Raw genomic sequence first — 288,358 nt, 5'->3', positions numbered from 1 at the left:
AATCAGCCCAACAGACTGGCCTGACCTTCGCTGGGCCATGATGGGGAGGTTTGGAGATCTGTAATGTACCTTGGGACTCTGGTCTTCCATGAGTCTAGTGCTGGGCTTTGCATCCCCTCCCACAACCCTAAGAGCTTTTGGAGACGGAGTTTTGCTCTTGTTGCCCAGGCTAGAGTACAATGGCGTGATTTTGGCTCACCACAACTTCCACCTCCCGGATTCAAGCGATTCTCCTGCCTCAGCCTCCCAAGTAGCTGGGATTATAGGCATGCGCCACCACACCCGGCTAATTTTGTATTTTTAGTAGAGACCAGGTTTCTCCATGTTGGTCAGGCTGGTCTCGAACTCCCAACCATCTGCCTCGGCCTCCTAAAGTGCTAGGATTACAGGTGTGAGCCAACATACCCGGCCTTTGGGATTTATTTTCAAAGCTACTGTTAGTGTTCATTTTAGGAAACTAAGGGGAAAAGAAACAAACTCTGGGCTCCTGTGATGGAGGCACTGCAGTAAAAGGGCACATACAGACCTCCCGACCACCCTAAGATGTAGGCGCTGTTAAAACCCAATTTAGAATAGGAAATTGATTTTTTTTTTTCCTGAGGCGAAATCTTGCTCTGTTGCCCGGGCTGCAGTACAGTGGCTCCATTTCAGCTCACTGCAACCTTCGTCTCCTGGGTTCAAGCAATTCTCTCTGCCTCAGTCTCCTGAGTAGCTGGGATTACAGGCACCTGCCATCATGCCGGGCTAATTTTTTTTGCATTTTAGTAGAAGCAGAGTTTCACCACGTTAGCCAGGCTGGCCTCAAACTCCTGACCTCAAACTCCTGACCTCAAGTGATCTACCCACCTTGACCTCCCAAAGTTCTGGGGTTATAGGTGTGAGCCAACGTGCCCAGCCGAAAAGAAGAAATTAAGATGCAGAGAGGTGAAGGTGTGTCACTGGTAGGATTGCCCAGCTGGTGAGTGGTGGAATCTCAGTTGAAGTGCACATCTGACCACAATGCCTCTGTTTCTAGCCACAGAACAGACCCAGGGCCTGGCCTCTCGAAATCAGGACCTCTGAGAGGAAGAAGAGCCTGCCCACCCTTGTCTGCTTTCATTTTACCACAAAGTTAACCAAGACCCAGAGAGGGCAAGTGGCTTGCATGGTTACACAGCAAGCTATGTGATGGAGACCACACACCCTATTCAACTGCCATACTCTCCCATCTCCTAGTCTTAGACAATTGTCATTAAAGACTTTGTATACTTTTAACTGTGAAGAGAGCCCTCCTCCCCTTACTACTAGACATAAGTAATGCAGAGAAAGGTCCCAAGAAGGTGAAGAGGAGGAGAACTTGGTAGGGAGTGATGGGGAGAGGGGGCGAGGCACTTCCTTGGTTTCTGAAAAGGAGAAATGACAGTGCTTTTTATTCTTGCCTTCTTAATGAGAAAGCTTTCATAACAAACTGGTGGCTTCTCAGTGTGTTTGCAGCTGCTCCAGATTATGTGGAGATTGTCTGCCCTGCACACAGTGACGTCAAAGTGATAATGTCTGCACAACAAACCCACTGAGTCTGCCAGGCAGGGTGGTTCTACATCACTGGGGTGCACAGGGACCAGCCTAGCAGAGGCATGGTTAGGACAGGCCCTGCCACATGTACCTTCTTTCCTCTGTTCTCTCTCATGCATTTCCTGCAAGCCAGGCAAGGGCTCGGGTGGGATACTGTATTAGTCCATTCTCACGCTGCTAATAAAGACATACCTGAGACTGGGTAATTTATAAACGAAAGAAATTTAATGGACTCACAGTTCCACATGGCTGGGGAGGCCTCACAATCATGGCAGAAGGCAAAGGAGAAGCAAAGACACAACTTACATGGCGGCAGGCAAGAGCGTACGCAGGGGAACTCCCTTTTATAGAACCACCAGATCTCGTGAGACTTATTCACTACCACGAGAACAGTATGGGGGAAACCACTTCCATGATTCAATTACCTCCACCTGTCCCCACTCTTGACACGTAAAGATGATTACAATTCAAGGTGAGATTTGGGTGGGATCACAGCCAAACCATATCAGATACTGAGGTGACAGGGCAGGGCCTGCTCTTTTGGAGCTCACTCTCTGCTCCTCTGCACATGCTGGCCCAGGAGCAGGTTAAAAATGCAGATCCTGCTTTAGGAGGTCTGAGGTGGGGTTGAGACTGTGGTCTCCAGACACACCTTGAAGAGCAAGGTTTTAGTGGCTGTGAATTAAAGATCTTCTGGGTGCTAAATATGGGGCACTTAAAAAAATTTAGCTTCCTTATGACTGGGTGTGGTGGCTCACACCTGAAATCCTAGCACTTTGGGAGGTTGAGGTGGGAGGATTTTTGAGGCCATGAGTTCAAGATCAGCCTGGGCAATATAGTAAGACTGCACCTTGAAATGGAGTCTAGCACTGTCACCGAGCTGGAGTGCAGTGGCCTGGTCTCAGCTCACTGTAACCTCTGCCTTCAAGGTTCAAGCGATTTCTCCTGCCTCAGCCTCCTGAGTAGCTGGGATTACAGGTGCCCACCACCATGCCCGGCTAATTTTTTTGTATTTTTAGTAGAGACAGGGTTTTCCTATGTTGTCCAGGCTGGTCTCGAACTCCTGACCTTGTGATTCGCCTGTCTCAGCCTCCCAAAGTGCTGGGATTATAGGCATGAGCCACCGCGCCGGCCATATATATTAGTTCTTAAATTCCCTTCATATAACCATCTCGTACATTTTCCCTATTTTCCTCCCTTTTAGTCATGTCCTGGAGTTAGAAACTTGCCCTGGAGTGTTTCAACACGGAAATTTCCATTGCTTACATTTCCCTTCTAGAAGGTTGACTCTGATCACGGTGTGAAGAGTTGGTGCAGGGGTCAAGATTGGAGGTGGGAAGGCCTGTGGGGGGGCTTTGAAGCTGTCCAGGGCAGACATAGTAGTGGCTTGGCCTACGACAGTGAGCAGAAGGGACAGAAAGGGAGGGATGCACAAGTTATTTAGGTGTGGTAATGGTGGGGCCGGGTGTAGGACGAGGAGGATCCCGGGGGTGGAAGTGAATGCCATAGTTAGGCATGTGGAACTGGGAGGAGGGGGGCAGGAGTAGGGAGGGGAATGCGGCCCTCACAGGAGCACAGGACATGGCTGCCCCTGGGATCAGGCTTGGCGGATGGCCAGACGGCCCGTGCTCAGCACAGAGCCTGGCACAGTGGCTGCGGAATGAGTGAAAGCTGAAGTTCTGGATCCTGAAAGAGGAAGGGAGAAGGAAGGGCGTGGCAGGAACCACCAGGTAGGCAGCTTGACCACTTCGTGCCTGAGAGTGCCTGGCAGTGGCAGGTGCCTCGGCCCTGGGGCCATGAACGATCGTTTGTGGGCCCTCTGAACTGCAGTTGGGCGACTGAGAACAGTCTGGCAAGCTGAGCGCCTGGCCCTGAGGACGCAGCGTGTGTTTTTCCCTGCAGCTCAGGGGGCCTGGGAAGCACAATATCCTCCATTGCTGAAGCTCCTCAATTAGACATGTGATGGCGGAGCTCACCACTAGGAGGCGCTCATAGGCTTTTTGTATTTTTTCCCGTCCTTCGGTGACAAAGTGGGGATTCTTCATGTGTTGCTGAACAAACAGAACCCTGACTTAGTCTTCACAAGTTACGAAACTGACTTCACAAGTTACGAAACAGAGCCAAGGGCTCTGCTGTTTTCAATTCTACCATGTTGCAACTATCCCTTCCACAGCCTGGGAAACAGGGTAGGATTCCAAGACCAAATAAAGGCCGTCTTTCAACAACCCAGTCCTCATGGCAACAGCCAGCCGCCCAATAGTGCCCGACTCTGACCAGCGGTGAGACTTCGGGCAAGTCATTTTGTAACCGTCTAATGGATTCACCTTGCCCACTGCATAGACAGAGCCGATTTATTAAAACAGGGGAATTGCAGTGGAGAAAGAGTAATTGCAGAGCCGGATGTGCGGGAGACCGGAGTTTTATTACTACTCAAATCAGTCTCCCTGAGCATTCCGGCATCAGAATTTTTAAAGATAATTTGGCAGGTAGGGGCTTCGGAAGTGGGGAGTGCTGGTTGGTGAGATTGGAGATGGAATCGTAGGGGATCGAAGTGAGTTTTTCTTGCTGTTTTCTCTTCCTGGGTGAGATGGCAGAACTGGTTGAGCCAGATTACCAGTCTGGGTGGTGTCAGCTGATCCATCAAGTGCAGGGTCTGCAAAATATTTCAAGCACTAATGTTAGCTTTTACAATAGTGATGTTATCCCCAGGAGCAATTTGGGGAGGTTCAGACTGTTGGAGTCAGAGGCTGCATGACTCCCTAACCGGTAACTTCTAATCCTTTATTTATTTATTTATTTATTTTGAAACAGAGTCTCACTCTGTCGCCCAGGCTGGAGTGCAGTGGCGCTATCTTGGCTCACTTCAGGCTCTGCCTCCCGGGTTCACGCCATTCTCCTGCCTCAGCCTCCCGAGTAGCTGGGACTACAGGTGCCCGCCACCACGCCTGGCTAATTTTGTTTGTATTTTTAGTAGAGACGAAGTTTCATCATGTTAGCCAGGATGGTCTCAATCTTCTGACCTTGTGATGCGCCCGCCTCGGCCTCCCAAAGTGCTGGGATTACAGGCATGAGCCACTGCTCCTGGCCCGGTAATTTCTAATCTTATAGCTAATTTGTTAGTCCTGCACAGGCAGACTGGTCCTCAGGTGAGAAGGAGGTCTTTTCTGGAAAGGGCTACTATCGATTTTGTGTCAGAGGCAAACCATGGGCTGAATTCCTTCCCAAAGTTAGTTCGGCCTACGCCCAGGAATGAACAAGGACAGCTTAAAGGTTAGAAGCAAGATGGAGTCGGTTAGGTCAGATTTCTTTCACTGTCGTAATTTCCTCAGTCATAATTTTGCAAAAGTGGTTTCAATTTAACCTCTCAGAACCTCAGTTTTCTTCAAGTGGGAAATGGGGATAATAATCATTCCTCCCTTGTCCTGAGTTAAGCTACATGTGAGAAAAAAAATCATAGAGTTCGTGGGGTAAGTAAGAGCAAACAGAAGCAGTACTGTCAGAAGCGTTTGAACCAGAGCAACTCCATCTTGAATAGGAGCTGGGTAAAATTAGGCTGAAACCTATTGGGCTGCATTCCCAGATGGTTAGGCATTCTAAGTCACAGGGTGAGATAAGAGGTCAGCACAAGATACAGGTCATAAAGACCTTGCAACAACAGGTTGCAGTAAAGAAGCTGGCCAAACCCACCAAAATCAATATGGCCACGAGAGTGACCTCTGGTCGGCCTCACTGCTACACTCCCACCAGCACCATGACAGTTTACAAATGCAATGGTAACGTCAGGAAGTTACCCTATATGGTCTAAAAAGGGAAGGCATGAATAATCCACCCTTTGTTTAGTATATCATCAAGAAATAACTATAAAAATGGGTAACCAGCAGCCCTTGAGGGACTGCTCTGTCAGTGGAGTAGCCATTCTTTATTCCTTTGCTTTCTTAATAAATTTGCTTTCACTTTACTCTATGGACTCGTCCCAAATTTGTTCTTGCACAAGATCCAAGAACCCTTTCTTGGGGCCTGGATTGGGACCCCTTTCCTGCAACATCTTTCTGGAGACCACAAAAGGACAATACTGAGGAAACCCCTGAGCCAAAGGCTAACTTTGGATAAGTGGTGGGGTCCAGGAACACTACTGTATTTTATTAATAAAATGTTTTTATCAGAGCCTCCAGAACCCAGCCCTGCGCTGCCACCTTGGTTGGATTCCTCCAGCCACATTTACAGAGCTCACACTCCCCACCTGTCCCCATGCACACTGCAGGGAAGGGAGAGATAAAGGTGATGCTGTGGCTGTCTCAGGTGCCTGCAGCCTGTAGGAGTCTCCCTTGACAATGGGTCCTCCCTGGGCATAGGATTGTGAGTGATGTCCCTTAGGTCTCACAGTCAATGCATGGGCAGTCTAGGATCACATCCTGAGTGTCCTGACTTCAGCTCTCCAAGACAGAACAGGACTCCTGATACCTGGCCAGGATCTGTTAACACCTCGGCATTAGGTTGGCTGGTCCTGGTAAATGGAGGCCCCAGTTTGAACTCCAACATGGGAATTTACAAGAAAGCAGAGTCCAAGTGCTTCCAAATGTCACAGTTTCCTGCAGGTCTAGGCCTTTGCAAAACCATATTAGGAGTCACTGTTCACTTGATGACTCAGGGCCTCCTGGATGGGAACTACGTGATGTTCTTCTCCTTGAATAAAGTTCCCTGGAAGGGTTTGCCTCTGTGCACAAGGTTTAGTCTGGTTTTTCTTCTTAGGAGAGAGACACCAAGTGAGCCTGGCTTTTCCTCGATTTCTGCTCAGCCAGAGAATGGCTGGAAGTCAGGTTTGGCTGTGGTGGTTCTCAGATGCCTGGTATCGGCAGCTCTCTCTGTCTTTTTCCAACAGGATCTCCCCACTGGGAAGTATAGTATTGTGGCCATGAGCACGTGCTCTGAAGCCACACTGGGTTCAATTCCCAGTTCTACTTCTTAAAGCTATGTCAACTTGGTTGAGTGACTTAACTTTACTGTGCCTCAGTTTTCCCATCTGTAAAATGGGTTGCTCTGAGAATTAAATGAGTTTATTTTGTAAAGTGGTTAGAGCAGTGCCCATTACATAATAACTGGTATGTAGGTGTAGCCTGTCCTGTGTCTCTTCCAGTTGTCTTACTTTGCCCTCTTGGTAGAGATGCAATAGACAGTGAGGGACACAAACATTAATAAGGGAGAATGATATCTGGGGCACTTTACATATGTAATTCATGAAGCTCTTAATATTCATACAAGGTAGGTACGCTCACCCCCATTTGGCTGATGAGGATACAGAGTCTCATTGTGGGGAAGTAATTCATGCAAGGTCATCTCTGTTGTGGAGAAGCTTCTAAGACCCCAGCACCCTTGATGGGCATTCTCTTCTGACCTCTTCGTCTGCTGGCCCAAGTCTGCTAGGCCCTCGGCTGTCTCTCAGTTCACTCCTCACTCTAATCTGTCTGGTCTTGGAGTCAGGACAGTCACCAGGAGTATTAGAGTAAATACACTGCCTGCTCTAACAAATAAACTCCACTCTCAACGCTTACCACACTGGAGATTTCTCACGCACATCACAGTTTAATGAAAATCAGGTATGGTGGGTGGGGAGAATCCTGTTCCACACAGTCACTCAAGGACCCAGGATCTTTCCGTCTAGTGGCCTTGCCACCTTTGCCACCTTCCAAGGGCTCAGAGTGCTCCCTGCCCCGCCCCTGGTCCTCTGCATTTGGCCAGCCAACAAAGGAAGAAGGAGAGCATGGAGGCTTGGAGAGTGGCCTATGGGGAGAGAGACTGTCTGCTTCATCTGAATCTCACCCTTGCCCAGGAGCCATGAAATGCATGCTTGCTGAACTGAGGGGCTCATCATGGGGAAACTTGAAGGATACCTAAGTCTGCCTGGGAAAGGTGGGTAAGTGTTCACCAAAATGGGGACATCTGAGTCAGGTCTTGAAGAGTGAATAAGAGTTCTCTGGATAAGGAGGAGGGAAAGGCATTCTGGGCAGGAGGAATGATGTGCGCAAAGACACATCAGGAAAGTTCCTGGCTGGCACAGACAGGACAGGTAAGGAAACAACATGCAGAGTCATGGAGTGTGAGGTGGGGGCTGTGGGGAGGAGGCTGGAGAGACAAGCAGAGCTGGAATTTGGAGGTTTCTGTTCCTCCTTGCTTTCTATCCTTCAAGTCCCAGCCCCAGGTTTCTTCCCCAGGACTCTAAGATGTGGGGATCTCTCCCTTCTGTCCTCAGAAGCACTGATGTTCAGAGCATTTTAACCTGGAATGATCCAATCTGACCCTCACAGCAGCCCAGTGAGGTGGAAAGGACGTAGGTAATTATAGTCCCCATTACTTTTATTGTCTGATTGTTTATTAGGGGTTTATTTCAAAAAGTTGACTTTTGTTTATTGAAGTTGTATATGGTAAACTTGCTAACTTCATCTATAGATGCTTTTGGATTTGCTATGTAGACAATCATATGCAAATAATCACAGTCCTATTTCTTCCTGTTTTTATTTCTTTTCCTTACCTTATTGCACTGGTGAGCATCTCCAATAAAATGTAATACAATCAATGCCAGTAGACAGCCTTGTCTCTTTCCTGATCTCAGTGGGAAAACTTTCAGTATTTCACTATTAATTAAAATATTTGCTTACAGACATTTAAAATGTTTGCTTAAAAGTAGGTACCTTTTATCAGATTAAATGTTTCCTCTTATTCTAGACTGCTAATTCTTTAAAAATCATAAATCAGTGTTGAATGTTATCAAATGCTTTTCCTCCATCTGGTAAGATAATCTTATAGATTTTTCTACTTTTTCTGTTAATGAGCTAATCATCAGTGCTTTCATCAGTGGTTCTCAACTGATGTTAATTTTTCTCTCTAGGGGACATTTGGCAATTTCTGGAGACATTCTTTATTAACTCAGTTGGGTGTGTGTGTGTGTGTGTGTGTGTGTGTGTGTGTGTGTGTGTTATTGGTATTTAGTGCATAGAAGCCAGGGGTGTTGTTAAACATTCTATAATGCACAGAAACTGCCCTCCACAGCAAAGAATGATCCAATAGTGAGGCAGGAAAATAGGTCTGGAGCCAGGGAACATAAGGCTGATTCACACTTCAGCTATGGCAGGAAATATCCTCTCCATAGGATATTTAGGGTGTATGCCAAGTGTATGCCATAGGGTGTATGCCAAGTAAATAACTTTGTAACTTTACCTCCTCCTCTTCATTTACATAGGGCATAAACCAACTAACCAATGAGATCCTCTCGAGGGTATTTAAACTGCCAAAAATTCTGTAATGGGCCCCTGAGCCCCTATGCTCAGGCCCACTGCCACACTGTGGAGTAAACTTACATTTTCAGTAAATTTCTTCATTCTTTCCTTGCTTTGTTTGTGTGTTTTGTTCAATTCTTTGTTTAAGATGTCAAGAACCTGGACACCCTCCACTGGTAACATATTTTAGCGAGCCAGCCCGGAGAACTTCCAGGAGAAGTTAGGTCCAAAGTTTGGGATTTATTTTTTTTCTTTCCCCTTTCCTTTCTGCTCCATACAGGGGAATCCGTCTCTGTCTCTCTCTTTTCCTTTCCAATTCAAGACCCTTGGCGGGCAATGCCTAAACACAGAAGCAACTGCAGGTTTCTGGCCATGGTTGGTGAAACTAAGGGGTTCCCATGTGGAGGTGCCTAACTGCCACTGACCGGTTCACTTAAGGGACCAGGGGTTTTTTTTTTTTCTTCCCCCTTTCTTTCTTTTTCAGTCTTTCAGCCACTGTTTCCTAGTAGCTCCTTGGAAATGGAGGGCAATTGACTGGCGTCACTCCCTGGTATTGCCTGAAAGCCAAGGAGTGAGTGGGAGTAACTGCCCTAACTGGAAGGGGAAAAGACTCTTTTTTAAAAAATCTTTTCTGTGTGTAGTCCCTGGTCCCTACATGTGACCCAGCTCAGAGCAAACTCGCATGTTTCAGGTGACTTAAACCATTCTTTTATGCTAAATTCTTTCCTTCCCCTATTCAACTGGCTAAAGCAGAAGAAACCTACCCAGCCTCCAGTTCCTATCATTAAAGTTCATGGGATAGGAAGCATGGGAAAGCATGGTCTTAACAAATTATAAGGATGCTAAAAGTCGGGGATTACACCCAGGTACCGAGGGAAAGCTCATAGTAGGCTCTGGAGGGAAAGCATGCAAAGTGGCACTGGTGCCTACCTAAGGTCAGAGACTTCTAATACTCTAAGATTGGACCCCACAGGGGGACAGACACTCCAGGGGATCCTAGAGACCTCAACCTCCCTGAAGGGGATGCTCTCAGCAGAGGTTCTGAGGTCTAGTAATAAGCCCTTCTTATAATTTTCTCTCACAGTTGCAATGCTGTTTAGCTCCAACATTGTTTGGAATCTGGAGTTTACCATTGAATGGGAACGTGGAATGGCATTGCATGTATCCAGGCTTTTGTGCTGCTGTTCTAAGCAGGGAACCTGGTTAATGTGTGACACTCTCCTTTGGTGCTGTTTGGAGCCCCAGTGCTCTTTGGAGTCTGGGGAAATTTGGCCTTTAAATATCAAATTGCCATGGAGACTGCCTTACCTGAAATTTTAGTTCACAGCCTTCATTGGATTAGCTATTGGTGCAAACAAAGTAAAACTGACAAGCTTGTGTTACTGTCTCATGGCTAAGGTTCCAAGCTATTGGATCTTTGTTTGTGTGTGTATATACATGTCTTTGTATTGCTGTGAGAAATGGGAAAGTTCTTCTTCAAAGATTATAAAAAGTCACAATTTCTTACTATAAGATTGTTATCCTCTATTAGTGTGTGTGTGTGTGTGTGTGTATATGTGCATGTGTATGTATATATGTGTGTGTGTGTATATATATATATACCAAATCAGCTGTCCTAGCTTGCTCCAGCATGCCTGGACAGAACTAGTCAAGCCCCAGCCCATAGTGCATACCACTCCTTGTTTGGAGATGCTTCCTTAACTATCCCTGGACAACTTTCTTTTCTTTCTTTGTTCTGTTCCCCTTACCTAATAAGAAAGCTTTAAGCTAACAGCCAATCGGGTAAATTGTAAAATGTGAGGTCCTATTCCAGCCCATGGAAACTGGACACAGTAGTAGGGTAAACACATCAGGTTATAAATAACTCTGTCTCCTTTATTAGGTGTACTCTTGTGGCTGGACAGCTATTGAGTAGCACCCTTTCTGCAGAAAGTAAAGCTCGCCTTGCTGAGAGATAATTTGTTCCTGCATTAATTCTTTTTTTTTTTTTTTTTTTTTTTGTGACACTGAAAACTTAATTCCCAAAAATTTGGCACCCAATGTGGGGCTTGAACCCACGACCCTGAGATTAAGAGTCTCATGCTCTACTGACTGAGCTAACTGGGCTTTTACACCACCAAAAACTTCATTCCCAACATTGCTATCTCATGGCTAAGATTCCAAGCTATTGGATCTTCATTTGTGTGTGTGTATACATGTCTTTTGTATTGCTATCTCATGGCTAAGGTTCCAAGCTATTGGATCTTTGTTTTTGTGTGTATGCATGTCTATATGTGCTTGTTTGTATGTACACTTATTGTTCTATGTTGTGTCTACCAAATTGGCTTATAAGTAAAAGAGTGCTTATAAATTAAGTAAATAAGGCTAAGCAATTTTCAAGTTCACATGACTTAAGTATAACTTTACTAAACAAGCTAGCTTAAAAATTATTGAACTAAAAGTAAAAATGCCTTCAGAACTGTCAGCATACATTTTGTCTGAATTTTATGTTTGTCTTTGCTAGATATTTTGAGATGTCAGTGTTTGGCATGGAAGGTTGTAAAACTATAAACCCAGCCAAAACAAAATATCTTGGTTTGTGTGCTTTCTTTTGACAAACATGAGTAATTTATAAAAGGAAAATATCTTGGGCCCCCCCAAAATTACTAGGCTGAAGGGAAGATTTAGGGTGGGAGCTGCTTGAACCTGCCTCCCATTCTATTCAAAGTCTCACTAAGATAAATGCATATCTAATTTCCTCCTTTGGAAAGGCTAATCAGAAAAGAATGCAACCCTTCACCTCACACCTACCTGTGACCTGGAAGCCCCAAGCCCCCTCCCCGCTTTGAGTTGTCCTGCCTTTCCAGACAAAACCGATGTTCATTTTACATATGTTAATTAATGTCTCATGCCTCCCTTGTTAAAAGTGGAAGAATTGAGTACTGAATGGGATAAACGTTTTAGGTAAACTTTTTGTGTAAATTAAAATCTTAGTTATTTTTCACGCTCATTTAATATCTGGGTCATTTCCAATTATGAAAGGGTTGTGATATGGGGAAATACGTTTCTAAAATTGTGGAATTATTCTTATCTATAAATGCCCATATCTGATAGTTCAGGATTTCTTGCTTTTTAGGGTTCCACTAAAATTTTAGCATAAGAATTCTAGTTAACACGTAATTCTGTATACAAAATGTGCCCAAAGGGTTATGTTATCAGTGAGAAAAAGAATAATTTTGTCTAATTCAGAAGTTATCCAAAAGCTAGTTCAAATTACAGATTTGAAAAGTTCATTTATGAAACAATGTAGTAAGGAACCATTAAGTATGGGAGAAAAATGTGGAAAAAGTTTAGATAATAAAATATTCTTGGCCGGGTGCGGTGGCTCAAGCCTGTAATCCCAGCACTTTGGGAGGCCGAGACGGGCGGATCACGAGGTCAGGAGATCGAGACCATCCTGGCTGACATGGTGAAACCCCGTCTCTACTAAAAAAATACAAAAAACTAGCCGGGCGAGGTGGCAGGCGCCTGTAGTCCCAGCTACTCGGGAGGCTGAGGCAGGAGAATGGCGTGAACCCGGGAGGCGGAGCTTGCAGTGAGCTGAGATCCGGCCACTGCACTCCAGCCCGGGCGACAGAGCGAGACTCCGTCTCAAAAATAAATAAATAAATAAATAAAAATAAAATATTCTTTAAAACTTGATAAAGAATTGGAGACATTTGGCTAATTGACATTTTTGTAGTTAAAGCTCTCCGTCTTGCTTAAAATAAAATAACAAGTATTGTAGAAAATGCATCAGCGGTTCAGCAATTCTTTTTTGTTTTTTAATATAGTTAAGCATGAAGCCAGATTTAGTGTGGAGCCAAGTTCACATACATGTTTGCATTGCTTCACGCTATGTTTATTGTTTTGTGTAGATAGTGCTGGAGTACTTATTGATCACGTGCCTAAAGTGAATTTCTTAATTGCACAGGATGTATGATGTGGGTTTTTTTTCTTTCTTTTTTTTTTTTTGGTGGGGGGGCTCTGGGTAACACTGTAGCTTCCAGAGTAAATTAAATAGAAAAGATTTAGGGTTGTTTTCCTGTTTATTAATTTTTGCCTCTAGTTTTCATTTGTTTGCTGTTTATTCTCCTCTGGATTTTGCTTATGTATGCATATATATAAAACCATGATGTTTTTTAGCCTGGTGTGATGGGTCATGCCTGTAATCCCAGCACTTTGGGAGGCTGAGGTGGATGGATCATGAGGTCAGGAGTTCAAGACCAGCCTGGCCAAGATGATGAAACCCTGTCTCTACTAAAAATACAAAAATTAGCTGGGCATGGTGGCAGGAGCCTGTAATCCCAGCTACTTGGGAAGCTGAGGCAGAGAATTGCTTGAAGCCAGGAGGCAGAGGTTGCAGTGAGCCGAGATCGTGCCACTGCACTCCAGCCAGTGTGACAGAGCAAGATTCCATCTCAAACAAACAAACAAACAAACAAACAAAACAAAACACCATGATGTTTTTTAGTTTCTAGTGGAGGGCTCTTATTTGGTTCTGTGAATAATTATTTTTGTTTCCTATGCATTTCTAGCAAGTCATTCTTTGTTCCATCTATCTGAAATTCCTAAGCTACCTTTGTCAGGTCCACAGGAATTAATGGAGCACACTAGCCTTTTAACCTTAAACTAACTTTTTGGATTTTAGGGTTCTTGATACTTTAAGTGTGTTGAGTATACTCTTGTAAATAGAATTTAAGACATATTTCTCTCTCTTTGCCTACTTTTTCCAAAATTTATAAATTATTTGTGAATATTCTTAATTCATAGCAATGTGTTTGTTTGCATCCAGTCAAGCAGGGTCTCCAGGGCCACTCAAGGAGAGAGAGCCCAGAAACCTGGCATGCCAGCAAAAGGGTAAGAATTTCTTACCAGTCAGTCTCTGATCTCTTTCTCTTTGTGCAAACTGATTAAATGAAAGGTACAAGTCACTGTTTATTTCCTCTGTAAGGTTTTTAATTAATTGGTTTAATAATAATAAGAGCTTAAATCAAATATTTTGTCAGAAAAGTAAAAAGTGCAATGCCTTTTATTTAATTCATGTGATGAGTAATTTTTGGGAAATAAAGATGTTTTTAATGATTATTAGTAGAATACAAATGTCTTCAAAATGTAAATATGTGGTCCAAATTATGTTCAAATATTAGGTTTGCTAAATGCTTTAAGGTCACCGAGCTGCTTCTTTGGCTTTTGAAAACTGTTTAACTCACCTGCTTTACAACTAGGTAAGGCCTGGGGACATGTGGAGTTGGCCACACCCCTAGCTATGCTGGAAATAATCAGACCTTATTAGCACCTAGTACATAATTAACATAACTTATCAGGTTTTACATTAAAATTAAAATTGCTGAGAGTCACCATTATAACATGCAATTACGACTACTAGAAACAGTTTTACGTGCAAGGTGTGTAAAGACAGTAAAATGTGTGGGTTTTTTTTGTCAGAGGTTATAAAAGGATTTTGCTTGTTTAAAATTTCTGAGTCATCATTTTGGCAAAATAAATAATTTAGTTTCAAATTTGTCTTTCTAATGCCTGACTTTTTAGATGGATCAGAGGGCCCCTGAAAACATCTAGAAAGGAGGTAAACAGGATTATTTAACATGTCTAGGTACATGGGATTGCGAGAATGATGTCCGATCTTCTTTAGGTTATATTTTTGTAAATAATACTAATATATGTTCCAAAATTGTATGGTATTTCTAAAATTCTAATTTCTAAGTATATTCTACCAATCAATTACAATTATGGTTATTATGTTAAGTTATTGTAAACCACAGCAATAACCAAATTTCCTTCTATAAAGCTGCTAACCCAAGTAGAAAAAAAGTTCATTAAATACCAAGAAAATAGTTTGTCAGATTTTCATGTTAACCCAGCTGATACTGAAATTGTTTAAATATACAATTTGAATAAACTTCACGGTCTAAGTCGAATTACCTATGATAACCATCAGTTATCAGTGCTATGATTTAGAAAAACAACTGGTATTCAAGAGGATATGAGTCTAATGTTAATTAAGCATGGCCTTCTGGAGAACCAGGATGACCACCTCGTCCTCCCTGAGTCCTTAAAGATTTTATTATTAAAAGTCTTGCACATTCCATGACTCATCACAGAAAAGATAAAATAATCCAAATTAAATACATTAGTGTGGGAACTTACAAATTACAAAAATAGTTTGTAACCAATGTTTAGTCCCATATTCCTGGGAAAACAGTTAAAGCATTGGGTACATTTGGTCACCTGGGGGGCCATTTAAACATTTTATAAAGGAATTTTATTCAATTGTTATTTTCAATGCATGTTTTCTGGTTGTATAAAAGCTTTCCCATACAAGAGGGCTGATGTTATAACAGCAGATCATTATGCTACAGTGTGTTTTGACTAGGTAAAGAAAGTTTTTTATGGTTTGAATCTTTTGGGAAGATCGGAGAAAGAACTGTCCTTGCCATCCACACTACAACAAAATTTCGGGACCTTGAACTCTGGGTTCATAATCTCACAACTGAGAAGGGTCTCTCCATATTCTTGGAACTGTACACCCATTGGAACCCTTGAGGTTTCTACCCAGAGGAGGATGGCATCGTTGATGTAAATAGCTTTTCCCAAGTTCACAGATTAAGACTTCTACTATTGTGAAACTCTCATCTATGAGTATGTCCCTTGCTTATGCCTCTCTGAACAATAGAAGTGGAAAAGAGGTCTGTTATGTGCCCTTATGGGGTGTACTTTTATTTGTGAAGGAGTTTGCAGCCAGGTTTATACATGAATAACCTTATACTTTGATAGATAAAAGATGAAGGCCCAAGGTAGGTAAGAAACGTTAATGGTACATATGTTGCCTCATAATCAGTCAGAAACAAAACACTGGTTCATTCCTCTTAACCCACATAATGGGTTAAAAAGAATATTGCCAGGAGGCCTTCACTCTTCTAGAAGGGCATCATTTGTTAGGTCCTTTTTCCATGGTATAATGTAAAAGAAGCAATGATTAGAAATGTATCCCTCATGATAGGCTCTATAACAAACTCTACTGTAAAGGACACAAATTAAATTACCTTGTGAAAGTTACGATAGAATTAGCTGAACAGAGAAGTATCTGTGCAGCTGCTGGCACTCATGGCCTATGGAGAAAACATCTGGTATTATAGAAATTCAGTTGTAGTGGATTAACAATGAAACTGCTTCTTTAAGTCATCCTTTGATCTATTTGGTTTTAGGAGGTTTGGTTTATGGGGACCTTGGGTAAGAAGCATACTCTGAATTCTTGGTATTATCCTCCCAATAGTAAAAATAATAGTCTCCCTGGTGTGTTGTATTCTCTCAAAGACTTTAAAAGCTTGCATGCAGCCATCTCTAGAATGTGGTATGGTCTCTCTTCAACTGGAATGACAAAAGATGAAAGAAGTGTACAATCATGAATACACCATAATCCATGAATGACGAGCTGAGACCAGAAACCCAAAATGATGGTAACTGAGAGTGGTGCTAAGGCCCTAAGTTTTGGTCACACTCTCACCTAAGTGAGAACCTGACCAAAAAGGGGGAATTTTTTAAACAAAATTCTGGGAGGCTATTATTTTGGACTAAGCTCCTGCACTAAGCCCCAACAGACCAAACCAAACAAAAATGGAGTTGCTTGTGCTAAGTCTTTAAGGAAACACAGATTCTAGAACAGACCAGGTTTTGTTTTTTCTCCTGCAAATCTCTGTAACAAACATTCCTGGCAACATAGGTATCCACCCCCTGAAGTTCCCATTAAATCTTTTAGCCAAATTCATTTCTTCTCTCCTAGGGACCACCAAGCTTTAGATGATCATGCAACGAAGGTTCCAGCCAGTTCCAGGTGAAGACACCACCCTTGACCATCAAGAAGCTACCCCGCCTCCACTAGACAGAGCAGGGAGAGAGTTCCGTCATCCTTAACAGGTAGGGACTATGCCGCAAGCCAGCATGAAGCAGTCACAGAGAAAAGACGATTGGTCCCTCTGCCTCCCATGAAGATTTATGGGGATCACATCTCTTCAAGAGGAAATGAGGCAGGAAAATAGGGTCTGGAGGCAGGGAATATAAGGCAGATTCACGCGTCAGCTATAACAGGAAATATCCTCTCCATAGGGTAGATGCGGAGTAAATGACTATGTAACTTTACTTCACCCTCTTCATTTATATAGGGCGTACACCAACTAACCAATGGAATCCTCTAGAGGGTATTTAAACTCCCAAAAATTCTGTAACAGGGCCCCGCTCCCACACTGTGGAGTGTACTGTCATTTTCAATAAAATTTCTTCATTCTTTCTTCACTTTGTTTATGTGTTTTGTCCAATTCTTTGTTCAAGACGCCAAGAACCTGGACAACCTCCACTGGTAAAAATAGTGCTGAGGCTGACAAACCCTGATTTCTGTTGCTTATTTATTTATTTATTTATTTATTTGAGACAGGGTCTCACTCTGTTGCCCAGGCTGGAGTGTAGTGGCATAATCATGGCTCACTGCAGCCTCAGTCTCCTGGGCTCAGGTGATGCTCTCACTTCAGCCTCCCAAGTAGCTGGGACAACAGACACATGCCACCACATCCAGCTGATTTTTGTCTCTTTTGTAGAAACTGGATCTCTCCATGTTGCCCAGGCTGGTCTCGAACTCCTGGCTCAAGCAATTCACCTGCCTTGGCCTCCCAAAGTACTGAAATTATAGGCATGAGCCACCACACCCACCCCATGTTGCTTGATCAAGCTTGTACTTTGGAAATAAAACCAACTTGGTTGTAATGTAATATTCTTTTTATGTATATATTACTATATCTAATTTTCTTTTTATGTTGTTTTGAGACGAAGTCTTGCTCTTGTCACCCAGGCTGAAGTGCAATGGCGTACTATATCTACTTTTCTAATATTTTGTTTAGGATTTGTATCTATATTCATGAAAGAAATGGTCTTATAATTTTCCTCTCATCTAATGTCCTTGTCAGGTTTTGGTATTAAGGTTGATTTGGCCCCATAAAATGAATTAGAAAGTGTTCCTTCTTTTTCAATTCTCTGAAAGTGTTTGTGTAAGATAGACGTGTTCTCTGACTTCCTTTGTGATCAGACCTGCCTCTGCTCACCTCTTCAACCCCATAAGCCATTGATGGGCTTTGTCTGAGCCTGAGACATTTACTGAACCCAGTTATAGCACTAAGCAAAATTACTATTTCTTAAAGGTCAGAACTCACCTGAGCCTACTGGACCCCTGCAAGACTGGGGACAGGTAGAAAGTCTCGCTTTGCCCTCAAGCCTAAGTTTTATGATCTACCTCAGACTTTTATCATTTTGGTAGTTATTAGGCACTGACTCAAATGCTAATAAAGTAGGCTACTAATTCCCATTCAGCCATTGTTCCTGGCCTATAGCTGCCTTGGGCAAGAACCCTATGATAAGAAGAGGACAGGATCAAGACACTCTTGGGAGCCCTGCCATAACACTCTCATAGCAGCTCTGAAATCTTACCTTTTACGGCTGTTATCTACTGTGTCTTCTATTGCTAACTACACCTTTAACTCCTTTGCAGGAGTGGAAAACCTATTCCACACCTTGACTGTCAAGACAGCTGGGTGGGTACAGGAGGGGAGAACATAGGTTTTTGCACTGGACAGACCTGGTTTAAATTTTAGTTTTGCCACTATTTGTAGGGTTACCTGAAACAAGATATTTAGCTTTTCTAGTGGAGCCTTTGTTTACTCATCTGTGAAGTGGAACTAATAATGTCCACTTCAGTGGTGTGTTTAAGAAAAAAGGGATTTGGCCAGACGCGGTGGCTCATGCCTGTAATCCCAGCACTTTGGGAGGCCACCTGAGGTCAGGAGTTCGAGACAAACCTGGTCAACATGGTGAAACCCTATCTCTACTAAAATTACTAAAATTACAAGAATTAGTTGGGCGTGGTGGTGGGTGGCTTGTAATGCCAACTACTCGGGAGGCTGAGGCAGGAGAATCGCTTGAACCTGGGAGGTGGAGGTTGCAGTGAGTCGAGATCCTGCCACTGTACTCCAGCCTGGGCAACAAGTGAAACTCGGTCTCAAAAAAAAAAAAGAAAAAAGGGATTCATTAAGGGGTTTAGACGATGCACACCCTCGGAGGGCCGAAGACACAGACACTAGCTGAGCCTCTAGAAACAGCTCTCAATACCAGCACAGAGGTGGCACACCCAGGGAGCTGCTGCTTCTATCCTAATCAGGAAGACTGCCCTTGACAGCAAGGAAGCAGTGCTGGACCCTCGCCCACAAAATGTCCTCATCCTGCCGGTTTCTTCACTAGACTCAAAATCCTGTTCATATGCAACTGATTGGAGAGACCAAAATTGCGTTTGTGACGCTAGCTGCAAGCAAGTCTGGAAAACGCGGTTTTTCACTTTCCAGCCTTTGCATGCTGGGAAGGGGTTGAAACGGGATGAGCAAACCTCTTCACTGTACTCACTACAGTTGGCTATCCTATTTTCATACTTGTTTTCCTTCCGTGGCGGTTTTGGGCATCTGCGTTCCCGGCCCAGCTAATGAATCATTATTCTTAGTCAGGTATAACAACCCTCTTCCTTTTGCAGCTAGGGGTAGTCACGTCACTCAGTTCTGACCAATGAGAATAAGGGGAAGTCTGCTGGGGGGCCGTGGGTGGAGGCTTCTGGGAAGGCTTTTGCTTTTCAATAAAACGGACAGCTGTAGATTGATGCCAGCTCTTCCCCTTTCGTTCTGCCTCGAATGTCTGGAGCTGTAGCAGCCATCATGTCAGCGTGAGGATGAAAGGCCAAAGAAAAGGCTGGCAGGAACAGAAGTATGGAAGATCATAAGCTCTTGTTAGCAACGTTGAGCTGCTGAGCTAACTGGAATAAATGCCTCCCTCTAGAGTTCTTGAGAAAAATACATTCATATTGATTTAAACAACTGCTAGTTGAGTTATCTGTTATTATAGCTGAAAGTATTCCTGACTGATAGATTCTTCTTCCTCATAGCGAGGATGTGACTGGACTGCTGAAGAAGTGGTCAATCTACAAGATTAGATAATAGACTTTTTTAAGTCTTCTATATCCCCTCTTGAAGCTTAAATTTCCATAAGAATAAACAACGCTGCCTTTCTCTGGGGAAGAGGGGAACTTTCTAGGAATTTAAGAAGAGGGGCTGGTGGTGTGAGCAGGAGATACCTGTGACCCTCCATCTTCAGAGCCCAATCAGGGGGTCAGTGGAGAATGGGGGATCTCTGAGAGCACGGCTGAGAATTAGAGGAAATGTTCGAACAGTCAGCGGCATGGTGACCAGCCCTGCGGTCACGATGGCCACGCCTGACCAGAGAGGAGGTGCTGCTGGGCAAGTGGATGAGAGACAGAAAAAGTAGAGAGCAGAGTTTGTCCCTGGGACCAGGAGAACAGTGTTGGGGAGATGACACCCAAATGAGGCGACTCAGGGAGAAATGAGTTTTCCAAGTGCTGGCCTCAAGCACTGCTGTGCTCGGTGCCCACCTTCTGGTCTGCAAAGTGTGGGAGGCAGAGGATTGAGGCTGGCTGTAAGAACCAGGGATCAAGTGGACAATGTGTAATTTAAAAATGTTTACCCTCTCTGCTTGCTGTGAGCTTCCACCCATTGCTCGTTGATCCACACAGCCAGTGAGCGCTGGGTTCCCACTCTGCCTGAGGCGCCGCACCAGGTACTGGTGCCGGTGCAGGGAGAACATTCCCGTCTCTGAGGAACCCAGGCTAGTCATGGAGAAACAGGAAGGTAAACTGACACTTTTGGGGAGAGCTCAAAAAAGAGGTGCTCATCTGATTTGGGAACGCCTCCTCAGGAAAGGGATGGCTTGGCAGCAATGGGAAGGAAGAGCGGGCAAGGGATATGGCAGTGGAGGGAAGACCTTTTGTACAGGCTCAGGGGCAAGAGAACCTTAGGTTCCCACTTGATCACAGCTGGAACGCGGAGTTTGGGGAAGGGATTGAGAATCTGGAAAGGCACTGCAGCCTGGTTAAGTGGGAAAGAGTCAGGCTGTGGAATCAGACCTCTGACTCATCTCCGTGGCCTTGGGCATGTCACTTAACCCCTCGGAGTCTGTTTCCTCTTCTGTGATACAGGCACAATGGTTCTTTCCTCTTGGAAAATGTTTAATTGGGGTAACAAATAACCAGGAATTGTTAATTAGGAAAATGATTATAAAATAACCATCATATTTTCTGGCACATGATAGGCATTCAAGAACAACAGAATCAATTCCAAAGAGGCATCTTCCCCCTAAATTTGAATATCTCTGATACTGAGGTTCATTGTTAAGGCCTAATTGGCAGCATCCTTTCTTTCTTGGTGGCACATGAACTAATGGTGTAATGCAATTGATGCCATCTTACTTTCAATGAAATATGGTAGTTCTTTGGAGTATCTACAATAAAGATCAGAAAACTTTTCTGTAAAAGTTCAGATGGTAAATATTTTAGGCTTTGTGGGCCTTATGGTCTCTATTGTAACGACTCAAATTTGCTCTTGTAGTGCTAAGGAAGCCATAGACAATATGGAAATCTTAAACGAGTGTGGCTGTGTTCAGTAAAGCTATTTTTGGACACTGGCTTTTGAATTTCACATAATTTTTATATGTCATAAGATATTATTCTTTTGATTGTTTTTGTCGATGATTCAAAAATACAAAAACTATTCTTAGTTCACCAGCTATACAAAAACAGCCTGAATTTGGCCCACTTTGCCGGATCATAATAATATATACTGGGAGATGGCCAAGAATTGCTTTTCATCAATGTGTGTGCTTTATGCTTCTATGACTACCTGGACAGTTTCCAGAACACTTTCAAACCTTACTAGGAATGATTTGTAATGGGGTTTGTGGGTATGGGAGGCAATTTGAATCTAGAAACTCAGCTGGAATCAGGGACATTTCCTGGAGGAGCTGATTCATGAACAGAGTTTTGCAGGATGAATTCAATGTGTGTGGTGCAGTGGAGAAACACAAGCAAAAATGTGGAGCAGCCCTTTCCACATGTGGAGTCAGGCATGGCTAGAGAATAGGTGCTCAGGACAAGGGACCAATGCAGAGTGATGGGCGCAGAGCATGCTGGGCCTTGGAAGCCAGGCAAAGACGTTGATTCCAAAGCAGGAGCTCTTCATTTGAGGACCGTAGATTGGGCTTTAGACAGTCCAAACGTCTCCTGTAATTTATGCAAAATCTTGTGGAATGCTTATTTTCTAGGAATAAAGTCTATGCTTTTTATCAAATTCTCAAAGGGGCAATGTAATCCCCACTAAGAAAATAAGATGACAGCACTAAAACGAATGAGGAGTCCTTTGTGGTAGACTTCATCAGTCTGGATGACTACCTGCCTTGGTCAGTTTCCCGCATCTCTAGGAAGGCCCTGATATGCAGGGATGGGCCCCCATTGTCATTTCTTTGCTACATGACCCCGCTGCCTGGTCACAGTTTATTGGTCCCGGGGTGGGCACTTCATTCAAGTGATTGTCCCCAGAAGTTTTAAAACCTAGAATGAAAGGTGGTAGCTGGTATTGGAAGTGACAGTATGAACTAGGAGAGAATTGGTATGAATTAGGAAAGAGTGAAACCAATATACTAGGAAAAGTAAAAACACAAAACTTCAGGTGAGAATTCTGGTGGTATTGAGTCAATGTAACCTGGCTTTCATCCCTGCCCTTTTCATGGTGAACTGAGGTAGTCCTATGTCCTAATATTAAATCAGTTCTTGCCTAACTTGAATCAGATTTGTTTTCTGGCAAATTAAAGAATCCTAAGCAAAGGAGGCGGCACGATCAGGGTAGCTGCCATGAGGGGAATTAACTGGAGTGAGGAGGCCAGGGACCGGAGGGAAGTTATTGCAGTGGTGTTGCGGGGAGATGAGGGACCTGGAACAGAGATGGCTGTCTTGGTATGGAGAGCCAATGAATGGATAGAAAACATATTTCCAGAGCAAAATCAGCAGACATGGTTATTGATTAGATATGGAGCCTGAAAGAGGGGAAGGAGCAAGAATGAGTGCTGAAACCGCAGGAGGGTGATCAGGTTACACCATATGATGCTGGAAATCCAGGATAATGGGTTTGAAGTTTAGGAGGAGGCTCTGGGCTGGATATGAAAATTTATCAGCTGAGAAGTAGTAACTGAAGTCACAGCAGTGAGTGAGGTTGTCTAGGGCAATGTAGCAAGGGCCATTGTATGTTCTGCCCAACCCAGCACTCAGTGGACACCCGGTCACCAAAGGAGGGGGTCACAGAACTCTACCCAGAGCCCTGTGAGGGCTGGGGGGCAGGCTGTATGGCTTTATATTTATTTTGGTGGTTGAGGGAGCAGTGACCTCATTTGCAGGCATTGGAGAAGAGGAAGCCAGGATTCACTTGGCTACGTATTCCTTCTTTATACCTTTTCCTTTTTTCCTTTTTTTCTTTTATTTTTTTGTTGAGACAGAATTTCACTCTTTGCCTAGGCTGGAGTGAAGTGGTGTGATCTCGGCTCACTGCAACCTCTGCCCCTCCGCCGTTTCAAGCAATTCTCTTGCCTCACCCTCCTGAGTAGCTGGGATTATAGGTGCCCGCCACCACGCCCGGCTAATTTTTTACTTCTAGTAGAGACGGGGTTTCGTTATGTTGCTCAGGCTGGTCTTGAACTCCTGACCTCAAGTGATCCACCCACCTTGGCCTCCCAAAGTGCTGGGATTACAGGCATGAGCCACCACACCCAACTGGTATACCTTTTCTTTTTTAAGGGCGAAGTAGCATGTGACTAAGGAGGTGTTAATGATCTGTGCTTGGTAGGAAGAGAAAGGGGACTGGTGGGGGACATGGGATTAGTAAGGGGAGAAAAAGAGAGCCAAAGGAGAGATTGGGGGTAACAGAAAATCCCCATCTAGACCAGTGGGGATAGGGTCGGGGAGAAGCAGAGCCCAATGTGTGCAGGGCCATGCTGTGAGGCGGAAAGAACGGGGACACAGTGTATAACAGATCTTGTTTCCACTCTGGTTAATTCAGCCCTCTGAATCTCAGTTTCCCCATCTGTGAAGCAGGAATAACAGCAGTTGTGGGGATTACAAATAACCAGTCAAATTCAGGTACTCCTTGATATTTGAACTCTCTTTGTCTGAATACTCATGATGATGACTTGCAAAGTTATTACCTGTAATTCACTGCCCTGATTGAACACCTGCCTGACTGGTCGACTTGTGTGCCAGTGAGAACACGTATGTTGTGACTGAGCTATGGCGAGCGTTATGTAGTGTGCACCGCAGTCTGGTCTCAGCTCTTTCTCCCTTTATTGCATTGTCCAAATGTGTTGGGCATCATTTGCTGGCATCTTCCTCACATTATAAGTGAAAATATCTTCTAGGAAAATGTAAAACCAGGGAAGAAAGTGAGTGAGCTTAGGCGGCCTAGAAACACTCTTCATTAACAGAAAATGCAGAAGTGATGAAGAGTACTGAGGGCAGGGGCATGTGCACAGAATGAGGCTGGTTATGCATGTGCCCATCACCCATGCCTGCATCAGGCAGGCAAGCTATAATGACAAGAGAGTGTGCTCTTAACACAAGCAGATTAGTCGTATGCAAAAAATGCAATGACCAGAGCGTGGTCCCAAAGGAAGCAAAGGAAAAGCAAACAGATGTGCACTTGGATTTCTTTTAACCCAATGATTCATCTATGGCTTCAGATAATTAGTCAGAGTCATTTGCTTCCCGAATCTTAAATGTCAAAAAGAAAGGGTATCCCCAGTTCCTGGGATGTGGACACAGACCAACCTCAGGCATATCACCTACCACTTACAGCCACCATCTCCTCCTCTTGCACCTGTACCTCACTGAGGAAACTATTCTATTGATTAGTGTGATTTTCAAATTGGCTTATTTATGTATTTTGTTATGCTAAGTGGCACTTGTAGTCAGCACATGTTTAATATACCATTTCAGTGTAATTTACATTATAGTACATGTTCATCGAAAGAAAATGTAACATGCATCTACTACTGTACAGTATCATTATGTATCAATAACACCAAATGAGGTCAATACTTTGTATTATATAGAGATTATAAGGCTTCATGTTATGTAGAAATCCTTAGTAGTTTGTTAAATAGATGTTTACGGATGTTTTACTGCTATTTGGACAAATTGGCTGGGCTTTTTAGATGGGCTGTGAATACAATATTAATTTTTCTATTTAAAATAATGGAATATAAGCTCCTGCAGGCCAAGTTTTCTCCAGCTGCCTGGAAGCCACAGTGGTTAAGGGACCTCCAAATGTTCCAAAGAACAATCTGGAAGCTTCTACAGTGATTGAGAGGAGATAAACACATCCTGGAACTGTTAGTTAAATGACCTAAGGAACCTAGTGCCAGAGTCCCAAAATGTCAGAGGCAGGGGTAGGGGGACCTTGGAGAGCAGGCAGGCCAACCCTCCCCATCTGACAGAAGGGAAAACTGTGGCCCACCTGGGAAGGGACTGTCCCAGGGCTGCATGATGAACTGGTCATTAGGTGAAGCCGGATTTCCTGCCCCCAATGCCAGTGCCTTTCCACTCATCTGGTCCATTTCAATTACTGATGGGGAGACTGAGGCCACAGAGAGCAATGACTTACTTGGCCAGGGTCACTCTGCAGGCTAATGGCAGAGTCAGGAGTAAATCGGCATTCAGGCTTGTCACCATACTCAGACACCATCAAGCCCAACCTGTCACTCAGCTGTTGAGAAGCCAGGCCCAGAAAGGGGAGCAAGAGATTGCATTTCTACCAGGGTCTCGTTTTGCTCCTCCTGGTGTTCTGGGTTGGGTGGGTGGAGGGACAGATAGAGGTGCCATTCTCTGAGCCTGGAGAAGGCTGAGAGAGAAAGGGTGATTTGGTCTGAATGGGCTGAGTAGGAGGTTCTTGAGGGACATCAGCTCTTGGGTGAATGGGGCTGTGTGGGGAGGGGGATTGGTGCATGGGGCAGGGGTTGAGGCAGGAAACAGGGTTCTTCAGAAATCCTGGGGTAGCAGGCAGGTGATTCCAGAAGAGCCTCCAGATGCTAACTCAATAAAGTCCAGGATTTCTATTCAGTTTGAACGGAAGCTTGTGGATTAGTGAGTTCAATTCAAAATAAGAGGACAGAGGAGAGGCGGAAAGAGAGCTAAGCCCCAGCATAGAGTCTCAGAACTTGAAAGGACACCCAACTTTTTACAGATAGGGAAACTGAGTCTGGGAGGGTGCAAGGACTTGGCCAAAGCCACAAGTCACAGTCAGGACCAGAACCAGCCCCTCCTGTCCAACTGTCTTCCCACCCATCCAATTTCGGCACAATGAGATTTTGCAACATTGACAGCTGTGCTTGCTGGTTTTTTTAGAATCTCTATCAACAGAGGGAGCGGCTGGCTCTTTCCCAGAATCTGAGCCCTTTCATGGGTCTGCCTGAATCCCTGAGGTCACTCTTGGAGTCCAGGCTGTCACCAGTCCTCCCCATCCACAGACCCTCCCGGCTCTTAACTCTTCGTCTTGGTTCCCAGACAAGATTTCCTCCTCCCACTGGCGTGCAGTTTCCCCAAGCTCCAGGGCTGCCCTCCCAGAACAGCAGCCCCAGAATAGCCCTGGCTGATACACTTGGGCAAAAAATGTATTCCAAAGAAGCCGAAGCCTTGAGGTTTCTAATCCATTTCTTACCCACAGACTGTCGTTTCCTTTTTTAGAGCATGAACTCAGAGGACGCAGCTACTTCTTTCCATGAATAGGCTGTCTCCCAGGCACAGAATTCCAGGAACCAGCAGGGCCTTTCAAGGTTGGCTTCAAGGGAAGAGCGTGTCCCTTGCAGGGTGGCTGAGCCAGCTCCAAGAGCCTGAAAAATCATCTTGGCACCAAGTCTGATGCAACTCTGGACCCAACAGGAATCTTGGAGGATTTCCCACAACTTTAGTCACTCACCTTCATATCATCCACACTGACTCAGCCTCTCTTTCATTGAACAAGTATTTATTGAGCACTTACTATGTGTCAAACCTCTTCTAGCCAATATAACTTTTTGGATACAGCAGATTAAACAAAGGTCGCTGCAATCACTAAATGAATATTTTAAGAGGTGGGTTGTAAAAGAGACTTCTGTACTATTTTATGTGTACATAGAATCAAGAGGGTATAGAACTTTGGTGTTGGATGGACCTGAGTTTAAGCACACTCTGTTCTGTGATCTTGGGTAGTTATCTGAATTTCTCTGAGCCTCAGTTTCCTCAATCCTTGGGTGGAAGTAAAAATTCCTACCTTATCCAGAATCAGTTAAATATAGAGTTAGCTATAAGACCCAGAAAGTTCATGCCTAAGTTACATACCCGAGGAAAATAAAAACGTATTTTCTATCTTCCACCCAAAAACTTGTACCTGAGTGTTCACAGCTGCAGTATTCATAATAGCCAAAAAGTAGAAACAACTAGAATGTCTGGCAACCAAACAATAAGTAAACAAAATGTTTTATATCACACAATGGAATATTACTCAGCAATAAAAAGGAATGAAGAACTGATACATGCTAAAACAGGGATGAACCTTGAAAACATTATGCTACATGAACAAAGCCAGACTACATACTGTATGTTTCCATTTATGTGAAATGTTTAGAATAGGCAAATTCATAGGACTGAAAGTAGATGAGTGGTTGCCTTGGGCTGGGGGAAATGAGGAATTAGGGTGTGATAGTTAAGGGGTGTGAGATTTCTTTTCAGGGTGATGGAAATGTTCTAAAATTGACTATGATGGATGCACAACTCTGTGAATTTACTGAAAGCCACTGAATTGTACACTTTAAGTGAGTGAGTTTTACAGTATACAAATTATATATCTTGAAGTTGTAAAAAGAAAAAAATCTTACCATGTAGGGCTCTTTGAGGATTAAATGAGCTAAGAATACAATGCATTCAGCCTAGTGTCTGGCACTTGGCACATATTCAATAGATGCTTTTTTCCTTTTTTTTTTTTGGAGACAGAGTTTTGCTCTTGTTGCCCAGGCTGGAGTGCAATGGCGCGATCTCGGCTCGCCACAACCTCCGCCTCCCGAGTTCAAGCAATTCTCCTGCCTCAGCTTCCTGAGTAGCTGGGATTACAGACATGCGCCACCATACTCTGCTAATTTTGTATTTTTAGTAGAGACAGGGTTTCTCCATGTTGGTCAGGCTGGTCTCTAACTCCCAACCTCAGGTGATCCGCCTGCCTCAGCTTCCCAAAGTGCTGGGATTATAGGCATGAGCCACTGCACCCGGCCCAATAGATGCTTTTATTCTGCTAATAATCCTTCACAGTCTGGCTTATACAAAAGGTTAAAATTATGTCCACTGCCAACATAAGGATGATAGAAACTTTGGTAATCAATGTTGTGCCTTGAGCAGATGTTCTTTCCTAACTCCCAGTCCCTGCCCTTTCTCTGCCTGTTGACATCCTACGTATATCACAACCCAGCTCAGATGTCATCTCTTTGAAGTCTCCTTGTTGGTCCAACTAAAAACTCTGGGGCATTTTTAGTGACCCCCAAAAGGGGCATTCGGAGATAAGCTCTTGTCACCATCTGGGTTGCTTTCAAATTCTTTGTCAACACACCATCTGTCCATGTGTCCTGCTTTCTCCATCCAGCGCCGTGGTACCTAGCACAGCAAGTGTGATCCTCTAATGAGTGTTCACAACATACATGTTCTGTCTTCCTTGCCACAGCACCTGCAGAAGGCAGAATTCTGAGATGGCTCTCATAGCCTTTGCCCTCTGATGTTAATGTTTTGATTATGTGACATGGCAAGAGGAATTCCGTAGATGAAATTAAGGTTACTAATCAGCAGACCTTAGGGTAGGAGATGGGTGGGTCTAATCTAATCGTGGGAGCCCTTTAAAAGCAGAGCGTTTTCTTTGGCTAGTGGTAGAAAAGGCAGTCAGACAGGTTCAAGGCATGAGGCAGACTTGGCTTGAGGGAGGTTTTCCCTTGCTGGGTTGGAGGGGGCCAGGGGGCAGCTACTAGGAGCAGAGATTGGCCCCCTGGCTGACAGCTGGAAAGAAAATGAGGACCTCAGTCCTATGACAAGAACCTGGATTCTGCCAACAACCTGGATTACCTTGGAAGCAGATTTTCCCCCTAAGCCTCCAGACAAGAGGCCAGCCCAGCCAACACTTTGCCTTTGACTTTGACAAACCCTACGCAGAGAACCCAGTTGACTCCAGCTGGACTTCTAACCTCCAGAAATATGAGATAATAAATAGATGTTATTTTAAACTGCTAAGTTTATAATAATTTGTTGTGTAGCAATGGAAAACTAATGAGGCACCCATCTCTGGAGAGAAGTTTTACCCCTATTTTGTAAGCGATGAGGCCCAGGGAGGTGTGGCTGTTTGGCCAAGATTGCATAGCACAAGAGTGACAGGCTGAGCTACAGCCTGGGGCACGGGCCAGCAAACTGTTTTGTAAAGGTTTAGATAGCAAATATTCAGGCTTTGGGGGCTATACAGTTTCTGTCAACACTATTTCATTCTAACATTGTAGCACAAAAGCAATATGTAAAGAATGAGCACGACTGTGTTCCAATAAAACTTTTTAAATGCTACATTTTGAATTTCATAAAATTCTGCATATAATGAAATATTCTGATTTATTTATTTATTTATTTATTTTTGAGACAGAGTATCGCTCTGTTGCCCAGGCTGGAGGGCAGTGGCGTGACCTTGGCCACTGCAACCTCAACCTCCCGGGTTCAAGTGATTCTTCTGCCTCAGCCCCCGAGTAGCTGGGATTGCAGGTGCCTGCCACCACACTCGGCTAATTTTTGTATTTTTAGTAGAGACGGGGTTTCACCATATTGACCAGGATGGTCACGAACTCCTGACCTTAAGTGATCCATCCTCCTCGGCTTCCCAGAGTGCTGGGATCACAGTCGTGAGCCATCATGCCCAGCCATGAAATACTCTATTTTCTTCAACCATTAAAAAGATGTGAAAACCATCATTCTTAGTTGGCAGGCCGTATAAAAATGGGCAGTGAGCCAGGTCTGGTCTATGCGCCACAGTTTGCCAGCACTTCCCAGGTGCCTGACTCCTAGCCCAGGGCATCAGTAATTATCAATAGGGCTAAGGGGTGGTACAAAGGGCGCTGGACAGCAAGGCTCTGTGTCTAGGTCCCTGTTGTACTTCAGATTTGCTACGTGACTTCAGGCAACTCACTTGCCTTTTCTGGGCCTATAAATCAAAGCAGGGTAACAGCATTCAAATCTTTTCTCTATGCACCTCCCTACCCCCAGGGATTTTTCCAAAGCAAAGCTAATACAGAACTCTAGCTTCAAAAGCTGACCTAAAGGGCACCTGCTCTGACTGGCCGGGAATGTGGCTGGGGTCCCTGTCCACTCCCTCTCATTCCACTCACTCCCAGGAGCCCCAGAGTCTCTGTAGAACACAGTCTGCAAACCTTTGAACAAGCCAGTCTCTAAAACCTAACTAAGGCAGTCTAAACCAGGGATTCTCAACCCCGGTGCTTGACATCTCGGACTGGAAAATTCTTTGTTGTGGGTGCTGTCCTGTCCTGTGCATTGTAGGTTGCTACTAGATGCTTTTTGAGACAGGGTCTTTGTCACCCAGGCTGAAGTGCAGTGGCATGATCTCAGCTCACTGCAACCTCTGCCACCTGGGTTCAAGGAATTCTCCGGCCCCAGCCTCCCAGAATGCTGGGACTACAGGCCTGAGCCACTGTGCCTGACCTGATTTCTTTTAACTTAACTGATATTTTCTAATTTTTCTGCAATGTCCAGCAATTTCTTTTCACTGAAAAAAAGAAAAAAAAGAAGAAGAAGAAGGCAGGTATGCAGTTTTTTGTCAGTGTGCTCAGGGCTAGGATGGATGGACCTGTAAAGCCCTTTGGAAGCCTGGAAGAGAGACCAGATTATACTACTATGGGACACTGAGAAGTCACCTACAAAAGGTGACCTGTAACCTGAGTTTTAAGGGAAGTGCAGGAGCTCACCAGGTGAGGAAAGGACCTTTGTGACCAAGGTGTGGCATTGTCTCTGGGACACAGTGAACAGTGAGTTCAGGCATGACATGGTAGGGAGCACAGGAAGTGAAGCTGGGAGGTGGCCAGAGACTTGGTTACAAGACTGTGGATGCTTGGAGCTGGGGTCATTATTCTAAGGGCAATGGGGGAGCCATTGAAAGGTTTGGCAGGTGAGGGACTGATGGGGATACTGGTTTGGAAGCTCAAGCTGGTGTCTCATGAAGGGCAGTCAGCTTGGGGGCAGAGAGGCCAGTGAGAGGTGGGAGCAGCAACACAGGCTGTAACAAAGGGGACAATGTGGCAAAAATTGGAGAAGTGCATACAGGTCTGGGAGATTCAGACTGACATGGATTTCAGTACCTTCTCTCCCCAATCCCCAATTATTAGTTGTGAGCCCTGGGCAATGCACTTCTCTCTGACCCTCCATGACTTAGCTGAGGTGACAACGAAATGGGAAGAGTATGTGGCTGGTGACATGTAATAAGTGGGTACAAATGTTAGCTCTCTGAGGCCAGGGAAATTCTGAGCATGCTTGTTTAGAGAGGGTCACCGCCATGCCTGGGCAGCATCGCAGATCTGACGCTGAGACCAGTTTCTGAAAGGTGGGAAAGAAGACAGGGCCAGAAAACCTGGGGCAGATTCCTGGATTTCAATCAGTACCCAGGCCCGGCCCCTTCTGGTCCCAGCTGTACTGCATCTGGCTGAGTCCTGAGCCAAGTGACACCTGGTCCCTGCACTGGGGAGGTCCTCATAAACTAGGGGAGACTCACAAATAGAGCCATTGTGTCATGTGAGGACATACCCAGGCCAGCTCCTTAGGCTAAGGCCTTACTAAACCCCAATAGCTACTCTAGGAAGGAGGTGCCATTGCCTCTATTTTACAGATAAAGATGTGGCCAGTCTTCTAGTCTGAAAGTGACTAAGGCAGGAAGGAACCGTGACTTGTCCAGTTCCAGGGACTGAGCTTCCAGCCTGGCCCAGGGATTCAGGTTGAAGCAGGGCCCGAGAGGTGTGCTAGCAACATCAGCTTGTCCAGGCCTGGACCCCAACATCACCAACCTGTGACTCACTTCTGGGACTACACAGGCAGGGCTGGGAGGGTCCATTTTGACCAGTGAGGGGCCCTCAACACACACAGATGCCTGCCCTGTGGAAATGAGTGGAGCCAAAAGCTCTGTGGCCTCTAGCTTCCAATTCATATCTGCCCCGAGCCCACAAGGGTATGAAGAGGGCTGCCAGTGGCCTTTGGTCCCACCTACAGACTGAGCAGAGCAAAGTCAAAGGAAGTCTGCCTGGTCCTTGTCTCAGCTCTGTAGCCTTGCACACACAGGCCTGTGCCCTCTCTGAGCTTTAGTTTCCTGGTGGAATATTTCTTCAGAGAAAGTGCCCTGGGCCCTGCCGCTGACCGGCTCTGTGACTTGGAGCCAGTGACTTCCTCTCTCTGGGCTTCAGATCCCTGCTGGCCAGGCTGCTCCACCTTCTACGCTTGGGCTGGGAAGAGAGTTAGTCACCCCCAGCTCACTGGGGAATCTAGGCCATGCCAATGGCAAAGTGGCCCCAGTCCCCTGGCTTGCTGGAGTAGCAAGAAAGGGCAAGAACCAAACCCAGACCCCAGCTGGGCCTGGAACTGGCTTCCCTTTGCCCACATGAACTTGTCAGGATCTCACCAGCCTGTGACATCATCTACATGCTGCTCCTTCTGCCAGGATGCTGTTGTCCACTCCTACTCTCTGAAAACACCTCAGATGTCCTCTCGTGGAAGGATTTTTACACACACACACACACAGAGGCACGTGCACACGCACACACACATAACCCTTCCTCCAGGTTCCCAAATCACCTGTCCACAGAAACGGCCTTCAGTAGCCACTTAACCTGCATGCTTAAGGCATTCAATCCTCACAGAACTGTGAGTTAGGGATTATCAGCTCTCCTTGATGGAGGAAGGTTCAGAGAAGTTAGGTCACACATCTTCAGTCCCTCTCCGGGACCTCCACTGGTTGGGGCAGTGATGCCGGTAGTGGGGAGCACTTAAATGCTGGTCATTATGGCTGAGAACGCCATCCTTGCCAGGACCTGGGGTCCTGGAGGGCCAGGAGGGCTTGCTCTCTGACTGCTGAGAAAAAGCAGCTTCTGTCAACACAGTCCGCAGTAAACACCTCGGCAAGTGACTTTCCCCTCTCTGAGCCTCAGTTTCTCTTTCTATAAAATGGGGGTGAACAGGACTGGGCTCGGGACTCCTAAGCCCTGTGCGGCTGAGCGCTAATGGTTCGGAGTTTGTCTCTATTCCCAAGCCCGCCCTGAAGCGCTCGCGGTGGGGGGATGGCCCCCAGGACCCAGGGCTCGGATCCGCGCCAAGGCGTTCCGGTCAGCAGCAGCCCCGCCGCTCCCCGGGCCCCGCCGCACTGGCAAACCCCAGTCCCCGCCAGCCCAATCGTGCTGGCGCTTTAAGGACGGGCGGGGCCGGCTGGGCGACAGCGCTGGACACCTGGTGCTGCCCGGAGCCCGGGCCACCCGGAGTCTCGGCGAGGACGCGGAGGAGAGGTGGGGCTGGCGCGGTTACCACTGGAGAGGAAGGCGAGGCCCGGGTCCCGCGCGCCCCTGGGCGCCCCACGGCAGCCTCAGAGCCCCGCGGGGAGCGCGCAGCCCTCGGGGCGGGCGCCGGGGGTGAGGCCTGGCTCGGTCCCTGCGCACCGGGTGCGGGCGGCCCAGAGGGCGCGGCTGGTGAGCCCCGGGCGGGCCCGGGATCCAGGCCTCGGTTTTGCGGGCTGGGGAGCAGGGCTCGGGGGCAGTGGCCAGGCCCCACCTTGCCCCCGCCCCTAACACCCGCGCCTCCTGCAGACCCGAGGGTCGCCGCCGGCGGGGTCGCTCAGCCCTGGCGTCCTCCACCACCACACCTTCACCCGCGCCCGGCTCCCCGCGCGCCTGGACAGCGCCTGCTGCCCGCCTCCCAATGGCCCTGCCCCAGGTGGGTGGAAACGGCCTTCTCCCTCCTTTGCAGGCACTCAGCCCCTTCTATCGTCGACCTTGCCCCGACCCCTTCCCCTAACCTCGGTCACGGTGGCTTGGTGGGCAGAGTGTGGACACCCGGGGCTCTGCCTGGGTTTTATCTTGCTGGGTGGCTTGAGGCCATGGCACTCAGGACCTTAATTGGGGATGGTTTGGGAAACTCTTGTTCGGACAATTTGGTCTTTACACAAAGCGGCCTCTAAAGTGCCTTTGTTGGAGCCAGGTGCAGTGGCTCACGCCTGTAATCCCAGCACTTTGGGAGGCTGAGGCGGGCTGATCACTTGAGGTCAGGAGTTCAAGACCAGCCTGGGCAATATGGTGAAACCCTGTCTCTACTAAAAATACAAAAATTAGCCGGGCATGGTGGCACCTGTAATCCTAGCTGCTTGGGAAGCTGAGGCAGGAGAATCACTTGAACTCAGGAGGCAGAGGGTGCAGTGAGCTGAGATTGCAGGATTGCACTCTAGCCTGGGCGACAGAGCAAGACAGAGTCTCAAAAAAAAAAAAAAATGAAAAAGAAAAAGAAAAAAAAAGTGCCCTTATTGGTATGGAGTAGGACATGGAGAATGGCATGGCGTTCTGTCCTGGGTTTGTGCGGGAGCGGGCACAGGAGGGAGGCTCTGTCCTCCGGACTCTCCTGACAGGAGCAGGGCCTTTCTACTAGACTTTTAGTGAGGATGCTGCCCCCATGCCAGGGGGCAGATAATAGAGTCAGACTGGCCCTGCCACCAGTGAACAGATAGGGCAAGATGAAGGGCAGGGACAGGTACTAAGTACGGCTGTAGAAATAAAAATAATCATAATAAGAATAAATTTATTTTAATATATCCTCATTCTCAGAAGCAATATGGTGTTATTGTGCCCATTTACAGGCGAGGGCACTAAGGCGTGGAGAAGCTGGATCCTGCCAGTGTCAGAGCAGGGTGCATCCTCAGTCCAGCCTTGTGTCCCCATGCCTCACTTATAGCCTGCTGTCTTGCCATCTCATTTTCATTACCTGCTTTCCCCTTGCAGGCAGGGATTTGAACTCAGAGATGCTGGGCGGTCACAGAGCTAACAGGGAATGACCACTGTAGTCAGAGGGAGTGGTCAGTGGAGCCATTTGATCACGGGAATGCTGTCTGGCTAGAGGGAGGTGGGGGCAGCTGCAGTAGACAGCCTTCTGGGAAGGGGTGCAATGATGGCCCTGGATGGGAGCAGAGGGCGCTCCAGGTGGAGGGAGCACAGGTCTAGTAGAGGGTCCAGATGAAAGGAGTTTGGGTGAGAACACCCTGCTGATAGTGACATCCCTGACCTATAATAATAAGGAAAACAACCACTGCGCAACGGAACAGGCTGCCCTTCATCCGGTGGACATTGACCTTCTCAACCCCCCACTCCCCCAGGATGACAGGTTAGCATGTGCCCTGCCTGCTGTAGTGGATCCACATGGAAGGAGCAAGACCCACACAGAAAATGACCCTGACCCCATGTGAGAACATGCAAAGGGCAGTTGCAGGGGTTAGTCTGAGGCCTGGGAGGAGTTAAGCTGGGAAGGAGGGGCATGCATTCTAAAGAGTGAGAGCTGCCTGTGCCAAAGACAAGTACATCTATTCGCAGCATGGTCCCAACTTTCTATACTAAAAGATACTGATAGACCTAGCTGTACACACACACAGGGATTTGACTCAGACTAGACTTGGGTCCAAATCCAGCAGTAACCCTAGTGGACAAATTGTCACCCTATTGTGGTCACCAATTGTGGAGAAATTGTCACCCTAGTGGCCACAGTGTCTTTAGGACACAGTGCTGTTGTGGGGATAAAGTGAAGGGATACCTGTAAAGCGCTTCACATGGTGCCCAGCCCAGTAAATGCCCAGCCTGATAAATGCACAGCATACATCTGCTGCTGCCATCATCCTGTATGCAGGACAAAGGGGCAATGAACAGAAACAGCCACCTGGCGATTGTGCTCATCTCTGAGAGGCAAGATTAGTGGTGATTTGTATTTTGCTTTTTTTTTTTTTTTTTTTTGAGGAGTCTCACTCTGTCACCCAGGCTGGAGTGTAGTGCAGTGGTGCGATCTCAGCTCACTGCAACCTCCACATCCCGGGTTCAAGTGATTCTCAAGCTACTCCCGAGTTGCTGGGACTACAGGTGCCCACCACCACGGCCGGCTAATTTTTGTATTTCTAATAGAGACGGGGTTTCACCATGTTGCCCAGGCTGGTCTTAAACTCCTGACCTCAGGTGATCCACCCACCTCGGCCTCCCAAAGTGCTGGGATTACAGGTGTGAGCCACTATGCCCAGCCTGTATTATTTTTAATTTTTATTATCTTTTGTGGTTTTCTCCTTTTTCCACAATGAGCAGCGACTATTGTTTGATAGAAAATAAAAAGTAGTGTAGGTTGCCCCATGCGGGCATGCCTAGGTGTGCGCTCCTCCAGTGCTGAGAACCATGCTGTACCTGGCTTTGGACAAGGTCCTTCACCTTTTTGGGCTCACTCTCCTCATTTGTAAAATGGGACTTTTCCTCTGGCCTGCCCCTGTAGGGAGGCAGGTGCAATGCTAGGTATAAAGGGCTGTTGAGTACCATAACATACATGCAGGGGTTACTGTTCTTGATTTGCTTGTGTGTTTTGGTTTTTGAATTTTTTCCCCACAAACAGGTTTCTTCTCTTGACAGCTTCTCCTAGCTCTTTGACTTTGGGGATGGGGGACCGGGGATAGTCCTTACATGAAAAGGCCTTGAGCTAGAGACAGGAGGCATTTGCGCCCTGGACAGATTCACAGGAAGAGAACTGCAGGTCATTTATCAATGGAATTTCTCTATTTGCATCCAGAGATCTAGGGGTGCAGAAAGATTGAGGTCCACTCCCAGAGCCCCCCTTTTACATGGGTACATTCTGTCACACACACACACACACACACACACACACACGTGTGTGTTTTTAAACACATTTGGTAACATTCCCTTTTGAAATGTAAAGTTTCACCTGCTACATCTTGAACATTTTCCATGCCCTTTAGCTCCCATGGGATCATGGCTTTAAGCGGCCACACAGCAGTATGTCATTTGGATATATTGTCGTTGGCTGGGCAAGCCCCGCTTGGAAGGGATTTGTGATCACTGAAGCCTCCCTTTAAGGTCTGTGGCCCCCGCTCCCTGCTTCACTGGCTCAGCCTCTGGAAGAGGAGACAGTGCTTCTGCAAATCCTCCTAGCGGCCTCCTAGAGAGCCTGCCTTTTATCCGATGAGGAAGCAGGCCCGGGGCAGGTGAGGGGCTTACCCCGTGATACAGCTGTAGAGGGGGGACCAAAGCCGGGACTGTCCTTCATGTCCCTGTGCTGTGGCAGCTGGAATCCTGCACTGCCTCCTCTCTCCTAGCTCTTCACAACTGAGGGTGGATTTTCACCCAACCAGCATGTATTTATCCAGCAACACTTTCTCTCAGTTCAGAGGATCTATTGAGCAGTTATTATGTGCTAGGCACTGAGGGGATATAGTGGTAAACAAGGCCCATGTGGACCCTGCCCTCAGGCAGTCACAGAGCGCGGAGTGGGACAAGTGAAGCAGAAGTTAAGCACAGGTTTTTGCTGTGGCAAAGGTGGCCCAGGGCACTCAGGAGTTTAAAGTTAAAGTGTCTGCAGAGAAGGCTTCCCTGGTGAGGCTGAGCTGAGCCTTGAGGGGAGCTAAGGGGAAGTTACAGGCACAGGGACTGGAAGGTACAATGGGCAGCCTAGAAATTGGCTTTGGGGACAACTCAGACCTAGGTTTCAGCCTCCTACGTCTATGTGATCCAGGGCCAGGACCCTTCCAAGTTTTTCCCCCTTGTGCATTCTTTTATTTAATTGAGACAATGCTGTATGCATAATTTAGTATACTAAGTTGAGAAAAGCAAGATGTGATAAATGTTTCCTCCTCTTGTTAAACCTTTGTGCTGAGCTTGATTTTTTTTTAAAAAAATGGGCTAATATTAATTATTCATTCTAGAGATTATGCCATAGTTTACTCACCATTTCTTTATCATTGAACATTTTAGCACTTTCCAAATTATGGCCATTATTAATAAGGCCACAGTGAACATATGTGTGTATGTGTCTATGTGTGTGTGTGTGTGTGTGTGTGTGTGACAGTCTCACTCTTTTGCCCAGGCTAGAGTGCAGTGGTGTGATCTTGGCTCACTACAACCTCTGCCTCCCAGGTTCAAGTGATTCTTCTGCCTCAGCCTCCCGAGGAGCTGGGATTACAGGCATGTGCCACCATGCTCGGATAATTTTTGTATTTTTAGTAGTGATGGGGTTTCACCACGTTGGCTGGACTGGTCTCAAACTCCTGACCTCAGGTGAGCCGCCCACCTTGACCTCCCAAAGTGCTGGGATTACAGGCGTGAGTCACCACACCCAGCCCAGAGAACATCTTTTTCCACAAAGTTTTGCTCTATGTTGTGAATTTCGGCCTCAGACTCTTCAGTACACTCTTTCACACTTGTTCTGGGTCTCAGTATCTTCCTCTGTTCAATAACAGTGTCCATCTCACAAGATTGTGACCAGGTGAAGTCAGGCAGTGCATAACCAGCAAGCCCCAATCCTGGCAGGCCTGGAGGTTCCCACACGCCTTCACTTTCCTCTTTCCCAGCTTCCTGTGTGGTAGTCAGGGTGGGGAGTCTTCGACCCACCAGGCAGATGGGGCCCCTGAGGCCTGGAGGGAGGCCCTGAGTGAAAGCGGTCACACTTACTGAGCTTCTGTGATGTCCCAGGCATGGTGCTGATATATGTTTACCTCTGACCTTCAAAATAGCCCAGCAAAGTCAGGGACATCATCTCCACTTCACAGATGAGGAAACTGAGGCCCAGAGGAGTTAAGTGACTTCTCCAAGGTTGTACAGTGACCTCAGGCAGCTGAGGATTAACACCTGGCCTCCAGCACCTTTCATATGGCCCATTTCCTCTTCTCCCTCCTTCTCTGTGTCCAGATGTGTGACGGGAGCCACACGGCCTCCACCCTCCGCTATTGCATGACGGTCAGCGGCACAGTGGTTCTGGTAGCTGGGACGCTCTGCTTTGCTTGGTGGAGCGAAGGGGATGCAAGTACCCAGCCTGGCCAGCTGGCCCCACCCACGGAGCATCCGGTGCCCGAGGGCCCCAGCGCCCTGCTCAAGTCCGTCAGCTTCGTCTGCTGCGGCGCAGGTGGCCTGCTGCTGCTCATTGGCCTGCTGTGGTCCTTCAAGGCCAGCACCCGGGGGCCACCCCGATGGGACCTCTATCACCTCTCCAGAGACCTGTACTACCTCACTGTGGAGTCCTCAGAGAAGGAGAGCTGCAGGTCAGCAGGGCAGGGTGGGGCAGCGGGTGGGGATCACAGGTAGGGGCCCAGTCACACCAGCCCACCAACCAGCATTTGTAATTCCAGCAAATTCTCATGGGGTTCCTCCTTTGGACCAGGCTTTGCCCTGTGCCCTGGGTACATGGAAGCTGATCAGTACAACCCTGAAGGAGTTTAAAGCCCCATGACAGAGGCTGATGATGACAAACCGGAGTAGGTAGTGCTGTGTGAGAGAGGCATGTCTTCTAAAGACATGGAGAAACCCAGGAAGGCTTCCTGGAGGAGGTGGCAGCTGAGCTCAGCTTGCTATGGGACAGAATAGCAGAGGGTTAAAAGCCTAGACACAAGAGTCAGACCCACTGGACCCTGTTCTGGTTCTATCACAAACTAGCAGTGGGTCTTTGAGTAGATCATGCAATCCCCCTAAACTTTTTAATTTCGTCATTTGAAATAAAAAGGACTAATAGCAACAGCAATAATAGCAAACCCCTCTACAGTACCAGCCATGTGCCAGGCACTGTTCAAAGTGCTATCCCATACTCCCTCAGCTGATCCTTACAGCAGTCCTCTGAAGTAGCTACTGTTATGAATTCCATTTGTAGAGGAGGAAATGGAGGCATGGAGACACTAAGTAACTCAGTCAAGGACATCAGCTAGTGTGTGTCAGAACCAGGACTTGAACCCAGGCAGTCTGGCCTCAGAGTCTATGCTCAACGCCCACTCCCTACTTCCGGTGACACTTGGGAAAATTAAATGAGATATGTATGTTGAGCTTTAGCCCAGGGCCTGGAACACAGCAGGTGCACAGCAAATGTCAACTTTTCCTCTAGTGGACATGGTGGAAAAGAGGCATTTTAGGCAGGTAGAAGAACATGCACAAAGGTATGGGGATGGGGACAAAGTGTTGCATGAAGACAGCGTCTCTCAACCTTCTGTTTTCATTATCGGTCTCCCCACCCTGCCTTGTGCCATCCTTCTTAGACTTTCTTTTTTTTTTTCAAATCCTCCTCCAAGAAATTGTAATACCCCAGATACATTGTGTATTTGTTTATGTTCTATATGTGTATCTGTGCTTTATACATAAAAAGAGTGTTACTCTCCCCAAAAACCAGTGTTTGTCCTGTTGAGAATGCATGCATTATGCATGCCCTTTTATATACTTATTTATTCAACAAAGTACAGAGTGTGCCTATGTGCCAGGGGCCTGTGTACATCACCTCCTGTCCTTCTTTCTATTGCCTCCAAGGTAAGAATGACTGTTGTGTCTGCAGAAAAGGAAGGGGAGGCATAGCTAGAAAGTGGCAGGAGCCTGCTGGCTGCACGGCTGGCATTCTTCCCCCCACATCAGTCCTAAGCCCTGGATCCCTGTGTGAGAGGGGCTAAGCCAGACTGCTGTGAGCTGGCCTGGGACCTGCAACCTGAATGCTCTTCCTCCCTGTGTTAAGAGGGAAAGTGTTGTCCGAGTCAAAGAATGTAGGAGCATTCCTGCTACCAGCCTGTGCCTTCTTAACGCTAGAGATGATGCAGTACAGTCGGCCCTTTCTGTCTATGGGTTCTGCGTCCATGATTCAACCAACCATGGATCCAAAATACTTGAAAAAAAGAATTGTGTCTGTGCTGAACATGTACAGACTTTGATTTCTTCTCATCATTCCCTAAACAGTACAGCATAATAACTATTTACATAGCATTTCCATAGTGTTAGATATTGCAGGGCCTTGGGGACTCTCCAGCCAAACCTTTCACTTCTCAGATGAGAGGCCTGAGTCTCAGAAAGACCAAGTGACCTACCTGGTCATACAGTGAGTTAGTGGTCAGTTGGAACCAGGCCAGGCCCCAGATGCTCTGGACCAGAGCCTGCTCCTCCCACCCAGCCGGATGTGAGTGCAGGGGCTGGGTGTTGCCTGTACACACAGCCATGTTGATGCAACAGGGTCTAGGCACAGCTGCGCCTGGCAGGTGGGGCCCCTTGGCCCTCACTCCCAGTGGGCCAGGGAGGAAGCCCACCCAGGAGGCCACAGGGTGATCCTAGCCCATCGAGCTCCAAGACCCAAGTCGTAGACTCAGAAACTGGGTGGCGGGGGGTCGAGGAGGCTGCTTTTGCTGGCGGTGCTCTTTCCTGTCCCGAGGCTGACCCAGCCCAGCCCTGCTGCCTGCAGAGCCCAGCACCTGGCCCCCATGGGTGGCTACTCTGCTATTCTTGCTCCCAGGCACCTCGGTCTCTGGTGGTGCCCGCTGTGGGTAACTCCAGGTCAGAAACAAAACCTTCCTGGGCTGATGGCTTGGGCAGGTCCCTTCCCCTCTTGGCCTCGGTTTCCCTGTATATTCATCTACTTATTCTTTCATGCATGTACCTAATATTGATTGAGCACACGGAGGTACGCTGGGTCCTATTCAGAGAACTGAAGTGCCACAGCGGGCAAAACAGACAAAGCCCCTGCCCTCAGGAAGCTCATATCTTCAGTGTAAGTCCCCTTAGTGAGGTGACTGGATGTGGGGCCTCCAGTAGTCCCTGCTCTTTCTTTTAGAAGCTGTGTGTCCTTGAGGATGTTACTTAGACTCTCTGAGCTGTGTCTGACACCTCATCTCTCAGCTGCGGTGACACACCTTTTCCCTATCATCGCTGTCAGGCTCAGATGAGATGAGAGTTAGGGAAGCGTACATGCTGTAGCTGGCACACACACCTGCTTTCTCTGCTATTCCTGTTTTAGTTTACAATGCACCCTCATGCCCACTAGATTTGAGCCTCAACTGCTTATGAGGTAAGTGTAAGGATTGGGTCCATTTGACAGCTGAGAAAACTAAGGTGAGGAGAGATGAGGTAGCTTGGGGGAAAGGTGTGATGGGTGGACTTAGCTTGAGCATTGCTGTCAGACGAAGCTGGGACTTTGCCACTTAGCCAATACATGGCCTTTACTCATCCATAAAATGGGTGTGGGCCTCTACCCCCGAGGGTGGTTGAGAATATGAAAGGAGATTAGAGAACTTAAGTGTTGGGCAAATTGTGTGTCATCCTTTGCCCCACTCCTCCTGGGTTTGCCTGACTCAGCTGAAGGGCAGTGGAGCTTGTGCCAGGCCCAGGTCTTCTGCCCCAACCAGGCTGCAAAGATTAGGGTGAGCCCTGGCCTCCATGGCACTTCCTGTGCAGGGAGACCACTGTGGCAGGACTGCCCCACACAGCTGAGAGGCGCCACATCCAGAGGCACCATGAATGGGGCCCGCTCCCAGAGGGGTGTGATGCGGCTGCCCTGCTCACTGAGTTCCTGGCATCCTCGACTGTGACCTTGGCGACTTGGAGCTAGGCGGGCCCAGCTGGCCACTAAGGTGGCAAAAGGTGGTGTGAGGGCCGCTTCACATCTGCCCTCTAAGTAAACTTCCTGCTGTGGGCAGAGCTCACTGGCACCTGTGCCCTGCCCTGCCAGCTGTCACCTGCTGGGATGGCCCCAGGCCTACCCAAAGCCTGTCTCACGTGTCCAGGCTTCTAAGCGGGGCCGGGGCATGGCTGGGAGGTGAGCAGGCAGGAGATGGGCCTCTGGAAGCTAATTACTCTCACTTTTCTGTGTGTTGTGAAATGTTTGTTTTTCATTTTTTTCTTCCCCTGAATCTGAAAGGGGAATTATTATCCTCATTTTACAGATGAGGAGAAAGAGGTTCAGAGAAGGTGTGAATGTGGTCCAGGTCACACAGCAATAGAACCCAACTTGCCTGCTGCCAGGGGCAATATTATGTATCCCGCCCTCATCTGCAAGGATGCTGGGAGCTTAGAGGAGGGTGAGGACAGGCACCGTCTCAGCTTCCTGGGCTGTCTTCCAGAGAAGGAAGCGAGGTCTGTGAGAATCTGTGGAAGCACTGGACATGGAGTTCTATGTTTGGGACTCCTGGCCGGTGTCCCAGGGATTTCTGGCTGGTGCCCTGCCCTGTACTGACATACAGGCTGGGGTTCAAATCCAGGGTCCCTTCAATCTGCTCCATCACCCTGGTCTGTGATTGGGAGCAGTGAGCCTCCCAGCAGGCTGCTGTGGGGCTGCAGTGGGCCCAGAAGACACATTGCCAGAGAAAGTCCAGATCTCCAGTGGGTGTTGGGCGTTCACCTGAGGGGCAGCAGCAGCTTCCCAGCATGGGCCCCTCCATCAGCCCCTGGAGCTGAGTCCCATCTACTGCCTCTTCTGTTCCCCCCGCTGGCCTCTTGCCATTGGCCCTTCCTCAGTCTAGACAGTAGGACCATAGGTGTGGAATAAACTGCTTCCCAGCAGCTCCAAACCGAGGAGCCTGGCAAGTGACTCAGCCTCTCTGTCTTGTGGAGCCTGCCATCTAGAGGCCTGTGATAAGCTTTGCTCCCCGACCCATTCCCCACAGGAGCCCCTTGAGATTCTGTTCATAACCCCACTTACATCCCAGGCACTGAGTGCCGCCCTGCGTGAGCACATTTAACCTGCACTCTGTCCTGTGAGGCAGGTGCCACTATTGTTCCCCATTTTACAGGTGAGGAAACCAGGCCCCATGAATGGAATTAGAGACCCATGATCTCCCAGCAGGAATGTGTCCAAGCAGGGAGGTGAACCACCAGTGCCCAGACTCATAACCACCCTCAGTGTAGGAAGGGACCTTCAGGATCACCCCCAAAGCAGGAGCAGCCCACACCTAGGATCAGTGACATTCCCACCCCACTCCCCACTGTGTGTCCCAGGTGGGAAAGGGGCATTGGATCCCCAGAGATGACCCGCCAGGGCTCTGAGGGGGCCGACAGCTGGTCTCGTTCCTATCAGCCTCAGGCTGCCGGGGGCGTGGGTGATCTGTCTCGGGGTCTGGCCTGCAGAACCTGGTCAGTGGAGCCGCAGAGAACCTGGTCTCTGCCTCAAGTCCCTGTGGGGTGGTTTAGTTGGCCAGGGGTGGGGACAAGAAAAGAGTCACAGGACAGTAAAGCTGTCCAGAGATAGAGGTGGTTGATCTGGTAATTTGTAAGCTCTCCATCACTGGAGGTATGCACGTAAAGATAATCACTTGGCAGACATCATATCAAAATCTAAAGCATCCAGATGGGCAGAGGAGTTGAGGTCTCCCATTCTGTCCTGAGCATCCCAGTTCTGATCTGGTAAAGGATATTTCAATAGGTGGGATCCTTTCTCTCTACGGACCACCATCACTCAATCTTTCAACAAACACCCCTAAGCACCTACCCTCAGCCCCTGAACTCTCAGTCACTGCCCTAGGGCAGGACTTTTCCTGCAGAGAGGACTTAGGAGGCACCAGGAGGTGCTGGGGGCACACACAGGGAACTAACTCTATGGAGCAGGGAGGGGGTGGCGGGAAGGCTGAGGGCCGAAGGGGCTGGCTCATGCCAAGTTTCAACTGTGTATATGGGGCTTTGGGGAGCCGCAAAGGCTTGGAGCAGGGTGTGAAGACTTCTCTGCCCCCAGCCTTTCTCACTGTCTCCCTGGCAGGCAGCAGGGTCTGTCCCAGCCCCTGTTAACAGCCTCTCTTCTGTTCCCGCAGGACCCCCAAAGTGGTTGACATCCCCACTTATGAGGAAGCCGTGAGCTTCCCAGTGGCCGAGGGGCCCCCAACACCACCTGCATACCCTATGGAGGAAGCCCTGGAGCCAAGTGCACCAAAGGATGCCCTGCTCAGCACCCAGCCCCCCTGGCCTCCACCCAGCTACGAGAGCATCAGCCTTGCTCTTGATGCCGTTTCTGCAGAGACGACACTGAGCACCACGTGCTCCTGCTCAGGCCTGGTTCAGACTGCACGGGGAGGAAGCTAAAGGCTCCTAGCGGGCCCTGAATCCAGAGACAAAAATGCTGTATCTTTTCCAGAGTCTCATGCAGTGCCTGGGCCACAGTAGGCACTCAACAGATGTTCATTGTCGAAGGCTGTTCTATTTATCTATTGCTGTATAGCAAACCACCCCAAATTTAGTGGCTTAAAATAAATCCCATTTTATTATATCTCACGACTCTATGAGTTGCCTAGGCCCAGCTGGGGGTGTTCTGCCCTCTGTGGTATGGGTGAGGGCTGTCATCGGGGGCCCAGCTGGCCAGAACATCCTGGGTGGCACTCCTATGGCCAGTGGTGAGTGCTGGCTGTCAGCTGGGAGATTGTGTGCAGGTGAGAAAACTGGGGCCCAGGGGCACACATCACATTTATAACAAGAAGAACATGGCCTCTGAATTCAGACCACCTATGTATAGGTTCCACAGGTACCTTTTTTTTTCAGACAGGGTCTCACTGTGTCACCCAGGCTGGAGTGCAGTGGCTCAATCATGACTCGCTGCAGCCTCTTTCTCCCAGGCTCAAGCGATCCTCCCACCTCAGTCTCCCAAGTAGCAGAAACCATAAGCATGCCCGACTAATTTTTAAAAATTTGTTGTAGAGAGGTAGCTTGCTCTGTTGCCCAGGTTGGTCTCGAACTCCCAGCCTCCTAAAGTGTTAGGATTACAGACGTGAACCACTGTGCGCAGTCTGCCATGTACCATCTTAGTGACTTGGATGGGTGACTTTTCCTCTCTCCACCTCAGCCTCCTCATCTGTAAAATGGGAATTAAGGATTCCCTCAAAGAGCCGATTTGTGAGGATTCAGTGAGATGATAGCAACTGACACGTGAGTTCACACTGATGCCGCCGTCAATGGCTCAGTGCTGAGGCACCAGATAATAAAGGCAGATGTCTTAGCCCTGAGCCAGGTGCCTAGTATGTGTACAGTAATTGTCAGTTGTATTAGTAGAGGTAGCCCTCCTCCACCAGGGGAAAATTCGGCCTCTGCTCCCATACCTCCTGTGACGGGAAGCTCACTACTTTTGCTCACTTTGCAGATGTGGCAGAAACATCTACTTTTGACCAGCCCCATTCTGCATCCCTACGTCTCTAACCCATCCCACTTCCATGAAAAGAGGTGAAGTAACCTTCCCAGGGTCACACTGCCAGCAGGGGTCCAAAGGCCTGCGGCTTAGTCAGCTGAAGAAGGGTGGCATCCCCAGAGCCTACTGTGTACTGGGCCTGGTCCTCTGCCATCGTGTCATCTTCAGATGCCCTGCGACAGGTGGTGGTGTCAGCATTTGACAGGTGAGGAGCTAGCTTTGGAGAGGTAAAAATCCCAGACGATAAAGTCACAGCCGGTGTGGGGTCCTCCCACCTAGGCTGCATCATTGTCACAGTAGCCACCATCTGGTCTTGGTCTCTCTGCTTCTCCCTGAGGCCCTTGCAGTCTCTTCTCAGCCCAGCAGGCAGAGTGATCTGTTCAGACCCAGGTCAGATCATGACCCACCCCGCCCCGCCGCACCCCACCCTTCCCTCCCCCGCCCCGCCCCTGTGGCTCCCAGCTCACCTTGAGTAATGAAAGCCCAGGCCAGGCACCATGGCTCACGCCTGCAATCCTAGCAGTTTGGGAGGCTGAGGCGGGTGGATCATGAGGTCAGGAGTTCAAGACCAGCCTGGCCAAGATGGTGAAACCCCATCTCTACTAAGAATACAAAAGTTAGCCGGTGGCGGGTGCCTGTAATCCTAGCTCCTCAGGAGGCTGAGGCAGAGAATTGCTTGAACCCAGGAGGTGGAGGTTGCAGTGAGCCAAGATCGCACCACTGCACTCCAGCCTAGGCGACAGAGCGAGACTCCTTCTCGGGAAAAAAAAAAAAAAAAAAAAAAAAAGGCCCAGACACTGGTCTGGGGAGAGGGGGGCTCTGAGGCCTGATCTGAGCCTGTCCTCTCTCCTGACCCTCTCATCTCCTGACACTCCCTCTCCCTGCTCTCTGCTCCAGCCAGTCTCACTGAGGCCCTTGCACTGACTGTTCCCTCTCTCCTGAAGCGCTTCCTGGGGCCTGGCTCTTCAGCAACCTGGGGATCTCTTCTGACCTGCTCCCTCCCCCATCACCAAACTCTGGATGCCTCCTGTGCCTCCCTCCCTTCCTCTCCTTTACAGTCACTGCTTCACCCTCCCTTCTTGGTATTAACACAGGACAGTCTAGGAACCTGGAGGTGTAGGTGTGAAGTGACCTTGGGCGGGTTAGCTGAGTTAATGAGTTGCCAGTGTGACCAGGAGGCACCATGTTACTGGGCAGGCACTGAAGGGGCAAGGGCGGGGAGGGCTGGAAGCACAGGGAGACCTTTTCTGCCTTTCTGTCCTATCCACTCATCTGTGTCGCAACTGGAAGCCCGCAGGAGGGGCCATGACTTGCTCAAGGTCACCAGCATCATGGAGGAGGCTGAGTCAGGGGTGCAGAGGGAGACAGACTCCTGACCAGGCCATGTTACTGTCCTCTTCCAAGCCAAAGTGGCCTCGCTGTGAATGGGGGCTCCCCATTTCGTGCCCATCGGCAGGGTGCCTGACCACGGAGCCACGTGAGGGCCAGCTCTGCCACTCTGCAGCCCCCGGGGGCACCAGTTTGCTTGCTGATTTCTTTCCTCCTGGGCCCAACCGTCCAGTTTCTTCACCTCCTATTCAGACCTCATCTTGTGCTGGCCACCAGAGTCTCAGATGACGGATCCTCAGAGCTCAGACCTCTCCCGTGCTTTCCTTGGGCCTCTCCCGGGCTTCTGTTACCTGCTGGGTGGGCTTGGTGACCCCTGCCCCTGGAGCTCTCCCCTTAAATCAGCCCATCCCAGTCAGAAATCCCTATGCTACCCCATCAGTGGCTCATCGCTGCTCACTGGGATCTTTCTCTAACTGAAACATTAAAATCTGGTTCTCGTCTTTCCCCTGCATAACCTCTGTGAAAAATGTCAGACACCTTAGCCCCAGCAGGTTTCCTGCCTGCATTTCCTCTCCGGCCTCTCTCTCCCACGGACACAGATTCCATCCCTCTATTCACATGAGCATCCAGAACCTACCCTGTCCTAGCCCCTGGGGATAGAGCAGTGCTCAAAACAAAGTCCCCACTCTGTGGGTGCTTGAGTTCTAGCTGGGGGAGACAGACAGACAAGAGACAAGATAAATCACACATATAGTATGATGGGTGGCTGTGAGCACGATGGAGAAACATTGGGAAAGGAATACAGGGAACCCCTGGGGAGGCGATTCTGCAGTTTTATAGCAGAATCAGGGAAGACCTTACTGTGAAGGCAACATTTGGGCAAAGGCCTGAAGGAGGTAAGGGAGGGAGCCATGCAGCTACAGGAAGGATAGCACTCCAGGCAGAAAGAACAGCAGGTGCGGAGGTCCTGGGGTGCATGCGTGTTCCGGGAACAGCATGGGGCCAGGGTGGTGGAGTGGGTGAGTGAGAGGGGGCGTGGTGGGAGGCAAGCTCAGAGGATTGATATGCAGGCAGCGTGGGCCAATTATCCAGAGCCTTTGGGTCATCTTAAAGCATTTGGTTTTTACTCTGATGAGATGGGAAGCCATTACAGGGCTCCGTGCAGAAGAGGTACATGTTCTGACCCAGTATTGGGGTTGCAAAGAGACTTCAGAGGTCAAGGATGGAAGTAGAGACCAGTTAGGGAGAGAAAGAGATGATGGAGGCTCAGACCCGATGACAAGCAGTCGTGAGGGGTGAGAAGTGATTGGATTTTTACATGTTGGAGGTAGAGCCCATAGGATGTGGGTGTGAGGGAGGAGGTGAGGTCGGTGGCATGGATCACTAACTGGAAAGATGGGGTTGTGGGAGGGGCAGATCTGGGGAGGAAGACACAATGCAGGCAGCCTGTGCACAGCACTTAGAGCTTTCTCGCCAGCCATGTGTTGGTGGGTACGTGCCTCAGTGCCTTTGCACATGCTGGCCTCTGTGCCTGGAAGGCTTCTCCTGCCCCATCAGAACTCCATCTGCCTTCTCAAGGGTCCCTTCTGTGAATCTGTCCCTTCACCCCTCATTCCCATCTGTTCCTCTTTCTGCTTTGTGCACATTCGGGACCTCGCACGCATCGCAGAGCCATTACCATATTGTGCCCCAGAAGTTAGGATTGAACGCCATCCATCCCTTAAGCCCTGTGTTTGCGAGTTCCTAACCCTTCAGTGTCCCCCCACACAGTGGGGACTCAACCAGAGACTGCCTGGGGACCTGGGTGGACTCCTGGCTCTACTGTCTGTTCCCAGGTTCTGCCACGTTGGGTTGCTCGCCTTGCCTGCATGGGCCTCGGTGTCTATCTCTGTCAAATGGGCGTGCTCTTTCCTTCCCTGCCTCGGAGGTCTCCCTTGAGAGCCTGCTCGCAAGGAGGATCCCGAAAGCAGGGGTTAGCGCGCCCTCTGCTGGACAACGAAAGACTCCGCCCGCTCTGCTCCCCTGTCCACCAAGTGGCCCGGGGGAGGTGAAATAAGGCGGGGCGCGGAGCCGGGGGAGGCACTGCAGGAGAGGAGGGGGAGCTGCTGCACCCGAACAGTTCCAGCGCACCCTACACACATGTCCTTACTTAATCCCTAGCCTGACTCTGTGGAAGGGCTTAGGTGAGACCCATTTTCCTGAGTGCCTACTTGCTTCCTACTTGATACTGAATTTCTTACTCGTTGTTATCGTTTTATTTTGTTTTCTGTTTTGTTTTGTTTTAAGAGGAGAAGCGACTCAGAGAGAAAAGGGGCAAAGAAGGCTGGGCAGTGTAGAGGAAAGAAAAGGCGCGAGAGGAGGAGAGTACCCGGGTGACCGCGAGGCCTCTGAAGAATGGCTGAAGACCAGATCCATCTACATGGGGCTGGGAGGGGAGGTCCCGTCACCGCCCAGCCGCCGACTCAGCTGAGGGAGACCTTAGCCAGCCCCTGCCACTCCGCGGGCTCGGTTTCCTCGCCTGTGAAACGGGGGCGAATGACTCCAATCCCCGCCGCGACTGCTCATCACCAGGTCCGAGCCCAGCCGCCGCCCCGGGGGGAAGGGTCTTGCCCAGCGCCGGGCGGCGCAGGAGGCCCTGCAGGACCGCGGCTGCGGAGACCGTTCCCGCCGCGCGCCTGGGCTCCAGGGCCAGGCGGGCCGAGGTCCCTCTGGGCCTCCGTCTCCTTTCCAGAGAGGGACACCGGCTAGGTGACACGGGACTCGCCGAGGGACTCGCCGTTTCCCTTCTCTGAGCCTGTAGTAGATGATGATAATAATGTTTCCCTGGAGGATCCTGCTTTGTTAATAGTCACAGATTACAAAGCACTTGCCTTTTCCCAGCCCCCTTATGTCCCTTCCCTGTACAAAACCTGGGAGGTGGCCTAATACCTACCCCCGATCTGCAGTTAACGAAACTCAAGCCCGGAGCAGAGTCACCTGCCTGAGCTCACCCTGAGAACCAGACCTGGACATGACCTGATAACTCAGCCCTTTCCTGCCCCTCAGCCATCGCTCAGCCAGGGCCCCCGAGCTCCCTCCAGGACCTCCTCTGCCAACTGTCAAGTGCACCTGGACTCTGAGGGCTGGCGATGGTGGGTGTGGGGAAGGAGAAACCCCTGTTGGAAAAAGGCACTGTGGGAAGGACGACCAGTTAGAGGGGCAGCTGTGAGCACAGGTGTGGGGTTAGGGAACAAGGGCAGCCCTGCTGCTGGGAGGGGACAAGGTGATGACCGCCAACAGGAAATCCCCAAGCCCAGCAAGTCAGGAAGCCCAGCCAAAGCCTTTTATGCTGCATCGGCGATTTAACCCCATGTAAACGCCAAGTGAACGTTCTCTTGAAAAGACCAGTGGTCCTCATTTTCCTGTAATCCTGTAAAGGAATCTGATTTCTTCCATCAGCCTGTCCCCAGGACTAAAATGCCTCATTAGTGTTATTCTTAGGAAGGCGTCTTCCTAGATCAGGCTGCAAGGAAATGGAGGAAGTGGCTATCCGTCACTCACACCCTGGAGGGGCACTAATTCCCAGAGCCTTAGGGGTGGGTGGGGAGCAGCTCATTGAAAGCAGAGCTGGGTGGTGCACAGCGTGTGAAAGTGAAGGGGATGGAGGAACCCAAGGAGGCCAGGCCTAGAGACAGCACCAATCCTGGGCGGTACCATTAGTATTCCCATTTTACAGAGGAGGAAACTGAGGTAGAGGCAGGTAACCTGATCATGACCACGCTGCCCCACAGCAGAGGAGGCAGAATCCAAACCCAGGCAGCCTGCCTTGCCACCAGAGCCGCACTCTTCACCCTCAAGCTGCAATTGAGCCGTATCACGCTGTGGCTAGGCCCACGGCCTCTGGGTTCACATCCCATCAGCTCTGCCATCTCTAGCTGTGTGACCTTGGGCAAGTTACTTCTCTGTGTCCCAGGGTCCTCTGTAAAGTGGGGATAGTAGTAGCTGCCTCATGGGGTTCCCTTCAATGAGTTAATAGCTGTAACATGTTTAGAATGGTGCCATGCACAGAGTCACCAGCCAGTAACCCTGGATAGGCACATGTCCTTGAAGAGTGTAGAATTCTTCAGGATTCTGAAATGCCAGCCTGTGGAATCCGGGAATCCTCCAACAGCATTCTAACGGCTCTCGGCTGCAGAACTGCACCCTGTTTCCCAGAGCTGGAAGGTATGAGGCTGCCTGTCCACCCAGCTCAGCCCCACAGTAGGCAAATGAGGTGATGTCAAAGCCTTGGCTGGGGCCCAGCCCCCATAACCTCCCAGTCTCCCTCCCCTGCGTGCTCCCTCACTCAGATTCACACACACACTCCAGGCAGCCGGGCCCAGAGGGAAGCTGAGAGGGCGAGGAGGAAAGGTGGCTGGGTTGGTATGTGGGTCTGTTGAAGCGAGCCGCCTCCAGCCCTGTTGAACTGGAGGGCCCAGGGACTGGAGCTGGATTGAAAGGGATCCTGCTCTCCCTTGAAGCCTCGAGTTGCAGCGGTTGCAGTGTCTTCTCTCCCTGTGTGAGCCTGTCTGGGTGTTTCGGCTGAACTACAGCCGCCTCCTCCTGCAGGGGTGTGCAGGCCAGGGCCTGGCCAGGCAGCATGGCTGATGAGAAGACCTTCCGGATCGGCTTCATTGTGCTGGGGCTTTTCCTGCTGGCCCTCGGTACATTCCTCATGAGCCATGATCGGCCCCAAGTCTACGGCACCTTTTATGCCATGGGCAGCATCATGGTGATTGGGGGCATCATCTGGAGCATGTGCCAGTGCTACCCCAAGGTAGGTGGTAGTGGGGCTGGGTGGGGCCAGGTCAGCTGGGGCCAGGAGGGCTGAACACTGGGCCTCTATGCCATGCCTCACCCCCTAACCTGTAGTTGTCTTTTCATTCTTCTCGTTTTGACTCGTTCTTCTCTCTGCTCTCCTGAGCATCCATCCCAACCATCCATCCAGCCATCCATCCATCCATCCATCCAGCCATCCATCCATCCATCCATCCATCCATCCATCCATCCATCCAGCCATCCATCCATCCATCCATCCATCCATCCAGCCATCCATCCATCCATCCAGCCAGCCAGCCATCCATCCATCCATCCATCCATCCATCCATCCATCCATCCAGCCATCCATCCATCTATCCAGCCAGCCAGCCATCCATCCATCCATCCATCCATCCATCCATCCATCCATCCATCCCTCCCTCCCTTAGCCTAAGGGTTGGTCAGAATGCCCCTGGATTTGGAGCCCTGAACCAGAAGCTATGGTGTAGACACAGTAAACACAACACACCGTTCATGTGCTTGAAACAAAAGCTAATGAGTGCTGACCCCCTGCCAGGCACTCCTGCATTCAGGGTGCAGTTCAGCCCTCATCCTAAGCCTTTTGGTGCCTTCTGTAGTTCCACCTTCTGAGCCCTTCTGAGGTCCAAGAGAGGCTGCACAGCTAACGAGCAAGGTTTGGAGCTCAGATGCGTGTGACTTACACGTCACTCTTCACCTTGGGTCTTCTACCTCTGGGTCCCAGAGCGGCTGAGAGCTCCAGGGCAGGTCAGGTCTAACCTTGGTGGCATGCACTGGGCAGTATCCTTTAGAGTCTTCATGCATTCCCAGCCTTATGTGTAATTTAGTGCTGGGAAGAGCACTCGTTTGGGAGTCCTGGGTTCTAGTTCAAGTCCCGTTCCAAACTCTCTATGACCTTTGTCTTTCTGAGCTTCATTTTTTTCATCTGAAATTGGGACCCCCGCCCCTATTTTGCACAGAGCTTCACAGGGTCATTATAAAGATCAGAGAAGAGGTGAGATATAGGAATATTTTGTAAACTGTAAGGTGTTATATATAGATGAAGGGCTACCACTGTGACCGATATTGATCCGCCCAACAGCTCTGTGGAATGGAAATGCCAGGAGTTGTGAGTCTTCAATGCCTAGACAGGTTGAGTGACGTATAAGGTCACATAGCTGGTCAGGTATAGACCCAGGGAGATAAGGTGGGAAATAGGGACTCTAACTTGGGCTCTAACAGCCTGGGAGACTTTGCTCAGGCACCTTTCCTCTCTGCACCTCAGTTTCCTCATTTGTATACTGTGTGAGTTAGGAGAAGGAGGTCGGGAAGGAGGTATACCTGGGGGCCCTGCTGTACCTAGTATTTAGGGCTCCAGGTCCAGGCAGCCCTCAGCAACCCCCACACCTCCTCTCCTCCCACCTGAGTGGCTGTGCTCAGGGTTTCAGGGAAGGAGAGGGATGGCTCCCCCGGGACCTGGGCAGCCTCTCCCCAGCCCTGCCCCCTCCACGGGCCAGCCCTGGGCTGTCGTTCTGTTCAGTGCTGGAGCGGTCTGGGCTGGTTTGTAGTCATTTAGCAGGCAGTTTACAGTCAACTTGCCTCTGTCTGTGCAATTCCCTGAGCAGAGGTCACTGGGAGAAGTCCTTGGGGCCAAAGCCACCCATGTCACCACTGCCATCATAATCCTCCCAGTGAGGACGCTGGACCCTGGGGGACAGCAGAGGAAAGGCAGGGGTGTGGAGGGAGCATCCTTCCTTTCCCCCCCTCTTAAACAGAGCTGGCTCTGGGGCGGTGGGCAGGCTGATGGGAGTGACAGTAGAGGGGAGAGGAGGGGAGGAGGGAATATTGCTGGGTATTAATGAGTAACTGTTGATAGATTCATGGGTTCACGTGCTGTGGAGGCAGCGTGGTGGGCTGGAAATGGCACATGTTGTGGTGACCTCCAGGCCCAGATTCAAATCCCTGCTCCTTCATGTCCCACTTCTGTGACCTTGGCAGAAGGAGTCCCTCCCCACCAGCTCTGAGCCTTGTACGGCCAATTGGGAGAACACAGTGGGATCCTGTGTGTGTGTGTGTGTGTGTGTGTGTGTGTGTGTTGGGGGAGACCTGGCATCACGCCTGACATGGAACATATGTAAAGGCATTGTTCTCAGGATTGAGGATTGGTATTTGTTGCACTGGGCAGGCCTCTGCAGGAGTGCAGGTGTGTGTGAGTGTGTGTTTCAGAGATGCAGGCTGGTAGAGCCAGCACAAATTGACTCCAATAAGGCAAGAGAGGAAAGCACCTTATAAACCAGGGAGATACTCTAGAGGCAAAGCTCCCTGGATCCCGCGTGGTCTCATTGGTGCCTGGGTCAGCACTGCCTGCAGTGCTCCTGCCTGTCCTCCCCTCAGCCTCCTCCTACTGCTCTCTGTGCCAGACCCATGGAAAGTTTGGATAGATGGGGAGCTATAAGTACAAGGGAATAGAATTAGCTAAATAGGATACAGGGGTGAGGGGTAGTCAATACCAACATGCATTAAGCTGTCCATGTCTATTAGGGGCTAGAGGTCTCGTGGGAGAGACTATTTGCTGCCTGAAGAGGAGGAAATAGGCTTCACAGAGAAGGTGAGCTGGGCTTTGTAGATGCAATAAGAGTTCACCAGGCAGAGAAGATGGGGAAAGACATTCCAGGCAGAAGAGCAGCATGATCAAAGCCATATGGTGAAAGAATAAGGCAAGTGGGCCATTGTAGCTATGAGAGGCAGAGGGGAGGAAGGAAAAGGTGGGGAGGGAGTGGGGCTCAGCTCTTCAGGGCCTGGGATGCCATGGCAAGGAATTTGGAGCTTGTCCTTTATGGGACGTGACCAGCTTTGCAGTTTGAGAAAGACATCCAGAAGAAGGAAGGCCCGGGGGCAGCCACACCAGTGGGGAGGCTTCTTCTCTGGTCTTGGTGAGAGTTGACAGTCATCTGGAATAATGGAGAATTTAAACCCAAAGCTGTAGGAACTAAGGTGACATTTACAGTTCACTACACTTAGGATACCCGCTGTGGCTAGGCGTAGCACCAGCACTTCCACCCAGGTTATCTTATTGAATTTCTAAAGTAGACCTGGTCAGATTTGGTGGTCAGCTGGGCCTCAGGCATGAGAGAGGAGAGGGGATCAGGGCAAATCAGGGCAGTTGGAGGTGCTGAACCCATTAGTGAAGATGCAGGGGGAGAGCTGTGAGCAGGGAAAGGAGTGGCAGAGAGAGTAGGGCCTCTGCCCACGCATCTGCCCTTCCTCACTCCTGCCTGCTGTGCTGTAGCCCAGGACCAGGGTCCTGACTGGTAGCCTCCCTTCCTCCTGAGATTGCTCAGTTTTCTGTCTAAACACAAATCTGACAGTGTACTCTCCTGCTGAGAGTCCTTCAGGACTCCCCATTGCTCCTGGAGAAAGGCTAAGCTTCTTAGTTTGGTGTTCTGATGGTCTCCATGGTCTGATATCCCCTCCCCAGCTTCAACTCTGCCTGTCTCTCCTCGTTAAAAAACTTGTATTTTAAGATGCTCCATCCTCTCCTTCTCTAAGTTTTTCCTAGGGGTGGTGATGATGATATGATGGTGATAATGAGAGTGTGGTGGGGATGGTGAGGGTGAGAATGGTGATGGTGATAATGATGATGATGATGTTAGTGATGGTGCTGGTAAGAATGATTATGGTAAAGATGGTGATTATGAGATGGTGATGGTGAGAATGGTGACGATGATGATGATGATAATGATAATGATGGTGAGGATGGTGATGGTGAAAATGTTGATGCTGAGAATGGTAATGGTGATAGTGGTGATGATGACAGTGATGATGATGGTGAGCATGGTGATGGTGAGAATGGTACTGGTGATAGTGGTGATGATGACAATGACAGTGATGATGGTGGTGAGGATGGTGATGGTGAGAATGGTGATGATGATGATAATGATGATGATGGTGATTATGAGATGGTGATGGTGAGGATGGTGATGATGATGATGATGATGGTGAGGATGGTGATGGTGAGAATGGTAATGGTGATAATGAACATGATGACAATGACAGTGATGATGATGGTGAGGATGGTGATGGTGAGGATGGTGATGATGATGATAATGATGATGATGGTGATTATGAGATGGTGATGGTGAGGATGGTGATGATAATGATGATGATGGTGATTAGGAGATGGTGATGGTGAGGATGGCGATGGTGAGAATGGTAATGATGATGATGATAGTGATGATGACGGTGAGAATGGTGATGATGATAGTGATGATGGCGGTGAGAACGGTGATGGTGATAGTGAAGATGACAGTGAGAATGGTGATGGTGATAAAAGTGATGATGATGATAATAGTGATAATGCTGGTGAGGGTTGTGAAGATGGTGATGATGAGAATGGTGATAGAATGGTGATGGTAATGACAATGTTGATGGTAATGAAGATGTCAATGATGGTGACGTGATGATGATGATGGTAATGGTCATGATGGTGATAGTGATGATGGTAGTGGTGATGATGGTGATGGTGATGATGATCATTTTAGTGGCGTTAATGGGTATGGTGATGATTGATGGTAATGAGGATGAGGATAATGATGATGATGGTGGTGGTGATGATGGTGCTGACTGGGCCATGAGGTAACGAGGCAGAGGAAGAGGCAGCTTCTAGGAAGTACAGTACCAGCTGGGAAGTACAAGGCATCCTTAATGGGGGTGGAAGATGCCCAGGCCCCTGCCTTATTTCTTTTCTTTTTTTTAAGAGACGGGAGCTCAGTCTGTCACCTAGGCTGGAGTGCAGAGGCACAATCATAGCTCACTGCAGCCTCGAACTCCTGGGATCAACCAATCCTCCTGCCTCAGTCTCCCAAGTAGCTGGGATGATGGGCGCACACCACCACACCTGGCTAAGTTTGTTATTTAATTTATTTTTTTGGAGACAGGGTCTTGCTTCATTGCCCAGGCTCCCAAGTAGCTGGGATGACGGGCGCACACCACCACACCTGGCTAAGTTTGTTATTTAATTTATTTTTTTGGAGACAGGGTCTTGCTTCATTGCCCAGGCTCTCTGTTTTATTTCTAGACATCTAGAGGAAGCTCACTCCTCATAGGAGTACAAAGGCTCCCTCCATCCGTCATTCCCTTCTCCCCATCAGAATGGAGCTTTCCTAGTGCAGACAAGTGTCTTCTACTCACTTCGATGTATGGGAAGGGGAATAGGGAAGTGCTATTTATGAATCTGGTATAATACAGTGGGGTCTCAACAAATATTTGTTGGAAAAATTTTCAACTGAGGAGAGCAAGACTCAGAGAAATCAGACAACTGAATCATCAATAGCATCAAGTTATGATTTACTGTGTAGTTACTATGTGCTGGCGACCATGCTGAGGGATTCCCTACGTATGATCTCATGAAATTTTCACAGCAACCTCAGGAGGTCGGCATAACTAGCCCCATTTTAAAAACTCCTGGTAAAATACGTGTAACATAAAACTTAGTGTCTTAAACATGTTTAAGTGTACAGTACAGCTAAGTACATTCACATTGTCGTCCAACCAATTTCCAGAATGCTTTTCATCTTGTAAAGCTAAAACTCTATACCCATTAAATAACAATTCCCCATTACCCCACTCTCTAGCTCCTGGCAACCATCATTCTTCTTTCTGGCTCTATGGATTTGACTATTCCAGGTGTCTCAAAAAAGTAGAATCATACAGTATTTGTCTTTCTGCTCAGCATAATGTCCTCGAGGTTCAGTGATGTTGTAACATGTGTCAGAAGTTCCATCCTTAAGGCTGAATAGTATTTCATTGTATGGATTGACTATATTTTGTTTATCCATTCATTCATCAGTGGATGCGTAGGTTGCATCTACCTCTTGGCTCTTGTGAATAGTGCTGCTCTGAACATGGCTGTGCAAGTATCTCTTCGAGGGTAGCCCCGTTATACAGAGGAGCACAGAGAGACTGGGAAGAGAGATGACCTGCCTAGGGCCCCCAGTGAGGACCTGGCAAAGGAGGGATCCTCAACCCCCCTCCCAGAGCCCACAGGCACAGCTCCTCTCCCTCACCCACTGCCTCCTTCATGATCTGCCTCCCACTGAACCACGCAGTGCCAACCTAGGGCTGGACTTGCAGAGACCTCTTGATTCCTGAAAGTTCAGGGACAGGGGCTGGCAGGCATAAGTTCTCTGTCACCCACTGCAGCCCATGTGGCAAAAAACACATGACAATGACTTGCTTTCCACTCATTCACCACATATGGATGAAGCACCTACTGTGTGCCAGGCGTGTGCTGGGCGCTGGACAAAGACCCCTGGGAAATGACAAGATGTGAGCTCCTCAATGACAGGGTTCTCTTTCACTCCCTGCCGCTCCTAGTGCCTGTGACAGTGCCTGCACACAGCAGGTACTCAATAAATGTTTGTTGAATGAATGAAGAACCAGGGAGGGAGGAGGAGCACACAGGTCCATCCTCCCACTGGTGTTGTGCCCCAAGTAGGCCCCTCTCCTGTCAAGCAGGGAGGCCTCCGTGTTGCAGCCCATCTCCCAGAGTGCATGGAGAGGTTTGCCGATTCCCTGAGGGGACAGACAGTAGCCTCCCACCCTGGTCAACTGCACAGAGGCTGTCTCTCCTTTGCTTGCAGATCACCTTCGTCCCTGCTGACTCTGACTTCCAAGGCATCCTCTCCCCAAAGGCCATGGGCCTGCTGGAGAACGGGCTTGCTGCTGAGATGGAGAGGTAGGTGCCAGGCCCTCTGGGGAGGGGAGCAGTCAGCCCCATAGGCCAGTCTCCCCTGACTGAGGAGAGTGCGAGAGACGGCAGGAAGGCCGTGTGCCCTCTCACTTACGGAGAATGTATTATTAGAAATTATGGACTGTTTTCAACTCTCACTTCTGTGAGTCACGCATTATTTTTCCCATTGTACAGATGAGGAAACTGAGGCCCAGGGACAAGACGGAGCGTTATGGTGAATACAAGATCTCCATGAAGCAAATCATATAGTGAAATAAATGTACTGTGAGAAACGGTGAAATAGAGTCACAGGAGTAACTGCTTCTACTAGTGACAAACAAGAGGCATGGTGATGGCCAAGGCGCAGCCTCAGGGCTCTGCTGCCTACTCGCTGCTTGACTTCTGGCAAGCTACTGACCTCTCTTTGCCTCATCTGTAAAATGGGGATACTAATAGTACCTATCTCCTAGGGCTTTCGGGAGGGTTAAGTGAGATAATATATGTAGAGTGCTAAGAACAGAACCTGACACACAGTAGGTCTTCTATGAGTATGAGTGTTTGTCATCATTAGTGCCTTGTGTGTGCCAGAAACTGAGTTAGGCACTGTGCACCCATCATCTCTGTCAGTCCTCATAGAAACCCTGTGAGGTGGGAGTGTTAGGCCCTTTATACAGATGGGAAGATTGAGGCTCAGAGAAGTGTAGTCACAAGCCCCAAACCTCATGGGGAGTTAGTGATGGAAGCGGGGACTGCTCGTAACAGTGATGGAAGTGGGGCCTGCACTCAGCAGTGGTGGAAGTGGGGCCTGATTTCAGGCCTGATCTGGCCACAAACTGCTTCCCTCCCTGAAGGTTTTGAGCCCTGGCTCCCAAGGCATAGCCAAGAACGCTCCAGCCCTGGAGAGGCAGTGGGACCAGCAGCCCCCTGGGCTGTGGCTCTGTGCTCAGGAGGCCGGGCTTCAAGCCTAGGGTCTGTTGGCTGGGTCAGGGATGATCTTTGCTTTGCTTGGGGAAGGGGTTGATAATGGCATTTTCTGCCCCCGGCACACAAGGTGAATAATGGTCTCAATGGGAATGAAGAGGATAGACCCCGTGGGTATGGAGGCCAGTCCGAGCTCCGTCGCAGGGCCGGTTACTTGGGGTGGGCTCCTGTGGTACGATGGGGCTCCGGCCACCCTGAGTTCTGAGCTATTCCCAGTCACTTCCCGGCTGTGTGACCCTAGGCAAGGGGCCTAGTCTCTGAACCTTACTTTCCAGAGGGACTGTAGCACAGTCATAGAGAACATGATGTCTGGAGCTCCAGTGCCATCACCTAGGGTCCGTGTCGCCTGGGTTCAATTAGAGACTCTGTGCCTTGGTTTCCTCATAGTATCTCTTGTAATTATGGTAAGGGTTAGATGAGCCAACTAACAGAGCCTGGCGGGAAAGAGCGCCGCATTGCTGTGGACTGCCATTGCTGGGTGTGTCCTCGTCTGTAAACCGGGAATGAGAATTTCTGCCTGAAGGCATTGTTTAGAATACTGTTTAGAATCCTGGGTTGATAAGCATTCAGCCTTTACCCACCATCTGGGACCTAGCAAACTCAGTGTTAACTGGTCTTCGTTTTGCAATTGCATCCTGTGGTTAACTTTGGAGGCATCAGGTGAAAAGAACACTGGATAGAGAGTCAGACTTGGGGTCAGGCCAGAGCTTTGTCACTTAATTTACTCACCTGGCTGGGTCTCAGCCTCCTCATCGGTGAAACGGGCGCAGTAACATCCCCCAGAGGCTTCTTGTGAGATGAAGGAAGACCACATACCCAAAGCAAATGGGGCCCGGGAGAACACCGACGTTTGCTGAGTGACTCTTTGCCGCCTGTCTGTTCTCTCTCCCACTCCAGCCCCAGTCCCCAGCCGCCCTATGTAAGGCTGTGGGAGGAAGCCGCCTATGACCAGAGCCTGCCTGACTTCAACCACATCCAGATGAAAGTCATGAGCTACAGTGAGGACCCCCGCCCCTTGCTGGCCCCTGACACGGGGCAGCTGAAGCTGGGAACCAGTGATGGAGGAGAAGGTGGCCTTGGCGACGTTCAGGCCTGGGTGGAGGCCGCCGTGGTCATCCCCAGGGGCTCAGACGAGAGTGAAGGGGAAAGACAGCTAACTCAGAACTGGCCTGGGTGAGTGCTCAGAGGGCAGGAGCGGGGCTTCTGCCCAGTTCAAGGGTTAAAAAGGAGAGGAGTGGGGGACCACCGAGGGGTGGGTGGGGACACTGGGAGGAAGGAGAGGGCAGTGGAGGGTGTGGGACACCCTGAGATGTGAGGTGTGGCAGACAAATGAGTATGGGCTTGGGAGTCAGGCCTTGGTTCAAATCCCAGCTCCTGTGCTGTGTAGCTGTGGTAGGTTCCTTACTTTCCCTAGCCTCAGTTTCCCCACACAGGAATGATCATTCCTACTACCCAGGCATGTTGAGGGTTGGGACAGTGCATTTAAGTGCCTGGCATCCAGTAGGCCCTTGCTGTCTCTGAATGCTTGTCTCTGTTTGCTTGTCATGAGTAGCAGGGGGCCAGGAGTCAGAGGACCCGAGTTCACATTTGGGTCTGCCGCTGAACTGCTCTGTTACCTTGGGCAAGGCACTGCCCACTCCACTCCCATCCCTGTCTGTTTGTGAACTGAGCTCCTTGTTCATCCGTGTATTTATTCATTCCATCCACATTACTGAGCACCAACTTCACTGGAATCTACCCCTGAGGAGCTCTGAGTCCAATGGGGGAGGCAAAGACACAGGGGGACACCCCAGTGTAACTGGGTCTGTGACAACAGAGGAGAGCCCTGAATAATTGGAGAAGTAGATGAGTGACCTGGTTCAGCCAATAACATAATAGCCCTATTTCTTGAGCACTTTCTATGTGCCAGGCACCATGCAAAGTGCCCTGCACATATTATCTGCTGTAAACCTGAGAAAGAACTACAGGAGTGAATTCTGTTATTGGGAGGAAACTGAGGCCCGGGAAGGTGGATTAACCTACCCTAGCTTTTGTAGCTAGTGGCTGGAATGTGGACCCAGGCATTTTGACTCAGAGATACCCTTGCCCTTGTGGTCTTTGCCCCTGCAGCCCTCCGGCCTGTCGCCAGGGCCCTGCCCCCTTGGCTTCCTTCCAAGATGACCTGGACATGGGATCCAGTGAAGGCAGCAGCCCCAACGCATCTCAACATGATGGGGAGGAAGCTTGTTCCCCACGACAGGAACCTCGGGGCTGCAGGTGCCTGCTGGACCACTTCCAAGACTTTGCCCTGATCGATGCCCCAACATTGGAGGATGAGCCCCAAGAGGGGCAGCAGTGGGAAACAGCCCTGCCCAACAACTGGCAGCAGTACCCAAGGACAAAGGTGGAGGAGAAGGAGGCTTCAGACACAGGTGGGGAGGAACCTGAGAAGAAAGAGGAAGACCTGTACTATGGGCTGCCAGACGGCCCTGGGGACCCCCTCCCGGACAAGGAACTGGGTTTTGAGCCTGACACCCAGGGCTGAAGTGGTTGTGCTCCGTAGCTTCTAGTCTAGAACTGCTGCTAACCCCTGTGTAACATCACAGGGCCTCAGTTTCCCTATCTGCAAAATGGGATGATATGGAGGTTCAATGAGATGGTGGCATTTTGAGAATGGTAAAGAAATGCACAGGGAGGGGATGGTGACTATCAATGGACTGTCGTTTTTCCAATAGTTAGTTGTCTTCGGCCAACCTTTGAAGGCAAAATATGATTTGTTGAGGTTTGCAGCAGCTGAAGCCCTCAAAAACATTTTCCACCTCCCCCCAAAGCTGACCTCTGACAGGGTCCTTCCTTGGTGCTCCCCCTGGGCCCCTGATCCTTTGTGAAGGCCTCTCAGGGTTCCCATTCCTATTGTGTCTTATAGTCCACCTGGTCAATGGCGTGATCTGTCTTTACGCAGAGGGAGCCTTGTCTCCTCCTGGGTCACATTCCTCCTGCAGCTCCTACTGCTCCTTTGCCAGGACCCAAAACCTTCCACGACTGACCCCTGCCGACCTCATTCTCTCTGCTCCTCCGATTCCAAGCCTGGCCCCCTGCCCATCTTGAGGCTCACACTCTTGCCTAAGCTGTTCTCCACCAGGAAGCCCTTGGCTCCCTTTTCAGCTTAGCAAATTCATGCTCATCCTTCAAACCCCTGCACAGATGACCCCCTTGGAAAGGTTTTCCTGATGTCACTGCCTCCTGGAACCAGGCGGACTTGCTTCTCTGCACTGCCTTTGGGACCTGTACATTTATCAATGTGACATGGCTGCCTGCCTCCCATTCAAGGGCAGCATCTTGACTTTACTCACCTTGGGATCTCCTGTGCCCAGATGGGCCTTTGGCCTGGCCCAGAATCAGTGGTCATTGAGGGTGTACAGAACTCACCAGGACCCAGGAACCTGTTGCAGATAAAAATCACTCTCCCCCACGTTCCCAACTTTTAGACTCACAGCCCTCTGACTCTCTGGCATTCAAACTTTTAGAGAGCCTGTATGAATTAACAAAGCAGGCAAAAAAAACCCCAGAGGAACAGCACCCCCACCCCTGCCTGTGGAATACATTTGCTTTGACTTGGAATTGTAGGTGAAATTCAGCTTCCTGGCCCACTTCAGTTTGAAATAGTTGGCTGGCCAGGTGCAGTGGCTCATGCCTGTAATCTGAGCACTTTGGGAGGCTGAGGTGAATGGATCACTTAAGGCCAGGAGTTGGAGACCAGCCTGGGCAACATAGGGAAACCCTGTCTCTACTGAAAATACAAAAATTAGCTGGGCGTGGTGGTGTGTGCCTGTAGTCTCAGCTACTTGGGAGGCTGAGCTGGAGGATTGCTTAAGCACAGGAGATGGAGGTTGTAGTGAGCCAAGATCTCACGACTGCACTCCCGAGTGACAGTGAGACCCTGCCTCAAAACAGAACAACTGGAATCGAATGGCATTTAGTGAGCATCTACTGTATGCCAAATATTGAGCTGTGATCTCTAGGGGTAAAGAGACATGAACTACTGACACTGTCCTTGCCTTCAGAGGGCTCACAATCTAGTGAGCTTGATTTCTCTGTGAGAGACAGAGCACAGAGCAGAAGCTGAGGTGGGAACAGAGAAGTAAAAAATGGACACAGCAGAGGCATCAGAGTGACAGGCTCCCAGCTGTTTGGGGCGGTTGAGCATGGCGGTAAATAGCTCAGGCTGTCTCTGCAGCCCCTGAAGACACCACTGTACCCTATTCAACCATCTCAGGGTGATGCTATGGTTACGCTGATCTCTGCAAAGCCCGCCTGTGCCCCAGCCTAGGATCCTGGCAGTTGCACAGAAAATGGCAGTAACACTACCTCAAACCAGGACCACGCCCTCAGAACCTGCACCCTGGGCCACCTGGGAGTCGGAGACCTTCACTTGGGCTCTGCCTCTGGGTTGAGGCTGGGGGTCCCGGCCTAGGGAAGGAGATACCCCTGTGTGCTGGGTCACAAGGTCACGGCCCTGGGAACACACTCTCTTTTCTTTCTGGGCCATTTCTGCCTCTGCAGTGAAGGATGCCACAGGGCACACCCTCTCTGCTGGCATGACACGGCACAGGACTTCCTGCTCACAGCTGAGTCTTCGGATGAGGTGAGGGGTAGCACGCTCCTGTGCTCTGTTGCCTCAGGCAGGGCAGCCTACAACCCACAGCAGAAAGAGCGCCAGCACCAAGGGCTAAAATAAAACCACTTTCAACATTTAAAGGGGTCATCTTCATTCACCTGCAAATTCTTTTCTTTAAAACCACCCATTCCCTCAGGGCAGGATACATGAGGCCTCACGCCTGGCGGGCACCACAGGCCCTCTTCGGGAAGTAATCCCTCACTGCCGTGGCATGACCGTGGGGAGTTATGTGTGGGGCTGAATCTCAGGGGTGATCCCCACACCCCTGAACCACAACCGCAGGGGCTTTAGACTTAAACAAGAGCCTCTGGTTGCTGGGCCTGCCAGCAGGGGGATGCTAACCCTGTCCTAGAGTTAGCATCAGAAGGGGGCTTGGGGTAGTGGAGTGAGATGGTGAGACTCAGACTTGGTCTCCCTGGCTCTTGCTGCATGATGGGGAGACCACACATCTGATCTGCCTGGGAAGGTCCTGGTTGACACCGACTGCCTCTGCTCAGTTATGAGGAGGCCCCCTTTCACTTTCAAAGATATCTCGTTTGGATGATACAATGTGTTACCTTACCTAGTCTGTGACCTTTGACAAGTCTGGTTGCCTCTGTAGCCCTCAGCTTTCTCACGTGCAAATGACAGACGAAGTGCACATATCTTGGGATCTTGGAAGTGATGCGGGTATTTGATGGGACCTATCTTGTCAGTGCACTGCAGCCAGAGACCGCCTGGAGCACACCTGTGGTTAACAAGAAACAAGGGTTTCTCCTTGCGGGAAGAGGGAATGAACACCACGGCGAGCCAGGGGGAGTCTCTGAAAGAGGCATTAAAAAGGACTTGTTCCTGGATTTGGGCCAGTGCTCGGTGGCTTGGCGGGGGTTTAAGGATCGGGCCTTTGCTCTGGACAGGCTGCTGTCAGGAGGCAGGGCTCTTTCTACGATGGGGCATCGTCTTCAACCTTCCCCAGGATAAAATAAAATCATAAAACACTGTGCTTCACGCCCCTGGCCTTGCCAACTTGCAATCCCCTTTAAGGGCACCAGAGCCTCTGGGGGACCCCATCTCCACCAGGAGAGGAGCAAGGTGCTGGTGAAGGTCCTGGAGAGAAGGATGGGGGAGGCTCTGAAAGGACCAGGAGGGGCCCTTGGGAGTGGCAAAGCCTGGGATTCTAGCGTTCAGCCCCAGACTCCGGGTACGTGTGCCAGGGTGAAAATTCCTGCTCTTGGTCACTCTCCTATCAGGTCAGAGGGACTCTGGGAATTTCCACTGTCTGGGGAGGGAAAGGCCCTGGAGGGATGGCCCCTGCCCTTAAATGGAAAGGGTGGGCAAGGGAAGGCAGGGGCCTGGGGACAGGGAATCTGGGCTCTGCCGACTGCTCGCCATGACCTTGGGCACATCACAGTCCACCCTGGGCTCCTCTATTCTCTGTAAGATTGGGTGGGGATGGGCAAGGCCCCACTTCTGCTTCCAGTCCCTGTGTGCCAGGCACCATGCAAGGCCCTGCGGCACCTATTACCCTATATGGTCCGTGAAACAGCCCTGGGGGACCGATCTGTCAACCCCACATTGTAAATGTTTGTTCTAAATCCCAGACTCTAGAGTCAGAAAGACCTGGTTTTGCCTTCAACCTCAGCCAGTTCCTTGCTGTGTGGCCTTGGACAAGTCACAGCCCATCTCTGAGCCTCAATGTCCACATTTATGCAGTGGGGAGGATAATACCTCCCTCTTGGGCTTTTGTGGAGAAGAACTGGGTGTAATGAGGATAATGCCTCAGGCACATTGTAGGTGCTTAGACAGTGGTGGTCTTCTTCCCTTTCTGGGTCTCTTCTCTCATCTACGCAGCAAGGAGCCACTGTCCTGCCTATAAATAAAACAATAGGTGGGTGCGTTCACCAGGAGGAAGATGCACGTAAAAGCTTCTTGCAAGGGGTAAAGAAAGTCTGTGTGCCCAGTGCTGAGAGGCAGGTGAGCCGACAGCAAGTGCAGGGACTAAGGCGTATAAAATGCCTCCTGCGGGGCAGGAGGGGAGCAGCATGCTGAGTGAGGGGACAGCACCCCGGAAGCTTGGAGGAGGAGCAGGATTTCTTGTGCTGTCAGGCAGGTGCCAAACAGGGTTCCAGACATCTGCTGAGTGTCAGGTGCTTCCCATAAATCATTTCGTTGATTTTAATCTTTCCATCTGCCCTAAGAGATGGGCATTACCGGGGGGAAACTGGGATTCAACATAGGTCCTCTGAGCTGTGTTCTTTCCACGATGCCACCTGGTCCCCATGTCATAAGGCTGCACCTGCTGTGCTGTGCACACTGACTTCATTCCATCCTGGCAGCTTGCAAGGTTGGTGTATTGTCCCCATTTTATTTTTTTTTATTTATTTATTTTAAGACAGAGTTTCGCTCTTGTTGCCCAGGCTAGAGTGCAGTGGTGCGATCTCAGCCCGCTGCAACCTTCGCCCCCCGGGCTCAAGCGATTCTCCTGCCTCAGTCTCCCAAGTAGCTGGGATTACAAGCGCCCGCTACCATACCCAGGTAATTTTGTATTTTTAGTAGAGATGAGGTTTCACCACATTGGCCAGGCTGGTCTCGTACTCCTGACCTTAGATGATCCACCCGCCTCGGCCTCCCAAAGTGCTGGGATTATAGGCGTGAGCCACTGCGCCCAGCTGTCCCCATTTTATAGGTGAGGAACTGAGGCTCAGAGAAGCTGAATAATTTGCCCATCCTTGCAGAGAAGAGCTAAATGGAGGAGAGGAGGTAGAGCTGCAGGGCCTTCTATTCCTGCTAGGAATCATCCAGTAGCCCCAGGCCATTGGGACAGGAGACCCTAGTGGGACAGGAGAAAAATCAATATCAATAAGTCAGGCAGCAAGGTTCCACTGAACATCTCCCTGTGCCTTTCTCTGTGCTAGTGAGGAGGGAGACACACCCCTCCACGTCTTCCATGACTCCCTATTGCCCACAAAATAAAAGTCAGATTCCTCAGGCTGGCATTTGAGGCCCTTCATGATCTGGCTCCAACTGCCCCATCCAGCTGAATCATCTGCCAGGTGCTCCCGTGCACCAGCCCCGGCATCCTCACCTTTCCAGCCACCCTGCCGTGGCTCATGCTGTTCCCTCTACCCAGGTGCCCTTCTCTGTCATCCTTCAAATGCTACCTGTTTCCTGGAGCCTGAATGAGCCCTGCTCTCCCTTCCCAGGGTGGAATCCATCTCCACTGCACCCTCTCCTCCGAATCCCTCCCAAACTGTGTGCCCGCTCTGTCCCCAGCACTTCTGAATGACTAGCCGTGTAAATGCCAGTCTCTCCACCAGGACTGGGAGGTCATTCAAGGACAGGGGCCTCTTCCCACTCATGTTTCTATCCCCAGGACTTAGCAAAAGCAAGGAACAGTAGTGCTGGTGGAACAGAATTGAACTGAACCGGTGCCCAATCTGAAGGCTCATGGCCCAGGGGCATGGACTACTAGCCCAGGGCTGAGGAGCACTGGCTTTGGAGTAGACAGTGCTGAGTTTGAGACTAGGCTTCCCTACTGGCCAACTCTGTGACTTTGGCCAGGAGACTTAGCCTCTCTGGCCCTCAATTTCCTAATTAATAAATTGAGGTTAGTGATATCGACCCAATAGGCATGTTGTGAAGATTGGATGAGATCATGCATTTTGAGTATAGCATGGGCCTGGCACCTGGTGAGCCCCCAGTAGAGTCAGTTCTCATTGTTAGTGTTGCCTGCAGAGGTGATGTTACAATGGTTAGACACCAGGTTCCCATGTGCACCTGGGTTGTCCAAGCCTACAAGCACTGTGTCATCCAAGCACATGTATAATTCGAGTTTTGTATCATCAGTGCTTCCAAGTGCATATCAATGGTCCCGGCTGGGCTGGTGGCATCAGACTCTCCTGGGAAACTTTAAAAATCTAGTGTCCTAGAACCATCCTCAGAAAAGTCAGGGATGGTCTGGATTTTGCATAAGCAAGCCCGGTGAGTCTTAAGTGCAGAAGGGCTTAGTTGTTTGTTTTTCCTGAATGAGTTATCAAGCACTGGATAGCTGGCAGGCAACCCAGAGGAGGGGGGAGTTGCAAGCCAGGATTTAAAACAGTGGAATGAAGGGGTGAGGGTATCTCAGGCAGAGGGCATGGCATAGGCAAAGCCCTGGAGGAGGAAAGGAGGAAGAAGGAGACTGTCCTGGCTGGAGTGGTGGAGGACAGGGTCAGAGAGGGAGGCCGCAGCTTGGCCACGGGGCTTCTTGAATTCCTGCCACGGAGCTCAGATTTGTTCTGATAGGCAAGGGGGATTCATTGATGGTTCTTGAGCAGAGGAGTGACATGAAAGAAATGTTCAGGTCATATACTGGCTAACAGATAGAAAAGGGAATGGGGGCACATATTGGTGGCAAGAAGGCTGGGTTGTGCCCCGCGGCAGGGATTTCGTTCTCAACCTGCCCCGTGAAAGGTTTTTTCCACTCATGTCACTGGGTGGATGCCAGGTCAGGACTGAAGCTTGCAGAGCCGGTGTCCTGGATTCCTCGTTGCTGACCACAAACCCAGCAGAGCAGGGCAGGGAACCCTGTGGCAGAGGCTGTTGCTTCCCGCCAAGACACCAGAGTCCTGGCCAAGGCAGTGCTCAGTTCACAGATGACCCAGGACAAGGGCAAATGAGGGCCTCAGTGACTCAGGAAGTTCCCAGGTCAGAAAATGGGCCCCACTGGTGATTCTGCAGATAGTCTCTGCACATCCTGGAGAAGAGCAGACATGGTGTGGTGGGTAGGTGGGCGAGACCAGGCTTTGGGGGTCTGATCAGCAAGCCTGGGGGTAAGGAGGGCTAGATTGTATCTAGTCATATGTTCATTCATTTGCTCATTTATTCATTTATTCTAATTACAAACACTATGCACCTGTTTAGTGCCACCCTCTGTGCTAGGTACTGGGGGCAGAGACGCACGTCTGACCCATGCGTGTCTTGTGGGAACCTCTACTCCCCCGGCTAACTGCAGAGTGAACAGTGACAGGTCAGTGCTGAGCAGAGGGAAGCACGGCAGGGATCTGACCCCACCTGGGGAGTCAGCAGGAGCTTCTCAGAGAGGAACTCCCACCAAGCTGTGTCCTTTAGGATTCGCTAGGGAAGAACAGGGAGAGAGAACAGCTTGGATGAAGGCTCCAGCCCCGATTCACCCCACCACGTTCCAGGATTGACCTGGGGTAGATGTGAACTGAGCTTAGAATAGGAGAGGAGGGTGGCTGGAGAGGATGTGGGTGAATGAGTGGCTGGGGACTGGACCAGGGCGGGCTATGGATGTTGCCCTGGAGCACATGGGAGGCCCCAGTGATGGACAAGGACATGGCTAGAGTTTCCATGGAAGGAGGGCTTTGCAGTGCTCAGAGCTGCCCAAAGAACGGGTAGGAACATGTCTGAAAGAGGTTACAGTTCCTAATGGAAAGAGAGAGAGAGAGAGAACTAGAAATCAGAAAGGAAAAGAAAGGGAATTCATCCACCAGAAAGATCTGTGATCTCACAAAAGAAACAAATGAAAACATGGTTAACCTCAGGGGAATGCAAATTAAAACAAGCAGCTATGTTTCACCCATAACACTGGCATCACTTTGTAAAGATGATATAATAAAGATAATAATAGGCGGAGCTGGCAGAATGTGGAGGAACAGAGTTCTCTCTGACGCTGCTGGTGTGAATGAGAGTGGTGGCAGCTTTTCTGAGAGAGCCGCATGGCAGAGTGTGAGTGCCTTCACAGGGGGCTGCCCCTGGATTCAGAATTCCACATGTAGGAATTGCTCATTTATTCTAGTTGTTGTTGTTGTTGTTTTGAGACAAGGTCTTGCCGTGTTGCTTAAGCTGGTCTCAAACTATTGGATCAAGTGATCCTCTGACCTCAGCCTCCTGAGTAGCTGGGATTACAGGCACACGCCACAGTGCCTGGCTTTATCCTGAGAATTTACCCTAAGGAAAAAATCAGACAACTGTGCTAGACTATACTAATAGAAGGCTGTTTATCATAGCGTTGATCATGGTAGATGAAATGTGGAAAGAATCTCAATGTTCAGCAATAGGAGATTGGTTAAGTCATCATGCCACAGCTATGCAAGGGACAGATACATGGCCATTCAAAATGGTGACCCTCCTGATTGAATCAAGTCCCCTGTCACCACTCTCACAGAACCACAGATCTCTCTCCTTTGTGGCATTTATTACCATCATAATTTTACATTTCTTTGTGAATTTCTTTGATGAATTTCTATCTCCTTCATTGGACGCTAAGCTCTGTGAAGGCAGGGACTCTGTTACGTTCATTATTGTGCCCTCAGTGCTTAGTTAAGTTCCTGGAACACAGTATCCTCTCAATAAATTGTTGTTAAATGAGTGACTGAGTATATATTTTTTGATGTGGACAAATTTTGTAATGTATGATTAAGAGAAAGAGGCAGATTATAAAGCAGCATGCATGCTGTAGCCGACATGGTTAATTCCCTCCTTCCTTGATTTTGTTCGCGAGTGAGGACCACATCCCCACTTTTCAATGATTATGATTGGTCCAAAGCCAATCATGACAATCCTTTTCTCTGCTGCTGGAAGTGGTCCTGAGATCGAGTTCTGGCCAGTGAGACCTAAAGAGAAATCTGGTAGGGGGTCACTTTCTGAAGTTTTTGCTTTTATAATAAAAATGCAGAAGTGACTGTCTTTGCTGGCATTGAAAACAGATGTAGTGGCTGGAGCTGCAGCAGCTGTCTTTCAATCATGAGGAAAATTCCAAGAGACTCACAGAGACGCTGGACCTAATATTGTTGAACCAGTGAACCACGGCCAGCCACCATAGGCACTCTAGCTAGGAAGAAAATGAGTCTCTGATTGTTAAATAATTATACTTGCAGATTAATGCCCTCCCAATAGATACAGAGTATGATCCCATATATGTATGTATATCTGTATAAATAAATATGAATAGAAAAAAAATTAAAGTGATTATATCTAGGTGGTAGGATTCTCATTGATATTTTTTATTTTATGAAGTTTTTCCATTCAGCATGTAAATAATAACCAGAAAAAGAACTTTTCACATTCAGAAAATAAGCAATCATGCTAACTCTAATTTTTTTTTTTTTTTTTTTTTTTTTGAGACGAGAGTCTCGCTCTGTTGCTCAGGCTGGAGTGCAGTGGGGCAATCTCAGCTCACTGCAACCTCCATCTCCTGGGTTTAAGTGATTCTTCTGCCTCAGCCTCCTGAGTAGCTGGGATTGCAGGCGTCCACCACCACACCCGGCTAATTTTTTGTGTGTCTTTTTAGTAGAGACGGGGTTTCACCACATTGGCCAGTCTGCTCTCGAACTCCTGGCCTCAGGTGATCTGCCTACCTTGGCCTCCCAAAGTGCTGGGATTATAGGCATGAGTCACCATGACTGGCCTAATTCTACTCTAAAAAATAAACAAAATGTTAAGCCCCCACTTATCATATCCACGAGATAAGTGAATTTGAAGGAAGCTAGATGACCACCTGTGGCCATCCTGGAGCACGGATTCAAGCACCAGTGGGAGGCTAGACTTGACCTACAGAGATTCCCCTCCAAAGCAGGTGTGACTCCAGCCTTCTGAGGGAGGCAGGCAGGCATCAGAGCCCCAGGGAAATGGATGGAAACCTGAGGCTCTGTAAGGAGAGGTTATGTCCCTCAGTTCCCACAAGGACAAATCTGTCCTCACCTGGGATTAGGCCCCCAGGCCTCCGCTGGCCAGCCTGCCAGGTGGATTCTCAACAGCACCAGGGCTATGGCAAGGAGGAAAGGGAAGCTGGTCCTACAGCCTCGGGAAGCCAGGGCAGCTGTGGGATCTGCAGGTGGTGCTGATGTCCCGTGGCACCTGTACTGGCTATAAATACATATTTTCAGAAAGCTGAGTGTGACCATCTCTTCCCACAACAAACCCAGGTCATCTGCATGAAAATGACCTTGAGGAAAATTGGAGGAGAGGAAAAAAAAGTGTCAGCAGAGAAAGAAAGGGAAAATACACCAGGGAAACTGTTTTGTTTTGCGAGAGTCTTGCTCTGTCACCCAGACTGCAACGCAGTGGCGCGATCTTAGTTCACCGCAATCTCTACCTTCTGGGTTCAAGAGATTCTTCTGCCCCAGACTCCCAAGTAGCTGGGACTATGGGTGCACGCCACCATACCCGGCTAGTTTTTTTGGTATTTTTAGTAGAGATGGGTTTCACCATGTTGGCCAGGTTGGTCTACCTGCCTTGGCATCCCAAAGTGCTGAGGTTACAGGCGTGAGCCACTGCACCTGGCCAGGAAAGGCTATTTTTTTTTTTAATGATAAAAGGTTAATCCATCAGGAAGATATAACAATTATAAACACATATGCATCTTATAACAGAGATCTAAAACACAGGAAGCAAAAATCCTGTCTGATTTTTAGCTTTCTCTCTCTGTCTCTCTCTCTCTCTCTCTATCTCTCTCTCTCTCTCTCCCCATCAGGAAGTGTAACCTCTTTCAGACATGTTCCTGCCCATTCTTTGGGCAGCTTTGAGCATTGCCTTCTGCATCCTGAAGTTCAATTCATCTGCCCAAGCCTGGGGTTTCTCATCTCAATAACAGGGTGCCAGTCAATGCCTCCCTACCTCTTCGCGGAGAGCAACTTCACTCTTCCCTGCTTGCAGTGGTGGATCTAGACCCTGGCCCTGATTTCCTATGGGGCTTTTCCCAGCCTCAGTTTTCCACCCCCAGCATGGGCTGGAAGTCCTGCCTGCCTCCCTCACAGGAATGATTCCAGGCCTGGGGACCTCGTGGGGACCTCAGTGGTCGTTGCTGTGCTGGGTTTTGGAGCTCTGACCGGCCTCCCTGGGTCAGATGGCTGACTTCTCTGCACCATTAACACACTGACCAGGAGGTGATGGAAATATTTTGGCCTGGAGGTGAGGGCTAGGGGCCCCTGAAGCAGCTGAAGGCACATTCCTCCCGGTCCCCACCTCCACTTGCCCTGGGGCCTGGGCTGCTGGGGATTCTTTCCTTTCACCCTGACCTCAGAGCACTGATGCAAATTGGGTGCATGCCCTTGGGGTCCTTTAGATCCAAATGGCCAGTCTGGGTGACACAGTTGGGTGTTTGTGTGGAGGAGTGGGGCTGCCATCTGACCACTCAGATCCCGTCCTTCCTCCTCCCCCACGCTTGCCTCCTGTCATGATTTTCTAAAGCAGTTTCGCATATGCCATCTGGTTTGACTTCACGTCTCCTCAGTGAGGGTAGAGTGATCGCCACCGTTCTGCTGATGAGTGAACTGAGGCTGGGAAAGGGGCCAGTTGTTGCCTAGGGTCACACCATGAATTTGTAGCAGAGCTGGGATTAGAACTCATGTTCTGGATCCCCGCCTGGGTCGTGTCCCATCTGCTGCCAAGGCCTGGAGAATTCTGCCTCCACAAGCCCCCCCACTTTCTTCCCTCCCCACCATAGCCACTGTCACCACCCTCCAGCCTGTGCTCACCATCACACGGCCCCTCACTGGGTACTAGCTCCAAGCTGGACCCCACCACACCCACCAGAGGGATTCTCCTAAGTGGTAATTGGGCTCTAAAACCACTCTCTCCAGACCAATGCAAATTGGACTAAAGGGAGTCCCAGCTGTAGGAGCTCCTGGTCCAGTGGAAGATGTGGTCACGTAGAGGACTCCCTTGGCAAAGAGGAGAGAGGGAACATAGGGCAGAAAGTTCAGGGAGTGCTGCCTGGAGGAGGAGACCCTTGGGGTGGGTGTCATGGGAATGATCAGACAAAGAATGCTGGGAAGGGCATTCCAGGAGGAGGGAATAGCATGAGCCATGGCTGTAGAGTGGAGCTGGGCGGTCTGGACCACTTGAGGCAGTGCTACATTTTCAGGGAGTAAATCTGTGGTTCCCACACTTAGGGCTGCCTCACTATCTCCTGAGGAGTTTATGAAATGCAGATTCCTGGGCCCAGTTCCTGGAGATTCTGGGCCGGTCAGAGGAATCTGCAACTTTCAAAGCGAGAGGGTAGTAGGAGTTGTCGCAGCCTCATTCCACCATTCGGATACAGGTGGTCCCCGGCCCATGTTTGGAGAAACACTAGCAGGACTGAGGTGGCTTTGGACAGAGCACTGTGGAGGGGTCTAGGGTGGAGGCAGAGGTGGAGTGCGCTGCAGGAAGAGCTGCAGGAGCTGGACGTTCTTGGACAAGCCTATTGAAAAGTTTGGCTTGCCCATTCCCTGTCCCTACTGACACATTTTATCCTTCTCTTTTCATCGTTCTCTAGCGCTCTTATCACCAACCCATAGGCTGAACATTAATTTATTACCTATTTCACTCAACTATGAGGGCTGCATGAGGAAAGGGATTTTGTCTGTATTTTTCACTGCTGTACCCCAATGTCAGTAACATGGAAGGTGATCAAGGGAGCTTTTGTTCTGTTTGCATTTTTTTTTTTTTTTTTGAGACGGAGTCTCGTTCTTGTTGCCCAGGCTGGAGTGCAATGGCATGATCTCAGCTCACCACAACCTCCGCCTCCTGGGTTCAAGTGATTCTCCTGCCTCAGCCTCCTGAGTAGCTGGGATTACAGGCATGCGCCACCATGCCCGGCTAATTTTGTATTTTTAGTAGAGATGGGGTTTCTCCATGTTGGTCAGGCTGGTCTCGGACTCCCGACCTCAGGTGATCCACCTGCCTCAGCCTCCCAAAGTGCTGGGATTATAGGTGTGAGCCACTGCGCCTGGCCTGCATTTTGTTTTTTGAGGGTGGAAGAGATTTGAGTGTGCTCAGAGGCTGGCAGGGAAAGGAGTGAGTAAGCTTTGGTGTGTACAAAAGAGAGACGGAGAGAACCAGGCAGACGTGTCTGAGAACAGCAACATCTCTCCCCTTTAAGCCGGCAGGGAGTGGGGAGGTACGGGGTGGAGAGGGGCTGCCTGTGGTAGGTGCCAGGAAGACCCCAGTGGCTTCCTTTTCTCCATGAAGTGGCAGACAAGGGGCTTCCTGGGAAGAGAGTGGGGGAGAGGAGAGGGTGGAGGCTGGTGATTTGCATTGGGCCCAGAGCCATTCTTGAGCAGGTGGAGAGGAAAGCATTTTTGAGGCCGGAGTGCTGGTCATGACCATCTTTTGTTCAGAATATCCTAGGGTCAGGAGGGGGCCATGCCTTGGCCTCGAGAGGCGTTAAAAACCAGCCTCCCATCCCAGTGTCCCCAGCTGGGCCATGCACTGCTTCCTGCCACCATTATAACCGGACCACAGATCCTGAGCCTGCTCAGAGGATTTCCCGCAGCACCTAGCCTGTCCTTTCTGTGAGACTTGGCTCCTCTCGCCTCCTGTCATAGACGCCTGTGGTCTCGTCTGCCTCCCTGTGGACTCTGAGGGTGAGGCGGGGTCTGATTCAGCTCAGGGGTGAAAGCAGGTGCCAGCAGCTGATGGGCTGAGCTGGGCCTGGGCGGTGGGCAGGCCATGGGCTCCGATGACAGGTACCTGGCGCCCTCTGCTGGTCTAGCTGGGCACGGCAGCTGCTCCAGAGCGGCCGGAAGCTTCCAGGGAGAGAGGCCTGGTTCTCTGGGCCTGTTCCTCCCTCCCTCTTCCTTCCTTCCCCCTTCCTGGAACTTCACTGCGTCCTCCAAATCCTGCTCCAGCACCAGCAACCCCCTGCTTTTCAACAGCCTCTGGCAGCGTTTCCGTCCTTTTCTGGCCCTGACTGGAAGGTCCCTGTCCCCCAAGGACACTGCTGCCGTCCCTGCGGTCCGTTCCCCTGGCCTGAGGAGGGGTAGGGTCTACTTGCTCTCAATGCCCTGCTCTCTGGATCATTGTCCTTCTCTCCTCCATAAACACAGTTATGTGCCACACAGCAATGTTTCGGGCAGCGACAGACCAAATACATGACACTGGTCCCGTAAGATTACAACGGAGCTGAGAAACTCCTGTCACCTCGCCTAGGGACGTCACAGCCATTGTAACGTCGTAGCACAGTGACTTAAAAAAATAAATTTAGTGTAGTCTAAATGTACAGTTTTTATCAAGTTTATAGTTAGGTACAGTAATGTCCCCGGCCTTCACATTCACTCCCCACTCACTCACTGACACCCAGAGCCTCTTCCAGTCCTGCAAGCTCCGTTTATGGTAAGTGCCCTACACAGATGTGCTATTTTTTCTTTTATATTTTATTTTTACTATAGTATTTTCACTATACTATTTCTATGTTTAGATTTGTTTAAATGCACAAATATTTACTATTGTGTTACAGTTGGCTGCAGCATTCAGCACTGTGCTGTACAAGTTTGTAGCCTAGGAACAATAGGCTGTCTATCCCATATAGCCCAGGTGTGTAGTGGGCTACCCCATCTAGGTCTAACTACATGGTGTTCACACCATGACAAAATTGCCAAGGACATACGGATGCATGACTGTATTGAAGTTCCTGTCATCAGATTACACCGGAAGACTTAGCTCCAGCTCATGACCCCTTTCTCCTGCTGGGGGATTTCAGCGTGCTTCTAGAGAGTTGGTCTCATGCTCTGGCCTCTCGGTCCTTCCACCTCCAGAGACCTTGCCTGCCCCTTTTTCAGTCTCCCATTCCCACCTGCATACTCTCGCCCTTGTCAGTATGGTGATAAGCTCCTCCAGAATCTCCATTCCAAACACCCCGTTTCTGACCACCATTTTCCTTTTCTCCCAACTCCAACATTTTCATTCACGCCAGCCTTTCGCCTCTGCCTCTCACTCACCTCCTTGCACATCTCCCCTCCTTCCAGCCCAGACTTCATGGCCCAGCGTGCCATCCACCCTCCCCACACCCTCGTACTAGTTATTGTACTCACAGAGGAGAAACTCCAAAAACCCCACTCTGCTTAAACTCAGCCACCCCCCACCCCCTGCTCCTGCACCCAGGCGGCTGAGCACAACCAGAGAGAAACACAATTGCTTTCTGGTCTCACTCACCAACCACTTGGCTCCAGTGGGCCCTGGAAGTGGTCCTAAAAACCCACTCCATTTCCAAGTCCATCACTCCGCCTGACTTACTTATTTTATTTTTAATCTCAGTAAAAGTATATATAATAGTAACATGTTGCAGGCAATATTCTAAGCAAGTTATTATCAACTCTTTTTTAAACAACACTGTGAGGTACATTCTGTAACTATTGCCATTTCACAGACGAAGAGATAGACACGCAGGAAGAGACTGCGTGACTTGTCCTGGAGCCCAGGCCCGTGGCCACATGCAGTGCTGTCCTGCCCCCAGACAAAGACAGCAACATGCCTGCTCCTTTCTCCTTAAACCCCAAATCCTTCTCCCCCAGCCTTCCTTATAGCTGCTGCTTGCTTCCCATTCCAGCATGAAAATAGACTCAAGAAAGAGAGAACCTCCACCGGCTCCCACCTCCACATCTCCCTACCTGCCTGCCTGTGCCTCCTTCTCCACCTCCCCTGTGATTATGGCTGCACCCCTGTCTAGAGGATGGAGGCTTCCACCTGTGCACTAGGATCTATCCCTTCTCACCTCCTAAAAGATGCTCCCTACTCTCCAACATTGCCAGCTTGTCCCTCTCAACTGTATCACTTCCATCAGCTTTAGACCATCATCCATCTTCCTGCTTCCCCAAGGATATAGGGAAATCCTTGAAAGCGATGTCTGTGGTGGCTGTCTTTGGCTCCTCTTCCTGCATTGTCTCTACACAGGCCTTCCTGGTGATCTCCACATGGCTAAATCTGAGCACTGGACCCCAGTAGCTGACTGATCTTCCTTTCTCACCTTGCTTGCCTCGTGGGCCGCATTTGACCCAGTTGGTTGCTTCCTCCTCCTGGACATGTTCCCTCGTGATCTCTGTGAGTCCCCTGTCATTGAATAACATTGATATGTTGACAACTGCCAGCCTAGCGTCTCCCCTGAGTTCCATGTGACACCTTGGCCATCTGGTGAATGGCTCAAACCCATGTACCGAGACGTCGTCAGTTCCCTACTAAGCGACTCCTCCCTGGGGTCCCCTGCTGCTCCTTAAGTGACAAGGCCAAAACACTGTCACATCCCACATCTCACTTGTGGGCAAATCCAAATACACTCACACTCCCACTGCTCCCTCTGGTCCAAGCCATTGCCAGTGTGGCTCACAGTCTCCCGCCTGCTCTCTCTGCTTTTACCCTGGCCCCCTAACATCTCTTTTCCAAATAGCAGTCACAGTAATCCTCAAAAATGATAAATCAGATCATGTTCCTCTGATATGGTTCGGCTGTGGACCCATTCAAATCTCAGCTTGAATTGTATTTCCCAGAATTCCCATGTGTTGTGGGAGGAACCCAGGGGGAGGTAATTGAATCATGGGGGATTGTCTTTTCTATGCTATTCTCATGGTAGTGAATAAATCTCAGGAGATCTGATGGGTTTATCAGGGGTTTCCACTTTTGCTTAATCTTCATTTTCTCTTGCCGCCGCCATGTAAGAAGTGCCTTTTGCTTCCCATCATGATTCTGAGACCTCCGCAGCCATGTGGAACTATAAGTCCAATTAATCCTATTTTTCTTCCCAGTCTCAGGTATGTCTTTATCAGCAGCATGAAAACGGACTAATACAGTTAATAGGTACTGAGAGTGGGGTGTTGCTTAAAAGTTACCTGAAAATGTGGAAGTGACTTTGGAGTTGGGTAACAGGCAGAATTTGGAACAGTTTGGAGGGCTCAGAAGAAGACAGGAAAATGTGGAAAAGTTTGGAACTTTCTAGAGACTTGTTGAATGGCTTTGACAAAAATACTCATAGTGATATGAACAATAAGGTCCAGGCTGAGGGGGTCTCAGATGGAGACGAGGAACTTGTTGGGAACTTGAGCCAAGGTGACTGTTGTTACGTTTTAACACAGAGACTGGCAACATTTTGCCCCTGCCCTAAAGATTTGTGGAAATTTGAATTTGAGAGAGATGATTTAGGGTATCTGGTAAAAGAAATTTCTAAGCAGCAAAGCATTCAAGAGGTGACTTGGGTACTGTTAAAAACATTCTGTTTTAAATGGGAAGCAGAGCATAAAAGTTCAGAAAATTTGCAGCCTGATGTTGCAGTAGAAAAGAAAAATCCATTTTTTGAGGAGAAATTCAAGCCAGCTGCAGAAATTTGCATAAGTAGCAAGGAGCCTAATGTTAATCCCCAAAACCATGGAGAAAATGTCTCCAGGCCATGTCAGGGACCTTCACAGCAGCTCATCCCATCACAGGCCCAGAGCCCCAGGAGGAAAAAGTGGTTTTGTGGGCCAGGCCCAGGGTTCCTGTGCTGTGTGCAGCCCAGTGACTTGGTGCTCTGTGTCCCAGCCGCTCCAGGCATGGGTGAAAGGGGCCAACATACAGCTTGGGCTGTGGCTTCAGCGGTGGAAACCCCAAGACTAGGCAACTTCTGTGTGGTGTTGAGCCTGCAGGTGTACAGAAGTCAAGAATTGAGGTTTGGGAACCTCTGCCTAGATTTCAGAAGATGTGTGGAAATGCCTTGATGTCCAGGCAGAAGTTTGCTTTGTGGTGGGGTGCTCATGGAGAACCTCTGCTAGGACAGTGCAGAAGGGAAATGTGGGGGTTGGAGCCCCCACACAGATTTCCTACTGGCGCATCGCCTAGTGGAGCTGTGAGTAGAGGGCCACCGTCCTCCAGACTCCAGAGTGGCAGATCCACTGACAGCTTGCACTGTTCTCCTGGAAAAGCTGCAGACACTCAATGCCAGCCCATGAAAGCGGCTGGGAGGGAGGCTGTACCCTGCGAAGTCACAGGAGCAGAGCTGCCCAAGACCATGGGAACCCCCCTCTTGCACCAGCGTGACCTGAATATGAAACCTGGAGTCAAAGGAGATCATTTTGGAGCTTTAAAATTTGACTGCACCGTTGGATTTTGGACTTACATGGGGCCTGTAGCCCCTTTGTTTTGGCCAGTTTCTCCCATTTGGAATGGCTGTATTTACCAATACCTGTACCACTATTGTATCTAGGAAGTAACTAGCTTGCTTTTGATTTTACAGGCTCATAGGCAGAAGGGACTTGCCTTGCCTCAGATGAGACTTTGGACTGTGGACTTTTGGGTCAATGCTGAAATGAGTTAAAACTTTGGGGGACTGTTGGGAAGGCATGACTGGTTTTGAAATGTGAGGACAGGAGATTTGGAGGGGCCAGGGGCAGAATGATATGGTTTGACTGTGTTACCATTCAACTCTCAGCTTGAATTGTATCTCCCAGAATTCCCACATGTTGTGGGAGGGACCCAGGGGGAGGTAATTGAATCATGGGGGCTGGTCTTTCCAATGCTGTTCTTGTGATAGTGAATAAGTCTCACTTAATGGACTTATCAGGGGTTTCTGCTTTTGTATCCTTTTTATTTTCTCTTGCTGCTGCCATGTAAGAAGTGCTTTTTGCCTCCCGCCATGAGTCTGAGGCCTGCCCAGTCATGTGGAGCTGTAAGTCCAATTAAACCTCTTTTTCTTCCCAGTCTTGGGTATGTCTTTATCAGCAGCATGAAAACGAACTAATATACCCTCCTCTGCTTAAAACTTGCCCTTAGCTCTCCACCTTCCCGGAGAAAAGCCAGAGTCCCCAGAATGGTTGGCGAGCTCCCCCAGGTCTGCCCCCACACCAGCCTCCAGCTCAGCTCTTCCTTGCCGGCTCCCTCCCATCTCTGGGCTGTTCCAGTCTGGGGTGACACTTCTCCACTGTGTCCACGGCCCATCCTCTCAGCTCCTTTCCTCCAGTGTCTTCTTTGCACACTGCCCTGTTTTAAAGTGCAGGTCTCCCACCCTCTTCTCTTTTCCTTTTCCTTCATGGTACTCATCACCATCTCACACACTGCATGTTTGATTTGTCGTCTGCTCTGCTCTACTAGAGGGAGGGCTGCACAGGGGCAGGGATTGTGTGGATCTTGTTCACTGCCATACCCAGCATCTAGAACAGTACCTGGTACATAGTAGGTGCTCAGTAATTAACTCAGTCATTAAACATACACGTCAGGCTCTAGCCTGGTGCTAGGGATGCCAAGGATGACCTGACTCAGGTTCCCTGCTTATACTGAGTTCACTCAGTATAAGTGGGGGAGACAGATGCATTCCCTCACAGGTTTGCAGGCAGCCCTTTGTATCTGTCACTTTCCAATGTAGCCCTTATTGTACATGGGAGGAAATGCTCTGAAGTAGAGAGCTGCAGCCCCGTCTCCCCGACCTCAGGAGGGAGAGCACTGGGCTCCAACCCTTGCCCTCTTGGGCTATGGGAAACAGCTGGAAAGGGAGTCTAAGTCCACTCTGACCCATAGCTGTGTGATGTGCACAAAATACTCTCCCTCTCTGGCTCTCAATTTTCTTGTCTGTTAAACAGAGATGATAGTCTAAACAGGGATGATAGTCCCACAGGGCTGGGGTGAATGAGACAGGAAGGGTGAAAATGCTTTGTGGACAAAGAGGAGGAGTTCTAAGTGCTACAGGAGAGGCGTCATGTTTATTTTACAATGTTATGTCTTTTTTGGTTTTTTTTTTTTGTTGAGGTGGAGTCTCACTCTGTTGCCCAGCTGAAGTGCAGTGGTGCAATCTCAACTCACTGCAACCTCCGCCTCCCGGGTTCAAGCAATTCCCCTGCCCCAGCCTCCCTAGTAGCTGGGACTACAGGCACTCACCACCATGCCTGGCTAATTTTTGTATTTTAGTAGAGATGGGGTTTCACCATGTTGGCCAGGCTGGTCTCGAACTCCTGACCTCAAGTGATCCATCTGCCTCGGACTCCCAAAGTGCTGGGATTACAGGCCTGAGCTACCGCACCCAGCCTATTTTACAATTTTAAACATGATAGAACTGTAGAACGCAGACATCAAGACTCTCTTATAATTCCATTTGGGGTCTGTACCTTAAATCTTGTGTTGTTTATGCAGAGACAAACGTTATATAAACATATGTAACCACTTTATTGAAATGGGGTCATAATATGCTGTTTAAAAGTTATTGATGTTGGACATCTTTCCATGCCAATATATAAACATCTATTTATTTATTTCTTTTTACCAGCGGCCAAATATCCCACCATATGAACAGACTAAAATCTGTCCCTCCATTGATGGATGTTTGGATTGCTGAACCACTGGAAGAAATTCAATAGGCGCAAACAGGTGTAATATATGACACCCCGGCAGATCAAAGTGAGAGTTTTATTAGAGGAGACAGTAAAGCTATGACGGGGGGAGAGCTAAGTGAATCAACATGTTGCAGTCGGAGCCCAGACTCATACCACCCCAAGAGGCAGGAGGCAGTGCAGCCAGAAGGGCACTGAGGAGCTGTGGCCACAGCTCCCTGTGGCTCCCAGCAGTGGGACCAGATGCAAACTTTCCACCCTACCACATGTCTGGGCTTCCTATATCTTGTTCAGTCTTTACTGAGTCAGAGGCTGTTTTGAGAGCTGGGCACACACATTTTACAGCAGAATTTCTTACGGATAAGCGTGCTGCTGTCCTGGACCCTTTGTCCATCCTGGGCCATTAGGCCAGCTCCAGCCTCATTCTTGAATGGTGGGTGAACATCGCTGGGGTCCTTGCTAGATTATATTAGGGCTGCCACACACTTTAGTTGCTCTCTGTTTTGCACAATGATTTCTATATCATTAGTACCTCTTTGTCCACTTGCCTAATTATTTCCTTAGGATAAATTCCTAAGAAATCAAATAGCTAGGTCAGTATATAACACATTTTCATAGTTTGCTTCTGACTAGAGATATTAAAGGTACAAAAACAGCCAGAATTAGATGCATAGCCACAAGAGAGCTTTGTTACTAAGACGTCATTTCTAATCAGGGAGAAAAAATGAGTTATGGAGTAAATGGCATTGGAACAATAGGCTAGCCATCTGGAGAAAATAACCTCACTCCTTATACAAAAGTAAATCCCAGTGGAAGCCAAGATATTAAAAAACTTTTAAAAAATGAGGACAATTTTTATATGATCTTGATAAGGGGGAGGCCTTTCTAAGCACAGTACAAAATCAAGAAGTCATTAAATAAAAGGCTGATAAGTTTGACTCCATGAAAATTAAAATTTTTATGGAAAAATACAATAAAGTCAAAAATCAATCAAACTGGAAAATAGATCTATAACATACATAAGAGGCAGCAGGCTAATTTTGGTATTATACACAAAAAGCTATTATGAATCAACAAACAAAAGATCCACAGCCAAAATGAAAAAATGAAGAGACAGTTCAAAGATAAACAAATGTAGATAATTTTTTAACTTAAGGAATGGTCAAAATATTTGGCAACTCTGTGTTGACCTGGGTGTGACCGTGAGTGGTAGTTGCCAGTGGTATTCACAAATTACCCTTTCTCCTCCTTCTGGGCACTTGGTATGATTGTAGGTTCCTACATTTGACCTTAGGTGTGGTCATGTGTCTTGCTTAGGAGGAGGAAAGGTGAGCGGAAGTGGTGTGGGTCACTTTTGGGCGGAAGCTGCATGGAGTCACCTCGTTGCTTTCCGTCAGCCTCAGTGTTCAGCAATGTTCTGGATGATGGTTGCTTTATCAGTCTGGTTCCGGGGTGAGGGTAATAAAGTAGTGAAGCAAAGTCCTTGATGGACATGTGGGGTGAGAGAGAAATAAACCTTTGACATTTCAAGCCCCTGAGATATGGGGCGTGCACATGCTGGAAGCAGGACCTAGCCCATTCTGATGGATTCCTCCCGCCCTGCTTGTGGGAAGACATCATCAATGTGTAGCATTCTTGTGCCCTTTATCTCGAAATTCCACTTCCAGGAATTTATGAAACAGATACTCTCACATATGCAAAGAGATACTCACATGTGAAATGGATACTGTCACATGTGCCAAGAGCTATGGATAAGGATAGACATAGCAACTTGGACTGTAATAGCAAAAGACAGAAACAACCAACAGAAACACCAATCAATAGGAAATTGGCTAAAGACAGTGTGAAACATACATAGAATGAAATAATCTGCAACCAGAAAAATAAGGCAGTAGATATAGGTTCACCAGTGTAGTTTTTATTCCAAGATTAGGGCTAGGTTAAGACGTTAGATTAAGTTGTCCCTCTCTACCCCACCAATATAAATAAAAAGTTAAAAGTAAATCAAAAACTACTTTTACAGTTTTAAAAAGTGGGTTGAAGAGCCCATCCAAATAGTTTTATAAAAGTAGACTATCTCCGAAAAGATACCCAATAAATAGGTATATCAGTTTCCTGGGGCTGTTATAACAAGGTACTACAAATTTGCTGGCTTCAAATAACAAAAACATATTGTCTTGCAGTTATGGAAGCCAGAAGTCTGGAATGAAGGGTTGCAGGATTGTGCCCTCTCTGAAGGCTCTAGGGGAGGAACATTCCTTACTTCCTCCAGCTCCTGCGGGCTCCTGGCATTCCTTGACGTATGTTGGCACAGCTGTAATGGGCGCCTCCATCGTTACGTAGGTGTTTCTGTGTCTCAAGTATCTCTCCCCTTTCTCTTCTGATATCAGTCATTGGATTTAGGGCCCACCCTAAAACCGAGTCTCCTCATGAGATCCTTAGGTCAATTACATCTGCAAAGATCTCATTTCCAAATAAGGTCACATTCAAAAGTACCAGGGGCTAGTCTTGGACTGTTCTTTTTGGGGGATACCATTCAGCCCACTACCGTGGGTAACAGTGGTTTCCCCTGGGAAGGTGGGGGTTCAGGAGCGGGAGGAAGATGAACTTTTCACTGTATATTCTTTCAAGCTATTCACATTTAAAAATTTTTCATGTAAATTTTAAAAAACTGAACATCCACACAAAAAGATGCCCCCTCCCTTGCAGAAAAGAGTATGTCTATTCAAAGTGTTGAAATGTACACTAGCACCAATGGCGGCTGCAGGCTCCAAGTTTCGGAGGCTGGAGAAGGTAGCCAGGGAGCATAAAAGTGAGTTCTGTCTACTCATTCAGTCTGTGAGGGGGAGGCAATGGCTGGAAGAGCATTTTGAGGGAGAGTAAAAGCGGCATTTTTAGAGGGGGAAGCCTTGAGGATGCTTGTGGGGTGAGGGGAAAGAATAACACAGGAAGAGGGATTTAGGGATAAGAAGAGGAGAGGAGATAGTGGAGGCAGATGATCCCTGCGGAGGCCAGATTGGGGCAGGGGAGTGTCAGCTGAGTACAAGAGGATGGTCCCCTCTGCCCTGAAGGAGGAAGGCAGGAGGGGAGAAGGAAGGGTATTGACCCAGAAAGCACTTGTAGTGGAGGGGAGGCCCCAGAAGAGGTTTCTGACTTACCCTGATTGCTGGTACCTCTCAAGGGAGCCAGCTGGTTATTTGCTGGCCAGGGTGTGAGGGACGCATTTGAGAAGAGGGAGGAGGTGACACAACTCCTTCAGGCAACTTATGGGAGGGGTAATTGGTGAGGGATGAAAGCCCTGCCAAGTGGCAGGAGGCCCAGCTGGAGCTGCCCCTCAAAGAGTGCAGTGGAGGATGTGGGATGAGAAGTGACTGCCCCTCTGGTTCCATCTGTCACAGAGCCCAGGGTGCTTCCTTCCTCCCCAACCTCCCTCAGAACACACCCACTGCACGCTGGACAGCGGCCCCCTTCCTGGGCCTGGGGACATCCGTGTCCCTCTGTGCACAGGCTTCATCATCCTCTGGGTGCACAGTAACAACCCCTGGTAGGTGAGAGGCCAAGGTCCCAAAGAGCAGCAGCAGGGAAAGTTAGCTCCCATCCATTCTTTCTCTAGGAGGAGGCCTTTGATGAGGAAGCTGCCAAAAGCACATTGCAAATACAATTCCAGTTACAGGCAACAGGAAGGAAAACCACCTCTGTCAGCAAACAATGAGCTCCCACTCTGTGCTGCGATGGTGGCTCAATGCGGATAGCTCTGACCTTACCTCATGGAGTCACTGTCAACCCACTGGTTGCACAGTCTTTGTGCCCTGGCTCTCTGGAGTGAGGTCTTTGCAAACAAAGTGGGAAATGCAGCAACTTTGGACTCCAGCACCTAGATTCCGAGCAGGTCATTTCACTCAGAATATGCTGTGCATCTGCAATGACGGATCATAAAGCCGCCTTTGTTTCTTCCCAGTATTGACAGCCCTTCCAGAAAGAGCAAGCCTCATGGCATGCCACATGTACAATCTGAGGCCAGGAGCTCTCTTTCCCCTTTTCATCCTCCTGCCTAGTACACAATAGGTGTTTACTGGATGCTTGTCCAGTTGAGTTCTTGAACATGGTGTGTAAAAGGAATCTTTGCAAATTGAATCTTCTGGAACGCTGAGCTTGTGCCTACCATAGAATTCTGAATGTACCTATATGACATCTTTGCAAACTTAAAACCTGAATCTTTGCAGTATAAATCCCGTGAAACGCATGGAGGCTGGGCATCAAAAGCAAGCAGTATCTTCAAGGAACAGCTAGTCGGTAAGGTCAGTGTGCAGGGTGCATAAAGAGCAGAGGCCGGCGGGGGTCCAAGATAAGTTTAGAAGGTTGCCAGGTTAAGGTCGGTGGAAAGAATTCGGTGGGCAGGGAGGAGTCCATAGTAGGATTGATTCAGAAGTCTCACTGGTCAGCAGGTGACAAGGTGGACCCAGGAAACACTGAAAAGGTGGGCTGGGCAGAACTCGGAGTCTGGCATCCCACGCAGGGTGAGAGGCGGGAGAGGAGGTGCCTCTAGAGCGCCGACCCGCCTTCCAGCCCAGTTAGAATTTGGGAGTTTTTTCTTCCCTCTGCACGTAATCTGACGCTGTTTGGGGAGGGCGAGGCCGAAACCTGATCCTCCAGTCCGGGGGTTCCGTTAATGTTTAATCAGATAGGATCGTCCGATGGGGCTCTGGTGGCGTGATCTGCGGGCCCCAGGCGTCAAGCACCCACACCCTAGAAGGTTTCCGCAGCGGCGTCGAGGCGCTCGTGGTTGCAGGAGGGCGCCGCCGCTCAGTTCAGGGTCCGAGCCTGGAGGAGTGAGCCAGGCAGTGAGACTGTCTCAGGCGGGCCGGGACGTGTCGTTGCAGCGGCGGCTCCCAGCTCCCAGCCAGGATTCCGCGCGCCCCTTCGCGCGCCCTGAGCCTGAACTCCAGCTCCTGCACAGTCCTCCCCACCGTAAGGCTCAAGGCGCCGCCCGCGTGGACCGTGCACGGCCTCTAGGTCTCCTCATCAGGACGGCAACCTCTCCCCTGGCCCTGATGGGTACCGTCAGCTCCAGGCGGTCCTGGTGGCCTCTGCCGCTGCCACTGCTGCTGCTCCTGCTCCTGGGTCCCGCTGGCGCCCGTGCGCAGGAGGACGAGGACGGCGACTACGAGGAGCTGGTGCTAGCGTTGCGTTCCGAGGAGGACGGCCTGGCCGACGCACCCGAGCACGGAGCCACAGCCACCTTCCACCGCTGCGCCAAGGTGCGGGCGGAGGGGTGGCAGGCCTGGGGGAACCCGCAGCCGGGACGGTGCGATGCTGTTTCCTCTCGGGTCTCAGTTTCCCCCCATTTAAGAGAGGAAGTGGGGTGCAGGTCTCCGAGGGCTCTTCGCTTGGCACGATCTTGGGGACTGCAGGCAAGGCGGCGTGGGAGGACGGGTCGTGGGGAGCGCGGTGGAGAGCGGGGACGGCCGGCCTTTCGGGGACTTGCGGGGGCGTGCGGCTGCGCTATTCAGTGGGAAGGCTCGCGGGGTTGGGAGACTGCCAGGCTGAGGGAGGGCGGGCAGAGCACTGCCAGGGTCTCCTGCCCAGATTTCAGACTTTCCGCCTCGCCGCGGCACAGGTGGGTGAAGAAGTGAATGCCTGGAAAGCACTGGGAACGCACCAGACACAGAGGAAGTGGGCTTGCCATTATAGTGGGTTCCGATTCGGTTTGGGAAATATGGGCAGCGGAGGATGGAGGGCCTGGAGAGAAGGCCCTACCTGAGACAGGAGCGGGGTGGGAAGGACTGCAGATGCTGGGAGCGCGAGGCAATTTCTTTACGACACAGAACTTATGCTGTAGTATTCCATCTGTTTCAATTGAAGAAAAGAACCAGCTGAAGGGGCAGGGGAGAAGGGGCGGAGTTATTCTCGAGGCCCATTGGTGTCCTTTAGGACTCAGGCAGGGAAGGGCCCTTGGTGCTCTGGAGCCGGCGGTGGCGCGCCTGGTACTGGGACCCCGCAGTTGAGCCCGGCGCCTCAGCCCACCTGGCTGTCTGCCGACCGACCGAGGGTGAGGCGAGTTTGCTCAACGACTCTGCCAGCATCTGGCCCTCAGGCTGTGGGAAGCTTCTTCCCGGGGCGGGGTCACTAGTTTTTTTCTAAGTATTATCAGCCCAGGACTTGGCTGAGGTTCTGTGTCCCCCAGCTTGGAGTCAGATCTGGGGTTGAATGATGGCTTCCTCTCACTAGCTGTGGTGCTTGACAAGCCACTTATCCTTGAGCCTCCATTGCCTACTCTTTAAAAAGGAAGTGACAATCCTCCCTAAGGGCTCAGTGGCAGCAGATGGGGAGATGAAGGGAAAGTTCTGTTGACCATGAGTGACCTCACTCATGCAAGCCCAGGGAGGGATCACTTGCAGTTTTGCCCCTGTCTGCAGCGTGACCTGTTGGTGACATTGTCTTTGCTCCAAACTACAGCTCCTGGGGCAGAGGGGAAAATTCTGCCACTCACAGCTGCCTGCCCCGTCTGAGTGTTCTGGGTGGCAGGATGGCAGGTCCTTACTCAGCTCAGTATAGTCCTCTTCCTTGTTCCCTGAGCCTTTGACTTTCTAGAGGGATGTTGTGGGGTTGTGGCCAGGATAAGAAAAGGCACTTCAAGTTACCACTGCTCCAAAACGACTGTTCTGGAAATAGTGAGTACCCCATCCTGAGAGGTGAGTAAGCAGAGGCTGTATGACCACCTGAACCAAGCCCTTGAGGATGTTTCTTCTCTGGTGGAAATTTGGAACAGGAGCCTCCTCACGTTTATTTATTCATTCATTCAATGGATATTCTGTGGGAGTCGAATTTAGAATTAAAATATTTTTTGGCAAGCAGAAAAGAATTTTTAGACCAATCCTTTTGTTTTAGTCATGAGAAACTGAGGCTCAGAGAGAGGAGGTCACCCCAGGTGCATTAGAACTGGGTTTCCAGAACTCACATTCCACTGCACAGAGTACTCTCCCAATTCATTCGATCTTTATTTAGCGGAAGGCATTTTTAGATGAATCTTTGAAGCATTAGTAGGAGTTCAGCGATGACGATGTCAGGAGAATTTTATTCTAGGATTAGGAGGTACCGTGAACAAAGGCACAGAGCTGGGAAAACCAGAGGTGGAGGATAAGGAGCACATGTCCACAGTTCTTTTTCTTTTTTTGAGATGGAGTTTTGCTCTTGTTGCCCAGGCTGGGGTGCAATGGTGCAGTCTCAGCTCACTGCAACCTCCACCTCCCAGGTTCAAGTGATTCTCCTGCCTCAGCCTCCCAAGAAGCTGGGATTACAGGCGCCTGCCACCACACCCGGCTAATTTTTGTATTTTTAGTAGAGACGGGGTTTCACCATGCTGGTCAGGCTGGTCTTGAACTCCTGACCTCCTCAGATCCACTGATTTGTCCGCCTTGGTCTCCCAAAGTGCTGGAATTACAGTTGTGAGCCACTGCGCCCAGGCTCCACAGTTCTTTATCCACCTTCTGAAATGTAAAATGTTCTGAAAACCAAAAGGTTTTTCTGTGATTTATTTGATGGTAGCATCTGACGTGAACTGACATGAGATTATTTTTAATCTAGTTGTGTGAATATGTGTATTCATGTATTTTGCTGCATAGATTACATATGCAGCTCCAGATTCCTCCAAGCAGGCTCTCTGATTGCCCACTACTGTCTTTCTAAAATCCAAACAAGTTCTGAGGTTCAAAACCGATTTGGCCCTAAGGCTTTGGGTAAAGGGGGTGAACTCTGTTCTACTCTGACTGGAGTCCCAGATGCGTATATACAGAGATGTGGGTGGTGAGGCTGCAAAGGTAGGTTGAGGTAGGGGCCAAGGAGGAGCATGGAGTTTGGACTTGATCCATGAGGCTGTGGGGAGCCAGTGAAGGTTCTTGAGCAGGTGTGTCTGCCTGAGAGCAGCTGGAGCAGATGAGAGCTAAAACCAAACAAATCACCTGCAGATCGTGGCTGCTATAGTTTGTCCCCTCCAAATCTCATGTGGAAATGTGGTCCCCGGTGTTGGAAGTGGGGCCTAATGGGAGGTGTTTGGGTCGTGGGGGAGGAACCCCCATGAAAGGCTTGGTGCCATCCTTGTGATAATGACTAGATTCTCCCTCTATGATTTCCCTTGAAGGCTGGTTATTAAAAAGAGCTTGGTACCTCCCTCTCTTCTCTCTTGCTTCTTCTCTTGCCATGTGATAGATCTCTGCACATGTAGGCTCCCCTTCACCTTCTGCCATCAGGGGAAGCAGCTTAAGGCCCTCACCAGAAGCAGATGCTGGTGCCATGCTTCTTGGAGAGCTTGCAGAGCCATGAGCTGAATAAATCCCTTTTCCTTATAAATTACCCACCTTCAGGTATTCCTTTATATAGCAACACAAAAGGACTAAGACAGTGGCCCTGACTCTTCTCTCTCTTTAAGAAGTGTTGTCTTTGCTCACTTAGTCATCCCTTCCGCCTGCATTTGTAGAGCATCTGGATGGGAGATTTCTACAACCGTCACTCTTGACCTTCCCAGCAGGCCTGTGTCATACGTACTATGGTCTCCACAATACAGCGGAGATATCTGAGGCCCAGAGAGGTTGAGTGACTTGCTCATGGCCACACAACCAGTAAATATTAGAGCTGGAATTCAGGTCCACGGTTTCCTGGCTCCAAAGCCATGAGTTTTTCCCTCAGTTTATTCTGATTGGGGCAGGGGGGAGGAGGTGGCCTTTGGGCAGCGCCGCCACGGGTAACCAGGCCCATAGAGAGCTGGCTGCAGGTACAGAGGAAAACCTCTTGTCGAGTGCGGCCCATGGTTCCCATTTTTGCCTGACTGGCACATTTGAAAGTGTTATATAACTATGTGAATAATAATCGTTGGCCTATATGCGTTTTTTAATTTGCTTTTGGGTCCGCATTTGGTAACTTCTTTATCACTTACTACACTCTGTTGTGCCTCTTTTGTTGTAATTCTAATTTGTAAGTAGGGGTGAGATAAAGTACACATAGGGTTTGCTGGGTTTCTTCCACGTCATCATGTTCCTCCTTGCACGGGGCCAGGATCCGTGGAGGCTGCCCGGCACCTACGTGGTGGTGCTGAAGGAGGAGACCCACCGCTCGCAGTCAGAGCGCACTGCCCGCCGCCTGCAGGCCCAAGCTGCCCGCCGGGGATACCTCACCAAGATCCTGCATGTCTTCCATCACCTTCTTCCTGGCTTCCTGGTGAAGATGAGTGGCGACCTGCTGGAGCTGGTGAGCCACCCTTTCTGGGAATGGCACTTCCTGATAGGGCTGGGCCACTGCATATACACTGGGGACTGTGCTCAGTAGGCCTATTGCTGAAAATCAGAAGGGGACAGCAAGTATGTATTGAGCACTTATTGGGTACCAAGCACAGTAACCACTGGCTTTCTGTATGGAATTCCCTTTAAGCCTGGCCATGCCCCAGTGGTATGTCCATCTTCATTTGAAAGTTCAGAGGGGACCACACAGACAGCTAGGGGTAGGACCTGGATCAAACTCAGTGGTCTGCCTGCCAGCCATTCTTATGCCAATGCATCTGCTACCTATGGAAACCTTTAGGGACAAGGCCCTGGGATGTTCAATGGAGCCTGAGTCATTTTATAAAAAAGCATGACTCAAGGGTCTACAATTTCTTTGAGGCTGCTGCTATCAGAGTAAAGACCCTACTTTAGGACAGGGTGGCCCTCCTCCCTCCTGGATGTCACATCTTTGGTGGAGAGGCAGAAAGGGGACTGGGTATTCTCCTCACCCTGGCCCTAATGCTTCAAATCTTAAAAAAAAACCTTCTTGTTTTTGCTTCTGCCCCACCTTCTAGCCCACCTCTTTTCCTGGCCTGTCACTTGATGAGAGCGTGTGTCATTTTCACACTGATTCTCCACATGGCAGGGGGTGCTTCTCAGCCTCCTGCAGACAGTGAGGCCCAGGGTCTTGCCCAAGGTCACACAGCATGTAATGGGCAGGGTCAGAGTCTGGACTTGGGTCTCCTAGCTGCACTGTACTGCTGCTCCACGGGTTAATCAGCTCAGCATCCCGTGGCTGAACAGCGACCTCATACCAAGGCCTGTGGGACCATGACAGGGATTGATAGGGTCCCTGCCTTAGGAACCCGTAGTCTAAGTAGAGGAGACTGACAAGTCAATGCCTTCCATCAGTCTGCTCAACACACATTTACCAAGCGCCTACTGTGTGCTGCAGAGGCGAAGATGACACAGCCCAGGCCTTTCCCTCGAGCTTACAGTTCAGAAGGAGAGACTGATCAGTGACCGCCAGCCAGTACAGCTGACTATGGGACAATGTGCTCAGCAGTGGGGCGAGACGAAGAAGGTACCCGTATAGCACCAGATGACAGGCACAAGCCCCACAGGCCAGGGCAGCTGCTCAGAGGAGAGTAGGCCAAGCAGAAGCCAAGCGGAAAGCTGCAGGCATTTGCCATTGAGACCTGGGCTTCAAACTGGGCATCCTACCAGCCTGGGTTTGAGTCCCACCCAGCCCCTTATTAGTTGTTTAACCCTGGGCAAATGCCTTCACCTCTCTGAGCCTCATTCCCCTATCTGTAAACCAGTTATAATAATGGGAACATTCATTTAAGGACTAAATGAGGTTGTGAAGCATTCAGCAGATGCTAGGTATAGAAACTCGCCAAAGTGGGGGCAGGTTAAGAAGCCTCTGGGGATACCAAGGCATCCAGGGACTAGTTGTGGCAGGAAGCTGTTACCACTTAGGTCTGAAGGGTAAGGAGAGGGAATAGTTTTCCCTCTGCCCAATTGGAGCTGGTGGCACGGAGGAGAGGCTGCCCGTGGGGAGTCACCTGAGAGTTCACCGCTGCCATGCGCAGGGAGTCAGGAGGTAGGGAGGGAGTGGGGCAGATGCACAGTTTTTTGTTTTTGTTTTTGTTTTTGAGATTCTATTGCCCAGGCTGGAGTGCAGTGGTGCCATGTCAGCTCACTGCAACCTCTGCCTCCCGGGTTCAAGCAATTTTCATGCCTCAGCCTCCTGAGTAGCTGGGACTACAGGTGTGTGCCACCACGCCCAGCTAATTTTTGTATTTTTAATAGAGATGGAGTTTCACCATGTTGGCCAGGCTGGTCTCGAACTCTCGACCTCAGGTGATCCCCCACCTCGGCCTCCCAAAGTGCTGGGATTACAGGCGTGAGCCACCGCGCCCAGCTGCAGATGCACTCTTGTCCCTCTAACTCCTGCTGGTGCCTCCCATTGGCTGAGCCTAAATGGAGGCTTTGCAAGGGAGCTGGTGCTGCAGTTTGCACTGAGCAGGCTGGAGAAGGCTGGGGAATAGACTGGGGGACAAACCGAATTGCCAGTGCTGTTATGTCATGATTTAGGCATAGTGTCCAGGGCCTGAGCTTCACTCCGTGTCCATCCTGCCCAGAGCCTTAGCACAGCCTGGCTCCCAGACAAGATGTCAAGTCCAGAATCCTTCCTAAAAGGAATCCTTTGTGCTAGGCCTTGTTGCAGGGATATGGGAGTGCTAGGCTCCCAGCCTGATCAATGAGTGAGAAAACTCAGGCTCCTAGTCTGTCCTCCGGGGCACCAGGAGGGAGTCTGCCGGGACAAGGTGGGAGGCTGCTGGGCTGGGATATGGGGACAGGTGTGATCAGGTGAGGCCAGGCTGTGGCTGTGTTTGCTGCTGTCCAGATGGCTTAAGCAGAGTCCCCCAACCTCTCTGGCTTCTGCAGGCCCTGAAGTTGCCCCATGTCGACTACATCGAGGAGGACTCCTCTGTCTTCGCCCAGAGCATCCCATGGAACCTGGAGCGAATTACTCCTGCACGGTACCGGGCGGATGAATACCAGCCCCCCAGTAAGACCCCCCATCTGTGCGCTGCCCCTTCACACCTGAGCTGAATCCATTTGCTCTGCTCTGGCCTTGCCTCCCTGCCAGTGGTTTCCACTTCTTGGGGGGCTTTGGGACTCAGCACCTCCACTGACCCCTTTTTTTCTGTCCCATCCCCAACCCCTGCAGCCCCCACTGCCTGCCTTCCTGTAGCTCCACAAATGCAAAAGTCTTGCCTTAAATGATCCTCTTTTCCTCCTTGTCTCTTGTTTTCCTCTTCTCTCCATTTGGAATGGCCCAGCAGGCTGCACTTACCTTAGAAGGAGGGTTCATCTGATGGTGACTCTACCTAGGGTCCCTCCCCAGGCCTCTATAACTCCCAGTGCCCTGCAGACTGGACCAGACCCCTTAATGGGACAGACACAACCCGGACTGGGATGCCCCTGCCTAGCTTCCTGTTTTGCTGCTCTCCCTGCCTCCAGCTCTGTTTGGCTTTCTGGATCTCCCTGCATGGCCCACTTTGTGTCTTCCCTCTAGGCCTTTCCTTCCACTGTTCCCTCTGCCTGGTGTGGCCTGACTGTGGGAGGGAGGGAGGAGGAGTAGCCATGGAAAACAGTCTGCATTCTAGCAGGGCCTTGCAGGTGGCAATTCCTTGCAGGTGGCAATTCAGTCAGGGAAGACTCTAGATGCACCTGGCCTGAGGAGAGGATGAAGGGTTCTAGTTGGACTGTGTTAAGTTTGAGGTGCCCATGGTGTGAGGTCTGCAGCTCAGTGCAGAGACAATGCAATGTGGTGGGTCCGTGCAACATGGTGCCAGGACGCAGAGCTTGGGGTGAACTCAGCTTCCACCCCTTACCGGTTCTCGTGGGGTCTTGGGAAGCCACTTCGTTCTATTAGCCTTGTCTTTCTTGTCTGTAAAATGGGCACATAACCCTGTCCCTGTCCTTCTCACAGGTTGCTGTGAGACTCCAGTGAGTTGAAGGGTGTGCAGATGCTTTTGGAAGTGAAAAGTTGGGGGCTTCTGTGTGACTTTGCATACTGTATGACCTTGCATATGTCTGAGTTGCTGCCATTGCAACAGATCAGAGCTGGTGGGCAGGAGGTGGAGATAGGGTTTGTGCGGGGGACATCCTCTGGCAAGGGTGGCAGCAGCAGAAGCGAGGGGCCTGGTTGGTCATGTGTGCTGACCTGACCTGGGCAGCCTGTGGCCAGGGAGAGGACAGCTCCTCTGTAGGAGGAGCCTGTTCCTTTCCAACCAGGTGGGACCTCTTCTGTGGATTCCTGGAGCCCCCTGCACTCCACATTGGCGCCTCAGGGACCTCCCGGAGCAGGCTAATATCAGAGACTGAGAGGGACACTGGCAGAGGGTCACAGAGGCCCCAGTCCAGGCAGAAGACCAAGAAGATCTTGCCCCCTAAGTTAGTTTCCTAGCACTGCTGTGACAAACTACCACCCCCTTGTTGGAACAAATTGATTCTCTGCAGTACTGGAGGCCAGAAGCCTGAATCAGTGTTGGCAGGACCACGTTCTCCCCGGGAGCTCCAGGGAGAAGCTTCTCTTGTCTCTTCTGTGTCCCAACAGCGGCAGCACACCCATCCCAGCCTGTCTTCACACAGCCTTCTCTGTGTCTCTCTCCTCTTCATTGTCTCATAAGGACACTTGTTGTTGGATTTGGGGCCAACTGGATCATCCAGGATGATCTCATGTGGAGAACCGTAACCACATCTGCAAGGACCCTTTTTCCAAATAAGGTCACAGCCACAGGCGGTGCGGGTTAAGATGTGAGTGTACCCTTTGGCAGCCACCATTCCCTCCTCTCCCTTGGGCCAGAAGCAGACGTGGGGCCCTTTCCTCCCCATAGGATGCCCATGGATTGTCCCCCTCCCCACTTCCCCCGAGTGTCTGTGGGAAGTGGCAGGAATGGCAGGCAGGGGTGTGGAACCCCTTCTGGAGTCACATCAAGGGCTTGGCTGGAGGATGTCCTCCTGGAGCTGTTGTGCTGGCATGGGGCAGGCTGGCTGGGCCCAGCAGCAGCCTCTTCATTCATGGGGAGGCCACAGGCATGGGCCCTGGAGCTGGCTGCCGCCCTCAAACCCAGACTCTGCACTCTTAACTGTGTGACTCTGCACACATCACTCACCCTCGCTGATCCTCAGGTTCCTAGGTTCCTCTGCAAAAGCGAGGGAATAGTAAGCCTCGCTCTGGGGGGCTGTTAGGAGGGTTAAATGAGTTATTGCTATAGCATGCATTTCTCTGTCAGGTATTGAGTGAGGTGCTGTGATTTTAGCCCTGCATTTTTCTTTTCTTACCATTCAACAATAACGTCTTGAGCACCCACTGTGTGCCAGGCACCGTATTAGGTGCTGGGGATACAAAGGTGAATGAAATGGACGTGGTCTCTTTCCCCAACAGTGTATCCAGAAGATTAATCCATTCCTTAAACAAATGCTATCGACACAAATTAGTTCCGGATAGGCTGAGAGCTCTGAAGGAGTGCAGGCAACTGTGAGCCTGTGTATCCGGCAGAAGGATCAGGAAAGGCTTCCTGGAGGAAGCGCTGTTCCAGCCAAGACCCACGGGGGCATTATTAACCAGGCCAAGGGGACAGTGTCCAAGCAGAGGAATGAACATGGACTGAAGCTGTGAGGCAGGAGGGAGTGTAGCCTGTACAGAAGGGACTGAGGCTGGTGAGACCAGCAGGGCCTGGGTGACCTCCAGGGCAGATGTGAAAGGAAGAACTCGGCCACAGTCTGAGCTTCTCAGGCGCATGGCAGGGCTGCCTGGTGAGAGCTAATGAGCTCCCTGCTCTGGAGGTATGCAAGCAGGACTGGGCTCCCACCTGCCAGAGGCCGCAGAGCTTTCTGTACCAACCTAGAGGCTGGAAGAGGCCACTCCAAGGCCTCTTTGCCCCTGAGAGTGGTGGCTTTTCTTGAGGCCACCTTGCCACACTGTCACAGGGAACTAGCAGCCTCTGCCTCACCCAGGGGTTTGGAGGATAGAGGGGGGCCTAGGAAGGGCCCCAGAGGCCCTGTGTCCTGTCCGAGCTGAAACCCTTTCCACTGGAAGGAAGCCCAAGGATGTTCCTGTGGGGGCTTTGGCTTGTGCTTTCCCTCCAGTTGTGGAGGCCATGGTGGGGCTGTGGGCCCTGGGTGGGCGTTCCAGGCTTACAGCCTCTCTCCTGGCAGTGTCTTACCAAGAGCTGCCCCTTCGCCAGGCCCGCCTGCCCTCTGCTGGCCATGCTTGCAGCCTCCTGACCCTGTCCCAGCAGAAGAGTGCGCTGGTGTCAGCGGGCAGGAACTGCCTGTATTTAGAAGGTGTGGGGCTGTGCTGGGGCCACACCCCAGGCCCAGGGATGTGACCTCACAGTGGTCACATCATCTTGCAGCGGACCCCAAGTACAGCTCCTGGAGCAGATGGTGGTCCCAAGCACAGGTGGGACCAGAAAGGATTGTCACCTGGGCTAACTCAGCTGCGGCCTCAGTTCCCTCCTCACACACGACGAGCAGCATGGACTGGAATCCTGCCCAGCAGGCCTTTGGCTTGATGTGCGTTGTGTGGCTTATGTCCAGGTGGGGAAGCAGCTTCTGTGCTGTCTTCTAGATGAGCCTGTATCCCCTGGGCTGTCTGCCAATGTATCCAGTTGTACCGTCAGCCTGGAAGCTCTGAGGGAGAACCTTGGGCTGCTTCCTAAGCACCTGTATCCCCTGTAGCCAGCTCGGGGCCTCTGCTAGGAGCAGACCGAGCATGGCCTATGGGCCTGGCACCATCTGGCCTCTGCCCACCTTGCTGGCCTTGTCATGTGTCTGCCCCTCCGACATTCCATAGCCCAGTTCAATATCTAGTGGTTCCTCTAGGAACCAGCACCCTTTGGTCTCCACATGTCTTCAGGTCGGAGCTCACAGCGCTCTCAACTACCCCTTCCCAGTGCAGCACCGGGCACGTGGTAGATGCCTACTGATGAGTGAAAGCTCCTAACACACTCGGAGAGCAAGGACTCTGCCTCATCCCGCAGCCTGGGAGGACAGGCAGACTGCCGAGGACCTGCCCAGCATGCTACAGAAGTAACCGAAGTGCGCATGGGCACTGATCAGTGGAGCGTCCTGCTGAGACTGGAGGCCATAGGGCAGGGCGAATAGTGTCTGTGCAGGCTGGGGACTCACAGTTCGGACTGGGCCCAGCCCTACTGCCACAGTGGGTGGGTGGGAGGATGTAGGACTGGGAGCTGACCTTGCCTGAAATTAGTGTGGGATCTCAGAGCAGCCACTGAATTGCTCTGTAGTGGGCTAAATAGTGGCCCCCACAGATACACACACCCAGACAGAGCCTGTGAGCCGGACCTTATTTGGAGAAAAGGTCCTTGTAGATGTAATTAAGCATCTCAAGATGACATCATCTGGATTATGCGGTGGGCTGTAAGTCCGGTGATGTGTCTTTATGAGCGAAAGGCGGAGGGAGATTTGAGACACACAGGAGGGGCCACTTGGAGACAGAGGCAGAGATTGGAGAAATGTGACCACAAGCCAGGGAGCATCAGCAGCTACCAGAAGCCGGAAGACGTGAGGCAGGGTTCTCCCTGGAGCCTTCGTTGCTGAGTCTGGGAATTTGTTACCGAAGCCATAAGAAGCGACAACACTCCCTGAGCCTCCCGTACTTGCTCACCTGTCCTGAGATGAGAATCTCTACTCCGCAGCATATTTGGAGGATCACTGCCGGGGACACAGAGGTGCTGTTCAGATGGCACTTCAGAAGACTCAGGAGACCCTGGGGCAGGAGCAGGTTGATTGACAGCCCAGAGGGCTACCATCTGGTTCCACCTGAGGCCCTGCTTCTCCTGGCTGCAGGGGTTCCAGGGCCAGGCCATTTCCGCTGGCGCAGGACTCTTCTAGCAGCAACCTGCCTGAAGTCTTCCTTTGGCCTGGCTGAGAGTTTCTGAGACCCGCACTGGTGCGGAGGTGCTTCCTTCCTTGCTTCCCTTCTTCCTCCCCCCCGTCTCCGCCCAGTGGGCTGGACCTGCCTTGCATCTGTGAGCTCTCCCTACTTTCTCCTACACCCCAATCTTTGTCCTGCACAGGCAACTCCCTCAGTGAGTCTCTTGCAGCTTTTACCCCAGTGCCGGCTTCTTGGAGAATCCAAACTGATCCAATTAGGTATAGGGTAGGCTCTCGGTGACTGTTTTCTCTGAGGCCGTGACTCATGTGAGGTGGAAGCAGCCCCTGTGAGCCCTTCTGGTAGCTTGTGGAGTGCAGAATGCTTGGACCTGGAGTCAGGAGGCCCAGACACACATCCTGTCCGAGCTGCAGCTTCCTGTCTCTAAAATGAGCCGACCAGCGCAGGCGGCCAGACATCACTGTTATTCTTTGAGTCTTTAAATCATGTTGTCTTTCTCGCAGACTCGGTGAGCTGTGAAAAGCTATAATAGGGGCTTTATTTTACACTATGATATTATTTCTTGAACATTCATATTATTGTTGGATATTGATATTAATATGAAGGAGCAGGATGACTTGGGTCCTTCCTGGCAGTAGCATTGCCAGCTGATGGCCTTGGACAGTTATCTGCCCCCTCTAGGCCTCCCTTTCCTTGTCTATGAAATATAGAATAGGATCTAGCGTGCAAGGATTTTTTTGGAGGTTCAATGAGTGAATATATTTAAGGTGCTTTCACCAGTGCCTGGGATATACTCCACAGTTTCTGTGTGTTAACTATAAGGTTGACTTCATGCTCATTCCCTCCTCTCCCACAAATGTCACCTTGGAAAGAAGGAGGCAGCCTGGTGGAGGTGTATCTCCTAGACACCAGCATACAGAGTGACCACCGGGAAATCGAGGGCAGGGTCATGGTCACCGACTTCGAGAGTGTGCCCGAGGAGGACGGGACCCGCTTCCACAGACAGGTAAGCACGGCCCTCTGGTGGGAGGGCTGCCTCTGCCCATATCCCCATCCTGGAGGTGGGTGGGGACTCCCGTCCAAGAGTGTTGCAGCTGTACTGCTGGGCTACAGTCCCCAGCTGTCACTGTCCCCTCCCTGCCATCAGTTGTGGGAAGGGTGTTCATCCATCCAGCCACTTGCTGATTTGTTATGGGGTGGGGGGGTCTTTCTTATGTGGTCCTTGTGTTGGCTGAGCAGGCCAGCAAGTGTGACAGCCATGGCACCCACCTGGCAGGGGTGGTCAGCGGCCGGGATGCCGGCGTGGCCAAGGGCGCCGGCCTGCGTAGCCTGCGCGTGCTCAACTGCCAAGGGAAGGGCACGGTCAGCGGCACCCTCATAGGTGAGTGATGGCCCCAGACAGCGCTGGTCTCTCTCCATCTGGACCTGGCCTGGGAAGTGGCTTGGACTGGGCCCAGGGAGAGCTAGTCTCCTAACCAAGAATGCTGTGGCAGCCTCTGCCGCAGAGCCAGAGAACCAGAGTGCCAAAGCTGGCAGGGTCCCCAGTGACCACGAGTGCAGATGAAGAAACCCAGGCCCCAAGAGGGTTATGCAGGTAGCCCAAGGAGTGCAGACTTGACCCTGGGTCAGTGACCTTTCCACAATTCCACACTGCTCCCCTTTTCAAACCTGCTGACATCTTTGTGTCTTTTGTGATGTTATCTTCAATGTGGAGGGACTCGAGGTGATCTAAGCAAACTTCTTCTATCTTCTGCTTGCATACTTCTGAGACCAGAGGACTCACTTACTTGCATGACTGGCCCTGCAGGTCACACTGGCCAGGCAGATGTGGTGGAGGAACTGGCAGAGGACTTTTTCTAGACTATGACTCTATTTAGTCCATCTGGCGGCCCCCCTGTGAAGTCCAGCTGAGAACTAGGACTCCGGGGGCCTGTGGACAGAGAAGAGGGAGGGTGCTCTCCCTTACTGACTTCCTCCTGTGGCCACTGAGCAAGGCCTCTGTACAACATGCCCTGGGGCTGGCCTTGCCATAGCTGCTGAACAGTTGATGAAACCAGTCCAGAGAGGGGAGGTGACTGCCCAGGGTCACACAGCTCAAGCTGATGATGTCACTGGGATAGGTGCCAGCTCTGGGCAGCGGCTTGACTTCCACTGCAGGCCCCAGGCCCCAGGGTCAAACACTGGCTCTGGAGCTAGCGGAAGCAGCCCATGGGTCCGTTTGAAAGGCTGAGGAGGCCCAGGAGTCTTCCCTGTGTCTGCCCTGAGACTTTCCTACAGAGTACAGGTTTTGATGTTCAGTTTTAAAGGCAAGAATCAATAACCTTCGGCCCCATCAGGTGACCCCTTGTGCCTGTCCCACCCCTTTATTGACTGACCTCGGCTCAGTCAGGCCAGTTCCTGAAGGTCAGTGTGTGGAGGGGAGGCTGTTCTTTCCCAGAAAGGCCTTCCCCAGTCCTGGTGCTCTGGCCTCTGGAGGACTTCCTGGAGAAGTCCCTTCTTTGGCATCCCAGTCAGTGTATGGGAAGCCCTTACTGCATGACCTGGCACGGGGCAGGGGCTCGACAGTCACTACTGCCTTCCTTGGCGCTGCCATTTCCTCCTCTGTAAGCAGGTGATTGTGTGTCGAGTCTGAGCACACAGATAAGCACACAGCAGGTGCTTAATAACTAGCAGCTGCAGGCTGGGTGTGGTGGCTCACGCCTGTAATCCCAGCACTTTGGGAGGCCGAGGTGGGCAGATCACCTGAGGTTAGGAGTTCGAGACCAGCCTGGCCAACATGGTGAAACCCCATCTCTACTAAAAATACAAAAATTAGCCAGGCGTGGTGGTGGGTGCCTGTAATTCCAGCTACTTGGGGGCTGAGGCAGGAGAATCACTTGAACCCAGGAGGTGGAGGTTGCAGTGAGCCGAGATTGTGCCACTGCAATCCAACCTGGGTGACACAGCAAGACTCCATCTCAAAAATAAATAAATAAATACATAACCAGCAGCTGTAAATGTGGCTGTTGTTCTTCACCTCCACACTCAGTGCCACTCTGCTCCCTTCCTCCGTGGTGTGAGGGTCCTCACTAGCTGTCTTCTAGGAGAAGCATGGCTGTGAGATTCCAGCTCCATCCTTGGCCACAGCTCCTGGAGACATCTCAGAGACCAGGATCTGGAAGGCTCCCACACCCCATTTGACAGGGGAGAAACTGTCAGTTCCAGGTCCCCTTGCACATCAGGGCCAGAGCTGAGTTAGGCTCCCAGTCTCCAGGCCACTGGGCCAGAGCTCACAGGCTGGCAAAGGGTTAGAACTGTTACTGGTGGCTGGGTGTGGTGGCTCACACGTGTAATCTTAGCACTTTGGGAGGCTGAGGCTGGCAGATCACGAGGTCAGGAGATCGAGACCATCCTGGTGAAACCCCGTCTCTACTAAAACTACAAAAAATTAGCCAGGTGTGGTGGCGGGGGCCTGTAGTTCCAGCTACTCAGGAGGCTGAGGCAGGAGAATGGCGTGAACCCAGGAGGCGGAGCTTGCAGTGAGTCGAGATCTCGCCACTGCACTCCAGCCTGGGCAAGAGAGCGAGACTCCGTCTCAAAAAAAAAAAAAAAAAAAAGAGCTGTCACTGGTGACAGTAGCATGAGGTAGATCATGGTCTACACCAAAATGGGGGATGTAGTGCCACTGAGGCCAGAGGGAACCACACCCTCAAAGGTGGGGAGTTATGGTATGGGGGGGTCCTGGGCGTGGAGTCTTTTAATTCTTCAGACAATCCTGGGAGCAGCTGTCCCTGTTTCATAGAGAGTGGGGTCACACAGCTGGTGAGTGGGCAGCCAAGACTCTGTTCAAGTTTGTGTGGGTTCAACACTTGTGGCCACGGTGGAGGGGCATCTGAGCCAGGCCTCAGAGAGTGGCAGGGAGAAGTTGGGTGGGGCAGGGCGCCCTTCTCATTCCTCTGAGGCTCATCCTCTCGGTGCCTCCATTTCCTGGAAAGGGATAATAAGGTTATTGTGAGGATCCCCTGAGTTCATATATTCAGACACTTAGAGCCAGGCACACAGAAGGGCCGGGGTTGGCTAGTTTGATTGCTGAGGTAATTGCTAATATCTTCCAGTTTCTATTGGTCAAGGTTCCGCAGAGAAGCAGAGCCAGTAGGATGTATATATTAAGAGTTTCAAGGAATTGGCTCATGTGACCCTGGGGGCTGGCAAGTCTGAAATCCACAGGGCAGGCCAGGCAATTCCTGCAGAATTTGATGTTGCAGTATTAAGTCCTAAGGCAGGCCTGGAGTAGAATTCCTTCTTCCCTGGGAGGCCTCAGTGTGTTCTCTGCAGGCCTTCAACTGACTAGATGAGGCCCACCCACGTTACGGAGAGTAACCTGCCTTACTCAGTCTCCTGATTTAAATGTTAGTCACATCTAAAAAGTATTTTCGCAGCAGCATTTCCACTGGCTTCTGACCAAACATCAGGTCACCAAGTTGATCCCCAAAATTAACCATCACTCTGTGCCTGTAAGGGAGGGGCTGGGAATGGGGAACAGTTCTCCCCAGGGGGTGACCTAGGTTTGTTCCTCCCAGGCCTGGAGTTTATTCGGAAAAGCCAGCTGGTCCAGCCCGTGGGGCCACTGGTTGTGCTGCTGCCCCTGGCGGGTGGGTACAGCCGGGTCTTCAACGCCGCCTGCCAGCGCCTGGCGAGGGCTGGGGTCGTGCTGGTCACCGCTGCCGGCAACTTCCGGGATGATGCCTGCCTCTACTCCCCAGCCTCGGCTCCCGAGGTAGGTGCTGAGGCTGCTGCCCCAAGACGGGGAGCAAAGGGCAGGCGGGCCTCGTGGGCTTCTTGCAGCACGTTCCTGGAGGCTGAACCCTTCTGGCTTTGGAAGGAGTCGTCAGAGCCCCCCCGCCATGCGGGAGGCTGGGGAGGAATGGCCTCGAGCCTCCATCATCCCAGAGTCTGAACAGCAGTGACCCCGCCACGCCCCCACGTAGCGGCGCCCACGAAGCCACGCCCCCACAGCCCGTCCTGGCCACTCTCCCTCTTGAGGGTCTCCTGGTAGCCGCCCCCTCCCCATCTCCCTCCCCATCTCCCTCCCCAGGCCCTGCGTCCTCTGCCCAATAGTCTTAGGGCCCGCCCAATATTCTTAGGGCCCGCCCAATAGTCTTAGGCCCTCCCCACTATCCAGATCCCTCCGCAGCTGCATGACTGACCACTTGAGCAAGGCTAATGTGAATGGGAACAGTTGAGGGCTCAGACCTCACCCGAGGGACATCCAGAGAGTGTGCCGCAGGGCCGTGCAGTGTGGCTGCCGGGACACAGACACGGAGCCTCGGCCCTGAGGAGCTGGGGGGCAGTGACCGTCCCTCCTGTGACCACCACTCCTCCAGTGTCAGGTCACTGCGGGTATCTAGGGGAGAGAATCTTGTTCCACTTCAAGTCTGGAACTTCAAGTCTGTGTGTGTGCGCGCGCGCGTTGTGGGTGGGGATTGCGGAGCAGAAGCATACCTGACAGCGGTAACCCAGATCCTCCCTGGCCTCGGAGGCTTCCCTGGCAGCCCAATTTAAAGGCATCAAGCAAACAAAGCCCAACACATCTCTGCCTTGCCCTCTCAGTCTCCCCCCGTGGCACTTAGAGCCACCTGATACACCGAGTAGTTTCCTATCTCCCTCACTAGAATGTAAACTCCACAGGGGCTTTGGGAATGCTGCCTGGCTATGGTAGGGACAGAGGGGAGCACCAGGGCGGGGCAGGGGTGCCAGAGTTCTGCCTGGGGAGTCAGATTTTCCTTAGGAGGGGACATTTGAATGGGACCCAAACAGGTGTATAGCAGTTGTTCAGCCCAGCTGGCAAGGCCTCAGTTTGCTTCTGCAACCCCTCTCTTGGGCTCCTTTCTGTGCCACCTACCTCCTCACCTTTCCAGGTCATCACAGTTGGGGCCACCAATGCCCAGGACCAGCCGGTGACCCTGGGGACTTTGGGGACCAACTTTGGCCGCTGTGTGGACCTCTTTGCCCCAGGGGAGGACATCATTGGTGCCTCCAGCGACTGCAGCACCTGCTTTGTGTCACGGAGTGGGACATCGCAGGCTGCTGCCCACGTGGCTGGTAAGTCACCACCCCACTGCCTTGGCCACCGTGATGCTAACAGCCCTTTGGCGGTCAGGGTCTGTGCCAGGACCTCCAGTGCCAGGCTCTGTGCAGGGGGACCAGAGATGAGACAGGCCTGATGGTGCCTTCATGGACACTCAGTCTGATGAGGGAGACGAGTGCACAGTGGGAACACGAGGTTAGGGCTGTATTAGAGGGAGCCCAGAGGAGGCACCTGCCCAGCCCGAGGGTCAGAGAAGGCTTCTTGGACAAGGGACATTTGATCTGGAGCTTGATGGATGAATAGGAGTCCACCTGGCCGATAAGACAGCAACTACCAAGGCTTAGAGGTGTGACGGAAGGCTGTCTTACCTCACTGTGTGAGGGACTGCAGGCGGCTTACCTTCTAGAAGAGAGCTTGGTGTCTCTGGTGTGTGCACGTATTTTTGTGTGTATGTGTGTGTGTGTGTGCACTGGCAGGAGTCCCCTGCTGGGGCAGGAGGGTCAGGCCGTCACCATCTTTCACCATTCACCCCTGTACCAGGCATTGCAGCCATGATGCTGTCTGCCGAGCCGGAGCTCACTCTGGCCGAGTTGAGGCAGAGACTGATCCACTTCTCTGCCAAAGATGTCATCAATGAGGCCTGGTTCCCTGAGGACCAGCGGGTACTGACCCCCAACCTGGTGGCCGCCCTGCCCCCCAGCACCCACAGGGCAGGTAAGCAGGACGGCAGGGTGGGCGAGGCCAGACTGGGGCTTGGGAGGTCTGTGTGACCTTGACAGTCTCTCCCCTCTCCCTTGTCTGTGTAAGGAGGATGACACCACCTTAAATAGGATTAAATGAGAAGGGGGCTCTGAAAGGGCTTTGCAATATTTTCATAACATGTTTTTATAGAGACAGTTGAGTATGTTCTTTAAGCCCTCCTCTCTCCTACCATGAACTAAAGATTTTTGTGGAGGTCCCCTCACTCCCAGCACCCCCTCCTCATCCCAGGCACTTTTTGCAGGTTGGCAGCTGTTTTGCAGGACTGTGTGGTCAGCACACTCGGGGCCTACACGGATGGCCACAGCCGTAGCCCGCTGCGCCCAGGATGAGGAGCTGCTGAGCTGCTCCAGTTTCTCCAGGAGTGGGAAGCGGCGGGGCGAGCGCATCGAGGTGGCTACCCCTCCTTCGTGTGTGTGTGTGTGTGTGTGTGTGTGTGTGTGTGTGTGTGTGTGTGTGTGTGAGTGCTGGGCCCTGAGGGACCCGCAGCAAGCCCCTCCATCCTCGACACTCCAGCTCTTCTGTAAGCTTACAGGGCTGGCCAGAGCAGGAGTGGGGCACTCCTCATCTCACGCTGCTGGGGGCCGCTGGAGAGAGCCACAGTGAGAAGGATTTCCTAGAGGCTGCAGGACAGTGCTGGATGGATTTTCAATGGGTGCTGGATGGGTGTCAGCGTGAGGGTCAGGGATCTGCTACTCTGGACTCAGCCATCTCTAGGCCCTTCTCACTCAGGTGCTCCATGGTTCTGGGAGCTGAGAAATCTCAAACCAGCAAAAAAGGGGAATTGATGTTGATGCTACAGGGTAGTGCACAGATGCCATCTGGTCGCAGCATTTTGGTGGAAGGGCAGTGCCCAGTCAGGAGAGTGAGGAGGGGCAGGCATTTCTGGCCTGGGAGATGGTGTCTTAATGCTTGTGTGGGAGGCAGAGTGGGTGGGGTGGAGCCCGCTGGGTCCTTGCTTTGGCCTCTTGGATTTCCCTGTATCTCCATTTTGAAACCACTCTGTGTTTGGAAGAACTTTTGAGTATTCAGAGCTGCCCATTGGCAGAACAGTCTACTTTGGGCAGGAGCGAGCTCCTTGTCCCCAGAAGGCTAGGGGCAGGGTCTGACTGGCCCCTGGTAGGGACACTGACGAGGGTGCTTGAGTTGATCCTGTCTAGTCCCTTTCTCTGTTTTCAAAGCCCATTCTAAAGCAGATTCCTATTTCTGTCTTTGACTCTCAGGCCCAAGGGGGCAAGCGGGTCTGCCGGGCCCACAACGCTTTTGGGGGTGAGGGTGTCTACGCCATTGCCAGGTGCTGCCTGCTACCCCAAGTCAACTGCAGCGTCCACACAGCTCCACCAGCTGGGGCCAGCATGGGGACCCGTGTCCACTGCCATCAGCAGGGCCACGTCCTCACAGGTAGGAGGCTGGGCCTGCCCTGGGGTGAGGAGAGTTCCCTTTCTCCTTATGCACCCACTGCCCTCGAGGCTTGGTCCTCATGAGTGTGATCCATGAGACTGGAACCCGACTTTCCATTCCATACTCTGGTTCTGTCACTTCCATGCCCTTTGACCCTGGGCAGGTGACCTTACTTCTCGTCTCAGCTTCCTCCTCCATAAGAGGGAAAAAGGTATCACCTGCCTCATTGTGTTGCGAGGAGATAGGGCACTGGCCTGGAGCATGGCAGGTGCTTTGCCTAAGGTGGTGCAGTTCAGGAGAGGCAGCTCCAGAGAGAGGACCCCGGCTGGGGCTGAAAGGAGGGCAGACCTCGGTTTGAATTTCACTCTGCCACTCGATAGCTCTGTGACCTGAGCAAGTTACTTAACGTCTCTGTATGAGGAAATGATGGGTGCTAAGCACTTAGCTTAATGCTTGGACAATATAGATTCTAGCTATCGTTACTATTATTGTCATCACCTGTTGCTTTAAAATCCAGTCTCTGGTATAGGCAACTATTGATAGGCTACCCTGTGTCGAAAACATGTCCAGGCAGGTAGCAGGAAGTCACAGATGGGGACTCTTGGGGCATCAAGGGCTGGCGCCCCAAGGCTGAGCTGTTCTGGTTGGGTGGAGCGTGAGAGGTCTGGGAAGACAGTGGAGCTCCTGCCTGGAATAAGAGGCTCAGAGTTGATTCTCGTCTGAGCATGTCCAGGGGGGCCACTGAGGGTTTGGGAACAGGAAGGTGAGGGTGAGAACCTAACTCTGGGCACAGCAGGCTGGCATGTGGGATGGATGTTCAGGAAAGATGAGCGTAGTCAGGTGGCTGGTGCCCTTGTCCAGGGGAGAGGCTCCATCCGGTCCGGGGATCCTGGCTTGGAGGGAAGTCCGCCATGCTGTAATCACACTCCCCTTTGGAAGTGCTCAGCCGATGAACTCACAGGCACATGTCAGTTTGAAGTCATGGAATCTGACTCTATGAGGCACACCTCAAAGAGCCCCATTTTGCAGCTAAGGGAACTGCAGGCTGGACATGCTGAGTGACTGCCCTGAGCCCTTGCATCTAGGACATAGAGAATGCTAGTAACCACGACCCTACCATGTTCAGAGCACATGCCAGGCTCCATGCTGGCGCTTCACACGTGTCATCTTCACAGTGTCCCTGTGAGTAGGTGCGGTTTCTCTTTCCATCTTACAAATGAGTAAACAGAGCCTCAGTGTAGCTGAGTAATAACTATTTTCGGTTTCTTAGCCAATGCGTGTGTCTGACTCCTAAGCCCATGGAGGGCATCCCCAGGTGGTCCAGACAGACCCCAGCTTACCGTTGAACTTCTGCCTGCTGGCTGCATGGGGAGTTTGGGGGAAGTTTGAGCATCTCAGGCCATAGAGCCCCTGCTTCACTGTCTCCATCTCTGGGTGGAGAGATGATGTTTTTCCTGAGAAACTAAGGCTCAGGTTGAATGGCTCTCCCATGGTCACACAGCTGGTCAGGAGTGGAGTTGAGAACACAGGAGTCCTGATGCTCAGGCCAGCATCTCTTATCTTCTTTGAGTTGTTTCTGGGTTTCCTAGCTCCTGCCTCACACTTTAAAGAGAGAAGGTCTGATGGGGATGGGCACTGGAGACGGAGCATTCCAGCATTTCACTATCTGAGCTGGCCTTCCTCTGACCCAGGCTGCAGCTCCCACTGGGAGGTGGAGGACCTTGGCACCCACAAGCCGCCTGTGCTGAGGCCACGAGGTCAGCCCAACCAGTGTGTGGGCCACAGGGAGGCCAGCATCCACGCTTCCTGCTGCCATGCCCCAGGTCTGGAATGCAAAGTCAAGGAGCATGGAATCCCGGCCCCTCAGGAGCAGGTGAGGAGGCCTGTGAGGACGGGTGGGTGGGGTGCCGTGGGGTGGCGTGAGTCTCTCCTGTGCAGCTTTTCTGGGTCAGTTTGTGCCACCACCATACCGCCATGCATCAGGGTGGCGGTTTGCCGGGTAGATGCTGTGGGCAGCTTCCGCCATCGTGTGGACAGTGTGTGTATGTATCTGTGTGTGGCTGGGTCTGTTTTTGCTTTTGTCCAGATCAGTAAGGTTTGTTGCCTGAGTACCCCACTCCACTTGGTGTAGAATGTGCATAAATTTGCCATAAAGAAATACAATATGCATGCATTTATTGATTGATCTATTTTTTTCTAAGATGGGGTCTTGCTATGTTGTCCAGGCTGGTCTCAAATTCCTGGGCTCAAGCGATCCTCTGGCCTCAGCCTCCCCAAATGTTGGGATTACAGGCATGAGCCACTGCACCTGGCCTCTCTGATCTATTTAACAAACCTGCTGGGAGGTTCTCAGGGTCAGGAGCAGCACTGGGCTGTGAGGACACAGAGCTCACTCAGCCATGACCCAGAGGGGGTGCCTGAGCTGCATGCCGAAGGTTGTTAGCATGACCAGCAAGGCAAGAAAAGGCCCTGCGGAGATTAGCGAGGCACGTGCCAAGCCCTGGAATGTGAGAGCCAGGCCTTCTAGAAACCTGGGTGTGGACATGACCAACAGTTGCTCTGGAACTCTCCTTTTTAAAAGCCAGTGGGAGCTTCTTCAAAGGCAGCCCTAAGGAGTCCGCTCTTAAAATGAACTCAGACTCGGTTTTAAAATGCAAGTCTGTGTTGATTCTGGTCTGGATGGTGCATTCCTCCATAGCAAAAGACAGTGTTGTTCTTGGATCCACTTTCCCTGGGTGCACTGAGGGCTGCGAGGTTCCAGGTGCTCTTCCGGGCACTGGGGAGGGATACAGGCTGGACAGACATGTTGTTCTCCCTCCTGGAGCATCTGTTTTAGTGGGGGAGGACAGAAAACAAACCAGTAAATTACAGAGTACTGAAAAGATGCGATGGAGAAAACTATAGCAAGGAAGGGAATGGGGTGGGGGAGAAGTCAGGAGAGGTCTTGCTGAGAAGGTGGAGGAAATGGGCCATCAGGCAGGGAATGTGTTCCAGGCAGAGCAAAGGCCCCGGGGTGGGGATGCGCCCGGGAGTACCAGGAAACCAGAGGTGGGAGTAGTTACGAGGTGGGGGATGCCTCAGAGGGGACAGGGCCAAGTCAGGTGAGACCGAGGGCCACAGTCAGGAGTCAGCTGGGGCCACACAGGGGTCCAGCCTAGGGGGAGTGTGATCTGGCCTGGATCTGAACCTCTCACTGTGGCCTAGCTGCTGAGCTGAGAAGAGATGACAAGGGCCTTGGGCAGAAGCAGGGAGACTGGAGGGAGGCGGTGGAGGGTCCAGGCGTTGGGGCGGGGCTCAGGCTGGAGTCTGAAGGGAGCCTGCAGGCCTGGTGGGTGGACATGGGTGGGAGAAGGGGAGGACGGCACCAAGGCTCGGGCCCCTGGACAGATGGAGTTGCCATTAAGTGGGATGGGGCAGGCTGTGGGGCCGTCAGTTTCAGAAGGAAGATGAGTTTGGCATTGGCATGGTAGGCATCTGTCTGTCCCCGCGCCCCTCAAACCAGGCATGAAGCAGGAGCTCACGTGTTTGGTCATCGATGGTGCAGAACCGCCGGGGCGGGAGGTGCGGGGTGGGAGATATGTGTTTGTGTCTCAAATGGGCTCTGAGCCAGGGAGGGCTATCTGCCCCTTGGCCTCACAGCGGGATGTTGGAGGGAGAAATGAAGTGTAGGTGGGGGTCCCGGGCCATGTTGGACTGTGCTTTCTTCTCCTCGGCTCTGGCAGGTTATCGTGGCCTGTGAGGACGGCTGGACCCTGACCGGCTGCAGTGCCCTCCCTGGGACCTCCCATGTCCTGGGGGCCTACGCTGTAGACAACACGTGTGTGGTCAGGAGCCGGGACGTCAGCACCACAGGCAGCACCAGCAAAGAAGCCGTGGCAGCCGTTGCCATCTGCTGCCGGAGCCGGCACCTGGTGCAGGCCTCCCAAGAGCTCCAGTGACAGCCCCATCCCAGGATGGTGCCTGGGTAGGGTCAGGGGCTGGGGCTGAGCTTTAAAATGGTTCCAACTTGTCCCTCCCTCAGCCCTCCATGGCCTAGCCCGAGGGGACGGGGATGCTTCCACCTTCCTGGAGCTGCTGGCCTGGCCCTTGAGTGGGGCAGGCTCCTTGCCCAGAACTCACTCACTCTGGATGCCCCCTCCCCTGGTGGAGGTGCCAGGAAGCTCCCTCCCTCACTGTGGGGCATTTCACCATTGAAACAGGTTGAGCTGTGCTTGGTGCTGCCAGCTGCTCCCAACATGCCAACATCTGTGGGCAGAACAGCTTTTATTGAGCTCTTGTTCGGTGCCAGGCATTCAGTCCTCACGTCTCCACCAAGGAGGCAGGATTCTTCCCATGGGTAGGGGAGGAGGTGGTAGGGGCAGCAGGGACAAGCATCGTCAGGGGGCGAGTGTGAAAGATGCTGATGGCCCTCATCTCCAGCTCACTGTGGGGAAGCCCCTTGGGGCTCCCTTGATTAGTGGAGGCTCAGCTTTCTGGATGGCATCTAGCCAGAGGCTGGAGATCAACGCGTCCCTGGTGGTCATGGGCTGTGTCTTGTTTTCCTGAGTGACCTTTACTCTGCTCTATGCCAGGCTGTGCTAACAACACCCAAGGGTGGCCTGCAGGGAGCCGTCACCTAGCACTGACTCTGCAGTGTGCAATGGTGCACGCACCGTCTCAGCCAACCCGCTCCACTACCCAGCAGACTACACATTTGCACCCCTGCTTTACAGGGGAAGCAACCTGGAACCAGAGGAGGCATGCCTGCCAAGCTCACACAGCAGGAACTGAGCCAGAAACCCAGATTGGGCTGCCTCTGAAGCCAAGCCTCTTCTTACTTTACCCCGCAGGTAACAGTGAGGCTGGGAAGGGGAACACAGACCAGGAAGCTCAGTGAGTGATGGTGGAACGATGCCTGCAGGCACGGAACTTTTCCCGTATCATCTAGGCCTGATTCACTGTGGCCTGATGGAGATGCTTCTAAGGGATGGTGGGAGGAGAGGGACAACTGTCCCTCCTTGAGCACCAGCCCCACCCAAGCAAGCAGACATTTATCTTTTGGGTCTGTCCTCTCTGTTGCCTTTTTACAGCCAGCTTTTCTAGACCTGTTTTGCTTTTGTAACTTGAAGATATTTATTCTGGGTTTTGTAGCATTTTTATTAATATAGTGACTTTTTAAAATAAAAACAAACTTTGTCCTGACTTTTGCATAGACTTGACTGCCTCGGGTGATGCCTTGTTTATACTAGGAACTGGGTAAGTTTGTTGAGTAAGCCAGGTACTTGTATCTTGAGTACAAGTATTGGGTAAGTACTGGTGATGTGAACTTACTCCCTGTGCCTGTCCTAGGAATGAAATGAATGTCTTCCTGCAGCTCCCCTGATGACCCTGGCAGTCAAAGTGCCTCCTCCTTGGTGACGGATGCCCTACATCCTAGATGCTCTGTTGTCCTAACCTCCCAATCCCCTTTTCATTCTTTTCTCCCCAGTTCCTGGCACAGGGCCTGGCCCAGAGTATTTATGGAATAAATTACAGTGCCAGATGCTTCTGTGATGAGCCAGTGCTAAGTCTATGGCTATTTTTCATGATTTAAAATTCAGAACAGTCTCAGGTCGGGTGCAATGGCTCACACCTGTAATACCAGTACTTTGGGAGGCTGAGGCTTGCATGTAGGAGTTCAAGACCCTGGGCAACACAAACGTCATCTCTACAAAAAAAATTTTTTTAATTAGGTAGGTGTGGTAGCACATGCCTGTGGTCCCAGATACTCAGGCGGCTGATGTGAGAGGCTTGCTTGAGCTGGGAGGCTGAGGGTGCAGTGAGCTGTAATTGCATCACTGCACTGCAGCCTGGGTTACAGAGTGCACTCTGATCCCATTCAATGTAGGACCTCCAGGCCCTCCACTCTAAGGCTGGTGAGCATAGCTGTCTTAAGCAAGTTGTATCTCTACACAGCCCAGGTCATAAGGAATCTCAGGCAAAAATCCTCCCAGATTACATTTTCTGACAATTTAGTGTCATATATGAAAATCATTCAAGAGTTGACAGATGGCAATGGCTTGAACACCCCAACTGTGTATCTCTGCCCCTTGGAACCTAGGCCTGTTGTGCAAGCCTAGACTCTCTCTCCTTCCCCTCCCCAGGATCAAGTGTCAGCTGGTTAGATATCCACACCTTGACAGCTCTGTGATGTTGGAACAACTTGGTTCTTGCAGAGGGTTGGCAGGTCGTCACCAGGGATCAGGGAGGAAGGGGTGTGGCTTGCAGGAAGAGGAAGATCTGGACTAGCAAATAGGGAAGGGGATCCACGTGAGCAACGCTGGACACTAGGAATGAGACTGAGACCTGTGGGATCTAGCAAGAAGCCCAGCGTGACCAGCGACACGATCTATGCTGGGGACCACTTGGGAGAGCCGAAGCTTTGGTGGAGATGAATGGAGAACATCAACCTAAGTTCAGCATCCTCCTCTAAGCTTTGCAGACTAATCCTAAAATGGTCAACCTCTCCAGAGGGAAGAACGGCAAAAGGCTCAGAGGACCCACAGTCCCCTTTATTAGTGTAAAGCACTAAGAGGAACCATAACAGCATTTAGCCCCAGGCACAGGCTTGTGTTCCCCCGCCCACTATGGCCGTGTTCTGATACATGAAGAATGGCGGCGAGACTCCAACTCTTATGTTTTTGAAAAATTTATTTTATACTCTTAGAAGCTAAGAACTTTGCCACGCATGAACCAAATTTAGAATTAAGGTTCTTCCCTAGTGTATCTACTTACTTTTGAAATTTTATAAACAAGATTTTATACACAAGAGGTAGCAGAGGAAAATTCCAGTCTGCTTGTTCCAAGCTCAGAAGGTAACTGCACACACCTCAATGTTAGCAGGGAAGGTGGGGCAGGACAGGGTAAGTTTGATGATACGGTGCTCTACTTCCTAAAACTGATTGTAGTTGTCAGTGACCGTGTGAGGACTCCAGGAGAAGTCGTGGTCAGATGCCCGCTGGGATGCTTGTTTTCTTTCCCAGGATGCCTTCAACAGGCAGAATCGGCCATCCTAAGATCGGCCTCACTAAGGGAGCTTCTTGAGAACACACAGCATTATTGAGTTAATTGTGCAATTCCTGCTCTGTTTGCAGACCATTTTGAAAGGTTTATAAAAACATCTTCATCCAAAAAATTGGCAGTAAAAATGACAACTCTTCCAAGGTAAGCCTGTCATAATTGTCACTGTTGTACTACATTAAAAAAAGTCATCAGCAGGTTCATTGACTGTAGCTGTCAGCAATCAAGTGGTTACCAGCAAAGTGAAAACGATGGTCATTGCAGCAACAACATAAGCAACATGATCTGAAGCGTATAATATACACGGTGGACGATCCTGATGAAGCTTTTCAGTGAGGACTGCAGGTGCTGGGGGTGCGGAAGGCGTTGTTTCCATAGGAAATAAGGGGACTAGAAGTGGCGATTTCACTCCTGATTTTGGGCTCCTGAGAGTGCAGTTGCCAGCGATGACATCCCAGCGTGGATCATCGCCAGCATTTCAAGGTCATGTCCCACACAATCTCTTGGTGAGGATGCGGGTGGAGAGAGGGTGAGAATAGGGTAGGGGAAACAGTAGGACAGGAAGTATTCACGTACTCAAAACCAATGTTAGAACATCACATTTCAAACTGCAAGAACACTGGAACTGTCTGAAGTGTGCCACTTGCCTCTGTCCATTTCTCTAAGGGCACAGTTCTGCTCTTAAGTGCTGGCCCTTCCATCTTTTCGGTGTGTTTGACAAAAGGCCATTGCCAGCCTCCAGCAAGTCACAGAATAACAAAGTGAAGTCTGACGGCACAGAAACCCTCACTGCCAGAGAATGAAACGACTGGGCCAGGGCGAGAGCACAACAATGAGACGCCATCTGCCTGGCCACGTGCCCACACAATGCCACAGCAGCCAGACAGGCACTTCAGGGCTGGCTGCGCCTCTGTGACTTGGCAAATCTAACTGACAGTGAAAACCTGGCACTTCCTGAAGCTCCCTAGTTCTGTGCATGGTGAGATGAAAATAAGGCAGAACCTGTAACTAAAGGCAAAACAGGGCCGAAAATGTGAGCAATTCAAAATACAAAATGTACAAAATATATATGAAATAGTGGGTGTAACCTCCCCCACCATAAAAGGGAGCTGGTATAAATGAGTGAATGGTGCTATACTTTGCAAATACAACTAAATGAATGGTTATTCAATTGCTTTATATTTATTTCTGGGAAAATAAATCTTAAACCTTGACTGCCTTTTCAGTTAATCAGTCATGTTGAGGAGAAACAAATTCTCAAATTCCTTCTCTGCATTACAATTACTACGAAACTCACAAGCAGTGTGTACCAACTCAAATAGTTAACTTCATATACAACCAGTACCAAGGGTTTCAGTAATTGTTTTAAGCAAAAGCAAATGATTGCAGATCACATGATTTAAGACTACAGTTTATTCAATATGTCTCCAAGCATTAAAAAGATAATTCTATGAAGTCGAACGCAGTAAAATTATAACTTAAAGTGCTTTTATTTTGCTGTTTTTAAAATGTTTGGGGAATAACTCATAAGTGACTGATGTCAAATAACGCACCCTGTACTTCTGGAGAACACAGCATTTTCAAAATTGCTCTTTTTAATATCAATTATATCAGAAAAATATCTTCAAGAGCTTAATGTTTCCCAATTTTTGATCCTGATCCTGGTAACCTTTCATCAAGATCCAAGCTTATGCGTAGGGTTCTCATCTAGACCCATCTGAAATTCTATACAAATAGGGAGACATATTAAATACAAAGGTCTGTGTAAATTGACTTCTTTAACTACTATTTTACAGTGAAAAGGAATTTTATTACATCTTTACATCATTTTAAATTGGATATTCCTGTTTAATGTTACTGCAAGATTAAAAATTTGCCCCCACATATCTAAAAGCAGCTTGCTTTTTTTTTCTTAAAATATAAAAACCAAAGGAATTTGTTTTGTAGCATCGTAGAGAAAGCAACAGCTTTATGCTCACTTTTGTATGTCTGTGTAACAAAAAAGTCTGCCACTGGCTCTATTTCTGAAAATCTCCACAGAAATGTGAATCCACATATAGACCACGCTCCCGGGACAGCTGATCCACATGCCGGAGTTCTTCCACTGTCAAACAGCTCCCAAATCTTCTAGTGGCCTAAAAATGCTTTCCTTGAGAAATACACGATCCGCCCAAGTCACAGCAGCTTTCCCAGTCTAATCTCCAGGCTCTTCCAAAGGGTTCAAGTTTGAGATTCTGATTCCAAGAAGATGCTGAGCATCCTGTATTGTGTCTTGACTCCTCTCAGGCTGGGCACGTTCTTCTAGGGATCAACATCGTCAAGGTCACTTCTCAACTCACCAATCATCATGGGAGATTCTGAACCCTGCAGAAAAGAAAAGGAAGTTAAAGTTCATATGGTTAGAGAAAAGATTTTCTATGCCGACTTGTGTTCTGCAATTTAAACATGTCTTCATCTGGCAACTTAATGCAATGTTTATCAAAGGGTAATAAAATGTGATAACCATTACATCTAATATTTGACAATTCATGATTATGTAAAACATGTACATTTCTATGATCTCATTTAGTCAGTGAAACCACCTAGCGACTTGTCTAAAGTCACAATGCTACTCTGCACTCACGTGAGAACGCAGAGCAGTGATAAAGCTGGGAGGCATTGGTGGCCACTGCGCCCGCTTCACGTTGGGCACTGTGTGAGCCTCCCTGCCCTGCACCTGCCAAATATGGGCTCTGGGTCACTCCTGGGTCTGAAGGCTGCCTCTGTTACCATCTGTGTGGCCTTTGGCTTACACACTTGGCGAATCGTTCTGAATACTCACCGTATGCCGTGGGACTGATCTAGTTGGAGCTCGGGTGGGGAGGAGCCAGGACAGTCTCTCTAAAGTGACAACCTAAGCTCAGTGACAGTTGGGGGTGAGTAGGGGGGCCCTGAGGTGGAAGGAAGAGAGTATATTTGATAAATAAAATTCAAAAAATGGGCCAGGCACGGTGGCTCATGCCTGTAATCCCAGCTACTTGGGAGGCTGAGGCAAGGAGAATCGCTGGAACCTGGGAGGCAGAGCTAGAGTGACCTGAGATGGCGCCACTGCACTCCAGCCTGCGCGACAGCGTAAGACTCCATCTCAAAAACAAAAACAAACAAACAAACAAAAAATCAGAAAATGGGGTGGGGAGGTGCACAGGGGCTAGATCAAGCAGGACTATGTTGAGGATTCTGGCTTTTCTCCTCATAACAAAGGAAAGTCTTTGAAAGGTTTTAGCGCATGAACCGGAGAGAAGCAGGAGTGGAGGTGAGGGGGTCCTTACAGACATGAGGAGAGAGAGGCTGACGACAGGTAGAAGAGAGCGATGAGCACCCTTTCAAAGGGAACTGTCCGCGATGACATGGGGGTGCTGTGTGTGAGATAAGGAACACTGACGGAGGGCCAGCTTTGGTGGGGGCAGGGAGGAGTCGTTGGGCACATCGAGCCTGAGGTTTTTAAGGTATGCCAAGTGGAGAACGTCAAGAACAAGAGAGCTGGATGTTCATGTTCAGAAATCCAAGGTGGGTACAGAGCGAATACGGAGTGGGGGCAGGAGGACACAGGTCGGAGACTCCACGAACCTTTACTGGTGGCCTAGAAGAGGTGGTATTAGGAAGGAGACGAAGAAGGAACAGCCAGAAGGGTTTGAGGAAAACTACGAGAGAGAAGTGTCAGGAAAGCCCTGGAAGAGTGTTTCAAATGGGAAGAGCGCCAGGAGCGCCAGATGCGGCCGAGCACTCGGCTAAGATGAGGCCTGAAAGCTGCAGGCCACCTGTCACTGCAACTGCTGAGTGAGAGAGAAGAGGGAGTCAGCGGGCAAGAGGTTGAAGAGCAAGTGAGAGATAAGAAAATGGGGAAAGTTAAGTTTAGAGAATTAGTTGAAGTTTGGCTGCAAAGAAGAGGAAAGAAGGCAGGGGCAACAGGGAGAAGAGAGGCTTTGACAGGGCAGAAGAGAAGCCAGTGTGCTGAGACGCCGCTGGGAAGGGTCTGGCAGGGAGGAGCGTTCCGGATACTGAAGAGTTACATACACACTAGAATGCAAAGCTCTGCCAAGGTGGGCGGGGATGAGTGCTAGGGGCTTTAGGTGGACAGAGGCAAATTCCCACTGTCACAGGAGAGGGGACAAGAACAGTGCAGATGCTTGGGAATTAGTGGCCGTAGGAGCTTTCCTGTGACAGCTTTTATTTTCTCTGCAAATGAAATAGGTGGTGAGGTCACGTGTGGAGTGACCTTGGGCTAAGTCACATCACTGTGCTGGGCTGCAGTTACCTTTCTGTGAAATCAGGGTGACAGCTGCCTCACATAGTGCTTATGTGGATTGGAAAGATAATGCTTAAAAAAAAAATGGCACCCACTACATCAGTAACATTCATTTAATGGGGCCTATTCTGTATCAAGTACTGTGAAGGGACCACAGAGGAGACCGCTGTTAAGGAAGGTTACAGACTATTGGAAAGACGTAATGATTACTTTGACACTTAGTTCAGTGTTTGCACACAGTGGGTGTTCAATACGTATTTATTTTCTTTTTCCACTATCATGATTGGTATTAAAGCTGTTTTTTTTTTCTTTTTTTAAAATAAATGTCAAAATTTTCTTGGACTCCCCCAGAAAGCAGGTATAATTCAAGAACATGGCAGCTTCTCTTTCAAGAGTCCACGTTTCCAGGAAGGCTGGTGAGAGCAAACAAGGGACTTTGAGTAACCTGGCAAGGCAGAATAACGTGAACGAGCTGGAACAAATCCACCTGTGGCCTGGCTTCATCGGGACTACCTGCAGATTGATCAGGGTGGCCAGCCAGACATCTCGAGGCCTTGCATTCACTTCACACTGCAGCACTGCTCAGCCCGGTAAACACATGCTTAGTGCGTGCTAAGCTGAGATCACTAGAGGGCAGTGCTGGTGTCTCTTTGGACTCACATTCCAGAGGAGGCATCTTGTTTTCCTCAACTGTGGAAGTTCTTTTTGGAAAGCTTAAGAGCAAGGCTGCCCTTTGCACACAAGGACATGCTGACAGTTATACCTGCTGTAGATGCCTGTCTCCGTTCTCATTGGCAGGACTGCTCTCCGACCCATTACTGCTTCCTGATTGCTCTTTTTCATTCAACAAAGCTGTGGCATACGCTAACGTGTCCTGCAGAAGATTCAAACACACGATGACAAAGTTAGGACCCATTCAGTGGCAGCAGCAACCACCAGGGAAGACTACCTTTCATTTGACCTTCCACAGTACCGGAGGCCTAAGAGTGAGGCCTTCAACACAGTCACCAGAACCCCCTCAACCCCTGTCCCTTTTTGGGACCAGACTGCCCAACCTCTATGACTTTCCTTCTAGACATATAATCTGCACATATTTGCATAAGTGTACATCAATCTGTTGTCTTTTCATAGAAATCCAATTGTTTCTTCTGCTTGTTCTCATTTTCAACTCATCTCTCTCTTCTCAGAGGTTGCAGTTTCTGAGAAACACACTGAGAATCCTCCGTAAGGGATTCAGACCACACAAAAACGAGAGACGACTCTCACCTGAGCTGAAATGGTTCGCTGAAAGGTTTTTCCAGTTGATGTTTCATTAGAGACATTACTCTGTGGTGTCCAATAATGTTCTGACATCTGAGATGAAAGGTCAAAAATAATGCCATCAGAGGTTACAAATAAGCCCCCATGAGTTCACAGTTTCTACCATTAGATATTAAGAATCTTAAAAGCATCCAAAGTAGGCTACAAGTCTACCCAGACCTTCCATCACATAAAGCGATTCAAGACCTCAGTCAAATATTGCTGCTTATATCATCATCATCCCTACCTTTTCCCCTAGGAAGTTAAGACATATGTATTAGGACAAATTTAATGCACACAAGATATAAACTGTACCAAAGAAATGTCTGAAATCTGAAAACACTTTAAGGTCAGTCTCCATATTCAGTTCCAGAGATTTTTCCTGACAAGATGTGCTATTATTGAGTCTTGTGTTACAGCTAGAAAAATTCAACGTTTAATTACCTTCTTCTGTAGCCACTGCACAGCCCAGCTCCAGTGGTGGGAATTCTCCTTGAAGTACTCCTTAGCTGCAGGACACCTGATGACCGAGGAGATTTTTATTAGCCAAATTCTTTCTTTCCTTGTACCCAGTGCTTCATTTTGAAACGTAAATGCTAATTTCATTAAAATTCAGTTGTCTTTATATTTGTGATTCTACTTAAATGGGGTTCCTAGAGTAGTCAAATTCATGGAGACAGAAATTGCTTCCCCCAGGGGCTGCGGGAAGGGTGGAATAGGGAGTTAGTCTTCAATAGGTCCAGAGTTTCAGTTTCAGAAGATGAAAAGAGTTCTGGAGATGGATGGTGGTGATGGTTACACATCAATGTGAATGTACTTAAAGTCACTGAACTATACACTTAAAAATGGTTCAAATAGTGGCCGGGCGCGGTGGCTCAAGCCTGTAATCCCAGCACTTTGGGAGGCCAAGACGGGCAGATCACGAGGTCAGGAGATCGAGACCATCCTGGCTAACATGGTGAAACCCCGTCTCTACTAAAAATACAAAAAAAACTAGCGGGCGAGGTGGCGGGCGCCTGTAGTCCCAGCTACTCGGGAGGCTGAGGCAGGAGAATGGTGTGAACCCAGGAGGTGGAGCTTGCAGTGAGCTGAGATCCGGCCACTGCACTCCAGCCTGGGCGACAGAGCAAGACTCCGTCTCAAACAAAAAAAACAAAAACAAAAACAAAAAAATGGTTCAAATAGTAAATTTTGCGTTATGTACATTTCACCACAGTTAAAACAAAAGAGCCTTCATTTTGCAGTCAATCAGCCTGTGTTCAAGTTTTCACATTAGGATTCTAGGCATGTCACTTAAACTACCCATTATATATGACTCACAACTGTACTAACATCATGAAGTTGTTACCAAGATGAAATAAGATAATACAGGCAAGGTTCTTGAACAGTGCCTAGGTTCACAAGCGCTCAGGAGCTACAGGTGACACGATCTGAAAGGCTATTCTGAGGTTAGGGGCCTAGAGCCTGAAGAGCTGGTGGCTGGGTTACACTAATGCGAGACCTTGAGTGAAAGCTCATGAACTCTTGCTCTTAAAGCCTCCGTATCTGCCCTGATTCCTGCCTTTCTGACATAAGGCCTGATGGGTGAGCTTTTCCGGGCCACTCTTTCAATACTTCCCCTCATATTTTTTTGAGATCATTCAAATAGGTTTCTGTACCTTCCAAGCAAGCAGACCCTGACTGAGTCAGATTCTCCAGGTATCAAAACCGGGCACATGTTTCCCTTCTGCTCATATGTGACTTGTAATTAAAACACCATTTCCTCCCTGCATTTTAATTCAATACTTACTTTTGAGCAAGAGTGACAAGAAATTTGACACACTGGTAGCAGCGACTGCTGTCCACATGATTACTGTGGTGCATCAAAGCTGAAGGAAGAGAAAAGGACATTTTAACAATAAAAGACTAAACTGAAAGTGGTTCCAAGTAACAACAAGCTCTCTTGTTCTAAAAGTCGACAAACAATTTTAATAAACAGATAAGGAACAACTTAACTAAAAGCATGGTGGTGCCTGACCCCACAGAATCCCTAAATTCTAATGGGCAGAAACCCTACTTTAAGTATGTTAAAAAGAAAAAAAACAAAGACAACAAAAAACATACATGGTGCTGCAAGTTTGATTTTTAGGAACAGGAACAAAACTTTTTACTGCCTGATTATTCACCTAGAGACTTTTCCACACATCATATTACTGAGAGTAGTTATAACACTTTTAGTTTGATAAATGAAATTTTATGATACTAGGGTCAGTTCAGCAATTATGACCTGCTCTGTGTTTTAGGGATTTAAACATAAATAGGCTGGGCACGGTGGCTCACACCTGTAATCCCTGCACTTTGGGAGGCAAAGGTGGGTGGATCACTCGAGGTCAGGAGTTTGAGACCAGCCTGAGCGACATGGTGAAAGTCTGTCTCTACCAAAAAATACAAAAATTAGCTAGGCTAGTGGTGTGTGCCCATAATCCCACCTAATTGGGAGGCTGAGGTGGGAGGATCACTTGAGCTTGGGAGGCAGAGGTTGCAGTGAGCTGAGATCATGCCACTGCACTCTAGCCTGGAAGACAAAGTGAGACCCTGTCTCAAAAAAATAAAAATAAAAATAAATAAATAATACTTGGTCCTGCTCTTGAGGAGTTTAAGTTCCAGAGGGCCTGTGTGTGACTCTGACTAGAGTACAGCATTCCAAAGGGTGGCCTGAAAAGCTGAAGCTACAAAACATTTTAGCTTAAATCTCCTTTCTATAACAAAAAAACGCCCTAAATCTCTTAATACATAGCAAAATCTAAAAGGATTCAGACTAAGTAGAAATACGGGTAAATGGCGGGAGCTGGCTAAAATTATTCTTAACTAAACTTTTTCTAATAAATAGCTCAGGAAAGCCAATTTAGTCTTCTGGAAAAAAAGCCCTGCCAAAACAACTTAAGAGTAGACTGTGAAAATGTGGTTACGCTTGTACCATAGGTAAAAAGACATTCACATTTCATGAGCCTGACAACATCCTGAGTCTCAGGTTTTGGTTTTTCCCTCCCCAGTGGCTACAGAGTGGAATGAAAGATTTCTTGCATCAGGGAGTGGCCATTAGCTTGTTGAAAAAAATTCACAGCACCCCTGAATCTTACCTGATCTGGTAAAAGAACCCCAAGCTACACCTTCCTGACTAAAAGAAGAGAATGTGTAGGGTGAGAAGATCCCTGGGTTTTAACTTTTCTGACCAGCATGAGGGAGCCCAGTGGCCCTCACCAGACTTCTACTGTATCAGTCACTGCAGAGCCCATCGAGAGTAGCAGGAGGCAGAACTGGCCAGAACAATAGATTATCCACATATTTACTATAGACATTTGTGCATAAGGCCAGGCATACTTGCCTAGTAATCCATTTTCTGTCTCAAACACAAATTTGACTCGCTCTACTTGTATGGGATCTTCAATAACCTGTGAAAGGAAGAAACAAAAATTAGTAAATAAAAGAAGGAACTTGTGTCATAGCCACGGGTGCTTTCTTTATAATTCTATTCAAGAGATTAATTTAGTGTTTAACAACAACAACAACAACAAAACCAATACAGAACAGGCATGGTGGCTCATGCCTGTGATCTCAGCACTTTGCGAGGCCAAGGCAGGAGGATTACTTGAGGCCAGGAGTTCTGAACTAGCCTGGGCAACAAAGCAAGATCCCATCTCTAAAAAACAAAAAAATTAAAAAAGAAATTAGTTGGGCACAGTGACATGTGCCTGTAGTCCCAGCTATTCAGGAGGCCAAGGCAAAAGGATCACTTGTGCCCAAGAGTTTGAGGCTACAGTGAGCTATGACTGTGGCTCCAGCCCAGGCACCACTGCACCCCAGCCTGGGCAACAGAGGGAGACTCTGTCTTGAAAAAAAGAAAACCAAAAAACCCCTAATACAAACAAATATTACATCACTGCCACATATCTCAAATATATCTTAAAACTAAGAGAAAAAACTATTAAGTATACTTAAAGATCTATTCATTTCCTATCTATGTGTTGCTATCAACTACATCTATAGTTCTCTGTGGGCTACGAGGACATATACTTTATGTTCCTAAGGATAAGAGGTTTATGCTCTAACTTGCTTACTAAAAATGTGTTGAAGTTTTGCTATCATAGCTGTATTTCTAGTTCTTACTACTGAACTGTGCATGGTATAAAACTATATGGGTTTGTTGTTGATAGATGAACAATACGCAGTCCTACTGTGTATTAATCTGCCAAAGTTTGTAAAAGCACTAGGACCAAAAGGAGGTAAAGAACTTGAAAAACAAGCTTTTAACAAATGGCATCTATGATGTCTTTTCTTATTCAAAACTCTTTATTAAATGGCTATTCTGTGCCAAGGCCTCTATGAAGTATCAAGAATCCAAAGGGAACCCAGGCCCTCACTCTCTAAGGAACCTCTGGACCAGACTCTCATTAACTCATAACCAGTCACCAAATCCCATTGATTCTCTTTCCACAATACCTCTTGATCTGTCTGTCCCTTGCCCCACCACAGGCCTTGTTATTTCACACTCAGAATATTCCCAGACTCCTAAATGGTCTTCCAGTTCCCAGTCTTGCATCCTTCTTTACTCCATCCTTCAATACAACTGCCAGAGGATTTTTTTTTCCCCAGCTCTTCACACTTCTGAGACTGGAAAGCATCCTACAATTGATTACATTTCAGTTTCATGGCTCTTAAAAATACTTTTCGTAGTACGTATATACAATCAATAGTGTCTAAGATTTGATAAACTATAAAACCAGAAATGTACCTCTGAGGGTGACTGTGAAGTTTAAACCTAACATCATTTGCGCTAACACGATGCCTTCTCCACCGTAAGGCCCCGGCGGGGTTAACCATCACTATTACTCCCCTTCAGTCCCCTGCACTACAGTTGTCTGTGTAGTTGTCTTGCTCCCTCACTCAACTGTGAGCTCCTAGGAGGTAGTTTTATTACTGCTCACCTCTAAATCAAATGCATTAGACACGTGACTGACATGAAGATTTGGTCTCAATAAATGCAGACCAAATGAATGGAGAAACAATAAAAAGACATACAATTTTAAATTTATAAACACTTGTTGACTAATACATTCTTAAATAAAAGTGAATCAGAACAGTTATGACTTACCAATATTTCATGAAGTAGTTGGAACGTATTCTTTAACTCATGGGGTGGAGCCGTTTCTAGTTGGTTCTGAAATATTTTTTAAAAGCATAAAAATTTCAGTGGAAAGCATATTGGAATGGCAATAAACAATGCTGGATCCACACTCTAGTTCTATCACCATCTGGCTGACCTTGGACAAGTCAATACCCCTTTCTAGGCCTTAGTTTCTCAAATGCTAAATCTGGGAACAGAAATAAACAACCTCTAAGGTTCTTCCAGCTGCAACACTCTGATACTTTACTATGAAATTAGGAAGGAGAAAAGAGAAGAAAGAGAAGGGGAGATTTCAAGTCACTAAACAGATCCCATTTTATATATGTGCATATCCTAGCTTGTTTTCCAGAAGATGCTGGTAGAGCTACAAGAATACAAATGAGAATACTCTTGAGTTAAGGATGCTGTAAACAAAGTACATAAAAAGTCAGCTTATAAAATAGAAAAATGTGCCAAGATATACTAAGTGAAGAAGGCAAAATTCATAAAACACATTCCTTCAGCTGTTTTAATAAAATTTATATGTATAAAAGGTGGGAAAGGACATTGTGGTAAAATACCACACTTCCAAGAGGCTAGGTATGGTACTAAGTGAGCACTTCACAATATTATACCACCTCACGGAATTCTCACAACCTGTGAAGTTTGTGAGAAGGTGGAACAGAGGAAGGAACTGCCCAAGGTCATATAATTAGTAAACAGCAAAGAGAGGAACTTAATCACCTCTGATACAGGTCTGTACAGAAAAGGCTGAGGGAAAAACATACCGTAGTAAGAGCCTAAAGACATAATCCACTAATCACCTGCTTCTTGTTAACACTACATGTATCACCACTATAAATACTGGTGCAGAAAAGAAGGCATGCAGAAATTCTGTGGGCAGAAACTGATATATACATAGTGTAAATCCATACAAAGAGGCCTGGAAGGAAATATCAATGTAACAGTGTTGGTCCCTGGGGTACAGTGAGCAAGGGCGACTAGTGGTGACCACAGTAGACTTCGGTCTCATTTCTTATTTACTTATTCTTTTCCTGGCCTATATTTTTTCTTTTGGCCTCATTTCTATGCTTAAATTTTTCCCAAAGAGAGTGTAGTAATTAATCTATGTAATTAAAAATTAAAGATTAAAAATGAATAAAAATGAGCCTATAGTAGAATGATTAGGAAAAACAATTTAGGCTATGAGAACAAGCATACTGCCTTGGAGCAAACAGATGTTCTCCTAGAGTCTCACCTAAAGGTGATCTGGCTATCACTCGTTTAACTGAGGTCTTACCTTAATGAAATGCAGCATCGTGAAGGAAAAATGCTCATTACAGAAACAGCAGTACACTACCATCTCAATGAGTGCCAAGAGCGAGCCTGTCAACTCCCGCAAGGCAAACATTACCTGGTGGGAGGACATAACACAGTCAGCTCTTCTCATGTCACAGTTAACAGTCCATCTGTTGTTGCTGCCTTTAACTGAAATCTACCCAGATTTTAAGATAATTAACACTGCCTGAAAACAGGGTTTCTTAACTGTTAGAAGTCTATAGATAGACTTCAGGGTGTCTAAGCCTGTCTGAAATTTTACACAATTCTGTGCAAATGTGCACTTTTTCAGGAGTCATTTCCATCAGTTTTTCAAAGGCAAAAGCTCCCACAATTAAAATAATCACCAATAGATCCAAAAAATATTAAGAAAAAAAAAAGATATGTATTAAATAGTACAACACTGTTGATTTAATTAAAAAAACAGAATTATATTGTTCATAGATTCACATATCTGTAAATCAGGTAGGGAAGAAGAACTGGAAGATGGAGTCCACAGCTGGGGGCGGCTCTGCTAGAATGGGAAGGTCAGACTGAGGATGAGCCACACAAGCGCCACAATGGAGAGCTGAGAGCAGTCCACCCATACTCCTGAGGTTTAACAACACGTGGTTCAGAGCTGTAGTATTCCAGGACCAGGGACACACAAAAGAGATTGGGGACAAAACCTTCTACAATGAATGAAATGATTCTGATGGATGAAGTGCCATTTACCTCCCTCTGGGGCCCTGATGGGTAGCTGGCTGGGCTGGACCTGGAGGTCTGGACCTTGGCTGAACGCAGGACTAAAAATATTCTCTTCCACTAATTATTTCTTTTTGACATATAAGAAAACTTAATTTGAAATAATCATTTCTTCTCTTAACAATACTCTCCATGCCAAACATAACTACTAACAAAAAGCAATTTTCTTCAAATAGGAGAAAAAAAATGGCTTTAGAATAACAAATACATACCTCTAACAGGTAAGGTTTCCCTTCAGACATGAACAACAAGGCTTCTACCTCCTCATGGAGGGGCAGCAGAGGGCTTGAGGGAGCAATGCTAATGGGTGGTCGTTGCTTAAATAGGCCAGGAGCTTTAAGAGACCAAAGAAACAAAACAGAACCTGTCTCACCTGGTGTTACTCCACAAAATACACATCCATAAGGAAATGTGCCTCCTTCAAGACTCGCACACACACTGAGTACTCACACACACACACACTGACTACTCGCAGAGTACTCACACTGAGTACTCGCACACACACTGAGCACTCACACACACTGAGTACTCGCACACACACTGACTACTCGCAGAGTACTCACACTGAGTACTTGCACACACACTGAGCACTCACACACTGAGTACTCGCACACACACTGAGTACACACACACACTGAGTACACACACACTGAGTACTCACATATATACACTGAGTACACACACTGAGTACTCGCATACACAGTACACACACTGAGTATACACACTGAATACTTGCATACACAGAGTACACACAGAGTACTTGCACACACAGAGTACTCACATACACACTGAGTACTCGCGCACACTGAGTGTGCACATACACACTGAGTACTCGCACACACACACTGCTCACACACTGAGCACTCACACATGCTGAGCACTCAGAGTACTCAGACTGAGTACTCGCACAGAGTACTTACACACTGAGTACTCGCACACAGAGTACTCACAAACACACTAAGTACAAGCACACACACTGAGTACTCACTGAGTACTCACAAACACTGAGCACTCGCACACACTCTGAGTACTCACACACAGAGTACTCACACACACACTGAGTACTCACACACACACTGAGTACTCACAAACACACTGAATACTCACACAAGCGGACCCCTCACAGTCTAGGGATACCTAGTGATTCCCACTCAATAATCTTTCAAACAGGTAAAAATATAAATAGTATATGAAATACTGCCGAAAGCTGCCACTGAAGATACAGCGCAGAAGACACTTCCGTTCCTCAAACAGCTGTTCTCAAATAATGGTTACCACCACCTATGCTAAGCAGAATCAACCCATATGGAAGAAGTTCTCTCATTTACTACAAAAACCAGAATGCATACTTTAGTTTTCATTACAAAATTGTCTGAACTCACGAAATTAGGCAGCTTTGTCTTTTTAGATGAGTCGGAGTTTAGTAAGCAAACTGTGCCTTATAATACAACCGTCCGAGTGTTCCTCCAATGTCCCTTTAGAGAGTCAATAAGCATTTCTCTATCAGAAGGATGCTCTGTGTTTTTTAGTTAGTTTCCTGACATTAGATCTTCCTAGCAGCTTCTGGGTCTGAGTTTGCATTCATGCCTTGGCTTCTATGCTACTAACTAGCTGTACAACCTTGTTACTGAACTGAACCTTTCTGTACCTTAGTTTTCGCATCCATAGACAGGACTAATACTCCTCATAGGTTTGTTATGGGGATCAAACACAGTAAGTTTAAAGCACTGTGCGCTTTAAACACAACAAATTTAAAGCACAGCACACAGAAAACATTGAAAAGCTGGTTTGTTGTATTATTACTATGGTTGTTGTCGCTATCATGACAAGACCTAGGACGGGTATAAAAACAATACACACATAGTTTAGGACATTGGATAATCATATAGGACAATCTGCGGTTTTGCTGTATTAAATGATGACTATGCTATTAGTTCTGGGAGACAAATGGAAAATGCTACCAACTATATCTTACATTGAAATATATTTCAGTGATGTAATTTATATCTGCATTCTCTTTGTTTTTACAAAGTACTTTATTTCATTATACCTGGGGAATTACGTTTTTAGTATTTTCATTTTGCACTGAAGATCAGAACGGTCAGGTTCACACAGCTAGCTAGGAGACTCCAACCCACACCATGGCTATTTTCCACACAGTAGCAGTTCAAATTAAGGTGATAAATGAGCTCTGAATTAGCTTTTAATCCTAAAGAGTTATTTAAAAAAAATACTTATATACCCTCTCACCTCCCCCAAATAAATGATGACTCACTTTCTCTTATGGCAAACTAGTAAAACATTATAAAGTTTAACATGAATTAAAACAAAAATTTTAAGTGCACCTCAATTAGCAAGTAGTTGAATGACAAACAAGAGATATTCATTTAATTGCTAATATTATTACTCCCCAAACTAGACAAATTCATTATCTCTTCATTCTAAGATATGTTAGGCTTACCAACATTCCTTTGGGATGAGACATCTGAATGCAAAACAAGTAATGCCACTGTATTGTGAAGATTCCCAAATTCTCGTGCTTGTGCTGAACTCCATCGACGTATCTGTCATGAGGGAAGATAAAGTGGCTGTTAGCGTTGTCATTAGAAATAATATGAAGAGGAAGGGACAGGGTTTGCTGGTTCATAATATTCTGGGCTTTAATTATTTCTCAGTGCTTGATAGAAGAGGTCAAAGTACAAAAAAACCACAGGTTTTAAGCAAGCTCAAAGGGTTATATTAACTCATATTCTAAAACCAGTCCCTTTATGGATTCACTGTAGGTACGGAGTGCTTACAATGTGCCTCAGTATAATGGGAAAAACTCTGAGGCTGGAGATCTGCAGGTCTGGCCCTGCCTCTGCCACTCACTGTGCTGTATAATGTGAGTGCGTTGTTCACCACAACAGTTATCTTGAGTTCTTCATGTACTGGCAGAGGTAAGGCTACCTCCTACCTCTCTATTCTGCCTACTTTGTGATTTTGAGGACCAAATGAAATATTAAAAGTGAAAATGTTTTCAAAAGTAGAAATGTACTCCATAAATGCAAAATAATATTAATTTTATATGCAGCTGAATTATACTGAATTTAAATCAATTGCTAGTGACAATGGGGCCTTGGATATTGAAGAGCTTGAAGTGGAAAAGGGATATTGTAAATCTCAACATAGTATCAACACACAGAGCACATGATGCTGTCAGTACTTGTTTTTTAACACTAAAGAGAAAGCTGAGAGGAAGCCTAAGCCGAAAATCTGTCTCCCTTAGCAGGAAGGAAAAGTGCCTGTGCAATGTATTGACACACAGGGGAAAAGGCTCTGGCTTCGACACCAGCAGAGCTGGGTCTGAATCCATGCTCCACCAATGCATTAACTTTGTGACCTGGGACAAGTTACTTATCATCTCTGAGCTTTACTCCTTGCCTGAGAATGGAGATGAAGCTGCTTAATTTTGTTGAACTGAGTATCAAAAGTATACCACCACAAAGTGACCAGATGTATGGAGTACAAAATAAGTACTTCATAAATAGTACTTATTATCACTGCATGTTAGCATTTCATGTATTTTGAATATATCAAATAAAAGAAATACAATGGATGGGAGAAACACTGCAATAAAAGAATTTCAAACAGGAGAGTTGGTTTTGGACATATTCAACCCTATTATAACAAAACAACCTTGGTAGGCCGAGGTGGGCAGATCACTTGAGTCCAGGAGTTCGAGACCAGTTTGGGCAACATGGTGAAACCTTGTTTCTATACAAAATACAAAAATTAGCCAGGCATGGTGGTATGTGCCTATAGTCCCAGCTACCAGGGGACTGAGGAGGGAGGTTCGCTTGAACCCAAAAGGTCTAGGCTGCAGTGACCCCTGATCACACCACTGCACTCCAACCTGGGTGACAGCAAACCTGGTGACAGAGTGAGACCTTGTCTCAAACAAACAACAAACCAAAAAACCCAAATAACTTCCTTTTCATTTGAACAAGAGTATTATATCTGCAATATCATTCCGTTTATAACAGCACAACTTTGCATTTGGATTCTGGCTGTGTTTTCAGCATCTGACTTAAAAGAATCACCACCAAGACAGCCTTGTTCACAGCCCCAGAAAGACGCAGAAGATCCCAATACCACCTATTCCTTAAAGGTTTTTGAAAGCCCCTCCCCAGTCAGAATCCATCCTTCCCTCTTACGACTTTGTCATTAGTTAGTAATTTCCATGGGTTATTAGACTAAATTCTATGAAGAAGTTGTAAAAATAATTTAACTCCAAAGAATTTTAAAGTCTCTATGGCACTAGTACTTAGACTTTTATGAAATTCAAAACATTTTTCACCTACAAAAAGAAACACAGTGGCTACGAAAACCATAGCCATTCCACTAGGGATATAAAAGTAGTCCTTACCTGATTGTTTTGCCGATTGGCCCCTAGGAGGAAGCTGATCATGTGCCGCAGAGCTGAATGCCTCAGAAGAAGGTCTCCAGCCCTAATTCCTTGCTGTCACAAAATATTGAGAATAGCAAATTATATTTCTATCCAGACAAAAATTGGTTTTAAAAACACAGATCAATGAAAAGTTTTAAGGAGTCAATATATATTTTACGAATATTATTTCCATATAGAAAGTACTTGTTAAAATCTAATTTAAAAAAACTCCTAAGCCTCACATTGCTTCACAATAACTACTAAACAATTAACCCCTAGTTTTAATGCAGACTTCTACTGCTATAATAAGTAACTACACGCACCTCATCAGAATTCTTACAAGTAGTATAATTCACAAGATTTTTAAGAAGAAATATCATAAAAAACATACCATACAGAACTTTACTAACCAGTCTAAAAATTTTTTAGCGTATAAATCTTCTGTATTAGAAAAAGATATTAGGAAAAAAATTATTTACCTTTTGTACAAAAGTGTTGAACAGGAAGAAGTACTGAGCACAGTTTTTACAATTTTCTGGGACGTCTTTGTCCAATAGAGCAAGCAGTACCTCCAGTAACTGATGAAGGCTTTTTAGCTGGTTAGAGGAAAGATAAAATTACATGAAGAAAAAGAACATAAGACAGACATTTATAATAGGATTAATTTGAGGTAAACCACCATAAGAACAAAAGAAAGTCTGATTGATACAATCCAGTCTCAGATTCAGATGGACTTATGCTTTGAAGAGCAAAAACAGAATTATCCATTTTACCTTCCAGAGAAAGATTGGTACCATAGCAATAATTAAAAGAAAAGCTTAGTTTCAGTTCCTAGATTTCAGAGTCAAGGGCATGATTCTACCGCCGAGTCACATTTTCTCCAGAGCCAGTATCTCTCTGTCTCTTAAAAAAAGGTGGGGTGTTTAGGGAAGACATTTCTGAATCCCTCCCTCCACTACGTTACTTCTTCACATAATCACAGATGCAAAGAATAAAAAACACAGACACAGGCATAGGGGCTGGAAACCAAGCCGATGGAGCAAATGGAGAGCAACAGCCTGACAGAATGACAACGGTGATATCGACTCAGCCGTGAACTTACTTGAGAGCCCGCTGACGCCTCATGGAAAGCTTTGAAAAACATTTTATTTGTTTAGAAACCATTTTGGTTATGACATTGCTTCTTCTTTCCCTCCCACCCCACCTGTTTTTGGACAAGTCCCTAGAAATTCATCTGTGATCTAGAATTAAGACCAGGCTTACTACTCTCATTAGTTCGTTTCCTCTGAAGATTCATACTTTTGCAATATTCCCATCCATCCTGTCACACCCATTATAAATACAGTAAAATTTAGCATTTACATAGCACTTCATTTTCAAAGTACTTTCCAAGATAAAGTGGGTGGCAAGAGGCACCATTTCCATTTATGGGGGGAGGCGGGGGATAGACATGAAAATCCATCAGCTGGGCATCAGACAGAATTCACTGAGCAAATGGCTTCCAAGTGTATGGCTGCCATTCCCTTCTCTTTCTGCCACCTGCTGTCCTGCCTTTAGAGGCTGGTGGGTAATATGCTGTGGCCTGACCCCATCTCTAGGGAGGCTGCACTAACTCTGCCTTTATCCTTTGTTTGGGTTGGTACATGGGAGGAAGGAGGAGAGTGATATGGTCCTTACGTTAAGGATTCTTGACACATCTTACAAACTTCTACAGGGAATGGAGCAATGGCATATGAACTGTCCTCAGCAGCTCCTGTGGTTTGTATTCTATATTGTGCATCCAGATAGGGTTTTATTTAAAAAATGGTTCTGCTATTTAAGCTGATCAAAACCACTGCCTTACAGTAAACCTCAACTTCCTAATGATTCCCGGAATTGAGACAGTCTTTGAGGACCTTCCTAAAGGGCATATTTGACAGCCTTGTTCATGGAACTAAGTGCTTGGGTGGCAGGCACTGTATCTGGATCAACATCCTCCTTAAAGGACTTGCTCAAAGTTGCACAGCAAAGCCAACATCTGCATTTGAAGCAGTAATTCCTAGAATCTGTATTTAGTTCATTGAGGCACAATGCCTCCAGCCAATGTTTATAAGAAGCCAATTTGTTGTGAAAATAACATTTTTCAAAGTTTTCCATGTAGTGTCAGCTGTTTGAAACAGCAAACTTGGGAAGTAACTGCTGTATCTGTAAGGACTTAACGCCCCTGGATGAATGGCACCATTTGGTTTGGTTGCCAGCTGCAGGTTTAGATCAGGAAAATAGCTTATAAGGAAAGAGACAAAGCCAGAGGTGGCTCAAAATGTCTGCTGGTCTAGATGAGTCTCTAGACACAGATTAGTCTCAGTTCAGAGAGATCTAATACAAATTCTTGAGAGAGGACTCTGAAAAGGGAGTGTTTCTAGAGAGAAAATCCCAAAGCAGACCAAAGCAGGCCTGAATTCCCGGCCTACCGTGGTGTTTGGGATGTGAGGAGGAAGGGACAGAATGCCTTCTCCCTGGCATGTACCAAAAATCAGTCCACAGAAGGTGCATTTATGTGGCAAAATTACCAGACTCCAATCCTAGGCTCTTTCTTATTACCTGTAATTTAAAACATTTGGTAAAAACACAATGTATAAATAACGCTTTAAAAACAAGACCGACCTTATCCTGATAAAACAAGGCACTGTCTAGGGTTTTCTCCAGAATGGTGGCCACAGCAACTCGTACTTCTCTCACACTGCACTCCAGTAAGAAAATCCTGAAAGAAAGAGAAAGGTGGTGTGAGAAAGCAAGATACATTTCCATAACCTCAACCTCTCCAACACAGTTCCCACCTAATAGCCAAGAAACAAAAGTAGAGTCTCCTGACACTGTTAGCGCTTACAGGCCAAGTGGAGCTTTCCCAGGTCACTTCACTTCTGCTTATTCCTGCTAACTGGAATGCCACGTATTAGTCGACAAGGCTCTGTTCAAAATTCACTAAAATTCTAAGTGGCAACTATAAGAAAGTTTAAAAGATAACAAGTACTCCCATAAAGTTCAGCTCTAGAGGTATAATCAGACTCAGGTACAATTCTCTTGAAGGGAATACCTAGAGGATGTAAACAGACCCAGAATATGGGGAGCTCTACAGAGCAAACAGTCTACTCCCCAAACAAATGGCACAGCATACAAGGGGCAGGGGGACAAAGGAACGACTGATGGTCAAAAGAGCCTTAAGAGACACAGAAAGCAAAGGCCATGTGGGGACCTCACGGGATCCTGATTTGTGCAAACTCAATGGTAAAATGACACTTCCGAGACCTTTGGATGAAATCTGAACACGGACTAGATACAAGGTGATATGAAGGAATTATATTAATTTTGTTGGTTCATGATAATGGTAAAGTACTTACATTGCTTTTTTTTTTTTTTTAACTTCACTGTTAGAGATGAACTTTACCTTCAGATACATGCTGAAAATTAATTGTGAAATGATATAATGTCTGAAATTTAAAATACTTCAGAGAGAAAAAAAAGCCTGCACGTGGGTGTCGTGTGTGAGAGCTGAGATAGCTAAGAGAAGACAGGCAAAAGTTGACAACTTGCCTGGGGCCTGGGTACAGGAAAGGGCTCATTCTGCCTACTTCTGTGTGTGTTTAAACATTTCCACAATAAAAGGCTCTTAAAAGATGTAAAGTATCCTTCATGTTAGTAGTTTGAATTCTTTAGATCAATCTGTAAGCAATATTTACTATGAATTAATTTTTTTACAACTACAGTTAGGTTTAAAGAATTGCCTTAAAAGAAGACTACACCGAGGGGCTGATCTAAAAGACGACACCACTTTATGTTTACAGTTACTAAAGTATGAATACAGTATACTTATTTTTTAGTTGTAAAAATGACTATCTTAAAAAATTGTAAAGAAATAAGTAATTAAAAAAAAAGACTATTCTTCGAACACAAAATCATAGCAATTGATAGTGATGAGTAATTGGTCTTTATAAAGAAAGAAACAAACTATAATAAACTCTATCAGGAAGAATGTAGAAGTACTTCACCAGGATTCTTGAGCATTAGGAATACTAAGAAACCAAAAACATACTACCCAAAGGACGTTACAGCTTCTCTGGAGAAATTTAAAAGCAAGCCTGCTTGGATATAAGGGAATGAATAAAATATTTGCTATGTTCCTTCCAAATGGATGGTGTTTCTATAACATTCTAAGGCTTGCACAATGCTCAGGAGTCCTGTTGGAAAGATATTTTGGAATCAAACTAGAAAAAATGGTTATCTCTAATGCAAACTCTAAAGGGAAAGGCGTATAGTACACAGCACTTCAAAGAAATGCTTACTGACCCTTTTTATGAATTATATGGATATATATGCATGTATACATGCATGAATAAGTATTTGGGTGCTTGCTATTTGCCAGCCTCTTTGTGTCTAGTCGGGAATGAATTGAACCTGGCTTCTGGCCTCAAGAAGCTGAAGTTGTAGTGGAGGAGATGGGCAGAAAAACAGGGAGCAGACTAGCAGGCAAACATCCGTTAGACTGTGTGACTGGGAACAACCTCTCAGAGCAAATGTTATTCATGCTGATGTCTGAAGGAGAAGTCACTTACTATGTGAAGAGGGGAGGACAGTGTTCCAGATAAAGAATAACAGGTGCAAGGACCTTGAGGCAGGAAAATAAGCTCGGCGGGTTCAAGGAATCAATAAGCCAGTATGGCTAAAGCCTGATAATCAGGGAGAGGGTCAAGGAAAGCCTGGAAGGACAAAAACCAGATCAAGCAAGGCCTTGTGGGTAGTGGTGAAAATTTTGGATTTTATTCTGAGTCTAATAGGATTCCGTTGAAGAATTTTTAACCAGAGAGGTAATGTGATCTAATTTGTTTAAAAAAGAACAGTTCTGTTGCTGAATGAAATAGATTAGAGGGAAAAGTGGAGATATCAAGTAGGCAAATAAATGTTTGGAGCTCAGACCTAGAGAGGAAGGGGATCAGGGACCAGCAGTTCTGAAAAGATCTCTAACTTACCACCAGACTGATTGCCTTGTGGGAAGAGACTTGCGTTTCTGAATTCCCTGTTGTGTGTTTGTTTTGAGAGAAAACAGAGCATATTTGTATGCTGGCAGAAGTGACAGAAGTGATAGAAAATTCTAGAAAGTAAAGATGCAAGAATTAAGAGTGAGATACTTAAAGGGTCCACTTCCTTGAGAAGGTCAGGACATGCAAAGAGACTCATTTTGAGAGAAGAGGGGATACTTCCTCCACAATAAAGAGAGGAAAGGGCAAGCTGGAACAGACTCTGGCAGGTGTGTTGCATCTGTGGTTGGGGTAGGGAATGCTCATTTGCTAATCTGTACTTCCTCAGTGACGTTGAGCAGCTAGGAGCAGGCACAGTTGAGGAGAGTGAAGGAGAAGCCCAATGGGAATAGAGGAGACGGGACACCAGAGACCACAGCAGTGCTTGCTGGAACCCCACATAAATGTTGAACTACCAAGGACAGGAGAAGCTGACTTGATGAGGATGATCAGAAGTAAAGTATAAACATTCATAGTGATTGGAGCATTCTGAATTTCTGCCAGAAAAGCAACTTTTCTTTTTTAAATTTCAGGTACACATATAGATGTACTATCATAGGTAATACACTATCAGTAGCTTTTTTTTTTTGAGACAGAGTCGCCAGACTGGAGTGTAGTGACGCGATCTCAGCTCACTGCAACCTCCGCCTCCCGAGTTCAAGCGATTCTCCTGCCTCAGCCTCCCAAGTAGCTGGGCCTACAGGCACCCACCACCATGCCCAGCTAATTTTTTTTTGTATTTTTAGTAGAGATGGGGTTTCACCATGTTGGCCAGGATGGTCTCAATCTCTTGACCTTGTGGTCTGCCTGCCTCGGCCTCCCAAAGTGTTGGGATTACAGGCGTGAGCCACTGTGCCCGGCCGACCAGTAGATTTTTAAAAAATTATTTTTTAGTCACAATCCAAACACAGTTAGACAATATTGTGAACTATGGTAACCTGGGATTGTTTATCTCTTTCCACCAGATTCTGAGTCCCTGAGGGAAAAGACTTGCGTCTTTGATCCCCTTGAGCCATAACAGGGGTTTAGGACCCACGTGCCTATGAGCACCTGGCAGGCAATCTGCCTCACAGGCTCTTCTTGCGGTCACTGAATACTTGCCTGAGATGATTTTAGAGTGACCTGAATAATTTCCTCACTGTTTCAGTGAAGAGAGTTTAAAACGGGCTTTAAGCAGAAAAATAATTTCAAGTTGAAATAAAAAGGGTTATAAGAAACTTCAGCTCTAAATCACTGGAAGAGACACACATTTCTTTCAATTAAAAGACTCCAACACTTACTTTATCAATTCTCGTCCTTCAGAACTAATAAAATATTCAACTAACCACTGACAAGCATCAAAACTTTTTGAAAGCAATGCTTCAATGGTAGCAATCCATTCTTCAGTATCAACCCTTTAAAAAGAAGCAGAGACAGCAATGTTAGGAGCATGAGCCCAGCCAATGACCCCATGCAGTGTCACTCTTATTGGTTCTTATTTCTATCTATCAATGTCTGTCTCTCTGTCTGCCTATCGGGGTAGGGTGGAGGGATAAGAGACACTCAATGACTGCCCACTACCATGGCTCAGTGTACTCTGGAAGCCAGTGCTTTGCATTCCTTGGCTCCTTATGTTGTGGCTCATCTTTCCCCACAAACAAAAACATGTAAAGAAGCTTAAGTCTTAGACTTTACCTTCCTTCTGCATCTTTACCAAACATCTCTAATTGGAAAAAAGGCCTGAACTATATAGCATTTTGTTTTGTTCAATTAATTTACACTCACAAAATGTCCACTTTCAGAATAACTTACATTTACATTTTTATACTTTATTGCTAAAATCGTTAATATTCTACCTTATGAAATTAAAAAAAAATTCAGGCAGAAAAAAGGCATAATGACTATTCTACCCATGCCCTCATAACACCTCCCTTACATCCCTCAATGTCCCAAAATGATCATTGTGTGTAATGACCATATAAACAAAATGGAAATAGTGTGCAACGTGTAAAGAGCATGAGCAAATTTCACAAACAGAAGTGACCAAGTGTCCTTAATTAATCCTATGCCATTAGGACATAAAAATCCATGCCATCTGGACATTAAAAGAAAGGAATACATTATTTTTTCTTTTTCAATCAAATACTAAAGACTGAGATCACTTAATATATCTTTGATTATTACACATAAAAATGAAGTTGTCACTATATATATTTTTTTCTCAAGAGTTTCTTGACTGCAAAATCTGTCCAAAAACCTCTCCACACTTGGAGAAGTTGACTTTGCTAGTGAGGGAAAAGTCTGGGAACTTCAGTGGTCTTTTAACTCTAACTGGTCTCCTCATCCTGGGTCTCCCTTTACTCTAGGTATATTCTACAAACCACTGCTCAATACTCTTCATTCTTCACTCATTTATTCACAACTACTTATCCAGAACCTATAATGTGCAGGCACCTTATAAGGTGCTGAAGATAAAAACCAATGATGAGGCCAGGCATAGTGGCTCATGCCTGTAATCCCTGCACTTTGGGAGGTCAAGGCAGGTGGATCATCTGAGGTCGGGAGTTCAAGAGTAGCTTGATCAACACAGCAAAACTCTGTCTCTACTAAAAATACAAAAATTAACTGGATGTGGTGGTGCATGCCTGTAATCCCAGCTACTTGGGAGGCTGAGGTAGAAGAATCGCTTGAACCTGGGACGCAGAGGTTGCAGTGAACTGAGATCGTGCCACTGCACTCCGGCCTGGGCAACAGAGTGAGACTCCACCTCAAAAAACAAAACAAAACAAAACAAAAAAAACCATAAAACCAATGATGAATAAGATATAGTCATGTCTGTAAAGTTTCTAAGGCAGAGGTCCCCAACCTCTGGGCCATGGACCAGTACCGGTCTGGGACCTGTTAGGAACAGCCTGAGCTCCACTTCCTGTCAGATCAGTGGTAGCATTTGATTCTCATAGGAGCAAGAACCCTATTGTGAACTGCACATGTGAGGGATCTAGGCTGTGCATTCCCTATGAGAATCTAATTGTCCCTTAACCCTCTCTTCTGTGGAAAGATTGTCTTCCATGAAACCAGTCCCTGTTGCTAAAAATATTGGAGACTGTTGTTCTAAGACATTACTCTGGACATACTTCCCTGTTCAAAAATCTTTCATGATCTCCCACTGAACAGAGCCCAAACTCCCTGCTCTGGTACTAAGGGCACTCAGTGAGTTCCAAACCCAATATTCAGCCTCAGCTCCAGTAGTCTCTCACCCGTCCTAGTAAAACACAATTAGTCACTCATGGTTCCCTAGGCCAAGTCTTGTCTGTTACTCAGGCTTTCCCTTCTGCCTAAAATGAGCCCTCTGTGTTTCTGTTTTGCCTTTCAAAACCCTCTGAGAACATCAGTGTCTTACAGCCTACTCTAATCTCCTTATCTGGGTATGATTTTGTCCAATTCCAAGATGTACAGAATTTATGCCCATTCTCTTTTTAGGTATTTCTCTTTTGTTTGATCTATTCTGTCCATTAGATTAGAAGTTTCTTAAAGCTAGAGAACATGTCTTAGTCTTCTGAATAAAATTAGCTAGTTGCTTTCACAATATTTTAAAATTATAAATTCAACTTCAACTGAATTAACCAGTGCCCTTTGTCACAACAGATTATCAAAACATATCACTTCTCACCTGAGTTTCTTCTTTGTCCGTAGATAAGTTTGAAAAAGGAATTGAATAGCAAGCTGTAAGCTCACCTTTGCCATGCAAGGATAATATGGATGCTTTAATTTAGTCTAAGAGGGAAACATGAAAGAGGACGTTTTTCACAGAAGTTTTATAGATTATTACACATTGTTACGAACTAAATATGACACAATATATGAATATGATATACACACATGATAAAGTTAAATACTAATAAGAATCTAGCCAGTTCATTATAAAAAATGTTCCATTTAAATTTTTAAAAAGGTTAAGAAAAGACATCTTCTTCATTTCTTTTATGAAATCCTCTCAAAACAGTTGTTAGACCACAGGAATGCTAAGTCATCAAGAGACTAAGAACACTGTTTTCCCTTATTGGCAAATTATAATCATGGTACTCAAGGAAAAGTAGTTGAAAGTTAATCTTTAGTCTTGTAACATTTTATTACAAATTAGGAATCTCCACAAAGCCCAGTATCCATTGACATGAGTTCACAGTTACAGCTATTCCAAGATTCTTCTATAAATCTAAACAAGGGCACTTTAGAAAGCCAGTATGTGGGAAACTCACACCTCCCCACCACCTATATTATACATTCAGAATGCTGCCTGCATTTTAATATTACCCAATACAGGCTACATTTATGGGAAAATCTTTTTGCATCTAATCTGAATGCTAACTACTGAGATTGAAGACGAATCACTGAATGCTTTCGCTAAAATATATTTAACTGTAATCTTTCTTATTTCTAAGAATTCAATTAGCTACTTACAGCATTCAACGAAGCTAAAGACAAAACAAAACTGAAATAATCACTACTGTACACATCTCTATTCTTCATAAACTTGAGGTTCTCATCTCTCACCATCTACAAAAGAAGATTAATAATTATTTTTATGATATGGAAAAATATTCAATATGTGAAGGACATTTCTAATGATATGTAAAAATATAGGTAAAAAGCACTTATAAAAAGTGAATTATAATTTTTAATTTCCCTTTCTCAAGTTTTGAACTTTCAAAAGAGGAGAGAGAAAACCTTCCTTTGGAATATAAGATGTTATAAGAACTATTATTCATTAAACCATACCCTTTTGGGAAATTCAGGTAAAACGTCACATGAAGGACAAATAAATTCTAACTCGGTATTTTAGGCAGAAGGGGACAAATAGAGCTCTCCCAAGCACAACCAACTCCATGCTTCCTTTGTGTCAGATGGCTTAATTCTCTCTCTTTCTTAATGTAAGACTCCGTATTTTTCTCAAAGTCTCTTGTTCTAGCTACTGAGCTTTTGATTAATTAGTGTATAAAGTCTGGACTGAGTAGACAGTTCTGAATTTAGATCCTTGCCCTGTGACACTGGCACGTGTTTCTTCTTTTCTGAACCTGTTTTTCCATCCAAAAAATGAGAATAAAACCTGATACTGTACAATAATCTTTTACAAATTAAAGATTTGCTTCAAGCACGTAGCACACAGTAGGTGTTCAATAAATAATGGCCAATCATTGTCGTCTTAGTCCTACTCAAAGGTTATGAACCTTGTTTTTCTCTCCGGACAAAATAAGTTTATTTTGGCAACATGGTTTCTTTACTGCCCACTCCCCACAACATTGTTTATTTGTGACATCTCACACTCACACAGCAGGTCAGTGATTGTGCCTGCCAATCCTGAGTGTGTATTCATACTTGTGTTCTTAGCACTCCATGGCTCTAGCTCTATGGTCCCCTCTATGGCGTGGCGTAAAAGTTTCATGAGACAAGTGTGTCAGATGATGTAGCACCAGTGGTACGACTAACCCAGCAGGAGTACTTCTGGACCTACTGGATACATTTTGATGTCCACGTGGACATTCCCTCTTAGAATTTTTTATATGGTTCTTACCTGGTATATTCGAGCAGGCATTTTCTCCACAAACAGTCCTTTCTTCTCACCTTTTTTAACCAGCTTGGTAAGAATAGACAGCCGGTCATTGTTAGGCCTATGGGGCCGAGGAGATGACTGAGGTGAAATTTCTGGTGAAGATGGAGCTGACCTAAGTAAGACACAGAATCAGAAAATTTCGTCTAGTATAAAATGGCTATTTTTTCAGTAGTTAGTAAGACTTGCCACATTCACATAAACAGGGTATTAGACTTAAAGTATTTGATTATTATACATGTATCGAAACATAAAACTGTACCACATGAATATATATGATCGTAATGTATCAATTAAGAAATGAAAAAATGCAATACCTTCTAATTAGTTGGGAGAACTGATTGACATTATAGAAGATAAAATAGTGCAGGACAAACTTTAACAGAAATTTTTACTTAATTGGCATATGAGATTTAACATTTAGTAAGCACAAAAATGAATTCTTTCTACATATTATTGTGAGATATCTTTCCCAGCCATTAAAAAGCAGTGAAATAAACTTATCTTAGAGCCATACACTCAAAGTCTTGTAAGAACAAAGTATTAAACCAAGTTTTCAAATTTAATAAAACACATATAGTCATATTTCTCACATGAAAAAGTAAACACTTTCCTGACCCAACACATTAAAAGGCAAATTCACCAACGACAGGACCTTTAAAAAACAACAACATTCTGACAGTGCTGGCACAGTACTGTGCTTTGGACAGAAAGTGTATTCAACAAATGCTGCTAACATCAAAAAAAAAAAAAAAAAGGTCCAGGTGTAGTGACTTATGCCTATAATCCCAGCACTTTGGGAGGCCTAAGTGGGAGGATTGCTTGGGCCCAGGAGTTCCAGACCAGCCTGGGCAACATTGGGAGACCTTGTCTTTACAAAAAACAAACAAACCAAATATCTGAGCCTGGTGCCTCTTGCCTGTGGTCCCAGCTATTCGGGAGGCTGAGGTGGAAGAATCGCTTCAGCCTGGGAGGTCAAGGCTACAGTGAGCTATGATCATGCCACTGCACTCCAGCCTGGGTGACAGAGTGAGACCACTCTGTCTCAAAAAAACAAAAAACAAAACACTTCAACTCTAGAATGATTTAACTTACGTGCATCTTTCTAAATATGTAACAACCTATTGCCAAGAAAATAACCAGGAAGCAATAAGGAAATGGATTTATTTTCTTTTTGGAATTCTTTAGAATTTCTCTCCAGCTTAGCTAATTATCTTTAAAAGCTCAAATAGTATATTCTCATAGACCACATCATCACCACAGAAATCACACAGCAAATTACAGGGAAGAGACACTTACAGAGAGAGATCCTCAGCTTCCTGCCGTACAACGCTGACTCGACTTTTCTTTGGTAATACTGGGGAGTTCTGATCAGACACCCTTTGGTAGAAAAGCATATAGGCATTCCAGTATCTTCGGCGTACATCAGTGTATGGGTTTGCTTTATAACAAGACATTAAGAAAGACATCTGTAAGTAAAAGCTTTTCTTGTCTTGACAATCTTAAAACAAAGGGCCCATTATTCCAGTAAGTAGTTAACTACTCCCTAAATTTGTAAAATGCAAAGTGTTAAGTAAAATATGAGTGTCTCTAGAGTAGTGCTTAGCATGGAAGTCAGGATACTTCAGTTCTGGGCCTAAGATTGATCTCTTACTTGGAAGTGATATAGGCGGGGGCAAGGAATAAGGGAGCAGTATGGTAATGGAGTAAGAGAAAGAAGGTAAGTATCCTAGGGAGGTCTAAATGTAAGCAAATAGCAAGTGACATTTAAAAATATGTTATGTGGCACAGGATGGGATAACTGGCCTCACTTAACCATTTCTGCCATGATCGGCCAAATCTAGGTAAATTCTGACAATACTATATCCAACCCGTAAAGGTTACCACCATACGATGCACGACTATAATGGCATGGTATCAAAATCTAATACAGTGAAGCCAATACAGCTAAAAATTTAGAAATACCACTAGAAGATTTCAAAATCAGGTTTCTGAAATGCCAAGGTCTCCGTCAAATAGCTTTTTATCAAAGAGCAAGTTCTGATTGGGTTGTGCTTCTCCTCATACTCTTTTCTCCTGGGAGTGGGGGTTGTGGAGGGGAAGACTGCTTTGCCACACTGCATAATAAATATGGTTTTAAAAACACAGGTGCTAGAAATGTCTTCTCTAATTAGTCACACCTCTGTATTAGTGAAAAGGAAATCTGAAAATTTTAATGGATAACTACTTCCAAAACTATTTTTAAGGTTCAATTTCTGTACTCATTAGTTTCTCTTTGATGTTCATTTCATCCTTTTAACTTACTCCCAGCTCCCCTACCTATCCCTCAAGGTTGTTGTAAGAAATTATTTTAAAAATTTTTATAAACACCTTGAACATTTTCACGCTGGTTATTAAAGAGCTTGCTCATGGTTCTATAGCTAGAATAGTAGTATAATAAAAATAACAAAATCTGCTGTTTTTATATAAAGAATACTATTAATTTTTATAGAAAACTATAAATAAAAAATGGAAAATATCCATTTGTAAATACTTACTTTGATCATAAACTTTTGGTCTATATTCTCCTCCAAAGCATTCATACTCCAGGGTCTCATCATTTAGGTCAAATTCTTCTATAACTGTGTCATTAAATTTATACCACTTTCCTTTTCCACACCCTCTAGAGCCCGGAAATCAGACAAACATCATAAGGTTAAAAAAATCAACATTCTCATCCTTAGCATTTATCTCTATGTACTGTCTACAAATAAAGCAGGTGATTATCATTTGAAAATATCTAAGAAATATGTAGTAACGATTATTTCAATTTCTAAAACAACTTTTCAAACTGAAGGGGTAAAACCAGTTGCACTAAGCTTTAAAACTTCAAAATGAAACACAGTCAAGAACAATGCCAAAGTGTGTCTGCACCACAGTGGTGAGTATGGATGACAAGGGAGAGAAGGCGAGGGCAGAAAGTGAGTAAGTGCTGCCTCAGGAAACCCTTACCGCCTGTCCTTAATGAAGGAATAGTAGTGGCCTGCGTGTGCCTGCCCACTGTGTACGATGACACCGACAAGTTCATAGTTTTCTGTGAGGGCAACCTTTTTTCGTGGGGATCCTCCACCTCCCTGATCCATACTTCGCCCATTTTCCCCAACTTCAGAAGAAGAATCTTGGCGAGCCATTCCTGAAACTGTGTAAGGCTCCATGTTTAGCATCCAGGGAAACTACGTAAAAGCAAAAAGACCATATTAACATTGATTAGTAACGTATACAGCAGTACCCAGTTAAGTGAGATCCAAATAAGAGGATGTGTTTTCCTAGTTTAAGCTAGGAACAACTATGTGTTTTCCTAGTTTAAGCTAGGAACAATTCAAGTATAAAATCTCAGAAATGCTAAGTCTGGGAATGTCTAAAGTAGTCTCTGGTTTGAGCACTAAGGAAGGCATTTTCCTTCACAGTAATCACTAGGGTGCCTTCTAGAAATGAGGGCGACTGTTTCCAGATCTGCCTATTCCAGTAGCAGCAACTGCCTAAGACAAGGGGCTCTTCATAATGCTGAGACAACAGCCTTAACATGGTAGACGGAATATGAAAACAGAAAAAGGAAAAAAAAGGAGTGAGGAAATGAATGGTTGTGAAAAATTTCAGGAAGATAAAAAGTTACCCTTATTTGTTCATCATATTTAATGGAACGTCCACTTTCCCAGTCAAATCCAAATCTCATTAGGTGAATTACCAAGACGCTAGGTAAAGATTTAATACAGGTCCTTTTCACTGTTATTCTCTAAAGACAAAAAAAAAGAAAAAAGAGCAAATATGAATGATCTCCATGGAGAAAATAAAACAGCACAGTAATTAAGGCAAAGGTCTTTCTGACCCATGTGAAAACAAGTAATGACACAATCTAATGGAAATAACAATATGAGCTTACTACTGATTTTACATAAAACCAAGACACACTATGTGAATAACAAATTAATCTTGTTTTTTAAAAAGGGCAAACTTAATACCTTTTCTTTACACTTTTCACAGTAGTACGCGTTACTTCCCTCTAGAACTTCTCCTCTAACGAATTGGTCCAAAGAAATTTCCAAACTCTGACAAGAAGTCACTCCTAGATTGAGAGCCATGAAAGCTTCTTCACGCTCATATCTGATTAGGAAATAACAGAAAACCCACAATCAGCAATGGAATTTAAAACTCTTCAATTACCATAATTGAACACAGAACTACATTTTTAATCTGGGAGTCCCTCAATATTTTAAAAGTCCATTAATAAGTTAAAATGCCACTTTGTGACAATTTAGAATTGCTTAAAATTATGAATTTCAATGAATATTTTCTTAAGCCCACAAAGAAATTTTTTCTACTTCTGGAAGTAGAAACCAAAGAAATTTAAGTCACTAAATACTTATAGATCTATTGAGAGGGAGAGGGTTTTAAGTCTCTTAACAAATGCAAAATTTACAACATACTAGACAAATCACTTCAAAATGATATTTATTTTTCCTGTCAGTGATATCTTCACTCACCTGTGAGGACAGTCTTTACAGATCTTCTGATCAGAGTAGATGCCCTGAAATGTATTCTTAAAAATTTGGTCTCTCCCCATTTTCTGTTGGAATGAAAAGTTACAATTTTAAGTGATGCCTCCAGAACTTATGAGTATATAGAATTTTATTAACATTGCAATTTAAGGGCCAAAACAAAATGAGTCATTCTGGCAGTGTCAGCTGCGATAAATGGAGGCCAAACCCATTATTGGTTCCACCGTCAGAGTGATGCAGACGATCAGAAGAGGAAGAGGAGGAGGAGGAGGAGGAGGGATGGGTCAGGTAGAGCTAATGACAACAGAATGTTCTCCAGGGTGATTCCGAATCCTTCTCCCTGTGCTACAAGGACCAAGTTAGGGGCAACTCTCGGCAATCTTTTCTTTTTTCTTGTGGATAGAATGCCATCAATTTGCAAGTTACTTTATAAAATGGAAGAATTGTGCCTACTGATGAGAGGCCAATGCTGGCAGTGACAGCAGGATCTGAGAAGGCAATACCGTTTAGGAAGTCTGCCACATGGCTTACAGGGTTGAGGTAGAGAGCTTTGGGTTTCAACAGCACCACAAATAACCTTTGATACTGGCTCCTTTCTCCCCTTTGCCAGAGCACTCTCTGCTCTGCACAGGGCCGTCAGCTCACTGCTGACTACAGCACTCTTCTGAGGCCAGATTATTTCAGTGGACACACAGAATATGTAGGTAGGAATGGCTATTATTATGTAGTAGAGATTAAGAGTTACATACTTCATTGAGCGTTAGATGAATTAAGAAAATATACAATTCTAGGCCAGGCACAGTACCTCACGCCTGTAATCCCAGCACTTTGGGAGGCTCTGAGGTGGGTGAATCATTGGAGGCCAGGAGTTTGAGACCAGCCTGACCAACATGGTGAAACCCAATCTCTGCCAAAAAAATAAAAAAAATAGCCAGGCGTGGTGGTGCACACCTGTGATCCCAGCTACTCGGGAGGCTGAAGTGCAAGAATCTCTTATACCTGGAAGGTAGAGGTTGCAGTGAGCTGAGATTGTGCCACTGCACTCCACTCTGGGTGACAGAGCGAGACTCTGTCTCAAAAAAACGAAAAGAAAAAAAAAAGAGAAAATATACAATTCTATTGATCTGTGTTATATTTTGATGTTTAAACACAGAATACATTATAGTTCTTATGTTAAAGATAATCAGTTTCTGATTTGTCAGTTTCATAGTAACCTCAAATTCTAAGACACTATTCTCATACTATAATTAGAGTTTGAGGGAGTTAGAGGGAAAGTAAAACTTTTATTACCTTGAGATATTCATCCATCTGATCAATGAGACTAGTAAAGAATTCGTATGCATCCTGCTGTTCTCTCACATAAAGTTCTTTATTCCACATCTTGAAAATCTATATAACAAAAATTAAATGTTTTTAAAGGAAAAGTAGCAATTTCTGAATGTGGTAGAAAGGGAACATAAAAGAGCACTTAAATGCTTCTAAAAATCAGGTTCACTATTAGGATGTGAACATTTCTAGTAAAGTGAGACTAGCTTGTATTCAGCCATCCACCCTTTTTCCTAGTCCCCTTACAATCATAATAAGTCTCTGAAATCAGAAGTGGATACTGGGTAAGATCTAGGCCATGAAACAGAGAATTTCTCTCTTAGAAACTAATCAACCTATGGGGAAAAACACAAGGTGATCCTCCAATATGTGAAACACAGTACAGCAATGTTTCAAAATAATGTTCTTGGCCGGGTGTGGTACCTCACGCCTGTAATTCCAGCACTCTGGGAGGCTGAGGCGGGCAGATCACCTGAGGTCGGGAGTTCAAGACCAGCCTGACCAACACGGAGAAACCCCATCTCTACTAAAAATACAAAATTAGCCGGGCATGGGGTGCGTGCCTGTAATCCCAGTTACTTGGGAGGCTGAGGCAGGAGAATCGCTTGAACTCGGGAGGTGGAGGATGGCGTGAGCCAAGATCGCACCACTGCACTCCAGCCTGGGCAACAAGAGCGAAACTCCGTCTCAAAAAACTTTAAGTGTTCTTTATTTAAAGACATTAGTGAAACTGGCACAGGGTCAGGGGAATGATATGAACAAATATTGCAAAGAGCTAAAATAAGAATCATGAAAAATAATCAAAACAATTAAGATGAGCAAATTCCTAGGAATTATGAATGACTATTCTCAACATTCTAATGATTTGAAACCAAGTACCAATTTCAACAAGGGTATAACAAATCCTTTTACAGTTTTTTGGCAAGGAATTAGTCTAAAGTTAATAAAAACAAAAAACCATTATCATTAGAGAAAGAATGTAGCCAAACTCCAAATATTTAACATCTTTAAATCTCAAGAGTTACTGGGTGAAATACCTTCCAAAAATTCTCAGGTACATAATACTGCAGCTTGCTTTCCATTAAATGCCCAAAGAGAGACTGCACTTGGTAAAACACACTATCATCTGGATTGTCTGTGTCATCATCCACCGAAAGTAATGACTGCACAGAAAAGAAACATTATCAAGCTTGAAATATTTAAAATGCTTCACAGGTAACTCTGACATATGTACACGTTAGTACCCACAGTACTTTTTTAGAATGTTATGTATGTTTGAACATGGCTGTAATGCTGCAGATATTTAACTTCAGTAATTTCTATCTGGTTTAATTATGAACAAATCATGTCCTTAAGCTCTGATTATGAAAATTGGTCTAGTAATAAGTGCAGCCCAATACACATGGAATACTCTCAAAACCACTGACTACCATATTACAAGCCACTGCCATATTATTGTAAAGTGCTCATGGTAGACCCCATATATTTCTAAAATACTAAAATTGTAACCTTATGGAACATAATTTAAAAACAACTTTGGAGTTCAAAATTCACATTAGGCCAAGTCCATCTGTAATACAGGCAGCTTATTACAACAGCAGCTTTATAAAAATGTGTGATTATAAACAACATGTCTCTACACATCTCAGGAGCTACTAAAGAATCGCCATGTCTCGTTTTAGCAAACCCCAAAAGCAATAAAAAACTATGAAACAATTTTCAAGTAACGCACATATTATCTATCATACCAAAAAGGACAGAAAAAGGAAATCACCTCAGGGAGCCCAGGTTGCATATACAGCTGCTGGAAGACTGCATTCATATAACAAGTTGCACCACCATTCCTCAGCCCCACAAACCCTGAACTGGACCTGCTATCCACTGGGGGAAGGTACTGGGAAAGAGAGGAATAGAAACAGCAGAGGAGGAGAATGAGCATCTCTGCCACAGACACATTTACACTATAGCTATGTGGGAGATACATTCACAGATTTACCCATCCAGCATGTTATGAAAGCTATGCTGGCAAAAACCTATATTCATGAAGTACTTCTGCAGATGCCGATATAATTATCAAATACTGCTATCTCAATGTTGCTTTTTCATTCATAAAATACCTGGCAGATAGGTGTATATTTGTTTATTTATATAGTCACTTATCATTCAACAAATATTGATTAAATACCCTACTATATGCCAGGCACTGTGCATGGGATATAAGAGAGAACAGAAATGTGCATGGCTCCTGATCTCAAGGCGCTTATAGTCTATTAGGGTAAAGAGGCATAATCAAGCAAATGTCCTGATATATATTCATGAATTAAGGTAGTACTCTGAAAAAAAGGAATGTGAGTCTAGGAAGTGATTACCATGAAGGATCCTGACCAATCTGGATGGTAAAAGAAGGCTCATATTGTAATTCCTTTTAGAGAAGGTAACATTCTTCTATTAAACTTTTTCCAGTAAACATATAATTAAATAGGTGATTATCCTACCATTTTACTTACAAGTGTTTTGAAATAACATAGACCCTAGTACAGAGCTTTTCGGGGTAGAAATGATCCAGAAAAAGCATAGTGGATAAAGTTCAACATGGCATTTCTCCAAGTGGAAAAGGATACTGTAATTTTACACTTTGAAATGCTATTATAGCAAGATCTTGGTTCTCATGCCATGACCAGAATCATGTTATCTGCACATATCAAGTATCTGCATCCATGTAATAACCAACTAGCAGACATAAATGTGTAGGTCTTCTAGACCTCAAGCAATTGCTAAGTATTACTTATTCTTCAATAACATCAGACATATACTTAGAGCAGGATTATTTCTAAGACCTAATTAACACCGAAATTTATTTGTAGTCCAAAGCATAGATTAAAAAAAACTGGTTTATAACAGTGTTAAAAATATAAATATCTAACACAGATATTGCCTTCATTATGCGTAAGGAAAAACATAAAAAGTTCAAAAATCTGATTAAATAAATGCATATAAAGTAACACATAACCTACAAACTAAAGCATTATAAACCCATTTTGATCAATCAAAACCATTTCCAATTTATGACAGCCCACACTTCTAAGTCTTTGCCAAGTGCTATTCCCTCTATTTAGGACATCTGTCCCCACTTCCTTTCCTACCTAACCCCTCTGTTCTGTAATACTTAACTCAGGCATCTAGAGGGTAAGTCTGGTTTTCTGTGATGTTAGAGAACACAAAAGGCAGCTTTGAAAGCATCCTCCCATTTCTGGTCTGGTACTCCAGTGGACCTGCAATATACTTCCCTCTCGCAGATCCCAACATACACTAAGCTATTTCATGGCTCCATAGCTTTGTTCATATTCTTCGCATTACTGGAATGGAATGACTTTCCCACCTTGCTTCACCGGGCTCACTAGTTTTTACGGCCCTATTTTAAGTTTCATCTCCTCTAAGAAGCCTTCTGAGCTGGTGGTAAAGTGCCTCTCTGTGTTAGTAGAGCATTCCGGACATACCTCTATCTTGTATCGTATCACATTATACTGAAATTATCTGCTTATGGGCCTCTTTCACTATACACTGACCTGCTTGAGGGCTAGGATCCTATTTCCATTTTTGAGCTCCAAAAGCCAAATATGCCTCTTAGCACATACTAATCTCAATAAATCTTCATTGAATTTAACTGAACATAGGCTGTACTGTGATAGAGCCAGTGTCTACTTGACTTGTATCTCTAGGGTCTGGCCTATGCCCAGCATAAAGTTGCTCAAAAAATAGGTTGGAATGCTACTTTTTACTTATTTACTTGGTAGTTATTTTAGAATAACTACCAAGCAACTTGAAAATGTCTCTCCCTCTTTAATTAAAAGGATACTATTTCACAATATATTCAGTATATTAGAGTGATACTATAGCTTATACTTGATTTGAGTATGTGAACACAGTAAGCAAAATAATAATACTGACTTTCTTTGTGGTCAGCAGAATGCAAATACAGTCTTAAAATTATATGTTTAAGAGATCATTCTAAAAAAATTAAGTTCATCAAGGTCTAGAAAACCTACATCAAACTCCTTGGTAAGAGCAGGGTCAGGTTGGTGATGCATAGAAAGCAGTTCTTTTATAATAATTTGAAGATTTGAAGGTGAACTATCAGCCAACATCACAAGGACTTCATAGGCTGCCAATCGGCTATTCGCTGTACTACACCTACAAACAAGACACAAGTCAATTTCAACAATGAATAGTCTACTTAAATTACTCATTAAACTAAAACAACAGTTGGAATTAGAAGAGCTCCAATTTGTCCAATTTGAGGATAAACATACTTAAGTCAGGTCTAACCCCAGACATCTAGTAATCTAGAGGTCATGAATACAGAAGGAATTAATAACTATCTTCTTGGCCTGATGATAAAGTAGCAAAATTCTTTCACTTATGATCAGAGGAGTCTTATCTAATGAATGGATCAGCAAGAATGGAGGAGAAAGAGTAAAGAGAACTCTGTAATAAAGATGACATGGGAATAACTGTCTTTCAAATAAAATAGGTATGTAGAAAGATTTTATCGCTGTCATCCTAAGATCTGAATATATAACTGGCAGCAAAAGAAGGCTGTAAAAATCAGAATAGATAGCCGTAAACATTTTATGTGAACTTTCTATGAAAAAATGGAAACGGAAATACAGCTTGTCAAATCAATTCGTTTAAAGTGACACAAAAGATAACTAGCAAGCATTCTGCATGAAATCAAAGGCTTTCTACACTGCCTGCCTTGTAGTAGAAATCACTTTGGGGACGGACAATTATATCTCACTTTAACCAATGCTAACCTTGCATTACTGAGGGATCACTGGTTAAGAAGGATACACAGAAAAGAGGATGCCAACCTCTGGGTGAAACACTCAGGGAGTGTAGAAGGCATTTAAGGGGGGGGGGATTATGAGGCTTTTAGACCAGCACAACACCAGGCACTGAGGACAATGGCCATGGAGCTGGCACTGTCCTTTGCTTCTTATCTGAACTTCAGGGTTGCAAAGGACAGTAAGAAAAGAATAGGGAGGTGCCATTTACACAGGTTAAACATTAAAAGTTGCTTTGTTACTGTGATACAAAATAGCATTACTTCTGAAAAGAGTTTCTGTGTATTTTAAATCTCTTTCTTCCTTGAAGGTTTTGGTGGGAAAAGACTGGGAGTTACTGTGATAAATCAACACCATTCAGTACAATGGGGAGGGATGAACAAATACTTCGTTTTTTAGTCAAGGCACTGTATATGATTTTTATAAAAACACTCCTTCCTTCTTCATTTATGGAGGAACTGCTTTTATTAATAATAAAACAGCTAAAGAAATGTCTTTGTGTTTACTGAAAATTAAAATATTCACTTGTTTCTGCTGCTTTAATAAAAGATGCTCATAGACCTAGCACCAAATCTTCCAAAACAGGGCTGGGATAGCAATGAGGATGGGAGTCACAGCCTGAGGAACACCCCAAGAGTTCTAATGAAGGGTTTTGCTTTTTTTTCTTACCTAAAACAGATTTTGCTAATGAGGCAACTTTACGTAAAGAAATATTTATACATGATAAGATACCTCTTAGGATTCCACAAAATACTATTTATTATGCCTTGTCCATTTCAATAACCACTGATATTGTACAGGAACCCTTTTCACTATAAATAGCAAATCAGTTTCTTCAGGATTACTCAATTAACTCTGGTTTTCACAAGAAAGGAACAAAGTTAGTTAGATTTGGAGCAAATGAAATAGCAGCTTGTAGCTCTGCCTCTTCTTCCTACCCGCAAGAGTATAAATACCACTCTAGTAGGGTCAACATTACAAAGAGATATTTCAAATTCGTATCCATAAAACTAATACAAAATTTGATTCCAAAATTACTCCTGCAATAAATCATGAGCAGTTGTAGTTAACAGAACACAGCCAGCACTCAGCAAACGACAAGGTTCATGCACTAAAGCACCTATCGTTTTCTCCTGAGAAACCTTCAAGATTGTACTCAGAGTCTATTTACTTGTACTTTGGACATAATTCTTATAACCTTCATTTCTCTTGGAATTTGTTACTGACCAAGTTAGCCACATTTTATTTGTTCTTCCATTCTGATGATAATAATGGTGCCAGCACACTTGCTCCATGCTTACTATGTGCCAGGCAGGCTTGACGCTAAGCCCCTTCACATGCATTTCTTCATTTAGTGGATAACATAGGATATACAGACTCACAGATGGAAGACAAACTCCAAGTTAACAAAATCTTTTGGGACTGAAGTTTCAAATTAGAATTTTTACCAAAACTGAACACAACGTGCATTTTCCATACTTTGGATGAAAGTCCTGTTGACTGATGGCGGCACTGCCAGCTGGAGAATGACTATTTAAAATAATTCTAGAAGCTCGGAAAAGGAAGTCATCTAACAATGGTTTAATGAGTGATGAACCTGGAATAGAGCATAATATGCATGTTGAAGATGAACATATATTTTAATTCAAAGATCCTATCTTGCGCTTTCTTATCAGAGCAGCAAAGGTACCTGAGGCTAGCCAAAAGCAGGGCATTTAGTTTAATTTAATGTTTATTTTTTGAGAACTTACTACATGGCAAAGCTCGTGGGGTAGAATACAAAGGGCACAGAATACAAAGATAGGTAGGTGAGGGTGCTTTCCTTTATGGGCTTACAATACAGTGAAAGGAGTCAAGCTTTCACTTTAGAAACACAAGTGCCAAGAACACCACAAGGCAGAATGGTTTGAGTGAATAGTTTTTACTCTGGGCATAGGGGAGTCCACATAAGGGTTCCTGAAACTTTTAAAATCTTGCCTCTTTAGTTTAAAATGATATGTCTTTCTCTCTCTGGTTAAGAATCACTCTTTTCTATATATTCCCAGTAGCTGAGAATATTTTGTAAAGCTTGGTTTGTGTTATAAAAGAGTTAATTTTTCATTTGTCTTCTGAATACAATTTATAATACTGAATAATCTTTTACAAATTACATGTGCACCCTAGGAGAACCTCATATGTACCCCACCACTGGAGGGCAGGGGTGGTTAGGGGCTGCCTCCTCAGATGAGAATCCCCCTTAAAAGAAGACAGACAGTAAATTATGTATTATAAAGTATCTAACAGCAAAAAGAGAAAAATATACTTTGAATTATAATTTTTTTTTTTTTTTTTTTTTTTTTGAGGCGGAGTCTGGCACTCTTGCCCATACTGGAGTGCAGTGGCGCGATCTCGGCTCACTGCAAGCTCCGCCTCCTGGGTTCACGCCATTCTCCTGCCTCAGCCTCCCGAGTAGCTGGGACTACAGGCGCCCGCCACCTCGCCCGGCTAGTTTTTTTGTATTTTTTTTTAGTAGAGACGGGGTTTCACCGTGTTAGCCAGGATGGTCTCGATCTCCTGACCTCGTGATCCGCCCGTCTCAGCCTCCCAAAGTGCTGGGATTACAGGCTTGAGCCACCGCGCCCGGCCTGAATTATAATTCTTATTTGGTATTAGGAAGTTATGTGATCCAGCTATTTTGAACGCTATAACATTCTCTATGTTGTTTAATGACACGGGTAAAGTACACCTTAAATTTGTTAGCCACTAAAATAACAGACAATTTCCTACTGTGTGAAGGGTCAATTTTCCATGGAACACTTGGCATCTATCTTATTTTCCCAATTACACACACTGGCAATAATTGAGCACTGAAGAATCTGCCATATAAGATGAAGCAATAATTACCAAGCATTTCCTTTTCTGCCCCACAGAGTGAAAGAAGGGTCTTGATGAGGCGTAAGTGCCCTGCCAGTAAGATGTTGTCCGCTTCACTGGTCTCACATTCAGCTGTGCGATTAGGTTCAAAGTTATCCAGCCAAGTAATCTCATCTTCAAGCATGGTAGCTGGGCTGATCCTTAACTGCTCCATTTCTGAAGCTAAGAAGGAAAAAAAAAAATCCATTACAAACTAAGAAGAATTTCCCTTTATGGAGTCAAAGTCTTGAACTAAAGTAAGCAACGTCAAGCAGTCAAAGTCTTGAATTGAAGTAAGCAAAGTCAAGCCCCGATTTTTTATTTCATAGATCTTTAAAAAACTATCATTAAGGCCGGGGCTGCTGGCTCACATCTGTAATCCCAGCACTTTGGGAGGCTGAGGTGGGCGGTTCACGAGGTCAGGAGTTCGAGACCAGCCTGGCCAGCATGGTGAAACCCCGTCTCTACTAAAAATACAAAAATTAGAAGGGCATGGTGGTGCATGTCTGTAGTCCCAGCTACTCAGGAGGCTGGGGCAGGAGAATTGCTTGAACCCAGGAAGCAGAGGTTGCAGTGAGCTGAGATCATGCCACTGCACTCCAGCCTAGGTGAAAACAGCAAGACTCTGTCTCAAAAAATAAACAAAACAAACAAACAAAAAACCCCACAAAACTGTCATTAACAAATAGTAGGCGACAGCTGCTGCCCACAGGGAATGAAGGCACCCTCATTCATAAACTACTTATTGGTTGCCTCCTCTGTGCAGGTCACTGTGCCACATGCTGAGGCTGTAAGATAAGGGAGACAAATCCCGCTCTGAAGGAGCTCCTGGTTTGGTGGGGGGTAGCAGAAGTCCCAGGAAACAAAATCTTCTAGAGAAAGAAGGGGTAGAAGAGTACGAGGAGAATCAACACTCCTGCAGTATTACCTGAACCAAGGGAGGGCTGAGTTCAGCAAAGGACAATGAGGTCAGAAGTACAGCTGCCAGAGTCCAGGTTTCTAAACAATGTGCCAAACTCCTGAGAACTACTCTGTTCTTTTGTATTATGTATTTCACTTGCCCCTTCAAACAAGGACTTAAAGCACAATTTCACATTGGAAATTGAGACTGGGGAGGAGAGGAAGAGTGATTATGTCTTCTTCCACTGTACTAGTGAGAAGCAAGCAGGGTCTCCACACAGTGAAGTGAAGGACGCTTTAGGGTCAGTCAGAGCTGGACTGGGACCAGATACAAACCCTATGTCTACCACTTACTGTGTGATCTTCTTTCCTTATTTATGCAAAGAGACCAGCACCTACACGGCAGGGTGCTGTGTCGGCACTGTGTAGGCACTGGCTTAGTGCTAGTGTAGGCACTGGCTTATGGAAAACACTCCAGAAATGGCAAATATTGTTTGTTTCAAGACATGTTATTACCTGAGAATTAATTCCCCTCACCTCCCAAGATCTTAACAAGAGATCCTGGGTCCCTCATTTATCACTCAACAACACAGGGAAGGTCTACAATAAAAACTCATTCATTCATTTCAAAGTTGCATTTGTGTAGCCAACTCATGATTCCTGTCCTTGCTGCAGAGCAGAAAGCAAAGCCTGGATGGCTGCTGGTCAGCTTTCCCTGGGAGCCTGGGTGAAAACCAGTGTTACGTGAGACTGTCAGATGGACATGTAGTCCACCCACTTCGCTAGATACAACAGATCTTCTCTCACACTGTATTAACTCCCTCTTCACGAAACCAATTCCACTGCATTGCTCAGAGCAATGTGGCCTGTTTTTCTTTTTTATTTTTTGGAGACTTTGTCTTGCTCTGTAACCCAGGCTGGAGTGCAGTGGTGCAATCTCGGCTCATTGCAACCTCTACCTCCCGGGTTCAAGCGATTCTCCTGCTTCAGCCTCCCAAGCAGCTGGGATTACAGACACACGCCACCACGCCCGGCTGATTTTTGTGTTTTTGGTAGACACAAGGTTTCACCACGTCGGCCAGGCTGGTCTGAAACTCCTGATCTCAAGTGATCCGCCCGCCTTGGCCTCCCAAGGTACCATGATTACAGGCATGAGCCACTGCACCCAGCCACCTCCTGTTTTTGACAGACACTTACGAAACTGATGAAGGCATCTGCCACCATAGAAATGTTGTTGAGGATTATTAGTCACTGTCTTTATGTGTCCATTACATGATGGCCTTTGTATGAAATTTCTTTTAGACTTAGGTGCTGGGAAAGAGATTTGCTTCTTTTGAGAAACTATTCTATTTCTTCTTACAGGGCATTCTAACCATATGCTGAACAACTAACCATATGCTGTTTTCTTTTTACTTCTGGCTTTCAGGAACCTCACAAATTAATTCTGAGGTATCTTTTTTCCTCCTGGCCTTGACGTTCTTTACCAATTGCTATTTTTGTGGATCCTGATTTTTATTTTATTAATTTCCTGTAAGCTGAAGCAAATTCTCTGTAAAGAGTGGAGAACAAACTCTTGATCTGAACTAAAATTTACACAGAGCATTGCAACATACATTTGCATTATTTAAGGGTAAGTACAATTAAAATCTAAGCACACTAACAAAAGAATTTCTAACCGTGATACTTTACAAGTAACACTAATGAACTGACTTCTAACACTATCAACATGCTGCAATAAAGAGTCCCTCTTTCCTTCGACAATCAACCTTTAAAATTATAACAGACTACACTGGAGAGAAAGACCCTTCATAATAGTTTTGTATCAGTGTAATTAAAATATGAGCCTTAGACAATTTAAAAATCAACAAATTTTCTCAATTCATTAATGACTGGTTATGTAACAGAAGAAGAGCTCACTGGTACATAGGTTTATACGCTATTTTCAAGAAAACAAGGTTCAACTTCAGACAATAACTGTAATTTTATTTACACCTGAGATATGTAAATTATACTTAGAAATGTCCATGTGACTTTCTCTTCTACTCTTCCCCAGTCCCTCTCCCCTACATATTAGTCATTTACTTACTTGTCAGATCATCTAATAACTGGCATCTCAAATCAAAATACTCCATACACTGAGATAACAGTCTAAAAAACAGAAAGGTTTCAGTTACTAATAAGAGGCTGATTTGAAAATAAAAAGTATTTTCCTTGTAAGAACAAGTTCATAAAACAAGTTTCATAAGCATACCACTTTCATATTAATTCAAATTCTATATTTTAGCAAGAAGTATATTGATTTTACTAATGCAAATATAGTAATAGAAATAACAGTGTAAAGAGAGGGAAACATTAAATCTATCACATCTTAAAATAATAAATGTACTGACTGCATACATAATACACTCATTTCATTCATTTACATTTCAACCTGTATCTGCTAAGCACCTACAAATGCCTGGAACTGTTTTGGGAGATCAGTGAAATTAAGAAGGGAGACAAACAACAAATCAGAAATATACACATTTGTCAAGTGGTAATATGCACTAAGAAGAAAAATAGAGCAGAGTAAGAAGAGAAAGACACAGGGAAACTATTTTACAGAGGATGATCAAAGCAGCTTTTTCTGCAATTATAGTAGTGAACAGCACAGGTTTTAGAATCAGACACAAATGGGTTTTAAACCTGGCTCCCGTACTTATAGCAGCTGGATGCCCCATGGACAACTATTACACTTTTAACTTTTAGTATTTTAACTTCTAAAACGCTTACTATAGTATTGGAAATAAAAAACAGATGCATATACACAAACATGTAGAAAAGGTTCAAGCACAAACTAATGAGGAGAATATATAATGAACCAAGAATTATAGTTATAAAAAATGAAGACAATAAAACTGCCAAACTCATTAGGCCAGTCTGAGGATTAAAAGAAAAACATACATAAGCAGTTTAGTATGCTGTGTGGCATATACTTGGCCCATGGTAACTGCTATTATTATCACCATACTGGTTTTTTTTTTCCTGGTATTTAGCATGCAACTATCATCATCATACTACTGAGGGAGAAAATATGTACCAAACTTGGGCATTAAAAAAAGCTGTGAGATGTAATTTTTTAAATTATGCAAACATATAATTAAAGATTCAGTTTGATGTGAAATTAAAAAGCTCTACCTTCAACATATTTTTAAGGATTCTTTAAGAGTGTATGTTAAAATTCTCGTCTAATGCTTTCTGCTTCTTTCGTAAAACTTAGAGGAACTTAATATTAAATAAAAAATTAACATGTACTTAAGTAAACTGGCTTACAAGTATAAGCACAATAGCTTTAACTTCTTAAAAAATGGCTTAAACATTTATACTGAAGAATCATTTGTCTTTCAAATAAAAAGTTCGTCTGTTTAGAAAAATTTTAACCAGGAAAAGTTGGAATTCTAAAGTAAAAAGTATACAAAGACAAAAGAAGAAATTTCTACAGCTTTTAATTCATATGTTTACTGGGGGAAGCCATTCTCTGAAATATCACTAAAGAATTATTTTTTATTACCAGAAATATACAGCTAATGTCTAATTCAGCTTAAATCTTGATGGTAAACTATAACATAATTTTTAAGTTTTGGCTGAATTTTTAACATTTCTAAGTCACTCACAATGACCTTATCTCAGAAACCAAAATGTTGACTTCTTTCTTAGACATTTGGAATGTTAAAACAGAAGGTTAAATGTTTCAAAATAATATTTATGTAGAAGCCTGGATATGGGGGCCAGAAATCTCTGTATATTAGAAAGTGAATGAGAATATAACAAGTGTTTATACACACATTTAATCCTGTAATAAAGACTTGCAAACAACAGATAAAATTATAACTAAATTTGAGAAATTCTATAGATTATACATATTGTATCTAGAAAACAGAGGTATTAAAAAAAAGTCAAGAATGGATCAAAGAAACCAGAAGGGAAATTAGAAAATATATTAAGACAAATGAAAACAAAAATACAACTTGCCAAAAATTATGGGAAATATCAAAAGTGTTATGAGATGGAAATTCATAGCTATAAATGCTTACATTTATTTCGTTAATCTTTTCAAAAAATCAGCTCCTTGAATCACTGATTTTTTGAAAAGTTCTTCATGTCACTGTCTTCTTCAGTTCTGCTCTGATCTTAGTTATTTCTTGTCTTCTGCTAGCTTCTGAATTTGTTTGCTCTTGCTTCTCTAGTTCTTTTAACTGTGATGTTAGGGTGTTGATTTTAGATCTTTCCTGCTTTCTCCTGTGGGCATTTAGTGCTATAAATTTGCCTCTAAACACTGCTTTAGCTGTGTCCCAGAGATTCTGGTACGTTGTGTCTTTGTTCTCATTGGTTTCACAGAACTTATTTATTTCTGCCTTAATTTCATTATTTACCCAGTAGTCATTCAGGAGCAGGTTGTTCAGTTTCCATGTAGTTGTGCGATTTTGAGTGAGTTTCTCAATCCTGAGTTCTAATTTGATTGCACTGTGGTCTGAGAGATTGTTACAATTTCCATTCTTCTGCTGAGGAGTGTTTTACTTCCAATTATGTGGTCAATTTTAGAACAAGTGCAATGTGGTGCTGAAAAGAATGTATATTCTGTTGATTTGGGGTGGAGAGTTCTGTAGATGTCTATTAGGTCTGCTTGGTCCAGAGCTGAGTTCAAGTCCTGAATATTCTTATTAATTTTCTGTCTCATTGATCTAATACTGACAGTGGGGTGTTCAAGTCTCCTACTATTATTGTGTGGGAGTCTAAGTCTCTTTGTAGGTCTCTAAGAACTTGCTTTATGAATCTGGGTGCTCTTGTATTGGGTGCATATATATCTAGGATAGTTAGCTCTTTTTGTTGCATTGATCTCTTTACCACTGTGTAATGTCCTTCTTTGTCTTTTTCTGACCTTTGTTGGTTTAAAGTCTGTTTTATCAGAGACTAGGATTGCAACCCCTGCTTTTTTTTTTTGCTTTCCATTTGCTTGGTAAATATTCCTAGACCACTAGCCAGATTAAGAAGAAAAGAGAGAAGAATCAAATAGACACAACAAAAAATGATAAAGGATATATCGCCACTGATCCCACAGAAATACAAACTACCATCAGAGAATACTATAAACACCTCTATGTAAATAAACTAGAAAATCTAGAAGAAATGGATAAATTCCTAAACACATACACCCTCCCAAGACTAAACCAAGAAAAAGTTGAATCCCTGAATAGACCAATAACAAGTTCTGAAATTGAGGCATACCAACCTCAATTTGGTATGCCTCAACCAAAGCCTACCAACCAAAAAAAAAGCCCAGGACCAGATGGATTCACAGCTGAATTCTACCAGACGTACAAAGAGGAGCTGGTACCATTCCTTCTGAAACTATTCCAAACAAGAGAAAAAGAGGGACTCCTCCCTAACTCATTTTATGAGGCCAGCATCATCCTGATACCAAAACCTGGCAGAGACACAACAAAAAAAGAAAATTTCGGGCCAATATCCCTGATGACATTGATGTGAAAATCCTCAATAAAATACTGGCAAACTGAATCCAGCAGCACATCAAAAAGCTATCCACCACGATCAAGTCGGCTTCATCCCTGGGAAGCAAGGCTGGTTTAACATATGCAATAAACTAGGTATTGATGGAACGTATCTCAAATATAGTAAGAGCTATTTATGACAAACCCATAGCCAATATCATACTGAATGGGCAAAAGTTGGAAGCATTCCCTTTGAAAACTGGCACAAGACAAGGATGACCTCTCTCACCACTCTTCTTTAACATTGTATTGGAAGTTCTGGCCAGGGCAATCAGGCAAGAGAAAGAAATAAAGGGTATTCAAATAGGAAGACAGGAAGTCAAATTGTCTCTGTCTGCAGATGACATGATTCTATATTTAGAAAACCCCATCTGCTCTTGGGCCAAAATCTCCTTAAGCTGATAAGCAACTTCAGCAAAGTCTCAGGATACAAAATCAATGTGCAAAAATCACAAGCATTCCTACACACCAATAACAGACAAACAGAGAGCCAAATCATGAGTGAACTCCCATTCACAATTACTACAAACAGAATAAAATACCTAGGAATACAACTTACAAGGCATATGAAGGACTTTTTCAAGGAGAACTACAAACCACTGCTCAGGAAATAAGAGAGGACGCAAACAAATGGAAAAACATTCCATGCTCGTGCATAGGAATAATCAATATTGTGAAAATGGCCATACTGCCCAAAGTAATTTATAGATTCAATGCTATCCCTATCAAGCTACCACTGACTTTCTTCACAGAATTAGAGAAAACTACTTTAAATTTCATATGGAACCAAAAAAGAACCTGTATAGCCAAGACAATCCTAAGCAAAAAGAACAAAGCTGAAGGCATCATGCTACCTGACTTCAAACTACACCAAAAGGCTACAGCAATCAAAACAGCATGGTACTGTACCAACACAGATTTATAAACGAATGGAAGAGAACAGAGGCCTCAAAAATAACACCACACATCTACTACAACCATCTGATCTTTGACAAACATGACAAAAATAAGCAATGGGGAAATGATTCCCTATTTAATAAATGGTGTTGGGAAAACTGACTAGCTCTATGCTGAAAACTGAAACTCGGCCCCTTCCTTACACCTTATACAAAAATTAGCTCAAGATGGATTAAAGACTTAAACGTAAGACCTAAAACCATAAAAACTCTAGAAGAAAACCTAGGCAATACCATTCAGGACACAGGCATGGGCAAGGACTTCATTACTAAAACACCAAAAGCAATGGCAACAAAAGCCAAAACTGACAAACGGGATATAATTAAACAAAAGAGTTTCTGCACAGCAAAAGAAACTATCATCAGAATGAACAGGCAACCTACAGAATGGGAGAACATTTTTGCAGTCTATCCATCTGACAAAGGGCTAATATCCAGAATCTACAAAGAACTTAAACAAACTTACAAGAATAAAACAACTCCATCTAAAAGTGGGCAAAGGATATGAATAGATATTTCTCAAAAGAAGTGGTCAACAAACATGAAAAAAAGCTCATCATCACTGCAGAGAAATGCAAATCAAAACTGCAATGAGATACCATCTCACATCAGTTAGAATGGCGATCATTAAAAATCAGGAAACAACAGATGCTGGAGAGGATGTAGAGAAACACTTTTACACTGTTGGTGGAAGTGTAAATTAGTTCAACCATTGTGGAGACAGTGTGGCAATTCCTTAAGGATCTAGAACTAGAAATACCATTTGACCCAGCAATCCCATTACTGGATATATACCCAAAGGATTATAAATAATTTTACTATAAAGACACATACACACGTGTGGTTACTGAGGCACTGTTCACAATAGCAAAGACTTGGAACCAACCCAAATGCCCATCAATGATAGACTGGATAAAGAAAATGTGGCACATATACACCATGGAACACTATGTGGCCATAAAAAGGGATGAGTTCATGTCCTTTGCAGTGACACAGATGAAGCTGGAAACCATCAGTCTCAGCAAACTAACACAAGAACAGAAAACCAAGCACTGCATATTCTCACTCATAAGTGGGAGCTGAACAATGAGAACACATGACACAGGGAGGGGAACACCACACACCGGGGCCTATTGGGGGCAGTGGTGGCGGGCTAGGGGAGGGACAGCATTAAGAGAAATACCTAATGTAGATGACGGGTTGATGGGTGCAGCAAACCACTATGGCATGTGTATACCTATGTAACAAACCTGCATGTTCTGCACATTTATCCCAGAACTTAAAGTATAATTAAAATAAATGCTTACATTAAAAACAAGAAAAGGATCCAACTGACAACCTAACTTTACACCTAAGGAACTAGAAAAAGAAGAACAAACCAAACTTAAAGCTAGTAGAAGGAAAGAAATGAGTAAAGATTAGAGTGGAAATAAAGAATGATAAAAAAAAATACCAAAAAGAAAAAAAAAATCAGTGAAATCAAAAGTTGGCTCTTTGAAAAGATCAACAAAACCAACAAATCTTTAGGTAGACTAAGACAAAAAAGGCAGAAGGATCAAATTACTAAACTCAGAAATGGAAGTGGGTACGTAACTACCAATTTTATAGAAATGAACAGGATATAAGAGAGTACCATAAGCAACTGTATGCCAACAAATTAACCTAGATGAAGTGGACAAATTCCTAGAAACACAAAACCTACCACGATTGAATCAGAAGAAACAGAAAAGGTAAACAAATCTATTCAGCAAGGAGACTGAATTGGTAATCCAAAAAAAAAAAAACAAAAAAAAAACAAACAAACCAAAAACTCCCAACAAAGAAAAACCCTGGACCAGATGGCTTCACTGGTGAATTCTACCAAATATTTAAAGAATTACCACCAAGTCTTCTCAAGCTCTTTCAAAAAACTGAAGAGGAGGTAACATTTCCTAACTCATTCTATGACACCAGTATTACCCTGACACAAAAGTGAGAAAAAGACACCACAAGAAAACTACAGACCAATATCCTTTATGAATGCTAATGCAAAAATCCTGAACAAAATACTATCAAACCAAAGCAGTGCATTTAAAGGATTACACCCCATGAACAAGTGGGATTGACTCCTGGAATTCAAGTATGGTCCAGGGTACAAAAATCAATGTAATCCCATATTAAGGGAAAGAAAGAAAAAGACCTACACGATTATTTCAATCAAAGCAGAAAAAGCATTTGATAAAATTTAACCCATTTTCATGATAAAAACACTTAACAAACTACAAATAGAAGGGAACTACCTCAACATAATAAAGTCAGATATGAAAAACCCACAGCTAACATACTCAATGCTGAATGACTGAAAGTATTTATCCTAACAGCAGAAACAAGGATGCCCACTTTTACCACTTCTATTCAACATAGTGTTGAAGGTTTCAGCCAGAGCAATTAGGCAAGAAAAAGAAATAAAAGACATCCAAATTGAAAAGGGAGTAAAATTATCTGTTAACAGATGACATGTTACTATATATGGAAAGCCCTAAAGTTTCTGCAAAAGAAACTGTTAGAACTAATAAATTCAGCGAAGTTGCAGCATACAAAATCAACACAAAAATCAGTTGTGTTTCTTACACTGACAATGAACAAACTGAAAAAGAAATCAACAATTCCACCTACAATAGCATCAAAAACAGTAAAATACTTAGGAACCAACTTAAGGAAACCAAAGACTTGTACAGTGAAAACTACAAACATTGCTGAAAGAAATTAAAGATGACATAATGAAAAGACATCTTGTGTTCAAGGATTGAAAGACAAAATCTTGTTAAGATGTCATTACTATTCAAAGTCACCTACAGGTTCAATGAAATCTCTATGAAAATCCCAAAGACATTTGCAAAAACAGAAAAACCCATTTTAAAATTCACATGGACTCTCCAAGTAGCCAAATCAATCCTGAAAAAGAGGAACAAGGTTGAAAGACTCATACTTCCTGATTTCAAACTTAGTACAATACTATGGTAATCAAAACAGTGTTATACTGGTATAAAGACAGACATATAGACCAATGGAATAGCAATACAGAACTCAAACATATGGTCCTGATTTTCATCAAGGGCACCAAAACCATTCAATGGGGAAAGGATAGTATTTTTAAAAAGCAGCACTGGGAAAACTGGATATTCACATGGAAAAGAATGAATGAAGTCAGACCCTTACCTTACACCATATGCAAAACTAAACTCGAAATGAATCAAATACCTAAATGTAAGAACTAAAACTATAAAACCCTTAGAAGAAAATGGGGAAAACTTCGTAACATAGGATTTGGCCATAATTTCCAGGCAACTGAAGACAAAATACATACATAGGACACCATCAAGAGAGCTAAAAGACAACCCACAGATTGGGAGAAAATATCTGCATATCGTATTATCTGACAAGGGATCAATATTCAGGATATATAAAGAATTCCACAACAAATAATCCAATTTAAAAATGAGCAAAGGTCTTAAAATAGATGTTTCTCCAAAGAAGATATAAGAATAGCCAACAAGTACAAGATAAGACGCTCAACATTAGTTATCAAGGAAATGCAAACTGAAACCACAGATGCCAATTCGCATGCATTAGGATAGCTACTATCAAAAACACAACGAAACAAAAACAAAAATCCTAGAAAACAATAAGCATTGGCTAAGATGCGGAGAAATGATGAGAATCCTTGTACACTGCTGGTGGGAAAGTAAAATGGTACAGCCATTGTGGAAAACAGTATGGTGGTTCCACAAAGAAATCAAACACACAATTACTAAATGATCTAGCAATTCCACTTCTGGGTATACACCCAAAAGAACTGAAAACAGAGATTCACATAGATATTTGCACACCCATGTTTGTAGCTGCATTCACAAAGGCCAAAAGGTGGAAACACCCAAATGTTCATCTATGGATGGATATACCAATATTGTTTATACATACAATGATATATAATTCAGCCTTAAAAAGGAAGGAAATTCTAATTCATGCTACAACATGAATAAACCTTAAGGATATTATGCTAAGTGAAATAAGCCAGACATATAAGGACAAATACTGTATGGGTCCGCTTATATGAGGTACCTAGAGTCGTCAAATCCTTAGAGACAGAAAGTAGAATGGTGGTTGCTGTGGGATGGTGGAGGGAGAACAGGGAGTTATTGTTCAATGGGTACAGAGTTTCAGTTTAGGATGAATAAAGAGTTTTGGAAATAGTTGTGATGGTTGCATGACAATGTATATGTACTGAATGTCACAGAACTGTACACCTCAAATGGTAAATTTTATGTTATGTATATTTACCACAATAAAAAAAATTTAGCAATTCAAACAAAATCTACATGTCTTTGAACAGTCTGTTTACATTCTTTGTCCCTTTTTAACTTGGCTGCTGGTCTTTTGCTTAATAATTTGTAATAGTTATATATATATATCTCTCTCTCTCTCTAATTAGCTTATTGTCTGTCATGTATGTTGCAGATTTATTTTCCCAGTTTGGTGATTGACTTTTGAGGCATTTTTTTTCCTATATAGAAAATTGTAATTTTTATGGAGTCAAATTTTTCAGTCTTTCATTTAATCACTTCTTCACGGGCATAGTGTTTCAGTTTAGGATGATGCAAAAGTTTTGGAGATGGACCTAATTTATAAAGCACATAAACGAGGAAAGGAAACATTGACTTCACAAATCTCCATGACACTTTATAAGCCCCACGGTAGGGGCTGTGTGGTAAAGGTAAGTTAGAAAAAGTCGTATGAACTTGAGGTCAATGTGAGACCCCTACCTCCTATCCTGGGACTAGACTGAGGAGCACATGCATGCAGGCTCACCAGTAGAGGTAAGATGGGGCAGGCAGAACAGTTATCTCACGAGCCTGGACTACAAGCTCTCTTACATACTGAAGCATGTATAAAACCAAGAAAACAAGCCAGGAGGATACCCCGGCTACCTCTAGACATGGAGCTATGAGATATCTGCACTGAAAAAGTGATGCACAAGGGGAGAGAATCAGTATAACCTTTACACAGTGACTGGGCTCCAGTAATTGCAGGCTCTCACCAATCAGGTGAACTCCTTTTTCTCTCTGGGGTAGATGAATCACACAGGGTGAAGTGAGACCTGGGGGTATGGAGAAGAAGGCCTGGTAGTGTTTCTTCTAACTCTCCTATCCAAATGCCATCTTTCAGGACCCAAATGTCAGAAGAAGAAAGGAGAAATTCTAGTCATCTCAATAATGCACTGTGGACTTTAGGGGAGCAGCACACAAATTATCACTTATCTTCTCTCTGTATAAGGTGAGCTTTTCCATTTTTATTACATACCTCTGATTGACTCCTCTCATAATACTAGTTGGAGACCAGAGAGGCAGCTGAGCCGTGAGGATGACGCCTAGAAGAAACTGATTTGGCTTCTGCACATCCGGATGCGCTGATGTGTCTGTCTGACTAAGAGTGTACAGCTGATCACAGGCAACCCGGCGAATCTGAAATTACATGATCAGCAGCAAAGGACAGACATGAATCAACATGTTGAGACTACCTCAAGAGTGATTTTCTTCCAAAGTCCACCCTATTTAGTCACTCAAGTTATTGAAGGATACTAGAAAGGTATGAGTGTTTCAGTTTTTAATGGTAAGGTTTCCATTGAATAAACTAAGGCTAATTAAAACCCACTGTGGTTTGGGAACTGATTTCCCTAATTATTCTACTATTTTACTCTACTCAATAGGTTTATAACTTAATGTAAATGAAAATAAGAAAAAAGAAAGTTTAAGTTAATCCTCAAGGTCATGTAAGAATGTCAGGACTATAAAATCTAATGAAAGTTTATGGGTTGAGGTTGATTTTTCCTGAGTCTGACCAACATGTGGATGCTTAATGCCAGCTGCCCTTGCCAGTTATGGATGTCAGACACTGGTTGTAACATTGTTATAAACAAAAATAACTTACTAACATTAGTCTCATAACTTTTGATGGCATATGGAGGAGACAGTAGAAGGAAAGGCAGTAGAGTCCAAATGGTTACTTTTCTTTCACGGTCTGCAGCCCCTCTGTACACTCCCTGAGAGCACCCAGTGCCACTCCTGTATTCCCAACAATGTCACAGGTAGTTGAGAGAGCTCACAAAACAACAGGACCAAAGGAGTTTTGTAAGTAACATGAAAAATCCTCACCTCAGCACTTGGTGATCCGAGCAGAATATCAATGATGAAATCAGCAACACAGGGCAAGTTATAGAAAGATGCTAAGAAGAAGAAATGGGGGATGTGGGTGTGTGAAACAAGTTAGGTAATGCATTTTCAAATTTTGATTAATTTCTTAAGCTCATCTTAAGCATAAGCTCATCTCTTTTACATATAATAATTCAGAACCTTTTACAACTGCTTTCATGCCTGTCCATTTACCCCGTAAAATTCTAAGTTACTTAAGAAACCATGTCTTATTTTTGGGCCCCATATTTTAGCACAATGCCTTGCACATACCAGTTACAGAATAAATGTCTTGCCTTGAGAAACTATCAATAGTTGCAAACTATAAAATATACCCTAAAATAAACTTACAAATAATAACAGATAAAAGTTTGGAGGGAAGTTATTTTTTCATCTTGATTTGAAAATATCTCTATGTTAAACAATTCTAGGAAAATTAAACGAAATCAAACAGCTAAGAGTAGGACTAGCACACTTTTTAAAAGTGGAGTTGCTAAAACTTCATTTCTGAATATTTATTTATTGAGAATCTACTACACATCAGACAGTGTTTGGGGGCTGGAGATTCATCAGGGAACAAAATGAATAAAAGTCTCTGTCCTCATGGAGCTTTCAGTGTAGTTGGGGAGGAGATAATGACAATAAACACAATAAATAATTATTTTGCATGTTATAAAATGATAAATGATACAGGAAAAAAATAAGGTAAGGGGTCTGGGTAGTGCTGGGGCAAGAGGAGCATTGTAATTTTTTCAAAGGTGGTTGGGGAATGTCTCAGTAAGCACAATGGAAAGAGAGAACAAACAGCCAGTGCAAGGGAAGGAATGTATGCTGGTTGTTGGGGGAACAGCAAGGAACCCAGGGTGGCCAAAACACAGTGAGTAAAAGGGAGAGTAGAAGCAAAGGCACAGAAGTATCAAGGGTACACTGTGTCCACCCCTTGTAAAGATCTGGCTTTTACTTGGTGAACTGAGATGCCACCGAAAGGCTTTGAAAGAGGAGTGACACACTCTGACTTAAAATGAAGAAGGTCCACCCTGGTTGCTGAGTAAAGAATAAACTGCAAGGCAGAAGCACGGAGATGAGTTAGGGTACTCTTGCTATAGTCCAAGTAGGAAGCAATGGCAGCTCAGAGGGTACCAACAGTGAAAGGGGTGCTAAGGGGTAGAATCTAGAGAGGGCTTGAAGGGGGATGTGCTGACAGATTAGAAGTAGGGGGTGAAAAAAAACATATCAAAGATGAAGCCAAGGTTTTTGGCCAGAGCAACTGGAAGAACAGAACTGCTTTTAAGTTGAGAAAACTCTAGGGTGATATGGGCAGGATTAGGGGAGCTCAGTTCTGGAAATGAGAAGTTTGGGATGTCTATTTAATATCCAACTGGAGATATCAGGACAATGGTACAGGCCACAGACCCAAATTTAGGTGTTGTCAACACATAGAGGAATTTAAAACTGTGAAACTGCACGAGATCACCAAGGGAATGAATGGAGATAGAGAAGAGATGATGAGGAGCTGAGCCCTGGGGTGCTCTCTTGGTAGAGAATGATTAGTAATGGTCCCCGTTCACCAAAGCCAACAATAAAGATGAAAGGGTAAATCTTAAGTTACACAATTTTTAATACTAGAGTCATTATCAGGAATTGATATACAATTCTAATTCTGTAATTTACGAACTAGTACATTTGGGCTGTTTGAATTCCTCAACTAGACAGCAAGCTCGTGGCGTGCAGACACACTGCCCTGGTGACAGCAACTGTGGAACCTCATATACAGAAGGTGCTCAATAAATATTTCTTCAGAATGAGCTACTTTAGCATTATCCTTAGCTACTCCACATGCCAACTTCCCGCCTTTTTCATTTTGACTAATGGGACCTTATCTATAAAGAAATGTAAATAATTCCCAACAGAAACGTGGCCTTTCCCTGAAAGAGATTAATCACAAACAAGCCTCCAGCACACCTAGTTGCTGGCTCCGAAGCTGTAGGCACGTAACAAGAAGAGACAAAGCCTCTCCCGCAATCAGCGAGTCTTTGGTGGATACAGACTGTTGTCGAACACAGATTCCTGCATGCAGGGCTACCGGTTCTCCTTCACTTCCAGAGCTGCAATTGCTTCCTGAAAATAGGTAAGCAGAAATTTACTGTGGATCCAACAGGAACTATGCAATATTTTAATCTTTTTACTATATGTTCCAGAATCCTCATGTGACATTAAATACTTAAAGAAAGCACTTAGGTCCAAGAAGCAAGAGAGACTTAACACTGTATTTGAAACACTCTAACTACTTTTTCTTTAAAACACATTTGCAGGCAATAAAAATGTGTTCACAAGGCAAAACTAATTTCAGGTGACAGAAATGAGAATAGTGCAATTCTGTGGGCCTGAGGGAGCCCTCCAGAGTATATGAGAAATGTTTCCTACCTTGTAACTTGATGTAGATGGGTTATATGCACACAAAAATCCTAAAAATTCCACATGCTTTACTGTATGTCAAAATTTTAAAAACTTCCTTTATTATTGAGGTATTTCTAAAACAGAGATTGAGCAGGAAGACCAAACAAAGCTGGGAAATAAAGCTATATTTTCAAAAGCCCTAATGAAAAATAATCTGGTAAACGAAGAAAAGAACTGTTTTCCAGGACAGAATTCTAAATGAATTTGTATTATTGCCACAATGATTGGTTTCATGACACTTTTATACTCAGCTAAGCTAAAAACTGCTGATTTGGTTTCTTCACTTACTCTGTGTGTTTATAAATATTTTTCTTCTTAAGTGAAACATGACATGCATATAGGAACACGCATAAATACCAAGTGTATACAGAGCTTGATGAATTTTTACTCATGCTCACAAGCAAGAGAAGAGGGTCTCCCCCTTTTGTGACTCTGGCAAACCTACACATAGATAATTCTTATGGCTATTTCTTACCCAATGTTCTCATACTGTCTCTTTTTAATCAGTACCTGAACTGCTGAGTCTGTTTCGAATTCCAGCAGGACACAGGGAATTACTTTCTTTAATTGGCTGGCTACTCCCAACAAGATCAAGCCGTCCTGCAGCCGCAGCCCATGACAATCTCATGAAGCAAGCCACAGTAGAAGTGAAATCACTTACTTCCATCGTCTAAAGAATGGAACAAGTATTATGAGAAAAAGCAATACTTGAACACATGCCCTGACATCTCCAACCTTCTTACAGGTCTCAGTTTCATAAGCCTCCTCTCCCTCCAAGGTCATCCAGAAGGATGGCCTTTCTCAAGCTGCCATCCTGCTCAAGGACTTTCAATTTCTCTGTTTTTTCATCTGTAAAACAGATTGATCTTCATGCTGTGGCTTCAAATTACGCTTTACCAATTTTTTTTCACTTTCCCCCTTTCCCACATAGTATGACCTCGTGACCTCCCATAAGCTCTAGTATTGTCTCTAGTTTGCACGTGTGCTCCCTTTTGCTTGAACAAATCTCTTTTCTCCAACTTTCTAAGTACTAATCTCTGTATATCTAATCCTCATCTGTTCTTCAAGGCCTAGCTCAAACGCCATCTATAACATAAAATCACCCATCACAGCCACAGGTGAAGGAAATTATTCTACCTACTTTGAAGACACACAGAACGCTTTGTCTTATAATTTTACAACACTTGATACTTTCTACCGGGAATTAGAGTTATTTATGCCCTAGTGATCTCTTTTTAAATCACCATAAATTTCTTGAAGGCAAAATTCACGTCTTAATCATTTTTAAATCCCCATAGCACCTCTTCCAAAACAAGACATTCTGAATAAGAGGTACTAAAATGTCCTGAACACACAAATCACTTACTTGTATTGCAACTCGAGCAGCAGGGATGATTTCCTCAACCCTAATAGAAGACCTGTCAGACACTGACAACTGTCGGTAGGATGACTTTTCTGGGGTACCACATAAGGACATCTGTCTGCTTGTCTGCCGGCTGACATTTCGGAATGGGCGGGAAGAAAGTGCTTCTATGCCATCTTTGGTGAGGTCTTCATCTAATAACGTGGGCATTGTTTGTCCAACAAGTAAAAATCTTAAAAAGAAACAGCTAGACTTATTCTGAGTCCATTTCACACTATTTAAAAACATGATTTGAAAGAAAAAGTCAAATATTGCCTGTTGAGACTAATGCAATGTATTTACATACCTTGCAAGCTGTAGACAGATGGAATAAACACCCTGCCTTGTTTCATAGTCTACTTCTGATGGGATGGAGTCTCTCTGCATGACATTTACAACCAAACTTCAAAAAGAATAAAAAAAGTCAGGATATTAAAGACTTCTATTTCTTTCATTTTAAATTTTCCATAAGTATAGTAATATAATTGGTCATCAATATCACTTAGTTTCTACATGATTCTGTCATATAATGTAAGAGCCTAAACATATCTATCATAATAATTTCCTATGATACCTATAAGCTTCCTAACTGTTCTCTCTGCTTCTGCTCTTGACTCTCCACCTTCCAAACCTATTTTCAAAAGACCCATCAGGGTGATCCTTGGAAAATTTGAGTCAGATCATGGCACTCCTCTGCATAAAATCCTTCAATGGCTTCCTATTTCCTACGCTGAAAAACAGCAGTCTTCACAGCAGCCTATAAGATCCTTCATAACTTGACCTCTGATATCTCTACAATGTCATGCCCCAGACCTCTGTCTCATTTGAGAATGGGAAACACTGCCTCATTCACTCTGCCCCAACCACACTGGCCTCCTGTGGCCTCTGCAGGCACCAGGCAGGTCCCCATGCATGGGTGTGTGCTGGCTGCTCCTCTGAAAAGCTTTCTCCTGGGTCTCGCTCCCTTATCTCCTCAGGTCTTTGCTAGATGTCACCCTAGTGAAGCTTTTCCTGATCACCCTACTGCAAATCACAGCCCCCGAATCCCTGCTTCCTTCTTCATTGTTCTCTACAGCTCTCCTCACCACCTGACACATATTTTTACTTATGTTAATTGTTTCCCCCTTTAAATTGTAAGCTTCATGAGGATGTGGATTTTGGTCTAATCTACTCACTGCTCTGTTCTCAGTGCTTAGAACAGTATCTGGTACATGAATTAAATGACATACACAAATAAGCCAAATGTTTAATGCCTTTAGTTTGACAGCCCTGTAAATGGCTGAGTGATATCAAAGGAGCTTTTACTAAAAACACCTCTACAGTGTTGAACACAGAATGAAGCTACATGTGTGCCAGACCTTCTACAATACCTGGGAATCCTTTTCGCCATCGTTTCCCTGTTTCCCATTCCCTCAACCTCCTCAAGGTCCCTACCCAGCTTCTCTGTGCCAGACCTCCCCACATGAATTCCTTCAACATCCTCTGCTCATGCATCGAGCTGGTGTCCATGCTTTCCTCACCCAGAGGAAATGGTATGCCTACTTCTTTCTAGAGAAAATCTGCTTCCAACTGCAGTACAAGTTGGCCCCATCATTTACCCCTTTCTCTTTTATCTTTATTTTTTTCTCCTTCATTGGTCCCTTTTAGTTAGCCTATGAAGAGAACCAAGTCTTCCAGTTTTCCACAAGCTAAAATCAAAACAGAAAAGCCAACTTTCCCCTCAGTTATTTTTATCTTCAATTTACTGTCACCCCTTTTTTCTGACTCATCTGAAAGGAGAGATCTCTATGCCCTGATGCTACCTTCCTGCCTTATACTTGCCACTCAGCTCTGACAGGTGGATTATGGCCTCATGGTTTTACTCACACGCTCCCAAATCTCTCATGCCATTCTCCACTTTTCTAACAAGCACCCTATCCAATCCAAACCATCTACTTCACATGACTCGGAAGGACCTTGTATGCAATTAAACTTATTTCTCTTGCTTTCCTCTGTTCCTTCCATCTCTCTCTTTGTTTATTTCCCATACTGACTAATGACTCACCATTTCGCCACTCTACCAAGCTACAAACCACAGGGCCATTTTATAAATGTCCCCACCCTCTACCTAGTCATAAATGTCATTCTGTCACTGGCCTTCATCTCCTCTTTGAATACTGTCAGTTCTCAGTCTTCTCTTCCTTCAGTCTCTCCCATTTCCTTTCATCCTCTTCACTGCTGCCAGAGTAATTGTCTCAGGTAATTCTTGGCTTAGAAACTGCCTGCTTTTTCATGGACTACAACACTCATATTCCCCAATGAGACCCTTCTTGACATGTTTCTCTCTTTCATCCTTTGCTTGAACCTCACCAGGCAACTGAGGTGCCCAAGAGAGGTGATGCATCTTCATGCTCTCACTCATCCTTCCCTCCATTACAGCTTGGAGTGCTCTTTCCCTCCTTATTTACCTAGAGGATTTCTAGGTAAATAATTTCCCAATTCCTAGCTCAACGGTCATTTTCTGTGAATCATTTCCTAACCTTATGACCCTAAGCAAATTCAACCAATTTAACCACCACTTTCTCGCCCCACCCCGTCACAAGTACTTTTTATACATAGCTCTGTTTTAATATCTTTTTTTTTTTTTTTTTTTTTTTTTGAGACAGGATCTTGTTCTGTTGCCAGGGTGGAGTGCAGTGGTGCAATCATGGCTCACTGAAACCTCTACCTCCCAAGCTCAAGTGATCCTCCCACCTCAGCATCCCAAGTAGTTGGGACTGCAGGTGCATGTCATCACACTCAGCTATTTTTTTATTTTTACTTTTCGTAGACATGAGGTCTCACTATGTTGCCCAGGACGATCTCAAACTCTTGGGCTCAAGTGATCCTCCTGCCTCAGCCCCACAAAGTGTTGGGATTACAGGCACAAACCACCATGCCTGGCCTATTTTAATACTTATAATATAGTTACCTAGCTGTTTGTTATTCTTTGTTAAAACATCAGCTGCCTCTCAAAGGCAGAGATAATATCTAATTTATCTTTGCATCCACAACACTAATACCTTGCACAACATGGATTCACAGGGATCAAATTCACCTTATTTCAAACTGACGTGAGACACAAAAGAAACAGATATAGTCTCCTTGCTTCTACTCTTCTTGAAGATGTCCCCCACTACCAGATGGGAGACATGTTTCCATACATTTCTCAAATAATCAGAAGTAATAAAAGGATTTAAAATATTCTAAAGGACTGAAACATCATTCCTTCTTATAAGAACTCTCACAATGAGTCATATGATACCTTGTAGGAATAAGCAAGACTTTGCAGGGGAAATTAACTAAAATAACTATATTCATGTTCGGCAACTCATGTAACATGACATTGAAACTCCAACCTCAAACCGCCGGCTTTGAGGAAGTTTTCACAGAAGGATTTGGCACAGCTTCTGGCCATGTCATCATCAGCTGTTGGCATGAGTTTGGAGCTTAGAACCTAGGAAATAGGTAAGCACAATTACTCATTCACACATTTTCAGCAGAAATTACTCTTTTATTAAATAAAACATTCAGACAACTTGAGTTAGAATTTCTTTAAATGTTGCACACTGTTTTCCCCCCAGAAGTATGTAGAAGCTGATGTTTCACGATAAAATAATCACATTTTCCCTATTCTATTTACTTTGGAAGAAAAATCTTTCCATTCTAGAGAAAGTTGGTGTGTTCTTTTCATGAAACTGGCAAACATGAAAGTCTCAGGCCCTCAGGCTTAGATAAGAACAGATAATTCCATGTGATATGCTAGATATATTCTTTGGAAAGATATAAACCAAAGTTTTATAAAACAGCCCATATATTAAAAATGCAAGATGAGTTCCCCAATAACTCTAACTCCTATTTATTGAACACCTACAATGTATCAGGCATACGTATTTTACTTGATAGGTGAGAGAACTGAGACCTGAAAGGTTAAGTAGGTTAAATGACCGCCCACCCAAAGTCGCATGGTTAGAATTCAAATTCAGATGTGTCTCATTCTAACACTCATGCCCTTCTATGATGCCGCAATGCCTACCTAAAGTGGAGTTCAACTGAATACTTTGGTTGGGCAGAATTTCACATAAATAACCATACTATAGCCAAGACTACAAATCTAGTTCACATTCTAGTTTTACCTAGCTGAGAGACCTTAGGCATACAATGCTCCCTTTTGTCCTAGTTTTCTCATCACTAAGTGAGCATAGTAATTACCTTTACAGGAAGATCAAAGGATTAAATACTACAGCACAAGCTTAAAGGTGCTTAGTAGAAGCATCAGGACAAAATAAGTACTCAATAAACAACTGCTTATTTAGTTGTGATTTAAAAATAAAAACTCACATTGCCTCAGTCTTAAACTAGATGTGGCTCAAGATCATTTTCCAGTCTAAAAAAATCTGATTCTATGAACCCATGAGTTTCATGAGTTTAGAACTTAATGTGGGATTTTGTTAAAGATGCCTTCTTCTCAGGTTGCTCTTGGAGAAACAGGTCCACCAACCTGGGATAAAGAGGATTACATGGGAGAAAAGGAACCTGTGCTCTTCTAAGCCCTTCAAGCATATAGAGCTCTTTGTCTACATGGACACTCCGATCCCACCCACCTCATGCTTAATGGACAACAATTTAGTGAACTGACAGGTTTCTTCAAAGACACGGAAATAATCCACTTTGAAGTTTCCTAGCAGGTAAACAAAAGTTAATGAACAAATTGTAAAGAAATTAACCTTTTAGCTGACAGCAAAATAAGAGCTTTTGGGAGTGTTAGGTTTCCAACTGTTTTGTGTATCTAAATCAAAACAAAAAATATCAAAGGAATTCACACTTACTCAGGAGTCCTAAAATGATACCAGAGGTATTTTACTACTGCAGTGCTATGGCTCTAAGATAATGTAATTCAGATAGTTGATGACAAGTTGACCCATTGTTGGACCATTCTGTTTTTCTATCAAATGTGGGTGTTAAAAATTACACTTGAACTTTTTGGAGATAATCATTTAAAAACAAATGACAGATCTGGCAGGAATCACAAGATGCAAATTCTATAGACTTAAATGGGCTAAAAATTCCTAGGCAATTTTCTGTTTTGGAATACTGCATACATTTTATTTTTTGACATCTGTTTATTAAACAGGGTGAACACTAAGTTAGTATTTTCATTTTGAATAAGCCTCCTCAGTATGCACGAAAGTGTAAAATATAATCTAAACAGAAAGCACTTTGGTACTTCATGCTGTTGTTATAACTTAATACTACACTGATTGCTACTACATTTCATAAAGTTAATTCTTAAACACAGGGATGACTCAACCTTGAACATGGTTTTCATGCTGAATACTGTATATATTTTTAAATGTTCACACTAAACAAGGACATGCTTAATTTTTAACATATTTGCTAAGTACTTTTTCCTTTTTAGACCAATATGTCTTTTCACAAGAATGATTAAGGCAAATATGAAATGTCATCACACCCTGAAGCAATAAGATACTGTTTGTATGAAAAGTTATCACATTGTACAAGCAACGAGTGGAAAAATGAAGGACTATAATTATATGCTCCCAATTAGATTGTCAATGAAATGAAACTTGGAAAAAATGCAGGTACCCTCTTAAAAAGTTTGACTTTTGTGTACTTAAGATACATGATATAATAATTAAGCTTGCTTAGGCACTGATATGGATTCTTTATTGCCTAGATATAACGTCCTAAAACAAAGCAAAATCACTCAGGGCCTTATTTTCTTCAAACCAAAAGTGGTATGAGGGTCTGACCTATTACTCTCCAAGAGCAGAACTGATTCCAGTTGGTCACTTTCACATAGTGCTTTGTTTACACTCTGCCATCCAGACTCAGTATATCCAGCTTCCATATGTCTTACTCATAAGATCTTGGAGAGAATATCTTGTTTTTTTCCAACTTTGTTCCTTTAACTACCACTATGACTTATAGACAGTAAACAATTAAATGTATTAGTTTAAAGCTTCCTTTGGGGAGGCTAATTGCAACGAACTGAGTGTTTGTATTCCCCTAAAATTCCTATTTTGGAAGTGAGGACACAGTGAGGCAGTACCATCTATGAACCAGGAGGCCAGCCCACACCAGACACCGAATCTGCCAGTGTCTTGATCTTGGACTCCCTAGCCACTCCAACTAAGAAATAAATGCTTGCAGTTTAAGCCATCCAGTCTACAGTGATTTGTTATAGCAGCCCAAATGGGCTAAGGTAGTGATAAAAATAATCTTTTGCATATTCAAAGGCAAAGAAGTTTCAATTTATAATCTATTTCTTAAAACTAATTTTCAACCAATCATCACATAACAGAAACCTATTTACTTATTTCTGACATGTGAAAGCATGAATCTATAAATCCAAATAGATCTGTCAAAAGGAAACGGAAAGAAATTAGGTTTCTTACTTCCAAGTTGTAGAGCACTCTGAAGGTAGACATTCCCGGGGCAAAAGATCGAAACAGACTTTCTAAAATTGAACTGGCACTTGGCTGGTGCTGTTGCTTTGATGACAGGGATGGAGATTTTGAGGACTGAGAACTTGATTCAGACAGCAATGTTTTCTAAGTTGAAGAGAATAAAAAAAAGACGTAAACTTCTTAAAAGGACAAATTAAAGAGAAATAGATCTTAGTACATGTTCTAATATTCTTTCCCTCTTTAATATAAGCCACACCAATGTTATTTTCTAAAAATTAACTTCATAAAACCACATTACTCTGTAACTATTAAAACATCAAACTTGATCATACAAATTCTAAGCGTTCAACAAGATTCAAATACTACATGAATGCTTCTGAGCATGTATTCTAAGCAACACTGAGAAGGTCATTTTAATTTGTTTCTGTGTTTAAAATTTGTATCTCTAAATATTGATAATAAAATTATAAGACTGCTAAAGTGGTGGGCTTGAAAAATGTGTTAAGCTAATACTAGTGATATATTTTATAATTACATTAGTTCGCTTATCCTTCAAATTAATTTATAAGCAATAAATGACATGACTGAGCTGACCTAAATTTCTAACACTAAATTATAAAATAGAAAATACAGTTCTAACAACTTTTTCTACATGAATTTATTCTGAGAACATAATTAAACAGTATTATAGATAAGACAATATTAATATGTAGATAAATCTCTTAAGGAACCACATTCTAACAATTAACACAAATGAACTTTAAATATCGACTGTGAAAAAATTAAATGGTAATCCATTTATATAAGCAACTCAGACATAGGCAACAATCAGATTCAAAGAGGCATCATAGCTAATGAAAAACTTCTCAGCTGAATCACAACTAGAGTCTGATCTGGGACAAGTAACTTCATCTCTTTGAGCTTTGGTTTCCTAATATATAACATGAGGAGGTGGAAAGGTAGATGATATTAAAGGTTCTTTCCAGTTCTGAAACCTGATGTCATTATTGACTTTTATATAGGCACTTTAAAAGCCAACATTAAGTTCTGATTTCCATTTATGGCAAAGGTATTTCTTTCTTTCTTTTCTTTTCTTTTTTTGAGATAGGGTCTTACTTTGTTGCCCAGGCTGGAGTGCATGTATAATCTTGGCTCACTGCAGCCTCGACCTCTTGGGTTCAAGCTATCCTCCCACCTCAGCCTCCTGAGTAGCTGGGACTACAGGTACATGTCATCACACCAGGGTAATTTTTTAATTTGTAGAGATGGGGTCACCCTACATTGTCCAGGTTGGTCTTGAACTCTGGGGCTTAAACCATCCTCTAACCTCGGCCTCCCAAATTGTTGGGATTACAGGCGTGAGTCACTGCACTGGGCTGGCAAAGGTATTTTTCAAAAGAAGAAAAAACAGTATGGCAAAGATGATATCATATGACCTTGATGTGATTTCAGGTTGCATTTTCACTCACTGAATTGTGATATAAAATTGTAATGCTAGTTAAATAACTATCAAAAATACTCATACCTTTCTTCCTAAAGAATCAAGTTGATCAAGGGCTTCCTGAATGGCTGGATCAGTAGGTATCAAGAGCAGAAGCTTCCGTACTCGTAGAGTTATCCTGAAGTTTTTCAGATACAAACTTTTTTTACATATGAGCCATAGTTTAATAACAAAGTCCATTTGCATGGAATATAAAATAAAATGCATTTCAAGTGAAAAGTGACTTGGCTCCCTAACGTTAGTAACTTTCTCTCTGCCCAAGTCTCACAAATATTTATATTTACCTTGGCTCTTCCAGATTGGCGAGCTGATAAAGCATGTCAAATACATTACATACGAGAGCCATCACTACGCCAGGGAGGGATTTCTCCTGATGGAAAAAAGCAAAATAGAAATTCAAATTTACAAAAGAATGTTCTCCTTTCCTAATCAAACTTACAAGCAATAAAAATACTAGTTCTGAAAGGCTGGTCACCGTAAAGCTTGAGGGAAGCACAGTGCTCATCTGTACTGAAGAACACCACATTGGAACATAATAGATGAGGGATCACTACCTTCTAGTGTGTATTACTTGCTCTCCCTTATCCTGGCCACCTGCCAGTGAAGGGACTAAGATGACAAAGGCAGGCACAGTAGAAGAGAGGTAAAGCAGAGGGCATATGTAATTAATATAATGGAGAGCAGGCACCACTGAGCTAATGACTGCTCACTACCAGAGAACAGGGTGAGTGATGTGAAAACAAAAGTAGTGTGTTTATGTATCTACATTCACACATAACACTAGATATATGTAATTTAAGTTGAGAAAAAGAAGTTACCATGTTTTTTTCCTAAAGATCAGAAAAGACAAAATGGTTATAACTGCATAAAAGAGATTTGGATATGATTAAAGTACTATTTTCTGGTTATAAGGAATAAGAAATCGGACATCATTACACAATGTATTTACAAGTGGGAAGATTTTTAATAAATTCAGGATAAATGTGAGACAGTTAAAAATTAGTAAACTTGAAGACACTATGTACATTGTTTTTGTTGTTATTTAGCTGCTATAATACCATTCTGAGTGGGATTTCTTTTTAAAATTCTTGTTATATATGAAACATAATTTTTTTTAAAATTGAGATGGGGGTCTCACAATATTGTCCAGGTTGGTCTTGAACTCCTAGCCTCCAGCAATCTTCCTGCCTCAGTCTCCCAAACTACTAGGATTACAGGCATGAGCCACCACACCACCACACCCAATCTTTCAATACAGTTAACTTTGACAATCCCACAATACCAACACAGGCTGAGTATCCCTAATTCAAAAATCTGAAATGTGAAATTCTCCAAAATCGGAAATTTTCTGGGTGCCAACATGATACCACATGTGGAAAATTCCATGCCTGACCTCATGTAACCGATTTCAGTCAAAATCTTGTTTCATGCACAAAATTACTTAAGATGTTGCATAAAATTACCTTCAGGCTATGTATATAAGGTGTATATGAAACATAAATAAATTTAGTGTTTGGATTTGGGTCCCATCCTCAAGATATCTCATTATGTATATGCAAATATTCTAAAATCCTAAGGACTACTCAACTTGCACTAAACTTTAAGAATTCTTTGATCTCTCTAGTAAGGTTTATGCTCTGTAAATTAAAAAGATGCAGTCACACCAAGTCTTATGTTTGGAATTAAAGAAATATATATAATAACCATAGGGGGAAAAAACTGTGTATGTCTTTTCAATACCTTTATTTTACATTAGCTTGCTTTCTATATAGAAGCCAAAAAAGCAGAACAGTCTTACGCAGCTTTGTACACCTGGAGTCCTAACACAGACAAGGTACAAAATAAATCAATTCATGAAGTCACTGAAATACTGATTATCTATCGCGTTCTAGGCACTGTTTTGGGTGTCAAGGATGCAGCAGTGAACCAAGCAGAAGAAAATCTGCTTTCATGGAGCTTACATTTTATTGGGGGAGAGAGATAAACAAGATAAATAAAATACACAGTATGCTAAAGAAAAAATAAAGTAGGGAAGGGAAATAAAAAGATACAGGGATAGGAAAGAGGCTGAAAATCTAGATAAGACAGTCAAAGAAGGCTGCCTGAGAATATGAGTAAAAGCTGAAGAAAGTGAGAGTGAGCCACCTATATATCAGGAAAGAACAGTTTAGGCACAGGGAAGAGCAAGTTCACAGACCATGCTATTTGAGGACCAACGTGGAGGCCAGTGCGGCTGGAGTGGTGAGAGGAGAAGCTCACAGGAGACAACCTTGGAGAGGCTCTGGGGGACACATTAGGAAGGCCCTGAAGGTCCCAGTAAAGACTGGCTCTTATTCTGAGTGAGACAGTAGCCACTCGGGCAGAGTGGTACAATCTGACTTATGTTTAGTAAGATCCTGGGCCACTGGGTGCCCTGTAGCGAAGAGACTGAACTGGTGTAAGAGCAGAAACTGTGAGAGCAGTTAGGATACTATTAAAACATGCCAGGTGAGGCATGGTGATTGCCTAGACTGGTGTGCAAGCTGTGGATGCAGAAAAAAGTAGCTGGATTCTCGATGCATTCTGAAGGTGGAGTCAAGAATTTGCTCATGGACACGGGTGTGAAAGAAGGAACCCAAAGATTCTGACATGAGCCAACTAGAAGACTGGAGATGCCATCATTTGCGATACAGCAAGAAAGAGATTTGGAGTGGGAGTGAGGTAGTGGGGAAAAGGGTATAAGGAGTTCAATTTGCAATAAATTAGGATTGGGGTGCCTTGTAGACACTTAAGAGATGGTTAAAGCTAAAAACTAGAAGTCAGCAATGTACACACAATATGCTGAGACTGGAGACTGGATGAGATTATTAAGGGAATGACTGTAGACAGAGGAGAGGTCCAAAGATTGGGCCAGGGAACTCCTCAGTACAGAGATCAGGGAGATGAAGAGAAATTGGCAAAGGAGACCAAAAAACAAAAAACCAACCAAACAAAAAAACCAAACAGGCAAAGAGGCAGTGGAAAGTCACACAAGTCCTGAAAGCCAAGTGAAGAGTGTTCCAAGGGGGAAGTGACCACACGTATCAGCTTCAATGAAACACCAAGAAGACAAGGACTAAGAGGTGGAGGTGACAGACTAACTTGAAAAGAGGTTAATTCTTATCAAGGGAGATCAAGACAGGATGTCAAAGAAAAGCTGGAAAGAAGTTTAGACAACTCTTTCAAGGAGCTTTGCTGATTTTGGAAGGAGAATGGGGCAGAAACTAAAGTGGAAATGGGGTGAAGAGTTTCTTTAAGATGGAGGAAATAACACAACATGCTTGAACACTAATGGGAATGACCCAGTAGAGAGGGGGAAAAAAAAATCAATGAAGAGAGAGATGCATGAGAGGACAGTGAGTGGCCAGGCAGAATCATTCAGTGATTGACTCAGAAGGCTGGTAAATTATATTATCTTCTTCTCTCAACTGAATCCCAGCCTTTGTTATACAGTTTGGAAGAGTCAGAACTTGTCTGAGAGAAAAGGATATCATCATCCAAACCCATATGGGCGGAACACAAAAAGACAGTGATTGTTAAGTTCTTGTTTTTAAATTGAAATTGATCACCCAGTACCTGCTCCATGGCGTATGAAGAACTAAAAACCCCACTGCTGCTGCTGCTGGAGCTGGTTGAAGAATCTGCTGAACTCCCAGATGGGGTCCCACTGCCAGAAGTCTTCACTGTAAGGATCTGTTCATCAGAAAAGCCCAGTTGGTGGAGTAGCTTTTGATCTTTATTCACTGTCAGCTGCAAAAAGTGGTTTCTTAATTATCGAGAGGAAAAGAGGAAATTATTCATATCAGGCTAAATATTTGTATCATTTATTATTCATAAAAACTGCTTATTTAAACCTACCAGGCTATCATTTGTAAATATCTGTATATTATCCATAGGAGAGCACAACTGCTTGGCTATTTTCCACCGGACACTCCCTATGGTTTCATTACTGTGAGCCTGTAAAATAAAATTAAACATGTTGTGAGAGAATTCATTTATTTATTCATTTAAACAACTGGTCATCTACTAGGTAATGGGCACTGTTCTAGAAGCTGGGAACACAGCAGGGAACATAAAGACAAGAACCCCTACCCTCGTGAGGCTTCCCTTCTGCTATAATTAAATGTTCCATTCCACACTCCACCTCCTCCCCATCAAGCATGGAATGAGACCTCAAGCCCTTCTTCCACTGCGGTGTTGTCCACTCTTTCCCTTTTTCACTGTGCTCCCCTCACACCAGCCACCTTGCTTGCCTTTGTACCTGTTCCTCCATTTGCCTGGAATGTTCTCCCAAGCAAACGTCATTTACCCTGTCACTTTACTCAAGTTTGTGCTCAAATGTCACCACCTCAGAGAGACCTTTCCCTGTCCACCTTTAAATAAAATATTTTGTGCATTCCCATCACCCTCTTATCACCGTCCTCACCAATGTATCCTACTTTACTCTTATTTGTTCTTTATAATACTCGCCACTGCCTGACATTATATAATATTTATTTATATATCTGCTTATACCCCACAGTTTCATTTCAGGTCTTTATTCTACATCTGTTTACCAAACAGCCTTTAGAATGATTATTTATGTAGCTATCTCAATCAAGACTGCTTTATGAAACTAATAAGACAACATGAAAATGGCTATAGTTCTTAATGTAAACCTACCTCGACAGTGAAGGTATCTTTGGTAGACTCATAGGTAACATTAAGAGTTAAAAGATGTCCATGAAATGAGGCACCATGAGGTAGAATAGTTCGTGGAACAGAGTAAAAATCCTTAAAAAACAAATAAGTCAAGTCAGATGGACAGTACCACATCAGAAATACATACCTATGTACATATGATGAATGGAGATGCTTTCTTAAGAAAAGAGATGCTAACTGGGTGTGGTGGTGTGTTAAACTCCCAACTACTAGAAAGGCTGAGGTGTCAAGATGGCTTGAGCCCAGCCTAAGCAACATGCGTCTTAAAAGAAGGAAGCGGCTTACCTCTATAGTGATCACATAGCGCTCTGCCAGAAGCAGCAGTCTCTCAATTATTACAAGTTTAGTGGATCTACAGATTAAAAAAAAAAGTATTACAATGTATTTGAAGTGAGTTACTGATCTGACCTCAATTCTAGTCTGTTTCACCAAAACCACAGTAACAGTTAGCACTCAGTGGTCAAGGACTGAAATTTGCAAAGATTAAACTTCCCTTTTACCCAATGGGGAGGTGGTTCTACCAGCTGACAGCTGTAGCATACAGATGGAATAAGGGAGAAGCCTGTACCTCCCCATGTTTCCTTTCCTTTCTTCTATTTAATTCTTTAAACAGTTATTCCACAAATGGAGGACCTGGGTTTCTAGGCCTATCTGTCCATTAATTCATCAAGAATGAAATCAGTGAGTTTGACTCTCATTAATCTTGTAACTAAAATATGACATACAATTCTGTGAACACATGAAATCTGACAAAGTTCTGAACTGCCTGAGAATTAGAAGACAAATGCAAATCAGTAAGTATGACACAAACAAAAGTTGCTATCTGAAATCTGAGGTCTCTTTTGGTTGAAGACTTACGGGATCTTACTTATCAGTTGAAATAATCAGACTGCAATATTCATCAGCTTATATAGTCATAACCCCATACTTTACTAAAGAAAACATTGCATGTATTAACATTAAGAAATGAAAATCCAAGTCCTCTTAATTTAAACATTTTATATTCCCGAGAGTCTAGATATTTCAAAGAGGTATATTTCTAAAACTGAAAAGAGGTACCACCATTTTCTAACAATTGGTCTGGTATGCTGATTAGCAGTACCAAAAATTTCACTCTAAAAACAGCTGATTAAACACATTTCAGCAGTTCTATTAAATATATTTAACGGAGTTCTAAATTATTCCAGTCTATGGGCAAGAACTAGAACTTGAAATTCAGATGAAAAATTTTTAGAAAATATTTAAGTCCATAATAAGTGAGTGAACTATTGAGTGAACTGTTTTTAAATTATGCCTCAATAATGAATTAAATCACAGACAGTATTATGAAATACTGTACAGATGACAGAAACCCCACTACCCCAAGTTGGAACAATTATGGATACTGAAAAGTTCTTTCCAAACTAGTGAAATGAGATAAACTACAATGTTCTGGTTCAAATTTGACTTTGAAACTATATATTCTTATTAATCCAATTTAGAGTTTGTAATAAGAATATTTTAAATTATGTGGTTTTTCTCTGTAGTCCACTAAATATGAAATGATTCAGAATAAAAAGCACTTAGTAAAGAGAAAAAAACAAAAAGCATAGTCATTTAAAGAAGTAGGAGTTTGGACATCCTAACCCAAAAGCACATAAAATACACTTACATTCTAATTTATCAGATAAATAAACTATTAAGGAACTGAGTCATAGAGATGGACTACATCTTACAAACATGTAATTGGGAATTCTTAATATACATTTTAAATGAAAGTCTATTTGAGATATACTTCCAAGAATGTAGGAATGTGCAAGTCATGTTAGTGTTCTTATCATGAGTTGAATCTATCATTACTTCTGCCATTTAAAAATGAAGTCTGAGAAGGCTGAGTTTATTGGCTTCCTTCATATTAACGAAGTATAGTGACACAGTACTCAAGTCATTTTTAAAAAGAAGAATGGGCTGGGAGCAGTGGCACAAGCCTGTAATCCCAGCACTTTGGAAGGCTGAGGCGGGCGGATCACCAGGTTAGGAGATTGAGACCATCCTGGCTAACACGGTGAAACCCCGTCTCTATTAAAAATACAAAAAATTAGCCGGGCGTGGTGCCGGGCGCCTGTAGTCCCAGCTACTCGGGAGGCTGAGGCAGGAGAATGGTGTGAACCCAGGAGGCGGAGCTTACAGTGAGCCCAGATTGCGCCACTGCACTCCAGCCTGGGCGACAGAGAGAGACTCTGTCTCAAAAAAAAAAAAAAAAAAAGAAAGAAAAAGAAAAAGAAGAATGGGGGAAAGGACTCACTGCTTTGATTCCCCTTTTTAAAGGAAGGCTTTAACAAGCAAAGGAATACCCTTATTCAGTTGTGAATAAGAATAGTCACTCTAGAGTAGAGACAGACTCTATGAGTACCTATCACTAGAGGGCAGGAGCAGAGTGAGGTACGGAGAGCAAGCCCTTCCCAGAGCACTCGCCAGTTTTGTGGCTCACGCCTGTAATCCCAGCACTTTGGGAGGCCGAGGCGGGCGGATCACAAGGTCAGGAGATCGAGACCACGGTGAAACCCCGTCTCTACTAAAAATACAAAAAAAAAATTAGCCGGGCGTGGTGGCGGGCGCCTGTAGTCCCAGCTACACAGGAGGCTGAGGCAGGAGAATGTCGTGAATCCGGGAGGCGGAGCTTGCAGTGAGCCGAGATCGCGCCACTGCACTCCAGCCTGGGCGACAGAGCAAGACTCCGCCTCAAAAAAAAAAAAAAAAAAAAAGATTTCATCAATAATAACTGAAAACTCAAAAAACAGCAGTGTAATAGATTAAGAGCCAATGTACAAAAAAAAAAAAAAAAAGGAGACAATGTCAGTTTAAAGTTTTAACACAAACATTGGGGGATAAAGTTCTCACTAAAAATTATTTTGAAAAATACTTTTATTATTTGAATATTTTATGATTATACTATAATGCATAATTTTAATTAATCATCTTCCACTTCATTCTTCTTACCCTATTAATGCTCTGAGCTTGAGTATTCAAGGAGAAAAGCCTAAGTAAATATTTTAAACTTGAAAAAAATTAATCTTCATACAATGTATGTGTATTCCATTCTAAACAGTAAGTTATTCATACTACATAGAATAAAAGTAAAATGAATCAAATAAAAACTAAAACAAGAAGACTTGTCCACCAGGTAGAAGGGTAGGCACAGGGCAGTACTTGGGTGGTTCTGGTGATGACCTACACAGAGAACTTCCAAAGAGACACAGATTCAGGGGTGTATGATGGGGAACATGTAATTCTCAGGATTATGACAGCTTGCAAAAATGATGATACAAAATGACGAAATCAATAATTCAGAAACCTACACAAAAAATACCATTTAAAACTGACGTATGTGTGTTGTGTATTTTTCACTTCTGATCACTTACCTATAAGGAGACTGAACTGAGGTTGCTACAGTTGGCATGGCAGTTGCTGTAAGCATTTTTGTTGCTCTGGTCACAGCATGTGTTAGAGTGGGGCCACCAAGTGCTGAACTGGCTGCCTAAAAGATACCAATCAATCATTCTTTATCAGGGGTTCTCAACCTGGACGCTAATGACATTCTGGACAGGATAATTTGCTGTTGCAGAGGGCTGGCCTGGGCATTCATTGCCAGATGTTTAACAGGATCCCTGGCCTCTACCTACCTAGGGACCAGTAGGATGCTTCTAGTTGTGACAACCAAAAATGTCTCCAGATATTACCAAATGACCCCCAGAGGCAAAATAAGCTACAGCTGAGAACTAGTGCCCTACATACATATGTTAATACTTACATGGGACCTCATAAAGGGTATTTGAATACTTGAATATTTTTTTATAATGACATATTTGGATAGAAGTCACAATTAGGGAAATACTGTACATATTCTAGCACATACTTATCATCAGAAAGTTTAACTTATTGGAGTTGGGAGGCAGTAGCATTTTAGGCTTTTGGAATATTTTTGATTAGATATGAAACTTAAGCATATCAACTGAATATGAACGTTTAATGCTTTAACCGTCATGCTACAAATAAAAGAGATACATGTGAGGTAGCATTACACAGCAGGCTTCTAATGGACAAAGACAACCGATACCACCTACTACTAACTGTCCTGCTGTGGCCTTTAATAACATTTATGGTATAACTAGGTGAAACATAAAGTAAAAAAAAAAAAAAGAAAAGAAGCAGTGCTTGTATAAAATTCCTGAACAGAAAAAGAAAAAAGAGAAAAAGATTCTATTACAAACATGGAATGTATAGACGACCTATTTTCTGAAGATAGTTCCTATACTCCAAAAGGGGAGGAAGGTGGATGGAGTGGGGAAAACAGCTGATGAGAGGGAGAAAGATTTCCTATAAAGTACACTTATATATTGGGCAAACATCTGTTCCCTATGCCACAATATGGTACTATTGATAAATTCTTCAATAGGATCCAGCCACAAACATCAACATTATAAATTATCTAAAAAGATAAAATTACAAAAGAAAAAAAAATTTACCTCAAAGAGAGGTCAAATAAAATTTGCTACTCACTTCTAATCTTGTGTAGCAATCAGCAATGAATTTCTTATGTAAAGATACTGAATCCTGAAAGAGTACATGGAAATTACAATTAGTCCTTGACATTTAGTTGTAATCATTATTCAGCACAAAATATCAAAATAAGCCAATTTTTGGTCATGCCAAGGATCACAGCTTATCACTAAAATATATATATAATTTTCTGCTTTCTTGTGTATGGGTAACTTCTTTCCTTAGATACCTACCTTCTTTAATCTAGGATTTAGATTAATGTAACTATAGTTTATGATTAGCTGAATAGCTTCATTAGCAATTTCTTCATCAGGTGATTCCATGGCTATTTTCCAAATGAAATCCATTCCTATCAATTCCAGCTTTTCTACATACTGTTCAAAAGAAGAAAAATTATAAAGCATATCAGGATCACAAAATTACAAAACCACAAACAATTATTTTGTTACATCACGAGTCCACACTTCTTCAGTTCAATACGAATTAAGGCTGCAAAACCTCAGCTATATGAAAATAATATTATACTGATGTGGAACTTTAAAAAGCAACCAACCACAGAAGCACTGGGCAAATTCCATGGGAACCAGGATAGGTATGGAGATATCTCTTCAGACGTCCCTAGACCCAAACTGGACACACAGCCCGACAGGCTACTGAAGCAGAAATAGAGGAGGAGTGAGATGGGCACCATTTTCAGGAGCTTTTCTTCAAAAGGAAACACAGTCAAGCCAGAAGTGGTCACTAATTCTTGGGGCTCAATCTGGTCTTTCTAAAGCTCAGTAGGCAACAGCAGGACCCAGAGCTTGTAAGATCTGGTAAAAAGATCTTACCACCCAGGAAGTCATGTCTTGAATAAAAAGGACGTAGAAAAAGAGTTAATAAGCCTTTTTTTCTTTTCCCCCAAAGGGGTATGTGTAAATATAAACATAAGCTGTACATCCTAGTTTTCCTGCCTGTCTATTCCTGAATTTTTCTCCCCAAATCCCTGCCATTGTGATCCCAGGACGAAGACTGCGCTTGCTTTTTTAGGTACATGTGAACTGCTGGATCTGAGGAGTTGGAAGCTTAGGTGAACTATCCCTGCTCTGCATTCATGTAGCCACAGGAGGCCACTGGCTGTCCCTAGATCAGCCAGAAACAGAGAGATGTGAGGAGGGACTGGTGTCCTCCCAGGTAGCTGGTGAGGCATGGTAGTGCAGGTAGGAGCCTCCCTTACACTCTAGGAGAAGCTCTGTCATCAAGGTAGAAACTGGCAGTCAAGGAGATGCTGTTCTTTAAAAAAAAAAAATCCATGTTATCTCTCAACACTTTTTTTTCGTTTGTTTTTGTTTTGCTGAATATCAAGTTATACTAGATTATCCCAACTCTCTAGATTTGAGAATAACATACTTACCAACTGAGCTCCTTGTCTTTTCAATCGATGATCACAAAGATTCACATTTTCAAAAAAAGTTTTAAATAAGTTAAAACCTGTAATTATAAAATGCCAAATAAATTCATGTACTCTAGGTAACACAGATAATCAATGAAAAGACTCAAAGTGGATCAAGAACTAAAACCGTAAGACTCTTGGCATTGGTTTCTTAGATATGGTACCAAAGCAGAAGCAACAAAAGAAAATATTAGTAAATCGGATATAATCAAAATTAAGTGCTTCAAATGACACTAACAAGGAAGTGAAAAGACAACTCACATAATAGAAGAAAATACTTGCAAATCAACTATCTGATAAGGAGCTAGTATCTAGAATACATAAAGAACTCTTACAACTCAACAATTAAAAGACAAACCCATTTTAAAATGGGCAAAAGATTTTAAGATTTCTCTAAAGAATATAAACAAATGGCCAATAAGCACATATAAATAGATGCTTAATATAATTAGTCACCAGAGAACCGCACATTAAAACCATTAGATTTGGCCGGGCGTGGTGGCTCAAGCCTGTAATCTCAGCACTTTGGGAGGCTGAGGCAGGCGGATCATCTGAGGTCAGGAGTTTGAGACCAGCCTGACCAACATGGTAAAACCCTGCCTCTACTAAAAATACAAACATTAGCCAGGTGTGGTGGCATGTGCCTATAATCCCAGCTACTTGGGAAGCTGAGGCAGGAGAATCACATGAACCTGGGAGGTGGAGCCAAGATCATGCCACTGTACTCCAGCCTGGACGACACAGCAAGACTCCATCTCAAACAAACAAATAAAAAAAACACCCATTAAATTCTGATACCACTTTATACCCATTAGGATGTCTAAAACAAAAAAAGGCAGATAATAACAAGTATTGGTGAGGATGTGAAGAAATTGGAACCCTCATATATTGCTGGTGGGATTACGAAATTACAAAATAGTGTGGCACTTTGCAAAACAGGCAGTTCCTCAAAGGTTAATTACATATCACAACAATCTGACTTCTAGATATACATCCAAGAGAAATGCAAACTAATACCCACAGAAAAACTTGTACATGAATGTTTACAGCAGTATTAACCATAACACCCAAAAAGGGGCAATAATCAAAATGTTCATTAGCTCATGAGTGGATAAATAAAATATGGTACACCCACACAGTGGAATATTATAAAGCCATAAAATGGAACGAAGTGCTGATACATGCCATAACCTGGGCGAACCCTGAAAACATTATGCCTTAATACAATGAAAGAAGTCAGAGACAACAGATCACAGTGTATGATTCCACTCATATAAAATGTTCTGATTAGGCTAATCCATAGACAGAAGATAGATTAGAGGCTGGATAAAATGAATGGAAAGTGACTGTTAATGGGTATAGGTTTATTTTTGGGGTGATGAAAATGTTCTCGGATTGGAACAGAGTGAAGGTCACATAATTTTGTGAATATACTAAAAGCCACCATTTGTACACTTTAAAAAGTGAGTTTTATGGTATGTAAATTATATCTCAATTTAAAAATTCAATGAAAAGAAACACCTGAAAGGAGGATTTCTATACTTTGATACATTTTTACCTTAATGAATCCTTTTGTACTAAGAAATTTTAAAAAGACAATTTGGCAATTTGACCTAGCAGGCCATATGATTTAAAAACTAATTATAAGATACCATTCATGTAAAAAGGAATTTGAGTACTAAATATGTCTTTATATGTACATGAAAAATTCTAGAATGATATTCCTGTTTAGTTGCTTCTGGGAAGGAGGATTAAAAGTAAAGGAAAGAATAACAATTCTTACTTAAAAGTACTGAAAAAAAATGATCTTAAGTTTTTTCCTACCATTCATAGTGATTTCATATGACTCCAATTTAAGAATTTTCTCCTTGAAGAGCTGTTGCTGAACATCACTCTCGAGATCATGCTGCCCTTTTGTAAACCATTCAAAACACATCTGTGGAATAAGACAAATATTACCCTGTAACTAAGATCCATTTCAGGCACATACATATTCCAAACTGGAAAAGTAAAGATAAATTATTTTAATACTTCAAATGTTTATATTGTCAAAATACCATTCAAAGCTAAAATGCTTGGAATTCTGAAATTAAATGAAGCAGTTACTAGCAATCTTTCCTCTAGATAATGAAAATATCTACTCATACTTTTCACTGGATTTTATACTTGGGTTTTTCCATCAACATTTATCGCCTGCTTACGCCAGGCACTATCACAATAGTGAAGCCTTTCGACAAGTCTAGGAAGTAGTTAATATTATTCTGTCAAATAAGATGAGGAAAATGAAATTCACTGTTAGAAAACATCAAGACAGGTGTTTTGTTCCTGATTTAATCTATCTTTGGCTGTTTAATTATAGTTTAAAAAAAATTTGGCCAGGTACCAATTCTTCTTCTGTTTTTGGGGTGCAACATCATTATAGGAACTCAAAGTTTTCTTTTTTTTTTTGAGACGGAGTCTGGCTCTGCCGCCCAGGCTGGAGTGCAGTGGCCGGATCTCAGCTCACTGCAAGCTCCGCCTCCCGGGTTCACGCCATTCTCCTGCCTCAGCCTCCCATGTAGCTGGGACTACAGGCGCCCGCCACCGCGCCCGGCTAGTTTTTTGTATTTTTTAGTAGAGACGGGGTTTCACCGTGTTAGCCAGGATGGTCTCGATCTCCTGACCTCGTGATCCGCCCATCTCGGCCTCCCACAGTGCTAGGATTACAGGCTTGAGCCACTGCGCCCGGCCTAAAGTTTTCTGTTGATAATTTAAAATTAGTTTCATATGGAGGGGAAAAAACTTAAATATATCTAGAATTCTTTATACTCATTTGGTTAAACTTGGTATTTTATCCAGAATGGTATCAAAATTACCAAAGAACTCATACATTTATTTTTATCATGAATACATGTTATATAAAACATTTTTTCAGCACTTACAGTTCTTGGCCCATACTATTTATGCTTATATAAACTGAAAAGTGTTTAGAAGATGTGAAAACACTTTTAAGAAAAAGTGAAATATTTAAATATTTCTGCCTTACTTTATCCACACTACCATCTTCTTACCTCTCTATCTAATTCACAAACATCCTGGCCAGTTACAAGACACTCCCAGATCTCCTTGGCACGATTCCAGCCCAGATACAGAGTAGCTTCTTGCAAGAAAAATGCCAGAAATTTTAGATGTGCTTCTAAATACTGCAAAAAGAAATAATGCTAATTAGTTAACTCCAGGCATTCATTCCTAAAAGCAACATTAAAACAAAACTCTTAAGTTTTAACAACAGTTTTACTTAATCCTTTTTCATATAATTTAGGGTAAAGTAAATATTAGAATTCTGTTTACAAGTTGATAGTACAATGTAATAGCAGCTATCTATCTCAAGTCTATTAGAAATTCGGTTGATTTTGGACGTCAATAAAATGTAATTTCAGCAATCTCAGAGTAAAACACTACAAACTCACAACTTTCCTAATTTCACAATTAGGAAAAAACAAATTTTTTCCTAATTTTTTAAAGAACTATAATATTGCTAATCAATTGATTTGAAAAACAAAACCCATTATCCACTGAATTAGCAATTATTATTTCAGATCAAAAACAAAGAAAAAGATGTTTATTCCTTCATCATATGAAAAATAATTCACAAACATCAAGATACAAAACTGTTTCATCACTACAAAGATACCTCACACAACCTCTTTATAGTTACAGCTAACAAAAATTCTTTTTATAGTAAAAGTAGAAAAAGGTCCAATGAATGTTGTAAATCATGAAGCAAAAACACAAGGCCTGATACCTCCCGGTAAGTGTACCGGCCATCCACTAGTGTAGAGCTACTTAAGCCTCCAGGCCCGGCCACAGCAGCTGCAAGCCGATGACAAGCGATCAAACTTCCCGTTACCAATTTCACTATTTCAAAATTTTTCTTCAAGTCTTGAATAATGCTCTTGGCGAAAATAACAAAAAGAAAAGTGGTAATGAGAATTTGCAGTTATTTTGTTGGTTTAATACAAGCTGCTATTTAAATATGTAGTCCTAGATGAGACAAAGCAAACATAAGAATTTCCTCATTCATATTTCCTACACAAAAGTAAACAAAATCAATCTGGTATGTACATTTACTAGAAAATTAATAAACTACTAACATTTTCCATCTAAAAAAATTCCTTTTTTTTTTTTTTAAAGCTATTTAAAAGTTATTTAAAAGTTTAAAGTTATTTAAAAATAACTATTTCACTTCCTGTATACTTTTCTGGATCGTTCTTCCCATGTCTATATACTGAGGAAACTCTAGTACTTTAAGCAAACTAATCTTTTTATGATACAAAACAAGCAACAAGCTTTTTAATCTTTTCAAACCAATTTTTAAAATGCCATTCTAACTTTTAAAAATTGGTTTAACTTAATTATTTCAAAATTAAGCAAATAAAAAGAAAATGAGTTAAGGAGATACCAAAAAAAAAAAAGCTCCACAGAAATGAAAGCAGAATGATGCTTAAACTCAAGATTATTAAATGATGTAAGTGAATTACATTAATAAACATAAAGATAGTGACTATAAACTCAGCAATTTTAGCCATATTCTGTTATTATAAAAGTTATGCCAGTAACTGTATAATAATAAAAAATAGCTATACCCTTACCTTGTCTTGCTTTTGATAAGTTTGTTTTATGAATGAGCGAGTAATTTCATGGAGCTGACGTAAAGCTGGTACCACCCATACAAACTGAGGATTATTAAGCTGAGATGACTAGAGTTAAAAAGAAGTTACATTAATTAAATTTAGAAATAAACAGGAGATTCATTTATTAGCTATACAAAATTTCCAAGTCAATCAGGTTTGTTACACATTTTATTATTTTACTCTTTATATTGACCATTTAGAGCTTATCTCCATGCACTCATAATTCAGTCTTCAACTTCTTAATCTGCATGCAATTTCCTAAAGCCAAGAACTGCAAACAGGAGTGGATGTGAAGTGACAGTAAATGTACAGGGGTACATCAGCAAAAAACAGACAAGGAATTAGCAACTTCAGAGGACAGATTAAGTAGCACAGGCTGCTAAGTCATGTTGACACAAAATAAACTGATGGCCAAAGCTTAACTTGGATAATACTGAACTGCATGGTAAGTAAAATGGAGTAAGAATATTGCTTTCTATGATTATATGATTAAGATACCAATGACATGATCAAGACACCAATAGTGGTCTAAATATTAAAGAAAATATTCATAATCTGTATTTCCTAGTTAAAACATTTTCATAAGAGGTAATTCTACTTTTATTATTACAGACATTTTACACTTACACTGTACATTTTTCAAAACACTTTCAAATATATTATTTCTGAAACTGGTATATGACAATCCAGATTGTCATAGTACAGATCTAAAAAGTCTACTGTTCGTGTAATACTCTTTATAAAGACAACTACTTTTTAATAAATAGCATCTTTCAAACTATGAAATTTCAAAATTGGTAAGAATTTCAGTTAAAACATGACTATTAAATCTCTAACCAAAAAGCTGAGTAAAAACTTAACTCCTCAGCATTCTTCAGAGGCTGAATTTTTTGTTTTAAAGCCTCCTTGTTCTATTGAACCTTAGTATAAGATGAAGACCCTTGTGGAGGGGAAATACACTTTTGTTGTCTTTGTAGAGAAACATCTCACTATTGAATATGTAAATGTGTTATTGTCACACAATAGTTTTTTCCTTGCCTCATAGAGATCAGCCAATCCTCAATCAGCAAATCAGATATTTCCTAGATTCTAAGACAAAGATTTCATATATTTTAACATTTCTGAAATGGACACATTAGACAATTATGTCAAAAGAAACTCACTAGCCACTAGGCACAGGGGAGTAAGTTTTTATATAGCTGTGCTTACCTGAGTATGTGCAAACTTAGCTGGACACAAAAGGTATTTGTTCATCTACCTGTCATTTTAGTTGTTACCTGGTATAGGTAGTACCAAACAAGAATGGCTTTCTCACTTAAATTTGGATCACTAATATGTTACTTAAATGTTATAAAAAATATTACACTATAATGCAGCACTAACTAACCAGTTGTGTCCATCAACATAATTAAACTAAAAGAAAACAGTGGTCTCACACTAAAGCATTTTCCAAAGCCAGGAGAAGTTGGCATGACAGACTTATACCCTGTGAAGGGCTGTACCACTCAACACTAAATATCTCTCTGTCCTAAGCTGCACCTTATTTCAAGAGAAGGTGTTTAACTTGTAGTGTACATAACTCAATCATGAAAAAAAGCAGCTTGAGTTTTACAAAATAGAACAAGCACACAAAACTCCATATTCATAACATGCCTCAAAATTATACAGCCAATCTTAAAGATTTCAGAGAGGTCCAAAGCATTACTACATACAATGCAAAGCAGTGTGCTCCCATGAAGCTGTTCATAATTGTTCAAAAAAAGGCTTAGGCTCAACCTCTCATTAAGAATCTAAACCAGGCCGGGCGCGGTGGCTCAAGCCTGTAATCCCAGCACTTTGGGAGGCCGAGACGGGCGGATCACGAGGTCAGGAGATCGAGACCATCCTGGCTAACACGGTGAAACCCCGTCTCTACTAAAAAATACAAAAAACTAGCCGGGCGAGGTGGCGGGCGCCTGTAGTCCCAGCTACTCGGGAGGCTGAGACAGGAGAATGGCGTAAACCCGGGAGGCGGAGCTTGCAGTGAGCTGAGATCGCGCCACTGCACTCCAGCCTGGGTGACAGAGCCAGACTCCGTCTCAAAAAAAAAAAAAAAAAAAAAAAAGAATCTAAACCAACGGTCCATAACTGCAAAATGGACAGTTTCTTTTTTTCTTCTTTGCAAGCTTATTAAATCTGAGATGCAGGCTGCAATCACTGGCATCTTGGAATCACAGAAATAAGGTATATATTAAAGGCCAACTACGTAGTGAGACCAGCTAGACTATTTCTTGCTACACGTTGCAAAATGACAGTAATAAAAACTGTAAGGTTCATATCCAAACAGATACCTTCCCAAAAGGATTACAAAATTGGGACATAAATATGAACTCTTCAACAATAAGCAAATATATTAAAAAGTATCATGATGGCCAATTAAGTCAATTATGGTAACACTATTCTTATTTAATATTGAAAATTATCCTTTGAAGGTAACTTGTTATACAATAAAATTCAAAGAAAAAGTCCATAAAATTAAAATTTAAGAATTATTCTAATATAGCCCTTTTAAAGTTTAGCAAACAGGAAAGATGTTATTTATTTCATCTTATCTATGACATGGTGACAAGTTATAAGAAAAATTTTAATTACTCTTCTCCAATTTCAACAAAGATATCTGATAATGTCACAGAGTGGAGGTTTCATAAGTAGGAGCTAATGGGATGTCTAAATTGGACTCAACATTAGATGAAGCCCTAGAGGTCAATTGGTTTAGCCTGCAAACCTATGCCTAAATTATATTTATTCATTTTTTATACAATGACTGACTTACTATTTCCAATGATGAGGAACTCACTACCTCAGAAGGGACTGAATTCTGTTTTCAGACTGTTCTCACATAAAAGTTCATTGATACTGAAACATGCTTCTGCATAACTTCTTAGGAGACATAAAAAGTAAGTTGAATGAAACTTCTCTATGACAATGCTCTAAGTATTTAAAGAAAGCTTTCATATTTTCTTGAGTTCTCTCTTCTCAAAGTTGAACATCCCCACTTCCTCTTCTGTCTTGTTTTTCCAGACCTACCCTTTTATCTAGGACCACAGCAAAAATTTTTGCTTGGGAGGACAATTTCTAAAAGTATTTCCTCCTGTACTAACCACATCATGTGAAAGTATCTGTACTGAGGACATTTTGCTACTTTTATTTTCGGTTATGTGTTTTGTTAAGTAGAGGCAACTCAGCTATGGCTAAGTGAGGCTTTTGGTGTCCTCATAGGGTGAAGGGGAGGAGGTAAGAGGAAGGAAACCAACATTTGCTAAAAGCCTGTCAGGCACTGTGGTAGGTGGCCTGAAGATAAACAACTTAAGGAATATGCAGATACAACTAATTGAGGAAAAATGAGTTTTGTTTTGTTTTTTTTTTTTTTGGTTTAGTAATTTGTTTTTGGATGAGTACATTTAAACTTTTTAATTGAAGAAAAAAAGAAGTGAAATAAGAGGGAAGGATTGGGGTAGACAGTGGAAGGTATAGAAGCAGCAAAGGAAAGAGGACCAAGGGAGCCAAGGGTACCCTGCAGAATCTATAGAAATAAAGTTAGGAAATCAAGGTCAGAATTTCTGAACACAACAGTGGAACTTGGGAATTTTAAAAATATCAAAAGCAGAGGGAAGGGGAATCAGTTGGGGGAATAAAGGTAGCTGTGGGCGGGAGGGAAGTAAGAAGTGGGTGATCTTGTCTTACCCTTTGCTTAGTTTCTGTGTAGCCTGGCAGGGAGACATAATCCCCAGTCAGCCCACCTTGCTGCCTGGCAGGAAAGGGCATAGCATAGAAAAACACCTTTAGTGGAAGTAAATAATTCACCCCCCTGCCTGGAGCCATATCCAGGGGGCTTTGATCTTCCCACTGCCCCCCTTCAGCAATGTGTACTTTGTAAAAGTCCATGAAAGCACTTAGTAAACTGAAAAGTGCTATATAAAAGGCAAGATATTATTGTTTAGAATGAAATAATGGTACACCAGAATTTCTTTACTGGGAGCAGTGGGGAAATAAAAAAGAAAGAATATTACTTTCAAGTCTCACTAAATAACTCCAAAAATTCTTTTACTTTTTGAGTTTTGTTATATAACAACAGACATAAATGAAATGACTGCAAAGAGAAGCAATAAAGATGCAGTGATGCAACTGACTAGAAAAGCTAAGTAATGCTTAGCTGTAACAAGGAAGGAATAATGGTCAGGAGGGATATTCTGGTTTCATAACGCCACTTCCCTGGAGGAGGGAAAAGTCCATTCAGCTTTGACCTTTTATATACAAAGAAACGTGTCTGTTGCTGAGAAGAAAAGACCATTTTTCTATGGATACCCTTTTCCTCTTACTATTACTATTGAAGGTTCTAAACATCTTCAATAACTATGGATGAATTGTAATCATAAGGAGAGGTTGCTAAATTATCTGAATCACTGAGCTAAGGAAACTGGGAAAATTCAAATTGTATCTGAGTGAAAAGAAAGCAATGTTGTTGAGTTAAAAGAAAAATTCCTCATAACCTGAGAATTACCAGCTCCAGTTTGCAAATACCTTTTAAAATCTCTAAAGCTGGGTTACATGTAGAAAATTCACTTGGTCACATTTCAGTGTCAGAAATACAAAACACAAAGTTCTTCAATGCCCCCAACTAAACTTTATGATCAAACACAACATAAGAAATAAAAGCCCATTGAGCTAAGAGTCTCTTAATATACCAATGAAAATTAGTTGGCGGTATCCAAGATCCTTTAAATAAATACTTAACAAAAGTCAAACAATGTGTTTTACCAATGAAATTATTAAGCCACTAGTTATTCTACCAAAACTTTTCTTATGTTAATAATAAAATGAAAATCAGAAAGTGGAAGCCTTCCCGGTGCAGGCTTTAAGTTTGGTCTGGGCATCCTGAGGGTCTAGGTGGAAGGACAACACTGCTCCAATTAGTGCTGCTGCAACAACAGCAGCACAGTCCACTGAGCTGGCCGCTGTGATCAGCCCTCTCAGAGGAGAGGCTTGAGGCGTAAGGACTGGAGAGCTGCAATCATTACCGCTCAATCTGCTAACCACCACCTCCAAGGAAAGTCCAGAAGTTCACAGTAACCTACAGTCCCAGTCCCTCTTATACAAGTCACTATCCAACCCTGCCTTCTAAAATCAAGCCCCAGCAACAGATACTCACTGAATGACTTTGCCTATAGAATTACTTTAGGAATATGTCTAAATGAAGAACCTGAAACACTACTATGTGCCATCGATGACTGAACCTCCTTCCTTTCTCTCTCTCATTCTATGACTGTTCCTCCATTTCTCCCTTATGGGAGAAAAACAAGCACAATATTTATTTAGAATCCACTGTACTTACTAAAATTGTGCATACTTTAGATTTAATTTTAAAAAGAAAAACTAAGTTGAAAATCTTCTTATATACTTTTCATAAAATTAGAAGATTTTAATTTTAATTTCAGAAAATTAACTCTTTGAATGTGACCCTAGATTTGTTTTCCCATTAGGAGTAACTCCCAAGCTTTTAATAAAGCATAAGTCATAAACAAATTTTTAGACATCAAATTTGAATATGAACATTAAGAAACATTAAAACATACTATTATTTTTAAATTGTGATGTAATTTATTAAAGGAAATTATTAAACTAGTATACCTTTTAGTTGGTTCCATTTGCAAATTCTTACCTTGAATCCATCCTTCTTGTTTTTTTCCAAACCTGACCATTCTCCAGGCTGAAAATTCATTTTAAGAGAAATATAAGTGACTTGGTAAAAGCAATACCTATAATTTCCCGATCTTGTACTTTAAGGTAAGAGCTTCCAGATACAGCATTTAGTTTAATTTACATAATAGGGGAGGAAAATTATTTGGCTCTAATTACTCAGGGAATACTGTTGCTTTAACAACAAAATCAGATAAAAGCTGAAACCAACCCTCTTAATATCTTCTATGCACTTGATGATGTAGCTCCTCTTGATTGCTTCTTTCACTGCATACGCATCACTAAGGATTGTCAGGTGCTCCTCCAAGGCCTGCTGAATAAGGTTACTGGGCAGGGTTGGAAGGTGAGCCAGTTCCCAGAGCACGTCTAATACCTACAATAATATTACATATAATCAGCCAGCCAATACGCAAATAGCTGCTTTGAGCATTTGTAGCTAGAAAAATCCATTTGATTCTCCTGCCTTTCCAGAAGTGGTCTCAAAGCGAGCTTCCCGGCCTATTCGTCCAATCAGGCTCAACAGCTTCTGTCTTACTCTATCACTCTCAGTCTCCCAGCTCTGTAGAATGGAAAAGACACAGGAATTGCTTCACGATCAAACTGGCAAAATATGCAGAAATTTTAAACTTGAGCTAAAAACAATAACGTAAGAAAAGTACACTTAAACACTGCTAATTGGTGGGGAGGAAGGGTATTCAGGACCACAAAAGAGCTTATTTTAAGAAAATTTAAAAGTAAGCATGTCTGACTGAACACATACCTTCTGAATGAGAACAAACAAATGATTAAGCTGATCTGAATTAAATTTCACAGCTGCTGCAGCAATAATAGTATGAATGTTCTCAATCACGGTAGATGATTGTCCTGACTGGAAAAGGAAACATTGGCAAAAAGTTAAGTCGTGGAACTTGGAACAACCTAAGTCTTCCCCCTAGCAATTTACAGAAGCACAAGCAAAAATATAACAAAGATAAATCGACTCTGGTCTAATCAGCATCCACTTGCATAATATTGGCAAGACTATATGAAGCAACATTATTAATCGTTATCAGCTGGCCTTATTTAAATTCCTAGCAGCATTAATTCTTTAAACCGACAATGGAAAAAAAAAACACACACACACACACACACACACAAGAATCAAGTTCTCAATCTGACATATTTCACTTCAAGAAAAGAACAAAATATTTTCAACTGCTAAAAGATTTAAACAGATTGAATTATAAAACAAATGTACTCACTTTCGGCATTTTATAAATGATACTGAAGGTTCCAATTGAGTGTATTACCTGCCTCATTTCTTATTTTACTCATAGATACTTTGTGATTTCAATTAATGTTTATTTATCCCATTGGCAGTAAGTCTTTGCTGCAGAGCTATAGACCCTATTGTCAACCTTAAGGTTTAAATTCACTTTATAACCTCAATTATGTCACTGTTATGCCTCACTGTTCATCGTGTGAGAGACTTGAAAGAGGACATTTTAAGATTCAATTTCTTAAGAATTTTCTCAATATATACTATGCACATAGAGTCATTCATTGAATGTAGCAGGAATATACAATATATAAATCATGGTCTCTAATCGTCAACCTAAATCTTCAACCTTACGTGGATTCAAAATTTATATTCGCAAAACAAAATTATATGAGTGTATTCCACCAAAGTCAAGACATGGGAAGTAATATCTTGGGACCCAGGACTGTTTTCTTTTACTCCTGGACCTGACTTTTTACAGTCGGCTCTGTAATGCTGGGCTGGGAGCCTGCCAACTACATTTCCCAAACTCCTCTGCCAGCCAACTTCCTATTATGTTCTGCCAATGAGAAGAAGCACTGGGAGATGAGTGGCAGGATGAAGTACGTCTGGCTTAGGCTCAGAGTGGATGCAGATGCTGGCTGTGGCAGCAAGGGACTCTGGAAACCTTGGTGGCAGTAGCACCTCTCTGACAGTTCCAGCACTTCAAGTAAAAGCGCCTCCAAGAGCAGCTTCATTTCTGTGAACTTAATACCCCTTCTTTCTTTTTGCTTCTCCAACATTCTCCTTTTTTGTTTCTCTACCTTACTTAGGAACACCTTTGTAAACAATCCCCTGTAATCAATTCCCTTTGTTTGATATACCTAGCACAATTTCTACTTCCTGACTAGATTCTGACTGATACAGTGACTAAGTTGATACAGTCAAAAAGTGCTGCAGGTTTTTCTCTGGCTTACCAACTAGATGAAGAATAATACCATTAATGAAATAGACTGGAGAATGACTAGGTTGGGAAATAATTAATTTGAGATGCCAACGCACTATGCATGGGAACGTGTGTTACATATTTAGATATATTACATTGGAGCTCCAAGAAGAGATCTGAATTAGAGATATAATTCATAGAGTCAATAGCATACAAATGCAGTCAAAGTCACAGGAGTGCCTGCAATTGACTTATGAATACAGTGAGAAAGGGGCTAAGAACTAAGGCTTGAAAAAACCAAATAAAGTCAAAGTAGAAGCGAATAAGTTAGTAAAGGGGACTCAAGGAGGAATGCCAGGAAAGTTAGGAAAACCAGTAAAATGGACTATGATCAAAGTGAAGAAAAGAGAAATTGAAGACTATGTTGGATTCTGTCACACCTCTTGACAGTCCCAGTAAGATGAGATCTACAAACTCATCTATCATCTTTATTTAATAGGGACTAAATGGGAAAAAATTATTAATGAAAATAATATAATGAAAAGAACACTACATTGATAAACAAAGACACATACCTATTCCTAGCTCTGTCACTAACTGCTATATAACCTTCTCATTTTTTAATCTAAAAAAAGGTAATTTTTAAAAATTTTTAAAATTTTAACATTTTAATTAAAAAAATTTTTTAATCTAAAAAATGAAAAGACCAGACTAGATCAGCAGTTTGAAACTTCTTGTGGCAAGTGGATTTATACATACAATCTTAATAAAAACCTGAAACTGTAAAGTGGGTTAGGTATAGCTGCTCTGTTTAAAGCAAGATAAAGATTCCGTTTCCCTGCTCACTCACCACCCTTCTCCCTCTCCTGTAGTTCAAAAACGTTAGGCAAAGGCAAAAATAATTCTGATCCACCTACCTGTATCTTCCAAATTTTAGTGAGCTCATCTAACGACAATTTACTACCCAAGAGTTCAATAATTCCCTTTATACGGTCACAATATTGTGCTTGGTCTATGTTGCCTAATTGAAGAAACATGAGAAAGTCAGATATAGTGAACACTGACTCTCTAAATACAATTCTATTAATTCAAAATAATAACTTGTTATAAGATCATTTAAAGGCTAATACAGTCAAAGCAACAATTTTGTATACTTTTTAATACAAAGATATACTATTTAAATTATGTTAGGTAATTTTTATTTTTTTTGAAAGCAACTTACCTTCTAGTGCAATTGACAGAACTGAGTTTTCAACTAGCCAATCTAATAATCTGTCCGTATCTATAGCATTCTTCACAGATTTGGATAAAGTGCTATCTTCTATTAGTTTGGTTACCTAAAAAGATAAGATTATTGTGACTGAGTCTAATATACATTATCAAATATTCATATGTATATAATTTTTACAATGTTACAATGTGCTTCGATAACTAGCCAAAATGTATCAAAGGCCAGTTATAAGAAGTTAACAGACTACCATTTGTGATGTCCCTTTAAAAAGAACATGGAGGGCCAGGCACGGTGGCTCACGCCTGTAATCCCAGCAATTTGGGAGGCCAAGGTGGGCGGATCACTTGAGGTCAGGAGTTTGAGACCAGCCTGGCCAACATGGAGAAACCCCATCTCTACTAAAAATACAAATAATTAGCTGGGCATAGTGGTGGGTGCCTGTAATCCCAAACACTCAGGAGGCTAAGGCAGGAGAATTGCTTGAACTTGTGAGGCGGAGGTTGCAGTGGTCCAAGATTGTGCCACTGAACTTCAGCCTGGGTGACACAGCACCATTCCATCTTAAAAAAAAAAAAGAAAAAAGGAACATGGAGTCATTCTTACAGCTCTCGTTCCCTGGACCACTGCTAATTGGCTCAGGGATGAACATCTAACCCATACCTCAACCAGGCACTTCCTCCAAATTTTATATGTGGAAAGTATACAGAAGTGTCAAGAAGACACTTCATATACAGAAAGTCAGTCCCTCTCTGGTGATGGGAACCACAGGATGTGAAACATGGGATCTATTCATTGTCTTGATCTCTACCATATGAAAAATGCCAAATGCAGGTAGAGAGGGAGCAAGGCCAACATACTATGAAAAGCAGGCACGAGACTTGGACAGAATCCTGACAGTGGTCAGGTTGCAAATTTTAGTTGTTCTGTTGCCCACATGTGCCCACCCTTTCTTGGTCTGGCTAGTAAACCCTTCATTCATGTGAAATAATCCAGTCTCTTTTCAATAAACTCCTCTTTTGGCCTAAAATGGTTCAAGATGAGTTTCTTTCACTGGTAGCCAAGAATCCTAACCAATACAAAACTGAAGGAAAAATAACTGAATTATAACTGAACTGCATTGGATCCATGTGTCACACACCAAAACCAACTGTGCTGTTTCTGTGGATATGATAGCAAGTTCAGAAAGCTACAGAAAATTATTTCCATCATTTTGCTTCGACCAACACTGTTGCAGTCATTTTGTTTTTGTCCCAACCCCAGTTAGAAGATTGAAGTAAACTTACATCTGAAATAAAACAAAATGAACTGTACCCTTAGAGCAAAAGTCTCAAACTGTACATTCTAAGGGATTATATTCTAGGAAATTTCACAAAAACACTACATATTTTAAATATTTCAGACATAAATTTTGAAAGTAACAGAGAAGATGTCTTTACTAACAATGATATACAACGTTTTATACAGAATCGTTACCTCTTTTTTATATGATTACAATAAATTATTCATATTTCCCAACATTTTTATAGTAATAAGCACACATTTTGGTAGAACTTAGTATCTGCGCATTAAGTCTTGTAGAAACAAATGCAAAACTTACTTCTTTGAGAGAATTCATCTTAGCACTGAAATGTGGTGATTTCAGCATGCGCAGTAGAATATCTAGTCGAAGGTCATCCACAATTGTCACTAGATCCGGTTGGAAGCGCATGCAAAGTAACTTAATGGCAGACAAGAGCTCAGGGATGCTAACTAATCTCTTTTATTGAATAAAAACAAAAAACAAAAAAGGAACTGTAAAAACATTTTGATCCCAATTCTTATAACACACACAAGAATACTGGGTAACAATGGTCTGGCAGTATCTGATATTTTACAAAGCCAATTAACTTCATTTTGCTTAGAAACAAAATAGCACATAGGTGAGCAGTAAAGGAAAGGGAATGGTCCTGTGAAAAATTTAGGCTAGACAAAATAAATCATGTTAAATTTAAATGGTAAAATTGCTTTAAACAACTCTGGGTAAGTTTTAACACTATTATTTTAAAGTTTCCTCTACGCCAACTGTGATACCATCAAAATCATGTTAGTAAAATTCTGAATGGTATAACTTACTCACTGTATTAACTCTATTGACTAAGGCAACAACAACCAATGGTGCTTCAGAAACAGTACTTTTTAATTAGGAAATGTAAAGTTAATTTGATGTGAATGCATGTGACCAGAATCCAAAGTGTATGAACGCTGCTAAGTCCTGGCTCTGCTTCTGTGAACTAACTGGCACTAGGGCGTATCTGGCTGGAGAGAGCGTTTACCTTGTCTTTGAGGTCTTTCTCTTCTACGCTCCGTACATCCTGGATTGTAGTAAGAATGACTGGGTCTAGCATGGGCTGTAGAAATAAAATGCTACAGTTATTAAGAACTCCCGAAGCTGTCCCAAAAGAAGAGAGAGAATACTTCTTCATCTACAATTCGCAAAGGAGAGGGTGCAATGAAAAGATAAAAATTTTCATATCAGAGCAGCTACTAACTAGCTAATACTGCCAAATAAACCCTTAACTGATTCTGCTTAATCTTAGGTGCCTCAGTTTCTTCAATATAAGTACAATTTCTGTCATTACCATCTTATAAAGGTAATTTTGAAGAGTGACTCAAGACACACAGTCTAACTTTTAAAACACTGTTTTTATAATAAATATTTTGTGTTTGATTTTTAAAAATGAATGTAAACACAGACCATGGAAAATATGCTGTCATATGAACGACTTTTGCTTATTGATGTGAATGAGGCCTATAGATGAGATTCATACAATACACTGCTCCAGAATGGTAACACAACCAGAAAACTAACTCTAAAGAGTATGTGAGAATGGTAAAGTATTAGCCATTAATACATCTAAATTACCACTTCCATCTAAGTAAGAAAATATTTAAAACTTAGCTGATGAAGAAAGAGATAAACAATATTTGGCTGTCAAAGCCAAGAATACATTAGCAATGAGCTAAAATGACATCAGGCATTTATCCAGATAGAATTTCTTCATTTACACTTAATGCCAATTGTATAGGAAGGAGAGAGAGCTGTTATGGTTAAGAGAGTCATAGTGTTCTTTTCAGCATGTGCTGTTTAATCCTTACTGCAACTCTTGAGATAGCTATTACTATTATGGCCATTCTAAAAATTAGGAAATTGAGGCACACAAGTTAAATAAGAGTCTTCTGAAGTCATACAAGTAGCAAGTGGTAGAGACAACTGTTATGTAAGTAACATGTACTGTATGAATTTATTGCTGAAATTTAATTTTGGATGGTTTGATATAATTAAAATAAAGATGAAGTCAGATGTGCTTGGTTGGGAATTCATACACTTCTTGTTCTTTTTAAAGTACACTCTGTTTATATATTAAATCTGGAATTTCTAAAGACCTTAATGTTAGCAGCTGGGGTATTTATGCTAAATTCCCTTCCAGAGAGCAAGGCATGAGTAAAGAGCATGTGTTTAAAACCCAATCCTGACCCTGATTATTAAATTATTAATGTTTATTATTAAAATATTAAAAAGTCCAATCACTTTGTCTCTTTATGTCTTCATGTTTCAACTATGAAATTAATGATTATATTTATATGCTTAATAAACTGAAGGAATATTAGCTGTTTCTAAAGAGCTTAATATACAGAATGGAAAAATACATAAACAGCCATCCTATTTCACCTAAAACTCTTGCAGGATTACCTTGACATCTAAAGAAAGCATTTAACATTTAGAAATAACAGAGATTGGCCAGGCATGGTGGCTCACGCCCGTAATCCTGGCACTTTGGGGAGGCCAAGGAGGGTGGATCACAAGGTCAGGAGTTTGAAACCAGCCTGGCCAGTACAGTGAAACCCTGTCTCTACTAAAAATACAAAAATTAGCCGGGCATGGTGGCACATGCATGTAGTCCCAGCTACTCGGGAGGTTGAGGCAGGAGAATCGCTAGAACCGGGGAGGTGGAGGTTGCAGTGAGCCGAGATCACACCACTGCACTCCAGCCTGGGCGACAGAGCGAGACTCTGTCTTTAAAAAAAAAAAAAAAAAAAAAAGGCCGGGCGCGGTGGCTCAAGCCTGTAATCCCAGCACTTTGGGAGGCCGAGGCGGGCGAATCACAAGGTCAGGAGATCGAGACCATCCTGGCTAACACGGTGAAACCTCGTCTCTACTAAAAATACAAAAAACTAGCCGGGCGAGGTGGCGGGCGCCTGTAGTCCCAGCTACTCAGGAGGCTGAGGCAGGAGAATGGCGTAAACCCAGGAGGCGGAGCTTGCAGTGAGCCGAGATCGCGCCACTGCACTCCAGCCTGGGGGACAGAGCAAGACTCCTTCTCAAAAAAAAAAAAAGAAAAAGAAAAAGAAAAAAGAAATAACAGAAATTTCCAGAACCTACTAAAAAAAAATCCTATCTCCCTTATTAAAGCAGCCCTAAGTAAATGTGATGTTGGAAAGAAGGAACAGTGCATTTAAAAACACTGCTCCAGAAGGACACCATGCTTTCAAAACCATTTACGGTGATTTTGTAAAAGCTCTATAAAAGTTTAGGGTGCATAGACTTATTTATAAAAATAAATAAATAAATAGAAGTATTTCAACGTGACATTTTGCTCGGTAAAACTTGTTAATTGAAATGAAGGAAACAAGGTAGTAGAATAGGCTTTTAGCATTAGGAAAACTGAACACTCGCAGCTTTGACTGTTCTATGACCTGCTGACTTACAATCCTAGAGAGGCAGGAAATCAGACAAGATGTGCTGTTAAGCTGATATTCAGAAGTGAGCGACTGAGCCAGTAAGTGAGCCTAGCTGATTTAATACATACATACTAATCTGATTCAATACATAATGGCATTAAATCCTTAAATAATCCTGTGAAGCAAATAAGGATATGCTGCCTACTTTACAGATAATAAAATGAAAAATAAATAAAAGTTGTATTTTATAAAATGATAAACTGAAAAGGTAAATAGCCTTCTCAAATGTTAGGTCTCCTATACTTCAAATTATTCAATAATTTTTATTATCTGATGGCATTTTTATTAAAAGGACAGCTAATGTGAAAAAAGGAGTTACTCTGGATTAAAGACCATTCTGAATAACCTGATAAAAAGAAGTTATTACAGTTTGCACGTCTTCAATCATAAGAAGTAACGTGAAATGGTTTAATCTTACCTGTACCACGGAGGAATTGAGGTACTCTGCACACACTCCCAAGGGTTGAATCAGTGCTGAGACAGCCTGGAAAAAGACAGTGAAGATTAGAAATACATTTGAGAAGATTTTTTTCCTGTCAAAATTAAACAAATCTCTTTTCATATATCAGAAAAAAAGTTTGAATAGTGATTTGATCAAGTCATGAATAAGACTAGAGAAACTAAACTCCTGGATAGAAAGAATTGATATAAAGATGTCAGTCCAATAAAGTCATTTCCAACATACTTGATCTATTCAATGGGGATCACAAGGACAGTTCAACAACCTAATTAACTTCCAGGGAAGCAAGAGGAGGCTTCTGCATCAGTGTCTCTGATCTGGCAGACATCTGATCTTTAGGATAAACACTAGGTCGCAAGGAAGAGTCAATACAGTACTACACCATCAGTCTCTCTCCTTGACCATTGCTATTTCCTTCACCCAGAGAGGGACCAATAGGAATCGATTAGTCATGGTTTCACAGAAATAACTGCAACTGTAAGCACAATCTGTAACACTTGGGTATGTTATTTTAACACATTATTTTCTGTATTTATCAAATTACAGCAGATAGCGCAGTGTCTTATTTATGCCAAGTACGTAATAGTTTTTAATTGAATTATTATTAATTATAGAAAAGAATAAAGTGCTCTCAGCAACAAACAGGTCAACAGTATCTGAAAATTAAAGATTAGTTATTCCCCTTACTATGAGGTTATGTTTTGAGAAAATGAAGTTGATACAAACACTGCACCTGATAATTCTAAGCTCCCATGTTACAGCCATTTGTTATCTAAAAGTTTTTGTAACACCAAAAAGCTTACTAAACAACTCTGTTAAAGTATTTTTATTTGTGCCTGAGTCTATGAAGTAAATTCTGATTTTATACAATCATTTAACTGAGCCATAAAATTGTTATGCATATATATACTTGCCATATATAGCAACCAACTTTAAACAGCAAGATAATTTCATGTAACCATTACAAGTTAAGAGAAAAACTCCATAGGTAAAGAAAAAATAGTGAGGAAAAAAACTCTACATGGCAATTTGATTATAATTAGGAGTAAACATTTCTTTGGTTATCAGGACTGTGGAATCTGCTCCTCTAAAGATGAAAACCTTGAATTTGACATTTAACTTGGCATGTCCAGACCGTGCCCTCTGGCTGTATACCAACGCAAATGAAATGCTCCCACACTGGGCACAGACAGTGGTTTAACTTACCCCAAGTTCTATATCTTCTGAATGGAGCTTGGCTTGGATTGCTGCAAATCCACCTAATTCTCCAAACTGAGAAGAAAAAAGGCACACATTAATTTAGTTTATTTTTCCCTTTAATTGTTTTATTTTGAAAAATTTATTCGGCACATAGTAGGTGTGTATGTTTATGGGGCACACGAGATGTTTTGATATAGGCATGCGATGTGAAATAAGCACATCATGGAGAACAGGGTATCCATCCCCTCAAGCGTTTATCCTTTGAGTTACAAACAATCCAATTACATTCTTTATTTTAAAATACACAATTAAGTAATTATTGACTGCAGTCATCGTATTATACTACACAAATTAATTTTAAAATGTTTTATATTAATAATTTAAGCAAGGAACTAAAGCTAACATTCGACTTTATCACTGTGCTCTGTAACATTGGTCTTGAGAGAAGCCTTGCATCGATCCTTCTACTGCTCCTGTGGCATACTGCAGATAGTACTAAGTCCAAAAGCTGATGTTTACCTGCTAATATTGTACATACAAAAAAGGGAAGAAAATATGAAATCCACTCCTTAAAGCATTTTTATTATTCTCTGCAGCTGCCATTTGCTTTACATACCAAACTCTAGGACATCTCATTAGAAAACTGAAAATATACCACATGACAATATTAACAAAAGTCATATACCTTATTTACCAAATCCACAACCCATCCATGAGGCTCCTATGAGAAAAGAAAAAAAAAAATTGAGATGGCAATATAAAAGTTTCCCCATTAACCCTTACATTTCTTTTATCCTAAGTGAAAAGTTAGAGGAAAAATCATAAAAGTTTGGAAACTATTTTCAAAGTTTTTTCCCAAATGCTTCCTAATATGTCTTTAACATTACTGTACATAATTTTGGGAGTCTGTAAGTCTGTATTTTGATGGAATTGCCACAATGTGGAACATCTATGCATTTTTGGATAGCTGAGATCAGTTGTTTCAGCTCTCCAACATACAGAATAACTTGAGTTAAATTCTTTAAAAAAGTTTTATTTTAGAAATTAAAACTTAATTATTAACATAAAAAGTAGTAAATCAGCAGCGATTAAAAGTTTTAGTCCCAGTTAGATCATTAATTAATGCTCTTAAGCAAGCTCTATTTTCTCCTCCTTTTCTTCTTTTCTTTTTTGAGCATTCACTGTTCTAGGGACTAGACACAGAACAGTGACTACGAAGAGATGTTGTACCTGCTTTTACGAAGCTCATTCTAGCAGAGTCAACAAAACCAAGTAGAGTATCATATACAGAAGATAATTCAGATTGTGCTAAGTCCCATGAAAGGAAAAACAAAAAGGCCTCAAAAGAAAAACAGGAGCTTCCTCTACTTGGGGTGGTGGTCATGAAAGACTTCTCTGAATACATAATCTTTAAACGATGAGACAGATGTAGCTGTTTAAAGAACAATCCAGGCAGTGAGGCTAAAATGGTAAAGGTCCTGATTGGGGATGGCAGAAAAGAGTCTGCTGTGTTTAAAAACTCTCCCAGCTGCGACATGATGAGCCAGGAGTGGCAGAGATGAGGTTATACAGAGAGGCAAAGAATGTAGATCATGGAGACACTTACAGACCATGATTAGAAAGAAAGCAACAGAAGCGTTTTCAGCAAAAGAGTGTTTTATATTTTAAGGTCATTCTTGCAGTTCTGTGGAGAATGGAATGGAATGGATGAATGGGAGAATGAGACATAGTCAGACACAACCAGTTAGAAGGCCAGTGCAGTGTCTAGGTAGTTCACAGACTAATGGAGAAGGAAGGCAGCAGAAGCCGGAGAGAGAGGTCAAATGGAGACATATTAGAGATTAAATCAAAGGACTTGTTTATGGTTTGGTTATTCTTTATTCAAGGAATGAATCCTGGCCGACTCCCATGTTTCTGGCTTGAGCATCTAGATAGATGATGTTATTTACTAAAAAGGAGAATAAAGGCCGGAGAGGCAAAATGAAATTCCATTTCAGACACACTAAGTTTGAGAACTCTGTATGGCAACCAAAAGGAGATAACTGACTCTTCAAGTCTGGTATACTCAAGAGAAGAGGTTTGGGCCACAGAAATATAAATTGGAGACCCGTCGGCAGAAATATGACATTTAAATTCATTAGAGAAAGTATAGTGAATAAAGAGAGGAAGCACTGAAGAAAACTGGATAGAGGTGAAGGAGTCAACAGAGGAAACATGGCTTGGGGGCAAGCAGAAACACAAGGCACTGTAGATCCTGAAAGCCAAGCAAGAAACATCTCCAAGAAGAGAACAACTGGGACCAGTGCTGTTGATGGGGTCAAGGGACATTTCTTTCCAATCTGGAAACATGGAGAGGTGTTGGTGCCTTAATGAGAATGATTTCAGTAGATGGTGGACGAAGGCAGAATGGAATGCCCTGAAAATTTAGTAGACTTCTATCTAGGTATCCTAAATGGCTCTCCAACTAAAAATAATACTACTGGATAAAAACATACAATATTTTAAAACATACAGCTGAGTTGACAAAAAAAGAAAAGAAAAAAGCTCAGAAGCTTAAAACAAAGAGAAAGCAGGAATCCTGTGAGGCAGGCAGGAAGGCTCTGAAGCCAGCTTCACCCACAGGCAAGTGCAGAGCCCTGGTGACCATGAGCTTCCATTTGCAGGAGAAAAAGGACACCAATCCCAGGTGGTACAGGGTGACTCAGAGGGTACTGTAACATAAAGCTGGAACTAAAGGGCTACATCCTTGGTGTCAGATGAATTGATATAGATTTACCTGTGGAAAGAGAAAATAAGGACACCTAAAAAGAGAAAAAAAATTCTCCAAGAATTCATAACCACAGAATTGCCCTTATATGGCTTTACTGCTCAAATTCACACTGACGTTATGGTCTCAAAAACCCTAAGCTGATAATTTATTCTAAAATGGTCACAAAATGTAGTGCTTCCAGGCACCCAGAAGAAGTAAAAGTAAATCCTTTTTGGAAGAAAGAACTTTCAACTTAGGCCTCAAACTGCCCACTCCTAGATTAAATGCGAAGAAACATGAGTTCATAGAAAAATGAACAAACAAATAAGTATAAGTACATTTCTACACACCTACATACATACACAAAGCAAGTGAGTAAAGTAGGTATCAGACACAGAATATAAAGTATTAAACAAATTAGGGATTGAAAATATGAGTTAAGAACATGAGACAATACAAAATTAAACGGAGTCAAAAACAAACAAACAAAATTTATATAAATGAAAAATTCAGTAACTGAAATTAAAGACTTAAATAAACAAGTTAAACAGCAGATTAGATACAAATAAAAAAAAATCAGCGAACTGTACTGCTATAGATCTGGAAAAAAGCACAATTGCAACACAAGGAGATAAAAAGATGGAAAATGTGAAAAGGAGTTAAGGGACATGGAGGACAGAATGAGTCAGTCTAACATGTATCCAATCAAGTTTCAGAAGAAGAGAGACTAATGGGGAAGAGGGAACATTTTAAAAGATAAAGGCTGAGAAATTTCCAGAATTGACGTAGACATTAACCCTAGATTCAGAAGCCCAATGAATCTGAAGCAAAATAAATAAAAAGAATACCATGGTTAATCACACTAGAGTCAAATTTACAAACATCAAAGAGAAAGAAAAGATTTCAAAATACAGCCATGGAGGAAAGGCAGAATTCTAATAAAAAAACCACAGTCAGATCAATAGCCAACTTCTCCACAGCAATAATCAAAGCCACAAGACAGTGAAATGGCATTTTAATGTTCTGAGAGAAAAGAAATATCATCTAGACTTTTGAACCCAGTGAAAATACACACTTCAAGGAATGGGAAATAAAGTTCAGGTCATCAAAAATCAAGACTTATCCACAAACAGAACCTTACTAAAGGATTGTTTATAGAATGCACTATCGACTTTACTGGGTAAAAAATGACAGGAGGGGACTAGGACAATGCACAAGTAAGATAAAGAGGTAATGAATCATTTAAGAGGGGAGCGAGCACATGCAACGTTATAAGGTCTTTATGTACTGCTCAAGGAGGAGAAAGATACTAGTGAAATTTAGATTTTGTTTATTAAGTTAAAATTTTAGGATAACCACTGAAAGAAAACTGAGAGGGAGGACATGGAATCTTCAGGTCTGGTTGGGAAGGGGAGCAGAGGACCATGCTGAAACTACAGAGGGGTATGATATTAAAGGCAGAATATTTAAAGATGGGAAATACTAGATCATGTTGCATAAAAGGGTAACAATCCCAAAAATGAGGGAAAGATCGAGGATACCAAAGAAATAATAGAAAGCTAAAGGAGGAATATGCTGGAGAAGGCAAGAGGAGAGGGGATCCAGAGGAGAGAGAATTCCTCTGTGGTAATGAGATGAAACACAAAGACTGCACCTTTCTGGGTCTCAGCAGATGCATACGTAAAGTGAAAAAAGAGAATGAACATCTGCTGAGCACTCACTACAGTGAACCACCATGTTCATTATTTCTATGTATGTTTGTCACTTGATCTTCACAACGCATATGAAGAGAAGAGTTTAGCATTTGGGGAGGCAGTACTGCATATGGTTAAAGAACATAGACTAGCTGCCTGCATGGGTTCTCCCTGTAACTAGGTATGCGGACTTGGGCAAGTACTTCACTTCTGTCTATTTCAGTTCTCACCTATGAAATGGGGGTAAAAATAGTACCCAACTCAAAGAGCCGCTGTGAGGATTAAATTCCAAAGTACATATTCACTGCCCTTGCCGCTCAACTTTTTCCTCCTCTCTGGGGAACTGTCTGACTCCCCAAGGTGGCAATAACTACTCCTTCCCCTGGATTCTATGCACAGTACATATTATTATAATTCCACCTACTGTTCATCATGCTGTCATTTTTTTGTTTTCATATTTCCTCCACTATGCTACAAGCTAGTAATGACATCTTATTACTCTTTAGAAGACAGGACTGTATACTTATGTTTAACATCTCAAACTTAGAATAATGCCAGACATATAGTAAATGTTAAATAAATGATTGTTGACCTAAACCTCTGCTTCCACTAAGGCAATTAACAAGTTTTCTATTGATTAAACTCAACTTCTTTCAACTGTTTCTGAAACCAAACAGTGTTTTAACCAGAGGATTGCTTAGATTATGTACTTCTTGTGAGTATACTCTTACTGGCAGACTGTAGTCTTTTGATATACAATATATTGTTTCCAGGCCTGAAAAAGCAAGTTTTAATGCGTATGAAGTTCAAAAGAAAATTATATATGAGATTAACTACTAGATTATTTTTTCTAGGTACAATTAATCATTTTAAATGTTCTAGTCTCTCAACTCTCTCTAAGAAACTGGAACACCAATTAAACTGGGGTTCTGATAATCCAATATATGACACTAAAGACATTTCTCATTTTACTAAACATCATTTCAAACCTATAAAATTCTTCATGATATTAGTTAACAGCTACGGAAAAATTATGCACTATCTGAAAAAAAAAATTTTATGAGCCAGATGGGATATTTGTCATTTTTCAGATTGTTTTAATCCTCCCATGTAAATTGTCTTTTTTACAGCACAGAAAAATCTTCTTTTTCAACACATTTTTCTATAAAAAGATGAAACTAAACTATGTTTACCTTTTGGAAAGTGGATACAGGTGAAACAGCAAACATATTTCCCTCTCCAAACACTTCTGCCCAATTCCTTTGAGACACTTTCATTCTGTTCTTAAAATGGTATTCATTATCAGGATTGAAAGCCTAGATTCAAAGAGAACAGAGAAACATTATTATCTATTTCTATAGCAACACATATTAGCATTAGAAAAGAAGATAAAAATATAGCCTTGGACTCCCCTCATTAATGGAATCTTTCAAGAATACACCGAAAGCATATGCCTTAGCTAGAGCAGAGGCGCTAAGAATTAATGTGCTATTCTCCTGTCCTGTTCAGTGTTCACTGTGAAGGAAGAGGAGGAGGTAACAGGATGAGAGGTCTGACTCAAGGCAGTGTGATGCCAATGCCCCAGGTGTGCTAGGGCTACTGGGGATGAGATGAGCAACAGAGGCACTGAAGGCAGAAGTCAGGAGAGGAAAATATGCAGGTCCCTTCTTCATGCAGCTACTGTTACCTGTTGGGGGAAAAGGCCAGAAACCAAACTACATCTATATGAACACTCCATATAAAAGTACTTAAGACATGAATAATCAGGGAGAGGTAAGAGAAAGGCATTTAATCATTCTATAAGTTGAAAAACCCATTAAAATTAGAAAAGTACTTCTTTCAAACTGAGAACACAAGATGGTTGCTCTGCTTTTAAAATAAAGACAAAGGATCCTAACAGCTAATATCCTTAATGACAAAATCATTATCACTCATTATTAATTACAAGTCAGAGAACAGCAAGTATTTTAAACAAAATCAAAATATAAAGTACTTAATTTTAGAGATACTATACCATTGTAAGCACACCCAGGAGACCAATGGGAATTGGATCTTGTTTTATTCTCTCTGCAACCAGTTCTATTAGCAGCATCAACATGTTGTAAATTCCTTCATGAATTTCAGTACCCCACTTGTGAACAGCACTTGATGTCAGGAGCTATAAAAACATACAGGGCAGTCTAGAGTCTAACTTGAAAAAAGAAAATAAATCTACAGTTTATCAGGTCCATCTCAAATAACTGAGAGATTATGATGAAAATACTTTTTTATGCATATGATTGGCTTTTAAAAGACCCACAGCTGTAGTTCATCTACTTGCCCATTTATTTCAAAGTCAATACAGAGTTTTGCTTTTGAATTTTAATTCTCTTGCATTAAAGCACTTGGTTTAAAATAAAAATTTTATTTGGTTCTCTACTTTTCATAATTACAAGGGGAGGTCACGTGGTACAGAGCAAGGTAAAAATCTGAGATCAATTCCAGTATTACTGTTTTCTAGCTGTGTGGCCTCGAACAAATTTACCTGAGTTCTCAAAGGTTCAGTTCTCTCAACTCTAAAGAGGCCTAACTCCCACCCACTTCACACAAATGCTATGAGGATTAAAAGGTATAACAAACATGAAACATTTTACAAATGGTAAGGCATTATTAATATATCTTGATGGCTGGCTATCCATATTAATATTTCCAGAACCTAAGAAATGAATGCTGTATTGCATGGATTCTACCATACATATCCTTTTAACATTTTTTAACATCTCAGAAATAGGATAATTTTTTTCTACCTGTTGATTAGATGACAGCAGGACTCAGAATGTGAAAAAAGAAGTTTTAGAAATATCGTAACAGTTTATTTGGCTTACATTTTCCTTTTTGGCATGTACAAAATAATATTTAATTTTTTAACTGTTTAAGCAAATCTAAAATAGCTCTAAGTTTTAAGACATTAAACTGTTTACTTTGTAGCTATGTTTCTTAAACATAAACATCAAATATAAAACAATGGTACAAATCTTATAATTAGATACCTTCTTAGATTCCTTAAAAAGCAGAGAAATTGGATGCCCCTAATTCTCAGTCTTCTGGTCTTTGGGGAAGTGTAGAACAAATGCCAGAACAAGAAATGAAAAAGCAAAGGATTTCACTTAAATTGGTATGGTGGTTTCATGTTTTTGTAAGATTTTTCAAAGGTAAAATACTATGTAACAAAAATTTCATCTTGGCCTTACTGAGAATCTCTTTAAAAAGAGTAGGCTGGAAGAGCCCAAACTGTAATAGCTGCAGAGAAAAACCTCAGTTCCAGATTTTCTAAATACTAATTAGCCACACTATTTGCTCAAATTAGCAAAAGTCATAAGACTGATTTTATGTAAACCAATGAGTTACTATTTTTTGCAGATTTTTTTTTTTGCCTGACTACATATTCCTCCTATAGTTAAAAAATAAATAATAAAGCAAAACAAAGCAGAGATTACCAATTAAAAAGCTTCAAGTGACTACAAAATGAAAATGTATGTGGATTAAGCAGCAATCCCTCTGGCGCCATTCCATTTGTTCATTTTTCACTTTGAAAATGCAATTCTGCCTACATTCTGGAAGAGACAGGGAAAGGGAGGCAGTACTTTGTGGAGAAGATGCACATACTAATAACCATGCACTATGGCCACACCTGAATTATCTTCTCTGCCTGAATATGCTAGTAAAAAATCCAGGCTAGCCTGAAGGTAAAAGGTGAAGAAGGTGGAAATGACAACAAAGCTCCTTTGGGCACCTTATTCATGTAATCACCTATCATTCACACCCTCACTTCTAAAAGAAAGCCTGCGGCAGCTCGTGAGAAAAGCCTGGGGAATTGGGGAGAGGGATGGTCACCCAACCAGGAAACACAGCTAGGGAAGTAGTACCAATTATATCAGATCCTACTGAGTTTTCTGGCAGACAAGCCTAAAGGTACACAGAACTCCAGCTCTTCTGATGTAATAAAAGAAAGTATGCCTAATTGACGGGGAGGAGAACCTTTTTAATAGCTCTAAAGTGCAAGAGAATTTAATATTTTTACCTTAACAGAACTGAATAACATAAGGCAGGCTACCTTTGTACTCATAGTTTTACAGAAAAACGACCAACCATGTGACCATTTATTACACTGCTACTAACAGCTGAAGGCCTGAGACAAAACAGTTTTCTGAAGTATCTCTGTATAGAGTTAGAGTATTATATTCCAAATATGCAACTTGCTGGTGAATGGACTGGATACAGGGATTTCTGGATCTGGAGATCCTCAACCTTGAATAAGCCCTTTTTCCACAACTCTGAATATACTTTTCCTTTTAAGTTTATGTATCCACTGTGATATGTGTCACAATATGTTACAATATAACAATTTTGCTATTTCTAATTTTTTTAAATTTTGTAGAGACAGGGGTCTCACTATGTTGCCCAGGCTGGTCTTAAACTCCTGACCTCAAAATGTCCTCCCACTTTTGGCCTCCCAAAGTGCTGGGATTATAGTGTGAAGCACTTGGACTAGCCAATTTTGGATTTTTAAAAAGCTGCTATAATTCTTAAAAGCTTAAAATTATTTTAAACTACAAACTGATAGATGACCTAATCTAAAATGAAGGTAAATCTTGATTTCATATAATCTTTGCCCAAATGGCAATTTGAAAAGATTTCTCCAATTTTTTAAAAAATGAAGCTACTTTTGCTTCTAAAATTAATTTTATTATTTTTTAAGGCTTGAATCAAGGGAGGTTCTATCTACCAAAATGCAGCTGGGAATAACTATTTGCAAATGAACTGTTTGTTTTACTGGGTCTTTTTTTTTTCTTTTTTTTTCTGAGACGGAGTCTCGCACTGCCATGCGGGCTGGAGTGCAATGGCGTGATCTCAGCTCACTGCAACCTCCACCTCCTGGGTTCAAGAGATTCTCCTGCCTCAGCCTCCCGAGTAGCCGGGATTATAGGTGCCCACCCACCATGCCCAGCTAATTTTTTGCATTTTTAGTAGAGATGGGGTTTCACTATGTTGGCCAGGCTGGTCTCGAACTCCTAACCTCGTGATCTGCCTGCCTCGGCTTCCCAAAGTGCTGGGATTACAGGCGTGAGCAACCGCACCCAGCCTTATTGGGTCTTAAGATAAACACAAACATTACCCATCTGTAGTTCTAGGGACTTATTTGCATATTGGACAAAAATGGACGTCAAAATCCAGAAGTTAAGCCAGCAAAAGAATCATTCATTGAAACTTTTCTGAGCTCTTTCTATGAGCTAGGCACTTAGTTATATGCTGGGGGAAATGGCAGTATGTTAACAGACACAGTCCTTGCTCTAATGAGGATTCAAGACTCACCTACTAAAAAGGGAGGCTGATTCAGTCTGCTTTTAGAAACACAATTCTTGTGATCTCCTATTCCTATTGTTAAGAAACATTGCTTTCTAAGAGATGTGACCTGAATGGAAGCAAGTGTATCACTCTGGCTCTAATAGAAACGGTGCCTTATGCATGCTATTCTGTCAGTGAGAACACCTAGTCAATCTTTCAGTAGTTTAAAAGGTCTTCTCCTGTCTCACACACTTAAAGCGGCTCATATTTTGGTAAGTATATACCGTCTTAGTTCTAAGTGCCACAAGTCTTTGTTTACTAATATGTGCAATATCCTCGTATAATTAAGTCTTAACCTATTATTTAGCAATAGTAGGAAGTATTTATTATTAATAAAAGTTATATTTAACCAAAGACACATGTAGACAATATAAAAGAGATAAATCATTTATAAGCCCCAAATTCAGAGCTCTGTTTTTCATATTAAAAGATTCCTCAGTTGAACAAGATTCATAAACTGGTCTTATACATAAAAAACTAAAAACAATGTTTCTCTTCCTTCACCCCTGCTCCCCAACACACACAAAATATCACATCAGCACGTTTTTCTTACCTTTTTAAATGCTTCAGGCATACATCTATCCATAAACCTTTTACAATTCTCATCAGACTCGGAAAGACCTTAGTAAAATGAATGAAATAATATACTTTATTTAGGTCAGACTCAGAAAGACCTTAGTAAAATGAATGAAATAATATACTTTATTTAGTTCTTTGGTAGTTTGTAAAAATCATACACATCATTCTAAATTCATACACATGGAACTATGTCATAGGAACCTTAATTGTTAAGAAATTATTAAAAGTAGAATATATACCTTTGATGAAGGAAAGGCTGAGAAATAACCACAACATTAGATTAAATAAATACCAATTGAACTGAAATGGTTGAACTTATATTCCCATGTCAGAGTAACTTCAATGATCTGATTAAATAGCTAATAAAACACCAATAGCAGCTACTTACTAGCCATTAGTATTTCCTAAGAAGTTCTACAGAAACACAAATATTTTCTAATCCCAGAACTTCGGGAGGTTGAGGCAAGAGGATCACTTGAGCCGAAGGGTTTGAGACCAGCCTGGGCAACACAGTGAAACCCCATCCCTACAGAAAATAAAAAGCTGGGCGTGGAGGTGCTTGCCTGTTGTCCCAGCTACTTGGGAGGCTGAGGTGGGAGGATCACTTGAGCCTGGGAGGTTGAGGCTGCAGTGAGCCATGACTATGCCATTGCACTGCAGCCTGAGCAACCCTGTCTCAAAAATCAAAAATCAAAAATCAAAAACCAACAACAACAAAAAAACAAACCACACAAATATTTGCAATAAATGCCTAAGTCACTCTTCTTCCCTAAAACAAACCAATGAACTCCGTTACACAGATTTGTGTTTGGCACAATTCACATAGTAAGAGATAAATACTTGCTAAGTGAATGAATGAATTTCCTGTAAAATCATCTTTTGGAAAAAGTACATTTCTTTATTAAACTCAATAATGGATTCTGCTTATCACTGGGAATACTGCTAAACATACTTTCTTTTTTTTCAGACCCACTGCCTAGCATAGTACCTAGATCCTAACAGGCACTCAATAAATGCTACTGCTGAGAAGCCAGTCAGAAATACACCATATTGTGGCCATATTCATTTCATAACTGAATTCAATATGAAAAATAAGTTATTTTCTCTTTTTTAGTACAGGTGTTCATATTGACACCCACTCTTCCAACCTAATCATATTTTATTATTTTAATAGCTTGATATTTATAAAGCTTAAAACAATGTCAGCCACTTAATAAGCACAAGTGTGTTAAATATTACTTTCTTCTCTTAAAAGAAAAAAAGCTGTTGAATTGAGGCTTAAAGTGCTCCAAGCTTCTGTGGAAAAAGTTAATTTCAATTTCCATTAAGTTTTTCAATTATATTTTAAATAATCTTATACTCTATCGAAGGTAGAAGAAAACAATTTAGCTCAAAGCTTTCCTTCTGCAGGAGATAAGCGAAGACTAACAGAAAAATGATCTGTCCAATATCACACAGCTAGGCAACAACAAAAGCTAAGATTAAACTCAGGCATTCTATGAAACAAATATACTCATGTGTTCTGAGGTCTGAAAACTTACCAAGCCTTGCTAGGTAGGTAGATGCCAACAGGCATTTGCCTAGTGATTCTTCTCGCTTGTAAGGGATGGACCAATGATCAGTCAAAACACGGCTTTCCAGCTCATATAAATTTGTTGTAGGGAATTCAATTCCTTCCCCTGAGCAGTTTCCATTTTCATCATTCTTCTGACGAAAAGGGATTATGAAAAAAAGCAAATAAACTAATTAGTGATTACTCTAAAAACTCCCTATGTAACACAGAGCAGATACTTAATCAATGGTAGCTATTAATATCAATAGCATGGATTCCACCTTTCTTTCTTGTAATCACATCTTTCACCAAGAATATCTCAGATATTCTCAACTTTTATCATTCTGGCATGGCTACTTGCTCTCTCAGAAGGTGACCTCATCTCTTTCTTTAAAAATGAACTGTCCAGGCCGGACACGGTGCTCACGCCTGTAACCCTAGCATTTTGGGAGCCCAAGGCGGGAGGATCACTTGAGCTCAGGAGTTCAAGACCAGCCTGGGCAACAGAGTGAGACCCTGTCTCTCTAAAAAAAAAAAAAAAAAACTGTCCATTTCTCATGATAAAATATCAAATGCTTGCCTTCATCAACAGCCCTCCTGTCCTCACCTCTCTTTTCTCACTGAGGGGATAAATTCTTCAAAGAGGCATCTATATTTGCCATTTTCATCTCCACACCACTGACTCATTCCTGACAACACCCCAATCTGGATTCCAGATTCCCTATTCTCCAGAATGGCTACTGTTAAGGCCACCACTGAACTTTATTTCATTAAATCCAATTATGTCTCAGTCCTAACCTTACCTCTCAGGAGTATTTGACCTTCTGTCCATTCCCTCCTCTTGAAATGCTGGCTTCTCTTCCCTGCCTCCTAAAACAGCACACACTCTGTTCTCCTCCCGTGGGTCTGGGTGTTATAGTCTGTCTCCTCTTCTTGTACATTTTCCTCTTCCTAGTCATCAAATATTTGAGCTCCTCAAACCCCAGTGCTAAGCCCTCTTCTCTTTTATTCCTGTTGATTTCCCTGGTTGACCATATCCACACTCCAAATCTCAATTACCTCCTAGCTGTAGATGACTCATACATTTCTATCTCCAGCTTAGACTTCTCCTCTGAGCTTCAGATCCACAAAGGCAACTGCCTACTTGATAACTTCTCTAATTCAGTGTTTGCCCCAAACCAAATTCATGATCCTTTCCCCGTAAATCCTGGTCCCCTTCTTGTGTTCTTCATCCCAGTGAATGGCACCAGATTCATCTAGCAGCATAGCCAGAAGCCAGGGGATCATTCTTAACACTTTGTTCTCCCATCCCCATCCCCAGGACCTGGTGATTGGACCTCATATATTTCTCTCCAATTCCTCTACTCTTGTCCATCTCCGCAGTTAGCACCTAGCCCTGGTTTATGCCTAGATTACTTCACCAGCTTCCTAACTGTTCTCCCTCTGCCTCATACACACATTTACTCTTCATACCGATCTTCATAAAGCACTAATCTGACGTTAAGCTTAAAACCTTCATGGCTTCCCTTTGTTCTTAAGATAAGCCTAAATCATGTTTAAAATATTTTACAAGGCCTTGAATGGTCTATTCCCTAACTCACTCTCTCCAGCTTTTTGCACTCCAGATCATTTCTCTGGGATTTAGCTTCTTGTCAGGCATAATGCTCCATGTATTGGGCTATTTTCCCAAAAGGACACAGCAGTATTCCTGGTCACATATACTTTTCCAGAACCTTGTCTCTCTTCACCATAAAGTGGCATTTACTTCCCCTGGATCTGAACCAGGGTAGAACCGTGTGGGTGCATGCCTCGGTGAATAGAATACAGCAGAAAGAGACACGTCTAAGCCTAGGTCATGAAAGGCAATATAGCTTCCTCCTGGCTCTCTCTCAGGACACTCCCTCCTACAACATGGACACCATGTCCTGAGGGAACCCAAGCTAAATGCAGAGGGCCCGTATGGTTGTCTTGTCCAACAGTCTCACTGAGGTCTCCTTGGACAACCAGCCCCTGAAGGCCAGAGAAGGAGCCTTCAGATGATTCCAGCCTGCAGCCATCAAGTCATCCCCAGCCTTAGTCTTCCAGCTAAGGTTCTCGGCATCATGGAGCAGAGACAAACTGCTGTCTGAATCCCTTCCCCACATAATCTATGGGAACAATAAATGGTTGCTTTACGCCACTATTCCTGAGCTCATCTTTCTGTTCTCTTTAACCGACTTAACTCCTACACATCTTTAATTCTTTCTGAGAAGTCTTTCCAGAATTTCTAAAATAGACAAATTCCTCCAGTTAGTATATACCCTAATCATCCTCAACCTCTCCTTCACAGCACTACTCACAGGTGTAATTTTACATTTAGCTGTGATTTATGTTTGCCCCTCACTAGACCAAGCTGCTTAAGGGCATGGACCCTATCTATTTTTGACCACCTCTGTATCTCTAGAAGCTGGTACCTAGCATAAAGCAGGTATTTAGTAAATATTGTTAAATGTAAAAATAATCCATATAAAGCTTCAATGATTAACAGGGTAACTGCCAGACTTTCCTTCAGTTCTCACTATGCTAATTTGTAATAAAGTAAACTGGACCCCAAATTGCCTAATACCTACACTAGTTTGTTTGTTTTTGAAAACCTACATATCCTCACAACTTACTATATAATCATTACAAAATAAAATAATCCCATTAAAAAATAATGTTTATCCTCAATGAAGAAAAAGACCATAAATATAAAGCAGAAATAAAAAAACACAGAAGAAAACTAATTTCAATGCCTTATCAATGATATCTAAAGAAATCCAACACATTTCTACCCCCCACAGCCAAAGTTTGTAACTAAATAAAACAAAAAACGGAAGGTAATTAAGCATAGACGACAATGTAAATTGGGCAAGGGTAGAAGGAGGGGGTGATGAATTAAGTATGCTTAGAATCACAATGCACAGGAAAAATTCAGTTTTTAAAGTGTAACACTTTACAGAAATACATTTAATTCATAAGTACTATAAGTAAGCCAATTTTACTTAAAGGAACCTGATGGGACTCAAATAGTAAAAAATTTAGGATAGTTTTAAAATTGCACACATGCTAACTGCTTAGATTTATTACCTTAGGATTGAAGTGGAATTAAGTCATATAAAAACAAAAAATTTCACCGGGCTGATTCTGAAGTGGGTATATGTCATTACTATGGAGTATCTATCATTAATTTCTATGGAGTTAATACATCAAATCATATATAAAATCATCAAATGTACCCAGTAGCTATAAAAACTAAGAGCCTCTTTGGTGAAAGAAACATAAGTCCTCTAGCATCATCAGTGTTAAGGAGTGAATTGTGTCTACTCTCCCAAATCCAAGTCATCAATTGAAGCCCTAACTCTCAATGTGACTACATTTGGAGATAGGACCTTTAAGGAGATAAACAAGGTTAAATGAGGTCATAAGGGTAGGGCCCTAATCCAATAAAACTGGTGTCTTTATGAGAAGGGGAAGAGACATCAGAGATCTCCCTCTTTGTCAGAGAACAGAGGAAAGGCCAGTTGAGGACATAGCAAGAAGGCAGCCCAGAAAAGAATCCTCACCAGAAACCAACTCTAATGACTTCTTTTTTATTTTTATTCTTTTTTGAGACGGAGTCTCGCTCTGTTGCCAGGCTGGAGTGTAGTGGTGCAATCTCGGCTCACTGCAACTTCTGCTTCTCGGGTTCAAGCGATTCTCCTGCCTCAGCCTCCCAAGTAGCTGGGACTACAGGCATGCGCCACCATGCCCGGCTAATTTTTGTATTTTTAGTAGAGACGAGGTTTCACCATGTTGGCCAGGATGGTCTCGATCTCTTGATCTCGTGATCTGCCCACCTCAGCCTCCTAAAGTGCTGGGATTGCAGGCGAGAGCCACTGTGCCCGGCCTCTAATGACTTCTTGATTTTGGACTTCTAGCCCCAACTGTAAGGAAATAACTTTCTGTAGTTTAACCCACCCAGTCTGTGGTATTTTGTTATGGCAGCCTGTTCAGGCTGATTCTGAGGTGGGTATATTTCATTACTATGGAATATCCATCATTAATTTCTACAGAAATTAATAAATCAAACCACATATGAAACTGTCAAATGTACCTAGCAGATACTAAATCTAAGGGGGAGCAAGGGGGAAAATCTTAGTATGTGCCTCCTGATATGGCGCACTGTAAACCGCACAATTCTCACTTCTTTGATATTCCCACAAAAAATGTATAACCTGAATCTAACAATGAGATAACCCAAAGTGAAAAACAGTCTTTTATTTTTTTTGAGACAGTCTCTTTTTTTTTTTTTTTTTTTTTTTGAGACGGAGTCTCGCTCTGTCGCCCAGGCTGGAGTGCAGTGGCACCATCTTGGCTCACTGCAGCCTCCATCTCCTGGGTTCAAGCGATTTTCGTGCCTCAGTCTCCCGAGTAGCTGGGACTACAAGCGCACACTACCATGCCCAGCTCATTTTTGTATTTTTAGTAGAGACAGGGTTTTGCCATGTTGGTCAGGCTAGTCTCGAACTCCTGACCGCAAGGGATCCACCCGCCTTGGCCTCCCAAAGTGCTGGGATTACAGGCGTGAGCCACCGTGCCTGGCCAAAAAATAGTCTATAAATGGTCTAGCCTCTATTCCTAAAAAAATGCCAGAGTCACCAAAGACAAGGAGACTAGACAAATACGATAACCAAACACAACATGGTATCCTGGACTGGATCTTAAAACAGAAATTATTATGTGTTTTATTTTACATTTTTGGCTTCAAAGGACTTAGTACTGGATCAATGTTAATTTCCTGGTTTTCATAAATATACTAAGGTTAAGAGAATATCCTCATTTTTAGGAAGTGTATAAGGGTAAAGGGGCATGTAATTCATTCTCAAACAGTTCAGGAACAACAAAATACACATTTTATACATACATGCATATTATATATGTCTGTATATCTAAATACATACATAGAGAAAGAAATAAAGCAAATGCGATAAAATGTTAATACTTAAAGAACCTGAGTAAAGGTTACTTCTCTGTAAATGTGAGATGTTAATTGCAATCCCCAGGACAACCATGAAGAAAATAAAAATACATATAGTGAAAGAAACAAGGGAATTAAAATGATACACCAGAAAATATGTATGTAATATAAAACACAGGAGTAACGGAGGATCAGACGAACAAAAAGATGTAAGAGATAAGAATAACAGCAAAGTGGCAAATGTAAATCCTGTCTTACCAGTAATTATATTAAATGCAAATGGACAATAACCAAAAGGCAGAGGTTGGCAGAATGAATTTTTTAAAAATATTATACAACTATATGCTGTTTACATCAAAGACAATTTAGACAAAGATACAGAGACTGGAATAAAAGAATGTGAAAAGATATCATACACACACACGGGAGCTGGAGTGGCTGTATTAGATAGAACAGACATTAAGGCAAGAAATGTATTACTAGAGAGTAAGACACTTCATAATAAAAAGGTCAATACAACAGGAAGATAAAATGATGAAAAAATATATACCCTAAAAACAATAACCAAAGAGAGCTGGGGTGACTACGATAACACTGGAGGTAAAAAAGATACTGAAAAGTTGTTACTAGAGACAAGAAAGGCTGTTTTTTCCCCATTCTTTAGGGGGTTTTTTTTGAGACAGGGTCTGGCTCTCTCACTTAGGCTGGAGTGCAGTGACGTAATCTCAGCTCACTGCAACCTCTGTGTCCCAGGCTCAAATGATCCTTTCAACTCAGCCTCCCAAGTGGCTGAGATTACAGGCACACACCACCATGTCTGGCTAATTTTTGTATTTTTTGTAGAGACGGGGTTTTGCCATGTTATCCAGGCTGGTCTCAAACTCCTGAGCTCAAGCAATCCACCTGCCTTGGCCTCCCAAAGTGCCGGAATTACAGGCATGAGCCACCATACCCGGCCAGGAAAGGCTATTTTGTAATGACAAAAGGTTAATCCATCAGGAAGATATAACAATTATAAACACATATGCATCTAACAACAGAGATCTAAAACACAGGAAGCAAAATTTGACAGAATTAAAGAGAGAAATACACCAACAATAATAGTTGGAGACTTCAATACCTTAGAATTAGGCAAAAGATCAACAAGAAAATAGAATACTCAAACAACACTATAAACCAACTAGACCTAAAACACATTTACAGAACTCTCCACCCAATTACAGTAAAATACAGATTGTTCTCAAGTGCACATGAAATATTCTCCAAGACAGAGCATATGTTAGGTTGCAAAACAGGCCTCAACAAATTTAAAAGAATTGAAATCGTACCAAATATGTTGTCTGACTGCAATGGAATTAAAAATCAACAGCAGAAGGAAATGTGGAAAATTCAAAACTATATGAAAATTAAACATCACATTCCTTAATCACCAATGGCAAAAAGAAGAAATCACAAGATAAATAAGAATGCACTTTGAGATGAATGAAAATTAAAATATAAAACTTTTGGGTACAGCAAAAGCAGTGATTAAAGGGAAATTTGTTTGTTTGGGGAGTTGTTTTTGTTTTTTTTTTTTTTTTTTTGAGATGGGGTCTTGTTCTGTTGCCCAGGCCTGAATGCAGTGGCACAATCACAGCCCACTGCAGCCCTGACCTCCAGGGCTCAAGGGATCCTCCTACTTCCCAGCTCCCCAGTAGCTGGGACCATGGCTGCATACCACCATGCCCGGCTATGTTTTGTTTTAGAAATAAGGTTTTATTTTGTTGCCCAGGCTGATCTCGAACGCCTAGGCTCAAGCGACTCTCCCAGGTCAGCCTCCTAAAGTGCTGAGATTATAGGTGTGAGCCATCATGTCTGGCCACTAGAGGGAAATTTTTAACTGTTAATGCCTGTATTACAAAGGAAGAAAGATTTCAAATCAACAACCTAACCTTCCACCTTAGGAAGCATGAAAAGCAAGAATAAACTAAACCCAAAGCGAGCAGAAGGAAGGAAACAGAAAAGATCAGAGTGGAAATAAATACATTAAAAAATACATAATAAACAAAACCAAAAGTTGGTTTTTTGAAAAGATTAAAAAAAAAAAGGGACAAACCTTCAACTAGACTGACAAAAAGAGAGAAGATTCAAATTTAATAATAAGAATGAAAGAGAAAACATTACCACTTTTTATTTTATTTATTTTTGAGACAGGGTCTTGCTCTGTCATCTAGGTTGGAGTGCAATGGCACAATCATGGCTCGCTGCAGCCTCGACCTTCTAGGCTCGAGCAAACCTCCCATTTCAGCCTCCTGAGTAGCTGGGACCAGAGAAGCACCCCACCACAACTGGCTCATTTTTCTGATTTTTTTTTTTTATAGAGACAGGGACTCACTATGTTGTCCAGGCTGTTCTCACACTCCTGGGCTCAAGTGAACCTCCCAGCTCAGGCTCTAAGTTCTGGGATCACAGGTGTGAGCCACCTCGCCAGGCCAAGAAAACATTACCACTGACCTTACAAAAATAAATATGATAAGATATACTACTAACAAATGTATGCTAACAAATTAGAGAACCCAGGTGAAATGAACATTTCCTAGAAAAGCATAAACCACCAAAACTGACTCAAGAAGAAACAGAAAATCTGAAGACCCGTACAAGTGAAAAGAATGACTTGTAATCAAGAACTTCCCTCAAAGGAAAGTCCAGGACCAGATGACACCACCAGTGAATTATACAAAACATTTAAAGAACTAGCATCAATCCTTCAGTCTTCCAAAAAATAGAAAAGCAAGGAACACTTCCCAACTTATTTTATGAGGCAAGTATTACCCTGACATTAAAAATGGACAGGGAAATTTCACATCTATTAGTATGGTCATTATCAAAAATAGAGAAAAAAATGTTGGCAAGGATGTGGGGAAACTGGCACTTTTGTACATTGCTGATAAGAGTATAAAACGGTGTACCTACAGTGAATAACAGTATGGAGATTTCTCAAAAACTTAAATGGAACTACCACATGATTGAGCAACTCTACTGGATATACACATACAAAAAAACCGAAAGAAGAGGCTTGAGCAGGTATGTGTACACCCATGTTCATAACTGCATTATTCACAATAGCCAAAAGGTGGAAGCAACCCAAGTGTCCATCAACGAATGAATAAAATATTATCCAGCCTTTAAGAAAAGGTATTTCCGATAACATGTTACAACATGGAAGATCTTGAAGATATTACGCCAAGTGAAATAAGCCAATCACAGAAAAAACAAATATTATATGATTCCACTTACATGAAAGTACTTAAAGTCATCAAATTCACAGATGAAGAAAGTAGAATGGTGGTTGCCAAGGGTTGGGTGAAGCGGGGAATAGGGAGTTAGCATGTAATGGGTACAGAGTTTCAGCTGGGGAAGATGAAGTAGTTCTGAAGATGGATGGGACTGAAGGATTAATTAAATGTACTTAATGCCACAGAACTGTACACTTAAAAATGAGTAAAATGGTAAATTTTATGTTATGTATATATTATCACACTTTAAAATAATGTACAAAGACACACACACACACCAAACCAATATCCCTATGAATAGTGACACAAAAATCCTTAACAATAAACCAGTAAACCAAATCCAGACATATATATATATATATATATATATATATATATATATATATATATATTTTTTTTTTTTTTTGATACTGAGTCTGGCTCTGTCGCCCAGGCTGGAGTGCAGTGGCCGGATCTCAGCTCACTGCAAGCTCCGCCTCCCGGGTTTACGCCATTCTCCTGCCTCAGCCTCCGGAGTAGCTGGGACCACAGGCGCCCGCCACCTCGCCCGGCTAGTTTTTTGTATTTTTTAGTAGAGACGGGGTTTCACCGTGTTAGCCAGGATGGTCTCGATCTCCTGAACTCGTGATCCACCCGTCTCGGCCTCCCAAAGTGCTGGGATTACAGGCTTGAGCCACCGCGCCCGGCCCCAGACATATATTAAAAAGATCCTAACCCATGACCAAGTGGCACTTATCTCAGGAATCAAGGTAGGTTTAGCATACAAAAAACCCCCCCCAAAAAACCAATCAATATAATAACACCATAGTAACAGAATAAAGGACATTAAAAATCACAAGATCATCTCAAGTGAAGCAAGAAAAAACTTCACAAAATGCAACACCATTCCGTGATTTTAAAACAATGACAAAAAACACTCAATAAACTAGAAATAAAGGGGAACTTCCTCAACATGATTAAAGGCATCTATAAAAACACCTACAGTGAACATCATATTTAACTGTGAAACGCTGAGTGCTTTTCTCTAGATCAGGAATGAGACAAAGATCTCTGCTCTCACAGCTTCCATTCAACATTGCACTCGAGTGTCTAGTCAAGGCAATTAGGAAAAGAAAAAATAAAGGCATTCAGATTTAAAAGGACGAAATAAAACTACTTCTATTCACTGATGCCATATTTTGCACATAGAAAATCCTAAAGAATTCACCAAAACAAATACCAGAATTAATAAATGAGTTCAGCAAGGTTGCAGAATACAGTATCAATATACAAAATGCAACTGTATTTCTATACACTAACACTGGGTAATCCTAAAATAAAGAAAATAATTTCATTTACAGTAACATAAAAAAATAAAATAGGAAGTACAAGATTTGTACACTGAAAACTACAAAGCATCATTGAAAGAAATTAAAATAACTAAATAAACAAAAAGACATCCTATGTTCATAGATTGGAACTTAAAACTGTTAAGATACCAATATTCCCCAAATTGGTCTACAAATTGAACACAATCTGCATCAAAATTCCAGCTAGTTTCTTTGCAAAGAACGACAAACTTTAAAATTTACAAGGAACCCCGAATAGTCAAAACTGTAACAAAGTTCAAGAATTCACATTTCCCATTTTCAAAACTTACTACAATGCTATAATAATCAAGACAATCTGGTACTGGCATAATGAATCAATGGAATATAACTGAGATTTCATAAATAAAACCTGATATTTATGGTCAATTAATTTTTCAACAAGAGTCACGAGACAACTTAATCTTTGACAAAGGCACAAAAGTAATCCAATGGAGAAAGGACAGTCTTTTCAACAAATGGTGCTGAGACAACTGAATATACACAAGCAGAAGAATGAAACGACCCCACCTCAAGCCACATACAAAAACTAACTCAATGTAACGTAAGACTAAATCTTCATGACCTTGGATTAGGTAATTATTTCTTGGAAAAGCAAAAGCAACGAAGAAAAAATAAACTTCATCAAAAATAAAAATTTTGTGCATCAAAGGTCACCATTAAGAAAGTGAAAAAAGAATCTACAGAGTGAGAAACAGTATTTGCAAATCATAGATCTGATAAGAGATTTGCATCTAGAATTAAAAAAAAAAAAAAACCTTACAACTCAATAAAGAGACAAATAACCTAATAAAAATGGGCAAAAGATTTGATAAACGTTTCTCCAAAAAAGATATATAAGTGGTTCACAAAAAGATGCTAAGCATCTTCAGGAAAATGCAAATCAAAACCACAAAATACCACTTCACACATACTAGAATGGCTAAAATTCAAAAAGACAGAAAAGAAGCCGAGCATGGTGCGTCACATCTGTAATCCCAGCGCTTTGGGAGGCTGAGGCGGGTGGCTCGCCTGAGGTCAGGAGTTCAAGACCAGTCTGGCCAACAGAATGAAACTCCGTTTCTACTAAAAATATAACAAGTTAGCTGGGTGTGGTGGCAGGCACCTGTAATCCCAGTCACTAGGGAGGCTGAGGCAGGAGGATTGAGGCAGGAGGATTGCTTAAACCTGGGAGGCGGAGGTTGTGGTGAGCTGAGATCGTGCCATTGCACTCCAGCCTGGGCAACAAGAGCGAAACTCCATCTCAAAAAAAAAAAAAAAAAAAAAAAAAAAGATAGGAAATAACAAGTATTGGTGAGAATGTGAAGAAATTGGAAACTTCACACATTGCTGGTTGATTATAAAATGGGGCCACCACTTTCCAAGAGAGTCTGGCAGTTCTTCAAAGGTTAGTAAGTTTCCACATTACATAACAATTCCATTCCTACAAATATTCATAAGAGAAATGGAAACATGTCCACACGAAACATGTGTACATGAGTGTTCATGGCAGCACTGTTGCTAACAACCAAAAGGTCTGGAAATTACCCAAATGTCCATCAGAAAGAATGAATGAGCAATCTATTTTATGTCCATGTGTTATACCCATACAATAAAGTATTTTTTAGCTCTAAAAATGAAAATACTCACAAGTTACAGTATTTTGAATGAACATAGTGAGTTGGATGAATTTCAACAAAAATGAGTTCTGAAGTTCAGTTCTTAATGAACTCCAAAAATATACTAAGTGAAAGAAGCCAGACACAAAAGGCCACATATTGTATGATTCTGTTTATATGAAATGTCCCCAACAGGCAAATCCATAGACACAGAAAGCAGACTGGTGTTTGCCACAGAATGGCAGGAGAAAGAAAAAGAGAGTATGAGGTTTCTTTTGGAGGTGATGAAAATATTCTCAAAATAAATGGTGGTGATAGTTGCACAACTCTGTGAATGCACACTTTAAAAGGGTGAACTTTATAGTGTGAGAATTCTTTCTCAATAAAGCTGTTATTTAAATGACTTGATACACAAAAATGAGTTCAATGATTATAGTCACTAAACAGTGAGTATATATCTAAGAACTGCAAAACACAGAGTTGTACCTCATGATCTACAATAAAAATTTAACACATATGACAATTAGTTTTAAAACAGCAATTAAAAAATATTATTATATAAGGCCAGGCACAGTGGCTCACGCCTGTAATCCCAGCACTTTGGGAGGCTCAGGAGGGCAGATCACTTGAGGTCAGGAGTTTGAGACCAGCCTGACCAACATGGCGAAACCTGGTCTCTACTAAAAATACAAAAATTAGCTGGGGATGGTGGCAGGAACCTGTAATCCCAGCTACTTGGGAGGCTGAGGCAGGAGAATTGCTCAGACCCAGGAGGTGGAGGTTGCGGTGAGCCAAGATTGCGCCACTGCACTCCAGCCTGGGCGACAGAGCAAGACTCCATCTCAAAAAAAAGAAAGAAAGAAAGAAAATATTATTTAAGACTTGACAGGTGAAAAATACCATGCTGCCTCCTAGGTAGTTAACATTCTTGATCTTAAAAATGGAAGCAACCGGCCGGGCGCGGTGGCTCAAGCCTGTAATCCCAGCACTTTGGGAGGCCGAGATGGGCGGGTCACAAGGTCAGGAGATCGAGACCATCCTGGCTAACCTGCTGAAACCCCGTCTCTACTAAAAAAAAAAATACAAAACACTAGCCGGGCGAGGTGGCGGGCGCCTCTAGTCCCAGCTACTTGGGAGGCTGAGGCAGGAGAATGGCGTGAACCCGGGAGGCGGAGCTTGCAGTGAGCTGAGATCCGGCCACTGCACTCCAGCCTGGGCGACAGAGCGAGACTCCGTCTCAATAAAAAAAAAAAAAAAAAAAAATGGAAGCAACCGCACATTATACACAGGGTTAAGGAATGACACAAAGCAGCACTACATTTTCAGGAGGGTGCTGCAAACACAGAGATAAGCAACCACAGAGGGGGATAGTATGAACCCATATTTAGGTTGGTTTGATATTGTGAGTTATCACTTTAAGCAGAGCCTGTCCTTGGCAAAAACTACATATTGACCAAGAGACATACACAAAGCAGCTCAGTATTGTTCTATTGCAAAATGTCATAGTTCCAAACAGACATAATGTATTCAGCTTTTAGTAAGATCTCTGTAATTTAACTTACTATTTTCTCATTAGATGCCAAATCCAAATGATACAAAAGTAACCATTAATGGTCACTGATTTTAAATTAATTAAAAACATATTTATCGAGAGTGCTATGCTCCAAACAAAATGCTCAGTGCTGAGGACAGAGATAATGGACACAATTCTTGTCTTTAAAGAACAGGATAATGTGAAAGTAAAGAAAGGGCTGGTGGATGCCAAACCAGCCTGTGGGTGTCCAGGTATATGGGCAGTGAGAACAAACATGTGTACACAGTTGAAGAAGTTGAAAGGAAATGGTGCTCCAGAAAGAAGATTATAGATCAAACTATTTCAAAACCAGTATTTATTTTTCAAGTATATTTATAAAACTTCAACATTTTTAGCCATTTGACTACTGGAGTTAATATCTTTGCTGCTTTTTATGATACTCCATCAACTTCATTTAAAATTGAAAAATAATTTTTATAAAATATTTTATAATATTCATGTAAATCTAGCAGTTGTTAGGAGATGCACAGCTCTGGCACGAAGGTAGAAGAGAAATGAGCTTGCCAACAACTATTGAATGTCACTTTTAACCTGAAAAATGTTTAATAACATTAAATCTTGTGTATTCAGTTGTTCAAGAAAAACAATACAGATGAACTAAAGTGTTCAATTATGATTTCTAATTGGTCAGTTTACGATTAAAGAAAGAACAATTAACATTGTTGGATACATACTCATCTCTTCAGTATTTTAGGCTACTTTCTAAATATGTAATATTTTTATGCCCATAAGTACAAATGAAAATATAAACAAGTCTCTGTAACTGCCATAATACTTTATAGCACCATAAATATGGTAGGAATTCAAATAGTTACAATTATGACTTCATCTGTTTGCCAACTGTTAAGGACTATTTACTCACTTATAAGATCAATATGGCACTTTTTTTTTTTGAGATGGAGTCTCGCTCTGTCACCCAGGCTGGAGTGCAGTGAAGCGGTCTTGACTCACTGCAACCTCCGCCTCCCGGGTTCGAGCGAGTCTCCTGTCTCAGCCTCCTGAGCAGCTGGGATTACAGGCGCCTGCCACCATACCTGGCTAATATTTTGTATTTTTAGTAGAGATGGTGTTTCACCATATTGGCCAGGCTGGTCTCAAACTCCTGACCTCGTGATCTGCCCACCTCAGGCTCCCGAAGCACTGGGATTACAGGCATGAGCCACCCTGCCTGGCCTGGCACTTTTAATTGTTGCAACTGAAGTTTTTCATGGAATTGATATACACTGTCACTGTACAGTATTAATCTGCCCCCACACAGTTTAGCAAAGATCGTTAGGTTTAAAATATAGATTATTTTGACAAAAATATCTTTCTGCATGCTACCTCTTATATTGCAAACTGTAGCCAGACATGTTTGTACATATGTTGCTATCCATATCCAGAAACTTGCCCGTTTGAAAAATGCAAATGAACCAACCTAAGTACAGATGATATCTTAACTGGCAGTTAAGTACACACGCACACAAAATCTACCTAATCCTTGCAAATGAGCTTTAAAAAAATCAACATGCAAGCTTTTAATAACTGAGTTTAATATCTATTTAGAAAAAGTACCCTTATTTTTTTAAAAGAGACAATAAACTGATTACTTGTGAACCCAACAAGGATACATTATTGTAATTTAAGCCTTCTTTGTTGAAAGAAGTAAAACCTGCTGCGGAGGTACATACCATCTGCTAGTTTAGAGATAAGCTCCTATCTGCCCACTGACTCAACAAATACAGATAAAAGAAAATTATTCAACTTAACGGATAAGAGACTACCAGTGTTGCTTAAAGTTTATTTGAATACTAAATTCAATTACCGAACTATGCTATTAACCGACATGTACTCAAAAGAACTGCTGATCAATATACAAAAAAATGAAGATGACAGACTGATTTCTTCATGATGATTTAAAACAGATTTGTCTATTATTTAATTGTTTATCATAATAAACAATTAGTAACATATATGTCAACAGCTTAAGGAAAAACATGCAAACATGGGCATTCGATTGCAAGTCACTAACTTAAAATACCTTTCATTAAACCTTGAGGTTCTCAGTTTTACTGTTTTTCAAAGCAATTTGGAGATGGTTACTTGCAGATCTGATATTCCCTGTTAATTCAGACTAGAGAAAATAATTCCTAAAATATTGCTTCCTGGAAAAACAGGAGATGATAAACAAGTGTAGGTAGTCCCCATGTATGAATACATTTGTATCTGAAGTCTGCAAATGTTTTCCTGGAATGCATCTTCATTCCATGTTATGAGTAGTAAATAATTTCCTAAACTATTCAACAAAAGCTGACTTCTTAAAGTCAGTCCTCCATACCCATGGGTTCAACCAAATGTGAACTGAAAATATTTGGGGAAAAAAAAATGGATGGTTGCATTTGTATTGAACAGATCCAGACATTTTTTATTGTCATTATTCCTTACATACATAGAAAATAACGTATTTACATTTTGTAATTTCCATTACAAATAACGTATTTATATACAGTATAACAACTACTTGCACAGCACTTATATTGTATCAGGTATTACATGTAATCAGAGATGACTGAAAGTACACAGGAGGATGTGCTTAGGATACATGCAAATACTAAGCCATTTTATATAAGGGATTTGAGCATTTTGGTACCTGCGCAGAAGGCAGGGGGATGCAGATTTTGGTATCCCCGAGGGGGTCCTGAAACCAATTCCCCGCAGATACCAACAGACAACTGTATTTAGAATATAGAGGAACAAGGTTTTCATGAGAAGAGGTTGTCCTATAATCCAAAGGTGATATCTTACAAATAGAGGGTAACCTTCATTTAATATTTAAGGTTTGGGATGTACAGATGATCCATTACAAGACCGAAATAGTAGGTAGTTGTTCCAGTCCCAGTTTTCTTAGGGCATCTCCAGTGACTGCAGTTATGCTGGGCCCTCAGTTTTAGCAGCCAGCAGGAAGGAGGAGAGATATGGTAAAGGGGATTGAGATAAATTCAGATGAGAGCAATATGAGTGAGCGGCAAAGGAGAACTAATACGTCTACTGAGCACCTAGCTGCTACACGTCAGGAATAGCACTAGTAACTATGGAAAGTGTACAAATATTATAATTTAATTACTCTCAAACCTCAGGAGGTAAGAGTTATCATCCTAATTTTTTACATGAGCAAACAAACTGAGGCTCAAATAAGGCAAAGTTACTCACCTAAAGTCACATTTCTTATGGTCACTTGCCTAACACCAACAGTCATTAATGCGTTCAGACTGGAATAAAAATTTAAGTCAAGGTTTCTCCAAATCTCAGGCTCTAGATTAAGCACACTTGAAAGTATTCCAATTCCTCCTAAAATTGGTAGCATGACATGGCCTCAAAAAAACACCAATGCAGAATGGAGGCAAAAATGCTTTTACAAAAAACAAACAGAACTTATATAATGGACCCCAAGCCAAGAATTGGGAGAGGATTATCAAGTAAAACTTATTTTCTTCCAAAGCACTAGTATTTTTTAATCCATTAAAACTTAATCTAAAGTTCTAGATAAAGAGCTATCTAGCATAAGCAAGCAACTTTCATTTTTAATTTTGTTGATATTTCCTTTACTAAGTATTCCCACCAAACAGATCTAATTGTTGATTCTTTCACTACCACTTGCTAGCTGTGTCACCTTGAATAAACTTCTTATAATTTGTCTTTGTTTTCCTCAATGAAAAAGAGAGCATGGTGCCTAATTTGCAGGATTCCTACACCGATGAGGGATAATTCACTATAGTGCCAGCTACAACACACAGCAAAGTAAGAAACAGAAGCCCAGGCTGGGAGCAGTGTGCTCACACCTGTAATCCCAGCACTTTGGGAGGCTGAGGTGGGTAATCACTTGAGCCCAGGAGGCTGAGGCTGCAGTGAACCGTACTCCAGGTTCACTGTACTCCAGGCTGGGCAACAGAGGGAGACCCTGTCTCAAAAAAAAAAAAAAAAAAAAAAAAAGAAATAGTAGCCTAGTCCGCTCCTCAGACTTCAGATGAATCTTTCTTTCTCCTTCTCTCTCTCTCTCTCTCTCTCTATGCTAGACTCTAACCTTGGTGCCCTCAAGGTACTCCAGATTTACCACATCCACAAAGAACTCAGTGCTGGCTCAAATCTGTTACTTCTCTAACGTTCCTAATCCCTGGAACTGTGTCATTGTCCCAGCCAGTTGGTCACCACATGACAATAATTCTACCTCATAAATTTCTTCTGAATAGTTTGCTGTAGCCAAGCCTGCTTACTTGAGGTCTCCGTCATGTGTTGCTTGGACTGCTGCAATACTCATATAACTGCCATTCCTTCCACCAGTCCATATACCACTCCTGTGCCCCCTCCAAAGGGCCACCAGAAGGATCTTCCTTAAAACAAAACAAAACAAAAACCCTAACCCCAACCCAAACCAAAAAAAGGAACCTGATCCCACCACTCACCTCCTCAGAAAGCTCCATTTGCTCCCAGCTGCCTAAAGGTGCCTAGAAAGTAAATGCAAGCTTCTTGCATTGGCAGGCAAGGCTCTCCATCCTCTGACCACAACCCATCATAATATATGGTTTGCCACTTTCCAAACCTTCTGCTAGAGCTACACACAAGGTCCTATTATGAAACCATGCATAGCTGTAAGCTGCTCTCTCTGCCTAGGTTGCCCTTTCTCAGCCTGACAAATTCCTACTTCTTCAAAACCAGTTCAAGTACCGTCTCTTCAACAACATTTTTGAGTGTTGAGATTCCTCCAAACAAACGAAGGTATTCTGTCTTCTATTTTTACATAGAATTCTCATTCAGTGTTTTCCAGAGGCTATGAATACATCTATGAATAAGACAAACATATTCTGCCACTGAATCTTGGAAATATCCTGTCTTTCAGGGAAAAAGACAAATAAGAAATTACAACTTCCTATAAGGAGTGTTATCGTAACAGAGTATTATGAAAGTACATAAGGAGGCCCGTTCAGCCTTTAAAAAGAAGGCAATCTTGCTACATACTATAACATGAAAAAACCTTGAGGACATCATGCTTAGTGAAATAAGGCAGTCACAGAAAGACAAATACTGTATAGTTCCACTTATATGAGGTATCTGAAGTAGTGAAACTCAGAAACAGAAAGCAGAGTGGTGGGTGCCAGGAGCTAGGGGGTAGGGGAAAGGAAAGGTTGTTGTTTAACAGGTACAGTTTCAGATTTGCAAGATGAAAAATTTCTGGAGATCTGTTTCACAACAATGCGAATATACTTAACAATACTGAACTGTACACTTAAAAAAGGTTAAGATGATAAATTTTACGTTATGTGATTTTTACCACAGTTAAGAAAAAAGGGGGGACCCATCCTAATCGTAGTCAAAGGTAGCCTACTAAATGAAATAATACTTAAGCCGAGACCTGAGTAAATATCCACCTTCTTCACCACAGCCTCATATACACAGTTAATTCTCAGTTCTCATCTTACCTGACCCATCAGCAACATTTAGCACAGCGGATGCCTTGTCCTGGAAACACCTCTTTCTCTCAGTTTCCAAACACAGTTCTCACCTGCTTCCTCACCCCACCAGCCACTCCTCAATCTCCTTTGCTGGTTCCGCCTTCCCACCCCAGTCTCTAAATATTGGAGCACCTTCGAGCTCAGTCCTCAGACTTCCTCTTTATCTACAGGCACCCCCTTGGTGACCTCAGTGAGTTTAATCTAATGCAGTGTTTTCTACCTGATTTTCATTATCATTCTTCCAAGGAAACTTTCAGACATCTTTTTCTTAACCATCCTACCTCCCATGAAATTAAATACTAAGAATTGACTGGGTTGGGTAGGGCTGAGTTTTGGTGTGATCCACTGTAATATCTAAGATTGTTTTTCATCTCCCTCAAGAACCAATTTCTGCCCCCCACAGAGTTACATTACTCCTGTTAAGAACAGTTTAATGGTTTAAGTGCTATCTCTAAGTTGAAGACTCACATTTTGGCTCCAGTACAGACCTCTTCTCTGGACACCAGGCATATATCCAACTCCCTTTTTGACAACTCCACTAGGGTATTTAATAGGCATCTAAAATCAACATGTTCAAAAACAAACCCCTGATCTTTCTCACCAGATCATGGTATCTCCCTGTTGAAAACCTTCGATGCCTTCCTTCCTATTCTGACAAAAAGTTATCGTGACAGTTGCTGCAAGGCCCTAATGGGGAGCTGATCTTTGCCCGTTGAGTTCCGGCCATACTGGCCTCCCTGCAGCTCCTCCAACATGCCAGCCCTGCTGGTACCTGGTGTTTTTGCATTAGGTGTTCCTTCCACTTAAAGCAGGAGCTGGCAAAGTAGAGCCCACTGCCTGTTTCTGTATTTTATTGAAACAAAGACCTGCGTATTTGCTTACATATAGTACATAGTTGCTTTCCTACTACAATAGCTAAGTTGAATAGCTACAACAGAGACTGTGTAACCCACCAAGCCTAAAGTTTTTACTTTAGGCCCTTTACAGAAAACGTTTGTCCACCTCTAACTTAGAGTGCCATTCTCTCAGATAACCACAGTTGGCTTCACCTTCTTCAGGTCTTTGCTCAAATATGACCTGCTCTGTGACCTGCCTTCCTTGAATAATACTCAAAAATCAGCCCTTGTCACACCCCCACCCACTGCTGTCCAGCATGATCTCTCTCCTGTGCTGCTTTTCCATAGTACTTATCATCATCTGACACTCTTCATTTCACTTATCTTGTTTGTTTTCTGTCTCCCCTCGTTAGGATGTAAGCTCCAACAGGGCAGAATTGTTTTGTTTGCTCCATTATCTGTAACAGTCCCTAAGACAGAATGGGTGCTCAACAAATATTTGGTGAATGAATGAGTGAATGTTAAGACCTAATAGATGCTCATGACATGAAAGAAAGGAAACAGATCCTGAGCACAGAGAACTGTATGTGTGTTCAGGCACGAAAGAGAAAGCATGGCACACTTAAAGCACTACCTTCATAACATCAAATATACTGAGCTGTAGTAAACTTCACCTATTTAAGGTCTGGCTCCCCAATAAGAGTGTGTTACTCAATGGAGCTCCATCTAATTCTCCATTTTATCTCCAATGTCTATTTGATACCTAATCACTTGTACAACATCCCCAACAATATCCCAGAACCTCTGCCTAAATACATTTAGTGACCAGGTGCTTAGGACATTTTGAGATTACCTGTTTCTGTTTTGCCCGTTCAACCGAAATCTATCTCCACATAACTTTGACTAATACCTTACCTGACCACAATTAGATGGGACGTTATTTTCTGGGAACCTTCATTTTCTCACTTGTGAAAAGCAAATGCTTTTTGCTTTGCTCATTATTATAACTACAAGGGGTTTCTGTGAGTACCAAATAAGATAATGTATGAGAAAGTGTTTCTTAACTCAAACCTCATATAATCAAAAGTGAAGAGCAATCATGGTTATCTAAACTACCCAAAAGTCATTCTGCACAAATTTTTACTTATAGGAATAAAACCCCACTGAAAGCACACTTATATTTCTTTCTTTCTTTTTTAAAAACATATTAAAAAAACATGTATTTTTTAAAGACAGGATCTCACTATGTTGCCCAGGCTGGTCTCAAATACCTCACTTCAAGCGATCCTCCTGCCTTGCCTTCCAACGTGCTGGGATTACAGGCGCGTGCCACCATGCCCAGCCCGTATTTCTCATTTTAGAAAGATACTCCAGGTTCTCTCAAGCAGTATGCTCTACTTTGTCTTAATGGAAATGGAGGATGAAGGCGGAGAGAAGGAAAGGGTAAGAAAGGCATTTCCGTTTTTGTGTGTAGAAAGAACACAGAATTGAAAGTCAAGTAACGTGGTGTTAAGTCCCATCATGAGCTGTGTGATTCTGGACAGGGTTTCTTAACCTTGGTTCTACTGACATTTTGGGCTGGACAATTATGTTCTGTGCACTGTAAGATGTTTATCAGCATCCCTGGCCGGTAACACCTCTGTAATTGTGACAACACTAAAACATCTCCATATACACGTAATGTCTCTGGGGTGGGATGACAAATCACCCCTGGTTGGTTAAGACTTGATATCTCCATACCTCAGTTTCATCTATAAAATGAAAATATTTACCTACAGATCCAAGATCTCTTCTGGCTCTAAAAATGCTAAAATTCTACTACTACAAGTCAAAATATAGGTTGCTGACAAATGCAGTCTTACTAATGGGGAACAAATTATGTAATGAAATAAGGTAAATATTTTTCTTCAGTTTTCCTTAATAAATAATAAAACATCCTTGGGTATTTAAAATGATTCATTCATAAAATATTTTTAAAATAAGAGATCTGAATTAGACATTTCACAAGTTATCAGTATAAAAAGATGAAAAGACCATTCTAGAATCTGGATTAAAAGAGCATGATAACCAGGATGGGCATGGTAGCTCACACCTGTAATCCCGGCACTTTGAGAGGCCAAGGCGGGCAGATCACTTGAGGCCAGGAGTTTGAGACCAGCTTGGCCAACAGGCAAAATCCCACCTCTATTAAAAATATAAAAATTAGTCAGGCATGGTGGTGGGCACCTGTAATCTCAGCTACTTGGGACACTCGGGCACGAGAATCACTTGAACCTGGGAGTTGGAGGTTGCAGTGAGCCAAGATTGCACCACTGCACTTCAGTTTGGGCGACAGAGTGAGACTCTGTATCCAAAAACAAAAAAAAACCCAAAAAAACAAAAAACATGATTAACAAATGGAATGCATACTTTTTGATTCAATCCTAGATTACAATTTCTATAAAAGCCTATAGAGGATATCTGTAGTATAAATGGAGAATTTGAATATGAACTAAATAACAGACAATATTATCGTTATTAATGTTAAATTCCTTTGGTAGGATAATGGTACTGCAGTTCTGTAGAAGAATGTCTTTGTCCTTAGGAGATTCATACTAAAGTATTTAGGAGTCAGAGGTCCTGACATTGGCAACTTATTTGAAATTGGTTCAGAAAAAGTGTGTGTGTGTGTGTGTGTGTGTGTGAGAGAGAGAGAGAGAGAGACGGTGGGGGGAGAGAGAGAGGAGCTAAAGCAAATATGACAAAGTGTTTGTAAATAATGAATCAAGGTGAAGGGTATACAAGTGTTCACTGTATTGTTCTTTTGACTTCTGTAGACTATAAATTGTTCAACATAAAAACTTGGAAAAAATATATCTAGTACTGCATTAGTCCATTTTCACGCCACCGATAGAGACATACCTGAGACTGGACAATTTACAAAAGAAAGAGGTTTAATTGGACTTAACAGTCCCACGTGGCTGGGGAAGCCTCACAATCAAGGCAGAAGGCAAGGAGGAGCAAGTCATGTCTTACATGGACGGCAGCAGGAGCAGGCAAAGAGAGAATGAGGAAGATGCAAAAGTGGAAACTCCTGATAAAACCATCAGATCTTGTGAGACTTATTCACTACCATGAGAACAGTGGGGAAAACTGCCCCCATGATTCAATTATCTCCCACTGGGTCCCTCGCACAACACGTGGACATGGGAATTATGGGAGTATAATTCAAGATGAGACGTGGGTGGGGGACACAGAGCCAAACCTTATCAAGTATCAAATCAAATTATACCCAGTTTAAATTTGTAGCAGACCATTTTCTAATATTTTACTAAGTAGTTTTCCACAACATTCCCCAGTCTGTCAGAAGTTCCTAGGATAGTTTGAGGTCCTTATGGGGATAAGCTATACTGAAAAAACAATCCAAGTGACTCTGATCTGATGTTGGCCATCCCTAGCAACTCTTTAAAACCACTGGAGTAGGTTATGAACCTCTTAAAAGCAAGGGCTGTATCTTAGTTCTCAGAAGCCAGAAGAGAGCCAAAGACATTCAATAGATTGCTCAGTGTTGAACAAACAGTTACCATACTATTGTTTCTTTCCTCTTCCTACTCCCACTCCACATACATTTTTTGTATTTTGGGAGGAGAAAGGAGAAAAAAAAACTGTCTCAATAGCTTTTCTTCAAAATAAACTCACTTGGATTAATAGTATAATCATTAATCATTATTATAGAAATAAATGAAATAAATGTGACTATTTGAAACAAAAACAACACTAAAAGTCAGTTTTCTGCTTTATACTATGACATGTTTTCTCTTTTCTCTCTTTCCTCTCCAGAAATGATAATCTCTGCAAATAATCTTCTCCTTACTAAAGTAGAGCTCACCTAAGTGATGTAACAAAACTAAATAAAAACAGACTGGCAAACAGTCCTACTAAAGGCTGAAAAAGGGTTTGTTTCTTTTAGCGTCCACTATGTTCTTTCTTGTGTCCAATATTTTTCTATGTGGGCTAAAGAAAAAACATAAATCAAAGGAAGTGGTACAGAATACCAAAGTTCAAATGTAATGTGTTATATCCAAAATTGTATACATTATAAAGACACCAGCAATAGCTCAAAAAATGTTTCTTCCCACCAACTGTAATATAAGGCAAACACTATGACAGAAATCTGCCGAAAGACTACAAAAACATTTATGCTATTTTCAAGCTATAGTGTAGGGTATTTTAGGCAAAAGTAGATTTAAGAGACTATTTGATAAGCATGAATGGAGGAAATGTGTTCCCAAATGGTGATGCAAATAAGTATTTTCCAGATCAGATTCTTTGATTCAGTTGAGTATCTCCTGTGTCAAGGGTTTCCCTGAATTGTCAGGAAACACAGAAAACCAGACGCTGCTCTCAAAAGACTCAATGTAGGCTGGGCGCAGTGGCTTATGCCTGTAATCCCAGTACTTTGGGAGGCCAAGGCAGGTGGATCACGATGTCAGGAGTTTGAGACCAGCCTGGCCAAGATGGTGAAACCCCATCTCTACTAAAAATACAAAAATTAGCTAGGCGCAGTGGCAGTCGCCTGTAATCCCAGCTACTCGGGAGGCTGAGGCAGGAGAGTCACTTGAACCCAGGAGGCGGAGGTTGCAGTGAGCCGAAATCATGCTACTGTACTCTAGCCTGGGTGACAGAGCAAGACTCCGTCTCAAAAAAACAAAACAAAACAAAACAAAAAAAAACTCAATTTAATATGGTGACAAAGGGACAATGCCAATGCAATGAAATAAATGCTATGACAGAGGTATGAAAGGGTTTCTATTCAAACTCAAGAAGGGACGTTTAACTAGCAGGAAGGGAAGAAAGAATGAGAGGAGGTATAATGGAAGGCATCAAGTTCTCACAGAAAACCATTAGCAAGTGATTAACAGTACAGGTAGTATGTTAGCATTCGGAGTCTCTTGGAACTTGCTGGACTTAAGGAAGGAGGATGTTCCTACCCTATCTCTGCCAACTGCAAGGCTGTGTTAAATCTATTTTGTAGAGAAAGGATCAAATGCAAGGATCAAATTGATACCACACACATAGTGCTATGCAACAGCCCACTATGGCAAGAGGCGAGGGAGGAGGGCGTGCCAGGCAGGAGTAAACCCACGTGCACAGGCAAGGAGTCATAAGAAAATTTTAGAACTGATTGCCTTTTTAAGTATCTTCTAAGAGTTCATCAATATTCACCGTGCTTTATTTTTGTATTCATTAAAATATATAACCTAAGGCAAGCGTTATATTTACAGTATATTTACCCCATTCCAAGGTATATTTCAAAATGTTTAACTTCAAAACTGCAAGTATATAATACATTCCAGTTGATATTTGTAATCATTACCGTGTTTGACACACAGAGAACGAAAAGGCTATTCTAAGAAACTAAACAACACACATCTGAAACAAAAAAATTACTAAATTAGATGGTACACTGTTTCAAGCGATGTGTATACCGACTCTTTTCACACACACTCTCTCTCTCTCTCTCTCTCTCTCTCTCTCTTTTCTTTCTTTCAAGATGGAGTCTCACTCTGTCACCCAAGTTGCAGTGCACTGGTGCAATCTTGGCTCACTGCAAACTCCGCCTCCTAGGTTCAAGCAATTCTCCTGCCTCAGCTTCCTGAGTAGCTGGGACTACAGGCACCCACTACCACACCCGGCTAATTTTTGTATTTTTAGTAGAGACGGGGTTTCACCCTGTTGAGCCGGCTGGTCTCAAACTCCTGACCTCAGGTGATCCACCTGCCTCGGCCTCCCAAAGTGCTGTGATTACAGGCGTGAGCCACCACGCCCAGCCTGTATACTGACTCTTAAAGTTTATTTTTAAAATATTCAATACCATGTGCAACTGTGGATAGACTCAGGCAGGGGATCACTTGTACAAGCATGCTAGTCGAGAGAACGACACAGCACCTTCACAAGTGATAGCAATTGCTCAATCTTCCTTTCCTCAACTCCCACCATCTTTATAAACTTACGAATAACCAAAGTTAAAAAGTACCTAATGAGAAAGCAAGATAAACTATAGAATAAACACTCTGGAGTGTGAGTACAATAAGACATTTTAAGTGAGAGAGATCACATTCATAAAACTTCTACTACCATATATTGTAATTGTTCTATTTATTAGTTCCTGTTGTTAATCTCTTACTGTGCCCAATTTATACATTAAACTTTATCACAGGTATGTATATATAGGAAAAAACAATATATATAGGGTTCAGTACTATCTGTGGTTTTCTGCATCCTCTGGGGTTCTCGGAATCCATTCCCCACAGATAAGGGGAGACACCAGTGTATGTCTAACAAAGGAAATGTGATGATTTAGAGAAAGTTTATGAGGAAGGATATATTAAAGATAACCTACAGTCAAAGACTTCCTCAGGTCAGAAGAACAGTATGGTAAAGTAACTAAAATACATCTCAAGAGGCAGAAGGCTGGGTTCCTTTTCTGACTCTGCTGAGCCAAGAGTCAAGGTCCTCCTCCCTAAGCTGAGAAAGCTTACCACCAGCAGATCTCCATGGTCCCAGCTCTGAAACAAATAATCCATTTTAATCCTTAAAGTTTCAACTTTTAGTTCTACTTACTGGAATAAGGAGAGGGAAATGCAGGAAATACTGTCAGCTCTACAGATAATTGTGCTGTTTTATGAAGTATACCTTGCTAAGTAGTCTTAATATTTCTCTCCCATATTACAATCACTATGAACTGGGAGAATACAAGGTAACTGCATCATTTCTAATCTTTGACCCTTAATAGATGCTTAAAATTTCTCTACCACAGGCATGTTTTATACTTCAACCATAGAAAGCTCAAAGTATTAGAAAGCAAATAGCACTTCCTTGTTATTCTCTAAAGGTGTCAGTATATCTGCACATATATCATGAACCAATTGTTTTAATGGTATAAATCATATATTTTTGGCTGACATAATTCAACACAGAGAGTCTGGCTACTCAATAGACGCCTGACATTTTCTCAAAATTAAATACATTACATACATGTGTGTGCATGTGCACATCTAAAATATTTTAGCTGTTAACTAGGGAATTATAGGATGATCTGCTGCTACTGTAACTCACCAAAATATTTCAAAATAAGGTAGATATCATGAGAAGTGTATTACTAAAAGAAAAATCATTAACATTTTCAAAGTTTTAGCACAGTTCATTCCAATATAAAACTGACCACAAAAGCAAAATACTTATAATAAACTAAGCAGTCCTCATGTTATTAATGCCAGACAGGTTTTTATTTACAGAGTTACTGCTATTTCCATTATAATTAAGTCTTTCTAAAATTACCAACATTTCTCTAAAGTAATTTTTTTTATTATCAATAATCATTAAGAGATTTTTAGCCTAAAATAAGACCTAAAGCAATTTCTCTTTTTGGGAAAAACTGATACACTTATGCTTTTAGGATAAAAACTAATGCCATTTCATTAAAATAATTAACATCACTCTAAAAAGATACTAGTTGAGAGAGTCATCATCTACTAATATTAAACATCTAACAGGCAAATAAATACAAATTCTGTATATTCCATGACACTAAAGAAATACTGCTTAAAAAAAATATCATTTGGTTTCTTGGCAATGGATACCACTATGGATCAAATTACATCACAAAAAATTCTAGAGGCACTATACAAATGCTTTTGATACACAGATTTAAGCTTTCATATTTAACCTACAACCCTTCAAGACCTCTCTCCAGTTTCTGAAAGAGAATATTAAGATTTATTAGACTTGGGGCATAAGAAACCAACCAGCCTTGAATTTATAGTAAGAGAAGGAAAATGTCTGATTTGTTCACCATTGTATTCATTTCTAACATCTCGCTTAGTACCTAGCACACAATAAGTTCTCAATAAAAACTTACTGAATGGTTATTTTGTTAAACTGGATCATGGCTGTTTTGCTGCTCTGACATTTTCAGTATAATGCCTGTTCTTTCCATTGGAATTTGATCTAAACCATTATTTAATTTAAAACTAGTTTTTACTCTGAGAACTCTTTATTTTCTACTTAATAAAAACAACAGAAATAGCAGCCCCACCTTCTTAAAAATGTGCAAACAGACATGAGAGTACATTAAAGTATACAAATGACAGAAAGAAAGTTAAGTAACAGGCCGGGCACGGTGGCTCAAGCCTGTAATCCCAGCACTTTGGGAGGCCGAGACGGGCGGATCACGAGGTCAGGAGATCGAGACCATCCTGACTAACACGGTGAAACCCCGTCTCTACTAAAAAATACAAAAAACTAGCCGGGCGAGGCGGCGGGCGCCTGTAGTCCCAGCTACTCGGGAGGCTGAGGCAGGAGAATGGTGTAAACCCAGGAGGCGGAGCTTGCAGTGAGCTGAGATTCGGCCACTGCACTCCAGCCTGGGCGACAGAGCGAGACTCCGTCTCAAAAAAAAAAAAAAAAAAAAAAGAAAGTTAAGTAACAGATGAGACTGTGAGTGCAACTACCAATGGCCCCACAATGAGTAATACCGCACAGGTCACAGGAACAGAGGTCACCAGGGAAGGCCATGTCAGCCAAGTGTGTGTTTCCATTTCATCCCTTTGGCCAAAAAAAGGGCTCTAAACACAGCTGTTTTCAAAATGTAGTCACCACAGAACTTTGAGAGTCTTCAAAAGCTGGCAGATAATCTAAAGGTCAATCAAAATACACACTGAAGTCATATATAACAATGTCCTAAAAACAATTAGCAAGGCAAAATGCTGTGAGATATGGGTGCAGGACAAGGGGAGCACGCAGAAAAAGAACAGAAGGGGCAGAAAAGGCAATGAAATAGAAGCTCCATTAAAGCTTAAACAGGCCGGGCGCGGTGGGTCAAGCCTGTAATCCCAGTACTTTGGGAGGCCGAGACGGGCGAATCACGAGGTCAGGAGATCGAGACCATCCTGGCTAACACGGTGAAACCCCGTCTCTAATAAAAAGTACAAAAAAACTAGCCGGGCGCGGTGGCGGGCGCCTGTAGTCCCAGCTACTCGGGAGGCTGAGGCAGGAGAATGGCATAAACCCGGGAGGCGGAGCTTGCAGTGAGCTGAGATGCGGCCACTGCACTCCAGCCTGGGCGACAGAGCGAGACTCCGTCTCAAAAAAAAAAAAAAAAAAAAAAAGGCTTAAACAGTGACTCAAATTCGAAAAGCCCTGCTGAATTGTATCTTCTGAGCCAGTTTTCTTAAAGCTAGAAATAACTATATAACGTAACAGTCAAATGTGAATTCTAGATTTTAAAAAAATAGCTCCCAATGATGTGCTAGGAAGCAGTATACTTTTTTCCTTATTTCAATTAGATAAAAAGCAAATTAAATCTTTTTTATATTTCATTTTCCTCATTAGTAAAGTTTTTGAATAATTTTAGAGTCTGCAAAATTTTCCTAAGAATTATGCAATACTTTAATCTTTTTAACTACTCTCATTTAAACAGAGTTTGGTTTGCTTTTAATTTTAATAAAGTTTACATACTTTTTAAAAACTCATGAAAGAAAAATTCTAAAACACAGAAAAATAGGGAGAGTATAGCCCCATCACCCCAAAATAACAGTATTAATATTTTAGTACAAGCTTATTTTCAAAATTAAGTATGCATATTTACATGTATACATGAGAGGCCCCATACCTCTTAATTTCTTAAAGGAGTCAATGAATGAAAAAATTAAGTATTCTAGATCTAGTCTAAGATGATGCCCACTTTATAGAGGAGAAAATGGAGTTTCAGAAAGGCAAACTGACTTGCCAAATAACAGCAAGAAACAGAACGCTGAACAGAAAGGTACAGTCTCACAAATCCTGGGCTGAATACTCTTTCAAATACCATGAGACGTTTTCTTTCATTTCATTTACAATTTTCTTTCCATCCAACCACTGAGTCATCTCTCTATCCAACTAAGTATTATTGTGAGCCAGTACTAGGGACACAGAGATAAAAATAGTCCTGCTCAATGCCTAATGGGAATTATCAATACACACGTGCAAACACAGAAAATTTTTTAACTATTTTACTTGGTGTACATGCACAATGCAGTGGGAGACCGTAGTGGTGTAAGACAAGTGTTCCCTATAGAGAAGTAGCCCTATTGAGCTAACCTTGAAGAATGATTTAGTGTTAGACAGGGAGAAGAGATATCGGGGAGTAGGAATGAGAATGGGAAAATAGCAGCTAAACTGCAAAAGGGCTTAGAACAGGAAGGCAGGAGGTAAGACCAGATAGGTAAGTTTGGAGACCTTGAAAGAAAAGGAGTTTAGGTTTTACCTATAGGATATGAGGAACCACAAAACCATTTTACCAAGATTATTCCACAATTAAAACTTATATTTTAGAGAAATCATTCTTGTGCCAGTTTTAGAGAAAAACACTAAAAAAGAAAAAAGGGTCGGGGGGAGGACATGAGCCAAAACCAGAGTAGTAACAAGTGAGGATAGAGGGAAGGGGCATGAAAAATATTTAGGATTAGAATAGACTACTCCATAAGAAAGAGAGCAAGGAGTCTAGAGTAACACAGATGATTAATAATAGTGTTGCTATTCACAGAGTACCTTCATATTTTCTAGGATCTGAAATACATCTTAAACTGCTACCAAGGCCGGGCATGGTGGCTGGCTCACACCTGTAATCGTGGCACTTGGGGAGGCTGAGGTGGGCAGATCACCTGAGCTGAGGAGTTCGAGACCAGCCTGAGCAACATGGCGAAACCCCGTATCTACAAATAAGAATACAAAAATTGGCCAGGTGTGGTGGTGCACACCTGTGGTCCCAGCTACTTGAGAGGCTGAGGTGGGGAGGATCACTTGAGCCTAGGAGGCAGAGGCTATAATGAGCCAAAATCACCTCATTGCACTGCAGCCTGGGTGACAGAGTGAGACCTTGTCTCAAAAACTAAAACAAAGTAATAAAATTGTTACCAAAATGCTCCACACTATAGATTACCAACTATAGTTCTCAAAAAGCAATTAATGTTCAACCAAAACTGACAATATAGGAGAAATGGAGAGGGGGAAAAAAAAGGAAATGCTGAACTGTTTATGAAAAGCTGGGTTTTAACCGTACATGAAGCAGAGACTGAAAACTCTTGGATTTGAATTTCTGACCAACAAGTCTTTCTGACAAAGAATTTAATTTCGGAAGCAATTCTGGAAACCTACTGATACAGGAGTTAAGTACAGCTGGCTCTCTGTATCCATGGGTTCCACATCTGCAGATTCAACCAACTGCAAATCAAAATTATTTGAAGAAAAAATTAAAAGTAAGACTACAACAATAAAAAATACAAACAAGAAACAATATGATGTAACAACTGTTTACACAGCATTTCCATTGTATTAGGTATTACGAGTAATCTAGAGATGACTTAAAGTATAGGGGAGGATGTGTGTAGGTTAGATGGAAACACTAGGGACTTGAGCATGGCCAGGTGGTGTCCTGGAACCAGCCCCCTATGGGTATCAAGGGACAACTGTATTGTGTTGCTTTGTAAGTAATGGTTTTATAAAATATTCTTGATATAAACTTAAGTGAAAATATAATAAATAATGTCAAATGAATTTCACATACAAATAACTGGCTTGATGCTACAGGAAAGCAAATTGTGTGCTAGAACAACTACTTGTTAGTGTTTATCTTTAGAAGTAGGAAGCCTTTGGCGAGTACCTAAAATATTATTTATTTTTTAAGAGAACAATCACATCTTCAACTCAGTCCTTTAAAAGATTCCACGGACTGTTGCATCATGTCTGAAGCATTGTAATTGTTGGAAAGATTGTAAGAATAAAATTTAAACTTAACTTGTGTTAGCTCTTCAGAGAAAATAAAAACAAATCAAATCTACGGTTATATATTCCATTAACTAGCTTACGGTAATCACCTCTAAAACAGTGGATTCTACTTGTCACACATAACACATACAGAGAAATAAAAAAATGGAAGCTAACAATGGTGGGAGCCAGGTTTCTCACTAGTGGACAGACAAGTGACCCTGTAAACATACTATAAAAACAAATGCTTATAAAATACTTCGCCAAAACTCACCACAGAGATTATGGACAAAAACAATAATGTTGGCCAGGTGTGGAGGCTCACACCTGTAATCCCAGCACTTTGGGAGGCCAAGGTAGGCGGATCACTTGAGGCCAGTGAGACCAGCCTGGCCAACATGGTGAAACACCAGTTCTACTGAAAATACGAAAATTAGCCGGACGTGGTGGGTGCATGCCTGTAATCCCAGCTACCTGGGAGGCTGAGGCAGGAGAATCACTTGAACCTGAGAGACAGAGGTTGCAGTGAGCTGAGATCGCACCACTGCACTCCAGCCTGGGTGACAGAACTATACTCTGTCTCAAAATAATAAAACAAAACAAAAAACAGCGCTGGGCATAATGATTCACGGCTGTGATCCCAGCACTTCAGGAGGCCGAGGCAGGCGGATCATGAGGTCAGGAGTTCGAGACCAGCCTGGCCAACATGGTGAAACCCCATCTCTACTAAAAACACGAAAATTAGCAGAACATGCTGGCAGGCGCCTGTAATCCCAGCTACTTGGGAGGCTGAGGCAAAATAATCGCTTGAAACTGGAAGGCGGACGTTGCAGTGAGCCAAGATTGCGCCACTGCACTCCAGCCTGGGCGAAAGAGCAAAACTCCATCTCAAAAAAAAAAAAAAACAACCAATAATGTCACCTACTATCACCTACTATCAATATGAGCTTAACAACAATTTTTATATCAGCTGTGACTGAAAAATGTGATAACACTAAACAATAAAAATTCCTATGATAAGGAGAATGAGAAATACAAGCTTAAAAAAAAGGAAGTAAAACTCCCTAGAAAAAAAGGGAGGAGAAAAACATTTACTCTTTTGAAAATGAAGCACAACTCTCTTAGTCGTACCTCTGTAATCTAGTATTGTGACTGAAATGTCCTCACATCTGAATTTTCCAGGTGTCTGAAGCCTACTTCTCCATCCGTCCAACTTTCTTCTTCTTCTTCTTTTTTTTTTTTTTTTTTAAGGAAAACCTTACTAAAATACATTAAACATTCCTGACCCTTCTTAAGCAGACCATACTGGAACCTCTTCTTGACTGTGACATCATTGAAAACACAGTTATCCTCTCAGGGCCATGAAACATATAAAGCTGTTTCAAATCACCCTACACAAATTGGCTAGTGTGATTTGGTTGAGTCGGCTTTTAAAGCTTTCCTGTCCCCTCCTTGACCACTAAGCTGCTACTGTCACTTCTCACTATTGTCAAATGGGCTTGTCTCTAAGAGCTCATCACCTTGTGTTTAGACTGCCATAAAACCATTCTAATTTGATAGGAAACCTAATATTGAAACTTGTTTGAACTGTATTTTTTTTAAGTTTAAACACGAATGAAATGCATGAGCTTTCGTGCACTGAGAGCGCTTAGTGAGTAGAGTAGTGCATGAGCTTTAACGCATGTATGAAGGTGTTCTGAAATGGTTCAATCTTATGTGTTTACTTCTTATTTCTCTCTGTGGTTCCATATAAGGAAAATTTCCAGGAAAACTGAACTCTAGATTTGAGACTCTACTAAATCTTTCTTAATATTTTCTTATTAAAAGCAAAAAATGCCCTCCTTCACACTCAGATTCAAGTAAATGGTATATGATATTGTAGGCAGTAAGTACAAAAATAAGTATATGGACATATTTTTCTATTAATGTTGAAACCTTTTCCTCAAATTGCTAAAACATTACATTTGCTTTTCTAACATTGAAATTGTTTTCAAAATTTAAGCTAACAATATTACTATGCTATATAAAGCTGTCACAACCTACTATGATTTCACTAAAACCACATTCACAGACACACACAAGGTACTCCCTTCATGCCAAATTACATTCATTCTAAAAGTGAATGGCCAGGTAATTACAAGGTGAGACTCCAACCATTAGATTAACTCACAGACCTAATTCCCAAAGGAGATATATATATAGGATCAGAAAGAAATTCTTATTTAAAAATTAGGCTATGCTGATTCTTATTTAATTCCCTATTTTTATTTCATCTACTTTCAACTGATTTGGGAAATTATTTCATTTTTTTACTCTAAAGCCTTTAAAGGGCCTTTTTTTTTTTTAAATTTACCAAATCACAGTAATTCATAAACCACAGGTCATGGATTCCAATCACTAATAGTTAACTAAAAGCTACTCATTTGATATTCACTCCACATTCATACTAGGATTGCTGTATTTTAGGAAAAGAATAACACGAATTTTAACATAAACCTCAATGATACACATTGACAGTATTACAATTTTAATCCATTTATAATTAACACTTACTACCAAAGGGGAAAAAAAGAGACAGGAATGAGGTAAGTTAAGGAACTACAAATTAATATGCTTTTTTATTTTTATGTGACTTAGATATATTACAGCAGGACCAACTTTGGGGCTCTAAACTTAAAAAAAAAAGCAATGAAATCTTGAAAGCACTTCTGACAAAATAATACCTCCAGAAGGAACATCCACATTAAAACAGGAACAAAGCAAGGAGTTCACAATGTTTATCAGATCCCAGTATTAAATGTCACTTCTGGGAATATTAATTAACAGCACTAGACAGCTAAGAAAAGTATTTCCTCAGTTAATATGAAATTTCCTTCCCCAAACTTCCACTTTAGTATTTTCTAAAGACAAACTTAATAAATAAGGTATTCATTATAGTATTAATGTATGAAGGTATTCCTTATGGATAAGGTACATTTCATAATTGTTAAGTTCTGTAAGATGCACAGGATACCTGGTTCAGATTTCTACTGATCCCCTGGAGGGATTACAAAGGCCTGACTCTTCCCGTTGTGCAGAGAACAGAACCAATTGGTACGCACTTAGCAGGCCAAAGGAGTTTACATTAGCCATGCAGTAAAAAGTGAAGAATTCTGACGGGGGGTGGTTAAAAATCAGAATAAGTTATTTAGAGCAGCTGTGAGAGATCACGCTCTTTAATAATAGAACAGACTCTTACATGCTGTGGAATGATTTTGAAGTATTGCTATTCAAAATCAAAACTGGACAGCTTCTCAAAGTCCCTTCCAGACCCAGAGACCAAGAACATTTACATCCAACAATACCAGTGAGAACCAAACACATCTTTTCTGAAAAACAGTATCTTTACTTAATTGGAGGATATCAACAAGGTGGCTTTCTATGCAGTTCTGTGTTTTGCTAGATATCTGGCTCTTTTTTATCTGCATTCTCCTTGCTTCTACTGAACCGGAAGTTAACAGCTTTCACTGTTCAAATATTAATTTTTAAACCAACCACTAATTACAGTAGGGCCCCAAACAGATTTACCTAACTAGCTACATGACCTTGGGCAGTCAGTTCTTGTAAAATGAGAGGCTTGGACTAAGACCCACTAGAATGTAAACACCATGTTCTGTTCACCACTCTACTCCCTGCCCCTGGGACAGGAAGGCATTAAGAGAAAACCATTGCTGTCCCCAAACTACAAATATAAAAAAAAGCTTAAGTCATTTTTTTCTTTTCTAATCAATTAGATTTTATTCTGTTTTTCCCATTTTTAAAGAAGACAATGAAACTGAAATTTCCTATGCAGCAAATAGAAATGGATATAATTTAAAATAAGGTTCTGTTTTTAGAAATAAAAAGGGTTAACTATATAATAGCTGACAATCTTCACCCAGTTTTTTTACTCTTTTCTTCCTTCCCTTTAACCCATTACTGTGTCCCATTCCTTTTTCCTTGAAAGAGAGGCCGAAAGAGTGCAGGACTTAGAGCAAAAAGGCCTGAGTACTAGCCCCACCTCTTCTATTAACTGACTCTGTGGGGACAAGTCACTTCCCCTTTGGGGCCTGAAAGGCTGCATTTGTTAAACAAGGGAGCTGCACCAGTTATTAATTTCTAAAGTATGCTTCTTTTTTAAAAATCTGATTCACCTTATTTTCTATCCATTATTCGATTCCTAATGCCTTGATTGGTGCTCACCACATCATTGCACAGTAGCCTCAAAATCTGTCTTTCCCTCATTATTTTTCCTTAATATCCATAATGTTACCAAACAAATTGAATTCCAAAACCATGAGTTGAGCAGAGTGAAAAGCACACTGACTTTGAAGACAGAGACCTGGGTTCACAGCCTCTGCCACCCACTACATAATCGTATCACTAAAATGGCTACGTTAACTCTCTCACCAAGGGTTAAATAAACTGTATAACGCACCTAAGACAGGGCCTGACACCCTGTAGATGCTGGATAATATTTATTGCCTTTCCCTATTTCCCAAGATCAAGAGCCTCAGTTTCCCAACTGCGTACACCAAGGATGACCAAGAAGTTGCATAGGTGGCATGCATTAAGATTTTTAAACCACAGAGGCACATTCTGGGTTAAATGTTCCCAAAAGGCTCCTGTGTGTCAGGAAAGTGTCAGCCTGCCAACCTCTGCCAACACGCTTCCTGGGTAAAGCAGCCTCAGTCACCAGCTCCTCTAGAACTCTAAAAAGTAAACAGTGCAGCCTCCCTCCCCCAGGCCAAACCCACAGGTCTAGGAGAAATGAGGACTTGATGCACTGCTTCGAAAAGATGAAGATTTTATGGATTTTAATTTACCGCAAACCAAACTCCTTAGCCTGCCATTCACATAAGAAGCCACTCCCAATTCTTTGTACGTACATGCACTGGCAGTAAGCTAAGGTTAGCGCTAATGTTAACATGAATGCACCAAGCATTGTAATTTAAATTGATTTTCCAATCACAGGAAATTAAAAGGTATGACAAAAGAAAAAAAGAATCAAATTTCTCACATAATGAGGATACACTGAGCTTTGCAGTTATACAAACACCTTCTGAAAAAGCAACGGCTTTCTTCTTGATTTCAAAACTGGGTCAAAACTAGAAGGAACAAGGGAGGAGTGATAGAAACTGGCAATGAGAAGCTCATTTCTTAAAGTGACTTAAGTACGGTTACTCAATTATATGGGAATTTTTAAAAATTCCCAAACTAGGAATAATAACAATATTTATTTCCAAATACTAGTCAACGATACAGCTGAGTTAGTGGGTTACAGGGGCAATCTAGCAACTGTGTCAAAGTGTGGAAGCCAAAGAAAATCTTGTGCAGAAACCAGTTTTTTTTTAAGTGCCACCTTCTTGCTCAAGCTACTTCAGCCCCAGAAACTGTTGCAAAAGCATACAATTAAAAGGATATAAAACTGCTCAGGAAAAAGTCTTTCAGAAGGCTTAGCTTCTCTAAGCTTCCAAATTCGTATCTCTACCTAATAATGCAATCCCAATAATTTGAGATCTGTGCTTTTCTGTGGTCAGGCCAAGCTGCTCTACCGGCCCCTGAAATGAACTGCCCAACGAATCTGACCAAAATTCCTGCCATGAGCTATGTTTCTGCAAAGTAATTATTGAAAAGCACTGCTGCTTCTGGTTGATCTTTTTTCTTCATTGTAGAAGAGTCCGTTTTCTTCCCCCATGTTCCTTGCTCACACCCCAAACTAAACAGGCATAGTTTTCTCCACCTAGACTTGAGGTCTCTGATCAAAGCCATTAGCCTCAAGACTCCTCCTCCACTCCCATTGGGCTCCCACCCTGTTCCGTGCCCTCTGCATAGCACCTCAATATGACTACAATCTCTTTCCCCAGTCTAGCTTTCTCTCATTTCTGACCTTACCGATGACCAGCACTCCCTCTTTACCCAGACCTGGTCCCAGCTCTATCTTCCAATTCCAGTTCCCATCCCTGCCTAGACCCTCCTCAGCTCCCATCCCTGCCCAGGCCTCCCACCTCTGCCCTCTCAGTGCAATCCCCACTGCTCTAATACCTGATCTTATTCAAGTCCAGTGCCCACAACCCAGACTTTGATTCAAGTCCTCATTCCTGGCCCCGGCCCCTTCCCTCTTCATTTTAAATCCTACTCAATGTCCCCTCTTTCCGATCCTTGACTAAAACCCCAACCTCATTCCTAACCCCAACAGTTTTCCTGTGATCCTGTCAAAGACCACTACTCCGGCCGGCCCACACCACTTTTTCTGACTCTGAACCTGGTACCTCCGCCAATCCTTCACTGAAACCTCGTGCCACAAAATCTCCGACCTAGCCTAGTGCACCAGTACCCCATTTCCGACGCCCTACTGCACGCATCCTTCTCACTATACGCTCGAGTGTCTGTCTTCCCATCTCGGATGATGGCCCTGGAACCTCCTCCCCATCGTCTGCGTGCATAGCCGGAAACCTAAGGGACCCCTCCTCACCCCAACCCACAGCTCTGCTCTCGGCATCCCTAATTCCCTTTTACACGCGTCTCCTAAGGGTCCCTCTCCCCACTTAACCCCAATCAAGTGACTTCGGTCCCCAACTGTCGCCTGGGGCTTCTGTCTCCGCCCCGCCCCCACTAAAGCCCCCGCCGAATGCCCTCTTCCCACACCAAGCCCAGCGGGGTGTGTCCCCTCCCAGTAACTCCAGCCCAGTGGCTTCCCACAGAGGTCTGGTGTTGCCCCTCCTCACCTCCGCGTCCACCACCTCGTGGTAGGCGGGCGGGGGGTCGAAGCCGCCCCCGCCTCCGGTGCTCCCGCCGCGGGAGGGGCCGCCGCCGCCGTCACCTCCGCCGTCGCCCCGCGGGCCCCCACCGGGCCCGGGGCTGGGGCCGCCGCCGCTGTCCATGGGCTCGTAGCCGCCGTAGTCGAGGCCCGGCCGCTCGTTGGTGAGCAGCGCCACGGCCTCGTTGATGTCGTTCTTGGCCAGGCGCAGGGCCTTGCGAATGGTGGCGGGGTCCGAGAAGCCCATGCACAGCAGCGTGGTCATGTGCTGCTCCTCCTCCGATTCCATGGCTTGGGCCTCCGGGTCGCCCCGGCGAACGCACGGCGAAGCTACGGGTCCCGGGCCTGGCGGACCGCGCGGCGCACCCCCCGCGCCGCCTCCGCGCCCAGGTTGGCCCCTGCGTTCCTGTCCCGCGTGCTCCGCAGCCGCAGGCCAGGCTGGGTGCGGGCGTGGGTTCTGCGAGCCGAGCTAGGGCGGTGGGGCGCTCAGGCGCGGCGGCTGCCCGGCCCAGCCCTGCGCGCCGCCATGTTGGCCTCCTCCCCCTCCGCCTCCTCCTCCCCGGGCCGCGGGGCCGCGCCTCCGCTCCCGGAAGCGGCACGGGAGGTGACCGTGCTCGCCGTTGCCTGACTAGGGGTGGCTGCGGCGTAGTCTGTTTCTTTCAAATGAAGGAGCAGAGAAAGGGGCCGCGCCGCGGAGCGTGCCTAAGGTGAAAGGGCTGCCGCGCAGCCAGGCAGAGGCGAGGGAAGCTCCTCCGTCGTCGCCACCGCCCGCCCGTTTTGCCGGCAACAGGTTCCCCCGGGGCGGGAGGGGCCGCAGCGCCGCACCGCGCCGCGCAGCTCGCAGCGCCGAATGTCGCCGAAATCCCCTGGCCGGCCGAGCCTCCGCAGCCGCGACGCGGCTTCCCTCGGTCCGAGTCCCCCGAGCCTCTCCGAGCCCCCGTTGGACTTCCCCTCCCTGGCCGGCGCCGCCCGACCAGCCTCCCCGCATCCTAGAGGGAATTGCCTCGCCGCGGCTGTGAGGCACCTACACCCCGGCCTGAAATGCACCGCAGTCCTGAAGGAAATCCACCCTCATCCCACGCAGATTCACCCGCAACGCTGCCTGAATACGCCTGGCTGCCTACAGAAATTACTGCCCAAACCAGACGCGTGGACCACCTGAGCTGAAATTCACGCTCACTGACACTCGACCCTAGCCCCGCCAGCCCTTGCCGAAATCACCCTAAACCCGTTGAAATTAATTCTCAGCCGTCCGAATTTTCCTTTCAAGATTGACCACCTGTCTCCGCCAAACTGACTGAACTCTACCGAACTCTTACCCTGAAATCCCCTGGGAGTCCAAAATATATTTTTTCAGCCCGAAATCTAAATCCCAGTTCTCTGTGTGAAAACCTCCAGAAACCCAGACTCTTGTTACTTCGACCACAGACTCGTTCGAACATGGGACATCGCCTTCCCACATTTTCACCGCAGTCTTTGGCTCTGATTCTTTGTCCCTGCCTCTTGGGCAGCATCCTATCCCTATTTCTTTCCACCTTTGAGCATCCGTCTACCCCTTTGAAGGCCTGCTTTCTTTGCTCTCTCTTCTCTCTCACCTTTGGCGTTGGCACTCTGGGGCCATATCTTTAGTTCCCTTGACTTCCACTATCTAAGCCAACGGTGTCCAATCTTTTGGCTTCCCTGGGCTACATTGGAAGAAGAAAAATTGTCTTGGACCACACATAAAATACACTAACACTAATGATAGCTGATGAAATGTTTTAAAACTCTCATCATGTTCTAAGAAAGCACATAGAATACACTAACGCTAATGATAGCTGATTAAATTTTTTAAAACTCTCATCATGTTCTAAGAAAGTTTACGAATTTGTGCTGAGCCGCATTCAAAGCCGTCCTGGGCCTAAGTCCTTGCTATTTTTCCTCTTCAATTTCCTTCAATTCATAGTTCTCTAGGTTATTTTCCCACCCTTTCCCAAGATTCAGATACCTATTCCTTCGTTCTTGCTGAGTTCATCTCCTATGCCTATTCTTACATACTTGCTGAATTCATCTTGTAATGTCCTCATCCTGGTTTCTTCCTGAACCTGAAATCCAACTAACCTTTCTTTTTCATCCCATCAAACCCCTGCTGTTGCCAAACCAGCACGCACTAAGATCTCCACATACACCAAATATTAAATTAGTGCCAGTAGGCCGGGCGCGGTGGCTCAAGCCTGTAATCTCAGCACTTTGGGAGGCCGAGATGGGCGGATCGTGAGGTCAGGAGATCAAGACCATCCTGGCTAACACGGTGAAACCCCTCTCTACTAAAAAATACAAAAAAGTAGCCGGGTGAGGTGGCGGGCGCCTGTAGTCCCAGCTACTCGGGAGGCTGAGGCAGGAGAATGGCATAAACCCGGGAGGCGGAGCTTGCAGTGAGCTGAGATCCGGCCACTGCACCCCAGCCTGGGCGACAGAGCAAGACTCCGTCTCAAAAAAAAAAAAGAAAGAAAAAAAAAAATTAGTGCCAGTACCCAGACATTGTCTCTGCACTCTGCTGGCATATTTTCCCCTGGACCACGAACCCTTCGTACCTAGTTAATTGCCACCTATATTTATAAACACCAGCAATTTGATTTACAGGGTGGATTTGTCACTATTGTTTACTTTTAAATGAAGTTACTGTATTTGTTTTTTCCATTAAATGCGACATTATAAAGCCTAGACCTCATATCCAAAGCAAATGAAGTCTCTTAATTTTTGAATTAAAAGTAACAAAAGGAAACCTTCTCATACTTCTGAACAACAATGACAAGAAGGAATGCCTATAATTGGTTTGAGTCACAATGTATATATTGAAATAAAATTTTGTTAAGTATGAACTTCTAGGTACACAATGAAGTTTTAAATGTTTATCTGAATAAATTTATTCAATAAATAATTCAATAAATAATATATTCAATAAATTTAATAAATAGAATAAAAATGATTCTATTTACTAGGTGCCAGGTACTATTCTTGGCACAAACAAAAATTTGATGATGGCAAAGTGAGGGCATTCAATTCTGCCTTGTGTTTGAAGAGTTAGTGACTAAGAAATGAATTACAAGGAGAGAGGAAGTAACAGGTAACGAAAAAATTGTCACTAAAATTTGAGGTTGAATCTAAGAGGTCATGAGAGAGCCAACTGAATCAGATGGCACGTTAAAAGACTCATCAACGGTGGCAGGTTTATAGAACATGACAGAAGAAGCTGTGCTTAGCTGAGAAGAGGAAGCAGAGAAGGAAGCAGAGAAAAACAAAGTCTGTGATAAAAACTGGAAAGGAGCCACAAAAGGCCACAAAAAACAAGGAAGTCCATTTTGGAACCGGATCCTGGAGTGACTGAAAAGGCAGAGTGTCATTTGAGGATGCGAGTAGTATAATCATACTTTTTTTGCATATAAGAAAGCAAGTGAGTACTTCAAACTGTGGAATTGGGATAGCAGGGGTGGGGCCTATGATATGAATATTCATAATTGTCATTTACATTTTTATTTTTATTGCAGTAAAATCTAGAAAATGTTGAGAAGATTTTTAAAAATTTAAATTACATTCAATTCCCATACCTCTTTCTCTAGAAAGGTTCTAAAGGAAAAAAAAAATAGCTACATCTAGAAGTAAGGTATGATGAATTATCTTGAAGACTGAGGGTTTTCTAATGTTAATAAGTAGTTTTTCAGATTATTTATTGAATATCTACTTTGAGCCAGGCTGAGGACTAGGGAGACACCTATGAGAAAAACATTACACAATTTCTGCCCCTTTGGAACTTACCGTCTATAATAAAGGGAAATCGACAAATAATAGTCATAAAGCATGATAGGTACTTTGATGGGGGAATTTCAGGACATAAGGGGCAAATTCTTGCCCTCTGTGGGGGTAATTACCAAGTCTATGAAAACTGAAAAGTTTCCCGGAGAAGATGACATTCAAACTATAATCTGACATAAGGTTGGAAAGCCAGGAAAAGGAGTATGAAATAAGGAGAGAAAGTTCAAAAGAACAGGAACAGCATGTGCAAAGGTCCTGTTGTGGGTGAAAATAAAGCAATTTGGATGAATTAAAAGCCAGTGGAGTATAGAATTCTAGAGAGAGATGGATTGAGCATTCCTAACCTGAAATCTGGGGAAAAAAATTTATTTTCTTATTCTTTTTTGTTTTCTTATTAAGAGATGGGGTTTCACCATGTTGCTCAGGCTGGTCTCAAACTCCTGAGCTCAAGTGATCTTCCCACCTCGGCCTCCCAAAGTGCTGGGATAATAGGCATGTGAGCCACTGCACCCAGTCCAAAATTTGAATTTTTTTTTTTTTTTTTTTGGTTTGGAGTCTCACTCTGTCACCCAGGCTGGAGTGCAGTGGTGCCATCTCAGCTCACTGCAACCTCTGCCGCAGGTTCAAGCGATTCTCCTGTCTCAGCCTCCCAAGTAGCTGGGATTACAGGCATCTGCCACCATGTCCGGCTAATTTTTGTATTTTTAGTAGAGGCAGGGTTTCACCATGTTGGCCAGGCTGGTCTCAATGAGGCTCCTGACCTCAAGTGATCTGCCTCCCTCGACCTCCCAAAATGCTGAGATTACAGGTGTGAGCCACCATGCCCAGCCCCCAAAATTTGAAAATTTGTGTGCTGACATGATGCCATAAGTGGAAAACTCCACACTTGACTTCATGTGATAGATTGCAGACAAAACGTGGGTGGAAACTGAAAGCCTGCCATTGTTTGTTATTGTTGTTGTTTAACAGCTAATATAGGTATTCTGGGGATGATACTGCCCTGTTTAGGTATGCTGAACACATTATTCTTTCACTGTATTAAGCATATGCCATATTTTTTACTGTTAAGTACTTAAGTGTGAATGGTATAAGAAAAAAATTGCTTATTGGTAGCATACATATTCATAGTCAGGAGTGATGGTGATGCCAGATAATCACAGATTGTCTACATCAGTAGCTCACATGGTGACACCTCTGCTTTCTGATGGTTCAATGTATACGAACTTTGTTTCATGCATAAAATTAAAAATGTGTATTAGGTTGGTGCAAAAGTAATTGCAGTTTTTGCCATTGCTCTTAATGGCAAAACTGCAATTACTTTTGCATTGACTTAATATAAAATTATCTTCAGGCAGAGAGTGATAGCTCACACCTGTAATCCCAGCACTTTGAAAAGCCGAGGCAGGCAGATCACCTGAGGTCAGGAGTTCAAGACCACCCTGGCCAACATGGTGAAACCCTGCCTCTGCTAAAAATACAAAAAATTAGCCAGACATGGTGGTGGTTGCCTGTAATCCCAGTTACTCGGGAGGCTGAGGCAGGAGAATCGCTTGAACCAAGGAGACGGAAGTTGCAGTGAGCCAAGATTGCACCATTGCACTCCAGCCTGGGCAACAAGAGTGAAACTCCATCTGAAAAAAAAAATATTAGCTGGACATGGTGGCACACTTGTGAGCTCAGCTACGCAGGAGCTGAGGCAGAAGAATTGCTCGAACCCAGGAGATGGAGGTTGCAGTGAGCTCAGATCGCTCCCCTGTACTCCAGCCTGGGTGACAGAGAGAGACTCCATCTCAATAAATAAATAAATAAATAAATAAATAAATAAAATTATCTTCAGCTTAGGTGTATAAGGTGTGTATAAAGGCTGGGCACAGTGGCTCATGCCTGTAATCCCAGCACTTTGGGAGGCCAAGGCAGGCGGATCACAAGGTCAAGAGATCAAGGCCATCCTGGCTAACGTGGTGAAACCCCATCTCTACTAAAAATACAAAAAAAAAAATTAGCTGACGTAGTGGCACACACCTGTAGTTCCAGCTACTCAAGAGGCTGAGGCAGGAGAATCGCTTGAACCCAGGAGGCAGAGGTTGCAGTGAGTCGAGATCACACCACTGCACTCCATCCTGGGTGACAGAGTGAGACTCTGTCTAAAAAATAAATAAATAAAAATAAGATTTGTATAAAACAAATGACTTTTGTGTTTATACTTGGGTCCCATTCCTAAGATATCTTATTGTGTATATGCAAATATTCCAAAATCCAAAAATGTCCAAAATCTGAAAAACTTGTGGTCCCAAGCATTTCAGATGAGAGATCTTCAACATGTAGTAGTGAGAAAAGAAGCTAAGAAGGTGGACAGACACCAGTTCCAAGAGGGCCGCTTAAACTGCAATAAGGAAATTGAACTTTATTCTGAGGGAATGGAAAGTCACAGAAACATTTATGCAGAGGACAGAAATGATGCTACTTAAATTGTAGAAAGATCAACCTAACTCAATTTGGAGAATGGTTTAGAAGGGAGGAAAAGTGAAGGGAGAGAACCCGGTAAGGAGACAAAACCAGTTAGCCTTCCTAGGTAACCACTTTGGAATGAAAAGTTGAATTTTATTTTCTTATGCAGTGTACAATTTTTGTCTTTTGTCTTGCTTTGAAGCAGTTTTAGTGTGATATGTCTAGATGTGGCTTTCTTTGTATTTATCTTCAATGGAGTTTGTAGAGTTTGTTGAGTATGTGGTTTGAGGTCTTTCATTAGCTTGGAAAATTCTTGGTCATTATTTCTTCATATATTGCTTTTGTTTCATTGTCTCTCTCTTCTCCTTCTGGGACATTAATTACATAAATGTGAGACCTTTTTCACCAAATCACATTTGTCTCCTATGTTTGTTTGTTTATTTTATAATTTTTTTTTTTGAGACAGGGTCTCACACTGTTGCCAGGCTGGAGTGCAGTGGTGTGTTCCGAGTTCTCTGCAGCCTCAATCTCCTGGGCTCAAACAATCCTGTCACCTCAGCCTCCCAAGTAGCTGGGAGTAGAGACATGAGCCATCTGCCTGGCTAATTTTCAAATTTTTTTTTTTTAGAGACAGGGTCTCACTATGTTGTCCAGGCTGGTCCCAAATTCCTGGGCTCAAGTGATCCACCTGCCTTGGCCTCCTAAAGTGTTATATTCTTCTCTCTCTTCATGCTCATCTCAATATTTTTTTCTGCCTCTTTTCTCATTCACAAATTCTCCCTTCAGCTATATCTAATCTGCTGGGTTTTTTTTTTTTTTTTTGAGACAGAGTCTTGCCCCGTTGCCCAGGCTGGAGTACAATGACGTGATCTCGGCTCACTGCAATCTCCGCCTCCTGGGTTCACACCATTCTCCTGCCTCAGCCTCCCAAGTAGCTGGGACTACAGGTGCCCACCACCATGCCCAGCTAAGTTTTTGTATTTTTAGTAGAGATGGGGTTTCACCATGTTAGCCAGGATGGTCTTGATCTCCTGACCTCATGATCTGCCTGCCTTGGCCTCCCAAAGTGCTGGAATTACAGGCATGAGCCACCGCGCCTGGCCTAATCTGCTGGTGTCTACTTATTGTGTTCTTAATTTTAGTTATTGTATATATTTCTATAAATTCACTTTAATTTTTTATGACTTCCACATCTGTGCTGAAGCTATCTTGTCATTTAATTTCGCAAACATTAATCACAGCTGTTTATAGTTTGTGTCTGATAACTTCCATACCTGGATCTCTTGTGGGTCTGTTTCTATTGTCTGATTTTTCTCTTGATTATCAGTCACTTCTTATATTTTTATCAGCATAGTTTTTTTGAAATGGAAAATTGTGTTTTAAAAACTATAGAGATGACCTGAGGTTCTAGTTGATACCTTATTTAAGGGAGGATTCACTTTAGTTTCAACAAGCAGTTGGGAGTACATATAATAAGCAACTTAAGTCCCACTGTGCCTCCTCATTGGCCACACTCCCTCCAGGCACTGGCTTCTCTGAGCCACCAGCCTGTGGCTGCCCTGGTCCACCTGCACCTCTGGCAGCACCATGACAGATCAGGCCTTTGTGACACTGACCACAAATGATGCCTACACCAAAGGTGCCCTGGTCCCGGACTCATCTCTGAAACAGCACAGGACCACCAGGAGGCTAGTCATGCTCCCCACCCCACAGGTCTCAGACTCCATGAGAAAAGTTTGAAAGAGAGTCTTTGATGAAGTCATCATGGTAGATGTCTTGGACAGCGGTGATTCTGCTCATCTAAGCTTAATGAAGAGGTCACAGTTGGGTGTCACGCTGACAAAGCTCCACTGCTGGTCGCTTACATATTATTCAAAATGTGTATTCATGGATGCAGATACTCTGGTCCCAGCAAATATTGATGATCTTTTTGAGAGAGAAGAATTGTCAGCAGCACCTGACACAGGGTAGTCTGACTGCTTCAATTCTGAATTTATCAGCCTTCAGTTGAAACATATAATCAGCTGTTGCATCTTGCTTCTGAGCAAGGTAGTTTTGATGGTGGGGGAACAAAGCATACAGAACACGTTTTTTAACAGCTGGGCAACAACAGATATCAGAAAACACCTGCTGTTTATTTATAGCCTAAGTCGCATCTCTATATATTCCTGCCTCCCAGCATTTAAAGTGTTTGGCGGAAGTGCCAAAGTTGTGCATTTCCTGGGATGAGGCAAACCATGGAATTATGATCCCAAAACAAAAAGTGTCAAGTGAGTCCCACCATCACAACATGACTCATTCAGAGTTTCTCATCCTGGTGGAACATCTTTACCACCATCATTTTACCTCTACTTCAACAATTTGGCCTTGTCAAAGGCAATTGCTCATACATAAATGTGGAAGATGTCTCAGGAGCCATATCACATCTCTCTCAGGGAGATCCCCGCTATGGCCCAGCTTTTGTATCCTCAGAAGAATGGAAGGAGCAGTGGGAACAGGGCCAGGCTGATTACATGGGAGCAGATTCCTTTGGCAACATGGAGAGGAAACTTGACACTTACCTCCAGTAGAAACACTGCACTTTCCTGTGGACACATCCACTTCACAAGCCTTGTTTCTGATACTTAGTATCTAGAGCTGGGTTGAGAAAAGTCTGTTACAGTCGCTAGAGGTTTTCACTAAAACTTACCAGATGAGGGGTTTTTGTAAGACAACAGGTGAGAACTGGGCAAAAGTTGTGAAGCAGCAATTCTGTTGTTACCTGGACAGCATTTTGCTTTTTAATCCTATTTAGCTTGTTTCAGAAATTCTCACTTTTGTTGACTGCCAACATACAAAGTAAGGGAAGCTCAATATTAAGCTGTTAAGGTGGCTGTATCGATTCTTAAAATCTGCAGACCCTGGTTCCAAATCAGTCACTGCTTTCAGAAGTAGACATGGCATCTGATCCTTGCTTGCTTGCTGGTTGTACCTACCTTTCACTAGACCTGCATTTTAGAATTGCCCAGTGCTGCCAGAGTGAGTGATTGTAATTCTGCTTGCAGGTAAATATAGCTTATATTAACACTGCTGAATGATTCATAAACGTATCAACAAATAGCATTAACCCATTTTATTTCCTGGTCTTAGTGTCTGAAGATGTTCACCAGTTTTCTATGTACGGTAAGGCAGCATGCTAAAATGCTTTTGTTCAGTCTGCATATTTGAAAATAGCAATATGTTCTCTGATGGTTACCTACAGTGGCACCCTGTATGAAAAATAAAGACTTATTGCAGTAAAAAATAAAAAATAAGCAACCTTTGGGAGGCCGAGGCGGCGGATCATAAAGTCAGGAGTTTGAGACCAGCCTAGCAAATATGGTGACACCCTGTCTCTAATACAAAAATTAACTGGGCATGGTGGCGCATGCCTGTAGTCCCAGCTACTCGGGAGGCTGAGGCAGAAGAATCACTTGAATCTGGTAGGCAGAGGTTGCAATGAGCTGACATCGTGCCACTACACTCCAGCCTGGGCAACACAGCAAGACTCTGCCTCAAAAAAAAAAAAAAAAGCAATTTAATTCAATCAGAGATTAGGAGGGTTTTTGTGGGTTTGCTGGACCTCAGTCTTTGTGAGGCCTAGTCTATATTTGGCCCATCCTTACTTGGAGGATTCTTTAGGGTTCCCAACTGATTTACTTGTTTATTGCTGTATCTCAAACCACTTCAATACTTGTGGCTTAAAACAATAGTGATTTCTTGTAATTCTCTGGGTTGACTAGACAGTTCTCCATTTGGTGTTGGCTGGCATCATTTGTAAAGCTGCATTCAGCTGGGCACTGGGCTGGGGCATTTTGGTAAGCTTTCACATAGCATCTCTATACAGTATTCCATCCCCCAGGGCCTTTCCACATGGCGTATTTCTCCACTGGGATAACCTTGACTTAAGCATGGAGGCTAGATTCTAACAGGGAGAAATCCAAAAGTACAAGTCCCAGTGAGCAAGTGCATATTTAATCTTTGTTTTCACCTTCACTAATGTACTATTGATAAAAACAAATCACATGAGCCAGATGCAGTGGTGCACACCTGTAGTCTTACCTTCTAAGGAGTCTGAGGCAGGAAGATTGCTTGAGGCCAGGAGGTTGAGGAGGGAGTGTGCTGTGATCACACCTGTGAATAGCTACTGCACTCCAGCCTGGGCAATACAGCGAGACCCTGTCTCTAAAGAAACAAACAAAAGAAAACAAATCACATGGCTAAGCCCAGAGCCAATGTGAAGAGGACCACCCACAGGCATAAATCCTGGAAGGTTTGGTTCACTAGCGGCCGGCAATGTAACATATTACCATATCAAATGAAATCCTATAGTGTTTACCAGAGTACCTCCTCTTTAATGGCTCCTGATCTCCAATTCTTGTCATCTCAGCCCTGTAAGCTCTCTTCAGCTTTTGGGCTTCTCAGTTGCTGATTAAGAATCAGCAAAAATGTCAAAGGAAAAGCAATACCAAGTGATGGGTTCACTTCTCTGTACTTCCTTTCTCTTCGGGATTGGTCCTCTGAGCTCACATTTTCTTAGAAACTTTCCAGTGCCTTCAAACTGATATTTCCTGTATTGTTCCCAGCTTTTCTAGTTATTCTCCATAGGAGGGATGGTCTTAAGCAAGCTGATCTGTATTGCTGGCTCACAGTGGCCCGGGAAGTAGAAAGAGCTCAAAGAGAAGTGACTGGTTGGGTCCCAGGGCTTCTAGTCTTGGAAAATCCCTCAGTCTCTAGCAGGGCAGGGCAGAGGAGCAGCAGAACCACCTTTCCTCAAAGTACTTTAGCCTGTGCAAGCTTAGACTGTCATTCTTTCACTGTTAACCAGTATTAACTAGTTAACCAGTTCTTCTGCAGTCAAAAGCATCAGGAAGTACCCACCAAGTACCAGTGAGCCCTCTTGATGCTCTTGACTGCAGAGGAACACTGCAACCTGAATAAATCCTCCTGGAAGGTAAGTAGCGGGGCCCTAATTATAACTATAATTCAATGTCTCAATATTTTAGCAAATGAAGGTTCAGGTGAGTTTTAATTTGTTTCAGAAAAAGCAAAGTAAAATGATATTTAATGTACTGGGTTTTGATGGATACAAATCTGTATCCATTATATATTATATGTTTGTTTTTTCTTAAAAAAAAAAAAAAAAAACAGCAACCAGAAAATTGTCATCAGTGTTCATACCTTGAATACTCTAATTGAGTATTGATTTTTTTATAACAGCTTTCTTGAGAGGCATAATTTACGTACCATACAATTCACCCATTTGAAATATACAATTCTAGTTTTCAGTGCATTCACAGGTATGTACAACTATTACTGTTGGCAATTTCAGAACATTTTCATCACCTAAAAGGAAACTCTGTAGCCTTTAGCTATCACCCTCCCATTTCCCTACTTCCCCCAACCCCCACAGAGATGAACAACCACTAATCTACTTTTGATCTCTCTAGATTTGCCTATTCTAGAAAATTCAAATAAATGGAATCTTACAATATGTGATCTTTTGAATTTGCTTCTTTCACTTAGCATACCTTTATAAGATTTATTCATGTTGTAGCATGTGTTACTAGATCATTCCATTTTATGGCTGAATAGTATTCCATTATATGGATATTTTGTTTATCTATTCATGATGGACATTTGAGTTGTTTCCAACTTTTGGGTATTGTGAAGAATGCTATAAACATTTAAGTAAAAGTCTTTGTGTAGACATATGTTTTCATTTCTCTTGGACATAAACCTAGGACTTGGATTGCTGGGTCAAATGTTAACTCTATGTTTAAATTTTTGAGGAACTGCCAAATTTTTTCCAATTTTATATTCCTACCAGCTGTGTATGAGGGTTTTGATTTCTACACATCTTCTCTAATACTTAGTAATAAGTATTAAGTATCTGACTTTTTTTTTTTTTTTTGAGACAGAGTTTTGCTCTTGTTACCCGGGCTGGAGTGCAATGGTATGATCTCAGCTCACCACAACCTCCATCTCCCAGGTTCAAGTGATTCTCCTGCCTCAGCCTCCCAAGTAGCTGGGATTACAGGTGCCTGCCAACATGCCTGGCTAATTTTGTATTTTTAGTAGAGGCAGGGTTTCTCCTTGTTGTTCAGGCTGGTCTTGAACTCCCGACCTCAGGTGATCTGCCTGCCTCAGCCTCCCAAAGTGCTGGGATTACAGGTGTGAGCCACTGTGCCCGGCATTTGTATTTTTTTTTTTTAGTAGAGATGGGGTTTCACAGTGTTGGTCAGGCTGGTCTCAAACTCCTGACCTCGAGTGATTTACCCTCCTTGGCCTCCCAAAGTGCTGGGATTACAGACATGAGCCAGCACACCCAGCCAAGTCTTATCCTTCTTTAGCTAAATTTGTTTCTAAATATTTTACCTTTTGGTGCTATTACAAATGTAATTGTTTTCTTAATTTCATTTTTGGATTGTTCATTGCAAATGTATAAACATACAATTGAATTTTATATATTGATTTTGTAACCTGTAACCTTGCTGAATTTGTTTATTATTTATAATAGTTTTTGCGAATTCCTTAGGATTTTAATACACAAGATCATGTTGTTATCTTGTATATTAATGATATGTAAGATAATATCTTATATATCTTTCCAATCTGGATGCCTTTTATTTCTTTTTCTTGCCTAATTGCCCTGACTAGAACCTCCAGTAGAGTGTTGAATGGAGGCGGTAAGAGCAGCCATCCATGTCTTGCTACTATTTTATGGGGAAAATACCCAGTCTTTCACCATTAAGAATGATGTTAGCTATGGGTTTTTCACGGATGCCTGTATCAAGTTGACAGACTTCTCTTTTGTTCTTTTTCTCCTTTTTATTATTATTATTACTATTTTTTGAGACACAGTCTTGCTTTGTCGCCCAGGCTGGAGTGCCGTGGCATGTGGCTAATTTTTGTATTTTTAGTAGAGACGGAGTTTCACCATGTTGGTCAGGCTGGTCTCAAACTCCAGACCTCGTGGTCCACCTGCCTCAGCCTCCCAAAGTGCTGAGATTACAGACGTGAGCCACTGTGACCTGCTCCTTATTATTATTTTGTTTTTATCATGACAGGCATTGGATCTTTGTCTCCAAATGCTTTTTCTTCATCTATTGAGATAATCATGCTATTAAAAGAATTCTATTGATATGATGTGTTGCCTTAATTGATTTTCAGATGTTAAACCAACCTTGCATTCCTGGAGTGAATCCCACTTTGTCGAGATGTATAATTTACTACATATGATACTGGATTCAGCTTGCTAATATTTTCTTTTAAAGCTTAGTGATAATATTGCGGAAAGAGAGGAATTACTTTTGTTTTTAAATTTTTTTTTTTTTTTGATATGGAGTCTCACTCTGTTGCCAGGCTGGAGTGCAGGGGCGTGATCTTGGCTTACTGCAACCTCTGCCTCCTGGGTGCAAGTGATTCTTGTGCTTCAGCCTCCCAAGTAGCTGGGATTATAGGCAAGTGCCACCACACCCAGCTAATTTTTGTATTTTTAGTAGTGACAAAGTTTCACCATGTTGGCCAGGATAGTCTCAATCTCCTGGCCTCATGATCTGCCCACTTCAGCCTCCCAAAGTGCTGGGATTACAGGCGTGAGCCACTGCACCCAGCCTATTTTTTTTTTTTTTTTTTGAGATGGAGTCTCATTCACTGTCGCCCAGGCTGGAGTGCAGTGGTGTGATCTCAGCTCACTGCAACCTCCACCTCCTGGGTTCAAGTGATTCCCCTGCCTCAGCCTCCCAAGCAGCTGGAATTACAGGTGCATGCCACCACGCCTGGCTAATTTTTGTATTTTTTGTAGAGACAGGGTTTCTCCATGTTGGCCAGGCTGGTCTCAAACTCCTGACCTCAAGTGATCTGCCACTCCTCGGCCTCCCAAGGTACTGGGATTACAAGCATGAGCCACCGTGCCTGGCCAAGAGCAATTACTTTTATAGGAATCTAGGTTCTGAGTCTGTACTGCCAAAAAATAAATAAATAAATAAAAATTTTTTAAAAAGTCAGTATGGACAACGGAGAAGGCTGAAAGAAGGAAGAGAAAAGATAATTCTTAAGTTTCCCTATCCCTCAGTAAAGACAGTATATTCCCAAATGGAGAGTCATTTGAAATTTAATGTGGTATTGTCCTTCACATAAGAAATAATGTGACTGATAATGTGACTGATCTAATGACAACCCAACATTAGCTTTTGGTTATTTTTCCAGCAGCAGCAGCAGCAGCAGCAACGAGTTGCTCTGAGCCCCCATCACTAAGGTAGACCTATTTCCTGGGCACTGCAAATTGGTTCCACTGCCTCCACTTTGGAATACCTTTTACTTGTAGTAGTCGAGCTGGATTTATATCTGGTAGTCACAGCATTAAAAAATGCATGATACTGGATTGTCAAGTAGAGGAGACATGGGAGCTAAGACCAAAGTTTTGACTGCCAAACCCAGGACTTTTCCTTGATTTATTAGGCAGTAGGCAACCATTAAATATTTGAGTCAGGGAATACCATGATTGAAGCTGTGCTTTAAGAAGATTAAACTAGCATTAGTGCATTGGATATAAAAGATCAAATAAGCAGCTGGGTGATGAGAATGAAAAGCAGCTTGCAGAAGGTAAATTCTGCAGGATCTGGCAATTAGATTTGATGATCAAGGGAAAGGAAAGACTACTAGATTTTAAGGTCGAGCAATTGAAACAATACTGGTGGTATTTTCTGAAGTCAAAGTTTGACTAGAAGGAAAGGTGATGGCTTTGGCCTTAGATGAGCTGAGATTTAAAACTAGGAAAGTTTGCCTGCAGGCTTCCACAATCATATCCCATGCAAACAATTGGAAATAAAACAGCCAAAGCTAATAAACATTTACAAGGAAAGGACACTGGGGCTATTTAATTTAGAAAGTGAAAAGATTTAGCAAAAAAAGAGAAAGGTGAAAGGATCTATTTATTTATCTGATGACCTAGTTCCTAGCCTTTAACTCAGCATACCGACCTACCCGTGACAATATATGTCAGGGGAAGCAAGCAAAGCTTGTTTTGGGAGAAGTGCCCCAAGTACACACGGTCCTTTTTGAGATGGAGTTTCACTCTTGTCGCCCAGGTTGGAGTGCAGTGGTGTGATCTTGGCTGACTGCAACCTCTGCCTCCCAGGTTCAAGCGATTCTCCTGTCTCAGCCTCCCAAGTAGCTGGGATTAAAGGTGCCTGCCACCATGCCTGGCTCATTTTGTATTTTTAGTAGAGACAAGGGTTCACCATGTTGGTCAGGCTGGTCTTAAACTGCTGACCTCAGGTGATCCACCTGCCTTGGCCTTCCAAAGTGCTGGGATTATAGGCGTGAGCCACCGCGCCCAGCCCACACTGTCCATTTTTACCCCATTGACACTTATTTTCATCTTCCTGCTCCTGGATAGCTGGTTCCATATTCTAGCTTTCCATATTGCTTTTGATCTGCATGTGGTCTCTTCTGGCTATTGGATACCTCTTTCCATGGGCTCTGAGAATGCTCAGATTTCAGCAATTGCATAGTTTTTGTTTGTTTGTTTGTTTGTTTGTTTTTTGTTTTTTTTTGAGACAAAGTCTTGCTCTATCGCCCAGGCTGGAGTGCAATGGCCAGATCTCAGCTCACTGCAAGCTCCGCCTCCCAGGTTCAGGCCATTCTCCTGCCTCAGCCTCCCGAGTAGCTAGGACTACAGGTGCCCGCCACCTCGCCCGGCTAGCTTTTTGTATTTTTTTTTAGTAGAGACGGGGGTTTCACCGTGTTAGCCAGGATGGTCTTGATCTCCTGACCTCGTGATCTGCCCGTCTCAGCCTCTCAAAGTGCTAGAATTACAGGCTTGAGCCACTGCGTCCGGCCAGCGATTGCATAGTTTCTAGCAGAAGACTTCCTCTGCCAGTCCAGTCCCTCAAAACCCTCCTGCTCAGATTGACCCCAGAATCTCTGCCAGGAGATGGAGATTGGGGCAGTTTATCTTAATTTGGTTAGCAGGGTTAGGTTCTCCAAAGCCACATTCTTACAAGGAATATTTGAAAATACATAGTCATAATGTAACAGCTTGCAATTCTCTTTCTTATTTTATAACTGATTGAAAATTCTAATAAGGAATATGTGTACCTTGATAGCAATGTTGAAACTCAGTTGTTTAGAAAGATGGACTCCCCTATATTTAGCTGAAAAATCAGGGCTTGAGGCTCTTAGTTCCCTCTGAAACCATGAGGACTTAGCCCTTGGGCTCCAATTTAATTCTAACATGATTTAGAAGTCTGTTTCATTTCCCTGATGTTGAGTCACCAGGCTGGATTAATTTTCCAGGGTGTTGTGCTAATTATAGGTTAGTGGAGGAATGGACTAAATCAAAATGGCAACAAGCGAAAAAATAGCAGGTTACTTTGGGTGCTGCTCGAATGTAAAGCTATTTATAACATCACAATTGTATGGCTACTATTAATTAATAAGCATCACAGTGACCCTCAATTTTCAAAGACGTTCACCATCATTTTCTAGTTAATCTTTCGCATCCATGACTGCATTTGTTTTATATGAAGGGCAGAGCTGATGAATTACTTCCCTGAAGTCATGTCTGTGGTTAAGCCAAAATTACACTTTAAACAGATGAATAATAATAAAAATAATATATTTGTGGAGTGTTTTTCAATTTTCAAAGGATCTTTTCCTTCGTTGTTTCATGACACTTTATTCTTCATGCTTACTAATCATCCCCAAGAGGGTTTTCTGCTGGTTAGCTTAGGATAGTAGAAGAGAAGAGGGTTCAGTTTATGGGTGTCTTGGTTAAATTTGAACTGAATAGGAACATAAGAAACACAACATTCAGGAGTTTAGAGGTCTGAGTTGTATGATCTTCGTTCCTCACCACCTTTTTTTGTTAGGTTTTCTTGGCCTTTGAGGACCCATGGAGCAAACATTCAGTTACATTAACTCTTTGTTTTTCAAGGCTTTAATTTTATTCCATTCAAACCTAAAATGTGTGAATCCACAGAATGTGGTGTCAAAAGAAGCCTCAATTTAAGAATGTTTAGTTAATCCAAAGATTACTTACATCAGAATATTGGAGTACAATCTCCAAATAGCTTAGCTGATCCTAGTGTCTGCTCTGAACCTTCACGCCGTATACCATTTCTGCTCCCTTTTTCTCACTCAACACCTGGGCTTTTCTTGACCCTCATAGACCCAGGATATCCATGCAGTACAGTTGATCCTCCCAGAACCTTCTATACTCCCACAAGCAAAGAAATACATAGTTGCATGGATGCTTAAAAGGTTATGGAGTCTAACATTGTCATCTTACAAATAAAGAAACTGAGGCTCAGGGAGTTGAAGTGACTTTTCCAAGTCTCATAGTAATTACCAGTGCTGGGGTAAAAGCTGTCAGAGTTTTGCTCATGTAGAAAAGGAACTGAAAGTCACCAGAAAGTCAAACTCTCACTGCAGCAGTATTTGCCATAGCACAACTACCGAGTTAGCCACTTATATCATCGAGCGGTTCCCAAGATGTTCAAAGACGCTCTCTGACATAGGGTTTTGTGGTCATATTACTTGGTATAGTTGGGAATTCATGATGCAGATTTGAAGATTGGAAACTCTGGTAGGTTCCTTAGGAAGGATTTTGTTAAGCATTTCTCAAATCATTTCTTCATTATTTTCTTCCCAAAGAAAATCTAGTAACAGCTTGTGTAATTAGTGTTCATTGGTGATAGTGACACTTTGATGAACAAATACATGGTATCTGTTAAAGCAGATACCAAGCAGTCACAAGCAGGCTGAACTGTTGAGTTCTTTATTACAGGTTATTTTATCTTCACAACATCTTAGGATTAGGTATCACTAGTCCTACTTTACGGATGGGCTTGGGACTTGTTGCATGTGACAGAAATTGAGCTCAAACTTGCTTCAGAGGAAAGGAGTGTTATTAGTTCCTGGAACCGACAAGCTTGGAACATTGAAACCAACGAGGTTCTTTCTCCTATCTCTGCTTCTGAGTCAAGTCTTTTACAGACAGACGTCCTCACAAGAATGAGGATATGGCTGTGCACAGCTTAGATTCACTCCCTAACACTCTGCAGCTAGAGAGGAAAGGACTACTGCCACCCCACTTAACCAGATCCTGGAGAGGGACTCTGGCCAGCAAGGCCAGCCCCTCTGCTGTCTGTCTCTATGGAGGAAAAGGGGTACCATTGTTAACCGAAAGGGGTCCTGATCCAGGCTCCAAGAGAAGGTTTGATAAAGAATGCTGGGTGAGTTCATAGAGTAAAGTGAAAGCAAGTTTATTAGGGAAATAAAGAAACAAAAGAATGGCTATTCCATAGGCAGAGCATCCCCAAAGGCTGCTAGTTGGCTATTTTTATGGTTATTTCTTGATTTTATGCTAAACAAGGGGTGGATTACTCATGAGTTTTCTGGAAAAGGGCTCACGAATTCCCAGAACTGAGGGTTCTTCTCCCTTTTAGACCATGTAGGGTAACTTCCAGATGTTGCCATGGCATTTGTAAACTGTCATGGTGCTGGTGTGTGTCTTTTAGCATGCTAATGCATTATAATTAGCATATAATGAGCAATGAGGACTTTTGTCACCATTTTGGTTTTGGTGGGGTTTAGCCGCTTTTTTACGGCATCCTGTTTTATCTGCAGGGTCTTTGTGATCTGTATCTTGTGCTGACCTCTTATCTTATCTTGTGACTTAAGAATGTCTAACGTCCTTGGAATGCAGCCCAGTAGGTCTCAGCCGTATTTTACCCAGCCCCTATTCAAAGATGGAGTCGCTCTGGTTTGAATGCTTTTGACACCGTGATTGGTTTAGACTCAATCTCACACCCTCTTTGTGGCTTAGGAGATGTGTTTTCAGAAATCCAGAAAGGAGCTTAGACAAAACAGTAGTCTCAGGGAACATAGCTAGTTAAGTGATGGAACTGAGGTTTGAAGTCAGATCTGTCTGACTCCAAAGTCCATGGTTTTTTTAATTTGTTTTCTCTGTGGTTTGTTGTTTCTATGATGTAGTATCTGTCACCTTGACTCTCCTTTTGTCCCTCACCACCTTCTGTAGTTTCCCAGTCCTCCTGACTCATACCAGAGAAACCTCCTGTTTCCAAATATAACAAAGGCTCAGGGACTTCTAACTCCTGGCGGCCTGGCTGTTTGAGCCCTGGAAGTGTACTCTCTCCTTCATTTCTCTCCTGACCCTCATTGGGAGAGTTTAGACTCCTGGGAAATACAGGTCTATGGCCTGCCTAAGAGAGGACCAGCCCACACCAAAGAAAGTACCACTGCCTCCTCCTCCCTAGTGGATGCCACCAAGCCCTGAGGAGGACAACCTTTTCCTTAATCTCCTTGAAACCCAGGCAAACTTTGACAAAAGGAAAGGTGTTTCCAGTGTGTTGTTAATGGAACCTTGGTTGCTTGGCAGAAGTTAGGTATGAATGCTATGTCTGGCAGTGTGCAGTTCTTGTCTAATTTACCCGAAGGAAATGTCTGTGTGATGTATTTTTAATTTGCTGAAGAAGGATAAGTGTTCAAACCTTTGTACATTTATGCTGAAATTAATTTTTCAAAGTCCACATAACTTCAGTGCTGTGGGATAGTCCTTAAAAACAGAAATTATGACTAGCCATAATAAATGACACATTTTTGTGAATGTCATCTCTCATAAAGTTGTTGTGAAACTTAAAGAGGATGAAGCATGGAAACCACCCAGCACCATGCTTGGCATATGAGTTGCCTTTCCTCTTATTCCCTTTCTAGCTTTTAGGGTGGTAGAAGCCACAAGAGATAAAATTCCTATGTGTATGGGATAGAAGTAGCTTTGGCTGTAAATAACAGAAAACTTAACATAAGACCATAAAGAAGATAGGCCCGGCATGGTGGCTCCCGCCTGTAATCTTAGCACTTTGGGAGGCTGAGGCGGGTGGATCACCTGAGGTCAGGAGTTCGAGACCAGCCTGGCCAACATGGCGAAGCCCCATCTCTGCTAAAAATACAGAATTTAGCCGGTGTGGTGATGTGCACCTATAATCCCAGTTACCAGGGAGACTGAGGCAGGATAATTGCTTGAACTCAGGAGGCGGAGGGTACAGTGAGCTGAGATTGTACCACTGCACTCCAGCCTGGATGACAGAGCAAGACTCCATCTCAAAAAAAAAATAAAAAAGAGAAGATCTTTTTCCCTCACACAACACCAAGTCTGATGTTGGAATCTGTTGGTTCGGTTTTAGTCTGGGAGCCCACTAAACATATGGCTAATAGCTATTCAATTCTCCTGGCCTTTTCTTCAGGCATTTTGACTCATGGTTTCAAAATTGCTGCCACAGCTCCATATATCATACTAACATCTTTATTTTTATTCATTTATTTATTTATTTAGAGACAGAGTCTCGCACTGTCACTAGGCTGGAGTGCAGTGGCGTGATCTCGGCTCTCTGCAACCTCCGCCTCCTGGGTTCAAGCAATTCTTCTGCCTCGGCCTCCCAAGTAGCTGGGATTACAGGCATATACCACCATGCCCGGCTAATTTTTGTATTTTCAGTAGAGATGGGGTTTCACCATGTTGGTCAGGCTGGTCTTGAACTCCTGACCTCGTGATCTGCCTGCCTTGGCCTCCCAAAGTGCTGGGTTTACAGGTGTGAGCCACTGTGTCCAGCCTATACTAATATCTTAAGCAGGGAGGAAGGGTAAGTGACCCACCTAGTCCTTTTATCAGGAAAGCAAAAAGCATTTCCAGACCACTGTCCACTAGCACTTCTTATGTCTCATTGGCCACTCAGCTCCGCAGGAAGTTGAGAAAAAGAGTATTTAGCGTTTCCACCCTTTATAAGTAGAGGTAGCGAAGGGAGAAAATGGTCAAGAATGGGTCTTGGGTCAGCTAACTTGTAATATTTGCTACACTGAAGCTTTTGGTGTAATTCTTAGCTGTTCTGCAAAGCTAGGGAGGGGGCTGGAGTTGGTGGTCAGTTAGCAAGAGTCAACTTTGCTTTCTCCCCTTTGTCTAACTAAAAGACCCAGTAGAGCACGGTCAGATCCCATCTGGAACATATAGGGGTGTGTTAAGCTGCACAGTCAGTAGGAAGCCACTTCATGGGAGCCAATCGTTAAATTTTTAGGAATTTTGTGAGCCAGCCGATAAACATAGACATTATTAAAAATTGAATTATAGGCTGGGTGCAGTGGCTCATGCCTGTAATCCCAGCACTTTTGGAGGCCGAGGGTGGGCGGATCACCTGAGGTCAGGAGTTCGAGACCAGCCTGGCCAACATGGCGAAACCCCATCTCTACTAAGAATATAAAAATTAGCTGGATGTGATGGCACACGCCTGTAATCCCAGTTACTTGGGAGGCTGAGGCAGGAGAATTGCATGAAACTTGGAGGTGGAGGTTGCAGTGGGCCAAGATAGCGTCACTGTACTCCAGCCTGGGAGACAGAACAAGACTATGTCTCAAAAAAAAAAAAACAAAAAAAACCCAAACCGGGCGCGGTGGCTCACGCCTGTAATCCCAGCACTTTGGGAGGCCGAGGTGGGTGAATCACGAGGTCAGGAGATCGAGACCATCCTGGCTAACACGGTGAAACCCCGTCTCTACTAAAAATACAAAAAAATTAGCTGGGCATGGTGGCGGGTGCCTGTAATCCCAGCTACTCGGGAGGCTGAGGCAGGAGAATGGTGTGAACCTGGGAGGCGGAGCTTACAGGGAGCTGAAATTGTGCCACTGTACTCCAGCCTGGGCGACAGAGCAAGACTCCGTCTCAAAAAAAAAAAAAAAGTTGAATTATATGAACTTATAATTAAATGAAGTGTGTACAAAAAGATAATAAATACTCAAAGACCATCACAAATAATACTCAAATGCTTTACTACATTTTACTATTAACTATGCTTTTGGGGATATTTATGTCTACTGTATCTGTATGGTATTTTAAAAATGTGTTACTGTGCATTTCTTCCCATCTCTGTGTTTAGTAGTAGTATGTTGATGGCTTTAAATTGGCCCTGGGAGTATTTAAACCAAAAGAAATCAGCAAATGCCACAAATCTGTCATGTATGTACTTGAGAGAATTAGTTGCTGAACATTCACCAGCACACCACTGGGCGCAATCCTAAAAATCAACAATTTGGAGGCAGAACGGAAATGCATGTACATTTGGGACAATTAGATAGGAATTTCAAAACAATTTTCAGATCCTTGCCAGAGATAAAGCACAAACAAGTGGTTTCTTGTGTTTGAAACCAATGCAATAAGAATGCACTTTATAGGCTGCTTTCGTTTTGCAAGGATACAGAATGAAGTGTCATTTCTTTGGTACTTAAGAGTCATTTCCAAACAATAGGATTCATTGTCACTACACCCTTAATAAAAACTCACTGTATATCTACTATGGGTGAGATTCTGAGCTTAACCAAGTGACATAAAAGATGACCTCTATTTTCAAAGAGCTGATGATTAAACTAGAATATTCACAGAAAAAAATAAATGAGAGAAGTCCGTTCTGAATGCTTCTCTTCATAGCACTTGATTTGTAAATATACATATACACACACACATACACACACAAACTATTTGTATTTATATATTTGTGTATATATTATATGTATATATACACACACACATAGTGTATACTTGCGTAAATGTTTGTTTCATATTGTGTCTTCCATTAGTCCACAAGTTCCATTGGGGTGGCAGCTGCATCTCATTTGTTTACAGCAGTGTCCTTGTATCTGCTCAGTGTCTGGCAGATAGTAGGTACTCAATTAATGTTTGTGGAATGTACATAAATAAATGAAATGAACATTATGGACAATTGGAGCTGTAGGAGGTGAGAGGAAGGAACACTTAGCAATGACTGGAATGATTGGAAAGGCTTTAAGGAGGTGCTAGGACTTCAGTAGGACCTCAAAGGAAGGGTAAGGCATAAATTAGGCACATGACACATTCTGCAGAAGATGTGTAAGCCTGGAATGGAAAGTTTATTCCTTTTGTTGGAGTTGGAGCAAATTCAGTGGAGCTTCTGGGTTAGGGTCACCAGGGTTATATTCAATTGAACTATGGTATTACCTGGACTCAAAGGAGCCAGATGCAATTTGAGAAGCAAATGCAGATCAAGGCCCAGAAGGGAATTCAAGGTTGAGTGAAAAGAACGATATCCATTCTGAGATCTAAAGGATAATTTTGAGGTCACACCTAAGAGACTAGGAAAGCAAAAAGTGCAGGATGGCAAGCAAGGCTGGAAGAGGCAGAGTTTTAACCTGTGCTCTTCTTTTTTTTTGCCAAGTGAGTTTGGTTTATTAGAACATAACACACTTTAAGCTTGTTAGAAACTGACTTATACATAAAATAAACAGAGCTTAGAATGTTTTCTTTTTGTTATTATTTTAAATTAGAGATGGGGCCTTGCTATGTTTCCCAGACTGGTCTCGAACTCCTGGACTGAAGTGATCCTCTTGCCTCGGCCTCCTAAAATGTTGGGATTATAGGCACGTGCCACCGGCCCCAACCTAGAATATTTTCTTTTCTTTTCTTTTTTTTAAAATTTTTTTGAGACAGAGTCTTACTCTGTCTCCCAGGCTGGAGTGCAGTCTGGGTTCAAGCGGTTCTCATGCCTCAACCTCCGAAATAGGTGGGATTACAGGCATGTGCCACCACACCCAGCTAATTTTTGTACTTTTAGTAGAGACAAGGTTTCACCATGTTGGCCAGGGTGGTCTTAAACTCCTGGCCTCAAGTGATCTGCCTATCTTGGCCTCCCAAAGTGTTGGGATTATAGGTTTGAACCACTGCAATCAGCCTAAAATATTTTCTGGATGGTTATTACAATAAGAAATAAAAATATAATAACTTTGTTTCCCCACTCTTTGTAGTCTCATTTCCCTCACTCCCTATTGGACATTCAGTATATAGTTCCAGATGGAATAAAATAAACCCTCAATATCAGATTAAGTTTAAAAGACTATTCAGGAAACCATTTTTTGAACAAAACTAAACCAGAACATGTTTCTCACAAATGCCTATTAAAGAAATAAGAAATAACATCACTATCATTATTAATATATTTAAATATAATGTGTATCTTGCCACAGGCTGCATTTTAGGATACTTATTTTAGATGTATTAGAGAAACTTTGGCAATACAAAAAAGGTGAAAAATTAGTGCTAAAGGAGTAATTATAAATCAAGACAGAAATATTATGGGCCAGGCGTGGTGACACATGCTTGTAATCCTAGCACTTTGGGAGGCTGGGGCGGGCGGATTACCTGAGGTCAGGAGTTCAAGACCAGACTGGCCAACATGGTGAAACCCTGTCTCTACTAAAAATACAAAATTAGCCACGAGTGGTGGTACACACCTGTAATCCCAGATACTCGGGAGGCTGAGGCAGGAGAATCACTTGAACCCAGGAGGTGTAGGTTGCAGTGAGCTGAGATCACGTCATTGTACTCCAGCCTGGGCAAAAACAGTGAAACTCCATCTCAAAAACAAACAAACAAAATTACGGAAGCATTGTATACAAAGTGGGAAAATTGCTTTAGCAGTAGGTAAGTCAAGATAAGAAATGCCAGAAAAAAAAGGCCTTTCTTTTTTCAAACAAGATTTGCTAAAAGGTTTTTGTTGTTCAGTAATTCACATTGATCCACAAAGATAACATTAAACAAAATAGGCTTAAACTGTAATATAAGATATTTAGGTTGCATAATACAAGATTTGTTTCAGTGAAGGTTACTAACCAACAGAATTTTGATATAATAAATATAAATGTGTTTTCATATATTTTTATTTTATTTTATTGAGCAAATGTAAGAGGGTGGATAATCTATCAAATCTCTTCTATGCTTTTGCTTCAGGATATTTAAAGTAAGCATAGGAGATATGCCATGTGACAGATTTAACAGGGTTTTTTCCTCTTGTTATTTATTCAATTATAATTAAAGACTTTACCTGCAGAAATAAGCCACATGAGATACCAATGGAAAATCTGAACAAAATTGATTACTTCCAAATATCATTTTACAAAACAACCATTCTATCTTATGATATATCCCAAATATATTAGGGCAAACAAGAGGAAGATGATAATGCTTTCTTTTATTTCCTCTTATGTCACAAAAAGTAAGCAAAAACAACAAATAAGAATTGCTACTAGGTGTGGTAGCTCACGCCTGTAATCCCAGCATGCTGGGAGGCTGAGGAAGGAGGATTGCTTGAACTCAGGAGCTGGAGATCAGCCTGGTCAACATAGCAATAACTTGCTCTACTAAAAAAATAAAAATGAAAAAATAAAAATAAAAAATCAGCTGGGCATGGTGGCATATGTCTATAGTCTCAGCTATTTGGGACACTGAGGTGGTAGGATCTCTTGAGCCTGGAGATCAAGCCTCCAGTGATCTGTGATCATGCCACTGCACTCCAGCCTGGGTGACAGAGTGAGACCCTATCGCAAAAAAAAAAAAAAAAAAAGAATTACTAATGCAACCCATATTTTAAATATTTATCCTGCATCTAGATGTCAAATAAAGGAATAAAGGAGTGAACAAAAAGGGAACTATATTGATTCAGTGATTAAAGAACAAATGTTTCATTGAAAACTTAAGGTTTTTTTTTGTTTTTGTTTTTCTTGAGATGGAGTCTCGCTCTGTCACCCAGGCTGGGGTGTAGTGGCACGATTTCGGCTCACTGCAACCTCCGCCTTCTGGGTTCAAGAAATTCTCTGCCTCAGCCTCCTGAGTAGCTGGGATTCCAGGAACCCCCGCCACCATACCCGGATAATTTTTGTATTTTTAGTAAAGACAGAGTTTCACCATCTTGGCCAGGTTGGTCTTGAACTCCTGACCTCATGATCCACTGGCCTCGGCCTCCCGACATGCTGGGATTATAGGCATGAGTTACCGTGCCCAGCTGAAAACTTGAAGTATATTTAGAGAAAGAGAAAATTAAGTTTTCATGAAAGAAAATCTAAAATTAGAATGGCATAAAAGATTCCTAGGGCAGGTTGATAATATTCCGAGTGATGCCAAATACCTATTTATGGAAACAAATGGTCTTTTTCTTCTGTCGAGTTGCACCTATGCAGGACAGATGAGACAATGACTATGCACATTTATGCTTTATACTAAGACAAGGGAAG

At 43.4% G+C, this 288,358-nt stretch overlaps 4 protein-coding genes, 1 non-coding gene and 1 pseudogene across 52 annotated transcripts; 4 read left to right on the top strand and 2 right to left on the bottom strand.

Annotated features, from left to right (window-relative positions):
• Window positions 1-10,855: 10,855 nt before the first annotated feature.
• Window positions 10,856-10,928, bottom strand: TRNAK-CUU (transfer RNA lysine (anticodon CUU)). Its single transcript has one exon. It is a non-coding gene; the product is annotated as a tRNA-Lys (tRNA).
• A 22,296-nt stretch (window positions 10,929-33,224) lies between these two features.
• On the top strand, window positions 33,225-45,091 carry TMEM61 (transmembrane protein 61). 4 transcript variants are annotated; one of them, XM_028833411.2, is made up of 4 exons: window positions 33,225-33,377; window positions 33,675-33,801; window positions 38,799-39,148; window positions 44,642-45,091. In XM_028833411.2, the coding sequence occupies exons 2-4, from the start codon at window positions 33,787-33,789 to the stop codon at window positions 44,907-44,909; spliced, it is 633 nt and encodes a 210-aa protein (XP_028689244.1). In that variant the 5' UTR covers window positions 33,225-33,377; window positions 33,675-33,786; the 3' UTR covers window positions 44,910-45,091. The 4 variants fall into 4 exon arrangements, with proteins under 4 accessions (XP_028689244.1, XP_077812061.1, XP_077812053.1 ...); XM_077955927.1 differs by having other exon boundaries at window positions 33,366-33,500; XM_077955923.1 differs by lacking the exon at window positions 33,225-33,377 and adding an exon at window positions 33,384-33,557.
• Window positions 45,092-51,603: 6,512 nt separating this feature from the next.
• BSND (barttin CLCNK type accessory subunit beta) lies at window positions 51,604-65,474 on the top strand. Its single transcript, XM_001114228.5, has 4 exons — window positions 51,604-52,126; window positions 58,767-58,861; window positions 60,734-61,009; window positions 61,946-65,474. Exons 1-4 carry the CDS (start codon window positions 51,950-51,952, stop codon window positions 62,358-62,360), a joined length of 963 nt encoding a protein of 320 aa, XP_001114228.1. The 5' UTR covers window positions 51,604-51,949; the 3' UTR covers window positions 62,361-65,474.
• An 18,000-nt stretch (window positions 65,475-83,474) lies between these two features.
• Window positions 83,475-112,613, top strand: PCSK9 (proprotein convertase subtilisin/kexin type 9). 43 transcript variants are annotated; one of them, XM_077995540.1, is made up of 13 exons: window positions 83,475-87,774; window positions 91,565-91,756; window positions 94,222-94,345; window positions 100,081-100,211; window positions 100,445-100,586; window positions 103,765-103,961; window positions 105,103-105,286; window positions 105,813-105,986; window positions 106,276-106,424; window positions 107,255-107,432; window positions 109,124-109,305; window positions 111,155-111,396; window positions 112,262-112,613. In XM_077995540.1, exons 1-12 carry the CDS (start codon window positions 87,211-87,213, stop codon window positions 111,368-111,370), a joined length of 2,433 nt encoding a protein of 810 aa, XP_077851666.1. In that variant the 5' UTR covers window positions 83,475-87,210; the 3' UTR covers window positions 111,371-111,396; window positions 112,262-112,613.
• Window positions 112,614-114,083: 1,470 nt separating this feature from the next.
• Window positions 114,084-262,528, bottom strand: USP24 (ubiquitin specific peptidase 24). 3 transcript variants are annotated; one of them, XR_013401708.1, is made up of 69 exons: window positions 261,957-262,527; window positions 224,282-224,447; window positions 222,715-222,782; window positions 218,791-218,934; window positions 217,970-218,092; window positions 213,019-213,054; window positions 212,340-212,405; window positions 211,092-211,157; window positions 208,207-208,281; window positions 207,492-207,650; window positions 205,886-206,000; window positions 205,581-205,684; window positions 203,241-203,348; window positions 202,944-203,039; window positions 202,692-202,853; window positions 202,443-202,490; window positions 196,703-196,810; window positions 195,856-196,005; window positions 195,122-195,253; window positions 193,896-194,007; window positions 192,033-192,109; window positions 190,873-191,013; window positions 190,640-190,693; window positions 189,502-189,617; window positions 186,386-186,452; window positions 186,062-186,172; window positions 185,258-185,356; window positions 184,976-185,149; window positions 181,666-181,751; window positions 181,406-181,499; window positions 179,869-180,024; window positions 176,809-176,906; window positions 173,739-173,834; window positions 173,396-173,624; window positions 172,540-172,699; window positions 171,535-171,690; window positions 169,537-169,607; window positions 168,686-168,846; window positions 158,927-158,988; window positions 155,932-156,123; window positions 154,528-154,645; window positions 152,251-152,395; window positions 149,979-150,098; window positions 149,242-149,367; window positions 148,169-148,267; window positions 146,864-146,946; window positions 146,342-146,483; window positions 145,996-146,115; window positions 145,335-145,555; window positions 144,881-145,005; window positions 143,643-143,784; window positions 142,308-142,458; window positions 141,197-141,292; window positions 140,409-140,512; window positions 138,040-138,153; window positions 134,352-134,448; window positions 132,188-132,304; window positions 131,688-131,780; window positions 129,741-129,843; window positions 127,492-127,613; window positions 126,498-126,611; window positions 125,186-125,251; window positions 124,534-124,716; window positions 123,419-123,485; window positions 121,844-121,922; window positions 120,499-120,574; window positions 120,022-120,108; window positions 119,519-119,629; window positions 114,084-116,834 (listed from the first exon to the last, which is right to left on the bottom strand). XR_013401708.1 is itself a non-coding variant. In XM_015140361.3 (68 exons), exons 1-68 carry the CDS (start codon window positions 262,275-262,277, stop codon window positions 116,772-116,774), a joined length of 7,860 nt encoding a protein of 2,619 aa, XP_014995847.2. In that variant the 5' UTR covers window positions 262,278-262,528; the 3' UTR covers window positions 114,084-116,771. The 3 variants fall into 3 exon arrangements, 2 of the variants coding, with proteins under 2 accessions (XP_014995847.2, XP_014995852.2); XM_015140361.3 differs by lacking the exon at window positions 124,534-124,716 and having other exon boundaries at window positions 261,957-262,528; XM_015140366.3 differs by lacking the exon at window positions 124,534-124,716 and having other exon boundaries at window positions 224,282-224,444.
• Window positions 262,529-269,815: 7,287 nt separating this feature from the next.
• LOC715873 (glycogenin-1 pseudogene) lies at window positions 269,816-270,798 on the top strand (annotated as a pseudogene).
• Window positions 270,799-288,358: the final 17,560 nt, after the last annotated feature.

This window comes from Macaca mulatta, chromosome 1, assembly GCF_049350105.2.
Source record: "Macaca mulatta isolate MMU2019108-1 chromosome 1, T2T-MMU8v2.0, whole genome shotgun sequence".
Taxonomy (NCBI): domain Eukaryota; kingdom Metazoa; phylum Chordata; class Mammalia; order Primates; family Cercopithecidae; genus Macaca; species Macaca mulatta.
The sequence above is the reverse complement of the archived record's forward strand: the minus strand, read 5'-3'. Positions and strand labels throughout refer to the sequence as shown.

Coding starts and splice junctions, on each gene's coding strand:
- TMEM61 (XM_028833411.2), top strand. Junction 39,149..44,641: donor TCAGAGAAGGAGAGCTGCAG/GTCAGCAGGGCA, acceptor CTGTTCCCGCAG/GACCCCCAAAGTGGTTGACA.
- BSND (XM_001114228.5), top strand. CDS start 51,950: ATGGCTGATGAGAAGACCTTCCGGATCGGCTTCATTGTGCTGGGGCTT. Junction 52,127..58,766: donor TGTGCCAGTGCTACCCCAAG/GTAGGTGGTAGT, acceptor CTTTGCTTGCAG/ATCACCTTCGTCCCTGCTGA. Junction 58,862..60,733: donor CTTGCTGCTGAGATGGAGAG/GTAGGTGCCAGG, acceptor CTCCCACTCCAG/CCCCAGTCCCCAGCCGCCCT.
- PCSK9 (XM_077995340.1), top strand. CDS start 87,211: ATGGGGCTCTGGTGGCGTGATCTGCGGGCCCCAGGCGTCAAGCACCCA. Junction 87,775..89,693: donor CCTTCCACCGCTGCGCCAAG/GTGCGGGCGGAG, acceptor TCTTTTTTTGAG/ATGGAGTTTTGCTCTTGTTG. Junction 107,433..109,123: donor GCAGGGCCACGTCCTCACAG/GTAGGAGGCTGG, acceptor CCTCTGACCCAG/GCTGCAGCTCCCACTGGGAG.
- USP24 (XM_015140361.3), bottom strand. CDS start 262,277: ATGGAATCGGAGGAGGAGCAGCACATGACCACGCTGCTGTGCATGGGC. Junction 171,691..172,539: donor AAACAGACTCAGCAGTTCAG/GTACTGATTAAA, acceptor ACCTATTTTCAG/GAAGCAATTGCAGCTCTGGA. Junction 146,947..148,168: donor AGATGGATGAATATCTCAAG/GTAATAAAAGTT, acceptor TCATTCCAACAG/AAAATGGGGAGAGACCAAAT.